The sequence below is a fragment of the Maylandia zebra genome, linkage group LG5 (genome assembly GCF_041146795.1).
Source record: "Maylandia zebra isolate NMK-2024a linkage group LG5, Mzebra_GT3a, whole genome shotgun sequence".
Classification (NCBI taxonomy): domain Eukaryota; kingdom Metazoa; phylum Chordata; class Actinopteri; order Cichliformes; family Cichlidae; genus Maylandia; species Maylandia zebra.
Genome location: NC_135171.1, coordinates 24232981 through 24476773, shown reverse-complemented (window position 1 = coordinate 24476773; position 243793 = coordinate 24232981). Strand labels below are relative to the sequence as shown.

Genomic DNA, 243793 nt, shown 5'->3' with positions numbered 1-243793 from the left:
TGGGTGAATGGGTTAAATGCAGAGGAACTATTTCCCTATGGGGACTAACACGCACACTTTATTTATCAGGCACACATAATGTATAGATCTAATATCTGATTTAAAGAATCAGAAGAATTTTAAATGAATTATAACGGTAAAGTTTAAAAATGTCCTGTTTAACAGCTGAGCAGTGCTTACCTTTGAGAATAATCTCACATTTCCTCTTCTGTCTCTCATCTTTTTATCTCTTAATGTCACAAACTAATGTCTCTCTCTCTCAGTAACATGGCATTACATTACATTAGTTCCCAAACACATTTGTAGCTAACTGCTCAGAAACGGTTTGTGTTTTTGGTGATATTTGTTGAGCTGTTTGAAAAGTTGCATTCGAAATTATTACTTCAAGTTACTGTTCATGCTTGCTCCTCTTCTGTGTTACTGTAGATACTGAAGTACAGCAACCATGAGTTTACATCTACATCATGAATACACCAAAGGGATAAGAAGAAAAACAACAGCCACGGCATGTTTTTATTTTCTTATCAGTGAGCACTGGAAGCAACGTCAGGCTGCAGTACATGAAAAATGTATTGACAGTAATATGCATTAACCTGCCTATCAAATGTCATTGCTTATTATCTAATAGTACTGGAAGTAATTGTGTCAAAAGTCATCATCTGCCAAACAGTGATTGTTGTCATTTGCCAAAAGAATTCATTTTTCTGTGTTTAAACTGTCTAAAAGGACTTATTATAAGTCATCTAGAAAGAACATGTCACAAATGTAAAGTCTGCAATCATTATGTTGACTAAGTGAATTTCATATATTATTTATTTTATTCAGAAAAAAAGATTAAATATCTCTTTTTCAAGAGACGTGGCCAAAAGGGGAGTAGAAATTGGAACAAAGGGGCAAGATTCATTGTAATGTAGACCACAGAGGAGGTACAACAGGTCATTTTTAAAATTTTTGGTATAACCCCCTCATAACCCCTTCATGTTGACTACAGCTTAGCCCCCAAATATTAACAAGAATATTGCACATAAAAAACCCACAAACAGACATTAGCAATCGCTTTTTGGCAGATGATCACCTTTTCTTCTGCCCTCTGAAGCATTTTAGCACCCTTTAGCTTGTTGTTTTGATTCCCCTATCTGTAGCTGTACTGTTTTGGTCTTATTTGCTAAAAGGAAAAAAACTAAAAAACTATATATCCTACAAGCACAGCTAAAGCTAGGCCAAACAGGGCTATCAATACAGTATGTCGCTGGTGAACACAGTGAAACATTTAGCAGTTAAAGAGAAAGGTTGAAATGAGAGTATTAAATTTTCCCTAAAACTCCAAGTACTGATGATGCCTAATTTATACCAGAAGTTACAAATGTGTAACTGCTGTAGCTGACACAACAACACATTATTTTATGAAGGTAAACATGTGAGGCTGTAGGTGTGAGAGCTTGCAGAATAAGATGTGACAATGTGTATGCGTGAGATTTTCAATCACATTACCTGTTTCCCTCTCAGCATGGACATCTTCTCATACGCTATTATAAAACCTGAATTTCTTTTGCACCCAGAGGAGTCTCCTCCTCAGTATTATCAAAATATTATCAAAAATTCAAATGACACTCATTACTGGCTTCATTTTTCACAACTGCATGCAATGTCATTCATTTATAAAGTTGTTGCTTGGAATGTGATTTTTTTTCCGATTACAATCAAGCTGTTCAAGTTTGTTTTCAGAGCGGCCAAACATCCTGATAACAGCCTATGACAGAAAGTAAAGGACAAGAAAATAAGGGTAGTTGTTTTGCATCTAAATGAATACACCAAAGTGAATCTAATACATCCAACTGAATGATGTGATGACAACCTCATGAAAACATACTCTGCTGCAGAATGACCAGCCTGTATCATCACAACCTCTGTCTCATAATGCAGACATACAGATGTTCTCGCGATCTTCCCATGGATGAACAAGGACATATGCCATCTCTAGTGAAATACTGCCCTCCAGTGGAATCAAACTTTCAGATAAACATCAACCAGGACCTTTCTATTACGCAACAAAAAATAAATAAAAATAAATAATGACTGAGTTTGATTATATTGATACTGGCAGGTGTAGTACATTTTTAATAAAGTTGAGAGAAAACTCATGAGAACTTGAAAAGAAGGCAAGCTCCCAAAACTACCATGATCTGAATGACTGATAACTTACACAAACTTAGTGGAAAAGACATCATCAAGCCTTCCATCTCAACACTGGAGACCAGTCCCATGAGAACCTTTTGGACATCACCAGATTTCAGGTATGGGCAGATGTTCTTCCACATTTTTAAATGTATTTCACTTAAACACAACTCCTTTAACGAGCACAACCTAAAATTTCAATACTTGGACTTCTGTAAGTACTTGAACATAGACTTGTGTAATTTGTCCAAACCAAAATAAATACTTTCCGCTCCTTCATTACCATTGCTTAAATGACATGAGCAAGGCCTCTTGGGCTCTACAAACAGATAAAAGTGTTGCTGTAATGAGCAGCTTTAGGTGTACCTGGGTGAATATCAATGTAGGCTCCCTCCAAAACTGTACTAAGATTGAGGAGAAAATCACACTGCTACTCAGACTCATTTGGTCATCACTTTCATTTTTTTTTCAATGCTATATTAGTCCTCCAAAAGTGGTTAAAGTGTACGTGTCTCTATAAAAACCTCTCAGAAGCATATACTGTTTCTCCTCTGTCACGTTCATGTTCTGATATTGTCTCTCTCGCTGCTTTAGATCCATCTTCTTGTGTTTGCAATACAGTACACGTGTTAGCTTTCCACTCTTGGTGAGTTAATCTGAAAACAAACTAGATAAACTCACACAACACACAACATCAAAGACAAATGACACTGGTGAAAGATCATTTTTGAGGAGAGGTGACTTTAAAGTATCTGGACCCAGTGTATTTATTTTCCCTTCCACTACACAGCTGGGTCCAGTCAGGTGTAGTCTGTGGTGTTCCGGCTATGATGTAGTGTATGATATATATGCACACATATATATTTAAAACCCGATGTGCTCTTTTTACCCTCTAAAATTTGGTGTGGAGTTTACCCTGTGGAGTTTCAGATCAATAGTCACACTTTCAACATCTGTCTGTTTTCAATTTTTTGAATCATGCACATTCACCATACACACTGTTCCTGTTTTGTTTCTTCTCACAGACCTCTCATAAAAATTGATGTAGCTGCTGTGACATTACCCACTGGTGTTTAACCCTTTATCGAAAGCCTCAAGTGTAATATGTTGGTTATTGGCCACTTGTTTTTTGTTTTTTGTAAGAACTACTAGAAATTTAAAAATTCTGAAAAATTCTTGTGTAGACTGTAAAAGTAACTGTGCACATGCAAACACTCTCAAAAGGCATCAACGCTACAAAAATAGTGAAGAGTTCCAGTTGATGTGACTGATAGTAGCTGGCTTCTAGTCATGGTTAAAAAAAGATGGATTCGAAAGGTGAAGCCAAAGTAGAAGTGCCTGAAACCTGCATTGTTTCAGGCACTAGGAGGCAATAGCTGAGAATGAAAAATAATAACTATCATCCTGAGAACCAATGAAAAAGGCATCTTTCATTGTAACTGATTTTGTGATTTCCTGCCTGTTTGGAGGCTACCCAAACACATGAGATATCATTGGTAAGGCCAGGATGTCCTCTACTGAGTACAATAGGACTTTTTAGGGTAGCTCAAGTAAGAAGATACAGACCAAAAACAAATGTCCATTACAGAGGACATTCATGAATAGGATAGGTCTCAGGAGGCTATGGAAAAAGCTGACTGCCAGGACCTCAGCAGGGATGAGAACAGAGGATAATTCATAGTCACTGGTACCAACTTGTGACTTACAAGTGAGTGATCCCTGAGCATGTACTTAGATCCATCCCTTGTAGTCACATCTGGTTCCAAAAGGATGACGAGGATGAAAATATTCATTTTACCAATCAGTGGGTGATGTTACTGTAGCTAAGTCAATCTGCTCATTATGGCTTTGTTTCACACGGAACCTTAAGGACACACATAAATATGATATATACATTCAAATATTAAATATTAGTTTAAAAGAAAACTCTATAAGGCACCTTTAACTCGTAGTACTAGTTTGAAATTTTGTGTTAAAGTTAGCTTTAAAAATACATTTTGAAGGCAACAGTAGAGAGCTTCCTTTGGTTGAACCTGTTACAGTGCAAAAGTGTATTAGAGCAGAAAATAAATAAAAAGGAAGGAAGAGAGAGAGAGAGGGAAAGAAGAACTGACTCACAACAAAAGTCCTGGCCCAACTTGAAATGAGGACGTAGCAATTATGTGGTCGTCGCCTAGGTCGCTCTGGTGTTTCCTCAGTATAAGCGGTCATAAAAATAAAAGGATTTTAGGTGAAGAACATCAGGAAGTTCTTTCTCAGTGATGCTGACAATCCTAAAATTTGTGAAATCCTTTGAAGTAAATCAGTAAAGTTGAAGAAAGAAAAAATAACAGAAAACAGTGAAACAATCAAAGTCATCACTGACATTACAAAGCGACGTACACCAAATCAGAACAGGACATGTTAGATGGGGCCAGGACACACCATGCTGGGTCATGCTGCTCTGGGAGATTTATTTAGTGATTTTTCCTTTTTTTTTTTTGTTCTTTTTTTTGTTTATTATGTTGTTCACTTGCGCTGTCAGGAGTGTAGTAAATGGGACAGTCAAGCAGCAAGAGTCACAGTTCATCATCATCATCATCATCATCATTATCATCATCATCACTATCACCACCATTATTATCATTCTCCTAATGGTATCATAATAATAATTTCATCATCATCATCATTATTGAACTTTTTCCTCAAGCTAGAAAATAATTTACATCACATTGTTTTTACTGACTTTTGAGACCACAAACATTCCAGCAACACACTCTAGGAATAAGGGTGGGTAACAATCAGAAAAGCATGACTTTTTGCATAGTATTAAATGAACAAAGACATTGAGTTCTTTATTTACAATTATTGTATAGATAAAAAAAAATATCATAAAAACAAGATGAACACTTAAATCACTTACCCATAAATGGCTATATGCCAAAAAAGTTATTTGTTGGCATTTCTCTTTTTCTTTGTTCCACAAACTGCATGCTGCTAAATACAGTACATCGAGGCAGGTGAGAGTATATTGCAAAAAGTATCATTGTTATCATCATCATCGTTATCATTATCAGTGTCATCGTCAAAGTTATTATTGGTTCCTACAGCACGTGTTATGATTGGGATGTAATCACGGTGTTTTCTGACAGGAGCAGTGATTGATCACATACAGCCAAACGGCTGCATCGGCAGTATGACTCATTGTGGTGCATGATGGTAGATGTAGTCAGGAGGAGCTCCTGTGTCCACACCAGTGGAGTTCCTGTCCTCGATGGACTCATCGCTGTATTTACAAAGATTATTTTTTAAACTCAGTTTCTTTGCATCCCCTTAAAGCTGAATGTCCTCCCGGATGTAAAAGTGGTTTGAGAATGTTGGCTCAAGTCTTTTTTTTAATATTATTATTATTATTATTGAAAATGCTATTGTTTTGTATTTGTTTTGTTTATTGTTTTACAGTTTTTACAGAGAAACAAATAAATTGTCAAGTTAAAACAATGGAAAGAAAACAAAAGAAATCAACAGCTTTCGAGCAAAATATTAGAACCCAAACTGGGTTTTTTTCTTTCTCCAACTTAAATAAGACAGATTTTTTTATTCAGATGGTCCATGTTACGTTTTCAACACGCCTGAGCTGACTGGTAAAGCTTGTGCACCCTCTCCAGATGGACAGATTGGCTGGGAAATGACAGAGGAGGAGGATATAAAAAAGAAGAGAGATAGAACTTGTTGGATAAATGATTGTATATACTTTACTAGCTTATAGAATTTTTGTTTTTAGAAAAATCTGGAGGTTTTTTTTCTTTTCAAGTTGCATAATGAGCCTATCACGTCATGCTTGCCAGTGATTTCGATTAGTAATAGAAATACAATAGTACAGGCTAGTTAAGTGGCCTTGTCCTTCGGAGTGCAATAAGACTGGGTAAATGTGCCTTCTGTATGTAACATCTGTCTGGTAATGTCTGATTGGTCAAAGCACAATAAATAGTTTACAACTAGTGAGTACAGTTGAGATGCTAGAGTACTGTATATTCTGTGACGGCAGGAAGACAAGCTTGGTTAAAACACACAAAAGCACATCTAGAATTACACCACAGAAGTTTTCATTCATAACCAGATAGTGCAGAAAATCTTTTTTCTCTCATATATATATATATATATATATAGAAAAAGAGTCAAAGCAACATTCCATTTTTGTTCTCATTTCTTCTTTTTTTTTTCAGTTTTTCTGTTTTCTTAGATGTTAAAAATGTCTGCAGCTTTGTGTGGCTGCATGTGTCTCTGCTAGAGGAAAAGAAACTCCTTTAATCAAAAATAAACCAATAGGTTAAATAAAAAATAGACACAACGCAAAAAATATTCCATGTTTTCAACCGAAACGTTTTGATTTCCGAGCGGTACAGAGAAGCCAAATATAACTGCAAATTTCTAATATGACTCAGCTGCAGCCTTTTGATGGTCATAGATTTGTTTTTGTTTTTTTTTTAAAAACCTCAAGTCCTTTGAAGAAGCAGGTTTATCTAGAAGAGTTCGCTATAAAGGTCCTGATATCAGCCTTTGACTCGAGCCCTGACCCCAGGCCAGTGCTGAAGCACAGAGAAAAATAAGACATAATCTTAACAAAAGAGAAGAAGCAGTGGATAAAAAGAATAAAATATCCCCCTCTGTCACAAAAAGGAGGCCTCTGTTTAGAAAAAAACCAAAGGCAAGCCACTCCAACTTGATCCCAACAATCATATAGAGTAATACTAAGATTCCACAATTACTATGTATCCCATTATATTTTGGTTTCTTTTTGTTGTTAAACCTCTAAAAATATCTACATTATTTGACAAGACAGCAGGCAAATTCCAGCACAGGGTTTTTCAGTAATAACACACCGAAACAGCTCTGGTCCATCTGAGCTTCGACTTCGCCTTCCTCCTTCTAGAAACCAGGAAGTTTATCTCTACGAGGTTGTAAACAAATTACATTCTCTTTAAGACATAAATAAGTCAAAGGTATTGGAGCCATTGAAGCAGGAACAAGGCAACATGCCAACAAACAAAGATAAACTCTCTCTAAATATATTTATATGTATTTAAATTTATAGAATATATCCCATAAATGCTATCATCATTATTATTATTTTGCATTCCTCTTTACGGACAGGTGCAAAACTGTTGTGCAAGTTGAGCCCTACCACCTCGATACACATTTCCGTTTATGGATGAAATAAATTTGTACAGTTGGGTACATGTTCATGCCACACAGAAGAGGGGACTTTGCAGGCCAGAAACTCAGAGATGCTGTCTTTAAAATCGCAGTCCACAGTGAGGCCTAGCCCATCAGAACCAAAGAACTCCAATAAAATTAAAAGCCTTTTAAATAAAACCTGGGTAATGTACATTCATGCAGGAGCAACAATAATAAGAACAATAATAATCAGAATCAGAATTAGAATAATAACAATATTTTTCAATTTAATTTAAACTATTATCAGTATTAACAATGTTTTTCGTTGAGGAGAGGAAGAGTGAGCAGAGTTTAAAGTCTGTCCTCTTGTGTGATTTTTACTCCTCAGCAGTCTCCCTCCTCATCGTCCTCCTCCCAGTGCCGCTAAAGACACCATTCGTACATATGCGCAGTCAGACCCACGCTTATACAGTACATGCTAACCAGTACAAGTGTATTGTCGTACACACCACCGTGACTGCCGCTGTACTCATACAACCACAAAAGCAGGATGGCTGTGTAGGTTTTGTGGCTTTGTTGCGCTTTTTTGATTGTATGCTAGTTTGTTTTTTCTTTTCACCTTGACATATTACTTAGATTTTCTCTGCTTTGAAAGGAGCAGAGCGCTTCAAGGGCTCTAGGCTAAGGGAAAATGGTGGACATTTTCCCCCCAGGACTGTGTTGCCGGTAGGTAGCGGTTTGGGGGAGCTCGAAGTTGAGAATTGGGTGAAAATTTGGGGGTGAAGACTTGTATGGTTACAGTTAAAGGTCTGGAGGAATTGGAGGAGGTGTCCCGACAATGTGAGGAAACAACATTAGAGGTTAGAGCTGAGTTTAGGATCAGGGTTAGAGGCTTGTCTCCAAGCTGTGCAGAGGACTGGCAGGGCTGGAGGACGCAGCTGATTTACTGGTATCGATAGTGAGATTAATGCCACTGTCAATAGCGTTGTTGTTCTTGTTAGGGGACGAGGGCTGGCTTGAGTACTTCATCCTTCTACGAGCAGAATCATCGTCCGTGTCATCAATAAGGGGGATGTTGGGCGTGGAGTCTTCTATCCTAAACTCAGGGTGTGTCATGAAGTTGTGGATGGATGTTCTGGAGTCTGGTTTTTCCAGGCCTTCATACAGGGAGCTACGGAATGCATTCACAACTCGGATCTGACATGGAAAGGGACAAAACAAAACAAAAAAACAAGAAGAAAAATGGTAAGAGGTGATGCCGGAGACAATATCAAAGGGTTGGAGGTACCCTCGAGATGAAAGAAAAGGCGGGGGGGTGGGAGGGTTTGAAGAGAAAAGGGGCATAGAAGGAGGGATCCTCTCATTTGAGGATAAAGAGTTAAAGAAGGAGCAGAAGGTGGAGGAACAGCAAGGGAGAAGGCGACTGCAGCCTGTGTTCTGCTTTCACAAGATGACTACAGTCACAAGTCATTCAATTTTGGCGTGCACTAAGGAAAACTGTGAGGAACACAATCATAAAAAAACACAACAAAATCATACATTTCAAGAAAAACAAATACCAAAGCAACACGAATGCTCGTTGTAAGTATACGCTTTAGTCCAATGTGCTGTATACCTAGAAACAAGCCACGTTAATAAATGGAATGCTTACAGAAAATTTAAAGGAGAATATCACATGCAAGTTTGTAGAAATCTGGTGGACGAGGTCAGTAAGAAGGAAGGAGGTTAGATCTGAGAGATCCAATCAAGTGGTTTAAAAACTTCTGAAGATACCAGAACACTGTCTGGGACAATATCCACACAGACTCTGAGTGGGACACACAAACACACGAGTATAGCACACGGTGGGTATGGCATGGTCTCAAACAGGGCAATGGACAGTCAAGCCTGCATGAGGTTGGCTCAACACAAGCATCGCAGTGTAAAAACTCACAACAAAACAATAAAACCAAAAGCAAAACAGTGGCATTGAGACAACGAGCAAACACAGCAGGTTAAAATGTGACAAACACAGAAAATGAACAGGAGCTAAACACAAACTACATGCAACATGACAACAGGACAGTGAGGGAGTGGTGAACACCGGCACACAGAGTACAGACACTAAACACATGGAAGTGAATAATGAAAATAAGAGTTTTACTGTCAGACGTCTGACGGTCAAAGCATGTTCCTGAGTCCATGCACGTCGACGTAAACACTCAAGTATAAGGTCCAAACAACTATGTGACAATTTATTGAGACTAAAAAGTAGCACAGTAGTCACAGACTATGGCAAATTGCTGTTTTCATAAACCCTGTGTGCATCTTCAATTTATTTTGTAAAAACATCCTACTAACGTTTTACAAGAAACTAAATCATGACAAAAATGTGAGGTATTTGGAAAAAAACTGCATCAGAATTGTTGCTGGGTTTTAATTGATAATTGGCTTTACATTTACATTATTAACTCAATTCTCGTTTAAAGTAGCTGAAACTAAAGAAATGAAAATAAATTGCTGTTGAATGTAGCAACATATCAATGCTTTTATGTAGTTTGTGTTTCCAGTTAATAAAACGTTTAATTAAACATAAGAAACCTGTTTTCTCATTCTTCACAGGAGCAGTGAATACACTAAATGGACAAAAATACTGGGACAGGAAACCCATGCCTGTGAAGCTCCCGCTGCACAGTTTTTATGCTGATGTTAATCCGAGAGGAGTTTTGGAGCCCTGCAGTTACTGACTCAGCAGAGACTTGATAACCTTTACACATTATGTGCCTTCATTTGTCACCAGGCATGGCAATCTGCTGCCTGGAGTCCCAGGCCAGCAGGGGACCCCAAGGTCTGATCAACCTCAAACTACAGCAATGGTAATATGCAAGGTTTGCAATGCCAGTAGTTGAGACCTGACTTCCCTAAGGGGTCCTGCCCACCTTTACTCACTCCCATCGCAAGTGGCACACATCAGTCTGTTTAAACAAGCCAAATGTTAGGAAACCTTTTAGGAGTGAAAATAGACAGAAGAAGAAGAGGGGAAAAAGCAGGACAGTGGGGAATGAAGCAAACAATAATGGCTAATAAATATATTGCTCACTAGCTACAGTAAATGCTACTAGTCTAGCCTTAAATGTAGGGGAGAGACAGTCAAAATCATGAAGCTTCCACTAACATGAAGTTATTTCTTCTCTTTACTTAGATGTTTAACATTAGCTAACTTAGCTAGCAGAGCAGCATAGTTAGGACACTGGCAATGGGCCTGTTTGCATAGCTATCATGTTAAAGCAACACAGAAGCTAGCTACAGTATTAACAGTTTTTAACTTAGTCTTGGGCATTGTTGTCAAAATAAACATGGTTTCTGCCATAAGTAATGTTTTACTGTCATTTTATCGGACTATTGTTTGTGGCGGTGGAGTCAAATTATTTAAAACAAAGTGGCAGTAAATGCTGTTGGCGGGTCCTTCTGTGAATTTTTGTCTGGGGCCCCAAAAGAACAACAACCTTGTTCTGTAACTTTATGGTGAAAACAATCGAATTCAGTAATTACGAAATGTGGCCCAATACTTTTGTCCATGTAGTGTATTTGAAATTTAAACTCTGCCACAAACCTTAAGACTACAATATTCCTTCTAATTTTAAGATATTAGATTTATAAAGCTTTGAGAATAGTGCATATTATATGGCAAACATTCTGGTAGTGCTGCAGTAACTGTGGTGGAGTAGGTGTAAGGAGAGAAATGAAAATTAATAATAAACAGAAGCCTGTCTGGATGATTGCATGTGACAGGATGTCTGACAAGTAACACTGATGGGGTGTCAAAAAAGGGTGGGGGCTGATTTTACTTTGCTGCAGAGGATCTATGTCTGTAACTATGGTAACATGACAGTCAACTACACCAACAGTATGAAGCAACAAGACGGGATGAATTATTGGTACACTACTGCCTTATAGTGAGTACCCTGGCCCCGATTCCAGTTCGCACAACCTTCACATGGGATTTAATTTGATTTTCAATAACAGGTTGTTGTCAGTGAGGATATGTGTGTCCATGTGTGCAAAAGAGAGTGAGAGAGACAGAAAGATGAAGGTGGGCAAATCATTAAATAACACAGACGCTTTTGACTAAAATACACACTCGCCTCAAAGTTTGCAATGTGGCAGTCAAATGTGAAAATATTTTAAGCCAAATATACCGCTGCTACCTGAATATTTTCTTGTCACTGCTGGTGATTCAGCTCAAAGGACATGTAGGAGGTAAAATTTGTTTTATGCCAAGCCAATGTGATTTGCCACAACAGCGTCACACTCCCAGGTAAAAAAAACAAACAAAAACAAAGTTAACACTGCAACTTATACTTGAATGTTCACCCAGTGACTTGGTGATTTGATTGGAATTAGTTCACATTAATGTCTATAAAGACATAAAAATGTGAGGTTTGGATGAGGGGATGATGGATGGAAGATGAGCAGAGGGAGACAAACTCACAACCTGAAATGTCACGCCGTGGGTATCACCCTTAGTCCTGCGCTCCTAGCACTCTGAGGAAACAAACACACATTCACCAATGAGAAGACAGTACACCCAACCATGGGACGAGATATCAAGATGAATTTGAAATCCAGCGTGAACAAGAAAAAGACAGAAGAAATAGAGAAAATGAAAACGCAAATAGCAAGAACGAAAGACAAAAAAAAAAAAACTTCAGAAATGCCAACCTCAAGATGGAGACTGTTGTTGTAAATTAAAAACAAATAAATCAATAAACTACAAAAAATAACTTTCTGCTCATGACAGGATGGCACCCCTGAAGCAAAGAGAGTGGAGAAGCAGACTGACAGAGTTCTGACTCACGGCCAGTAGTGGGAGGAGCAGTAGCAGCAGTAGTGCTTGTAGGAGAGGAAAGGGCATTGGACAAGGACACGTGACTAGGACTAGAAACATTGGTTACATCCTGGGTCTGGCTGGTGGTGGATGATTGGCGTCTCAGAGCCCCTGCCCCCTGAAAGGAGGTGCCACTCTTGAAGGTGTTGACTACTTCAATCTGTAGGAGAGCGGGACAGGAGAGGACAAATGGCTGCTCAGAGTGACACAGACCAAATGGTAACACAGGTTGATTGGTAGGGTGACTGGTGGTAGAGGGAGTATCTCAGTCATGACATGATGGAGGGCAGCTAAAAGTCAGGGTGTGGTGTCCCCACAGCAAAAACACTGAATCTGATCTAAAGAGCTGGTTCACCCAAATTACATGTGAGCTATAATGGTGGCCATGCAAATACTCTGGGTTCCCTTCAGATTTGTTGCGTGATGCTGATACAGAGCAACATTAAAAACATTTTATTAAAATTCAGGAGCTAATATTTATCTCTGGAAAAGAAACACAAATCATTTTCGTGTAAAATTTAAGAGAAGTAAGCGTGAGCAGTCTACAGTAGAAGAACTTTCTACAAAGCAAACATTTCATGTTCGTTCTGATAGTGTTTCTTTTTTACCCAGAGTAACACTGATGTTGTTTGCATTATTGTTCTACGTTATTAGCACCACAGAACAAACTTGTATTCAGTACCTAAAATATGATATTACAAAACCTTGGGAAATTACAACTTTCTGCATGGCCAGATAGCATAAGAGGAAGATTGCCAAAAGCTTTGTTTTCCTTTAATTTGGGTGATCCCACCCTTTGACTTACTATCTGATGTAAACAAATTAAATTCACAGATGCAGCCATTCACATCATGCAGTGCATGTTGTTTTGTGACATCTTCACTGAAAAAGAAAGTTAAGATTTAGTTCAAATTGGGTTTCGTTTTTCTTTCTTTTGTTTAAATTCCTGACCAATGCATATACAGTTGTGATTAGAAGTTTATATGTACTCATCATGGGTGTCAATGTCATGGTAAATTGGGGCTTTAAATGATTTATTTGACCTGTTCTTTTTCCAGGGTAGAATGATTATGCAGAATTTACCACTTCAACCAACCTCCTCTCATCTGATGATGAAAGTTTGGCTCTTATTCCAGACCTTGGCAAATTGTACATATGTGCAATTAACTTGTACTGAGATAGAAATCTACAGTTGTCCTTCTTGGATCCTCAGTGAGTTCCTTGGTCTTTCATATTGTTCTGAATGTGAGTGTGACTGATCAGTCATGATCACTAATGAGAAGTTATTAAGCCTTAAAGTCAATTTAAAAGGCATTGTAGAACCTTAAGCAGACTTTATTAAAGTGTACATATATATTTGAGCTTAGATATGGATCAGAGAAAATACAAAATAAATTCAAACTTTTGCACCCAGTTATTGTTTCTTAAAGTCATTACAGACATTCGCTGTACAATCATTCAACCCTGGAAAAAGAACAGTTCAAAGCAATCATTAAAAGCTCCAAAGTACCATGACATTCATGCCCATGATGACTGTATGTAAACTTCTGACCACAGCTGACCACAATGACTCATTTTAATTTGATCATAACCAGCTTATTAATAAGGATTCTATACTTTAACACTAAACACTGTCATTTGCGTACAGCACAGATACTGTTCTGGCTGTAGTTTTTTAACTTGCTCTTGCGGATGTTAGGCAGCATCTGTCCACAGTACTACACCCAGGCCCATCAATAACACATCAGTGAGACGAAACCAGATCCAGCACACAAGCCGGACTGTCTGCAATATCACAGTGATACCGGTCTGCAGAGCTCACAAATGTGAAAACAGTTCAGTGGCTATATACTTGTATTTAACTCTTGGAGCTTCCACAGGTCCATGGCGGTGATCTAGGCAGTCCAGCGAGGCAAAATGGCATCTTTATGCTCCTGAGTAATTCATCTTGAGATAAAAGGACTTTAAAACTGTGACTGACTAACATGACCAACATATAAAATACAGTCTATCACTTCCTCATGGGCAATGCCTGAGGTGGAGAGACCTACACAAAACAGATCTTCTGAGAAACACAGACAAACAGTAAAAGAGAAGCTTTTTAGTAAATATTAGGGGTGACATATTTACCTTTTAGTGTTTTTATTATATAACTGGACAAAATTATTATATTATTATTATGGAACTCAGCATATTATTGTGTAAAATTAAAGGGAATCTTAAACTGATTTTTAAACAAGTAACCATAAAGTCCACATGCTGTATCCATATATTAACTGGGATTGAACTGTCTCTGTTACTTGCCCTCACCTGAGTCTGAATGCGGTTGAGTCCTCTGAACCAGAGGATCTGTCCTCTCCTCAGCTCCCTCTCTGCGTGGTCGATCTCCTCATTTTCTTCATTAACATCCTCCTCTGGCAGCTCATCTTTCTGAGTTAACTGCCCTGCCCGCCGCAGGAAGCGCAGTCTGCTATTGGGTATGGTGGCTATCACCTAACCCGCAGAGAAGTAAAAGCACTAAGTGATGTACTTACTGTAGAGATGCACAGACAGGAAAATTGACCAAAAGACTTAGAAAGGGAAAACTTTGCCTATTACCTGTCCCCACACAAGCTCCCCCAGCCCGAGGAAAACACACCACATCCACTTTTCCAAGTCTAGAGGTTGACAGCTGAATGGCTTCCCTCCAAACTGCACAATCACGATCTATGCAAAGTATAAAGTACACAGAAAACTGAAAATTACCATTACTTATCTGAAAAAAATATAATAATTAATAATTAAAATTAAAAATAACTGAGAAAAACAAGTAATTTCAGGAATTAATGCATCCACTTACCTGCACAGCAAACGTGCCAAAAACAATCGAGCAGAAAATGGGGTTCCTGAAGATACCGTCAAAAACATTCCTCTCTCCGTGGATTTTGCGGGCATTTATCTCATTAAACAGCTGCATCATGACAAAGGTGTTAAAGATGATGGTGTAGTGCTCAGAGGGTGGAGAGTGGAGAGGAGCATTGCGGCCACTGTCGATGTCAAAGATCTGCTCACCTGGAAGGAAAAGAAAGAGTCAGGGAGTCAGATTTATGCCATAGTCTTTAAATCTGTAATATCCTACATCGGTATAACAGAGCAAAATAACCGTGCGTACCAACAAAGAGCAGTGTGAAGATGATAATGAGCTGATAGACTCCATGTCCTAAGATGTTCTTTGTCATGGTGCTGGAGATGAGAGGCTTATTGCGACCGTATGGCTTCCTCTTAAGCAGAGACTCCGTGGGAGGCTCTGTCGCCAGAGCCAGGGATGCAAAAGTATCCATGATAAGGTTCACCCACAACATCTGCACTGCTTTCAAAGGAGAGTCCTAAAGAAAGGTGACAGTAACATGTATCAATAACAGAATAGAATAATAGAACTACAATATAACCAGGCATGAAACATAAGTGTATTTCTTGAAGTTGTAAGCACTTATCATCTTTCGAATTACTGATTAGGCAACAGTAAACCAACTTGGATGAAATTCCATTTCATCACCATCAACTGTGTTAAAAATGACCATGATAGCGGGCTGGTATTACTTTGCAGTCTTTTTCATCCTTCTGACCTGTGTGATGCAGGCACCAGTGAAAGCCACAATGACAGCTACAACATTGACAGTAAGCTGGAACTGAAGAAACTTGGAGATGCTGTCGTAGACATTTCGGCCCCACATAACTGCTTTCACGATGCTGCTGAAGTTGTCGTCGGTGAGAATGATATCTGATGCTTCCTTGGCCACATCTGTACCAGCAATACCCTGGAAGAATGATGACAAGCTGCAGTGAGAAAGAAACTGGAGTTTTCTATTTCACAGCTGCTCTCCTTCTAACTTCATCACACTGCAGTATTCCTCAGCCTACCACGTTAAAAATAACGTTGAAGCATATAATCAACTCTGCAGTCAACTGGACAATGCTGGACCCTGTAGATGAGTCACTGTTGTGTTTAATAATAATACCAGCTACCTAAGGAGTCAGTGTGCATGTAATCAGGTAAAGCGCAGACTGTAGGAGGGACTCTCTTTCTGTATTATGTTATATTTTGAAGGAGAAGCACGAGCAGCACCTTCTAGGCAGTGGCTGGATTTGGACAAGGATGCCCTTATTAGTGAAAGTGTGGAGTGAATACTTATGCGGACATCTTTTTAAACATGTCTCATTAAATGAATTAATGTGCGTGATTAGGTTGAAATCTGAGCCCAAACCAATCTCCTTCAATCAGATTTCCTGCTTAAGCACAGAAGCTGAAATACTTTTTTACAGTATCTTACAGGACCACAGTGTAGAAGGAGAGCTGCAACTCATGTTACATAAGACCTATTAAAATATATATATGGGTTTTGCTATAACGTTTTTAACAAGCTGAACAAGCTTCTGCAGAATAACTGCGTTAATAATGAAATCCACTAGGGGGAGCTCCTTATCCACGCAGCCAGAGTGAGAGCGCCTGAGAAGAATTCTTAAACACTGCAGAGGTGAAAAAGACATCTGCAGATGTTGACTGAGATCAGTCTCACAAGAATGCAAGATAAGGCATGAACAAACAGCCAAACAAAACAGGAAAGAAGGGCTGCTTACCATGGCAAATCCAACGTCAGCTTTCTTTAGAGCAGGCCCATCATTGGTCCCATCTCCAGTCACAGCCACCACCTGCCTCTGGTCTGCCATAGTGCTGTCAATAATGCCTGCAATAAAGAGATAAACAAAGCAGCATAGGAAGAAGTGCATATACACATAAAGCACAAAGACTCAAGAAACAAGGAAAGGCAACAGTAATGATCTCTGTCTAAGTCAGAGCAAAAAGTGTGCAACCAATTCACCTTTGACGAGTGTGTGTTTGTCGGTTGGGGATGATCTAGCCAGTACTCGGAGTTTAGGCCAAACTTTATCGATACGCTCCTGTTCCACCTGCACACACACACATAGACACACACAAACACAAATTGAAAGAGAGGAACAAGAGCAACACTTTTGCTTATTTTTCCTTAACCTCTGCAACTCTCTTCCATGAGTGGCTCACTTTTTACCTCCTCTCACACTGACAGTATTTGCTGTACCTCTCCTTTCTCATTGCGGATCCTCCTGTTGAACTCTTTGCCATCGATGCACAGGAAGTCCTCTCCTGGGTGGATGATACCACACTTGATGGCTATGGCTCGGGCTGTGTTTATATTGTCTCCTGTCACCATACGCACTGTGATGCCTGCACGCTGGCACTTCTGAATGGCATCAGGGACCTAAAATAGGGAGACACATGCACAATCATTCAGTACAACAGAAATATGTAAAAAGGAAAGCATATTTCACCTATTATTTAAAGCTGCACTAACCAAATTTAACCAATTAATACTAAGACTGAGCATAATGCAGCCAGCTTTTACTGTGCGGAGGTCTGGCAAACCTTTTATTTCAAGGAAGCCTTCTGATATACCCAGTAGTAGAAGGAGCTGCATTTCTGACCACTGGATGAATTAAATTAAGATTTTCACTTTTTCTCTGGTTTTCTCTGGTTTTGTTCTCCACCAACTCCTGAGGGAATTTTAAATTCCATTTGCCATCTGGTGGCACATGCACAGTTTTCAGAGCTTCAGTATTTGAGTAGTGTTTATAAATGAAAAAACAATCTTGCAGTTATTCACAAAACACAAACACATGCAAGCAAGTAAATCAAAGCCCCATTATTATTAAGTTCTCCAGATAGTATTGCAATAAATTAATTATGACTACTCATGTATGGATATGGATCTGTAGTTGAAGCATCTTGCAAAAGAGTAGTAATTCAGAAACACATATTTCTCCTTGCAAAGGTCAGTGTGGGCGAGCTCTGCTCTCCAAACCCACACATAAACAATTGTGCTCACGTACCATAATAACAACTTGCATCAGTTTACACATACATGCAGGCAAGTAATTCTTTCTGCCTTCACACATAAAAAACATAAAACATGGATCCATCATTGAAATGTGCGCTTGCATCATGCATTAAACTGCCGAATCGAACTGCTTATGCATGCAAGCATAGAGAAGTTTGTTTTTACAAAGTATGGCTATACAGCGGAGGAGTGCAGGTCTTTAATAAGCTGGAGGTTAAAATAAAAACAGATAGGATTTTTTCGCCTACTTAGAACTACATAACTTTTGCACAGCAGCTGCTACATGCAAAAATGATTATCGTAAATATGAAAACCTACAACAGTCAAAGAAGTGAAATTATTTCATTTAATTCGATATTTGAAGAAGAACAATATTTGCTTCAGTCACAACAAAACCATCTTTAACCTATATCAGCCTGTCATTTCATCAATTACACAAAATAAAATAGCCAACTAATACGTATACCAGTTAATACTCTGAAGAGGTCAACGAAGTTAAATATTCTTCAAATGTAAACAGAAAAAAAAAAGAAAAAAGTAATATGTAGTAATGTGATTTTTATAAGTTAAACAAGCTCATGCTCTATATTATCCAGATATTGACTCATTGTTATCAAGATATCAGGTTCCTGTTTGGCTCGTCTGTCATCCCTGGTATTTAGTTAAACCTTTCATTTCTCTTGGACTCGTACTGCTCAAGATGACTGCTCACTTGAAACTAGGAGGTGAAGAAAAGACTGGAGGTTTATTAAAAATACAATCTGGTCCATCAGAGGAAGAAAGTAGGAGTCTAGTAGGTGAGACTGGGAAACAAGCACCTCGTGCCTCTTATATGGATCTGGTTACACTCTCATTTTCTACCATTTCTCTCTACCATTCCTACCCATCATCCTCCTGCCTTCTGTCATCCTTCTGACAGAAATCTGATTTTGAACATTTCTCAGTCTCTCATTCCCTCCACTATTCTCTCTCGTCTCTCTGGGGCCGTTCTCAGAGAGCATCCACTTATTAAACAAACATTGCATTACAGAGGAAGAAATTAGAGACTAATAAACAAACCAAAACCATGTTTACTAGTCTGTTTGACCCTTTTAAAATAATGGAATGTCATCTAATTTCCAGTATTAACCAGTTAATTTAGCAAAGAGCCTGGAAAGTCTTTACTGGATTGTAGCAGTTTCTGTGCACTGCTTCTCAACTGGGTTATTGAAAATGACAGATACCGAGTGACCTCTAGGGTTGAGTAGAGAGAGTAATCTGCAAACTTTGAGGCTATGCATCACTGCGAAGGGCTATGTTAACACAGTATATATGGGTGGCATAGTGGTGGTGTGGTTAGGAAGAAGGTTCCTGCTTCAAACTGAGACCCTCCTGTGCAGAGCTTGCTTATTTTCCTTGTGCGTCCATGGGTTTCCATTAAGTACTCTGGCTTCCACCCACAGTTCAAAGACGTGCACATCAGGTTAACGCGTAAGTCTAAACTGGCCATGGATGTAAAACAGTTTATGGGATGGATGCAGTGGATAACCTCTACAATAATAAGTCTATAATAACTCCAGGTTTTGTATTCGTGTCTTTTCCCTAACTCCTCCTAGACACATCGATCAATCTGGATGAAAGTATAACAAACTGTCTAAGGTGGCAGGGTTATCAATTTCTATTATTCAATAGCTTTATTGAATTTGTGTTTAGGGAATACTAATAATTTTCAGGAATTATTTTATAACATTCAAATTCTTACAAATTATATGTGTGTAGCAGCTGATCTCAAAACCAACAACATAATTGTAACTATGTTATGTGTACATTTGTTTGATGTTTATGACACTATATTGACAGCTTATATATTGATATAATTTTGAAAAAAAGAATAAGAGCAGGGTTTTGCTAGTATATGCTCAGAATATGACTTCTAGTTAAAGCACTTTGAGTGGACAGTAACAACATAAAAACACTATGTAAATGTGGCCACACTACATATTCATTTTACTGTACAGTATGTTCAGCATTAAATATTTGATTTCTTTTGTATTTATTCATCTGAACACTATAATTTTCCCCAAATTGCAAAAAACCTTCCATAATATTGCAATACAAGAGGGGATTCTCAGTTAATATAGCTCAGCTTTGGAGAGAAAGATAGAGACATCACAATGACAGAGAGAGATTTGCAGAAAATGCGAAAGGAAAAGGAGTCATCAAAAAGAGGAACATCACCACAGACAGAGGTGGAGAGGAGAAAACATGTTGGGTTGGGGCTGAATGAGCAATGCTGTTCTAGAAAGAGCAGGAGGATGGAAACAAGATGAAAGGAAGCAGTTGAATAATCCAGTAGTCAGTTAATTTTCCTGCTTCCTTCTCCCTGCACTGGAGCTGTGAAGCGAGGTCAGCTTTCCTACTGTACACAGATACCTCTTTCTTCCAATTATAATACACTCTATTCCTTCATGTGAAATTTATCATTAAAAACTGTACCCCTGAAGAAATTGCTTTATGATGAATCACTTATTGCATTGAACATTTCTTTTTGTTTCAACGGATGATTTTACAAAAGTGATCAGAAGAAATAAGCTGGTCTCATCTAAGAATTGATTTGGTGTTTAAAATTCAAATTAATACTTTGATCCTCATCTATACAATAAACCTTTATGTAAAGAGACACTGCTTCAAAGTAACAGCGAGGACATACCACTGGTTATGACACAGCTGCTGAAAGCTGGTATTATAAACCATTTGTTCGACATCCCCCTCCTCTCAGTCCATTACTAAAATATCTCTCCTACCTCTGGCCTGACGGGATCCTCTATTCCGACAACACAGATGGCTGTGAGGTCATTCAGGATGTTGTTCTCATCATCCCAGTTGGGCTCAGGATTGCTGGAAAAGTCACGATACGCCACACAGATGGTCCTCAAGCCATCACACGCCATGGGCTCAATCACTTTCTTCACCATCTCATCCTTGTCTCGTGGACGGAAAACCCTTGGCTCACCCACCTCGTTTTGGATATGGCTGCATCTGCAAACAAGGGTGTGGCGTAGGTTGAGAGGGTCATTTTAAATTATATACTGTAACATTGGTATTGTCTGTGTTTTTAGTGCTTGGAAATGAGCCAGCATTTAAAAAAGAACAAAATATATAGTCAAATCTCTCAGCCTGGCATTACTGCTTTGCTTAAATGAATACTGGTGAATCAAAAAAGGATGCACTGAGAACTGCAATGCTGTGCAAAAGAAAAGACATAGGGACTAATATGCCTTTTGTGGCAGGATACCACAATATTACAAAAAAAGAAAGTGCATTGGGGTACACACTGTAGAGAGCTCAAATGGAGGACAAACAATTTCCTCTAAAAGATTTTTAAAAAACAGCTAACACATTTCCTAAATAACTAAAGTACTGTAGCCAAAAGATAATTACATTTGATCAAGACTAAACTGATTTGCTAAACAAGTTAAATATATCAACAGACAAACTGAAAACAAACAGGTGTACTGGCATACAGCCAAATACAAATGCTGTACATCATTTACGGAAAAGCAACTGAACCATAATTAATGCAAACGTCCTTTTAGGACCTGTCAGCTTGACAAAAATGTGAATTTAACCTTTCATACATTGTATTATTGAATCTCTGTTTATATTAACTGTAACACCTATAATGTAGAAACATAAAAAATACTATTGAATTCAAGTAATTTTATGACTTTTTATTTAAAAAGTCATAAAATAAAAAGTCTTTTTATTTAACATTAACATTAAAGTCATAAAATGACTTTAATGTTAATGCTGATCAAATACTCTTAATTAACCGCACTTGATTAAAAAGTTGTCTGGAGCATTGAGGTGCGTGTTAAACACATCTGCAATGATCTTTAAGAAGCACAGATTTATTCTTCCTTAGCAAGAAGAATCTGGATTAAACATTAATCTGGGAAAGACTACAAGCCTATTTCCAAACAATTTTTACTCCATTATTTTACAATGAGAAAGATTTGGGGTGGGGGATCAGATCCAAGATGAGACCATGCAATGCTGCAAATAGAATTTCACATTTCTCCTTCTGCATCTCAGGTTTTTCTCAAAACCACTCACTGTAATGTTACTGTAACGCCCTGCAAAATGACATGATTGTAAGACATACTGCTAGAAACTTACACTGAATGTAGTGTAAATCTGCAGAGCACCTTATTAAATTATATAACTGCAACTTCCAGGTTATTTTAAACCATTAAACCAGACTCACTTTTTGAGTACAATCTCAGAGGCTCCCTTGCTGTACATCCGGAAGCTACCGTCAGGCAGCTTTATGACAGTGCTCATCGACTTCCTGACAGAGTTGAAGGTATAGACTTTGTAAAGCTTCTCCTCTGGGATCTGGTTTCTTATTGGCTGGTAATCCCGCTTCAGGTCCAAAACTAGTCCCAGCAGGCCACACTCTGTCTTGTTGCCCACCTGCTTCGGCAGACCGCCTTCCTTATCTGGGGGCTGTAAAATGAGGGACAGGAAAAAAAAGATTTAAATGTGTTCAGTTATATTTTTAGTCTAATATTAAGTAGGCATGCTAAAAAAGAAGACCTAAGGTTTTACGCATCAGGAAATAATAAAAAATAAACTGGTCTTTAGCAAGTTTTACAATTAGATAAATGCAACCGCAGATGAACAACAAAACATGACATGTTACACCTTTCACTACTTAACAAAAACTAAGCCAAAATAAAGAATCAGTGATGTGAATAACTAAATACACACTTACTGCTTCCATAGGAACTAAGAGGAAGTCAACAAGCAGCAGCCACCAGGTGCTGCTGATCAAATGCTCTTAATTAACTGCACTTGATTAAAAAGTTGTCTGGAGCATTGAGGTGCGTGTTAAACACATCTGCAATGATCTTTAAGAAGCACAGATTTATTCTTCCTTAGCAAGAAGAATCTGGATTAAACATTAATCTGGGAAAGACTACAAGCCTATTTCCAAACAATTTTTACTCCATTATTTTACAATGAGAAAGATTTGGGGTAGGGGATCAGATCCAAGATGAGACCATGCAATGCTGCAAAAAAAAAAACCCAAAAGCTACATCTTAATGCTGAAGTTCATAACAATACAATTAAAAAAAAGACTGAAGTGAATTATGACTTGTTTTGGAAGATCTTCCAGGTTTGGAAGGTCTTTTTTTTCCAAAAAGAACCTAGACGCAATTGCATCTGAACAAATCACACGACTTCTGGAACAATATACTTTGGACAGATGAGCCCAACATGAAGATATGTGGCCATAATGCACAGTGCCACTTTTGGAGAAATCCAAACACAGCATATCACCATAAATATATGATACAAGCTGTCAAGCATGGTGGTGGCGGGCTGATGATTTGGTGTTTTGCAGCCACCAGACCTGCACACTTTGTAGCCCCTGAATGAATCATGAAAGGTTTCTAGTCAATTATAAGGCCATTTTCCAGACAGCTAAAGCCTGACTGAAAGTGAGTCATAAAAGAGGACAATGACGACAGAATGACGGCAGTGATACCTTAAGAGAGCTGTGCACAAACAAATGTCTGCAAATGTCAATACAAGTTGAAGGTACTGAGTCATGGGATGTACTCAGTTTTTCACAGAACTCCATGACGTCAGAGAATTTACCCTCTTTTTTTTTCCATGACTGTACATATGGCTTTACTTTTTTTTTTTTTATCTATCTGTAATTGTTATTCACTTAACTGCAACTTAAGATAATTTTACAACATTGTTACACATATTGTTTCTACCTAATCCAACACTTCGACTTTTAAATGTTCTTAGTTTGCGTTTCCTCATAGGGTAAATGAAAATAATCCTGCCACAGAGAGTAAGTTTTCAGTGTAATATATTTCATACACTCATGTGATCTATTCACTGAATGAGATTCTCTCTCCTTCAGCTCAGTGCGACCAGTGTAATGCTTGAAATAGCTGCTGGTGATAATTAACCAGCTAGCAGGTGAAAGGGTCACTTTGTGTGGGAGGGCAGAAGATGAGATAGATGGAATCAGGTTTAGATCGTCTTATTTCAGGCACACAGCTCAACCCTGTGAAATCTGTAATTGTATACTTGGAACCATGTATTGCTCTGGTTCAGTGAACATGTCAGTGGATAGACATAGCACGTAATATCATTTTCTACCTAACATATGCAAGTATGGTTGGAAATGTGTTGTGATAGGCTCATAAGTACTCTGTGTTTTAGGTGTGCATCCAGTGTTTTGGGTTTATTAGCAGCCATTAGGAGTCATTACTATTGCCAGTTGTGTGTGTGTAAGTTTGTGTGTGATACAGTATCTGTGCAGGTGGCTACAGTACATGTGTGCCACCATGTACACACTCACGCTACAAGCAAGAGTGCGAATGTTTGTGCATGTGGTCAGCTTGTCAAAGGCCCAGCGTTGCCATGGTAACATTGGGCAAAAGAACAAGAAGAACACGAAGAGACTTGGGAAAAGAGAGGGTGCACTCTCGACCACTTGGGGATTCTTACTCCTTGGCTCCATTCCTCTTTCATGATTTTCCCTCATTTCATGTCACACATATCCTCAAATCCTTCTGCGTTTCCTTCTTCATCTTTTCCCAGCCCCCATTCATTAACATTTCCAGAGCTTTTTTCTATTTAGGAAGAAATAACGCATGTACAGAAACTACCTGTCACTATGACAGGATAAATCTCACTATAGTCAATATCTTAGTAAGTAAAGGGCCAAACAACGCATGAAAAAACAAAGGAAGAGCATTCCAGTCCAAAGTCACAGAACCTCAGGGACCTGCCAGGGACATATGAGTGCAGACGCCCTCTGGTGTAACCTGGTGCCTGTCCATGAAAAGCTCTCCATGTCAGTAAAAGAATCTTAAACTGCACTCTGAAATAAACCGGAAGCCAGTGCAGCTGCGTCAAAATTTGAGTCACACGTGGAAACTCTGAGGATTTTATCAGAAGTCTGTCAGCAACATACTGAACAACCGTTCTAGGGAGGTTTTGGTAAGACTTGTGTATAGTGCACCGCAGCAATCCAATCGCAATGAAACAAAAGCATGTATCTTACAGAGACTCATATGTTCAGACACATCTCAGGAGCGATCCCTGCTGTTATTATTCATAACACGCCTCTTCAAATCTGCACATCCTCTCAACCCTATTTACATTTGACTAAAATATAAAAACATAAAACTAAATTAAAAAGCTGTTAACCTTCACTCTTAAAAAAATAGTGTGCTCAGATAATGTTAGGAAATAATGAAAAATGACTATTTACTGTATCACTGATTTTCTAGAAAGAAGTCAGACAAATAGATTATCATAGTAGTTGCAACTCATTTTTTAAATTTTACTTTATTTCGCTGTTTCAATTGACTAAGAAAAAAAGTAAAGGTAAATAATAATTTTGTGGTAATAAATTATATTGGCTGTATACATGTTGAAAAACACAGTTAATCATATCTGGGAATACAGTTCATTTTGGATCCCTATTAGCTGGCACTGAGCTGACAGCTAGTCTCCCCAGAATTTTTGCTATATAGTACCTACAGTATGTTTGACACCTACACTCACTGCTACAGAACAGCTTGTCGGGTACACTGTCTTCTTACACGCACGCACACACAGCAGCATGTAGCAACCGCATTGAAAATAATGCTTCTACCTTGGTTGCTTGATCAGCAGACACCTTCAGCTTGAGCTATTTGCTCCAAAATAGATTGACTGCAGGCTGTTCTGCGTTAAACAAGCCTGCGGCCGGGATTAGATTTCAAAGGACAGCTTGGCATTTTGACGATTTGTATTTGCCTTTATTACTGTTTTCTTCACTTGGTCCTTGTCACAGCGTGTTCATAAAGATTCTGTGTTGGCACTATAGTTAATAACGTTGACGATGCACTCCATTTAAAGCTGTCCACATGCTAACGAGGCTTTGATAGAATTCTGATTAACTGCTTTGATATCCTTTTTAAGGTTAATGATGCACAAAAGGCCTAATAAGAGAAAAGTATGTGGAGTGAAAATACTAGGAGGGCACTTTCCTCGTTTCACCAGTTCTTCCTTATGTGAAACAGCATGGTGGTGCTGCGAAATAGCACCGGTGACTCCCAGCAAGAAGGTCCTGAGTTTCAATCCACCAACTGGGGTCTGACTCAGGATACTCTGTTTTCTCCCACAATCCAAGGATATGCATGTTAGATTAACTGGTGATTTGAAATTGGTGTAAATGTGACCTGGGCAGGCTGCAGCCCAACCACAACCCTGAATTGGATATGTTAATGGATTTCCTTATCTAAACAGAAGTCTAAATAAAGAGGTTGATTTGCAGGTTTTGAAATAATTTAAGGTAAATTTGTGATTTTAGGCTAAACAACTGACTAGAATTTACCTTTATCACATCAAATGCTTTTAAAAAATTTATGCCACTGCCGCTATCAGAATTGGTACTAAAATGATTACCAAAATCAATTTTTTTGTTTCTGTAACGGTTAACCCACCAGCACGTGCAAGCCTTTTAATCAACACACAAAAACACATTATTATTGTTTGATTAAGATGCCAAATTACAGTCATTTACTTGCATATAAAAATTTGTTTTAATGGTTGAATTAATTTCTGACTTCTTGTGCCAGCTCAAATTTGGGTATAAAAAATGTGAATTCAGTCATTTTCAGTTTTTGACAGATTTTTAAAACATTTGTGTTGTCTCGTTTTTATGGCAGGGGTCCTAATAAATTTGTTAAGCACTGTATCTGCTATCAATATTTGCTTTAGAGGCTCATATTTTGAGCTCAATATTTCTGACCTTCTTGACTATCGAATATTGGATATTGATTAATTCAGGCTGAGGCATTTTTTTTTACTTATCCTTGCAGCTGTTGAGAGCCAGTGGACCCAGCTGAAAAAGTCGTCTAAAATCTCATTAATCATTAAAACCCAATCAGAAGACTGGCCCATCCTCACCTAGTAATTTGACATATCTGGTTTTTATCTAGCTGTATGTCTCACAGACACAGACAAGAGCATAAATACTTTATACAGAGTTTATGGTAAATAACAGAATTAATGCCTTTTTCTAATGACCAATGATTACATCAGGAAGACACTGCCTGTCATTGGCAAATGAGGAGATGGAACAAATGGCCTCATCTGCCCTGTCTGCTAAGTGTTTGGTAGAATAGGCTCCCAGCCAGAAGACCAAATCAAGTTAAACCTCTAAAATGACTGAACAAAATGACCAAAATGAGAAACGCACAGTGTATAAAAAATAAATGGTAACTTTTAGATCAACTAAATCATACAGAAAACAGTCACTACTCCATTTAAATGTTGTGTAATGGCTGCCTTCATAGTCCATCCACCCATCCATCCATCAATCCAAATACAGTATATTAGAGCAGTAAATACTTAACCATGTTTGTTAATTTAAATGACAGCTATTTCAACTTCAGCTTAGCTACTGGCACAACTCCTGTTCCAGCAGAAGAGTATTGCGGAGAATAAAAGGAATTTACAGCTACCTCAATAACAAAACAAGACAGCAGGAAAAGCAGTGAGTAAACAGATAATAAACAGAAGACAGCCACAAACACCGCTGCCTTGTATTCTCAGAGATTCCGCAGAGGTTTAGCTTGACGTCGGTTTCTACGAACAAGGACGCTTTCTGGCATGGGATGCCCAGTGTTGGCATGACGAGACAACTGTTGGCACACCCTGGCCTGGACATGGCTAACGACCAGCTGCCCTCTCCCTAGTCCTTGGGTGTTCCTGCAGGCAAGGACATATGCCAGAGGGAGTGCTGGCAACTTTACTTCCTTTTCCACCTGGGGCTCTCCTTAATCCAGCCCTCCTGCTCCTTCCAACTCCCTTATCATGCTCTCTCTGCAATCTTTTCCTACTTTAGTTACACCGCCTTTATTTCACCGACCCCACATTTTTTATTCACACTCTAGTCCTATCCTGCTTTGTTGTTTTGGATGACTTTCTGTTCTCATTTTATGCTGTCCCAGTCTCTTACAAGGTGCTCCACCTCCTCAGCCCACGCCTTCTTTTTTCTCTTTTCTTTTTTTCTTTTCTCTTTGCATGTAGGAGTAGATGATATCCTTGCTCGCTGCATGACTCTAACAGCCAACTGGGCTAAGGCCTGGAGGAGTGCTGGGGGGGCAGTAACACAGTCTTCCAGGGCATGATGAGGACACTTGTCACGCGAGTGTCTTTTCTCTTGTGTTTCCCTTTCTTTTTCCATCCTGATTTGCATGTATCCTTACTTTGCATTTCACTGCCTCTTCTCTACATATTGAATCCCCCTCTCTCCATATTCGTTTCTCCGTCTCATTATATTCTTTACTTGCCTCTCTACTGCAGATTTCTGACTACTGCAAAAGCACAAGGCAGTCATAATACACAGAATCAGCATCTAGTAAATATACTTTACTACTGACCCTACACCCACCACCAATACTAATAAAACCGATACTACTACAACTAATAATAATAATAATGAACAGTGTGCCTTCTTCCACAGTCTCTTTTGTCCTCTCTTCCTCCCCTTACCCAGAACCAGTTGTCGCAGATGGCTGCCCCTCCCTAAACCTGGTTCTTAACAGTTTCTTCCTGTTAAAAGGGAGTTTTCCTTCCCACTGTCGCCAAGTACTTGCTCATTGGGGAACATCTGATTGTTTGGGTTTTCTCTGCATTATTGTAAATGGCCTGCATTTGTATAGCGCTTTTCTAGTCCCTAAGGACCCCAAAGCGCTTTACACTACATTCAGTCATTCACCCATTCACACACCCATTCACACACACATTCACACACTGGCGATGGCAAGCTACATTGTAGCCACAGGGTCTTTACCTTACAATATGAAGTGCCTTGAGGTGATGGCTGTTGCGATTTGGTGCTATATAAATAAAATTGAATTGAATATTAACAGGTAATTGTGCCCTGAAATTTGCCTTGACATAGTTTGATTTCTGTTGATGCACATGCAATCATGTGTTTCAATCATGTGTTTCTCAGACTGATAACATTCCAAATATGGACTCTTGTATTACCCCGGGCATTGGCTTTGATGAGTGATTGGCAATTTATTAATTAGATTGTTTCAGTCGAATCACTGGCAAAATTCTTTGTCAACATGCTGTAACAAATACAAAAAAATATTCATGATTCACACGGGATATCTGGCCGTCTTTTTGGCAAGTAAACCGTGCTATGTTGTTGTTGTTACTGCTATATATTATACAACAATTACTATACAAATTGATGCAACTTGATAAAATATCATTGGTTTTACTGCAATTTGCCTTACGTTTGACTCTTCTAAGTATTCAATTGATGCTGCTCTCCTAAAAACTAAAATTAAATATATTATGTAAAGTGACATAGAAATACAGTGCCATGCCCGTGAAACATCAAAACACTGTCATTCTAATGTGATGACAAATCCCGTCACTGTCATCTCAGCAGCACTGTCAAGTAAATGCTGAGAAGAGAAGAGAAGAGAAGAGAAGAGAAGAGAAGAGAAGAGAAGAGAAGAGAAGAGAAGAGAAGAGAAGAGAAGAGAAGAGAAGTCTGTTGGCCATAGTTGTGCTGTGTATCTGTCTTCTCAGTTTCCCAAAATATTCCAAACATAAGAGGCTGGGTGCTTCAAGCTAAAGACATCCAAAATACTCTCCCTTCCTTTTGCGCAAACAAGCATGCAAGCATGCAATGTCCAGATGACACAAGTACTGTGAGCAACAGCTAATTATATCAAGATATCACCACTTACTAGAGAACAAGAAGAAGAAAGTTCATTTTAATTACAAACTGTTTGTTGTAGAGCGACAAGTAGACATAAACTGAATATTGTTTTTCTAAAATCTACAAATCAGCAGACACATTCTGTTGAATAAATTTATAGGAACATTGCCAACCCTTTTACGTGACATTTGTTCTCCAACATATACTTCAGAGTTTTATTTCTGTCCTCTTTTTGTTTGTACGGGAGCATTATCTACCTCTCTTGTCCCTGACCGGAATAATGACCTGAGCAGGTGGTTGAAGCTACATGAAACTGAGCTCCCAGGACACTCACACAACCATGCTAAACACACACCACTGTGCTGCGCGAATAAACACCTGTGATCTCAATACCTCCTACAATGTCACTATCCCTGAAATGACAGATGTGTGTGTCATATATATGTATGCCCCTTCACAAGTGTCTACACACAGCCTTCCTGTACATTACAGACTATGTTAATATTTCAAACACCTAATGAAAAACTAAAAGAACAAAAGGTAAAGGACAAAAAGAAAATTCCAGTCCTTTGCAGGTATTGCCACTAGGGATGATGCATGTTCTTGGAAATGACGTTTGTGTATTGATGTCATTGCCCGCAAGAGACATCCAAGGCAACCAAGATGTATTTACAGTATGCATTAATGAATACTTTGAAAACATGAATGCAAGCCAGATCAATGAGCATGTGCGACTGTCCATGTGCAGGGTTTCATTGTGTAAGTGCGTACGAACTTCCTCCCTTGAGTAAGAGGCTTTTCCACTTTATACAGCAATCTGTATGTGCTGACAGATGAACCAGAGCTATACCAGTGGCTGTATTATGACGCCAGAGAGGCAATAGGGGGACTGATATGAGTATCAAAGCCTGCCTCTTTGCCTTTGTGTGGTGGCCATCAAAGACTTCCATAGCTATCCTGGCTTCCCACAGGATTGGCCTCTTATATAAGAACACACCAGCCAGCATACTGCAGGCCTGGAGTGGTGCTGAGGGAGTGGGGGCGGCTGGGGGAGGCAAAGAAGGATGGACTAAATATTCCTCAGAAAAGCTTCCTGCTGTATCTTGCTTTGTGAATTCACTTCATTCCTTAATTACATTGTACTTCACACCATACTTTATCTTTCCTTTTATTCATTCTCAAATAACACAACATATGTTATTTTTATACTATTTATATGTTATATTCTGTACTATAATTGTACATTTATATACCGTGCATTTATCTAAGTCTACATAAAGATATAGATGTATAAATGTAGTCTTAGCTACAGTAAGTTGTAGGCAGACAGACGATCCTGTATTTACACAAGCTGGCAAGTTACGAACTTAAAGGTATGTAAGTTAGTATCATTAAGTTTGATTTGTCTTTCAATGCGTGAGGTCACGTCTTGCGAATGAAAAGATCTGGAAAGAAGTAAATGTACTGCTTAATCCCCAGTGTATAAGCTGTGCTCTGCCAGTGCTTAATTCCATTGAGCTAAGCAGCTATAGAAGTACAATAGCCTGATCTAATGCTGCAAAGCATTTCTCCAGATTTTTCTAAGGGATAACATCTTGTAACTGTGGTACATCTTAGTAGAAATATGCTGTGGGAAAAGGAAACTAAGTCAACCTCACTCTCATTGTTTACTACTGTATGTGACAAGAAATATTCACCCGCATTTGAAGACTTGCTGTTTTCCCCCCCCTCTTAGTTACTGTGACAGGATTGAGGTCTCAGTCTCCTCTTAAGTTTGTTTGTTTTTTTGTCTGGTCTGCCTGCTTTGGCCTTTCTTGCCCATTTACTGTACTGTAATTTGCATGACCCACTAGTGCATCTTCCACAATGTATCAAGTATACTCATCCTAAATTGTAGTTATATGCAAAGCTATGAGAAAATATGCAATCCTCTCATGTGAGGGCTTTTAATTAATCATGGTTTTTTTTTCAGAGTGGTAATCACAATTCTAGCAAATATTGACAGGTTTGGACTAATTTACCTCATCAGTTTGTGCTGAAAGAAAACAAACCGTAATCTGTTCAGAACACACAGTATTAAACTGGAACCACAAGAATGTCCTGTTCCTATGTAATTGAAAGTTTTTCTAAAACTAAAGCTCCATTACATTTGACAGTGATTATAAAAAAACACACACACACAAACAAACAGTTAACAATGTCAGAAACTTTACAGTGCTTAAAATTGGAAATGACCTGATTTTGATTCAGTCTAACTCAGTCTCAAGCCTGCTTAGATTACGCTTAAGTGGTCTTAATTACAACACAGGTTTGGGTCCTGGTCAAATGCAGTATCATTATTTGGTATTTGAGAAGTGGAGTTAATGTGGAAATGTAATACTTACTGAGCAAATCAAAGGACCATTTATATACTGAGTGCAGATTGAAATGCAGCCTGTGGCTGTGACAAAAAAGAAATATTCATTTGCCATTTGCACACGAGTGACATCTCATTCTTACTCTGTAGGATTTAATATAATGTTGGCCCACCCTTTGCTGCTATAACAACTTCAACTCTTCTGGGAAGGATTTCCACAAGGTTTCAGAGTGCATTTATGGGAATTTTTGATCATTTTTCCAGAAGAGCATTTGTGAGGTCAGACAGTGATGTTGGATAAGAAGGCCTGGCTCGCTGTCTCAAATCCCAAAGGTGCTTTATGGGGTTGAGGTCAAGACTTTGCGCTGGCCAAACTTGCTCCTCTATGTCTTTATGGACCTTGCTTTGTGCACTGGTGTTGAAACAGGAAGGGACCTTCCTCAAACTGTTCCCAATAATAAGTTGGAGGATGAAATTGTCCAAAATATCTTGGTATGCTGAAACTTTAAGATGATCTCTGGAACTAAGGGGTCGACCCCATCTCCTGAAAAACATCCCCACACCATAATCCCCTCTCCACCAAACTTTATACTTGGAACAATGCCGTCAGACAAGTACTGCTCTTCTGGCAACTGCCAAACCCAGACACATCTGTAGTATTACCAGACAGAGAAACTTGATTCGTCACTCCAGAGAACCAATCCCACCAGACCCTTTGCATTGGGCTTGATGATGTGAGGCTTGGATGCAGCTTCTCGTCATGGAAACACATTCCATAAAGCTCTCTACGCAATGTTCTTGAGCTAATCTGAAGGCTACATGAGGTTTGAAGGTTTGTAGTGACTGACTCTGCAGAAAGTTGGTGACCATCCACTGATCCATTTTACATGGTCTACCACTTCATGGTTGGGTCACTGTCATTCCCAATCTCCTCCACTTTGTTATAATACCACTAACAGCTGACTATTTAGTAGCGAGGAAATTTAATGCCTAGACTTGTTGCTCAGGTGGCATCCCATCACAGTAACATGCTGGAATTCACTGATATACTGAGAGCGACCCATTCCTTCACTTTGTAGAAGCAGTCTGCATGGCCAGGTGATTGGTTTTATACACCTGTGACCATGGAAGTGATTGTATCACCTGAATTCAACAACTTGGATGGATGAGTGAATACTTTTGGCAATATAGTTCAATACTGTAAACTAGTATTAAAGGGACACAAGCAGATCTCTGTACTACTTGGCATTATGATAAGAAGGGTAATTGTATGGCAAAAATGACTGAATTCAATCTACTGTCTATCAGTAAATTTTACAAATAAAAAAAATGAAAAGTTGAAATGATAGTAGACACAGGTGACCAACCAAAATCATTCTGGTAGCATGTTTTGCACTCAAAGCTATCTTTGCAAAAGATCTACGCAGTTTTTTAGAGCTATCTAAATAAATTGTAAGAGAGATAACCATTTATTATCAACGCTCTAAGAGACAGAAAAATGCACATGTAGAAACTATACTCTAAAATAAGTTTTTAAAAACATTTTCCCCCCCTCTAAGGTTTATACCTAAAGTTTCACAGCATTAAAGGCTCATTATTGAGTAAATCCTTAGTACAGCCAGGCAGCATCTGTGCTTAATCACTTGAACAAATGCTATAACTCCCATTAGTACACCTACCTTCATCTTTAATTTAATAATGAAACTCCATTGTGTGTTCACGTGATCAAAAACATGACTGCCACATATGTTTACTGGTTCAGTTTTTGATCGGTTCTTTGGGTAGCAGGGGAAGGACAAACACTAGCTTTAATGTTGCAAAATTCTCTCATAGATTTCCATTCAGGACCCATGTCCCTGCACTTACAATGTCTCCGAAAGTGAAAGCACAGTATTTGTGCCTTGAAAGGTAGGAAGTGAAATCTGTTGGATTCTTCGTTCATAGATGTCCTAATTGCTCAGCTCACTGTTCCATAAGGGCATTTGTCAGTTGGTCAACCATCAATGAATAGACTCTACAGGAGTTTACAAGGATGGTGACAAATAGATCGGCACAAACAGTGTGTGTGTGTGTGTGTGTGTGTGTGTGTGTGTGTGTGTGTGTGTGTGTGTGTGTGTGTGTGTGTGTGTCTGTGTGCAGGTGAGTCTACATGCCAGGAAATGGATTACTCAGGCATGTTGTTCCAACAGGCTGAAGACATGCTAATCTTGGCAATCATTGCTTTTAGATTGTTTAACCAAGCGCTTTATCATGCAAATAATGTTTCAGACCTGTGTCCTGGACAAGATTTCCATGCAGACTAGTCACATTTTCTGTGATTAGAATACGAAACAGCATGAGTGTGTTTCTCCATATATCTATGTATTTCTTATTGAATGCAGGTCTAATTGGCTTAGAGAAAATGTCTCCTTGCTGCATTCACTATAGACAGGAGAACATCTCCAGCACTTAGACAGATTGGATTCAATTACAGTCTGCTATGCTCTGAATATCAGATAAGACAAAATTACACAACCGTTCTCAAGGTGACAAGTTGAGTGAATGCCTAATGAATCTAAAGCAGCAGCCAAGGACACTGCCTGCCTGCTTAGCCAAAAAGAAAGCACTGCAGAGCTGTCTCGCTGTTTCAGGGTTGCTCCCATCATATGGTGTCACTGTTTACACAGAGTAAGCTGAAATCTAAGAAGCTAACCCAGGATAATATAGGTTTATCTTCTCTGAGTGTAGTACAGTACAATAGCCCAAATATTGGTTCACGGAGAGCATCAAGCATGAATTGGTATTTAAAAGTGACAGATAAGTTATTCAAATATTCACTTAACTTTATACTTATACATTAACTGTGTTCTCTAAGACTTACCAGTATCTTTGTGGTATAGGCGCTGTTAATTGAGATGGAATTGACAAGTAAATCCAATGACTTGGGTGGCAGGACTCCAGGATCTGGTATCTCTTTGTAATGTACATCACCAACGTATAACTGCACAGCTGTCATGCGGTTGGTGGTTAGCGTGCCTGTCTTGTCAGAACAGATGGCTGTAGCGTTGCCCATTGTTTCACATGCATCCAAGTGACGCACCAGGTTGTTGTCTTTCATCATTTTCTGTTGGTAGAAAACAATGTGGTCCATTTTAAAGTATTTTTTTTTCAATAAAGTGCCTATCCCGAGCCTCACACTGCTTAACTTTCAGTGGCAAAAATGGCCACCGTACATGTCGGTACATATAACATTTTAATTTGATTCATGTCATTCAAAAAAAATGTAATTCTTTGCACAGTCAGACTTAATTGAATTATTTACATATTTGCCGCTGTGAATAAAATAAGCACATTAACACAGCTGGGAGAATTAATTGCCCTGAATCCTCAAGTATGCATGCAAGTCTCATCTCTGTGAAAGGTGCACACATTTGCATATGCAAAGACAAAGAAAAACAACAATATCTAACTACATAACAAATCTATTAATGACAAATGTGAGACCATGGAGTCTTACAATGCTTAAAAGTTACCTTACCTTAACAGAATAAGCCAAGGAGATGGTGACAGCCAGCGGCAGTCCCTCTGGGACAGCCACCACCAAAACAGTTACACCAATGATGAAGAACTTGACAAAGTACTGGATGTAGATAGGAGTGCACTCAGGCATCCAAGGGTGCTTCTGCATCACAAAGTTGTCAATGGCAAAGTACAGGACCAGGATGATGACTGTAATGGCTGACATGAGCAAACCTGGTGAAAAGTACGGCGAGTATTAACTGAGGAAAGGAATGGCAAAGTGAGGCATGTAATCAAACAAAACTATAGAGGGGAACAGTTTGATACAGGAGTCTAAGCAGAGAATCGCTTTTCTACACTTTACTGATGACTGTGGACAAATCCGGTTACTCAGTTTGCTTACTCGATCCATCAGTGCGGCATGTGGTGAGCAGCTCAAGTCCTTCCTAGTGCCAAGCGCTTTATGATGACTCCACAGAGAATGGCCACACACGGGACTTAACTCAGTGTGTTGTTGCTGTGAGTTGCCTAAAATCTGAGTTGACTAAATTCATAGATAAAATAATTTATCAAAGGAATAATATATGTTATATTAATGTGTATCAGTGTCAGGAAAACTCTGACTGATCAGTGAGGTCTAGCTAGGTGAGCAAGCTACCCTCCCTTTTCCAGTGCTCAATTTTCACTCAGTAATCACTGTTAAGCTAAACTCTGTGTGGCAAACACATAGTGAAACACAGGTTTGACAGCCAAAGCACCTTATTGCCAGATCTGACAAGCTGTTATTGCCAGGAACTAAAAGGGTGGTTCCAAAATCTATGACATTTTTATTACTTTAAACTGCCTGCTGCTGAAAAAAACTGAAATGATAAATATGCTGGTTAAGATGAATTACCTGAATGCAGGAACTGCAAGATGATAAATGTTCAAAAAACAAAAAAGCTAGGGTAGGAAAAAGCTGTAACTTAAACCTAACTGAATAATGGAGATGGATTTCATTCATGCACCTATGGGAGGGGAACGTAATTATGTTGTAGGAGTTGTAATTTTTCCAACTTTAATAAACTTTTTTTTTATTCTGGTACACTAACTCAGCTGAGTCACAGTTTTAAAAAAAAAGTCTATATTGCAATTACAGCATTTCATGCTGCTTACACTCAGAAATATTTATGCTGAAAATGCTGACTTTAAGTAATTTGATTGCATGAAAAATCTCCATGCAATTTAGTTACATGAGTAAAATGTAAAACAATAATTTTAATTTGGTCAAATCTGGTCAAAATAAATTAACTTGACTGGTAAACACTGATGTTATACCAAACATATTTCCCTTAATGAAAATGGAATTTTCCATAATGACAGTTATACGAATAAATAAACCTTTAACTTTATATATTTCAGTTGCATTTTACTCAAACTTATTGCTTCATATTTATGAGGGTTGAGAACATTTTTGTGGATCCCTTCAGCCCTTCAGCCCTCCAGCCTAGCCTTGGCTACTGGTTCTTTAATTCCCCCATTCCTAAAAGAACATTTACTTATGATTGGTCAATACTGGGAATCATACTGAGGCGTGGTATGCCCTGTTTGTCAGCATAAACATTTAATGAAATAAATAAAAACAGTTGGATGACTCCATTTGGTACACCGTTTGTCCTCATTGCCTGCTTGGGCTGACATAATATTTTCATGACTGATACATCTAATATATCTTTATCAAAACGAGCCCCTTTTAATAGGCATGTGCTGAAAAGCTTACTGAAGTGGAAAATGTATGCTGTCAGAAACATTGATGGTATCATAGCTGGTAAAACTGTATTCCTGAGAACTGTATATCTCCATGCATAGTTGACTGTTTGTATGTTGGAGTACATTAAAATACTAATTATATGGTGCTTGTCATGCAAGAACATATACATAAATTGATCAAGAAAACCACAGTTTTGGGGCAGCTTGTCGCAAACATAATTAAGAGCATTGGATCATTTTCTATGTACTGAAGGCTGTGCATTTGGCTCACATATTTATATATGTTTACATGCTTATCTCATTATTATAAACTTTGGGCATGTTTTAATGGCCATAACTATCTAATTATGAAAGTTAAATGTTAATAAAAGCAACTATTTGCAGTCTTTATTCTTTCTCAGCTTGTTAAAGGAGGACAGCTAATAGCTACATTTTGGGTGTGGCTTTTTAAGACACACAGATGCTGAAGTTCCAGTATTTTCCCCAATATGCCACATGATCTTACAAGCACTGCTTGTATGCTAATCCATCCTTGGTATTTCACTGTTCTGACACAGTGTCCTCATTCCATCACTCAGGCCAACAGTTTGATGTAACAGCACACTGTAGAAACAGGGACTTCTTGAAGCTGTAAACCTTCAACTCTTTACAAGGAGAAATAAGAACTAGAGCACACTGGAAGCTGTGTTTACTTAACTTCCTAAACAGCTTTTAAGGACAGAAGCACCATTTGTACACTCAAGCTTTCGAGGCCTGTATGTTATCAACATAATTAATACTTCCCAACAATCTGCCCACTTGTGGATTACCTTTGCACTGCAGGCAGTAACAGATTTGAATCCCTACTCAAAATGGCTGGCCCAATATAGTGAGCTGATTGTGTAAAGGGAAATCTCATTTATTTTGATGAAGCTGGAACTAAAACATTTATGCAGTCACTTGTTACCCAAGCAGGCCTGTCGTGGTATATGAATGTCTGGGAGAAAAATCAAACAGTTATTTAAAAACAGGTATTATTTGGTGCACTAAAGGTTAAAGATTTCTGAGAAAACGCGGCAGATTAAGAAAAGCAAATTACGATATTCACACTGGTCCTGTTTTCTCGATGTGTTACCTTCATTTGAAAGGACTCACATGCTGCAAATGTGCCTCACATCAGCTCCTCAGTGGCCTAAACCCTACCCTAAATTATATTAGAAACAACATTTTATGATATTGTGTGTAACATTGCAAAACTGGGCGACCAGCATGACAAAATCTCTGTTTCTACTAGTACAATGATTCAGCAGTTTCTCAAGGGCAGAGGGGAAAAACAAAACAAAACACTGAACACACTCTTCCAGAGCTCTGTAATTCAGATACCTTAGGTTTCTTCTAAACTCCTTTGATTGCTTCAAACAAATAAAAAGCAGTCTTATCTGTGCAACTTTGATGGACAGGATGATGGTTTAGTGCCTCTTTTTTCCCCGGATCTATCTGCGTGACTGAATGATAGACTTGTCTGTGTGCAATTTGTTGTACCTGCTTTGCCAATCTGGACAGCCAGTTTGGTCAGCTTCCCTTGCAGCACAGACTTCTCTTTCTTCGGAGCTGACACTTTCTTCCTCTCTTTCTCATCAGCCTCTCCACCTTCAGCACTCTTTAGAGGCTGCATCTCCATGGCAGCTGCTCCATCCTGCTTCTTCACTGTAAACACAACAATAAAAAAACAACAAAAAACAGACAGCACCAGTGTTAGATAAGGAGATTAGACCAATAAAATGAGGAGGAAGAGGGACTTCACTTAACACCCAGGTGTGCTACTCGCACCAGTACCATTCGGCACAGGCAAACAGTTTAGACTTAAAACCAAGAAAAAATAACTACATCCAATGACATTTTGCTTGGCTCTGACCATCTTACTGTATGATGTGTAAGAAAACTAAAACATGTTGCACTTTTATAGCATATAACATAGTATAAGAGACACACTTATTCTTCCCATCGTTCATCAAAAAAACATATTTACCGTAAATTATTCATACATTAACTATCTTAAAATCTAGACCTTCAGAGTATTTAGAAGTCTGCTGATCATTTCAGGATCATTTATACCATGTGAAAATTACACTTCCTGTACTGTATATAAAAATACAAAATAATAGTGAGGAAGAGCACAATTTGAAGTCAAGAAAAAAGTAAAAGATAAACTACATAAACATGAGAAGTAAATATCTTCTTTTTAGCGTAAAACTCACTGAAGGTTTAATTCAAGTCTTTGCCTTCACACCATGCAAACAAAATGACTTAAATCTAAAATCGTAATTTTTGATCGCTTCATTAAATGATAGAAAAACTTATTTTCAGATATTACAGTCATTGTTTCTCAGGATGAATTGTAATTGCTGATATTTGGGTTGTTGTTTCAGGTAATGTGAACAATTCAAAATCAGTGTATTAGGCTTTTATCTACAAAATGGGCATAAAACTGCTCAAGTCTTTAATTGTGTTTTCTTTTTCCCCCCCACTGAGAACAATTTGTAGACATGCTCCTAGTGATATGATGTACTTGATTGCCAGAAATATATCTTGGGCCTAATCAGTTGAGTAATGTTCAAACTCATGATAGTTGGCAGTAGTGTTGAAACCCAGTGAAAAAAGGGTCTTTTCTAGCAAAATAATCAGTTAACGTATCTGAAATTTTGAAAAGTGTGTTTTTAATAATCACGTAAGACGGTATAATCAGTAGGACTATACATTTAACTGAAATAATGCATATGGAGTAGACTGGAACACAAAGATAACACAGTGAAAGTAAAATGAATTCAACTCAAAGGGGCTGTTAAAGACTGTTGTCTAAGACATATTTTGGCCCATGTAAAATATATATATGCAATTTCTACTCCCACTTAAAGTGTATTTGATATTTTATGTACGTTATGAAATTTTATGATTTGATAAATGCAAAGTCCTCTGTGTGTGTCTGTGTACGTGTGGGGGGGGGGGGGGGGGACCTCTTAGGCAGTAAAACCAGTCCACGATTACCTTACCCCATCTCTTGTGCTCTCCCCTTGAAAAGACACATTAAGTGAACCTCTCTGTTAATGTAAGCCATTACCAAGAATCATTTCAGCCCAGTTTCCCAATCACAATGAGGCATTTGTTTGATGGTCATAAAAAAACTTTTAATGTTGAGCATTTGTCATACTCTCCGGTTGCGCATTTTGTTTTTTTCACCCCCTCGACACAAGACAGAGTATATCGCCCGTATCCAGGTGGATTCAGGAGAAGAGCATTACTTAAAATTAAAACACTCTTGACTAAAGTCCATCTTCTGAAAGAGACTGTTTGTTCTTTAAATAGCGTTCTAGCAATAATTATCATCGTAATCATACCACACCCCACAGTTTTACTATAGGAAAGTATTAATTTGTGCCTATTCTTTGAAGATAGGGATTTTCTTCAGCTTGTGTCTATTATTCTATATAACCATGCTTTTATTATATTTGCCATGAAATCAAGGCTTGCAGATACCCATATTGTCAAGAAGCATAAAATAGTATATACTATACACATCGCCTTCACTAATAAATGCTTACATTACATTAAGGGGTGTAGAGTAAGGTCATGTTAACAATCCATTACAATTTGGCTTACATCCACCAAAATCTTCAAGGTCAACTTAATGATTTATTGGTCGAAAATTGACTAAAAACATTATAACTTAGAAACTATGACTCTTAAAAGTGTGGTGTGTACAGTATATCAACATGTAGAAAGCACCATATCAAGATTTAATAAATCATGTCACATTTCACCTCTGACCTTTACTTCAAGGTCAATAGATTGATCTAAAGGTCAAAGTGACAATAATCCTATGAAGAGCTAATAAATTACTGCCATTGTTTTCATTGACACCATATAAGGAATGATATATGAGGATTCTAAAATCACAATACTTCAGGACCCCCGACCTCATCTTCAAGGTCAAAAAAGGTCAATCTTTCATAAAATGTCTTTGATCTTTAAAAATATGCTTAAAATCTTACTGCCTTAAATTATACTGTTATATTGGGATTCTAAATATCATATTAAGATTAAGAATTGCCCAAAGTACATTATTTTTACTGCACTACAAACTTCTTGAAGTAAGTTTAAAAAGAACAAAGAAAGCAAATAGAATATATGTAAAATAAAAGACTGCTTTCTTAAACATGGATACCGCCTCGTGTGAGCTGGCTTGGCATTGGTTTGTACTCTCTGAATGCTTCTTGTTTACTCATGAAACAGTCTTCTTTGAGTTATTTTCCACATATTTCCTATATTTATGGAAAGATTAACAAAGTTTAACAATATAATAATTAATCATTTCTATTATATGTTGTCACACCTTTATTGACATCATCAAATAAGCATGTGACAAGCAGCTACTACATCATTACTAAATCAATCAGCAGAGCTAAGGTTAACATACCTCTAATGAAACCTTTGTATGAAAAATCTGAGAGCAGTAGCAGCTTGTTTTTTGTTTAATATTTTCGAGAAATTAATTGCCTAGTGGTTTGTGACTGTCAGCCACATTACACTATTTGAAGAAATCCCTATGGTGTTTGTGTTATGTGCTTTCTTTCCAAAGTCTAACCTGATATAATATAAATCAGCATTACCCACACCCCTACAGAGACCAAACAATAAATAAAAATGAAAGAGGATCCCTTTAATCTGACACCAATTTAAATCAAATTCTGTAAGGAAAACTTTATTATAGAGAGGACACTTGTCGGTGTCCCTGGATAAAAGGCGACTTGGCTAAGGCTGACAGGGGATAGTTGAGGGACAGGTTGCTATTTTCTCAGAAAGACCAAGATGAGCCAACAAAACAACAAGAAGAACAGAACAACAGACCAGGGACGACACAGCAGTGACAGACAGTGGGAAAGAGCGGGATGTCTAACATAATTTGACTGTGGGTAAAACCTGGGTCAAATAAAAGGTCTAATTCCTTCCAACACATACAGTGTCTGGGATTGGCTTCAGCCTGCAATAGACTTCAGTCACAAAAATGAGCAGAATCCAGTCTGAATTAGCACTGCACAACGCTTAAAGAGACCATTATTAAGAACAATCTGGGCTGATAAAAATAAAGTAACCTGCATTTGACCCAGAGCTTACGCTACACACCATAAAAGGGAAGAGATGAGAAGAGGAAAAGGAAGGAGGAGGAGGGGGAGGAAGAGGAGAGAGTGAAAGATATGGTTTGGTTACCTTTAATCTGGTTGCTCTCCATATTGCCATCTTGCATTTTACCTATGATGGAGACATACAAGACAACAACAACAAAAATAACCAAGGCAGACAGGTCAACAAATTATCACCACAGAGACAGCACAAACAATGAGAACCAAAATTCACAAACAGGGAGACAGGAAAATGACTTTTAATACATCTCTGTGACAGTCACATAGAAAGGCTTGTGATAAGCAAGTGATGCAACTAGTAGCTACAACAGCTGACAAGGAGTTAGAAAGACTAAAACGTACTAAACGGGTTATTCTAACAGATCACTGACATACTGCTGTGTAGACTACTACAAAATGGGAGAAACCATTGTTTTGATACACTTTATTTCATTGCATAAGAAATTAATTAGGTAATTAAAATCAATTAATGGGCCTTTCTAAATTAAAAAAAAGAAAGAAATTCTTCAAAGTATATTAAGTGTGATGTAAAATTCACATTTAAAATAGCACTTTTTAAAAAATCTCTTCATTTTCTTTGTATTGTTTTGAATGACATACTCACACTGTGAGCACAGGCAATTCCACGCAACATTAGCAACAACATGAATCAAATTGTCGGGTTATCAAATGAGATATAAGACAAACAGCAGATAAGGCATTACACCAAACACTGACAGTGAGAGAGGGTACACCAAAAGCACACGTACAGTACACAGAAACAAGAGACAGCATGCATAAGAGGAAAGTTCAGGCATGCAAGATCACACGATCACACACTTAAAGGGAAGCAGACTGGAAATGTGAACAATACAGAGGGAGAAAGAGAGAGCCTGAAGGGAAAGCCTCCCACATGGTGAAGTTACATAAGAACAACTGGAAGAAAACTGAAATAAGTTTGGAGACAATGAATTTATTATGCTGTTGGATTCTTCTCAAAAGGAGTTAACTTAATTTAAATGTGCACTTTAATCGCACAGTGCTGTTTTAAGTTATACAGTCAACTTGGGGGTAGTCTAATTGAGCTGTGAAAGACCTTGTTAGAAGTAAAAATATATGTTATTTTGCAGCCGGTGAAAGATAAGACTAAGCATCTAGTAAAGCGTCTTGCACTTTCAATCAAAATAGATACACAGTGTGCCAAAAAAAGAAGAAGCATTTTATTTTGTACTGCAGCTTTGATCCCATTATTTTTGGAGTCGGTGGAAGGCAGGCCAGAAAGTTGACCAAATCTGTCTTTCAGGGATTTGTACATAAATGTCACAAATTGTTCAGGTAGAGCTGTAAGACCATCAGACCAGAGCTGGTTCATTTCACCTTCACTTCCACTTTAGCCAGTTTCCCCGGAGTCACAATAAAGCTGAAGATGACAAATCGCTTTGTTCCAGCCCAGGATAGCACAAGGTCACCATTACAGCACAAATCTTACCACTCCTGCCTTGGGTACAAACACACTGGGGCTGCTCTCCAAGGGGAAACAGATAAGAGAGAACCCAGTGCCACAATGAAGTTAATCGTTTTGCACTGTGTCCAGCTAACACAGAAATAGAGGATTTTCACTAAGCGACCTCAGGGGACATCAGACTAAAGGGGGTTGGACCTACTATAAGATTTTTCCATCAGTCATCAACCTGTGTTTTTTTTTTTTTTTTTTCAAATCTCAACAATTAAATCAAATTTGAACTATGATGGAAAATAAGAGTAGAATATAAAGAAAGGGTTTCAAATGTGGAAACTATCCAAATTCACCATATTATTGCCAAGAGGTCAGTTAGACTATAAAATAGGGAAAAGACTAGTGTGTCTATGTCTGAAAATAAAAAAGTGCCTTGTAAATCCTGGCCTAATCGTTCAAAAACTCATATGTAGCAACAACACTGCAGGGGTTATATGTTATATGCCTTTTTCTTAGCAGATTCTGAGCAAGAAACGGAATGAAGTCACTTTTAATGTTATTCTTGTTATCCCTGACAATATAAAAACGCTCAAAAGATCTTCCTTGCTTTTCAACATTATAGAGACCCATGGACCTGGGGACTTTTATTTATTTTAGTCTTGATTTAAAGATTCATGCAGAGGAAAAACATTAGAAATGTGTCCATGATGGCTATATTCGTTAAAACTCTTACAAGACAAGCAACAGCATATAGAGAAGAACAAGAAACACAATTTCTACAGATAATAATGGCATGCACTGATAGCATGGATATGAAAAAGGTACAAAACAACAGAGAGAAAAACAAAAGATGAGCACCCACGGTAGGAGGAGGCAGTTTGAGAATGAAGAAGGTAGGAGGGGTCAAAAGTCACAAGAGAGAGATCAGAGATCAGAGGTTTTATCGACCTACCATTAATTAGGCTGGCACTGCCAGGGGCATTAATGCCTGCAGCCCCATCCGTGGCTATAGTTGCGATGGGGTGGATAGGGGGATGGGAGCAGTCTAGCCAGTAACAATAAGGGCCAAACATGAATGAACAAAAACACACACACACGCACGCCCACACACAAACACACCCACACACGTGCACACCCAAGACAGTGAACAGAAATAACATGGTTATAGCACATTTAAGAGATTCATCATATGTAGACCATGTAAAGACCGTGTGATTAGTGTGGGGAAAAAAATGCATTTGCAAATGTTTTTATTATTATTATGTATTTAGCTAATGTTAGATTTGATAGAAGATGTTTATCAAATGTTAATAATAAGACAAGTATAACACTGGACGGACATGAAACATGAAACCTGAACATAACATTGGGGGAAACAATAAAATAAAACATGAAACCACAGCTACACTAGAAGTAAGTCGGTTGTCAGACAAATTTAGACACCTGTTTGTTTCTGTGCATTTTACCCATCAAATTTCATGTATTGTCAATTGTGCCCCCAACCTTTAGCAATATTATCAAAACCATGTTATTCGTGTAATATCATTTAGCAAAACAAAAATCCTAATTTGAGCCAAAAATTTAAACAAATGAGCTAAAATTAAAACTAAAGTCAAACTCCCCAGTCCAAACTAAACAAAAAATAAGAGGGATCCACCTCATTAGCCAGTGAAACACACATGTGCCAGCCAGTTAAGTGAAGAGACTAATGATCTTTAACAGGAAACATTTTCCTGTTATTTTCCATAGTTGTTATAGTTGCTATTTTTAAATGATAAACATGGGAAATTTTTATTATGTTTTAGTGTCCTTTTGGTTTCAGCAAAATTAAAACAAAGCGTGGTGCATAAATGTTTGTCAGTTTCATTATAACTTAATTTTTCAATCATCTCATTTAAAAACACAGGACTTCTGTGATTCCGGTCTCAAATTTTCACAGCAGATCCATCTCATCCAACATCTGGCAGATATGATTCTTTAAAAAGTCTTAATCCTAACTTTGTCAGAGCTGTACTATTTAGACCAAATGTGAATCAATTATTAAATGCAAAAGGATATTCAAATGTGTGGCAACATTTTGGTATGATTTTGATCATGAAATTGTCAAATTATCATTGTTGATCAGTAATTATTATTCATTTTGAATCATCATAGAAGCTTTTCCCCCCCCTGGTTTAGCCAATCAAATTAGATATATAAAAACCAAAAAAGTAAATGAATGAATATTATAGCAGCAATGCACCTAAAACCGTATTGTTGTTGAAGAACTGTAGTTATTATAAACATCACACTAAAAAGACACACAGCATTAGATTTAAGCTGGAGGGATGATCTAACAAATCTTTACCTTTTTATAATATCACTACATGTTTCCATGCAAGCTATTTTTAATTTAATGAAAATACGGAAGTGGTAGCAAAGACACTACTAAAAGGATAAACTGTGCACATATACATATTAAGATGTAAAAGAGTACATCTTATACAAGCTTGTACTAACTAGTTTACACCCTACTGCTGGTACATGTGTTGTGCACCCACAAGGCTATTGCTCTCATATCATTGTTCTGTAATACAGCAATGAGATGAGTCTGAAAGCCCGTTCTTATTCATGGCATTCAACACGTCTATGAAGCAGGGCTTATGTTGGATGCTAGCTAGTTAGTCTGATGAGTGCAGAGCCTGTTATATGAGGAGAGGATTATGCATTGTGAAATGTGTTATCTATCAACACTTAAAAAGATGCAGTGTTGTGATTATGATGCTTCTCTTTTTAAGTGAGGAGTTTAACAGAAGCAAGGTTGCTTTGTTAGAGAAAAGGGTAGTCTAGCAACAGTGGTTTACTGGTAAGCACTAGGGGTTAAAGATCAAAAGGTTCAAGTACTGTACCACTTCCAGGGGTCAGAGAAAGGTGATACTCTACCTGTATTCTGGTGTCCGTCTTCCACTGCCCCTCCTTCGAGGCAAATTTGGAACGATAAGAGAGTAAGGACAATGATGCACCTGAACCCACAGAACCTGCATACTGCAGCTGATTACTGAGCCACCAATACTGATATCATACAGTATCTATACACATTCACTTAGTGTTGAATACTGTACTACAAACACCTACAAAAGGTGGGCATTTGTCCATTTGTGAGTTCATTCTTTAGAACCCCTCTGTTTACAAAGACAGTTAAAACACTGACATTGTGCAATGAGGTATACAGACTTTGAGAACATAAGGTAATGAAATGAGAAAAGCTTGTTTTCAGGGGTATGTTGCTGGGCAACACTGACACAAAAGCAAATTACTCAGTACTCCTGAGTATGGAGCAGGTTATATATGAGAAGATTATATAAGGATCAAATTATCTTACCTTTCTTCTCCTTTTTCTCCTCTTCCTCCACACCAGCCCCCAGCAGTGTAAAGATGATTCCAGTCTGAGAGTTGACACCGACAGCCGTCACCACCATGCGGCCCGAGCCCTCCATCACATGGGTCCCTAAAGAAAGCGCAGCAGTTTCTATATTACAGATATGCATACTTTCAGTAACTTAAAAAAAGATAAACACTTCTGTTACTTTTTAGAGCTTTTCTAGCAAAAGTTGACTGTTAATTTCTATAACAGCTCATTCCTAATACAAAGACTTATGCGACTAACTTGCTCAATCAATAACATTAAAGCACTTTACAAACAGGTTAGTTGATCTTGTTATGTCCCAATCTTAATAAAATCATATCTATCAATGAATATGCAGAACCTGTAGACTAGGAGAAAGGTTATAGGAGCAGACGCTGTCTGGCTTCCATTTATATACAGAGTAATACTGGCTAATCTTGTTACAGTGGGCTTAGCTGTATCCATGTGAAGAGTGCATAGAGAGCAAAAGAGGAATACGTTGATTGATGCTGCAATCTTGAGACCCACTGGGAACTGTCCAGATTGGGCATTTGGTTTTTTTTTTTTATTCTTTCAGAGTTAGACTGTTAACAGTGACCAGTGCACTCAGTAGGGTAAAATGGGAGTCTTGACGCACTGGATAGCAAGCAAGGTGAAGGCATGCTTTAAAGGTTACATTTGGTTATGGTGAGGGTAACATTATGTCCTGCTTCTATTTAACATTCTAATCTAATGTTCATAACTAGCCAGTATAGGGTGTGACATGTTGCATAGCGGATGTGTCATGCTTCCTGACTGAAGATTGATCCTTCTCATTATATCCAGTGGGCTCAAATCTAGTTAAGGGTAAGAGGAAAGCATCATGTGTGGTAAAGTTAGTCAGGACCACAAGGCTGCAGCTTGTCTCTTCTTTTGGCCTGATACATTTTTTATTTATTTATTTTGTGTTGGGTCAGTTGGAGGGATTCAGGAGGAGGAAAACACTGGTGTGATTGATGATTAGCATTACAGCAGGATGGCAAATTGGTTGTTGTGATTAAAGGAGGCTGTGTCACACAGCACTCTCCTGTTGCATTACCTATACTGTTACTTTAGAATGGCTTATATATCAGTGTAGCTGATGTCAGACCTTTGATTCACGTAATAAGACATGATGGGCATGTCGCTGTTAAGGAACTGTCCACATGCTTTTCTGAATCTCCATGCTGTGCAGCCACCTATGGTCTTCTGTCACTTCTGCTCATTTATGCATGACAGTGACATCACACATATTAACAAGCAACAAGAATCAAACCAGAACACAAAGCTGGCTTTCATCGATCACAAGTAAAGTGAGAAGCCAGGAAAAAGTGCATATTGATTCCAAATTTACATCAGTGGCTTCACTGACCTAAAAATGGGGGATTACTATATATGTCAAAGGGATTAAAAATCTCAAACATCTTAAAGACAGAGTCCTTCAAAAATCATGAGTAATAATTTAAACTCTCTTTCATTTCATATAAAATGTGCTAGAGTGACAAGTTTAACACACTAATAATGTGCCAGACTTGTATTTGCACACAGAACATCATTAACCTTGGGGAAAATAAGTTGGTGTAGGTGAATACGAGGGTAATTAAAGAAGGCAGCAAAAAGTCACACAGCTAATTATCTGCAGCAAAACATACTAATATGATCCGATTAGCCCACATTTCTCTTATCAGGAATATTCTTAAATTCTAATAATCCTGCAGTCCAAGAACCGCACTTGTGTTTCTGCTGCAGCAAAAAGCAAAATGGGTAAAGAGAAACATTTGATTAAAAACAATGTTTTTCAAGCTGTCACTGGCAGAAAAAACCCCCAGACTTGTCTATTTGTTGTTTTGTTTTTCCAAACAACATGCAGGGAAAAATGGCTGTTACAAACACTATATAACATTCATAAACTACACTAAACTGAATCCATACCAGACAGCAGCATTGGGTCCTTATCTGCAGACTTCTTGACGTGGTCAGACTCTCCGGTCAGTGATGACTCATCAATCTTCAGGTCATTACCCTGGATCAACACACCATCAGCAGGAAGCAGATCACCTGTAACAATGAAAGAGGCTTTGTTGCTTTCTAAGTACTAAAAAAAACAGGCTCACTCAGGATAACCACATTTATTCTGCACCATTGTGAGGCATTACTGACAGTTGTCACTCACATTATGGAATTTGAAGATGTGCATGTGTTGCTCAGCATGCATGGGGTCAGTCTGCAGCTAATTAATTGCGTGAATGTAGCTTAACTATGTTTAATTGCTTAAGGTGGACTTCACAACTTTAATCCCCTTTTGGAAATGAGGCTGTCGTCTATTTTCAGCTTATGAACCTAGAAAATTACTTTACACAGAGCCAACTGTGGTAGCCAGTAAGCACGTCCAACGAAGCCAAACTAATCAAAATATTCTAGGAAGTTTGATTAGTTTTGGTTCATAATCATAATTAATTATTGTAATCTTGACAGTTTTGTTGCACCTACCATATTTGATCTGTGCGATATCCCCCACCACTATGTCAGCCACAGGCAGCTGGATGACCTGGCTACCACGGACCACCTGGAATTTCTGCTCCTGCTCAATGCGGCTCTGCAGCCCACGAAACTGCTTCTCCTTTGACCAGTCATTGAAGGCCGTCACCAGCACCACACACACTACAGACAACAGGATAGCGGCACCCTCAATCCAGCCAGCATCTGCCTCACCCTCATCTTCCACTCCACCTGCTGCTGCGCCACAGGCTGCAATTTCAGAACAGTGACAGAAAAGAGAAGCATAGTCAAATAAAGTATATTAGATACATTAGATATTTACACACACACACATATATGTGTGTGTGTGTGTGTAAATATATATATATATATACACAGACAGACAGACAGATAGATATGCATGTAAGCACGCTGCGTTTTCGTACATGGATAAATGCTGACGCACTCTGTTCACACAAATCAAGTCAACAATTTCATACATAGGTATTTACATTTACTACTAGTGAACACTTCAGAAAAATATACAAAGAGATGTAATCAAAGCTCAAACTGGAAATAGAGAAGCTGCACATAAACACAGCTGTGACTGTGTGTGTAATGTCTTTGCAATTGCAGTGCATATAAATTATGCTGAGCCTCAATGTCAGCAAGTTCTGGGAACACAACTTAACTTCCCTTCACACTAAAAAGGAGTAAGGGTATACAGTCTTAGTAATTAACTTATTAAAAAATTAACTTATTAACATAACAGACCTTATGAAATTTGAGTATCTGATCTGTGAAAATACTGCAATCTAAAAATTTCTTTTCCCATATTATTCAGTGTTGGAGCTTCCTTAAAAAAAAAAGCATAACACTCTTTGATGCGTGTCTGCACACACTGCAGTCCTGAAAACTATAGCCAATTATTCCTCATACGACTGATGACAGCATTTCACAGGCTTAGCCCCAACAGCAACGTTCAAATGTAGGCTCTAAATCTGTCTTCTCTCTTAGGGGGAAGCTTGTACTCTCATTCAAAACGCTCTCTTGATTTCAGGTTGATGCTAGAGTGTGGGCAGTGACAAGGTCAGATGACGTACATATTTTAGATTTATTTAATAATCTATTCCTTATGAACTGGCTTATGGAAATTATTTGTATGAGCAATATGAGCAATGACTGTGAAATTATATGAACTCTCTTTGAAAAAACCTTAAGTGTATTTACTTCTTTCTCTTGATATATTTGTTCTACTTCAAACGCGGCTCTGCAGTCTACTGGCTGTGCAATCACAGATTGGGGTATATATGGGAATGAAACAAGGCCTATTCCCAGCCCTCCTTGTGCAGCTTCATGTAATTCTCTCGGAGCTATTGAGCTGCACACTCCTGGCTAGCGGACTTCAAAAGCCCACAGCGGAGCGATTTGCTTTGCACTGTAAAACACTTGCAGCTCACAAGGGAATGAGCAGAAACCCCATGTTACAGACATTACATGTGCAGGATGTGCTTTAACCAAAAACCAGACTCCAAGAAGCAATTTGGACCAACTAGTATGCAACATAGTGACTCCAATCAATATGATGTTCATTAAGTAGATACAATAGCATTAATTAACAGATTATAGCCTCCTTGATTTGTACTCCATCCGTACGCACAAAAACATACAAAACCATACACTATGTACTCGCTACGATCAACAAATTTAGACAAACATGGTATTTAGTTTTATGTCGTTTAACAGGGACAAATGCCCCCTCACAAAAAATCCTGTGATTTTTATGTTTTCTTTTTGTGAGAGACAGCTTGATACTTACGAATGCAACAGTGTGCATATTTTGACATGGGTGTGTTAGGCAAACAAAAAAGTACCCAATAAAGCTTTTCAGAACAAAATGAATAAAAACACTCATCTGATCTAAAGCAATTCAATAGTACTTTGTTATTTTTAAAGAACATTATTAAATCATCAAATAGTCCTGCAGTAGTTTCCCTTCCCTTTTCTTATCCTGCTTGGCAAGACACTGATGGTAACACGGTCAGTGAGTAGCTGTCCATGGTACTGAAATGACGTTTCTTCACACACTAATGCAGCAAAGCACTAAAGCATCTGAAAAAGACGAAGAGCAAATTATTGCATCTACTGCAGCTGACCTTGTCATGGACATGATTAAATAAATGTGCACAAACCTGTGACCTGCATGGGGTGTACTCTCCTTCTTGCCTTATTACTATTAGAATGAACTCCAGTTGAGTAAGTAGTTAAGAAAATGGATGAATGGGTGGATTTCCATATGCTCCAAAGGCACTTTCACACTTTGCTTAATCATGCTGATTTCTATATGGGTCTTTCAAAGTTTTCCTATGTTGCATCTTACGTGCTTAGACATAATAATGAGCCATCTGATTCGACTGCAGTGAATCTTTTTCATATGGAAATGAGCATTAAGTCATCCCACCAGCTTCTATTTCTGGACTGTTGAGCTTTTTGATCTATTTATAAAAACAGTAAACGAGCAGGGAGAGATGTGTGGGTTGATGGTGTGTGATCAGATTGGGGGGGGGGTTGTATTAGTTCCCCCAACACACAAACACACACACGCCATAAATATGTTTTCTTGTCGTCAGACTTTCTTTGTCTTGGTATATGTATATGGACAAATGTATAGGTGAAGAAATGCAATATTTGCTTATCACATATATTTAATTTTTTTTCTTTTGTTTTAAAATGCAGTTTACTGCATTAATTTAATTTATACGTAGTATTTCTGCCATTTTATTTGGTCAAATTTGAAAAAAAAAGAAAGAAATTATTGCATCAATCCAAATCATTTCTGTGGACTATTCTTTCATTATTATCATCCTTATCATCCTATCATCCTTGTTTTTGTTCTCACATTTTGTGAGAGATCTGAATCTCTAAGTATCCTTCCATTTCTATGACCTTATGTCCAGCTCTGCCTTTGTCTGTAACACACAAACACATATTCATTTGGGATTTCTCTGAATTAGGTGAGACAAAATGCTTTGAATTCATATCTATCTCAATCGCCCTGATACTGGCTTCTATTCATAACAGTTTAGGTCCCTGATTTACATCCATACATATTCATATCATCTGTGAAAAGAGACTTGCACACTGGCACCTATTCTGCTGCCGGTTAAAGAGAAGCTTGATAATGTATCTACAGATAGTGCAGTTATTAGCATTGCGATACCCTCGGCATTTCTTTGCTTTATTTGATACAGGGAGTTCATTCATAAAGCTAAGCAGCTAAAACGACACAAAGAACAGAAACAAGTGTCCTGACATCATAACTGATGATCAGATTCCAATTAGGCAAATTTATAGTGTAATTATTTGACTGAGTTAGTAAATCATGTATTGTTTGCTACGCTCAAACAACTAAACATGGATTAACTGTGAAATTACTAAATAAACACATCCAACTAATGCAATGGTAACCACTTCTTCATTTTCTAATGTTTCCAGCCTGATGAGACTTTTTAAACCCCCTAAAATGATGACTTGTCCCTTTGGCAGGGTAACTGAATTCCATTACTGTGATAAGGCAGGGCGCAATGACTGATGTAGCTGACTCAGCACCTCATTATGGTCTCTGTCTTCATTTCCTGTTTCACGGCTCACAAGGCTGATGTATGGGCCCTGGGAGCTCAAGGTTATTTCTCTACTCAACACTTCATTAACCTTCCCAGTACCTTTCTTACACACATTTGACACAGTCAGAATCTGCACAAACGAGCACACACACGCACAACCAAAAATTAGCCCTATGCTTGATGAGTCACTTGACCTCTTGAGGCAAGGCCACAAACAAAGTATGACCAGCCTCGGCAATTAAAAAGTGTGTGTGCAAACATGTAGGTGTAAGCACGTTAGCCTGGGCGAGTCAGGTCAGAGGAAGTGATGCCAGTGCGCCAGCACAATTATAGCCCCACTTCCATTCCCCGCAACAGAGAAGATACCACAGATAATGGCGCAGAGCAAAAATGTACAGACTTTAAAGTCACAGGAGCTGTTTCACTCACACTCTCCGCCAGTCTCCCCGGGAGGGTGGTAGAAAGAGAGACCCAGGGAGATCAGGGCAGCGATCTCCAAGATGATGAGGGTAACGTCCTGCAGGGCCTCCCATACCAGTTGCAGGAAGGTTTTTGGCTTTTTTGGAGGTATCAGGTTTTTACCAAATATTTCTTTCCTCTTGTCCAGGTCAGTTTGGGCACCTGCAAGACCTGAAAATGGAAGACACAGAAATAGATAGGGAGACAGAAGCAGATAAAGAGTTAATGTTGCGTGGATGCTTTATCCATCCATCCATGCATCCATCAATTTTATTTTGCTTATCCAATTTAGGGTTGTGGGGAGGTTGGAGCCTATCCAAGCTGCCATAGAGTGAGAGGCAGAGTATCCTGGATAGGCTGCCAATCTGTCGCCCTGCTAACACGGAGAGATAGACAACGATTCACATTCACACCTATGGGCAATTTAGAATCACCAGTTAGCCTAACCCCAGTAACTGCATGACTCTGGACGGTTGGAGGAAGTAGGAGTACCTGGAGAGAATCCACACAGATATGGGAAAATGTGCAATCTTTTTTTAATAGCATAACATAGCACCACAAACAAAATATCTCTAATTACCAGTTTGAGTCATGGTGGACTACAGCTCTGCATTCCTTATATAATTCTGCTCGGGAGATAAGGACCTTATGCTTTGACCTCATCCACCTCCTTGTATGCCATGAACTACTGCACATAAATATCTTTTGCTCTTTTATGCGAAGAAATTCATACTGGCTGCTTGAGGCACAGTTTACTTTTAGATTACAGCCCAGAAAATGATTCTCGTACACGAGCCCAAATTACAACAGTTTCAATGCTTTGACAAGAGCCACAGTTGAACATTATAACGCTAATAATAAGGACATTATATAATCACAGAAGGTTCAGATCTATGCAAAAAGGTTTTGGTCTGTACAGTTTTATTGATTTGAGGGGATCAAATTCAGGGGATGATATGAAAAAAAAGCATTGTGGTGGATTTTGTATCTCTTACCAGCATTCTTCGCTTACATAATGGCCTTCGAATTTGTGTATAACATGTTAAACATGATATATATATAAATGTTCATCTATAAAATCTGATTTATTACAGACATTACATCAAGCTGCATTAATCTACCCGGCTGCTGTTCGGTGTTTGCTGAGCGTGCACATAAGCCCAGTGTGTTTTCACGGTTGCTCTCTCTGTCTCTTTCCCCCACAAATGCAGACATTACCACAGCATTATGTCATGCGTAGTGCGTCACTGGGTTTCCCAGGAGTGGCCCTGGATTGCACCTGATAACATCGCTGCTGCATGACAATGTTTCACATGTAAATGCGCACCGATCCCCTGCGATAAATTAGTAACATTTGTGGAAAATAAGTGGTCATCCACTAAAGGAGAAGCGAGAAATGATGACAGAGCTGTTTAAAAAAAGAAAGGAGCAAAAATATACAAAACGGAGACGGTGTAGGAGAGAGGCAGGAGATGGGAACAAAAGGAGGGAAGGCAGGAAAGAGAACAATTCCCAGCTCTTACGATGGAGAATGCCCCGGTTACAAATAGATCCGTCTATAAATAACCTTATTATCTATTCCCTTTTAATTGTCTCTTGAGAAAACCTAGCATGTACATCCACTGATCTCCACAGCATCCTGCCTCACATCTTACAAAAGCAAGTGTATGTGCTTGTGTGCGCACATGTGTGTGAGTATAAGCTCGTGACTCTTGAGAGACTGCTTGAGCTTTGTGTGTGTGCATGTGTGCGTGTGTGTTTAATAAGCTTGGCCAAGCATGCCTGCAGTTTGCTTGCAATATCAAACAGTAAGAGTAGAGCTCATATAACAGGGCTTTAGCCAGTTCCAGTTGGTTAGACACACACACACACACATACACACACGCACACACGCACACACAAAGATAAACGCTGCTTATAAATACATATTTACATGAACCCTTTCTATCTTTTAAAAAAAAAGTCAATTTCTGCTGATACTGCAGTGATATATGTTTTTTAAAATAAATATGATAAAACAATGGATGCATATACTAATCCTAGCATTCACTTAGATGATATCTGACCTGTTATGTATTAGGCAAAATTCTTTGTGGCATTACTTTGGTTTAAAATGACCTTTAACCTTGTTAAAACTTTAAACTACATTCTCCTTAAATGCCCTTGAAATGCAAGCTACACTGTAATCAATCTCCCCAGTCATTAAATACTCAGTGTTTCCTGGAAAAGCCTCTGCTTAGTTATCTTTCATTCCCGGATCACTGATTACAATACTGCTTACAGAAAAACATCTATTTGGCCTTTTATGAAATATTGCTTGCCATGTAAATGCTGTCAGTCTACCCAACTAACTGCTCGGGCAGTGGAGGCAGTTTAAACTGTGGTGACACACAAATGAGTCACAACTTTCTCAGAAAGGATCAAGGCTGATTGCAAAGGAGTCTTTGTGTGACCATTCATTACCAAGTAATGAAACTCAAACACAACAAGCTATAATGTCAACAGCATGCAAAGAACATGAACGAATGGCAAAAAACCCTCAAGGTATTTAAATCAAATGTCAAACAGTTCTCTGTTTTTATTAAAGTCATTGATGGTTTCATTTCATTGTCATTTTTCCGCTGCCTTCATAACTTCAGTAGCCCTTCTGTCTCCATCACCCCAACACTACTCCACCTCACTGTACCAAACACGGAGGTTTGTCTACAAAGCACTAAAGTGTGTTACCTCTAAGGCTGTAAAGCCCTTCTTCCTCTGCTATTTTCCAATTCCACTGCTATTTAAAGAGTCATTAGCTCGTAGCTATGCCAAACGTAAGCAGTTCCCGTTTAACAGCTGATATCTTTATATAACCTCTATGTGCTGTGTTTGATCATGTGTCTGCTTTTTCTTCATTTACTTGTTAAACAAACATGTTTTCATTTTTACAATGTTTTTTATTTGTTATTCCTCTTCTGTTTCCTTCTGTAATACTGTCCAAACTATTTTGTGTGTAAAGTGCTACACAAATAAATTCAGATTCAGAAGACTTTATTTATCCCTGAGGGGCAATTGATAGACTGACCTTGCCGACCGCACATACAATACAAAAACATCACATTGGGGAGACAGGTCAGACTAGGTAGCTGGCCGGTCAGCCGCATGAGCAGCGACCCGGAACCGGACTTTATTGTAGACATAAAGTCACTTTATGTCTACAATACTGATGGAATAGTGGGATAAGATAACTAAACAGTATTGTTTAAATATCCTTTGGGAAAGAAAAGGGAAATTTCATTAATATACCAACAATAAATCCTTTTTTCGTTGTTTTTTTCCCACTTCGATAAACGTTTGGATTATTTTATTACTTGTGGAAAAGACTGCATCGCAGGCTATCAGTAATGACTTTTCTTGGTATTCTGGTTCAGGGCTAAGATAAGCTGTCCAAACTTCTGTAACCTAAGAGAGATTTCGGCTCCAAAAACATTTTTAGCTCATTGTGATCAGAAAACTTTTTAAGCAGTTTTTTAGTTCCCAGTGAGGATTATTAGCAATGCATCAATTCTACCTTTCCCCGGCGACTCTTCTCGTATACTAAATGCCTGGCAATATATTTATCAGTCAAAAGCAGCAAGACCTGAGATCAAAATCCACACTGGCAAATGGCACCGGCCTAACATCCGAATTCCAAATGACAAGGGACAGGAAAAGGAACTGTAAAAAAACAAAAACAAAAAAAACCCTGCATGAAACGAAATTAGATTTTTTTTTGCACTCAGAGGGAATATGATGGTATATTTTAACAGTTGCCCTTTTTTTGTCAGCAACTAAAAATAGATCTCCATGGAAACACTATGCATCCCACTCGTTGAGTGGAAATACCCGCAACTCTCAACCTCAGAGAAAGTGTGAATAAGTAAGTGGGTGTCAGTTTTTGTGCGCTTCGTATGTGTGTTTTGTGTTAAAGTGAACGCATGCCTGCGTATTTGTGTGTGCGCAGACCGAAATAACGAGATGACCTCTAAATGTCCTTGAAAAGTATGCTCGTCAGCGTTGTGCGGGAAACAAAGGGTGTTTTTTTAAAAATACACATAGTGAGCTGAAGGTCGTTTTTTGAGGTGTTTCAGCAGGTCCCTTCACACCCCACACCCCCCCCCCCCCCCCCCCCCCCCTTTACACTTGTCTGCCTCAACTTTTTTTCCCTCTTTCACTGTGCGCTAAAGTGTCCAAAACAAGTTGCCATGGCAACACAATTCGATGGTGATGATGATGATGATGATGATGATGCTGATTCCCCCCCCCGCCACCCCCCCAAAAAGCAAATCAATAGCTTCAACATTTATTTTCAGCTTTCACCATTTTGAAAGGGAAATAGAGTGTGGTGGTGGTGGTGGTGGTGGGGGGGGGGGGGGGGGGGGGCTGTTGAGGTGTGACTCACAGAGCACAAGAGCAAGAGAACAAGAAGAACAGAGAGATGGGGACTAGGCTGGATGTGGAGTAACTCTATGAATAATAACCCATCAGTGGATAAAATGTGGATAATTATCATGCTCTTATTAGAAGAGGGATTGATGGAGAAATGTGTCACAGTGTCCTTGAGAATGACCTCCATAATAATGACATCATTTTATGCCATAAAGGAGTAGAGGTTTGTTACTGTGTGTGCAAAGGCAGAATAAAGGCAACATGGATAAAATGGGCAGGTATAAAATACTGTAAGAAAACACTATGACATGTAAAAGATACGGTATAAATGATGCATTGTGGCTGCAGAGAGGATGTGAGACAGACAAAGGTAGGAATGTAAGATTCAGAGAATATTAGATAAGGACACATTACTACAAGAAAAGGAAGAAAAATATATGTAACAAGCAAAAAAAAGAAACACCTTTGTGTCCTCCAATAATCATTTAGAATGACTTTTTACTTTTCCTTGCTTTTACGCTATATCTTTAATTCTTTACATTTATTCACGCATCTGTATTAAAATACTCTGAGAGCTACTCGAAAAATCTCTTGTATACTTAATATATTTCATATACTTGGCCAATAAAGTTGACTGTGAATCAGTTAGTCTGTGTTTAAACACTGATGCAAATGGTTCATGGCTTAGTGATATTGTTTAATATATAGTATATTTAATCAAAGTTCAGTTTCCAGGGCGATGCATTTTCTCACAGCACACATGCTGCCAAGCTGTTTTCTTTTTTGATGAAAATAAAGTTCAGAGAGTCCTACAAAAAATAAATAAACAAATAAATAAAATACATGTGAGGAGATAGAAGTAAGCAAAAGCCTGAATTAGATCTGCTGACCCATGTCTCACATGCTGCTCCCCAACTGTGTCTGCTTGCAGCAAAGAGGACACTCTGCCATTCACCACAAACAGTGCTTAAAGCGTGTCTGATACTTTTGCTGTATGCATGCATGCCCATACATGTTTAAGCTGATGGGGTTTTTTAAATACTGTTTTCATTCTCTGCAGATGCTGATCGCCAGTATCCACATATAGTAAGAGAATATGTGCCATCACGTCTTTTAAACATGGTATGACTGAATATTTGGGGTTGCCAACAGTGTCTTTGATGGACATGAGTGTACTCTAGTTTAAGGAGTTGTTTTGTCTTAGATTTATAGACTATTTAATCAGTGCTTGGGTGCACAGATTCTCTAGGGACTCCACAGTGTGTCAAGATTCAGAGTGAAGAGGCCATGGCAGGAGGCTTGTTCTCCACGCACCACATATGCAATCTTCCAGTTTTGCTCACAGACCAGATTATAATCAGACATATTTTCAGAAGCCAGAGATGCAAGGAAACCATGGTTTTTGCATAATAAGTGCACAATAGTGCTGTCCAGAAGTTCAGAGCCACCTCTTATTTCTTTATATTTTGCTCTCAAAAAGCCAGATTTTCTTGGAATTTGTTTAAAGTGGTCTTGAGCAATAGTTACTCAGGCTTTCTGCAGGGCTTTTACCAATTTCTTTGCAAACTAACCTTTTTCTCATTATTTTTCAGGTCGGTCCATTCAGCTGGCTATTTTCAGACTAATCCTTTTTGTTTGTTGGGCCACTTAACACTGACCTGTAACTCACTCAAGCATTAAAAAAGGCACTTAACTGAAGGGGTGAAGCAGTATTGTGTCCACATATAACAGATAAACATAAAAAGTACAACCGTTAAATCATATCTTTATATATTATATCTGCTTTTGTTTAATTTTCAATAACAACAAAGAAAATACTGACATATGAAAAACATCTGTCCCTTCAGTTTATCCATCTTACTGTTTACTCTTCAGAAATAGTCTTGGTGGAAAGTTGGCTGTCAAGGAGCCATTGTTAAGGAAAGGAGAAAAAAGCTGAGGTATGCCAAATTGCACAAGAACTGGACTGAAAATCTGTGGCAACAGGTCTTCTTTGTTCCAGATTACTAATCCAAATTTAAAACTTCAAGATCAAATTATAATCAGAATGGAGGAGGTCAGGAGAGAGGTCCAGTAAGTGTCTGCAGCCATCTGTAAAACACAATGTAGGCTTTGTTGAGATCAGTGGTCTTGGGGATCTTGTCAAACGTGAACAAGGAAAAGTCTTCAACATTTTGATCCACTGTTCATTTTTCAGCGTGAAAATTATCCCGAACAATGGACTAAAAGCGTACCTCAATAGAAAAACACACAATGAAGTGCTATTGGTCATGGACTGGCCTCCTCAGAGCCGAGACCTAGACATTATTGAAGTAGTCTGAAATCATCTTGACAGATCATCTTCAAAACACAAGCCTGTCAACAACCAAAGAAGAGCTTTCAAGCCAGAAGTACTATTCCTGAAGACTACTTAAAGAAAGGACAAGCCTGACTAAGAACGTTCAGGCTGTGGTGAAGACTAAAGGTGGCCATACCAAATACTGACTTTCAGGGTAGTTAGAAACCTACAAACTCTTTTTTGCCTTATATATTGTATTTCCATTTATGTTTGCACAGTTCTATACATATATGATAGATATAGAGTTAGTAGCTTGTTAGCTTAGCTTAGCATGACTAACACAAAAATAGAGGGTAAAGGCTAAACTGGCTCAGTCCAAATGCAACTAAATCCACCTAACAGTGCCTCTAAAAGTCAGTAATTAAGATATGAAAAAATACAACATTTCAACATTTTATTAGTCGGGTTATTACTGGGCCTGGTTGCCATGCAACTAATGGACAACTCAGCTAAGTTACTGTGGGGGGTTTTCTCCAAATGTCAAATCATTAGTCTTAGACATCTACACGTCCACGTCTTACACAGCCGAGGTGATTTTTTTTACTTAGCTACTACAAGCTCACATACAAGCTCACTAGAAACGCAATTTTCACCTGGTCTTAAAAGTTTTTATTACAAAGACAAATAAAATGCTAAGTCTTTACTTAGTCCCCGGTGTTACATAAATTGCTAATAACTAAAAGGCTCAAATGGCAGAGCAGTGTGTCCCACCAACCACAATTAAATGTATGTTGCAATGCCGAAAATAAAATATTCACTAATGTGTGACCGTGTGTGCATGTGTGTGTGCGCATGAGAGTCTGTGGGGGCAGCTGTACAAGTGGGTGAGTTTTGCTGTCAGGCACTGTGCTCTATGAGTCTGACTCATGCGAGAAATGGCAGAGTGGAGTGAGACAACGCAGCTCACAGCTCGCGCTCTCTTACAAACACATACATACACAAAAACACGCACACCAGGCACTCTGCAGGATAACTGATAATTACTTATCATTCGTACTTTGCAGCATATATCAGCGTAAATGTTGGAAGGAAAATGTGTAGTGACAATTGAATGAACATGGAACCAAAAATACAGGCTCAAAAACATAAATAAAGCATTGAATATTTAATTTAAAGCTTTGAGCCAGTATACACAGCTCCATAATGATACTTTTGTGCAGAGCTTTTTCAAAAGAATGACAAGAAAATCAATCATGAAGTATTTCTCTCTACTGAAGTGACAGATGCTCATATCACAGAATTTGAATGCCCAGAGGTTTAATTTACACCTCTTCGAAAATCTTTTTGGAGGCCTGAAAAGTAGCACATTGAGAGCAAATGTAGGGGTGGGGGGTGGGGAGCAGGCTCCTTGTGACTCATAAGCAGTTCATATGGCTCCTTTCAAAATTCATTACACGGTTATTTATTCTGTGAAAATGATGCACATGGGCGAGGTCCACACCACAAACGGGGGCGTACATTAGGGCTGCACGATTCATCGTATTAAGATCTCTGCGCAATCTCATTCTTAACAATTCTGCTGTGTTTGCATCTAATGGACAGAGATGCTGCATTGAACCTAGCTTTCAAAATATTTTCAGAATTAAACAGAAAAAAAGTTTGAAATTGTGGAAACTTATCTTAAAATGAATCCACCGAAAGTGAAAAAACAGAAGAAAAATACAAGTGCCTGACTGAATTTATTAGTCAACAGTGTATCTGTTCCACCACCTGAAAGTACTGTAAAGTTAGCTGGCTCCAGTGCCCTGCATGTGGACACAACATTAATGAGACATCTGTTTACAGCCTGTGTGTGTGTGTGTGTGTGTGTGTGTGTGTGTGTGTGTGTGTGTGTGTGTGTGTGTGTGTGTGTGTGTGTGTGTTTGCATTGTAAGGGAAAATGAGACCTTGCCAGCATGTTTAGACACAACTACTTAGTGATAAGGGCAAAGTGTAATGAGGTCAGTAACTTCATCCTGTAATTCCAGACCGTTCAACCATTTATTCAGTCAATCAATCCACCATGTAGCTCTCATTCTTCTTCGCTCATCCAGTTAACACAAATTTACTGAGTCTTTTCTTTTTATTTATTTATGTTTTTTTGAAAGTCAGTCATTCATGAAATGTTATTGCTACTGTATTCTTTGTACCTTATAGACGATCAAATAAATAAAAGCTGTAGGTGTCTACTTACGGTAACCCCCCCCCCCAAAAGAAAAAAACAAAACAAAAAAAAACCTCTCTGACTTTTTTTTCCATCTGTTTCTCACTTTCTCCTTTACACATGCATACATGCATGGAAGAAACACATCTGTTGCCTACTCCACTCTTGTATGACCAGGCTGTGAATGCAGTTATGTATGAGCTGCTGTATTCATAATAGCAGAAATATAAGTGCATTTTGATTATGTAAAACATGCATGAGCTTTTAAAATGGTGTAACAGGATATATTGAAAATTGAAAGAGAAAAAAATGCATACAAAGTAAGTGATGCTTACTCTTGTTTTCAAAGAATACAATAGTAAGCAGTAAGACAATTTAAAGACTATTTTAAACTAAACTCAAAGAATTTAGTTTAAAATAGTCTTGACGTCTCTAATTTTGTCACCCGGGCTTTTCCAACATTTCTAACTGCACACATACACAGTGCATGCACGCCCACACAAATCCACAATCCTTCCCCCCTGGGAGTGAAAAGAGAGAGCATCCAGGGCCAAGAGGCTGAAAGGGAGAGTGACAGTGGTCTATCTGCTGTCTCCCATCTGGGTGTCAGTCTCTGGTTTCGCCCAGGGGCTCAGATAAGCTCCGGACACAATAGGGACAGCTATTAAAATTCAAACTACCAGAGAGAGTCATGAAATAGTCATAACAGGTAAGGGAAATCAACACACTCTAATGCCCCCTTTATCATCTGTCTGTTTGAAAGCGCAGGGAAGAAACAGAGTTTGGGTTTCTGATCATTGGGTGCAGGAAATTGGACTAGAAAGCCAAAACAATGCTTTAAAATGCTAAGCTATAATCTATTCATCCATCCATCCTCTAAATATCTTATCTATCTAGGGTCACAGGAGGCTGGAGCCAATCCCACCTTACACCCCCCCCCCCCTCCCCCCAGACATATCACTAGTCACTTTCTCACTAGTGACATGTACAGGGGACGGGGGGTACAAAACAAACACAGCGCCAACACAAGGAGAGACAACGCTCCCATATCCAAACCTACAGCTTATACATGTCTATACATAGGGAGGAAACCAGAGCACTCGAAGGAAGACACAGGGAGAACATCTGAACTGCACACATAGAAATGGCCCAGTGAAATAAATAAAAAAAAAAATGCTGACTGTGCATCACTATTCAATGACCTTTATTAAACGAAGCCATCTGCTCTATATATGTAATTATTTCTTTTTACCATTAAAATTTTTTTTTTTAAAATATATATATATATAAAAAAAATAATAATAATAATAACAATATATATATATATATATATATATATATATATATATATATATATATATATATATTTTTTTTTTTTTTTTTTTTTTTTTTTTTTTTTTTTTTTTTTCTTTTCAAAAAATGTTTGAATTTGTATTTTCAACTTTGGTATCTATATAAGCTATATAAGCCCAGAAGTTCAAACCTGGGGCCTGTTTACTGCAGTTTTACCGCACAAATAGATACACCTGCTGTTGTGCTTCTAACTTACACAGTGATGTAGAGATACTGACTGAACACTGCAGCACTTTAAGTACATATAACACATAATAAAAGTCTTTAATGTGCTACGAGTGCTGCTGAATCTTTATCCTCTGCACCTTGGCAGTTGTGTCAGAAGCCTCTGCTTTGCTTCTGCAGTGAAATAAATACTGGTAAAATATTTGTCACAGAGAAAAAGGCAAACTAAACTCCTTGAACCAGCTTTTCTGTGTGGAGTTCGCATGTTCTCTCTGTGCCTGCGTGGGTTTTCTCCAGGTGTTCAGGCTTCCTCCCACGGTCCAAACACATGCATAATTTGGTGATTCTAAATTGTAGGTGTAGGTGTGGATGTGAGCGTGAACATTTGTTTCTGTGTAAGCTCTGTAGTGGACTGGCAAACTGTCCAGGGTGTAACCTGCCTTTTACAGCTCGGAGAGTCTCCAGCAACACCTGCAACAACGGCTAGATAAGTGGATTTACTGAAAGGATTTTCAATAAATTCTTTAAGTTATAAAATCTCCTAAATAGTTTCAAATATCATTAAAGTCTCCAAGAGTTTATAGGGATGCATTGAATAAGGTTTTGTAAAAATTTGAAAATAGGCAAGATTAAGCTTTTGCTTGCTTTATGATCATGGGTATGGCACAGACAGATACATTTTAAAGGTCCAGAAAAGCTTATTTCTATCTCCTTGTTTGTGCTTGTCTTTTCTGATGTGACAGGCTTGTTATACAGTTTTCAACTACTGGTAAACTCAAAGCTCAGAGACAGCTGCTCTGTGCCCTTGAGCAAGGCAGGGCTGGATCTGGTTCAAGACTATCTGTTTATGTGCCCTTGAGAAGGAAATGCTGTCTGTCTGTTTGGCAGCAGTGGTAACACCCTTATTCTGCCCCACAGCGGGAGAAAAGAGAGGAGAGAGGTCAACTCAGGAAAAAAGCTGACATGGAGAGAAACAAGCCGGTTATACACCCGGACTCTGCATATCCAGCTAAAAGCACTGCCGTGCCTGTCAACTCCCTATCCAGATACTTCTGACTTCCAGCATTTCAGATTTAAGACATTTCAGCAGACAAGTACTGCATGTAGATATACAACAGCAACCTAGGACAAAGATCTAAATACTTCTACAAAGCCAGACTTAATAGGCGTAATAGCTCTAAGCAAACACAATAAATTATTTTTCAAATAAAGATATGATCCAATATAAGGTTATATCCATAAGAGAGGGCACCTAAGTTTGTTCTAAATTGATTTCCAAGTAAAAGTTTATTAAGCACATGTCCTGTTTTTTTTATTAGCACTGGATTAGCTTACAGTCACTTTTTGGATTCTAAAAAGAAATTTTACATCTTCAACCATGTTTACTGTGCCAATCTGTACACTATACTATAAACTCACACAGACAGACATACTGTATACTGTCATGAGTCATCACCAGGCTCCATGGGAACAGGCCAGTAGAGTCTGGTTTTTGGCAGCTGTCCTCTTAATTCAGTCAGGCATCTCTTGGGACATGCCCAGCATCTGTGTGTGTATCTTTCTGACATTCCCTCTAAAGCTGTGATTTCATCAGAGAGTTGCACACATATGCAACAAGGGGATATATATATATGTGTGTATATATATATATATATATATATATATATATATATATATATATATATAGATAGATAGATAGATACTTTAAATATATACTGCTGCGCATTATAAGACCACAACCATATTTGAATCAAACCCAATGCAGGAACATGAGTGTAATCTTGCCTCTTTGCACATGATTCAGCTACCCTTTATTCAATGCTCATGAGTCAGACTGTACCCATCTTTTAAGTGGCCCTTCATTTTGGCTATACCTTTCACAGTAGTCATCATGTTGACTAAAATCTGTCCAGACACACAAATATAAAAACCTGTCAAACTCACCAAAACCATTTCTGTTGTAGTTCCTGCAGGAGGTGCGTCACCATGAAAACAAACACAGACTCACCTCGCTGACATGGCTGGTAATATCTTCAAACCAAAATGAGCACATTTGTTATGCAGGAAGTCAATAATAAAGTATACAGTTAATGTATACATTGGAGGCCACTCTCTTACATAACAAATCCCTGTAGCTGAGGTTGTACTTCTCTAGGAACAGCGATAAAAGCCTAAGTCTAAGCTTCTGAGAAGTGATTGCACTTCCCAGTGCAGTGGAAAGATTCACCAGCCATTATTATTGTTCCCTAACATCTGTTAGTCCTTTTTTATTACACCGAATTAAAAAAAGTTTGCACTAGTTTTGTAATAAGGCATGCAAATGGTTTATTAGCTCTCACTACCAATTTTTCTAATCTTTTATCAAAGTTTAATTGGAATCATTTAGGTTGCTAGGGTGAACCTTTATGGGTTTCTCTTTTATATCAAGCCATCAAAGCTTTTATATCTCTAGGTTTGATGGCATGTGAGGTAGCTGACTTCTCGTGTTTCAGTACGCTATCAAGCTTTCAGATTCAAGTGTCAGTGCAGCTGAAAGGTTATTTTTTTTCCTGATTTCACATTCCTGACAGTCTAGGATCATTTAAAAGCACTTTGTCATCTTTTAATAACTGGATTTATGCATGATATCGTGCTTTATATAGTGTAATTTTACTGTCATCTGGTCACTATTTCACAACAGCTGAGCAAAAGGGGAAAAAACGTGCAAAAATACAAGAAAAAGACATCAGAGAGACTTTTGTTTGTGGGTGCACTGTAGCAAGCCCATGTTGTTTTCTTATGATTACTGCTTATCACTAATTTGCAAAGAATTGATGAATTATTGATGAGCCTTTATTGAAAACAGACTTTTTTTCATGACATCCGAAGTATTACATGAACCACTCATTAGGGCACCAGTGTAAATCTTCTTAATACCGCATATAGAGTGGTACTGCAGTGACTGACTGCTGTGCCAGATTACTGCTTCAGTCTGCCTCAAGGTCACTGCTACTACACTGCAGAACACCTGTGTGAGTAGTGGTGTACATGTCTACGTGTGCGTGTCTGCCCACAGTGTGGTTTTGCTTTCTCACAGAGCAAAATGGCTGTGTATCATTTATAATCTGTCCTCTGAGAGCCATCTCTCTCTCTCCCTTCTTCGCTGCCTCCAATTTCATTCCGTCTCTCTTTTTTTTCCCCTACCTCTTCCAGCCCTTTTACAGAGTCACTAGGGGAGGAGGGAGCAAGAGGAGGGCAGATACAAGAGGAGCAGAGGAGGAGCAGAGCAGGAGAAATTGTCCTTATTAAAGAGACGGCAGCGCCATGTGAGAGATCCCTTGTGGGACAGAGATTAAATAGACTGCGTCAGAGGGGAACGTGCTCATGGTGCTGCGACTGGAGGACGTGATTAGTATGAACATCGGGGATGGAGAGATGGAGGAAGGGTGGAAAAGAAAGGGGGTGAGGAGGAAAGGTGTGATGAGGGACAAATAGATGAGAAAAATGGAGGTTACGATCAGAAGAGGAGAATGAGCAGAAATGTCAGAATGCACACTGAAATGTGAAGAGAACACAAGCAGGGAGGAAAACAAAGAGAATATGGGAGTGAATGCATTAGAATGAGGACTAAAGACGATGAAATGGGAGAACAGGTGGTGTGTTTCAACTGAACTCTGCAGTCCCAGAAGGGAAAGAGAGAGGAGAGGTGAAGAAAAAGAGGAAGTGAGAAAAGCAGATGACAAATGAGGGGAGAAAACACTCTCCTGGGCAATGTATAGAATTTATAAAGCCCTCATTACAGTAACAGTACAGAACATTGGGACTAAAGTGTGTAGAGTTGCATGATTAGAAGCAGTAACAGCAGTACAGCATAGTACAAAAAGAAACCAGCGGTTCCTGTGTGACTGTTTTCAGGGGATGATGGTCTCAGCAGTGGAAACACATTAAGCTGATATTTTGAACAGAAGCAAATCGGACAGTTTGTAATGAAGTCATAAACTGTATATAAAAGACGGAATCTCTCGGTTGGTGAAATCATATTTTAAAGCCTCGAGCTAAGCAGTTTGGCTGCTGTCATCTTGGGTTTTCAAACTGCACAACGAGAGGATCTGACTGAGCGTATTCTTGTACTGTAGCCAAACATATGCCAAATGTTAAGCCCACCCTTAGGCATACCCTGTGTTTTGACTCGACAGGAGACCATCATTTACAAAAAAGATTAATCATGTTGTATTTAATACGACATGAAACTAGTGATTGAAACCATAAACTAATCAGTTAAGTGTTCACAGGGGTATAATTCAACCCCTACTGGCCATTAGAAAGAATGCAGATTTCAAGCACGTTCACCTGCATTTGATTTGAAGGCCACCATATGGCGATAGCTGTGGTTGCAAAAATACTTCCAGCCCTGTAGAAATCTACGGAAAAATATAAATGGCTACCTTTTATGGTTATTCTTAACCACTGATTTTAGAACATACTGAATAAAAAAAGGATATTTTTATATCTGGATCAACATGGCAAAAGCAAAAAGGCTCATCTCGAAGCTTCAAAACAGGACTTCAAAAACCAGAAGCTGACATCATGGTAACTATGTCCATCGCTAAAGTAAAGCAAGGACAGATATGAAGGACAACAACACTAAAGAAAAAAACAGAATGGGAATAAGCATCAAACTCAAAAAATTCTCAGTTTAAATCAACAACAGAAAACAGGGTGGAAATATAATCATGCTGGTTACGCTAAACATGCAATTTTTATGTCCTTTTGCCATTTATTTATTTATATTATTTATATAATGTTTAATAACTTACCATCTAAATAAGTGTACAGAGTTGTTTGAATATGTGGAATGTGGATTTTCCTCTACAAGGATTTTGATGCTGTGTAAACCTAATTCTAACTTGTGTCTTTGTGTGAGGAGGCAATCCAAATCTGGTTTCAAATTACATTCTGATGAATAAGCTCAGTTTTCACTTTAGAGATGGAACTGTTTACTCAAGAACCAAGTTTTCCCATGAGAAGTGCAGGCAACGTGCATGATGTGCCATCTGGTTATGCGCCGCTGGTATTACTGCCACACAAGGCCATGCAGGAGCAGTCCCCTTCTTGGATCTGTGTTCACTCAGTTACAGTCATGTGTGTTACTCATCAAAGCCTACTATGCTCTGTGGTTTATGAAAGCCAATCTGCTTAAAATGAAATTTAGTCTTTTTTTATATCAATAAAAAGTAAATTTTATATTATGTGAAAATATTTTACTAGGTTAGAGACAGACAAGTTTAAAAATTTGGAGCTACTTTCATAGCATTATTGCATTGTTGCTAACTTAGTAAAAGAAGTGAGAATGGAAGACAGAGATGATGAAGGTTATAGATTTAGAGCAAGTCTATTTAGGCTACGCTGTACACTGGCCCACTGGGATACCAGCGACCGACCAGTACACTGAAATAGAAATGGGAGCAGAGGAAAGAAAAGAGAAGAGGGGGGAGAGGTAAGGTGTGGTGATAGATAGGGATGGGAGACAGAGATAAAGGGCAGCTGGGGGGGGGGTTGATTAGGAGGAAGCTTGGTGGAAGTAGGAAGGACAAATAAAGACAAAGGCAGGTAAAAAGTAAGACAACGTAAGCGAGAAGATATCCATGGCATGGTTGCAAAGTGAGAGCAAATCATTTTACCAGTTCTAAAAAGGTCAGTTCAATATGTTGAGGTCTGCAGGTTTTTTTCTTGCAGACAGATAACAGTTTAGCACAGAGGGTGGGGAAAACAGCCAGCCAGCGTGATGCACAATCATCAAATATCCCTCTTGTTTGCCACTTACAATTTCTTCCCAGCTTCTTCCCATACTTTTTTAAGTGCACAGACCTCTACATTTGACCTAAATTAAAGACCCCATTTGGTTACGCAAATTCTGTTCTAACAATTGAACTGAAAAATGCCACCCTCACACCTGAAAAACTTGACATTGTGTGTATAAAATGAACCAGATTAGCTTTTTTCAAACCCATGCAAGCTTGAAATAGTCCTATTAACTTTTTGTAGAGTGAAGAAGAGGCAAAAAAGTGGTGGATAGTAGACATGAGGTCGTGGTATTAAAATGATCAAGCTGTGAGCATAATCCTGTTAGATACACAATTGCAGTGTAGTTAAGGTTTGTAGCTAATTAGTTAGGACTCAAAAACAGGTGTGAAACGGTCTATGTAGTTCTAGAAGTTGTGTCCAAGCAGAGGTTGAGAGTTGTAGGTAACAGTGATAAATAAATGAGGCACGGCAAAGAAAAGCATTTTAAAGGAAAGGTGTGAGTTTGAAGAAATGAAATTTAATTATTCAGACTCAGAGAGGCTAGAACAGGTTGTGTGAAAAAGAAAATCTGAATTTTACTATTATTGTTGCATCTTCAAAGTTTCTCATGTATTAATTAGTATTTATTGCTTAATTTAATGTAAATTACCACTGTAGTTTTGCAATGTAGAAAAACTGTCTATAAAATGTGGGCTCTAATCCCATCTATATTTACAACTGCTTCCCTGCAAATGTTTGCCTAAGTATCCTCCTACCCTCGTTCTCAGCATCAAAAACCATCAATGCTTTGAGCACTTCTCTATCATCCAGACCCTCGAGGAACGGCTGAGCTCTCTCTGTTGATTTCTCGTTCCTCCCGAGGAGGATTACTGATGTGTTGCAGCTCTCTACTGTGTCTTATGAAACCAGCAAGTCAACTCGCACGAAAAACACCTTTTCCTTTTGTCTTCCGAAAATCAGGTCATATGCTGGTCGGCTTCATGCCATATCTTCTCAGAAACTAAGCTGTAGCCTGACAGCGCATCCGACCCCTGAATGACTAATGTCATTCACCTGCTGGCTGCCTGAGAGAAACGTTAGCTCTTCACTCCTACACTCACCTTCTTGGTAACTACATCCTGGGTAAAGGTACTGAACCTCTGAAGGCTAAGAACTGGAGAACCCAGAAATTTTAAATTTAAGTGTATTTCAGTGCAGTGTATTTCCCAGAAATATAACTATTGTATGTGCTGATTTTATAGCGATTGTATGAATAATGTACATCTGGTGGTTTGACTGCAGAACTGGGTTACTGCTGAAGAGTTGCTGTAGGTTAAATGACGTGTCCACCAGTTTGGTAGATCTGTTTTGCATAAAAATTATAGCTACAAATTCAAAGCATACTATGACTGTAATATTTTTAACACTCAAATTTTACTAATGAACTGACTCCAGATCAGCATACACGCTGTTGTGTTGTTGCTCTTGACTGTCTGATTCTTGAGTACTGGGCTGGTTTTTGAGCTTGATTGACTGGTTTCAGCTGGTTTTGTTACACAGACCTGAAGACCTGGGAATTTGCTTCCAAATACAGGATGAATCATCATAGAAACAATGTAACACGAGGGTCTCTTATGATCTAACACAGCCCCATGGGACACATTCATAGTACACAACACACATGACGGCAAGCCTTATAAAATAACTTGAAAGAGCTACCAGGATCATCTTTCTAATATAATATAATGTATTTTCTAATATACAATTGCACCACCCACCCACTCAGTTTAAATTTAGTCACTGATCCTGTCAAAGAAAACAATTAATTTATCAAAAGTAATTAAGCCTAACCAGGCACCAGGGAGAAGACAGCCTGCTTGTTAGCAATAGAGCTCAGACCCTAACTGAAAAAATGACTTGTTAAATGGACTGACCAATTAAAAATCTTCAATAAATAAATATGGTATATCCTAAAATATACGTGATAGTGTGTCTATAGTGTAGTGGTTGACACATGTGCCTGACAAATGAAAGATCCCTGGAGACACAAATCCCATGGGGGTCTGTGTCAGGAAGGGTATATACTGTAAAAATCTGCCAAATAAAATATTCAGACTTACCTGCTGTGGTGACCCCTAAAAGCAGCTAAAAGTAGTAATAAATAAATATGATACGGGTAAACCTCCTTGAGCTGAAGTAAATCCACTAAATGGTACATACTGTATGGTGAATTAATAATTAATGGTGCACACATTCGATGTGATGTACTATTTTAAGTAATGCAGTCAGTATGTGACTCATATATATTGTTAACTGCACCACAAAGATGTATTTTTTTTCCACTTCTTTTATCTATTTTATTGTAAAAACTGGGTATATCAAGCAGAAAGCAGTATATTTTGAAGGACCGTGGAGTTCTACATTTGAAGGCGATAATCTAATGCCAGACGTTTTGGGTGATTTAATGTGAGACCTTCATAGGTTTTAAATGAGATGCATTTGTAATTATTCCTTGAGCAGATTAATTTGCTTTTGTCTAATGTTTTAAGGTAATTAAGTATGGGTGTAGACAACAGTATGTTAATGATTACAAGTCCCCTCTTTTTATTACATTAGCTTAAAATTTTTTGTGTGTTATTGCACATTGGCAGGCTGTGATCCTGGGTTAGTATTTAGTTGACTGATAAAATGTAATATTCAATCATGTAATCATGATCCTCGTGAGAATGGGAAAATGAAATTATAATTTTATGTCTGGTATGATAATTTTATTGCTAGCTCAAATTCAATTTATTTGAGTATCACTGTAACACTGCAGGCATTGTTTCTGCTCATATTGCGAATATGGTGATGAGCAGTAGTCACCACAATTAGATATTCAGCACAAGGCTAAAGAAGTGGCACTATAATATAAACTGAAGCGTAACCTTTTAATAGTGAGTATTTTACAGCATTACTGGTTCTTCTCTAGTTAGGGAATTTTATCCAAATGTGAGGGCATGTTTTCCTGAAAGGCTCACTCGCAATTTTATGCGTGTTACAGCGGTGTTTTGAGCATATTGTGGCTTCCGTACTATAATAATTTCTTCTGGGTCAAGACCCTCCTACTCTTGCTTTTCCACAGTATTAAAGATTTTCAATTCCCCGAGCATCTCTCCATCCCCCCAATCCTCAAGGGGCAACACTGTCCATAAAGTTATTTCGTATTTCTTTGCTTTCTACCAAGGTGGACCTACTGACGTTCTGCATGTCTCTACTGTCTCTTGAGAAAACAGTCGTATCCACCAACAGTCTTCTCTCCTATCTGAAGGAAAACAGGTCATTCACCAAGCAACTCAATGCCAACTGTTCTTGGAAACCAAGCTGTAGCCTGACAGTCCATTGAGCCCCTGAATGACTCGTGCCATTCACCAGCTGGCTGCCTAAAGGAAATGCTAGCTCTTCACCTCCCAGTCAGCCACTACATCACGGGTGTAGGTATACATCAAGGAACCAGGCTTCTGAGAAAACTGAAGGGTAAGAATCAGTGTTCTATCTGATTCTGTGTTCAGTTTTGTTTTAATCCATCTCTTTAAAAATATTTATTCACTATTTATTTAACCGTGCAATAATAATAAAAGAATTATTTTTAAAGTTTCCCTAAATTTATCTAGTTTGCTCTTATAGCCAGTGGGCGTAACCATGAGTTGACCTAGAAATGGTCTGACAGAAATGAGACGATCAGGAAACACAATCTTCTTTGGGTGTCAGCCTATAACGTTACAGGCTACCTCTGATGTCACACTGGTGACACTACAGGAATACTGATCAATTATCCCAATGTCTGGGGAGGTAGATGATTTAAGTACTGTGATAAATATTCAATACGCTGGTGTAGCTATTCGAGAGGCCAATTTTTCTGCTTGTGGGGATTATGCAACCCCCCAAAAAAGCAAGTTATGTGTAGAAATAGAATAACTAGACGTGTATATATTTAAATGAATGATTTATGATGACAAAGCTATGTTAGGTATGTATTAAAAAAAACTGCTTTAAGTGATTGGGCTGGAAGAAATACAACCACCATTATGGATTTTTGCATCATGTTCTTAAATGAAAATCTGTAAGAGCAAACATGCTACGCACGCTAGGGTAAAACCATAGAGGCACATCTGCATGTAAATTCTTACTGTTTTATTTTTTAATTAAAAATAAGAAGTAGGAAACAGATTAGGATTTGGATATTTTTATGCCATTTCTCTCATGCCCAAGAACCGCAGCACATCCCACATGGCCAAAATCTCTACCGTGTTGCTCCAGCGACCTGCTCCTTCAGGCTATAGCCAATTGGTTGAAAAAGAGAATGACAAGGGAGGGTGGGATGCTTTTGCAGGGGAGGGGGGAGTAAGGGGGGGCTAAATTGTCCACAGAGATTTCTGTGCATACTGAACAGAAATTTTCATTAGTCCCCTCAAACGGGACTCCCTCCCATGTGTACTTTGCTGATGTTGTGTTTATGCATTTCTCCAGGTGCTTTACAAGGTTGCTGCATGTCTGTGATTTTATCAGTGATTTTGGTATCAAAGAAGCAGGTTATCCATTCAGAAGGTTATGGTAATCCATAAAATTAAAAAATAAAATACAGAACAGATACTGGAAATCTGCAGTCTGCATAGGAGGACATATTCTTCGAGAAATGGTCTTTGGTACAATAAGTACCACTGCATCCATTTTCACATTCACAACCACGCACATGCATAAATAAGCGCGGTAACTCACCTTCTGTGGGTGAGGTTTTCAGTCGTTTGCACAGTCCTTCTACTCCCCCGGAGTCCTCCTGGAGCTTGACCACCGCCTCTGTTCCACGCAGCTCCATCAACGAGCGCAGCTCCATGAGCGAGCAGCCAAAGGCTGCTGCATGGTTGCCCTCATTTCTTTGGTTCTTGGCGTAAAAATCGCTGTTGGACATGTCTCCCATGATGTCAGCTAGTTAAGTCAGTTAGATTAGTGTTTCTTATTGCTTATAGATCAAACAAAAGCTTTCACAAGAGAGCTCAGTCTCTTCCAAGAAAAAAAAAATCCAAAATAGGTGTGAATGAGGCAACAGCAACAAAATGAGAAAAAAAAATCTCTTCAAAGAAAAGTAAGCAGATACAGGGATTAAAAAGCGGAAAAAATCCGTGGGGATAAATTGATGAGCAGCTTCTCTGTTTCAGGAAAGACAGATTTCAGCAGACAAAAAACCATCAGAGAAGAAAAAGAAGAAGAGAAGAGAGAGCAGCAGAGGAGAGGAAGAGGAGGGGATGAAAAAACACAAGTGGGGAGCATCCAGGTAAGCACTGGACAGCCCCAGTGGTCAGGTCCTGAGAAGGGCAGTGATGGTAGATGCAAGTCCTGTCGGTCTCAGGCTCACCACGGCTGCAGTCCAGACCCGCTCCATGTGTGGCTTCCCATTGCTGCTATTCTGCTGTTGCCTCCGCTGCCTCTCTGTCTCTACATGGTGGTCTCCCCCATCACTGCTATGGAGAAAGAGAGGAAGAGAGAGGGGTGGGGGGTGAATTCAGGAGACGAATTCAAGGAGGACAGAAGGTGAGGGAGGAGCAGGGAGAGGCACAGAAAGAGAGCACAGGGATGAGCGTTGCGTTCTCAGGGCAGGGGTGAATGCAGCGGTAGATGGTGCACGGCTGAAGGACAGCCTCTCCTGGCTGCTGCAGTAACTGTTCCTCTGCTGTCTCTATCTACTGCTGATGCTGCTGCTGGTGCCGCTAACCTCATTCTGAGGACACACTAACTGACAGAAAAAGAGAGAGAGATAGAGCGAGAGAGAGCGAGAGGGAGAGGATATGAAAACGAGGGAGAGAGGAGAATGCTCCTTTCTGGTGCAGAGCGGAGAGGAGTTGTGCGCGGGCGGGAGGCTGCTCTGACGACAAAGCGGAGAGGCAGAACGTAGCTCTGCGCTGTCATGGGAGGATGGGCTGAGCTGTGAAGCTGCTGCTGCTGCTGCTGCTGCTATCTCACCACTCGTTCTTCCTCATACTACAATATATGACCTTTTCTATGCAGTCACTCTGCCTCAGTGACACACTCCTCTCCACCTGTTGTCTTATAATGCTTTGCAGCAATGAACTGAATCAATGTCTCCACCTCTTTCGCCTCTCTCTTTGCATTTACATTTAAAAGCAATGACGACTGTAATCACTAAATAAGAGTTAACAGACATCTGGTGATCTTAAGTACCAGGGCTTGGAATAAACATCCACACGAGGTTAAAATTTCACCCAGACTGCTCATGTAGTTCATTTTCTGCTTGTTTGCTTATGTTTTCTTTTATTGTATTACATAAACCAAAAAGCAACAATTTGCATGATATGTTGACAACAGATATATACAGAATCCTTACACCTTATAATTTAAGTGACTTAATCAGTACCATCGGTGACCCAGCATGCCACATGCTGATCGCATCCTGACTAGATTAATCTAGAAACTCCTCAGGATGGGAGTCAGGGCATTTGCTCTCATCTGAGCTGCTAATTATCTGTTAAAGCATCCCTGTTTTATTCAGCTAGGGACCTCCTGGCTTGAAGTGGCTAGTAAAATACACATGTAACAAGAGAATCTCTGTTCACTCTAATTCCAGGATGACTTTGACTCATGCTACGTACAGAAAGTCTCCAAAGACTCTATGTGGTAGCATGTACCCTTTCTAACAATCCTTTAATCCTCATAGGTGACGAGGTAAGAATTCAGCATTACAAATACTTGGGTACGTTTCATAAGTAGACTGGATGGGTGGACGAACACTGGTGCTGTTGACATAAAGGGGAGGAACGGACGTTTTTCTATGAGGAAGCCCAGATCTTTCGCTCTGTGCAACAAGATGCTGGGTACCAATCTGTGGCTGCAAGTACCATCTGTGGTCTGCAGGGGAACAGCATCAGTGCCAGAGATGTCAGCAGGATCAATAAACTCATTCGCAAAGGCAGAACTACCATTGGTCAAAACCTGGAGACGGGGAGTCAGGAGGTTACGGAAGAAACTGCTCTATATCATGCACGACCCATTCGACAACATTCATCACAGACAGAAAAAGGAGGAGCCTGAAACAGACACATTCAGCTTTGCTGCCATAAATGTTTTAAGAAGTTATTTTTACCTTTCATGTTAACACTGTCATGGTACTGGGTCGTGTGGCCTAGTGTTTGAGTTTTTATGTTTCTTTTTTATTTATTTGTGTTCCAGTTTAGCTCATCTAGTTAGTTTCTAGATTGCTGTTTAGTCCTTTGTCTCTTAGTTCCTTTTGTCACCCTCCCCTATACTAAGTCTCCCTGGTGCGTCTATCTGTCATGTTTCATGTCTGTGTGGTTCTTGTTGTCAAGTTAATGTCATGTCTACATCTCCATGTTTCCTGTTTTATTTTGGAGTCTACCATGCCTTTGTCATTGTATTTAGTTTCACTTCCCCTGTCCCGTCATTATTTTCATGTCAGTCAGCTGCTTTCCCCATGTGTTCCCAGTTCCCCTAATCACCTCCTGTGTTTTTAAGTCCTCTGTTTCCTGTATCTCATTGTCAGGTTGTCTGTTATTCCCACCACAGTCTTAGCCATAGTGTTTTGTAGGTTTTTCTCATAGTTTTCACTGTGTTTCAAAGTAGCCTTAGTTTACACAGTGTTCATAGTTGTTCTCAGTTCTTTCTTAAGTTTCATTGTTTTCTTGTTCTTTGCTGCCACCATCCAAATAAAAGATCGCTTTTTGTTCAACCACCAACTCCTCTTTCCAGTGTCTGCATCTGGGTCCTGCTCCTCAACACAATCGGCGCACCCCTCCATGACAAACATTGCACATTCCCTCTGTGTAAAACTAACAACAGACACACTGTGTACCTTTTGCTATACTATCTGAACACCCTGTTTTTCTTACATATATAATTTGCTGCCTTTTTGCATAACTGTTCTCACTGATCTTTTTCTCATTAGTGTTACTGATTTAAATGTATATATTGTGTATATGCTAATTAGATGTTCTGTGTCTTGTTCTGAAGTGCAAATTTTGCTCTTTATTTTATTGTAAGTGTTTATCTGTTGATTATGGTGGAGTAACATCTATCTATCTATTATTGATGTTTTTATTCAAAGTCAACCACTGCCTCACAGCTGCCCTTTATCACCACCCACCCACTCAGGGGGGGACCTGGAATCAAAGCACCATTTTGTATTTGGTTGAATGCTGCAATGACTATACTGTCTATCCATCATCTGTACTGCACAACATCAATACTGCAAAAAAATTTCTGTCTGAGGGCCCTCAGAGACACTTGGCTTATTCAGATAATATAATCACACCGAAAAGCACAGTCAGCCCCCCAAAAAAACTAATAGCGTGGCTGGTCAATATCTTGTCAGTCCATCCCACAAATTATGAGGCCACACACAGTATTCTTTTTATTTAAGGCGATAAGAGTTCACCTTTTTACTAAGCAACAAATTTGTACATGTAAAAGGCCAATGGAGCAAATCTGTGCTATAAATTGTCATTAATGAGGTGTATCCATAGTGATTTCAGTGAACAAGAAACAGCTAAAACACATTCCCAGCGATCGCTGCTGAGACTTTAAGTGCAACCTGTAACTAAGAAGTAACAGAGCTACTTTTTTACTTGTATGCTTTATGATGTCATTGAATATGCCCTGTTTGTCCCTATTTATAAGTCAGCCACAGACAGGACATTATGACATTTGTCTGCACATTTGTTCCTGTTTGGAAGCAGCCATGGGAATAAACTACTAGGGATATACCTGCTTAAACTGGCCAGACTAACACAGTGAGCAAGGTGTACATTCAAGTGTGATGATAGGACTAGTCACACAATGACACAACAGTGTGCTTGGAAACAGCAGGACACGACCTTGTCACAGAATGGTGTTGAGAGACCCTGCCATCATGTGAATATGCATCTGTGGGATGGATGCACTGTGTAACTCCACAGGCTCCAGCGCTGCATGCTAATGAGCTCCAGCTGTTTTTGAAGTTATAGAGTTAGACGGCAATGGCAAAGCCACTCGGACATTACGACTCAACAAATGTGTTCACCCTTTTAGTAAAGCTGATTACAGAAAGTGATTCCAACTCAGAAAAATGTTCTGTTTTTAACAACCAGCATATTAATTACATTTGTGATGAACAGTGTTTGATGGTTTCTTGATTTGGTGAACTTGAAAGACTGGATGTTCCTTTCTGTTTTTTCTCAAACTTTTTATACTGCGCCCCTACCCCTCGCCTGCCCCTCAGGTCCAATCAATGTTGGCGTTACTGTGTGCGTGCCAAGGCAGACATCTGCGCCTGCAAGATCCTCCAAAACTGTCAGATGAAAGTAAACAAATGCTCTCCCAGAATGTGTGTGTGTGTGTGGTTGAATGAGAACAGAAACGACATCACAGGTAATTCTCTTTTGCACCAGATGGACCACCTGCAAAAGACAGGGACATGGCCACTATCACTTTTATGCTGGTAGACCTGCACTGTAACAAAGATTATCATGCCCTGCAAGTTTATATTTATCAGCAAATCAGTCAGTAAGCCAAAGTGATAATCAGATGAGACAAATGGAAACAAACTAGGCTGTGCATCCTGTAGACTGTGAAACTGCAAATCTGAACTGGCAAAGCACAGACTGTTCCGGGGTTTACCAGCATACCCAATAACAATTAAGAAAAACTGATCATTAGATCAAAAGACCTGACTTGAGTATTGATCATTAGTAGGGATGCAACAATCCCACATTTGTATCAGATATCAGAAGAGTCCTGATCCAAAAGGTTGGATCAGACATTGATGACAACTTGTCGATCTACAGTATGGGCTGATCTTTCAGTTCAGGTCTATGTTCTTATGTATTTAATTTACCAGCATCTGAGGCTTAGCTAACATAGCTGAAATAGGTGCAGTTTGGAGACCAACAGCTTTTCTCTGTATGTTTGAACAAGTTTTATTATTTAACTGCAAAGTGTGTTAACTGTGCGTTCAAGTGATGGAAAAGCTCCAATGAGGGGAGTGCTTAAGCTTCTCTTTCCAGCTCGCTTTCTGGCTCACTTTCCCTAATGCATGGTCAGAGAGGAAAAAGTAGTGTTGTTTTCACACTTATTGGGAAGATTTCATTTAACTTGCAACTATAAATGACTGCAGTATGCAGACGGCTAATGACTTCATTTGAGCTGAAGTGAGATGAGTGCAGATAAACAAACTGTTAAAGTAATACATTTTTTCTTGCCTCTTCTTTAATTTTACTGATACATATCAATTCAGGAAATGTTCTTTTTTGGACGGGATTTTTTGCTAGATTTTATTTAGCAAATTTAGCAATGTTTAAGTCAATCCTGATGGAAACGTACACATGAACTAATGTTTCACAGCCTCACAGTGAGAAATTGCTCTCCTGCTTTCAGCTACTAACTTTAGGGGTCGCCAAATTGGATCATCTGCCTCCAACGCCCTGTCCCTAGCTTCCTCTTCTGTAACACTAGCCCTCTGCTTCTTCTTCACTATATCCATGAATCTTCTGTGTGGTCTTCCCCTTTTCACCCTCCCATATTCAACATCATTTGTCCAATATATCCTCTATCTCTCCTCTGCACACGCCCAAACTGTCTCAGTCTTACCTCTCTAACTCCAAATCGCTCAGCCTGAATTGTCCCTCTGATGTACTCACTTCTAATCCCGTCCATCCGGGCCACTCGAAACAAAAATATTAACATATTTAACTTTGCCACCTCCAGCTCAGCCTTCTGTCTTTTTCTCAGCGTCACCCTCTCCAAACCATGCATCATAGCAGGTCTCACTAACATCTTGTAAACCATCTCTTTTGACTCCTGTTGCTACCCTTCTGTCACAAATACAGCTTATTTATTTAACACTGGTATCAGATGGGTACTCAAGGTATCAATATTCTATCATTGATGAAAAAAGTTGAATGGGTGCATTCCCTAATCACAGAGATAAAAGGGGATAAAACACTGCTTAATCTATCCATAATAGGATTTAAACTACATATTGATTGGTCTGAAACTAGTTTAAAGACATTTTTTAGGAATGAGTTGCCAAAGAAAACTGGAAAATCAACAAGTTGCTAAAATCTAATCCAAACTAGAGCTTGATTCCAGATTGGCTTGCAGGATGAAGCGCAACGTGACTAATATACTGCAGAATGTCAGTGCAGCTCATTTAACAACATCTGTTTATTACGGACCACGTGAAGCTTTGTATTTCAAGCTTCATGTTGTCACATTGCTGCTGGTGATGGTGGTGTTATACTCTGCTGGTGTGCAGTTGGCTATCTTTAAATTATAGTCACATGCAAGAGTGGGAGATAAGATGAGAGGAAGGGAGAGAGAAAAAAGGAACCCGGAGACAGCCAAGGGAGGAAAGTTGAAAGATGGAGGAAGGCATAGATGAAAGGAAGAGTTTGAATGAGTGATACATAATCATGAAATAAAGAGGGGAAAGCAGAGAAAGTGCAAAGCAGCGGGTAGATAAAGGTGAGGTGTAATGCTAATACCTGAGCCGAGTAACTTCAAAGCAGCTGATGCTCTACTTTTTATGGACTGCAAACATACAGACATTTACACTATCTTTTATGCGCACAATTGATTTCCTCTTTCCTTGGAAGGGAGGTTGTGGCTGCAAAGGGAGCCATTGGTGGTCTTACGTACTGAGATGAAACTCTGATAAAAGGTATGATCATTCTTCAATGTTGTAGGCGTCTTTCTTAACTAAAGTGCTAAAGATTTGTATCTTTTGTTGATTTCTTAGCATCCTGATGACACCAATATGTTCTACTGCTACCACCCCAACCTGTTTTTCTCCATATAGTGCCACCCAATACAACAAATTTCGATGTAGTGTTCTTGCTTTCCTGTCTATTTGCACCTGACTGAAACTCCTCCTGCTGTGCTATCCTTCTGTCTAATTCCCTGCCTGTGTGCCAGTTCATCTACATATTTGTTGGCATGCCCCTCATGAGCTGACAGTGAGTAATGAGTAACATCTGATTAAACACTGAAGGAGAAAGTGCACATTTTGCAAAAATTAACAGCTTTTTATCTAAAGTGCGTAACACACTTAATGGGACTTTATGAACTTAAACACCATATGGGAACAACATTAAAATGTGGAGCCCAACAACCAGATGCTAAGAGCATCTGACCATAATACATTATATTGTGTTTGCCTTCTAACTAACTCCTAAGAAATCGCAGAGGAACGCATTATCGGTAAGACACAAAAAAGGCCTTTTACATAAAACCAAACAGCTGTTATCTATAAAGCTTGTGACATGTCATTGTCACAGATAGAGATTTCTAAGTACTTACAGAGTACAAATAGCACGCACAGTCCACTAATGTATTGTCATCCCACTATCTTATCACTATTTTTCAGCCATTATGCTTCGCAAGATTTCCATTTAGGACACTTAGCTTGAGATTCACTCAAGGATACAGGTTATAATATTTTGAAATGCAGTGTGATGACAATATTGCAACCATTTTAAGGACGGATTTCAAATCTGCACAATATGTACAGTATAAAAATATATATTTAACTTTAAAATTGATCTTACCTTTAATGCTAACATTGATGTATTGCATTATGTTTAGTCCTCTCTCTCCTTGGTCTCTCTTTTCTGCTCTGTGACTGTAAAGAACAAGTGCTAATGATGAACCTGTGTTCTAATAATTGCTGCTTTCTCCTTGATGTAAAGTTCCTGGTCTGACAAGAAGTGGGCAGTTTGCTGCCCTCCAGTGAAGTCATGTGCATTCTCTGTGCCTCTCAAAATGTCCTTGAGCACAGTGAGGCAGAGCTGAGGTATGAGCTGTGCCCACTGCAACATTGCCACCAGCATAGCTGGCATACAGCCCCCCCTGCCTGTGACATAAAATAGTGCAGAAGACTTTAGTAAGAGCTGTTCTGCACCTTTGCCAGTTCACAGATGTCACATCGTAATTTCAGTTTTACAAATGCTCACAAGTTCGTGAAATCACATCATGCTTTAAATTTATTAAATGTTAAAAACACTCTTTTTTTTTAGGCGTTCATGCAGGCGGGACAAAAATAACACTACAAATTACAGAAAGGAAAAAATGAACAGCATACTACCAAAGTCTCAAAAAAATATAATACAAGCTTCTCAAATGTACCATTTATTGCATGTAGTTTGAGTGGGGTTGAGTTACAATGCAAAGACTTATAAACAGTGATGTATGATAAGTTCAATAAACTCCATCACTAAAATAGCATCATAATGCATAACCTGCAAAAGACTGCCAGTTTCTGCAATTAAAAAAGGCAGTTTGTCTCATAAAACGGGGGTAAGAAAATAATAAGCAGCATAAGCAGTGGCACAATGTTCAGGGAATCCCCAAATACATGGTGCATTAGGTAGCAGCTGCTGTGGAACACATACACACACATACACACACAAACACACAACCAGACAGAGAGAAAGACACATTAACTGACATTGTCTCAGAGGTGAATTGTTATATAACAACCACACAGAGATTCTTCTTTCAGCCACCATCAGTGCTCTCTAATTGGGTTGAAAACAGCTGTCACGCTAACTATGTGCAGACAGAGCCTGACGAAAAATAAATACATTTTTTCTTCACTAACCAATGCAGGAGCTCGATAACGACTGCAGATCCAACCCATGTCAAGCTAAAAAGAAGATAAAGAAAGCAAGAAAGGTATCACAGGAAGAGGAAGAGCAACAAATACCCATGTGAATATGTACTTGTTCAGTTAGTCCATGAGTACTTGGTAGTATCTCGAAGCTATAATTAGGCTTAAAATAAACCCTCTTAGACAGTTAAAAATTTTAGGACTGGCCAAATCAACAGTCTGGTTTATTTTTTAAAAAGAAGCAAAGCACTGGCTTGCTCATTAGCTCCAAAAGGCCTGAAAGCCCACAAAAGTCAGTTAAAGAGAAGATGACAAAATTATTTCTATGGTTGAGAAAAGCAACTACAAACTCTAACCAAGCCCAGAACACTTGAAGAGCTAAGTGTATCAGTGTCAAAATCTACAATTAAGAGACGCCTTCATCAGTGGAAATACAGAGAGCTGTTACGCTTGAAAACAGGAAGGCCAGAGTCGAACAGATCTGGAAGCAAAAAATAAATAAAAACAATCTTAGGAGAGATTAAACCAAGATGAACCGGCATCAAAATGATGGAAAGAGAGACAGATTATGATCTCAACCATATCACATCATCTGTCAAACATGGTGGGGCCAATGCTATGGCATGGGCATGTATGGCTGCCAGTAGAAACAGGTCACTGGTCTTTGGTGGTAACGTGATTACTGTTAGAATTACATGGATGACTTCTGAAGTGTACATAGCTATACTCTAGGCTATACTGTGATCTGTAAACAAGCAACTGAATGCAGCTGCACTAAAGACCTCGCAAAGCCTCTTAGGGGAGGAAACAGCATTTGGTGATTTGTTCTAAAATTCAGGCAGTCTGCAAAAGGATGACTGCAAAGAATTTTCACCCACGTATTAAAAACAAACAATCCTTACCTTGTAAATGATGCTAGTCCAACCAATTATTTTTTTACAACTGAGAAATGTCTATAAAAATATAAGAAAAAGGCGTTGTATCACATGCATTTTCTAAATTGCTAAGTGTGCAGTTCAATCACATCTTGATTTTAAATCCACTGACCATTGCCCAAGTATTTATGGACCTAACTCTGTTTGTGGTTGTGTGCTAGGGGTAGCTGATGAGGGGCTTTTGAAGACAGTCAGTTGGCCAGACAATGCCAATGGCTGCAGGGGTTGCTATGTGTCACTCCAGACTAAGATTAAGAAGCAAATAGGTGAGACCTGATGATAATATGCTATAGCTGTAAAACGACTGGGCTAAAGGACAGAGGACAAGGCAGTGAGTAATGCAAACATTTGCACCAAATAGTGAAGCTCTCATGAAAGGCATCTTTTAGCTATACAAGAAAAATAATTCTTTTAGAAGACGACTAGTGTCTCAATCATACGTGATGCAAAGAATCCAAAGAGGTAAAGAGGAAAAGGATAGATCTGGAACAAGGAGAGGGATCAAGGACGTCTGCAACAGCTAGAGTGATAAATGGGCCACAAAAAAAACACATAAAAGGTGATAAGCAGATATTGTTGCTGACCTCACCACCACTACAATAACCAACACATCAATGTCATACCTTCAAACTATTGATCATCGAATTGTTAGAACTTGTAGAATAAGCACATCTTGAACAAGGACGTGTATACTGAGGTCTTTTTCTCCAACCTGCACTCCCATTCAGACTTGCTAATACTCGCTGACTTTGTTGGTTAACTTGTTTAGTAGTGAGACAGAATAAGGCATATTTTGCTGACGGACCATGAGTTTGCATCTCTGGTGTGTCGCTGTTGCAATGCCATCTCTTGCTTGCATCCTGACTTCCACCTGCTACTTTTGCTTTTCTTCTTTTGAAGCACACCGTACAATTTTGGCAGGTACAGCGATGTGACATTTTCTCTTGCCATGCCCATGCTTTTATGCTCTTCTTATACTGCCTGGACACTCTCAGTCTCTCCCGTTATTTTTAAGTACAGCATTTTTTTCCATAACATTGGTTCATTATTTGAAGACTTGCAACAAATAACTTTTTTGTACTTTCAAGTGAATACATTCGCAGCCCAGTGCAAAAATAATTTTGCTCTAATTAGCTCTAATTCGCCCTTCATAACTAATGTGTCCTTTATAACTAGCCTGTTTAAATCTTAAGGACTACATTTTTCATTACTAGCTTTACTTATTACAGGCAATTCCAGCCAGCTGTCTCCTTTACCTTACTTTATTTATTCAAGTCTCTCTCAACTTTTCAGTTGTTTATGTTACATGAGGCCATGAGATGCTGAAACTGAAAATTAGCAAGGGGTCAATCTCATTAGTCAGTCACATAGCCATTAGCCAATACGCACAACCTGGATAATCGTTCCTTCTGACGCGTACGACCTTTCCGTGTGGAGTTTAAATGTTTTCAGCATGCTTGTGTGGGTTCTCTCTAGGTTAGGTTAACTGGTGATTGAATGTGAGCACGAACAGTTAACTGCCTGTCTCAGTATTAGAGCTGCAATAGATAGGTGACCTGCCTAGGTTGTAGCTTGCCTTTCACGTTATGACAGTTGGGATGGATCTACCGATTTAACTGTAACTAAGGGTTTCAGGTGGGAATTTAAATTTTCTTTCTTATTTATTATCGAAACAAAAACAAATCTTATTATTTTGCAAACATTACAATGCAATAGTGACAAAACATCATATATGCAATAGTTACCACTAGGTGTGTGGATTTATTTGGAATGACAGAGGGCGACGTTATCAAAATGGGCATGTAACTGGCACGGGTGGATTGCTGTGTACACTTTGCCAAGGCTTTGGCTCTGTACTGTAGCTCTCCACTGACTCGTCCTAAATCTTTGGAGCTGACCCTGCATATTTATGGTCTGCAACGCTACTTTTATAATGTAACAGAGCTTAACAAGGAAGAGAGAATATATGGTTTCCCTATACAAGAAGCCAGGGATGCATTACTTAAAACACTGATGTGTTCATTTTAACAGCCAGTGGGGCGGTTTGCAGCTCTGCAACATCATAAATACACTTTTATTTATTTTTCTTTCAATATTTTAATAGTTTGTGCAGCTCTAATTAGCTTGCACTTGTCATTAACAAAATGACCTGGATATAAATTTGGGCACCTACAAAACATTCCACTTCCATGTGTGTTTTTTGAAGACTGTAGCATCACACCAATTTGCACTGCTTAATAAATCTGGCTCTAGGTTTTGTTTCTTAATTAAAGCCAGTTTAAACTGCCTCACCCATATCTGTGGTACATTGTTCAAATATTAAACAGCCTCCCTGAACATCGCCAGAAACATGTATGGCAGGCAATACCTGGCAGACTCAATTAAAACATGAGCACAAAGAACCAAGAAAATGTAATGGGGTCAACCTTTTCACTTTTGACCTTTCTGATGGATAACAACTTTCACACCCTTTTAGCTTCAGGCTCACATCCAGCTATCATAACCTTACCTGCCTGAACCTAGTCCAACCTACAAGAAGTCTCTTTTATTTTATTTCAAACTCTGGTTTACTCCTCGAGGAAAGTATCACATTAAACAAGTGAATGACACATGTGCTTATGGGGATTTTACTAATCCATACATATTATGTCACATGGTCCAGTCCACACGTGGTATGGTGAATAGGAAAAGACACTGAGCCTGGCACTTGCTGCAGAGGGTTTCAAACCAAGAAAGAGCCTGCAAAGTATTTGAGTCACCACCATTTTCAGGGATGAATGGTCAAAGCTTAGATTTCATGAGGCAGAGACTGTGAATTCCAACTTGTAAGGTCTGGTTTTGGGATAAATCTCTGACATAATGATATACCTAAGGCTCTGACTACTCATATGAGCATGTGCACAGACAGTGAAATTTTATGTCGGTTCTTCACAAATGCCACTAAAGCCAAGTCTAGCACGTAAGCAATGGTTTATAGAAAAAGTGGTTTATGTCAAATGTCAAAAGTTCATGCTGTTTCATTGCCAGAAGAGGTTACCTAAAGTATATGATGATGGAAGTAGAGACGACAGCTCGAGCAATTCTTTCACATCTGTAGATGTCACAGAAAAGGAAATGTGCAGAGCCACACATGAGTCGCACGAATGGCCCGAAGCCTTCTGGTTTCTGGCAATTTTTAGAGATGACTTTAATATAGAGCCTGAAATTAATTTGTCACTACACCAGCACTACTATACAAGTACTAAATGTTAAGTATCAAAACTCAGTTTAACCCAAGTGATCTACCAGTTACCCCCCCTGTGGCTCAGAAGTCAAAGATCTCCAGTTTAATTAGAGCCAGCCAGGAAGAGAGATAAATCCCTTTGGTGTTTAGTCAGGAAGGTAGAGAAACTGATTCTGCTATTGAAAAATACCTTTGTTGCCATCCCAAAGTCAGAATTTCAAATTACTATCTCAAAATTTCAGGCTGAAAATTTCAACTTCTTAACTCAGACTTCTGAGAAAATGGCTTGAAATTAAGAAGATATCTTCAAATTTTGAGTTATTAAGCCCTACTTTTGACATTATATTCACGCTTTTTTTTTTCAGTGGCAGAAACAAGCTTCCATAAGAATTAAAAATCTGACAAATCAAACATGTGGAGGTACCCACTGCACTCTAAAAACTAAAACTGAATTTTTGAGGCAACACTTTTACACGTATAAATATTGAGTAGATTCAAAACCAGTCAAATCTGTTCAATATACTTGATCAATTGAATAACTAAAGCTTAAACATATTAAGTTGAAATAAATAATTGTAGTTGTTACACAAACATGAAAAAATTGAGTAAATAACACTGACTTGCTTGGTCAATGTAACTGAAATATAGATGGTCAGTTAATCCAAAATTTGGTTCCATTTACTTAATATTGTAAACCGAACGTAATTAAAATTATACCTAATATTAGAAATGGTAAATGGCCTGTATTTGTATAGCGCTTTACTTACTCCCTATGGACCCCAAAGCACTTTACACTACATTCAGTCATCCTGAATGTGTGTGTGAATCATTCAGTAATTCACACACACATTCACACACTGGTGATGGCAAGCTACATTGCAGCCACAGCTGCCCTGGGGCGCACTGACAGAGGCGAGGCTGCCAGACACTGGGCCCTCTGACCACCACCAGTAGGCAACGAGACTATCGGTGTTGGGGCTCAAACCGGCAACCTTCCGATTACAAGACAAACTGCCAACTCTTGAGCCACGACCGCCCCCTAACATTCAAATATGAATGTTATTGTATTTCACTGGTAGTCTAAGTCTAAAAAACCAAACAAACTAATATGTAGTTGTGTTTTTCATAATACATGTATGAAAAATGACCACATGTTAAACATTTTTCCATGAGAGCAAACACAAAAGCTCAGATTATTTAAAAAACAAAATGAACAAAACAATGAAAAAGGCTCATGGTACTCAATTACTCTACGTTATCATGTTTTAATTACACTTTTCAGTTGTAGTTGCTGACAATAAATAATATTGATTTGAATAATTAATGATTTTAGTACAAGATACTGATGAGTATAGACACCTATTTCTCAAATATTTTGATTCCATTTTAAACAAAAATATTAAGCACATGCAAAGAAGGTATTCTGTGAACCACATACTGAATTTTTTGCCTGAGATGTAAATGAATACCTTAATTTAACACAAAATATAATTTAACATTTTAGACATTTATTTCAACTTATCAAACTCAGATAATTACTATAAGGATATTTTATCTCAGGCTCATCTAACTTATATTTATAGTGATATTTACTAAGCCTCTGAATTCCTTTTTAGAGTGTGTGGTGACCCTTGTAAATAAGGGAGCAGCCAAAAGTAGCTTTAGAATATTAACATTGCTGTAAACACTGGGTGTCACATTTAACTTTAACAAGTCCAACATGGGAAGCCTGCATAGGATTAAAAGGATCGCAGACTGCTAGACCTCGTTCATCATCATCTAAGTCATACACAAAAAAAACAAAGTGTTGTGTGTGGTGGAAGCACAACATCTAATGCGAGCACTCGTCAGCATCTAATCCAAACACACGCTGTAGCCTGTCACCATTTGGACTTAACGTTGCAAGATTTAAACGTCTAAAAAAAAATCAGTGCGGTACAACTGATGATCACATACAGGTCAGAAAACAAGCAAATAAAGCTGTTAATCCTCCAGCTGAAAGCTAATTAGCGCCAGCTGTGTCATCCATTTATTCATTTTATACAAGCCTGGTCTGTTTTAAATACTGGTCACAGAGAAACTTGTGGCTAGAATTACTTATACCTGTCAGATGACATATGCACACTTATGCACATCTTTGTGTGTGTGTGTGTGTGTGTGTGTGTGTGTGTGTGTGTGTGTGTGCGTGTGTGTGTGTGTGTGTGTGTGTGTGTGTGTGTGTGTGTGTGTGTGTTTAGTCATTTCAGGTAGACAGTCATGAAAACAAAAAGAAATTCTTGTGTGACATCAAATCAGTTCACAGGTATTATGTTTTTATGTCTACTTCTAAATATCAGAATATAACTATTCTAATTTTTTGGATTTAAATAAACCATCCCATCTGTCTGCCTGTGCTCTCTTTAAACTTCTCCTTTGTCGGCTCACCTCCTTGTGCCTGCGTGCTTCTCTGCCCACCAGTGGTTCATTATATAATGCTGGAATCTTCCTGGAGACGGACTAGAGTCTGTTAGGATCTTACATTAGGCGGAGTTTGACAAATGCATGTGACAAATTGGTTCTGTAACCAATCTCCCTGATGAGACCGTGCACATCTACAAAACAGCTAAAATGTCTCAGTGTGGTGATATGTTTGTGTCACTGTCTGTGTCTGGTGTAGAAATCATCTGTTCAGGCAAAAGAATAAAAGGAATCATACCGATGTTCCAGGTTTCACTGAGAAATAGTCCAAAAATAGAGAAAGAGACAACGTTGAATTCAGCTGTCTGCGGGAAGATAAGAAGGAACTGAAATTGTGTAATACTGGCTGCAGTATGCATGCAGTAGAGCACATCTATCTAACTGTTAATAGAACAAAAGAGCGGGCTTACAAAAGCTTTACTGGTAGCCATTTTAGTCCACCAGAACCCATTTATCACCGGAATTAGCACCAGCAGCAGTCTGTTCAGTTTCACATGTTTCAAACTAGAACTGAATAAGCACATTATAATGTGACACATAGTTTTCTTATCTTGATTAAGTATCAAGATTAGATGCAATCTGAAGACTGAAAGGCAGAATTTGATTTGTTTTTGTTTTTCCCCTGTGGAAATTGGATGTACTGATAATTTAGACATATTAGCCATATATACATTCATTCATGTATATTTACCCATAGTTATCGTCTATTAAGCAAAATCATAGACCTCATACTTCTTATGTATATGCATATGCTGTATTCTGTGCATTCTGACACATGGACACAAACATGCCTGCACACACACACATATGTTATATTAACTTCCTACTGCAAGGTCACTGCTAGACGAAAAGAAAAAAGGCTGCCGTGGCCCTCTCCTTGCTCCAGATGAGGCTTCAAAAAATCATGAGGGAGTTATTGGGCTATTTAAATTCAACACATGGAAGCGAACTGTGATGTAGGAGAGTAGACAAAAGAAGAGGAGAGAAGGGAAGCACTACAGTTTCCTTTGAAGTTTGCCTGGAAATTAAAATTTTTCAAGTCATTCAAACAAAATATGATATTTTTTTTATTATTAGTAGTAACTAATTTAACTTTAACAGTAGTTAGCCTATATAACTTTATGGATCGACATCCCTACATTTGACACCATTACATTTAATTTTATCTAATAATACTAATAATCTAAAACATTATTTAATTTATCATACTTTAAATTCAAGTATTAGGTACTTATACAACCATAACTCTGAGATCCTTTAGTAACAGCCAACCTCTTGTTGTTACTAAATTGATAAACATCAACTTAAGCTAGCTTGTTCAGAGCCTGCCGTTACAAAAACGACATGATTCATGGACGACAGAAAATGTTGATGTTAAAATAACATTCTGATTTGCAACATCTTAGAAATGACTGACTGGTCTAAATAATAGAGTTGCTGATTAAAAACTATGGTGTGGATTCGATTTGATTTTTTTATTGATTATTTTAGACTTTTTTTTTTTCTTCTTCTTTCTGTCAGGCGCAATGTATGAAAAAACATTCATCTAAATAGAAAGATGCACTTCACCACATTTAGTTTCCATCTGCAGTTAAATAAATAGAAATACACATAAAAACCCATCATCAATAAACAAATTCAACACGTTCTATGCGATAATCCAAATATCCTAATTATAATTACAAATATTCATTACCTTCTCACAGAAATATCAAATACATAGAAAAAAATAGAAAAAGCATCCATTTATCATGCTGCAATGATCAATTCATGATGAATGAAGTTGGTCTTTTTAACCAGTAGTAGTAACCAGTAAAGCAATAACCAAGACCTTATAAAAAGCTTGCTAACACTACATGTATGTGTTAGTGTTAGCAAGTGCGGCACCAATGTTTCATCAAGCATGAGCTGCTGATGATATGATATTTTATTGGGTTTATAACGTCACTATTTCTTTCTCCTCATAATAATTCTTAGCAGCGAAGAAAGCAAAGTAGATGAAAAAATACTATCAGAAGCAATGCAAACAATTTCACTTCAAGAGAATACCACATCCAACAAATGTCACGTGTTACACTGCTGTATTGGCACAAGCTCCTAGATGCAAGATCTGAACGTTTCAGCCTTTGCTGTCCCATTATCAAACAGCAACGCGTGCTTCTAGTCCTCAACACACGGCTATCTATATCTCATTTCAACTTTAATTTATGGAATCAACATTTTATGGAATCAATTCAGATTATACACTTACACAAAGGAAAGCCGAGAAAATAACATCAACTACTAGCTCACAGCTCACCATGTCAAACACATCCTGAATCACCAGGACACTATAAAAAGTGATTTCAAACAATCAGCAGGCAAGACACCAAAAATATGATCGCTTACAAGACAGGAATAGACATGGAGGAAAAATTATTAGTCATTGTGTCATACACCTATGTACAAACCCACTTTGTGCTGTCAGATTTTCACACAGTAGGAAAACTAAAAGTATTTTCACCTGAGAAAAATTTGGAAAGAAAAAACACTGGACTCTCTAATGTGTCACTACACTCAAAGCAAGTGGGTGTCAATGTCAAGTGGCTGTCTTCAATTGCTTCACACCCAGGCTTTCAACCCATCTTATGAACACTTGTTATCAGAGGTGCATTTTTTTCACACTGTCTCACCAGCCAAAATATTTTTCTTTCAAAAATTTGAAAGATTTCATGACTGGAGGAAACAAAAACCATCAACAACAAAAGTGCTCAAACTTTTATTCCATCACCTGCAGCACTTCTACCTGCGAGGCTGTTTTTAAAGTGATTTATAAATAAAGTTGGCATGGATATGGTACCTGATATGAATTTGTCCTTAACAGAATACCTTTTCTATTTAAGGAACTCAGCTTAATATATAAAATATATAATTTACTTAATATACTTAATGTTTCTAAACTGCACATAAAGCACAATAAATCATTAGTCCATGGAAATTACATTAAATCACACGTAGAGATTTTAAGTCAAGTTTTTCTTTGGTTTCATTTTGGTTTTTAAATTACAGATCTTAAACTTCCACTAACTTGTACAATCCACACACAACTGTATATCAATACTCACTAACCCTAGAAAATGATGGCCACCTCATTGGATTGCAATGTTCCTTCTTTCATTCAGTTTCATCGTACCTCTCCACCTTTTATTCTTGTTCCTGCCTTCGTTGCTGCATTTACTCCAGACATGATATTGTTTGGCTGAAGTAGGAGTAAGAATTGAATTTAAACTGGCTCAATGGCAGCCTTGTCCCTTTCAGCCAAATCCTATATTTATACGTCTCAGTCTCCTCTTTTTCTTCTTTCCACTAATCAGGTTTTTAAAATAGCTTTCCTTCACTGACAGAAATGCTTATAAAAGAAAAATAAGCAATGAAGTTGCTATATGTTATCTATCAATTCCTGTCATTTAAGGCAAGAATTGATCACATTACATTACATATTAGTTCTTTTTTAAGGTAAAATAGGGTTAAGGGTTAGCCTTGCTTATCATTTTTATTTGTCTTTAAGCTGTAAGATCCTAAGACGTGATGATGACACAGCAAAAATAATGAGGTGCATGCACCACTCTCGGCTACAGAAGTGTATAAGAAAGCAGAGCAACATATGGATTGTATCTGTAGGTGATATGCATTGACTGTAATTAGTTATCCTTCCTAGTGATAAATAAATCATACAATGACAAAATAATTTATATTTACAGACAGGCAAGAAACTAAATGACAAAAAGTCATGCCACATGCAGTCTAAACTCATCCAATGTGTCTTGGAAATGATTGTCCAGCTCTCTGAAAATCTTTTGGAAGGATGGTACTCTTTTTTTCAACAAGGGTGGAGAGCACATTCTGTGTGCATTTATGATATGACTGTGAAGGTCATATATGGGAATCGTATCATAATACTCATACTCATAATTCAGTGAACCTCCATAGATGCAGGGAGGGACAATCATCCAGGAAAGACCACCACTATTATGGGCGATCATGGCTCAAGAGTTGGGAGTTCGCCTTGTAAGGTAACTCGGAAGGTTGCTGGTTCGAGCCCCGGCTCGGACAGTCTCAGTCGTTGTGTCCTTGGGCAAGACACTTCACCTACCGCCTACTGGTGTTGGCCAGAAGGGCTGATGGCGCGATATGGCAGCCTCGCTACTGTCAGTCTGCCCCAGGGCAGCTGTGGCTACAACTGTAGCTTGCCTCCAACAGTGTGTGTGAATGGGTGGATGACTGGGTGTGTAAAGCGCTTTGGGGTCCCTAGGTGGGACTAGTAAAAGCGCTATACAAATACAGGCCATTTACCATTACTATTAGTGTATAAATATTTCTTCACAGGTTAAAGGTCATTATACACAAAAAATGTATTAATTTGTAGGGACTCTTCCATCCTGGGGAACAAGTGGCTATGGAAATTGCTATTTGGGTTTTTTTGCGAGTTACAAACTTGGTTAAAGTAATTACACTGAATTCACAAGGTTTACTCTAAACAGATACACACTTTGGCACAACATTTTTAAATTCTCATGAATATGTTACCTTTTTTCTTCTTTTTGCCTCCAAAGTATTCCATTTTTAATTTTTATGCACACATTTGCACTTTTATTATCTATGTCTTATTATCTGAACATAACGAGCAAGCAAAACATGAAGAGGGGAAAAAGCAAGAACACGGCAATAAAATGGGGACACTCATTTGAGTTGCCCGGCTGTCTTGGTGCAGTGGAGATGATGGTTGAGGTCACACAGTCATCGCAGCCCTAATAGAGGCACGATCAATTTCCTATGACAGCCTATCTTAGAGTACAGCTGAATGATTGGACGGCAGACTTGCTGACTGACTGTATGAATGAATGCATGAATAACTTGGTGGCTATGCAAATGGCTGACTTTTTTTACAACTGTCACACTGACTACATGTGAACCAAAGTGTCCGATTCTGGTTAGCCAACCAGACGAAAAGCTATTGACCCTGTCAGTCAGTTGCAGAGACGATCAGTCCAGTCAGTTGATCAGACAAGCAAAAATCCAATCAACTAACCAGCCAATGCAATTACCAATTCACTGACCACTGATTGGAATGTGCCACAGACCCAGCCAGCAAGACAAGAAAAACTGACAGCCAACAGAGTAAGGAGGAGAAGTGATAATGTTCCCAATTAATTCAGTGGCCATGCCAAATAGTCAGTTGGCTAATGCAGTAATGACAGCAAACACATGATCAGCTACAGCAGTGAAACCTGCTGCCATGCCAGAACCAGTCAGTAAGTATGACAGAGAAGAGAAACTGCAGAGTTTATTCTGCCAACAGATGGCCTGAGAGAGAGAAGGGGTGTGCAATAAAACATCTTTATATACAGAAACTGCAGACAAGGGCATTTGATTTCACCTGAAAGTCAAAGACCAACACACAGCATTGACCGACAGAACTTGTACAACATATCTGCATATTTAAAAAATGTCACCGCTGCATATATTATGCACGTGTTGATGGATCGTGCAGACAGCTCTAACAGATCTCCTCATCTCTCCTCTCCCTCTCTCACAGACCACCTGCTCCTAGACCATTTTGGATAACAGTACAGGGTTACATTATTATCTTTGTCCTCTTTGTCACAAACCAGAGACACACATGGAACAATGTGTACAATTCAGTGTCTTCACATGCAGCTGATTTATTTAACAGAATCAAAAGCAAATGATCGAACCAGCAAACACACACAAAAATACCCGAAACAAAAGTGCTGATTAATTTACATTTTCATACATGAGCAACGCATACTTACATGGCAGAAAGGTTAAAAGCACCGTCACCGTGACGTGAAAACCATCCCACCTAAAAACGATACTGCAACGGCACATGCAGCAGGGGACTAGGCACAACAGCGACGTGCGATATGTGTGCGTGCATGTGTGTGTGAGTGTAGGTGTGCATGTGTGTGTGGAGACTCGCTAAGCTGCACTCTCACTGCTACTGCCTCAGCTGGGGCTGTCTCAATGCACAGCCTGTACCATGTCGGCAGGCAGCAGGGGTGGGCGTATGTATGTGTGCGTGTGTGTGTGTGTGTGTGTGTGTGTGTGTTTGTGTGTGTGCGTGAGAGAGAAAGTGTGTGTGTGTGGACAGTGCTGCATAGCAGATCTTCCACTATCTGACTGGATCACTCAAGATAGATAGACAGAAAGACCGATAACTGGATTGATAAGAATAGAGAGGATAAAAGACAGGAAGGAGAGGATATGATGGTGAATCCTGTTCTCTACATCCCTGTGGGTCTCTTACTCACTCTCATTGACATTTTGCCCCGAGAACAGAACAGCAGGTCCAGTGTAGACATGCATGCAACCTAGTTTTTAGAAATATCAGAAGAAGGAAGAGAGATAGGAAAGAAAAAAAAAGAGGAGGGGTGGGCTGGTGGGGCGTACAGTGAATAAATAAACGATGTACAAAAGAAAAGGGGGGGGGGGGGGGGGGGGGGCAAAGTGAAAAAGGAAAGGCAAAGAATTTAGAAATTAGAAGGTGATTGGACAAGATTTGAAATGCCTTGAAGACAGAAACGCGATAAAAAGCTGTAGATGTAAAGAAGAAGCCAGTATGTGAATAAAAATGGAGAGGAGGGATAACTTTCAAGGGCATGCGTCATTCTTGCATTCTGCAGATCGGGATTCCCATATAAGACCCACAGACCTGGATACAGCTCACCCCAGTGGACATTATAGCTGCAGGACACAAGACCTTTGTGTAAGCCAGGCGCTCCAGAAGAAGGTAACAGCAACAGTTTCATGACACTGTCACTCATGTATCCCAGATCTTATCCTATCACAGCTTGCAGGGAGAGAGGAGGAGGAGGAGGAAGAGAGGGTACAACCTCACACTCTTTATGTCTTCATCACCACCCCCCCACGCACGCACACACACACACACACACACACACACTCTGCTTTACCAATGCCTATATTCCTGTCTCTTGCTCAACGTGTACATTACATTGTCACAACTCAGTGACTGTAAGGTGAACGACTCTGTATACCAAAGCATTCTAGAGATAAATGTGAAACCATCTTTCTGACAGCTAAAACCTAACTGAAACTGAATCATGCAACAAGACAGTGATTCCAAATACAGCAGTAATACCTACAACAGAATGACTGACAGAGAAAAAAAATTTTTTGCTTGTTTGTTTGGGAACAATGACACCGAATGTTTGAGTTGGTTTTGAAAATGAGATGCTTTTAATTACATTTTTTCATCCTTAAGAAACGAAACATCCTTCGAAATGACAAGAGTACGAGAACGTCCTGTGTGGTGGGGAGTGAATGGGTGAACGGGAAGTAACTGCGGGGAAGTAAGAAGCAGATGTGTCTGAAGTGAAGAGACGTTTCTGGCAGGTAACAAACACAAAGCAGATAATGTGAATAGAATTATCTTCGCAAAAGTCGGGATCATGACTAGAATAGAACAGAACAGAACAGAACAGAACAGAAAACCTAGAATGGATCCATACAGTACTGTAGTGACTGGATAACTTTTCACTACATTTTATAACATTATTTCCTGTATAGTGACTTAGTTTAGTTAAGAAGCTTATGGTGAAGTATGGTGAGAGAGAGAATGAGAGCAGTGATGGGGATCAGAAACAGGCCCTGAATATCAATGCAGCACGTCTACAAGATTTCAGGGCTGCAGTGCACCAAAACCTGGGAGAAAGAGCACAGTAGCGTCACAGCCAATCAGAGCTGAAGGTGACAGTCCTGCACAGCTAATATCCGTCTAACAAACCATCAATAGTTTCTGCCACCTGGAAGAATCGTGGCAAATCATCATTTTCCTTGTCTGATTTTTCTGCTTGCCTTTATGAGTGAAGAGATCCTAAAGCACTTGCTAAAAAGTAAGATGCTGTACTTTTCAAATGAAACTATCACTTGTCTCATTAACATGAAAGTCAGCTTTAACTCCGTCAAATACTGCAGGGTAGTTAAATTTAAAAAAAAAATGCTGCAGGCTTGCCTTTGCACCAGAGAAAACCCAGGTGTATTTAGCTTAAGAAAAATTTGTGCCATAGGTCTTAATTAAATCACAACCATGCAAGTAGACTATAAGGCGCATTAGTATAATACTCTCTGTGATTTTCTATAAATGGCACCTTATATTCCATCAGTAAAAGCTCCATTTCCTTCCAGTTTAGGGATTTGTTAACCCGTAAAGTGTCATGTTTACCTCAGGTCAATCAGACATCCCATATAGTGGTTTCTAGCTCCTGCCAATAACCATTAGACTTATTAATTGCGGAAGCCTCAGAGTATCTCCTGAGTGCTGGAGTAAAATTAGACCAGGGCTGTGTCTATCTATGGGCAGGCACACATGCTTGCAGTTAATGAGATGACTCCCAAAGGTTTCTAACCTCTCTCAATGAGAGGTCACCATTATGCATCCCCAACTCTTATCTAATACGTTTCCCACATGCTGCATGTCTGTATTTCCTTTAAATTTAAACAGTTAGCAAAAGTGAAACTTCAGCTGGTCTACAACTGTGCTGTGCAAAAATCTTGAGACACCTTCCATTTCTTAATATTTTTCTGGGGAATGGGAAATAGGTCAAGTAGTTTATTTAAAAAAAGTGCAAACATACATGAAAATACAGTACACAATATTTAAAACAAAGTCTGGCTGAATGTCAATATTTGGTATGGCCACCTTTATTCTTCAACATAGCCTAAACTCTGTTAGACAAGTTTTCTTGCAGTTTCTTTAAAGAGTTGTGGCGTGGGTGTGGTCCTTGGCCAGCTGCAGAGGAGGCGTGACGCAGTGAGCTCCCGGGGCGGCGCAGGGGCGGGGTGAACAGGTGTGCTGGGATCTGACAGTGATTGTGTCTCTTTATGTGTTGGCAGTGACAGACGGAGACGGACGTGACAGCAGAGAAAGAGAGCGCGGAGTATATGTGTCCACTACAACCCCGAGCTTAATAAAAAGTTCTGCACTGTCAAAAGTCGCTCCGGCTGGTATTTCTTGGGTCCACCGTTACAAGAGTCTTCAGGAATAGTTCTCTGGGTTTCTTGGAGGATATTCAAGGGCCTTCTGTTCTTTTCTACTGCTTCAGTAATATTAAGGTCTGGGCTCTGGGGAGGTCAGTCCATGACTGAGTGCCTCGTTGTTTGTTTTTCTATCCAGGTAAGTTGCTACTAATCAGATGCTTGCCAGATGGTATTGCATTGAAGATGAAAATATGACCGTATTTGTTACATGTTCATAATTTCATTAAGGTTGAAATGCAGTTCCAAACTATGACAGAGCCTCCACTGTGTTTCACAGGTGACTGTTATCCTGACCTTCACCAAGCATAACTAACAATGATTTCAGCCAAAAATGTCAAACTTGGATTCATCCCTCCATAAGCCCTGTTTCTGCTGATTTTCAGTCTAATTCTCGTGTCATCTAGCATATCTCATTATTGTTGTTGACAGCCATCCTTCCACTGAGTCCATTTTGGATGAGGCTTCAGTGAGCAGTATATGGATCAACTGAAAGGCCACATGCATCTCTCATGTCCTGTGTCAGATTTTTTCTTAAAGACGGGTTCCTGTTACTGTCTCCTCTCCTCCTCTTGTCCAGTTTCCTCAAATTTTTTAAGGACACACTGCACACAATACAACAATATGACAAGTTTTGGGCTAAAAGCTCCTTGGGAATTACTTTGCAATTACCACGCAAAAATGCTATTTTATGCCTGTCAAACTGTGTCATCTTTGCATTCTTCAAAGATTCGGCTAAAGAAATTGGAAAAAATTATATATTGTTGTGACAGGCAGTAGCATTGTGCAATTCAAAACTGGTCAATTGCTAAGTTGTCTGTTATGTGTAGAGACAATAGTGGTTCATATGGTAAACAAATGGTAAATGGCCTGTATTTGTATAGCGCTTTACTAGTCCGTAGGAACCCCAAAGCGCTTTACACATTCAGTCACACATTCACACACTGGTGATGGCAAGCTACATGTAGCCACAGCTGCCCTGGGGCACACTGACAGAGGCGAGGCTGCCCGAACACTGGTGCCACCGGGCCCTCTGACCATCACCAAGAGGCAACGGGTGAAGTGTCGTGCCCAAGGACATAACGACCGAGACTGTCCAAGCCGGGGCTCGAACCGGCAACCTTCCGATTATAAGGTAAACTCCCAAGTCTTGAGCCACAATCGCCCATATCGTGGCTCAAGACTTCTGTAGCTGCCTTTTTCTATGTTTGAATGATTCATAGGTCAATCTTAAGTGGGTAAACAAAAACAGACCTTCAGAAAGCCTAGGGATGTACAGTGTACAGTATTGTATATTGATAAATATTGCTAGGAGAAACAGATTTTTCAGTCTACATTTTGTTAAGCAAAGCTTCCAGCTTTTTAATACTCTTTAATACTATGACTCCCAATTCCTAATCGGCATAGAAGTCAATACTATCCAATTTTCCTGTCTTATTTCTTTTTTTCCAGTTCTTCTTCACTTTTATCTACTATAGGTCCTTTTCCGGGAGTAATTTTGAACGTATTCCAGTTCCCTAAGGACAGCTATAAGCCTTAAGACTAATAGAAACACACATATACAACCCTGATAGTCACACAAAAACTCAAGACACCTAACATCCACGTACTCATTCCAACAAACAGAGCCAGCGGACAGGGAGACATTGTCTGACTCTTGGGGTGAACTCGGTTGAATTGTCTTTAGCTAAGCTTCATGCATACAAAACCCAAAGGCAAGGAGAGACAGAGGACAAGAAGATATTACACAATGACAGATCATGCAAGCAGTACATAAAATATCAGCAAACACTCACTGTAGCTCTTCCAATTTAGGCTGTATCCTTGGTGTCAAATACAGGAAGTTAGCCATCAAGATGAATTTAGAAATTGTCTTTCTATGCGTGCTGTCATGTGAAGACACCGAACCAAACATGTGTCCTGTGCGGGAACACCTCTTTCCATGTTTTTTGCTAATCCTATTCTTTCCCAAGGGTCAACTGAGAAACAAAGATGGGCTCTACTGTATGACTCCGAGGGGTAGACCCACATGGAAATACACATTACCACTTTAATAATACAAGGCAGTATTGGAACAAATGAGAACACCATTATACTTACAGTAGCATGTCCAGCATAAAAAGGGTGAAAAAATATTCACAGTACATTAATTTCTGGTGTTATCTGGCTAGCACTGCATCAATCAGATTAAATAACCTGTTATTCAATGCTGGCATTCTGTGATATTTCACACTACATTTGCTGAGTCATTTTAGCAAGGACACAGGTTATACTGTGAGTATTGCATACCGAATTCAATAGAATACAGTGTCCTTTGTTGAATCGCATCACAGTTTAAGATGCAGAAAGTGCGCCGACATTTTGGCTTTGTGGCGATTTGTGACTATGTTGAATGAATGATTTAACTGTTCATTTGTAACGCCTAACAAATGTAAACACAGAAGTTTAAGAAGGTTACAGAGAGTGTTGCTAAGAGTGTCAATGTGGGTGCAATACTCACTGTCGACATTCGTAACTGCAATTTCTACAAAAAGCAGGGGAAAATGTCCTCTCGGCTCACCGAGGTTGGGATTGCATACACCAGCTGTCTATTTACATGTGTCTTTAAAATTCAAATTAATCTTCTTTTCTTCCTTTGCTAATTAGTAATCTATATCAAAAAGAACAATGTAAAAGGAGAAGATTTTATTTTCTGGACTTGTCACTTTACAAAATGAGCCGCTTGTTTAAAGAAGCTATGCCACCATATACAGTTAGGGTATTTGTTAGGAAGAAGTCTATTTTGAGCCCAGTCCTGCTGGCAGAACCCATCACCTGTCTCTGATTTGCTACCCCTTGGATGCAAAGCTTTAAAAGCAGAAACATTGTTCCAGTGATAACCCAACAAAGCAGTCTGGTCCAGAAGCCTGTTTAGCTGGGCGGCGTACAGATGAGAAAAGCTGGATGTCCAAAGCTATTAATCTAAACAACCTTGCTCTTTTTATTCCTTTACAACTCCTCTTGCTCCTGACACACATACTCTCTCCTAAATAGCCATATATTCAGTCCTTGTTCCTCCATTTCCAAGGGAAATTAATGGGCGGCTGAGGTGAGGTGTGAGGATTAAACTGTGCCAGAAGATTAATCAGTAGTGTACGTCTGTGAGCTAGACAGCTCCAGATAGTTTATTAAAAAAAGACAGGAACATGCATATGGATAGGTACAGCGGGTAGTGAATGAATACAATTCATCCTCAGCCGAGTTTAACATAATGAATCATGGCTTGAATAATGTAATGAGTGTGATACTTTTTTACTGTGTAGTATTTTCCCATTTTAATTATATAAGCACATTTTAATAGATTATTAAATTGCCATTCTCATAAGATCTGCTTGGTTAGTCACAAACACAGTGATTATCAATTAATATCCTCATAGATCATAAATAAATAATTTAACCGTTTAATGCAGGGGTGTCAAACATAAGGTCCAGGAGCCAGAATCTGCCCGGAAAAGTCTCTAATTCGGCCATTGGTTGGCTTTGGAAAATGTGAAGGAGGACATAGATTTCAGACCTTTACTGTATATTTTATTTAAGTTTCACAGCTTTTCACGGTCATTCATACTATACCAAAGTCATTAGTGTACACCAAAAATGCCAGATACAACAATGACACATATTAAAACTCATATATGTAAATTGATAAATCAATAATTCCTTTTTTTAATTTGTCAGAATGCTTTGAAGCTGTGATAAATGGTATAAAAGTGCAAACAGCTGCCACTGAGGAGGTTTGAAAGAGCATGTTGAGTACAGACAGAGGATAACAGGTTCAAAATTGCCTCAACATCAGTGGCCTCATTATCCATGATTAGCCACTAATGCACTCCATCAGCTGCTTTAAAATGATGGGAACTTTTAAAGGGCAACGGTTTTGTTTTTTTCTTTGTTTGTTTCATTTAAAACAGCCAGTTAATTTAAACCAAGTAGTTACAATGATAGACAGGAACAGGGAGGACGAACACGAAATACAAAGAAGAAGACGTTCCGATTAGAAGAGTGACAGAGAGGCAGCACTTGCCTTGAATGAGAAAGAAGCCTGAGAGAGATTACCTGACTGCATGGAGAAGAGTGCGACCTATCCAATGCCTGCTGACACTCAGATGCTTTCTAGTCTATTGCCTATTTGTCTACAGTCAGAGCTTGGCCTTTCGTTATCTATCAGCCTAAAGTAAATGAGCAAGGGTGCATTGAAATGTGGATTAAATGTAAAAGTTAAAAACAAATGTTCCAACAGAAAACATTCTTTGAGTATTTCTTCTCTGAGTCCAGAACTGCAAATCCCACCACTCAACTGATTTGACTGATTCACAGCATGAAGCAGTGGTTTCCAGGAAAACAATTGGCCCACTGAGAGCTCTGAGGAAGACTAACAATTCGACATCAGAGCCATGGGGAGGGGGATTAACAGCTTTTCTTTTTTTTTGTTTTGGCACCAATAATCCAAATAGAAGAGAATGATAAACTATTTCTTGGCACCACTCTACCTTTAAAAACCCAGCGAAACCAGTAGGCTGGAATGTCTACATACTGTACCAACGTTAATGTAAAATGATATTAGATTCAAACTAAAATGCTGGTGTCCTGGTAGATCGCCTATCAGATTTGAAACAGGGCATCACTGAGCTCCTGGATAGTGTGAGGTGAAACTTGACGGTGTCAGGTGGACTGAAACATATTGCCCCAGAGGTGTTCTGCTGGATTTAAGTCAGGCGAGCGTAGGGATCAATCACTGTTATCAATTCCTTCATCCTCCAGGAACTGCCTGCATAGTCTCACCACATGAGGCCAGGCGTTATTGTGGACCAGGAGGAACCCTGGACCCACCGCATGAGTGTAGAGTCTGACAATGGGTCCAAGGATTCGGACCTTCTATGGCACATATTCACGGGTAATCCTGGAGAAGTTGGACTACCTGTTCAATCTCTCCAGAGTCCATGTAGCTCTTGTTCCTTCACCTCTGAGAGAAATAAAGGTTTTGTTTTGGTGAGGTGTAAGACTCAAGCTGTGCTACATGATTAATCGGTTTAGCATGTCTGTAAGCATTTCCAGGCAATTCCAATCTTCTTGTTACGTCAAACACACAAGTTATTTCTGAGTCCAAATACTCTGTCACTTTTCAAAAGCAAATAAAAACTGATGCACTACTGAAAGTTTAAAAGGTTTTAGGCACGCCAATATATCACTGACTAAAAAGCAGATAGAAAATGTTCACTCTGAGTTAAACAGTCTTCTCAACAACACTAGACAATGCGTATTAGGTCAGAACAATTTTTAAGTTGCTAAAAGTTGACATAAAAAACTAAATATCAGACACTGAGTGCAAATAAGCATGCTGATCACGGTCTGATGGACTGTCGTGAGAAAAAAAACTATTACACTCATGATCTTTTATCTGCAAGAGAGCTGGGTTAACTAATACCTCATGGAGCCACACACACAGATCACAATTGCCTGTGATATTAAGTTGCTAAAGCAAAGTCAGGATTCCCTAAAGAGCTGGTCTTTCTTCCAGTTTTTTAATAAAAAGGTTGACAAAGTCAAATTTCTGGTGAAGCCACAACCTCTCCTCTCTGTCTGATATGTACAGTGGACAGACAGCAGAGAAGAGGCACTATAGTGGAGACAGTGAACCCAGGTCAAGTGAAAAATAATGGTTTTCGGCACTTGTTACTGAATATGCAGCGAAAAGCTTTGCAGGTACTGTGAGTACTGTCAACCTGACAATGCTACTCTCACCACTGATTTAGTCCACTATTGAACAATAGCCCAGTACATTTATTCCAATACTGAAGCAGAATTTTAAAATATATAATAAAATACATAATTTACTTACTTTAATTTACAATATTTTATTCACTTATTTACTTTTATTTTATTAATATAATTACTTTTGTATTACCCTAGGCAATAATTATTTTGCATAATAATAATAATAATAATAATAATAATAATAATAATAATAATAATATGTAAGGGGCAGTAAAAGTGAAAATGTTGGCCACCTCTCTGTACCTTAAAAACCTACCTCAAGGCTAGGAAACAAACTTTTGGCAACAATAGACAAAAATAAAACAAACAAACAAAAAGAGTAAAATCATTTTTCAGAAGAATGTAAAGTTTTTGTAAGAGGGAATTAGAAATACACACCTTCTCTAGGTTCTCTTCCTAAGGCTTAAAGCTAACCTGTGTCAGGGCATTTTAGCAAATTCTGCGTATCAGATCCGTTAAGCAGCATAAGGCATAAAAAAGTTCCATAGGAGGTAAGTTAGGTGGGACAACAAGTTAAGGTTGGGACTATTACCTGTAAAGGTGGAGTTCAAATGCAAGTCTACTTGTTCTTTCTTTAGCTGAACTAGTTTTATGTTTGTAAGGTACATAAAGAAACCTCAATGATGGAAAAACAATCAGTCAGCTCTTTTTTTTCTCACCAAAAATGTCTAAAGTTAACTGAGAAATGTGTCTGGAATATCCCTACAGAAGAAACAGAAGAGGAAAGAAGCTAGATATACAAGACAGCCAGGGATACATTCTTTACTGGAAAGGCAACAATCTACAGTCCCTTCACAGAAATAATTACTTGTAACAGAATAAACAAGACAACAAGGGTGTGAGAAGCTCTACAATGTCATTTAGTGTATCATTTCCAGTTACAGCTGGTCAGTCACACTAATGAACAACAGAGAGGTGAAAATAAGTGGCAAAAATAAAGGTGAAAGGAGGATGGGAGGATAATCTGCAGCAAGAAGCACGGTTGTTTAACTTGATTCTGCACTGACCTCTGGCACTATTCAACACACACACACACACACACACACACACACACACACACACACACACACACACACACACACACACACACACACACACACACACACACACAGACACACACACCCTGCAAGGTAAGCACTCTATAGGGTCATTAATAGCGCTTCTTACTCCAGCCACTTTTGCAGCTTTAAAGTAGCCTATAGAATATCACTTTAATGCAGCCGATTAGTGCGTAATTATGCTTACATTTACTTCTTTTTTAAAGCATAACATCAGACACACTATATCCATTACTGAATTATTTCCAATAAGCTTTCTTTTTATGGTGATGTCAAATTTCACTGCAGACTATGAGCATAGAGCACAGAAACAAAGTGGGGAAAATAACTTTTTGGTCCCTTGTAAGTTTGCTCAAATGAATAGTGTCTACTTTTATGGTAGTTTTATTTCAGTGGAAAGAGATAGAATATCAACAAAAAAAACCCCAAACAAAACAAATGACACATGATTTGCATGTCAAATTCATAAAAATTCAGCAGTAGATCAACTAATTAGTTGCCTGACTTCATGCTGTAATCAACCCCAGACCTCACCAGAAAACTGATGAATGATTTCTGAATGTGATTTCTGTAAGTTAACTCTTGCACATTCTGAAAGCTCTCATTTTAACCCTGCCACAGAGTGGCAGCTTGTCTATTATGTACCACGCGTCCCATCCTATGACACCTAGAATAGGTTTAAGTCTGCCCAGTGGAGTTTAAAAAAGATGGATGGATGGATGATTAACCTTTCCTAAATCCAACCGGTATTTTTGTTGTCCCTGTCTAACCAAAAAGGGACTACAAACAACTAAAATACAGAAAAGAAAAGAAAAGAAAAGAAAAGAAAAGAAAAGAAAAGAAAAGGTTTTCCATGAGGAAAGTTGCTTGATTTATTCACTTCTGTAATAATTGACTGTGTGGTGGCACAGATAGAACAGCAGGACAGCCTAAATGCAGGTCTGTACACATGGTTGGAGAAACACAGAGAAGTTTATGTCCTACTTTCAATATGAAGGGAAATACTGGAAGTGTAAAAACAGAAAAAGGTATGAAGAAGTCAACAAACCAAACAAGGAGTCTCGTCTGACTTCTTGATACTTTTTCTAACAGTTTTTACAATAATGGGGAACAATAATGGGAATAATAGGCTAATACGTTACATTAACTAATTGGAAAAAAACCCTGAACAAATAGATAATTAAATCTAGATGCTTACAGCCATTTGCAGCTAGGCTTGTAACACATTGTCGTAAACCCTGGTAAGCTAGCTAAAATAAGAACGCAAACTCAGGTCAATCAACCCGCAATGCAGACTCACTCTTTATGCTTCTTTACAAGTTCTGTGTTGCAAATGTGGAAAAACACATAGATGTATTTTTGTTAGTCTCTGGAAGTTGACTGAGTCTGTCCTTTTGTTATGATGACGTGTTGGTATTTCTTTTTAAATGGTTTTTGTTTTCAATAAAACGAAGCTTGTCTTACCCCAAGCACTTGTACGAACAAAGCATGCAGCACAATGCTTCATTAGACTGAAAGACAAGTTCACACAAAATCTATCTAACGTTTCTATCAGTTATTGCAACTGTTTTAATTAACATTGTTGGAGTCAGCCTTTAAATACCTCAGCTGTTGACTGTTATGTGCCTGTTTAGGTAACACAGAGTACAGTACAGTTCGCCTGATAGCTACAATTTTATTGGAGCATAAAAAGGAAAGTCTATATTCTTATGACATTTATGCTGGATGTAATGGAAATTTTGGCTGTCATATGATGCTATAATATCGTTAGTTATAGTTACCAAGATTGTCTTTTGCATGATAGTTTAATGCCAGACATCACCAGCAGTTATGATTTCTTCAGGTCTTCATTTAAATGTCTTTTCTGTTATGTAATTTTCCCCAGCTGTATATGGGAATTTTGGGACATGTACAGTATGTATCTCTCTCTTTCCATTTTTACTGTTCTTGTGCTTGACACATTCCACTGGTGAAACATTTCCTGCCCTCAAAAGTTCTTGTTGCTATGCAACTGATCTGCCTGGCACTGAGAATAATGCTAGCTCACACAGGCTACACAGAGTACAACCCCCCTCACACCACACACACAGCAGCTCTTAGCCTAAATCCTGTGGTTGTTAAAATACTAATAGTATGAAAAAGACATCTTTCAACTATATTGTTTTAAAACAATGAAAGACTTTTACAGCTTTGCACCACACTCTCTCCTGATAAGCGATCTAACATTAAAAAGTACTGACAAATACTGTCCTGATCTCCTATTTTGTCCCCCTCTGTCTGTCTGTTTGCATTCCTGCCTGTCAAATCTGACTTTGCAACGTTACACATGTACTATGAATAATAACAGAAAAAAAAATACTCATTTGTCTAGTAATTTCTATTATTATTTACTGTTCTATTTACTAATTCCAAAAGCTTCCAGAAAAGACAGTAAAAATGTAATAAAATAAACAGGATAGTATTTACATAATTTACCCTAAAGGACATGATAGCAACTAATACATTTTTACTTATATATTTTACAATGCATAAAGGGGAGCTAAAGAGCTAAAGAAAATCCCTAGAATATGAGCTTATTTTAATTTTAATTGGATGCAAAACGTTTAAAATAAAAAAGAATGCAAATAACTACTTTTTAAAAATTCTGGAGTAATTATTCTTCAGTACTTTTCAAAAGACTATATTAACCATGTTTTTACAAAGAATAATTAAATTAATTAAATTAAATTCATATTTAGTTATATAGTGCCAAATCACAAAAACCTAATCAAGGCACTTAATACTATAACAGTTTTGGGATGAGGAGAAAGAGAAAAGAAGAAGAAACATTTTATTCTCCAAAAGTGAAAAATGGCTTTACAGGATTGATGAGTTTAGACTCATCAGAGGTAATTACATCTGTGGTGCAGATTAAAAAACACACTTTTCTGATAACACAGGGTCACTGCTGTGATGTACAAAGTATTGGTTATGTATATTTGTTCTCTAAAGCATCAAAATGTTAGCTAACTTAAGCTAGCTCGCTAAGGATTATTAGCTAACTTTAGCTTTCTGAGCAAAAAGTCCGGTGTCAGATTGCTAGTTGCCAGCCAAGGAGCTGATGTACTTAATTAGTGTCCTATTCCTATTCTGGTCAAAGTGGACTTGAGCAGGTCTCCAGAGAAAAAGTCAGAAGGATGTAATCTGTAATTGGCCAAAGGATTTATATCGGTCCAAACATGGCTTGAACAGGATGGCTGCCACTACATTAAGGTGGTAGAATACAAATCTTTTCTCGACTCTTGCAGTTTGGTACCTGATATCTTGTGTTAATTCTGCACAATAAAGGTAGTGTTTTATTTTACTGGTGTATAAACCGGTTACATAGCATATTTCTCCTCTTACTTGCTTTGCAACAAATTGTTTTTTAACTTGTTTGGAAAATTTTGTTTAACATGATTGAGCCTTTGCCTCCGGTTTGATAATTCAAGTGGCCACTGAAAAACTATAGTATTTTATTAAATAATGTGATTATTCGCTCTGAAGCATTCTTAGACACTAGGTCATCCAACTAATTAGACTGATTTTGAAGGTAAGATTGTAATATGTACCCTGTTGAATTGCAATTTGCAAAGCTGAAAAGGATTGAATATTGCAAGCAGAATATTCCATTAATATTAATTGCAAGACACTGTTGGGGGCTAAGCCGTTGTAAAGATTTGGTCCTAGAAACACTCCTGCTTTCCAGTGATAACGTCAAACTTTCTATCCATCAATTTTCTTAAACCAGTTCAGGGATACGGATGGGGCTGGAGCCTATAAATTCAAACATCCTGTTGTAAAATCTGTGCGTCACAGTCTGCTTCTTGGTGAAGAAGGAACACATGCTGGAATTTACTTCCAGTGATATGTGCTTTCATGATCATGAAATCCAACTTTTAGAGATCCAACCTGATTTCTGGTCATATTTCTCGAGAAAATGCTCCAACATTTAAACTTTGGCTGAAGTTGCACCGACAGGCTAATTCCAGTGCCTGGGTTAGCAGATGCAACATGAATAACCTACTTGCTTTTGCAAATATTTCCCTTAATGTGTCCAATTATGCTCAATCAAACACCCAATTTCAAATAATGCAGACCAGGAGAAAGTTTAAGTTAAGGCTAAGCTAGAACAGAAAACTGAGTTCAATTCAGTAACATTTTTCAACTGGTTCTGTGCAAATTTCATTGTCATTGTGTAGCTCTGTAAAATTGCACTATTGGTACTTGTCTGTTTAGGTGCAAGGACCAGGGTTTGTGGCCTCTATCTACATATGTAATAATTATGGCATATGAAGCAGAGTTGGAAACAAAGGGGTTAAAAACAGGATGAAAAAGGCAGAGAAAACAAATATAACAAGAAATAGAGAATCTAATCCTGAGTGACACCTTCAAGGAACTAATCAGACAGAAGCCCCAATCCTTTTAAAGTAATGGCAAATCACTACGTCATTAGCCATTTCTAGTCTACTGGATGTCCTCGGGATGAGACTTGAATGCTTACTCCTGACTTAAGACTACAACTGCACAGCTTTGATATACTGTCTTAATACAAAACAATGTTCTTTCAGTGCCATTTGCCAGTTTAGAAAAAGTCCTTGCAATATTCCTTTCCCCTCTACAGTATATTTTTTTATTTTATTGTGTTACACTATAAGTAGAACCAATCTTAAATCCTGTCTAGTGAACAAGGATGGAAGCAGTGTTTGTGAGAAACACAAGCCAGTGTCAACAAATGCAGGAAAAAAAATAGCTTTTCATTTCCTGAGAAGAAAGTTGGATTACCTGACCAGGAATCGTGTGATGAGCAGTGAGGCAACGCTAGTTTGGGGATGGTGGGCTTCCAGGGAAAGACAGCTTGGTGTGAATGTTAACTATGGTTTTCTGGTTGAGTTATGTTAAACCAGTACCACAGACCGGTGCTTTTGAGGATGCGCACACATGCACACACACACAAGCTATGCTTTTTTCACTCCTCACATCTTACTAGCTGAATATACACACTCACACATACACACAAATACACAGTGAAACCAACTTGCTCACTCACTGGCTTGCTACTGCAGAGCTTTAGCCCATCTCTCTCATGGTCACACCAAGGGCATCCACTCCCTTGAAACACTACAGCACAGCTCGTCACAGGAGAGGAGAGGAGAGCACCCCCTTAATGAGGATGATCACATTTATAGAGAAAAAAGACAGTAGGGATGATAATGGACACTTTAAAAGAAAACAGGGATAGCATGAGAGTGTTAAATTTAGAGGAAAACGGGAACAGCGCCGACAGAAAGAGAAAAGAAGGAGAGAAGAGGGTGGTTAAAAGCAGTGAGAGAGGGCAGGGCATTGCTGGGTAATGGAGATGAGATGTTAATGTGCCTGCCAGTGATGCACTGCAGCAAACTGAGGAGAAAAGGAGGAAGAGAAGGAGGAAGAAGGAAAAGGAGGTGATAGAGGACGAGAGAAGACATGGGCTGATTAAAGGAAGAGGGAAGTGAGAAGGAATAGAGGAAGTAGGAGGGGAGGAGAAAAAGAAAGACGATGAGATTAGTGTTAGAAAAGGAGGGTGAGAGAGAGGAAAGGGGAGAGGAAAATGTTGAGATTTGAACTTTGATGATGCTGATGATACAGCAAGATGATGCTTGAATAAATTCATACTGATGTCCATGATGATTCTATAATAATGCTAATGGGAGTGAATTTCAAAGTCAGCACTACTGCATATAACCAAAGCAACTTTGATTTTCAACAATTGCTGAGTTACAGACTTATTTATTATCTAGTCTCACTAAAACTGTTTACAAAGTCTCTTGCCTTTAACTTGTTACATTTACATGTTTTGCATTTGAATTCCATTATTTATTAAAAGCCATCAGAAACGAATGCTGAAAAGTGTGCTTAAAAAAAAACTAAAAATGTATGTAGTGTAGCATATTTCCAAACTACATGCTATGTCCCTGCAACCCTGTTAGCAATCCAGCATCAATCCAGCTTGGATTGATTGGGACATGAAGACATCTTTGATGTAGGAGTTTAACTGTTGCTGTACCTGCAAAGATGCACATCAGCGTTCAAAACATGGAACTGAGAAAAAAACATAAAAGGAAAAAAAATGAAGCAGAACATGGCTAAAGAAATCTTGCATTTGCCAATTAACCAGGAAATAAATACACAAAATAAATCTATAAAAACCCATTAGGGAAACAGCTTCCCATGAGGGAATACAAAATTTTCCCAAGAAAGAAACCCAGTGTCATCAGCTGTTTCATCTCTTTGATGAAACAGTCGCCATGTGGCTCGCCCTCTGTATGTTCAGTGTGTTCTCTGTAACAAAAATCATTACAATGTATCCAGCTGTGCTCTGAAATTAGAAAAGAGCCACGACAAACATCAGCAAAGTTTGTCTGTTGTTTTTAGCGTTGTCAAAAGCTGCTTCAAAAGGAGCTGTATTTAGTCTCCTAGGGACTAGTTTAGCGTTATACAAATATACACTGTTTTGTTTGTATGTATATAGCGAGCATTGGATATCTTAACATCAATACCAGCACATACAGTTGGTTAAAACCATCCACTGATACCAGCTGCATCAACTGATATCAAGTTGATGCTGTACCACCGCATTAGAGAGCCTACAGGATTCGTGTCTATCAACAACCACTGGTTCGGTTTGAAACAACAACACAGAGCAATCTTTGCTTAGTTGACAGCAAGAACCAAAGTCTTGCTCGTTACTGACCTACCACACCAGTGACCATGACACCAATCTGAAAAGTTATGCAAGTTAATAAAAGTAGTTGAATACTAAAAAATGTAATTTTTTATGTGTTTCATCATTAAATCATTTCTTACATCTCCAGTGAAAGCTGCAGAGGCTATTCCTTGCTTACTTTTTGCTGCACAGTGAGAATTTTCATTTTAAAGGTGGAAGAGGTGTCATTCTTTTTTTAAGCTATGACTGCAGCAAAAGATTTGGCAGTCTTGCATCAGTTCAGTCAATACAGGATCTAATGTTCAAGGAAATTTATAGAATACACAGGATGTGCTGCATGGAACAACCAGTACAAGACTGCCAATCTTCCTCTTTCTCATCACCATTTCTAAAGAAGTTGTTTTCTGGAATACAGTATTGATCTGTAGTCAGCTATGTTGTTCATGAATGTAACCCTGCCTAAAAAGCTGTGATTGGCTCACTCTTTCTATACCTGGTGGAAATGGGTGTTATTGAGGTAATTAAAACACATGTGATGCATGATGGTTCACACTCCTGGAAACATGCTAGTATTACACTAACTCTTTTATTGTGATTCTAATCATAGACATGTGGGACTCTTGCTGGGATTTAAACAAATGGCAAATGCTCATCTCCTGTATGGGTTGGATCACACCTCTTTGATGGAAACCACCAACAGCATTTCACCAGCAGAAACAGCATCTGTTTGTCGCACCTTGTTTCTTCATCAGCATGGGTCACTCCTATATCTTTCAGCGTACATTACTCTGCTGTGTCATCCAGATTGAGATCAAACCTACTTCAAACTCTCCCCTGTTGTGTTACTATGATCAGAAACATTTAACTCTTCTCACCATCTTTCACTTTAAATTTATAACGTGTTGCAGAGTGACATGTGAGGCGAGTTAAATTCTGTATGTTGTCTTCTGTACTTTGCTGTAAGATTGTGCTGTCTCCATTCCTGTTCACCTTGTACAACTCAATCGTTCAGCGCAACTTTAGATCATGTGACCCACAGAAATACTCCAATAATTCTGCACAAGTCACATATATTCGTGATGGACTGGAGGAGTACAGGATACTAGGAGATGATTTGTTTTAGATTGGCCTGAGCAAAATAATCTGTTTCTGGATGTGATATAACTAAGACCAGAAAGGTGGTTATTGACATCATATAGAAGAGGGCAGCTACACAACATGTATCTGTCCTAGAACAGGATGTTGATATAGCATCCAGATGCACAATAGGCTGAACCTGAAGACCAATGCTGTATACCAAAGAATTGGATGCACATGCTCTATTTGAGCTGAGATCTTTCGATATGTGCAGCAAAATGATGGAGATTTTCTCCCACTCAGTTGTGGTGAGTGCAGTGGGCATTGCTGTGTTCTGCTGGGGGAGCAGCATCACGGCTGGTAGCGCCAACAGACTGAATTGACTGTTTAGGATGGCTGTGTTTTTGATTCGCTGTCACCTGGACACTTTGAGAGTTCTGGTATAGAGGAAGTCACTGAAGAAACTATTATCCATCATAATCCTGACCACACTCTGCACCATTTACTGGACAGGCAGCAGAGCACATTTTCTCTGACTGACTGATTCAGCTCCACTGCTACAAAGACAAATATAGGAAATCTTTCATACCACATGTCATCACCCTCTATAATACTATATATATGTCTGGAAAGGAATCATCTGATAGATATTCTAACAAAATTACTTCCCAAATATGGGATGAATAAAATATTTCTCATTGTCAAGAGCAATACCAGACACCAAATCAAGGAAACTTAACGCATATTAAATGTCAGTCATCAATCACAAAAAGAAATGCATGCCCTTCCACTACATTTTTCACAATGTACAAGAAGAAAGTAGGCTATAATACAGCTCTTTCTTACAATATTGCACACTATTTCTAAATATCAATAACAGCACAACAACACAAAGGTAAAAGGAAATGTTCTTCAAAAGCTGAGTCTCTGCTGTGGTGTTATAGGAATTTAAAGACAGAAGCAAACTGTCCATCATAGGAGGAAAACTCATGTCCTTGTGTTGGACAAGGCCAAGGCACAAGCGACTGCACGAAATCATGATTATGTTAAACCTGCAGTGAATGTGTGTTGCTTTGCTGAAGCATGTTTAGTCTTGGGCATATCAATGAACCATACTATTTTGTAGTCATAGCTGAATTAATAAGAAAGGAAAATTAACAAAGCAAATGTACCCTGAAGCATGTAAACGAATAAATTCCACATTACTGACTTGTTTTACTGTCATCTTAGAATTTATTTTGGTGAATGAGAATTTTCCCAAGACACTTGGCCCAATTTAGTCAAACTCGATATTTAAATGATGTTAGGTCCTGGTTAATTGCAGGGGGCATTTGGGAATTTCCGACCTGGAGTTTCTGAGAGGCCAATTTCTTCTGTACAAGTGCACAAAGCATTTTATGTATCACTTGCAATCCCTAAATTCAGTGCAATGGAATGCCTTTTCTACTGTCACCACACATTAAAACTGTGGAGTAAGTGGTTTGCACCTTCAGTGGTTCTTCCTATTATAAGCCCAGCAGTCAGGTCAGAGCATTAAGGTTTTCTTTGCTTTGATTGTTTACTTTTTAATACAGAATCTAGAAGCATTAAGTTAACTAATGTAATATTATTAGCATACTGTTACCATTCTTCATCGCAGACATGTAAAATAGTGCAAATAACTATCATAAAAAAGTAATTAAAAAAGCCCACAAGAATTAATTATATTCACTTATATCATACTGTAGCCTATTGTATTACAGATTACAGTAGGTTACAACATTCTAACTATAATATGCTCTCACACTGGAAATAAATTGTGTATGTGGACATTAAACTAGGCTAACAAGCCTCCACTGTTCCATGTAAGCATCACACTTAGCATTACAGCAGGCTGATAGCACGTCTCTCTGACCTTAGCTAAATAAGTCTATAAAGAGATAAAACTGAAAAAGCCTGGTAAGACTAGAAAAGGTTATTATATGGATTTCAGAGGAAACTCGCATATTTAACTGACAATTTAGTACTAAGTGTCTGTATTCTCTATTTACATCTCCTTACACTAAATCATTACCACAAAAACTGCCAGGTAGTTTAGTCAAGCAGAGCAGTTTTAATATTTACAAGAAGTTTAATTCAACATGCATGTAGGGGAAACTGGAGCGATATTTTTTCTCTTGCACAAAGAAGTGGAGTCGTGAATTCAGAATTCAGGTGTGTGTTAACACAATGTCACTATCTTCCCAGGAGTAAATATCAAGGCAACTTCACCCTAAGGTCAGAGTGTGCAAGGCCCAGAAGCACTGCAAAAAAACCCAAGGGCTCAAATTTTAGAGGCCTCAGTTGGCATGTTAAATGCTAAGTTTCATGACAGGCAACATAAAATGAAGTTTATAGACTGGAACATTGGTATAAATATTATTCTGGTCTCTATAGCTAATTTTCCCTTTCATAACAACTCTGTGTTGCTTTTAAAACCAAACCATTTGGATTTTGTCACTGTGTGCTTCGTAAGTACATATTACTGCTTAAATATTTGTTTTAAATGGGCTAAAATGCGCAAAACCATTCGTTTTAACAGCTGAAACAGTACGCATAAGACTTGGTACTCATATGAAGAGTCAGTAACCTCCATGATGAAAGCTTGAATGGGTTAGTGCAGTTAATAAGTATTTTAGTTTAGTCTATTGTTTTATTTGTATAAAACAAGCAGTTCAAAAATGACAAAGTATCTAAAGAGCAGCATAGACAAATAGAAAAATATACTCGAATACTTCTTAAACAATAACAACAACCTGTTTTGTAACTCTACCAAGACAAAAATATTAAGCTTGTAATTAAAGCTAAAGACAAATTAATCATTTTATCATTTCTTCAATAGAAATTTTAAAAACTATTTTTATGTCCAACTGTTGTCATCTGAATTATAAAACAAATTATAGCAGAGAATCATCATCAGATAATGATAATGTAAATATTGGTATTTACATTATCATTACGTTGGATATAATGAACAAACAGCCATATTTTAGTACACTCATGTAAATATAGCCAATTCTTCCTGTTTAATATCAATACATGTTTTTACTGAGCAACGTGCTGACTTGTGCTGTGGCTTCAACCTGTGCTGGTATGTAAATGTACACACATAAGAATAAGATTAAAGTCATTACTTATTAGCCATTTTCATATGCCAACATATTTCCTAAAAATGATAAAGAAGATCAAATATATACTTTGCACTAAAAGTAGAGGTAAACTTTGCAGCACAATTTGTTTGGAAAATTCCAGTGTTGTGCTTAATAATATTCCCAAGGCTTTGTTTTCTACCTCTTCTGCTCCTCCCTAACATCATATTCTTTTCATCACCGGGTCTTCATACATTTCTCCTGTTCTTTTTACTTATATGCTATTTTTTCTCATAGCTGCAATCATCACAAGAAGCAGCTGGCTATTTTTGAAAGCCCGGTCAGTGAATCAAACTAATCCTGCAGCCCCATCAGAAACAAAGACGGCCGGCAGAGTCCTTATACTTTCTGTGTAGCAGCAACTCTGTGTGAGCGCAGGCATTCAGGTAGCTCCTCGCTCAGTCCTGTGCTACTCTACAGTGCACTGAGTGCGTGGGTTCATTGATTGTATCTCTCTCCTGGCACTTTAATGGTCGTGGTACACTCGTCTCTGAACCCAGCATTAGCATGGTCAAGTTATTTCCTCTCAGGGGCTATTTCCACTGACCAAACAGGATTTTTCCGTTGACTCCTTAAAACTTGTGTAAGAATATGGCAAGCTGTGTTTTTCCATTATTTCCTATACACTGTGCAGCCGTACAGGGAGAAAGAAGTCACACATCAACTGTGCTTTGATGTATATATATTAAAAAGCAGTTCAATATCCATCCATCCATGGTAACATAACATAACATTTTTTTAATTATGAAAAAATTGTTTTTTATTAAAGTAGTAGCAAGTCTACATGATTCTAACAAATTTCTCTTTGCATTATAGGTGATTACATACTACACGTTACATGTTTGCTGGTTAAAAAATTCTTCCAGCTTCTAACTATGTTCTGTAAAAGTGTACCTCGGCACATTATATGTATATGTATAAATGATATATAAAAGACTGATGTAGGTTCCAGGTCTTAAAATTGAGGCCAAATGTTTGTCTTGAACATGAGACACTTAGTTTACAGTCTCAGTCACAAAACATTAAGTCATTCTGAATATCATATGTTGTTTATATAACATATGGTCAACGTTAGAGTCAAAGAGGAAGATAAAGCAGTTGTTAGACTACGCAGGCCTACCTTGTATTTGACAACTTGTTACCGTATGGCTGTGCGGTAACGCTCGGTTTTACCGACACATCTGTCCCCAACTGTCACGTCCAGTTTGAGAACAACAACTGGTGGTGGAAAAAAATGTGAAGTTCTCGGCCGACTAATAATTACTGTACATCTATGCTCATACTGTAGCATATGTACACCCCACCCACCACCATCCTTCCTTTAAGCTGTAAATGAACAGGTTCTTGCATAATGCATTTTTAATGTACCTGAGCTCTCAAAGCACTTTATATGTATGCCCCGTTCACTCATTCAAGCAACAACTTTTTTCTGTGCTTAGGTCTTTCCTATATAACATTGACACTTTAATGGATGCATCAGAGAGCAACCTGCAGTTCAGTATCTTGCCCAAGGACATTGGGCACGCACACTGGAGCAGCCAGGGATCGAACCACTAACCTTCCAATTTGTAGATGACCTTAACTACCACCTCAGTTACAGCTACTTTCTTAAAGGAAGGAAGACTTAGATCAAAAATGCCAGAAGTGTGATTCTCCAGCTGGGAGTGCTCCATTATGCTGCTTCTTTACCTGCAGTATGGGAAAAGACTTGCGGAGAATAATTCTAGACACATCGAGACAGAAGCACACAGCATCTTCACTGCAGCTAACTGGTGTTATGAAAGCTTCTCACAACCTACAGTCTACCCCATCCCTCACACATGTTCGGTGTTTATCATGAACTATAACTCTTTATGCTGGTCACGAAAGGATGGATGGATGAAAGAAAACAACATGCATTTTCTACCTGCTGGTAGAACATGCAGCAATTATATAAGTGAATATCTTAAATCCCATCAGTAATGGTAATGCTGACTGTTTACTATAATTTAAAAAGTGTCAGATAAAACCCATAAGCAACAATTATAATTTATTCATGTTTAATGTATTTACTGTTGCTGTATAGGATTCCCCACGGAGTATAGCAAAGGATTAAAATGTGAAACTGGATTATAAAAATCTATAAAGAATATAAAGTCCCATGGCATCTTCTTAAAAAGGCCAAAGTAGAGTACAGTAGGTGAGAGGCCTCATATTTCCATTACAGCTCTCTGAGCTTAAACTGATGATTATTTTACAAATAAAGTAAAAGAATAAATATTTAAGTAATTTAAATCTAAAAAAAAAACTTAATTAATAATTAATTCAGTTCATTTCCGTTCATACAATCATGTATATCATATATGTTATCATATAATTTAGTGAATGCACTTGTACAACTCTTTATGTTCAAGACTTTCTTCAGAGACTTTCCAGTCCCCTCGTGTTGTCACAGGGTTTTTTTCACTGGTCTTGTTTCTCCAGATGTTCCCACCATCCTGTCTCCATGTCTCTCTATCTCTCCCTCTCTCCCTTTTTTTGCATCTGCCTACTCTCTAAATTTCCATTTTCAGGGATGAGAAACTAAACTTTCCATGTCTTGCTGCCTGTTTCCTCAGTCAAATGCAAGCATAACTGTTGCCCAAATCCCACCCCCTCCCTTCCCGCTATAACTGATGAGTAAGAGAAATGTTCTCCCTGCAGACAAATATGTACCTAACTGTAGCATTTCCTTACTTAGAAACAGTGCAAAGATGGTGTGTGACCAAAAAAAAAAAAAAAAAACAACCAAAAAACAGGTAGAAATATTACCAAGAGCTAAAAATCACATTAGATACTTTTTTCATACCTCAGGTTTCATTTGATATTTTAGTGATATGGTGACAAGCTGAAAAACTAAAGCTACCAAGGTCAAACTGGACCATCAGCCTGCTCCAAATAGTATTGCTCTATACCCAGATCCACAGATCCACATACAAACAGATCTCTTAAAACAAATAAATAATACACTATGACATTGCAATCTTTCCACAGCTGTGCTGCTTATTGAGCCACTTTCAAAAGCAGACTTAAACACAGGGACATACAGTCAAGTTTACCATTTCTACAACAATGACAGCCTGGCCTATGTGGCATAACACTGAAAGACTACAAGAGCTGAAGTACGTTACAACATGTCACTTATAGTGCAACTGCTTCCAAATAATTCCTTCATGCTCTCTCTGCAGTGACATGCTGATGCTCTCTCAAATTCAACAAACACATTATTTTAAAAGGATTTTTTACTTACAATGAAACAGCAGAGAGGAAAATGTGTTGGCGGTAATTGGTACAGCTTCCCCCGATATCCCTTTTGGTGCTGATGATAGTTGTAGTAGCAGGGTGGCCTGTCGAAGGCTAAATATAACCTAGAGAGCTTGTAGCGGGAACACAGAGCGGGCCAAACCAGGCTCTTCCACGTCTCATGTACAGTGTATTTGCTATAAGGAAACTCATTCTGGATGGCTGAAAAGCTGCAGAGTACAGGGAAAGGACAAGAACAAGAAGCTTCACACTAGGACTCTGTCCCTAGAACAAATGAAGGGAGGGAGGGAGGCAGAGAGGGGAGAGATGGAGAAAGAGAAAGAGAGGGAGGCAGCGGGGGAGAGAGCTGGTGTCGTGTGTATATAGGACCAACTAGCATGACCTCTTGTGAAGAGCGTATGTACACTGGCACAAACACAGAGTCAAAACCTTCTATCTTGGACATCAGTTAACATTTGTTAACTTTTCTGAAACTGAGTGTATATCTGGTTGCTGGCAATTTCTGTGGTTTCTTTTGCTCTCGAAAAGATGTATTATGTTAACTGCTAAGACAAAAACAAAAGCTACACTTTCACATAAATGAAAAAGTAATGCAAAGGACCACAGCTATAATCAGTTCTTAACCTTTCCTCAATATATTCCACTTAGAAATTTTGAAATAAGATGAAAGATCATAGAAAAACTGATGCATGCCATGTTCCTGCAGGTTTCTGAAAGCTGAATAGCATTATTATCTTTTTTTTAATGAAGTCGTAATTTGGGGGGTTGAGCTTAGGCAGAGTTAATGGTGCAAGCAAACAATAATTCTCACAACTGAAGTAAATAATATGAGGGATCTGTCAGTCAAGTTAAACAATTCTTAGGCATACACCTGTCAGGCTTCGTATCCTCGCAATAGTACAGAAAGTCATTGAATCTCCACATCGCACACAAGATTAATTTAATAAATGTAATATAATTAAAAAAAATTGTAAAATTCTCACAGTTGTATGTTTTTCTAAGAAAAATCCCAATTAAATACCATGAACAGTCGAATGACTATTTGTGCTTAGCGTGATTTGAACTCTTAAAAAAATTAACCACAAAAACAGTCTAAATGCAGGAGTCAACAGACAGAAAACTGTTGACCTTTATTCAATAACAGCACTTCTAAACGGTCGATATCGCATACTAAACACATTTTATAAAATAACCGGGGAGGCTGCACTTTTAGAAACAGCTGGGCATCAACTTTATCACAGCAGGGTATCAACAATCCCTGCCAAGCTGCATTTTCTTGGAAATGTGGATTTAGAAATGCGATGGAAATCACTTCTGTCTGTTAAAATGAGGACCCACTTCTTACACCCCAATTCAGACCAACACAACTTCTTTAAAAAAAAAACATTACTGCTATTAATTAAGAATTTGTTAATATTCCAAACGAACATTCTGATTTCAACACGAACATTCATGTGAAAAAGAAAGTTTCGACATAAACTCTTTGGAAAGTCTGAATAAACCACAAGTCCCCTGGAACAATGTCGTTTGGACTGACAAGACCAAAGTGGAGATGTTTGGCCATAATGCACGACACCATGTTTGGAGAAACCCACGGCATATCAGCACAAACACCTCAAAACAGCTGTTAAGCACGGTGGTGACGAGGTGCTGATTTGGGCTTGTTCTACAGGTACAGGACATGGAGACTTTGCAGTCACTGAATCAACCACGAGCTCATCTGTATACTAAAGTATTCTAGAATCAAATGAGAGCAGACCAGTCAGAACTGAAGGCGTGCTGTAAAAACAGATAGTCCATAATTCCTCTACAGGGGTCAAAGACTAAAGACATACAAATCCTACCATGTGAATTCATGGATTTTTTTTTCACATTCTGTCTCTCACAGTTGAAGTGTACCTCTGGTGCAAATTACTGACCTCTGTCATCATTGTAAGTGGGGGAACTTGCACAATCGGTGGCTGACTAAATACTTTTTTGCCCCACTGTACATAGAAAAACAAACTGTTTTCTTCATAGGCCAGCGCATTTATGTAAGCACTGAAATATTCTTCACTTCAATGAAAAATAATGTGGAATCAAAGTTTCTTGTATCTGTTTCTTTATCCCTCTCTCCCGCTCTCTGAAAATGACTCACTGAACAGAAAGTATTTGGCCTTGTAAACAACAGGGAGCCACAAGGAAATTTCAAGTCTTGTTAGACAAATCTCCCTGAACAACTATGCATGAGCGTTCAAAAGTGTCATATTCTTATACTTATGCAGCAAGACTGTTTTCAGCAACCATGACACAACACACAGTGTGTACACACCCACAAATACACAACTCTACATACACACACAAACACACACAGACTGCTTCAAGTCTTAACAGAAGAGGATGACACATGAGGCAGAGTGGAGGTCTTCCCATGCCCCCCTGCCCTTTCTGTTGGAATTGGACATCTCCCACAGGCTGAGCTGTAAATAGCCAGTACCCCCAAAAACTTTCATACACAACACATATGCATGAACACACGCGCACGCACACACACACACACACACACACACACGCACACACAACTATACTTAGATGCCTACTTCAGTCCGCTGCCATGTACTCACACTACCTCCTCCCACAGTGAGAAGGGGCATTCAGCTTAACTCTTTCAACAGAGACTCAACCACGTCTACCCTCTGACTACAGGGAGTTTCAATTTGACAAAATGCCTGAAGTAGAACAGTTTTCAAGTACAACTCAGGAAAGTTGTACACTCACTGTCCTGCATAGGTTTGATAAAGTACAGTACAGCAGCAGACTTCCCTGCATGCAGTGCAGCTTCCGGGCTCTCTGGCAAGCTCAGGGAACATCTGTAACCGTTAATGTCCAAACAGATCACAGTAATAGTTTATGATATGTCAGGAGGGGTCTAATAGCCATACCACAGAACACAAACAAGGTTTTATTGAACTATTTGTCAGGAGCAAGCCACTTCAAAGATTGCACGGTAAATTACTGTACCATAAAAGACTGCAGCACACTCTGGTAAAGTACAGTAAATTAATGTAGCCTAAAATATTACCATTCAGAGGGGTGTAATTGTTGACAAAAGCCTCAGACTAGGTAGCACAGGAAGCTGCGTAAACACAAACGCACTAACTCACACAATTATTGCAATGTCTTGATTTTTTTCTCTTTTTTTCAGATCCCTGCAGCCAAAAAGCACCCAGACGGTATTTAGTCTATTAGATTATGAGGACAGAACATCAGTGAAATCGAGGCAGAGTTAAAGCAACAGCATGTTGCCCAGAGGAGATCCTCTCAACTGCTTACAGTGACACACATCATTCATCTTTTTATTGGATATGAAATTGTCTTTTCTTTTCTGTTATTCTTTTTAGTTCTTCAGAAAGCACAAAGAAAAGTGCAAAGTGATAGTAACAGTTCAGATATCTCTGATTTTAGCCTGTTCCCTCAGGAATAATAATCATAAGGAGCTTGTGTTAGCAGATAACTTTTCCCTCCCGTCACCACCTTTTAGACCGAAGTAGCACCCCAGGCCAAGTGACAAGCTTAGAAGTGGGCGCTGTTTATTTCAAATCCAACGCCCTAACTTGTTTCGTATGTGTATTTGTAGCTACATTACTATTAGTGAGTAATTAATGAGTAATTGATACCAAGTGGTTAAAACATGAAGGAGGATAGAGGGAGAGCAAAGATACAAGAGAAACATGTTCACAGAGGAGAGTTGTAAGCACAGATGGATTTCCAAATGCCTTTCACCCTGCAGGAATCTCATTGCACAGCTTTAGTGGTGTTTAGAGAGTCTGTGTCACTCAGCAAGCACTGGTTCATCCATGGGGCTTAATGTGCTTTCATGAAAAATTATTAAATGCTAGTGGAATACAAGTCTCCTAAAACTGACCTGAATTAATATTATGCAATTTTATGGAAGATGGCGGTGAATAAAGATGTCGTAACAGGTTCACCTGTGTGCTTTGGCTGTGCTTCAGAGCAGGTTGTTCTGTAAAATTATTGACAAAAGCTACAATACAAGGACAACCTAAAGGCCACAATTTAATGACAAATGAATTTGACGCTTAACCATGAGCATCACGTTACACCCTGTCCCCACCACCCATAGATACACGCTGAGATTCCTTCATACGTCCAGTCCCACTAAATAATTTTTATTTTGAAACCTCAAAAACTGTAGCATAACACTGACCTAAAAGAACTCTATATATCATATTTTATTACTGACATGTATCTGTCCGTGCCACATAATGCTTCATGTCCCAGTTCATGTTGGGCTAGTAGAGACCCTCAACACTGGCTGCTACTTACAGCATGAGCAGCTGCCCTTTATAGATGAACATAAGGTAGAGGTGACCTCTAAACAAGAGCAAATCCTTCAACCTTGCTGTCAACACATTTTCAGATCTACAGAAAACCAGTCATAACTGTAATCTACCCATGCTGCTGTGGTAAACCATCTGTTGAGCAGCCATGCCTGACCCCAAAAAGCAGCAGAGAGACGCACTTTCCATGCTTTTTGCTTAGATGACTCCATCATGACATTCAGCATTACGTTAGTGTTACATACAGCGAGTATACTCCGAACACTGTCTCTGATCTTAAACAGAAAAGTTCAATTTGATATGTCTTCAATGTCCGTTTCCCTCTCTAACTAAATATTTTTACAACTCATCTAATATAGATACCAAAACATATGATTTGTAATTTGATTTGACAATCTTACCTTTCAATTGTTAAAAAAGAGTTTTCTAACCTGAAAAGACTGTAGAGTTCAGGTATGATGTAGAACAACCAAGAAATGTTAGGCCAAACTCATGGTTTTTGGTTGAAATACAGAAAAAAACACTCACAGCACAATCACAATGTATACTTCTCATGATGCAACACTGTGAGAACAGTTTTGGGGTAAAGAAAAGTATAACTCATAGCAGAGACATGAAACTAAACAATGATCCTCTACTGTCCAACATTCTGTTGCCCCATGCTGCCACCCTGACCTTTTGCTAACTCTGTGGCACCATAAAAATAGTATACTATTTCCTCTTTTTCTCCCAGGAGACATGATTTATAATACGGTATGTATGGCTGCTAGAGGTCTTTCTGGTTCGATTGGAAACATATGGTGTTTTGGGTATTTGCTAAGATTACTAATGCTGTCATGAGGACAGGGCGGCCTTACATTGCATTGAAAATACCCATACTACATAGACTTTGTAATATTAGCTAATTATCTCATTTAGCATGACAAATTTTATAGTTACAGTAACAAGTACAATTAAAAAAACACTGAGCAAGTGTGACTTGTTTGGAAGGGTTGTCAGGGGGAAGTATATTATCTACAACAAAACATAGCAGAGCACCTTAGGTTCTTAGGAGAAGACTTTTGCAATAAGACCAGACCAATGTGGAAATACTTTGCCAAAATGTACAGTGACAACTCTGGCAAAAACAAAACACGGCACACTGTATCAGCACAAAAATCCCATACTAGTCGGGGGGTGACGATTTGGACTGGGGCACCTTGCAGCCATTGAATCGAAATGTAATCCTCTGTATGCCAAAGTATTCTAGACTCAAATGGGATGTGTCTAACGGCCAAGCTTGGACAATGCAACAGGACAATGATCCCAAGCACAGCTGCAACTCCACAATAGAATGGCTGAAAAATGTAGAGAATCAAGGTCAAAAGTCCAGACCCCAACCTGATGGTGAGACCTTTAGAGAGATGTGCATGAATACACGTCTGTAAACATCAGTGAACTGAAGCAATGTTATAAAGAACACTGGTGTAAATTCCTCCACAATGACGTGAGAGGTGGCTAGGTTATCAATACCTACTCTTCTCCTAATTCCTGCTCTCTTTTAATTTTTCTTCTGTGATAATAACATAAGATTACTGCTTTTGGGTAACATCAGAGGACTACTTTGGGATTATTGGTATCACCCAATATCGGCCTAGTTAACTGATACTGGTTTATGACAATTGTCAGTTGTGTGACATTAATTTTGACCAAGCCAAATAAAGACCTTAAAGAATCTTTCTTGTTGCTGTTGTCGCTGTTGTTTTTGGTATTAAGTACTTCTCATTGTTTCACTACAACAAAAATAGATACAAATGTTAAAAATAAATGAAATATTTGTATCAGCTATTGTCCAACATAGGCATTAAAGCATTTCCCTCCTTCCTACTGGCCTTCAAAGTTTTCTTGAGCTTAATTATCCTGGCAAGAAAAAACTGCCAAACACAGCAGGCAATAAATAAGAATGAGTTTCCAAACTTTTCAGAATATAGCCAGTAGCAAATAAATAAATATATAAATAAAAAAAGTATCCATATATCATATTGTAGCAGCTCAGAGTAATTAGTTTGTGTTTTATATCAGCACCTTATTTATTTATTCAAAAAAAAAATTAATTAAAAAACACTGTTTATTTCATCTGTTTTGAGTTTTTAAATTAGCTGCTGTCACTGAGCATATTCCAATAAGCCGACAATATGAAGTCTGCTACTCTCACCATGCAAGTTATAAAAGTTCTACTTTTTTCTAATGCCCAAAAGACAAGCACATTGATTTCTGGGAGAATGCAACAAAGAACAGCAAGTCAGCAGGAAGGAGGTAACTGCTGTGCCTCGTATGTGGCAGGAATTTTAAGCCTACAAAGTAAGGGTATGAAAAATACTACTATGCAAACAACTTACACACACTATAGAGCGCATGAAATAGAGACACAACAATAGCACAGAACCATTGTCTACGTACAAGTTTGTCACTTACATTAAAGTGTAATTCTGTGAGTTCCTTTAGTCGCACTGGAGCATTTGCCGAGCGAAAGGTTCGACCCGAGTGCTCCAAATCCAAACGGCTCACTGTAAGCCCTCTAATGTGCAGTTTACCCTGGAGTTCAGATTTTCTTACTGCAAATGCTGAAAGTCCACTTTTGCCAAGACTCAGAAATCAGGTTAACAACGGCGTAACACTCAGCTTACGTAATAAGGTTAGCAGCAGAATTGAGTAATGAATGGATGTGTATAACAGGAGCTGCAATAGCCACTGAACTTAAGCTGTTACGTTTAACAGCAACCAACCCAACAAATGTAATGAGACAGTAAGTGCTTACATCAAAACGGAGAAACAAACACTCCACAGTTGTTCTCTTTGGGGGTTTTAACAAAAGGAATGATCAAAGGAAAATTGCTGTATTCATCCAGGGAAATCTGTGGCTTGTAATTTGTGTGAAAATGCCATTCACAGCACTGACCACAATTCACATTGCCTAGCCACTGATTTTAAGATGTATTTTTTTCTTTTTAAGGACAAAAATGAGACATGCGTGCTCTGCCGCTATAAAACAGTGCACTGAAAATGGTTGGAAACAGATAACTGTGGTGTCAAGTTTTTAATTGGCACATCTGGACAGAGCAAACAATGATCCACTTTATCACTGATTACACCACGGACAAAAAATACATTTAATCATGCTGCTGAGTGGAATGAAGAGAGGATGAGTAGGGAGGGAAGAGAGAAGAGAGGGAAAATACACATGAAATAATTACAGTCTGATTTTTCATCCATCTGTCTAGAGATTCTGTGAGGACCATTATTCCTGCAGTCGTGTTTCTGATTGTTGCAGTGAGAATTGGTCATGGTAAAATTAATTCTAACACTGGGCTGTGATATGAAAATGACAGACAGAAGGAGCACTGAATGTGCAGCAGTAATTAACAGTCCTAAATGGCTCATTACAATTCGTGATTTCATTAACTAATCAACTATTTTATGAGCGGCTGTTTGTGTGAACACATTTTTTTTTCTCCAAACGTACCTAAATGCTATTTGATTGGAGTGTCTATTGCTCTTCAGCTTGCATTGGTTTGCCCAAATTCCCACAAATGGATTACCCATCACTTATAACTGTTGCCAAGGTGCTCGGTGTTTCAGCCTCATGCTTTTCAAGCCTTCAAGAGATTTCACACACACATAGATTTGTGCTCTTGCTGGACTACAAACCCCCAAAACAAAGTGCATTATTTATATGCATTATTTACTGAAAGTGTCAGAAGAGCAATACCAAGGGAACTTCTGTTTGCAAGAAGATCAATAGGGATTACAGTGCAGTTCAAAGTACAATTTTAAAAGACAATTTGGTGACAAATTAGCAGGGAAATAAACGGTGCGTTAGTTTGTGTGCTCCTTTGCATTAATTCTCCTAATCTATGGCACTCCACTGGAAGGATGAAAGGAAAGACAGTCCCTCACCTGTAGTTTCCAGGTGAACTGGTCACTACACTACACTACGCTACAACGTACTACAACAATAACCTTACAGGAGTAATCTATTACTTTTGAAAAAGTAAAGGACAGACCACGTTGATACAATTGAACATGCTTTTCTAAAATGCTCCAATTAGGCTGGGATCTGGCTGATTGTGAAGGTCACAGCAGATGTTTCACATCATTTTCATACTCATCATACAACTGACACCTTGTCTCCACAGATGGGGGGCACTGTCATCCTGGAAGAGACCACTGGTATAAGGATAAAAAGGGTTCTGTTATGCTAAAGATGGTAACAGCTTTGTAATGTTTTGCAGTTAGGTTTTCCTGGCTCAGTCATAAAGTCATAAAGTCATAAAGTAAAAATAGGACAGCAATCTCCTTAGCACTAGGAAAAACTGCCAGTGTCATTTTTTTGTATCTGCAATTGATTGCAAGTAGTTGCGGTAATCACTTTCGACCAGTAATTGCATAGATCGCCTGCTGGGAGGTAACCTGTCTCTCTATTGAAGACTGACTGCATTCACTCTCAGAAAGACTGGAAAAGGTTTGCAAATAACTTCGGTCTAATTTGTAAATGCAGTCAGACTGATCGCTCAACTCATCTGTGACATTATCGCTTCACAATGGGGGACCCGACTCAGCTGGTTGCCAGCTGGTTGTATTCTGGTGGATTTGAAACACAACTGGATTCTGAATTTAAGTAGTTACTGTGAATTTCTGTATATGCTGACGGCAACAAATTTGTAACAGAAGGTAGTGATTTTTGCTGATTTATCACAGTCAGCCGCTTTATCATCACAAACAGATTGCATGTAATTGCCAAGCTGATCCCATTCCATCATGAACCGATAACAGCACTTACTGCTGTTTTATCGCTGTCCTGAAGATGACAACTGACTGAGAGTGGCCGCAGACCTGGTCCCCATCTTCAAATCAACAATTTCAAAAGCAACAAGATCCCAAGTTTATTGCACACAGTGACAATTTTGGTCGTGCTGTGGTTTCCAACCACTGCCATCATTAGTGAGACTGTAGCACTAGGGAATCAGTTAACCTAAAGTATACCATGTGAGAAAAGTGACAAATAACCTCGCACACAGCAAAAAAATTTAATAAAAAAAAGAAAGAAAGAAGAATACTGTTAACTACAATTAAAGTATAGAGGGTTTATAACCATGATATGGCTCTGGTTAAATCCTCTTTGGTATGCACCAAAAATCCTTCTACGCAGGTATAACAGAAGAGTAATAAGAGGTACAGTAAAAGCAACAATGTAACTAAGAAAAGGTATTTCCAAAACCATTGAAAAGAAATACGTAAATGCATGCAAAATAACAAAACATGCCCTTTGAAAGTATAAATTGAAATATGGCCTCATAACTGATGACAGTTTACAGAGTAGGAGCTGCACAAGTTCTGCTGTCAGTCTATAAATAGAACAATGTGAAAAGTCGGAGATTATAAGCATTTTCTCATTAAACATTGTATTGCAGCTTAGGTAGCATGTGCTAGCAAACAATTAGATGTGACTGAAGTGTGTTAATGCAGAGTCTCAAATTGTGCTATTTTGAGTTGTGCTGCTTTCTTTATAAGGATAGAAGAACAGAAAATGGGTCGCCCTATACTAGCCTCGATGTTTTCAAATTCTACAATGTGAGGGGGGGGGGGGGGGGGGGGGGGTACAGCAGTAATGCACGCAAATAAAAGTGGAACTATACTGGACCAAACTAATTGGTTGCATCCATCCCCTCTGTTCCACCGCATACCTGCGGCAGAACGCACGTCTCTGTGGCAAAAAGAGCGTGGGTAGCAACAGTGTGTTATTGCTGCCGACGCATCTCACTACAGATGCCAGGACATCTCCCATTATCACCGACTCCTCATCTGACAGCGGTCTCCTAACAACCACGACATGGACAAACTAAAAAGGGAACGTACAAACTAGAATGTAAAAGCACTATCTCCCACCTCCACCCCCGAGCTGGATATGTGGGTTATGCGTTTTCAAATCGGAAGCGTGTCCTACCTGTTTCTGCCGTTCCAGGAAGGAGGAGAGGAGGAGGAGGAGGAGAAGCAGGCGCATCAGGATGTAGATAGATGCCGCATTTAGATGATCAGGAGATAACTGGGATCTGGTGCCCCCTCCACAGTCACGATGCTCGTCGCCAATGCATTTATCCACTTTGTGCTTGACGGTTACTTTTGACGCACAGCTGCTTTAGTATGAAAAAAAAGAAAAAGAAAAAAAAAGATTGAATCCAATTTACCGGAGCCTGCCTGTTATTTATTTGTATTGGATACTTCTTACCAGTTAACCATTTATTCAGTGCTGATGCAGACGAAACAGCAGAAAGTGGACCACAGCTGAAGCAAGGTGCAAGGATACCAAGTCAGGCTCACTACAAATACTATAGTTTATTCATGTAAACGAATCCAAATGTTAGTCATAAAACTGCACACCACCCATTTGGGGGTAGTGATACTTCATTTCTTTTTCTTATGCATCTTCTTTGTTTATTTATTAATTTATATTTTCATCTATGTATTAATTAATTGTTTTCTTGCTATCCTTTAAGGTTTACCTGCATTTGTTAGCTAGTAAAACAAACCTTAAAGCTAACTATTCTCTGTTACAAGAAGTCGGACTTTAAAATCAACACTTACCACATTTTAGGACATTTTCATATTCCCCTGAACTCTTCACAGGAGAAACATGTTTAATTTCTCATAAAATACACCCTTTCCCCCTTTTTCGTCTTTTTTTTTTTTTTTTTTGTCATAATAAAGATGGCTGCAGGCAGACCACAAAAGAAATGTGTGGCGTGTTCAAGAAAACACAAAATACCCACCTAACAAAAGTAACAAAATTCATTAACCTGATTTTTTGAAGATTTCACAGTTTGATAATTATACAGTCAAAGGTTCTGGAAAAAAAACGTTTTCAAGACCTGCCGTAATTAAATCTGCACAGCAATAAAACGTAAATAAAACATCTCTGACTTTGTGTGGAAGCCTGTTTTCCCCATCAGTGCAGAACATTTCAAGGTACTATCTTAATATTATTATTTCAATACTAATCTGAAACATGTTTATTGATGTCAGCAATGTGCTGTGGTCTTCCCACTATTACACAGCATTTAGTATGTAGCACACTGAGAGTCTATTATTTATTTTACTACAGTCTTGCAAGTAATATACCTACATATCATGTAAAATGCTGCCATCCACTAGAACTTGTTTTAAATTAAGTGGCTGGTGTATTCCCCTCATTTGGCTTACCAAGCTCTGCATCCAAAGTAACAACTTCTTTTTTTATCCTCTTACCTACTGTGCTTACTAGGTAGTGTTTGCTGCTGTCATTCTGAAGTTGGCAACATGCAGAGCACTGAAAATTGTTTTACTGGCAGAGATTTAGATTTTTCCATTACACAGCACACTTGTTGCCAGGGTAGATTGTTAGAAACGACCCTTATTGGCTATATATCGTGAAAGAACACCCGTTTTTATTCTGCACAAGCAACTTCTTTTTTCTCTGTCACTGCAGTACACTATAATGAGTTTTGTTGTCTGTCATTAGAATCACACGACAGGGTTCATGTTCAATTCATCCGTGTAGCATAGTGTATTTCTGTAATGCCTATCAGCAGATGGGTCGTCGACCTGCATACTTGCCCAGGCTGAGGTGTGTAGAGGCACAAAGGGAGCAGCAGGAGCAGATGGGAGCGAGATGGATGACAGGATGATGAGACAGAGCTGTGTACTTAATATTTAACCAGTGAAGATGCATGCTGCTCCTCTCAGGAGGGGAGAGGAGAAAATGATCACAATGAAATAACACTGATTGTAGGGATGCTGGAATCAAAGGTAGAAAATACTGTGCTCAAAACAAGCATCATGTACTGAGCTATACTCAAATTATGATGTACTGAAGTATCTTTTAGGTTGTAAGAAACTTTAGTTAAAACACACACACACACACACACACACACACACACACACACACACACACACACACACACACACACACACCAAAAAGACCAGTATAAACCCTTTATTGTAGATTTGCTGCCTCGTCCTGTTGTATCACCCGATTTGAGCCAAGCTGTTGAACATATGGCCTCACCAAATAATGTTTGGGTATTCTACTTTGGTAATTGGTAAGGTACTTGGAAACAGTAACTGTATACTTACTTTTTCATGTACTGCATAGGATTGAGAGGAAACAATGAAGATAAATGTGAACCGTTTTGTCTGGAGTTTTTTTTTTTTTTTTGCATAATGTGATGCCACAGTAAGATTAACCTTTATTGTTTTGAATATAAAATGCCATAACTTTATCATACTGCTCAGTAAATTTGACTAAATTTGTGTGAAATCACGCTTTGATTTGCGCATGAATTCTTGAGTTATGACCAAAAACATGTTTTGTGGAGCCTGTTGAGTTTTGACAACCAAATAAAGATAATTGACTTAAATCTGTGTTATTCCTCTCTGCTATCCTTTTCATGTCATTTTTCCTGTTAGCTGACCTGATAAATACAAAAACCAGATCAAGGTCAATTCATTAACAAATAAATGGTAATAAATGTACAATAACATATGGTATAATAATGAGATATATAGATTTTAAAGAAACCTCAATACATACTAAATGTCCATCCCACAACATAAAACCAACAGAAATGACATCATCACTGTTCCCCACCCCAAGATTTTGAGTAGCTATACTTCACCTTCCACAAGTTATGGGGGAAATTTAGAGAAAACTATTTCCAGACATTAATTATGATATTGATAATTAGGTTTTAATTAGTATATATTCACATGTACTTTGAATATTGTTTTTATTAGCTTAGAATTAGCTACATTATAAGCCAAAGTTGTTTTTATCTTAAAGGAGGAATAGTTGGTTGTTTGTACTCTGTGACCACTAAATTCTACACACTGTTCCTTTAATATGAGAATAACTTTGAATGCTAATATGTAAAATCACTCTGTGGATAACATAACACATCACACAATACTTTATTAATCCCAGAGGAAATTATGTGTTCACAGGTGCTCCACAGTGGATCTCAGTGACGTCGATGTATTTATGGGTAACTGTGAATGGAAGCAGTTTACTATACAGTGTTGATGCTGATGACTTAGCAGGGTGCAGGGTGAAGAAATGTTTATGAGCATTAGCTGCACGGTAGAAGATTAATGGACTATTTATGCATTTAATTTGGATGTAAATTAATAGTAAATTTATGGTATGGCGTTGCAAGGATGTGTAGAAGATGATGTTTTGCAGCAGCGCCCCCAGCTGAGAATTACCTCAACTACCAAAGTAGACTGCTCTTCCTCCTGGCTTTTTTTAATAATCAAAATATGCAAATCAACAACCAAACCAACGGGAAACTGTTTTTGCAGACACGGATTAATAAAAGTCCCATTTAAACATTCACTGGAAAGCCACATCAGCCTCACACTGTGCCCGGTAAATGCCTTATGAAAACCACTTGTGGAATCATCCAAATCAGTGTCTAATGCATGCTCTGTAGTAATCAGAATTAAAAACAGGCCCAGACATAACAATAAGGAATAGAGCCAAAAGAATAACCTAATGGGAAGATTAATACTTCTGAGATTAAGATAATACTTCAGGATAGTACTTTTGCTTGCACTGTCCCTTGGTCCTTACTAAGTTATAACTTTTTGGCTAAGAAGAGCCAAGAAGTTATAACATACAAAAAGCTGAAATTAAACAGTGTTGCAAACAATGAAAAGCATCCATTGATGCTACCATCTGTGCTTGTCCCTAGCCCCAGCATAGGATCATCTACATGGAGCTACATGCCTTTGAGTACTCAAAAGGGTGAAAACCCCTTTGCATAGGCTCAAATGGAAACAAATGCAGAAACAAAGTATTACACCATATATAAAAGATGGACTTAGTTATTGTGAGATCACAGTTAATCTCTGCAAGAAACTTGCAACACGATGCATGGTATCGATGCAGCTTGCAACGACGTGGCAGGTTGTGGTGTTGGGTTAGGAGGGCTTTCCAGTTACCTTGTTACTTCCGACAGAAGTCCAACTCACACATTAGGTCTTCTTGCTTTGGGCTGTTTTTAGTCAACTGAATGATGAATGTATCTGGATCAGAGGGTTCAGCTGGGAGTTATGCTAGCACTAGTCATCTAATTTTGGTCATGGGCTGCTTTGTTAATTCACTGTGATAGTGAATGTGATGCTATTTCGGACTAGGAGAAAACAGAAACTGAACAGCCAAATCCTTAAGAGTACCTGTGTGTCATACAAGAAGCTACAGTCTAAATTATGCATTACCTTTAACACTTCAGTTCAGTAAAAAAGTAAAGCACCCACGTGGAGTTAAAATAAAGAGGGAAATTAACTTCAGAGATTTTATTGTAACTCATTTTCAAAGTAAGTCCACATGCCAAAGTGTACTTTTACCACAGCTGAGAGCATCTGTAATGCATTTTGATGTATTTGTTCTCTGACCTTGCTGCTAAAGAAAGTAACATCAGTCATTCAAAATGTCAGACTGCAGGATCCCACAGAAACATTCTGTCTCTCACTGCCACGAAGAGGTTTAAGTGAACAGAAAGGAGACAAGGAAAAAAAAAAAACATGCTGATTCCAAGTCACCTTTGATTTATTCAGTCACCTAAAATAGTACATTATTCATCTGTTGCTCTTTTCATTGCAGAACCTTTTTGTCCCCAGGTACAGCAGCCCAAAAACCCATTTCACCTTTTAAATGCCTTTTCCATTGTCACAGGATTCTCAATGCAGTGAGCACAATGAGTTTATCTGTTAAATTCAAAATGGTGTATAAGCACAATAGCCCAAATTTGCTTTTCCAATTATGAGACAAAGCAATAATTACTCTGGACTAAGCTGCCTTCAAATAAGCCTCAAAGAGAAGTAGCTTGCATCATTATCATAATAAAGAAAATCATCCACTGGTAAAATTGACAGTTAATCGAATTAAACTGTTTCCTCGAAACCTGGAAAGAGCTGGTTATGTATGAACCATCACTGTGTTACAGAGGTGAACCCACTTTTTAGGAGAGAATGTACACCATCACCCAGAAAAATCCCTTCTTGGTCGACATTAAATATGACCTAACAAGATACTTTTCAGAAACAGCTACTTACAGTTGCAGACAAGGATAATATGAGGAGGGAAAACCTGTGTGGTTGTCAGGGAGAAAACTGGAGCGAGAGAGACCATCGACTCTTATAAAGACCCCCCCATTTAAATATAAAGACATCCCAAAACGTTCTTCTTTTTTTTTTCCATCTGAGTTTATGTTACACAAAGACTTTTCTGTTTGTGACTCTGCATTTTAACAGTTCTGAATTTGACAGACAACGCCTGATTTGCATTCAAAAAGCATCATAAACATATGAAGCTACTCCATGCTACTCCATCGTACATCAATCGGGCTATTGAGTGGTAGAAACCTTCATTTAGGGAACATGTGGTCTGTCAGAGACAAATGCTCTTCAGGTGGTTTGTGGATTTATGCCTCAGCGGTCGTAGGAAGAACTCTCACAAACAGAGTTTTGGTGTCAAGAGATTTGACTGAAGAATCAGCTGGCAGCTCTGGAAAACAGAAGTATTTATGGCTAAAATTACATTTGAGAAGAGCAGTTTTTAAAACTTTTAAAACCCTACAGCTAAGGAAAGTTACTTTGCTTTATCAAAGCAGTTAAAAGAAACTTGGTGTCTTTCAGGAAAATGCTTCGATTTTTTAAAAATGACAATGCACTAACTCGTGTTTTATACTTGATTTGGACGTCCTACTGGTTACAATAAAGAATACACAGCTTAGCATCTAACAACATACACAACTAGAATCTTACAGCTTTCCCTACAAGCTGAAAATCTTTTTTTTAAAATCTGCCTATGTGCAGATTTGCAAAATCTATTCCAGTCACAGAAGCCATTTTTCTGCATGTACTACTAGGTACTGAGTACTATTTTAAGGAAAATCTGGCAAATACATTTACATGTTTTTACTAACTTTTCATGAGAAAGTGTGGGAGGAATCACCGTATCTCTATCAGCCATTAATTGCCTTAAAATCTGTTTCAGTGATGGTTTTAGTGATCTTTTTTTTTTTACCCTGAGTAAGGTCCTCATCCAGGTAGAGTTTGAGCCGCCTGCTGCGGAGGCCAAAAACTTTGGCAGTCTCAGAGAGCAAGCCTTCGTGGTTAAGCCGATTCTGGCCTACTGGGTTGACCAGTAGGAGGGTACCCACGTCTCCTGATTGGCACTCTAGAAGAGATAGGGAGGGTGTTAAAGAGAACTGTACCACATGTTACATCATTAACAATGTTTTTTATTAGCAGGGATAGTTCTGTCCTGAGAGGGCATATATACAAGCTTCAGCTGGGAAAAGATGAGGAAAAACATCCTGGCTAAGTAGAAGGGAAAGGTGAAAGGACAGACTGAATGACTCAAAGGATAAAGTTGGATTATACTCAATTTCCTGCAGTAGAAGCAAAACTGCATCATAACTGCACAACCAGCATGCATGACTTGGAAGAAATGGAAGAAAAACCTAAACACAGCTACAGTTACTCCTTGTCAATATCCACTTAAAATAATAGGAATAACTGTAATGTTGACAAGAAATCCATATACATGGTAGTTGATGGTAGCGATGAGGAGACAGATGCCACTCTGTCTCCACCAACAGCTGGTTAACTTACAAAAAAAATGAAAAATGATCTTGATGAAAAGTGCTATACAAATACAGGTCATTTACCATTTACCATGACCATTTGCCTGTGGTGCTGATGACCACAGGCAAGCACTTTACCATTTTTAGTTTTGGTGGTAAGCTAATTTAAGTGGCTGTGCAGGCACAAGTACAGAATAAATGAATAAATATATGAATCAATGTTTGAAGCCCCAGTGGAGGAAATTTGGTCTGGAGCAAAATCAATGTCAAACTTTTCATTTAAAACTAGTTCAATCTCGAATATAAATGCAAATATAAAGAGGACAAAAACAAAACAAAACAAAGAAAATCTTCTCAATATTTCTCTCAAATAAAACGTTGGTCAGACGAAGATTAATCTTTAGAAGTGAGAAAAGCGTGTTGTGCACATAAATTCAGTTTCTGTGGCTGCTTCTCTCACCAGCTGGCTGAGCGTTGCATAGTAGAAGGTTTACATAAGGACACGCGATGGTGTCGGTGGAGGGGGCGGGGCCAGGTGACGCAGTTCCCGCAGTCACTGACAAAGTTTTACCAGTCAGAGTCTGCACGTCCGTTTTGCTGGTCAGCTCTGTGAGAAACAGACAGTTACAAATATACATATGTTTCATGATGATTTGTGAAATCTATAAAAACCAACAAGTCCTCAGTCACACAGAGTTAGAGATCTGGTGGAGACCCCCTGGCAACCACCTATAGCTAGGGAGCAATGCTTATTCTCTAACCAGTTAGTCAGTGGTTGTTTCACCCTGCCTGCTGCTGGATAAAATGAAGGCAAGGCAGTATTCACTTTAGGTTTGCATCACGGTTACTGCTTAGTGAGTAGCTGTCGAGTGTTTGCAGACAAGTCGGCACAAACTACGTCCATGGCAACCACAGCAATCACAACGAGGTCTCAGCACAGAAGACCTCTTTGTGGAATACTCATTTTTCCCTAGCGACTGGTGGTTGTCATGAACCAGTCTCTAGGCCTGCATGACTGGGGCCTAAAAGATAAAATTAGTTTAAGATTTATTATCACAGGATAATGGTTGATTTTACTGTTGTCATGATAAATGAAATCAAAAAACTGACTAAGCTCTGTTGGCATTTCTCGCATGATAAAGTGCTCTAGCTTATGTCAGAAGGCTTTATGAAATGTTTATTTTCTCTACAGTTTAACAGAAAGAACCATTTTATGACTAAATAATTAATTAATTAATTCTCTTTGATTTCAATTTGCTGGGGAAAAAAAGCACAATATTATGTTGTTTAATAATAATTTAAATGATCCTTACTCTTAAAAATGAACTGCTCTGCAAAGTGGAGTTTTACAGCGAAAGTTTGCTACACTGTGTGTAACTACCCGTGTTTTCTGTTATTTTTTACTGACATTATAGCTATGAAGAAGATCAGAAAAGTGGAAAAGAAAAACAGTCAAAATTCTGCAGAAAAACTATAAAATTAAAAATGGTTAAAGTGTAGCACGAAAACAGCCAAAATAAAGGACCCAGAAATATATAAAAAGAAAAGTGAAATAAATGACAGATAAAATAACCGACTGGTAATAAAGGAAGAATTTTCATTGTTATTAAATATCTGGAGGTAAAAAGAAGATGTACATTTTTAAATAACATGATTAAATGTTCTCATAAAAAAGAAGGGAGTTTAGTTCTCACCAGTTCCGTCACTGAAGAATTTGAGCTGTGTGTTATTGGTTCCAAAGATGCTGCTGCACGCTTTCTTCAGCTTGTCCAAGTCTAGCCTGTTATCCCCTTTGGGATTCTCCAACAGCACTACACCCTCTGCACAAGAAACCAGTTCAAGAGGATTATTAACATAGCCAAACAGTTACTAAAAGTAAATCACAGGTAAGATAATGTTACTGTATTTATATTATAGTTGTATTTAATATTATATGTGAATTTGGTTGCACATATGTATAATCTCAATCATCAGCAGAGAATATTTATTTTAACTCTATTTAAAATTAGACAGTTACAGTTTTCCTGTTACACCACTTAAACTGGAGAAAAACAGATTCTCTCCCCATGTGCTACCTTGTTCTTTGTTGTTGACCTTCACCTGGAGGTTGACATATGTGCAAGCTGGTCCATTTAGAGGAGCCCGAGGGGCCGAAGATCCCTTTACTATGGTTAACTCCAGGTCTGAACCCTTCAGCTGCAACAGACATAGAACAAAGAGTGAAAGAGTCAATAGAGAAAAGCACACATAAGTTTCAGTCTCATGACAACTGCAACAAATATACTTAAGAGATTTGCAAGAAGGTAACCACTAAACACAAAGTTAAAAAATTTTTATTACTGTAACACCAATTTGAGTGCTCCTTGTGTATATTATGTATATGCTAAATACTTTCCAGCACGTTTCATGAATGCTTTAAGGTTGTGTCAGACTACAAGCTGCTACAAAACTCAGTCATATATAACCCTGCTTGGTCTACACGTATTCTTTTATACCTGGGTCTTTTCATCTATGATAACGCTGGCAGTTTTTGGGACAGGGAAGGGGAGAAGTGGAGCCTTTGTGGTAGCCAGGATGAAGTCAGTGTGAGCCTTGATCACAGAGTCCAAGTACTCCCCCTCTGGCTGGGAGCGGTAGTACACCGTTATCTCATCTGATGGCACCAAATGCCCCTAAGACCAGACATTAAGAGACAAGTGGCATGAGAAGTGAGAGTTTTCTTTATTGGAGCAGGTGAGTAAACAGGCTAAAAGTCTTGCTTCAGTGGGTCTTCAAACAACAGCACAAATCCAATGACTGCAAAGGACACAAAAAATCTTTAGCACAAGTAACTCTCTTCAAAGTTTTTTTTCCTCCTTTATAAATAAATTACATCTGGAGGAAATGATTACCTGAAAGGAAGAACGAGACAAACAAAATGAAAAGATGAACAAAAGAGTAGAATAGCTGGATTAAAAAGCAGAGACCATACAGGAAGAAATAAAGGTGAAAGCAAACAAGGGGACATTTTTACTGGATGACAGCCCATTTATTTTGGCATCATATGCCGCAAACTTCCAATAACCTTGACATATTCAAACACATTGATCTAATCCTATTCTGAGTGTGCAGCTGGGCACACACATGCACGGCCACACACACATGTACCAACAGTGTAGCACACACATTCTTGCAAACACGCCATTTGCAATATTTGGCTCAAGGGCGGACAGACAGCCAGGTACAGAGAAGTCCATAAGAGGAAGAAGGTTTAAAGGGTTCTCCAAGTCAAGGTAACTGATCCTACCCTGATGGGGCTAGTACAGTGCACATGAGCCTCTGTATGAGTGTGTGTGGTGGGAAGGGGGGGGGAATAAAGCAACAGATCTCTCCAGTTGGGGAACAGTCCATTAAAAATAAGGAAATGGTGACCCCTGTTTCTCAACTCTGCCTCCCACGCAAACAGTGATAACAGGTGCAACCCACCAAACTACTACCAAACATGTACAAGAATTGCTAAAAATTAATTCCCATCCACAGGGTGGAAAATTCCTGACAGATCTCAGTTTGAAATAACTGGAGGAATTTAACCTGGCAGGGAGCCAATGCACACCACTGCTATAGGGGGACGGAAAAAACTGTTTGTTGCTTGTGAAAACAAGGGGCTGTTGGCTAATCCGTCTTTACTCCCCAGACCACTTCAAAGCTCGAACATTAGAATCTGAAAGGGGCCAGACTGTAATTAAGCTTCCATTAAGCCTGCCTTATGATGGAGAAACCTCTAACTGTGACGCTGCAGTGGAAAGATTTCAAAACTGCCCGGACAATACAATGAGACATAAAGACGAACGGGGGGAGGACTGGGGTGACGGAAATATAACAAAAAGCAAAGTTTCTGTTTTGACTCTACGCTGCAGTCTTGAAACATCATCAGATTAACTAAAATGGGAGTGGTTTAAAGGACTATGATCATACATGTGAAAGCAGGGGATTGTTTAGTTTGTTTAAATAAAGGAAACATCCTCAAAAAGTTCACATCTGAAGCAAAACCACTCAAACTGCCTTAGTGGCATGTTTTGTTTTGCTGTTGCAACTACGTCAGGTTCTGCTTATTAAACACTGGATTGTAAAATTCAGGAGTGGTGTGTTATGTGTCCCTCTTGTTTCCACAGCTAGTAGTGGTCCAGAAATAAATGCCCCACCTTCTTGCGTAGTTTCTGAATGCGGTTGATGACCTCTCTGGCAACGCCTTCATCCACCATAGACTGATCTGGGGTGACATCCAACAGCACCAGGACCTAAATGATAACAGATCATGAGCAGAAGAGAAGAGGGGAAGATTAAACTCTTAGCAAAATTTATGACAGAACTCTCCTGATGTTTTTCTGTGACTTGAGATGAATGTGGCGCTCTAATAAACAAGATTAAATTCTGGGGATCATAACTTAATATTTCAAACAGGTCTAACAAATGTAAAAAATAAAAAAGCCATTTTACATTATTATTACTATTATTTTATTTTAGATTAAAACAGATGTTTGGAATAATATTTAAGCTGGAGGTTTAATTAATTTCATTAGTATTTATTCTAATCCAAGCTTTTATGTCTTTAAGATATGTCAGGTACTTTGATCCAGAAAGTGAGAAGATCATTAGTTAATGTAGCTATAACTGTGAAAAATGTACATAGCACTATCTGCACAGCAAGTTAACTGTGTGCTGTGTTTTCCAATAATACTCTTAAATAGAAAGAAACAATGAGGTGAAATGTGCTCGTCCTGGCATACAAAAACTGCCACAAAAACTGAATACGAGTCATAAAAAGAAAGTATTTCACACAAAATAAAGATCTTCAAGCATTACTAATCTCCTAATATACACATACAGCGGCCATGTTTTTTTCTACAGATGTTCAAATGCTTGTTAATGGAAATATCTAATCAGCCAACACTTTTTGGCAATTCATGAGCAAAAATGCTAATGCCAGGTTGTTTCCAGCTGAGAGGAATGCAAAAGTAACTTAAATAAACCCTTGGTACAACAAAGGTATGCAGAAGAGCATCTCTGAATGCACAAAATATCAAACTTGGATTACAGGAACAAAATATTGCATTGGTTGCCACGCCACTCCTGTCAGCTTAGAACAGGAAACTGAGGCTGCAATTCAACAAAATTTTGGCAATAAATGTCTGGGAAAAACACTGCCTCATCAGATGACTTTGAATCCGCTTCAACTTTTGGATGGCATAAATTACATGAAAACATGGCTCCATCCTCCCTTTTATCAATGATTTAGACTGCTTATGGTGATGTGCATGGCATCGTTTAAACTGTTTAAATGCCACGGTTTACCCGAGTATTGTTACTGACCATGTCCATCTCTTTATGACCACAGTACCCATCTTCTGATGGCTCCTTCTAACAGGAGAACTCAAACAGCCTCCACAGTTACCAGATCTCAATCCAACAGAGGCCCTTTGGGATGCAGTGGAACCAAAGATTATCATCATGGATGTGCAGCCAACGACTCTACAGCAACTGTCTGATGCTATCGTGCCAATATGAACCAAAAGTTCTGAGGAATGTTTCCAGTCCTTTGCTGAATCTATGCCACAGAGAATTAAGGCAGTTCTGAAGGCAAAAGGCCGTTCAACCCAGCACTAGGAAGATATACATAAAAGCGCCAGTGAGTGTAATTAAATTACTTTAAAACTGAACCATCCAGTCCTTTACCTCATTGTTACAAACTATTACTTTGAAAAGGTTAACATTTAGAGTTGACAAGAGCAATCTTTAAGCAGTTAGTCTGCTATCCTATTGCCCAAACATTTACAGTGTCAAAATGTAAGACAACATCCAGGCAGCAGTAAAGGATATACTGTCTGCTTCTCATTTTATCATGGATAGAAGGAGAGAAAGATGAGTGAATGTACACATAAAACAATGGAGAAACAGAATATGAGAGAGAACAGAGCGTCAGACAGATGGAACCTGAAGAGTCAGTGTGAGCGAGTGAGCAACAGAGAATTAAAAAGCCAGCTCAGTAAACTGGTATTAAGCTGCAGCCGTGTGGCATGTATGCGGTTGAAAGAGCACTGATTAGAGAGGGCCTCTGGGAAATGCATATATACTGATTCCACTTAGCTGCGAAATAATTTCATACATCACACTCACAGTAAAGAAACATAAATGCATTTACAGCATGTGGCAGCCTGGTGTAGCAACAGCAGCAGAGTAGTTCTTTTTTTTTTTAAGATCTAGTCACATTACACTGAGCACCTGAATATAGTCAACATTGACAGGTAGCCAAAGCAAAGAGGTTGCAAGACCTCCTCCTTGCATTTTATTTAAACTTCACACGGTGGCCAAAATTCTTTGGATACAGGGTTGTAATACCAAGAGCACTGGGTTTACCTGTGCATCAGAGTGTGCTTCATATTGTGCAGAGCCTGAGCTCTGATCAAACGTGTACATCAGCCTCAGGTCCTCCTCATGGAGCTCATGACCATCCACCACTATGGAGCCTGCAAATTAAGCAGATAATTCATCATAAATATATACATTTAGCAATATAACGTTCATCAATTCCAAGATAAACAAAGTTTTTGAGTATTTTAAGTAAGAAAATGTTGGTTACCACAAATCTTTTCTTTTCTAATCTCAATAAATAGTAATTATTTTTTTTCCTAAGGAAAAAAAAAGGATGACATGTGGATTGTATAACCATGTTAAACACTATACTTAGTGTATGATTAAAATTATTGATAATAAATTAATGCAACAAAATATCTGCATTTCTATTCTAATATCTAGTTTTACAAGGATTACTATGCTGGCAAGAGATAATGGATTATTTCTAAGTGTTTTAAAAAAGGTTTGCCATAATGATTACTGATGTGTGTTGTGAATGAATCAAAACTGGCTGCAGACACTGTTAAAAATGATTCAACCTATTTATATCTCTGTTTAAATAAATGTGCCCCATGATTTGGTGGAAGAGTTCATCTCCTGACAGGACTTCTAAAGGAGATTTGAGTTTTAATCACAATGAATAAAGTGCTCTCATTTATAACTTGAAATTTAATTTGTTTTCTTGTTTTCTGGGGTCTGGACTGATGTTTGTTTGTATTTTAATATTACTTAAAACTTAAGTCTTTCTAGCTGCATCCGCACTAGATCTGAGCTTTAAAACAATACCGCAAATGCAATCTGCTCAGGTTCATATCTCCATTTTGCCAGTGGCAGCAATTACCCATATCTCTGTTCTGACTAAAAACCATGACCGTGTTCTCCTGTCCTCTTCACTTTTCCTCACCCGGAGGCTCGGTGAAACAGTCGCTTCATTTCTCTCTAATCTGAGATTTCCACGCTTTAATTTCCTTTGTCCCTCCCTGCTTTGTTGCTGTTTTACATCTTCTATCTTAACCATTATTCTTCCACCTCATGAAAGTAATAGCATCAAAAGGTATAGGTTATGAATATTGGCCACAACCTACAGTCACTTTCTAGCCTACCGGTCAATCTCTCGCTTTCAGAGTCATGGAAATTACACAAAAAGTTTAAAAGTGGACTCAACTCAAGTGTGAGCCATTAGCTTTTTTCCATGGTAAGATTCATTCACTCTGACTGTTCAGACAGACAAAATGCTCCACTTCTGTTGTTCATAGCTTCCGTTTAGTTTAATAGCAAGCAGTTTCACATCATGGCTTGCGTTCGATTTTAATTGATGAACTGTAACTTTGCAGTACTATAAACATTTTCTTCTTTCTGTGCACTCTCTCCAACATTTTTCTACCATCTGTCTCTTTCCATGCATCGCTTCTTTCCGCCTCACAACTGGCTGGACTTCAAACATGCAAGTTATTGGAAATTTTAAGTTCCCACAGTCCAGCTGACCTCTTCTGCCTCCTTCCTCAAAGACTCTGGGGGCTCTCCTCATCTTTCTATAATTGGAGAGACAAGATACCTTGCATTGCTTTGATCCCTACCCTGTTCCAGACCAGCTAGTGTTTGGATTCAGAGGATAAACTGGTTTCCTCGTCGAGGATTCGTCGTTAACACTAACTGATTGTTCTTCACCACTTTATTATTTGTTTAGCAATATCACTGCCAGCTGATTAATAATTTGATAACACCGCTAGAAAACAAGCAAACATAAAAAAAAAAGGATACATAAAGATTAAGTCAATACAGAACATAAGGCCGCTAATTTTCAGCAACACTGCTGAAACAATTTTGTGATTATTTACTTTTTAAAATTTTTTGTCACCTTTCTTCTGGAAGGCTTCAAGCTGTTCGCTGGTGAGCTCCTTGATAGAAGCAGTGACGGCTTTGAAGGCCCCCTTTAATCTCTTGCCCAGCACCATGTGGTCTGGCTCGGCTCTCAGGCGGATACCATACTTGTCCTTGTCTGTTGAAAGTGTCAACTGTCGCACATTAAGCTCCTGGGGAATGAAGAATAGTCAAACACACCATGTCATTGTCTTTTAGTTGGCTGCAAAATTGTTAATATCTCACACTGGGGAATACAATGTCATCTGCCCAAGACTGATACAGGTACAAAAACAGTGTACAGTAGGTCACTCGTACTATGGATGTGCTTGGAACTCAATATAAAATTCACTGTAATGACATACCAACATCTTATTCTGCTATACTTCAAGCAAAACCTAAGCTAAAGTAAACTGTTACAGGGGAGTTACTGTACTTTTATTACTACTACACATTTGATTACGTACATGAACACTCACAATGTACAAGATTTATAGACTCAAGTTTTGCTGTTAATAGAAGTTGACTGATAGATGATTGATTTATGCATCTCCTGACTGCTTGGATAAGCTGGCTCTTCTGGCGCTGTCGTTCCAAACAAACAGACAAACTGTGCAACATGGCTGAAGGGTCCTTGTCCAATCCCTTCTTTACTTTACTTTAAAAATGTTCATTCATTGCCCATTACAAAGGCTGTTCCCATTAGATCGGAAAGGAGCATTAATGTGAACCTGCCAATAAACTCACTGGGCTTCAGTTGTTAACAGAGAAAATGGTTATGGTTTATTTATTTATGTAGAAAAACAAGCAGATACTTCTAATCAGTTGAAATAATACAAAAGTTAAAAACTTTATATACTAGAGTTGTACAGGGCAAGTCAAAAATGATCACCATTCACTCAAAGAGTACATCAGCCCTGAAATCAAATAGTCAGTAAGCCAGTCAATCTGTAAATCTCCAATAAGCCATCCCCACTTTTCAGTCAATATTTCAGTCAGGGGAGAGAGAGAGGGAGAAGGGGGGGCATCTGTGATCCAGTCATATCAGCAATACTTAATTTAGCCATACTGACACCCGCCCGGCCTTGCCATCCATTGGTCCAGTCAATCACAATGCTGTAGGTTGTGACTGAGATCAAGCTCTAGCACAGTTGACTTGCTGACAGAGAGCACAGATAAGCTTACTGTAGAGGGTCGATGTATAAACCTTAAGGGCACTGGGGGGTTGAAAATATAAGCTTACTTAAAATGGGATTCTATCAATGGGTTGATTTCACAAAGAAATAGCTCATTTAATCTTGAGGGTAAATATGGCTTTGAGGTTCTGTTAGTCTGTGTAGGGGAACGTGTGTGTGATGACTTAGTGTGCTGGTGCATTACAATGAAGGAAGCCTGTCAGCTCAAAAAAGCAACTCATTTCATATTTGACATAAAGCTCAGAGGAAACTAAGCTGACAGAGTCACCAACAAGACTGTCAACAAAGCAAAGCTGACCCAAGCTAAAATTCAGATGGCCACAACAGCCAGTCTCACTCTGACTCCAACCTCTCCTCCCTGAATGTTAGGAGAATTCATTCAATTATATTAAATGTTTACCTGTTCCACAAGGACAATAAAAACATGTAAATCGGTTTTTGCATCTTAGTTAATCTTTCTCTTGCTCCTGAGTACTCGTCAGACACATGAACACTGGCCACAAAAAAGGTCAAACCTAAAACATAAAATATCTTTGTTGTGCTTAAAGATGAATCTATACTTAATGTGGTTTTATTGAAATTAAGAAACAATAGAAAAATTCAGCTTCCAAAGATTGTTTACCGGGCTGCAAGGCCTCCACTGCTCTCAATTCTGACTGAATAAACCTTGTTTACTGGCAGGAAAGCTAGAGGCTGACAAGGTTAAATGTCCTCCCCACCAGAAATAAAACAGAGTGATAGATAAGAAGTGGCTAGAACTAAGATAAAGCTTGGAGGATCCAGCAGAAGACGCAGCAGAAGCTCTTTTCTGTAAAAGTTGTGTTAATGTTCGTCAACGCAGTCATGTGGGGGGTTGAATCAATTTTCCAATTTCAAGAAACAAAGACGTACAAAATCCTGCAAAGGTGAGAACATTCTTCTCTATGACAGTACTATAATGTCCTCTTTTGTTGGAAAAATAAAAAGGTAAGGACTTCAAGGATTTAAAGACAATGGGGATTAGTCTGCAAGCCTGTTAAACACCTGAATTAATCCAGCTCACACCTGAATCGATCCTCACTGTCTAGTAAATAAGCACACACTGACATTGGTACACAGAAGACTTATGATATGCTCTTAAAAAAGAAAACATGCCTGTGATTGCACTTTGCAGTTGAGAAATGTGGCAACTAAGGTAGATCAAATGTTAAATAACATTTAGAGGCATGTGCTTCACCCCTCTTTTTGCACGAAACAGACACTGAAATTTCAATTACAGCTAAAGATCCAAGTAGTGTGTGAACATGTACTCCCTCTGATGTTCATCCCCTCTATCAAATCAACAGCAGTGGCTTTGGAGTGTAAACACGGTTCCAGGGATGTTTCTCTTTAGATTATAAGTTAAATAGTACTGATCAAAGCACAGCAAAGCAACAGAATTACAGGCTGGGGAAAACCTTTGCAAGAAAGTGACAAGAAAATACCCCCTCCAACAGTGCATGAGTAAAAGCAAATCAATCTCCCCAATTTACCAAAAAACAAAACAAAAGAATGCAATATGAATACACAATACAATATAAATGTTTGAATGGTTGGGTGTTCTATTTACTTTTTCTAATTTACTTACTTCAAGTATGTATTTCTGCAGTGACTCAATGTCCTTCAGAGCCTCTGGGTCCTGGTGGATGACTACAACCTCCTTCAATGGGTACTGTAACACAAACCAAAAAGCTAAAACCAACATTAAAGAAAAAGCATGCACAATGCAAACTAGCATACACCTTCAGCTACATTTAGATAATGTAGCTGTAAAGTAAAATACCAATTCATCATAAACCTTGTTACAGTATGAAAAGTAAGTACATTTTGACACAGGGTCAATCTACTGCAATTACGAGAAAATGAGCAACAAAAAACAAAACTGCAATTCTTAAATCCTGTGTTTGGCTATATATTGGATCATTTTTTTTAAAACAGAACTTTCTATATAGTATTATTATTATTATTATTATTATTTACATTTGGACAATTACATCTGTTGAGTCTTCTATGATTTTTTTTTTACCCAAATTCAATAAAGAATACTACTACCAAGAAAAACAAACATAATATGGGAGTAACTCAGGAAATGATCCAGCACCTGAGTCAGACATGGTCCATATTACATCACATCTGATGGAATCTGACTGTGTTTAAATTGTGTCTCTTTGTTTTTCTGAATTCATTTCTGTTTTTGGCAGCTCCAATGGTGCTTTTCAAATGAAGTCCAACATTTTATCTGAAAGAGCCCTCTTCATAAGCTTTCAATCACATCACAAGAAGGCAATGGATGAATCTACTGATAAACAATGTAAAATGTGCGTGAAAGTCCTGGAGAAATGAAGTACGTGACCATTGAGTAAAGACTCTTCTTGCCACATTTTAAATCATGTTTCCTATAGAGTAGATACCATGTAGATCCCAGTGGATTACAGAAGTGGATAGGGTCAAAATGGTAATCTACCTTGACAGGCAGGGTCTTCCTGTCTCTGATCACTCTGCCCAGCTCAATCACAGACTGCATCCGAGAGACGGCGCCTTCAATGCGCTTGTCAATCAAATTCTCCCTGTAAAAACAGAAAAAAATATTGAGTGTCATACTTTTCATGTTATCATATGCAGCACCGAGTGAGAGAATCAGTGTTTGGATAACTCAGTCTATTCTGTGACACCGGAGAGAATGAGATTAGGAATGGGAATACCATCAACTGAAACTAGAAGTGACTGAGCTCTGTTCATTTAAGCCACGTGACGTCAGTCTCCACTCATAACAATAACACATCCTCTTAGAATAAATATACATTATTCTGTAAAACTATGTGTAGGAAATTCTTGGGTGGACAGCAGCAATTTTACCGCTAAGAGCAATCCTCATCTTTCGTTAATGGTGATTTATGAAATTAATTGGATTATCTGTTGAGGAAAACACTAGAGAACAGCAGGGTCAGTACTGCATATATAAAAGACAGAGTTCAGAACCATCTATTTAGCTCCACTAATAAGGTACAACAAGACTTCCACCTCTGAATTCAAATTAGAGCTGTTCAGCCACTAATAATCACACATAATAGCAATATTATCCCTAACTATCTGCAGGCACACAGAACTATGCACAATGCTTGTTCATTTACTCGTGACTTGTGTCTTCTCAGTGTGCACGCCACATTGGAGTAAAACAAGAGGAGTGGGTGGCCAGGGACAACCAATCATTTAATGAGGTGATTGACGAGCGGCTGTTCCCACCAGCTGATTGGTAGCTGACCTTTGGGAGGAAGGTGAAGTACTCTCATTTGACAGCAGGAAGGACAAGCAGCTAATAAAGCATCAGCCCTGAGGGCTGCCTAAGTGACAGGGGAGATTATATGAACCATTACACAAACTATTTTCCTTATGCTAAATCAAATGGATATTTAATCACGTCAGAACTTTTTTATAGTTAAAGATGATGCAATTAAGTTTGGGCAATTAGAAATTCCTCCCAGGCATTACAAAACTGATCAGCCGCCAAGCCACAATTTTTACTGGAGTAATTGAAGTGAAAGGAAATGAAAAGAACACATTTTGTGAGCTATATCCATTCTGCAGGGCCGAAAATCAAGAAAGGGTCTGTGCAATTCTGCATGAATATTTCTCAGCCTCTTCTAAAATCTCTACTATAACACTGTCTAAAGACAGAAAAAGAAATTACCCTAAAAACCCCAAACAGGATTAGACTCATTTTCTAGAGAAAACAGCAGTGAACAAAAAATTGAAAAAGTAACTCTCGATATCAAAGAGTCTTAGCCGGCTATTCCATTCAAATAGCAATTTTACGAATGATCAAGAATTGTTTTTCTTCTTTTAAAATGTAATGAGGGGCACATTTTTTAAAAACTAGGGTCACTGTGTTCAATATGTAAACAATCTAAACATTCAAAGATAAATGGATGAAGATGAAGAACAACAGGAATTAAGGGACAGAATGAGAAAAGCCTGGAAATTACAAAGAAAATACTGAAAACTTCTCCAAATCTACTTTGAAGAGTTAAGAGTTCAGTACAATTGTGATAAAGTACAGCCACACACTGTGGCTGACCCTGATTAGACTACATAAGCAGTGGATATCCTCTCAGAAAAGGAGCTAACACAAGTGTGCTTTTTGTTTTTGCTGCTGAGTGCCATGTGCCAAGAAAAGCCAATGAACCCAGTTGAACTTGGTTAGATTAAAATGGCTGAAGAACAGATTCAGATTCTTAGTTTACTTATGCACCTAAATTGCAGAATATACTTGCAGCTGGAGGTGGTTCCCCACATTCTTCAATCCTGTTTTAAAAGTTAAGTCATGCTAACCTGCTAGCCCACAGCACTTCCTCTTTTTATGACACCATGATGAACTGCCACTAGCAATGGTAGACCTTTTCTGCTTTCTGGGAGAGTTGCTGTGAGCTGGAGGGCCACTCTGACCAGAGCATGGTTCATGTGCTGCTATGCCAAACTAACCAAGACTGCACAGCAGAACAAGGACTACTGCTGCCAAGACAGAAGAGTTACTTCTGTCTTCTGTATTACTAAACGGTCAGCTGATTATCTATATGAAAATGTACTTGAATTATCTGTAGATGAGAACCTGATTTAGAGTACCATTTAATATTAATTCAAGAAAGGTTGTTCCTCATTTCAAATCGTTAAACAATATCAGCAACTTGGATTTTTCATCAATTACCCTCTATTTAGCTCTGTCTGGATCTCCAACAACTATTGATAACTGGATCTGGAACTGAAGCTACTAAATGAACAGTCAAAGGAGCTTGCAAGCTCCTTTGACTACGATGACCTGGATGACTGAGAACCTTCATAGACATACTAAATGAACAACTTTTGTCCCGTTCTATGTGATTTCTTTTCTTTTTCTTTCGCCTGGTGTTTTTGTTTTTTCCCTGAACAGCAGTGACAAAAACACCGCAGAGCTGAGCGGAGCTCAATAGAGTCCCCTCGGCTGCGAATTCTGTTTTTGTCGTATCCATGTGATCTACTGTTGACAGTAATGATAATAAACACATTAAGTGGCAAAAAAATTCCTCTCAGATTACTGAAAGGATTTTTCCAACCTGACTTGAGGCAGCATGAGATAGTGGATGCTGCTGTTGTCCTTCTCTTCGACAGAAGCAGGGTCAATGAGGTGACGCAGATTTTGGTACATCATCTCGGTAATGAAGGGTGTGAAAGGAGCCTGAAGGGGTAAAAGGCAAGAAAGCAAGTACAGAGAGAGAAAAAGAGAAAGAGGAAAATTTATTGGATGAGTGACACTGTAGTTAATTTACATTTTTCAGACAAGAAGGTCTAAAAGTCAGAAGCGCAATTTTTATGTAGTTTTTTTTCCCCCTTAACTGTCGCTAAAGATCAAACAGAATTGTGCCACTGTGAGTTTACTTCTTATGTGGTTCTCTTTTATTCCAACCATGGCTAATTAACTTGCATACCACACAGCTGATCTGTATTGATCTGTGTTAGGATTACTGATTCTTAGCAAGCCTCATGCCTCACATGCAAACATCAATGTGTTATAAATAAAAACTCCTACTACTCATGAATTATTCATAGTTAAGTGTGCACACAAACACACCTTTACAATAGCAGCTTTATGCTTTTATTTCTTGCATACACAAAAGCACAACCTCACCACAAGAAATTTTCCTCATGCAATCTCTTCTCTCTCCCTCTCTCTCAGTCTCACACACACTAAAACACAGAAAGCGGATGACTCACCATCAGCCTGCACATGGAGAACAGAACACTGAAGAGGGTTTCCAGCGCCCACAAGCAGTCCTCAGTGCCACTCTCGCCCTATAAAGTTCGCATGCACATCAATAAGTTCTTTCCCCTTGGAACAGTAAAAAGATTTAAAAAATGCCCTCGCTGACATTAGTGCATGTGCCCTGAGTTGAAATGAACCAATTGTTCACAAGCATGGCTAAAAACGCACTTCTATAAAATGTTCACAGGTGAAGGATGTGTTAACGATGCTTTTAACAGTAGTTTAAATAAATAATTAATACTATTCATTTAGTAATTACAAGACTGTATTCTGCACCAAATAAAGAAAATATTCTGCAAAGTATAATAATATCTATTATCTAATATCTATTTTTGTATACAGTAATATTTTGAGTCATCATTTAGAGTTTAGTAAGAGTGATATATCATTTGCTTTCACCCACATCTTCTTTACATAAAAACAAGAACAGATTTAGAGCTGTGATCTCACCTTCAGGCGGCGTCTATTGGTCCTGACGTACCAGTTGGTGAGCATGTCAACAAACTTGACCAAACGAGGCACAACGGTGTACAGGCGGTAAGCTGTGACCAGAAAAAACTGTCAGTCTAATTACACTGGAAAGAGAAACATCATAAATAGTTGCACGCAAGACTTAAGGATATAAGAGTTAGATATAAATCTATTAATGGTGGTGGGGACTCAACCCCTGCTGGTTTAAGGTTAGGATAGGATAAGTCTCCAGAGAATTATGAGTCATTGTCACGTAAAGTGACTGAAACATTTGCATGTGTTAAGAGCGTCTGTCTCACCTTTCATCTCAGCCTTGAAGAACTGTATGAGGGACTGCGTGAATGACTGAATCCATTTGTCCATGATATTGTCGCTCTTCTTTGCTGTGTTTTCATTGTATAGGAAGTGAATATTCTCCTCCTAAGACGGAAATACATACAGCCATATATATAAAATCATTGCTCAAGCACAGATGCAAATTAATGCTATTTGGTTGTCTTACAAGAGCATGAGGTGAAGAATTAGAAAACCTGCCAAAAATATGCTTCGTGCATCAATAAGAAAAGTAGAAGCAGCAGTAGTTTGGGCCGCCACGCTTACAACTCAGTCACAGAATAAAAATAAGATGGGAGTCTCCTTGTGACCAAGGAAAACCTGTGGTTACCCACTGATTATGCTGGGTGTGTTTTTTTTTTTTGTTTTTTTTTTTTGCTGTCAAAAACAAACTGCAAGTAGTTTAGCCCAGAGGTAGAGCATGTCACACCCTCAACCTCTGGGCAGTTCAAGGTCATCACACCAGTATCCTGGTGGGAGACAACCTATCTCCAAACAATCTTGGCTCGACTCAGATTGACTGAAATCACACTCTGACATGCTAGTGAAGGTTTGTAAATAACTTCTATTTAATTTATAAATGCAGACAGACTGCAAACATGTTGCAAACAATCTGAGCCTGCACTAACAAGCGCAAGATGCCTGCAACATGTCTCTTTGCCATAATATTCCTATAAAAAGAAAGGTTATATCTGAATTAAGCAGTTAATGTAAATTTCTGTGCATACAACTGGCCAATTCCTCAACAACAGATTGCACACAATTGCAACAGCAGACCAATAGATGACTGACTCCTTTTTATTGCTGTTTCATCATCGTTCTATTGCTGTCTTGGCGTGCCAAAGTCACTTTGAAGATGCCAACTGACTGCAAGTGGTCGCAAACCTGGCCTCCTTTTTTAAGTCACCACTTTAAAGGCAAAAAGAACCAAAGCTCATAATATGCGCAGTGCGAACTTTTTGGTCATGCCACAATCTCCAACCATTCCACCTCTTGTATAACAGCAGCATCATGGACCACATTTTTTTTAAACAGGTATAAATTGCGTATGAGCACAATCCTTAAATAGAGCTCATAGATGTGGTTAGTTTTATGGGTGATTTGCAGAAGTTGTGCTGTTTTCTAAACTGTGGCACAGTCAGTTGAATAAAATAGTGGTATATCAATTTGAACATGCTGATGTGTACCATCTACAGGGAAGGAAAGCAGTTGCTGCTGTAGTTTAGATACCCGTGCCATCTCCATGCACAGTGTTATAACAGCAGTTGGCACTGACAAATCAGAAAGATATTAAGAGGCAACTGCTTCTCTGGACAAGTATTATACAGACTCTTGTTTCTGACTGTAAAGTGCCTAAAACAGCCTGATATTAAAATGGTTCAAGAACTAAGATCTGCTCTTTACAATTTCTAAGGTATTTTAAGCGTTTTGGCATTTTTAAACAGACTTGACAGCAGATAGATTGCAGGGAAATGCAGTGAGAGGATGCAATTGCTCTTAATCAAATATGTTGGTGTTCATGGGCTCTAAAGTTTGAAGACACACAGGTGCTGCACTATTTCATCTTTTTGAATCTGAACTTTTAATCAACTCATCCCATTAACAATAGCTTAATAGCACCTGACTTAAAAATTCACAGAACCCACTGTTGATGTCAGTCTAGCTTGAAGTTGCACCTTCATTCATGTTTTTTTTCTGGCATTATTGGGTTCTGGTTTTAAACTTGGATTTAAACTGTACTCCATGACTCTCCCTAAGGACTGCAAATCTAAAAGTCATCACGAACAAGTGGAGAACTGGCAAATCGCATAATTCTCCTGTCTTTTTTATATTTAAACTTGGTTATTTCTTAAAGGCAGTTGCAGGTAATTACTATTTTCTTAGGAGCACTATGCCACATAAAGCTACTCTCAGTAAGTATCCCATTATTAGGTAAGTCAAGATACTGAGCAAATACAAATGAATAATAATAATGTTTTTTTTATATAAATATGCACAGCAGAATCTAGCTTCCAAGTTTTTCAAATTAGGCTGAAATACCCAGCCATCCATTAAACACTAATATAATATAACACTGCACAGAGACATGCCATCTTCAGAAGTTTTCTGATGACTCTGCGGTGGTTGGATGCATCAGCAGGGATGATGAGACAGAGTACCGGGCTGTGGTCGACTCCTTTGTCACGTGGTGTGAGCAGAATCATCTGCAGCTCAATGTGGCAAAGACCAAGGAACTGATCGTGGACTTCAGGAAGACCAGGAAACACTTGACCCCTGTTTCAATCCAGGGGGTCAGTGTTGACATTGTGGAGGACTATAAATACCTTGGAGTACACATTGACAATAAACTGGACTGGGCTAAAAACACCACAGCACTTTACAGGAAGGGCCAGAGTCGTCTCTATTTTTTGAGGCGACTGAGGTCCTTCAACATCTGCCAGAAAATGCTGAGGATTTTCTATGAGTCTGTTGTGGCCAGTGCGATCCTCTATGCTGTTGCATGCTGGGGGAGCAGGCTGAGGGTCGCAGATGCCAACAGACTTAATAAACTAATCCGTAAGGCCAGCAATGTTGTGGGGATGGAGCTGGACTCCCTCAAGGTGGTGTCGGAGAGGCGGATGCTGTCCAAGATAAAGACAATGTTGGATAACACCTCCCACCCACTCCATGACATGTTGGTCAGTCACAGGAGCTCGTTCAGTGAGAGACTGAGATTACCGAAAAGCACCACTGAACGACACAGGAAATCATTCCTGCCTGTGGCCATCTCCCTGTACAACGCATCCACTTAACACACTGTTTGCTGCTACAACTACACATGTTTCTTTTCCAATTATTTATTTATGAGTGACTTATGTATGTATGTATATATATGTATATATTGTACTATTCTTAGTTAGCGTATTGTCTGTCTTGTCTTAATGTTGGTTTAAAATGGAGCACTGTAACAAAAAATAATTTCCCCCAGGGATCAATAAAGTATTCTGATTCTGATTCTGATAATACAAGTTATTACTGCAGACTTTGGATTAACAACAACAAGTTTTTTTTTGTGCCAGCAACAACCAAATAATAATTCATTGGCGGATATTTGTAGGAAACTTACGTATTATGAGAAAGTGCTGTGGTTTGTGAAGCAGAAAAAGCTAGAGGAACACTGCAGGAATTGTAAAGATAATGAGTCTGACTTTTGTTCATTGCAAATGTACCTTCTGTAACCTTTGAACATTCTGCACCAGGAAGCGATAGGCATTATACCACGGCAGGAAGACATCCTTTAGCACATCTCGCACACCCTCCTCTTTGAAACGCAGGTTCTCTGCTCTCACTACAGGAGAGTTGATGAGGTACAGTCTGCAGAGAGGGACAGTGGAAGTGAAGGAGGTGGTGAGTGCAGATCAAATATTAGCGACTGACAATAGAGAAAACAGAGAGTATACAGGTACTGAATAAGGATAACCCCAACCAACCCCTGCTGATGGCTTGACTCCTTCACAACCATCTCGAAGGTTTACAGAGAAGGCAAATATCCAGTGACAGTTCTCTGGATGAAAGTGCCTCATTAATGCCACTCGTTACTACCAAAGTATGAAAAGAGTTTCACTTTTGAAAATCTATCTTTCTCAGTTCCATTTTAAATACACAGTGACTTTCATTTACATTCAGTCTTTCTAATGGTTGTTATTACACTACACAGCTGAGGGTCATGACTTTATGACTTACATAGAACATAATGCATGAAATTAATTTTCACATCAACAATATATGCATGATGTGACAGTTTTTATTTTAGTGTATTAGTTCATGTACATCTTGGCAAAGATGCCAAAGCTGATTTATGGAAACCAGTGAGCTATCTACAAGCTGAACCAAAGCTATGGTTTAATAAGTTTGATTTATGTTCATTTCTGTCTTACGCCACTTTGGAAGATCAATATTTGTGGATTAGAGTGTGTTCTTAAAACCTAACACAAGCGATTTTCTTTTAAAATTCTGTTAAGCACATTAAACACACACCAGCAGCCAATCAGTGTATGGAGGTATGAGCAAAAGTCTCTAAGCAGCCCCATCAGCTCCCAGCTGCACTGACAAAAGAGTCTGAGTTTTGTCCAAAACACAGTTAAAAATGAAAAAAAAAAAACTCTCTATAAATGCTAGGAAAACATTATCGGATACTTTCTGAAAAGTACTAAAATAAAGTTATGTGACAGTGTGCATTTTCTCAATATAAAGTTGCACATGTCCATCCTGAAATGCTTCAAGGACATTTTGTCCCAAAACCTGTTTTTACCAGCAGCAACCATCACAGTGCAAATTAATTTCTTGCCTCCATTAAAGCCACAGTTGACAAATAACGCATATTAGTGTAATATTCTCTGGCAGGCATCAGCACACTGATGGACATTTTTTTGGGGGGGGTTCTGTAAGCAAGCTGAATGATGATGAAACTTCACGCAACAAGCAATGAGTAATTTTAATAGCAGCAACACTGAGATTCATTTGGAAGAGAAAAAAAAAATACAGAATAGGCAGAATCTCCGACTGCTAAAATATGTAGGAGACGTAGTTGTCACTACTCAAAAGTACTAAAAAAAAAGTCCTTATAGTCTGTACATCAGTCTGCCTTTTGAAGCTCACTACACCATAATGGTTATACTGTAAGCACTGATTAAAGCCAGAAAAGTGAAAAATGAAGGTCTCAAATAGAATCCAATTGTTGCCTTTTTCCTCTTCATTTTAGCAGCTCTCTCCCCATCAGTGTATATGTGAGCATATGGTGCAGCTGCATAGTGGTTTATTCATTAGGCCATATGGCCATAGTGCTCTTCCTGCTCGGGGCAAAGGAGAAAGAATGTATAAAGAGGGGCATTTGTATGCATGTAATGTGCATGAGTGTGTCTGTAATGTATGTAGGAGTGGGCCCATTTGTATTTAAGCAGACAGCAATTCAAACTTTTTAAAACAAAAACACAAGTGAAGGTAGCCCACACCCTGCCACCGGCGCACACAAGCACTCACGCTTCACAAACACACACTCGCTCACAGAGCTGACCTGAGGGCATCAGCTCCATAGCTCTGCACTATCAGTCCAGGATCTGGGTAGTTCTTCTTGCGCTTGCTCATCTTCTGTCCATCGCTGTGGGATTGAGACAAGCAAAGTTATTAAAGCACGCATGCATTAAAGTGTATGTTGGAAACCATGCACTTAATATTCAAATTAGTCAAGTCCTTCCAGGTCAGTAGGCCGGCGAACATAGAGCTGCACTTAGACCCCAAGGCTGCAGAGAAGCAGCGGGTCTGAAGCCTAAATGCTGCATACACACATCACGCTGATTAAGAGTAAAAGGGGAGAAGAAAAACAAAGATGGGATAAATAGGGGGAAGAAAACTAAAATAAAAATGGTGGTAATGAGGTGAAGTAAATAGTGGATTTAGTGGGGGGAAAGCACAAAACACAATATGTGTTGGGAAATAGAAAATTTCTGCACAAAACGTGCAGGAAAAATAGCCCGGAATATTTGCTTTGTCAGCAAATCCTCTTAAAGAATGAAAACAAATATGAGCCTGCTACTGAATTTTATTCTGTTCCAAAGACCTCAGTTCTCCTCTGTGTACATGAAATATCCGTTGATTACTGGGAAAATGAATAGTGAGGTTTATTTGAGTCAGTCCCAGTTTTGCGATCCTGAAGCCATGATTACTCCTCAGTGCACAATTCTTCAGCTCAAAATCGCCCCAAGTGCGCAAACGAGTTTGCCATTAAGTCTCGAAAACTACACATTAGTGATGAGTTTGTGAAAATTAACATTTTAAGAAGAAATGAATAACTGGTATATAACAAATGGTATTTCAAAGTTATCAAATATCAGGAGACCCAAATACTTATGCAAAAAAGGTGTTATTCTTTAATTAAAATACATTTTACGAGCTCATTTAAAGGAGATGCACTATGTTTACTTTCATTAATTAGTAACAGCATATTTAGGGCAGATAATGAAGAAAATAAAAACGGGTCACCGTTTTGAGTAAGTAAACTGATGTTTTGTTAAGCAGACAGACTTACCTGGCAAGCACCAGTCCATTAACAATGACATTTTTGAAGGGTGGCTTCCCAAACAGGGCTGTGGAGAGCACCAACAGTGTGTAGAACCTACAGTGGGGTACAAAGACAAGTAGGTCAGGGAGACAATAACACAAAATTAATTTGTTCTCTTGGGTTGGACAGAGATTTTGAAAATTACACTCTTAATAATATAATTTCATACAGTTAAAAATAAATGTACATCATATTTCAGCAACACACTCATCCGAACTGTATTTCCATCTGCCAATGATCTAAATTAAATTACTCAGGGAGCTCTCTATGTGTCAACTTCTTATGTGTCACTCATCAGTTCACTCATTCATCTTCAGTTTACCATCCTCTGGTCTGGTCAATGCCTTCAGCAATGAAGTCTGCTGGGAAACTGTCCTCAAACTCCTTCCTGTTTTCAAAGGGGTAGTGAACCTGAGCGTAAGGCATACTCCCACTCTCGAACCAGCAGTCAAACACTTCTGTGATCCTCCGCAGCACGCCCTTACCACGCCGTGAGGGGATTGTCAGATCGTCGATGCTGTGCAGATAAAGCAGAAAAAAAAAATTAACCAGCAGAAAATAAGAAGAAGCAATTACAGCTGGACTTCTGTTTCATTTTGAGTTTGGTTAGCATCACAAGGCACTTCTTAAACAGATGTGCATTACATGGAATAAGGTTTTGAGGCATTTGGGCTGCAGACCAGAACAAGGATTTTATAGGCTTTCACTGTTGAGAATGAGGTTTAAGAGGAGAACAATGGTAATATAAAGCTGGCTCTTACTGGATTAAGCTTTTTTATTACAGCTTTGGGTAAAAAAGGGTATAGAGTTTTCTTTTCTTTTTTTACTGGTTTACTGATCTGGTCAGATTCAGCCAATAAATAAAATTGGTTATTTTTTGATAAATTAAGCTAACCTGACACAAACAGATGCACCTGAATATTGTCTTAATTATCAAGTGTCAGATAGCAAGAAAGGCCCCAAAACCCGTTAAACATTTATTTATAAGAGCAAGAACAAAAAAACATTAACCCAGGACGTCCAAAGAAAAGTGGATTAAGCAGTTACATAAAAGTGCTTTTCTATTCTTAAGAAGCCTCTTTTTCAATTTACTGAAGGAAGGATGTGAAAAATAAGTGAAGTTAACATTTTCTGAGCAGTACATCAGCTCTTATTTTTGCAGGTTGTTATGCAATGCAGGCAAAAGTATAATCTTCAGTATTTGATCACGCCACATGAGCATCTTTTCATAGTTTTTGGTTTGTTTGTTTTTTAAATAAAGAAAATGATTTCTTTAAAAGGTACATGTTAAGGACTGGTTAGATCAGAATTAACTGTTGATGAACTATGTCACATCCATGGTGTAAGTCATCATCTACAGTTGGGTAGATGAGTCTGAGGCAAAATATTAACCTTGATTTCTATCATGAAGGGCTGGGGTGAAACTGAAGGGACATTTTGGCATCATCTGGCTCCACTCATTCCAAAAAGGTTAGATGAATATAAAAATAACATGCCAATCATATGCTATGGCCTTTGAAGTGACTGGATCTCAACCAGGTGCACACTAATGGGAAATTTTGGACCAACATGTTAAGCTAACAAATTCAGCAACCACCATCAAAATACCAGATGAGTAAAAACATCTTTTTGAGAAACTGTGTTAATTCATCTATTAGCGTTCAAGAGATTTGGAGAATCAATGCCAGGGTGCACTGAAGCTGTTTTAGTATGCCTCTAGGGCTAGTTTTTAATGATGCACCCACACTGAGTTGTACCATGGATCCAGGTTTTTGGGTCTTGAAAGATGAAGTGTATTAAAAGTCAGGTTATCTAAAGGTGTGCGCCTAAGGTTCTACTAGATTTTAAGTTTTTAGAAACATTGCAGACTTTTCAGACATTAAAAGACAACATCCAATTGACTGCTAAATGGCTAATCAGATATTCTTTAATTAGAGTCTCTAATCTTGAAAGCTGCTAAAATCATTCAGATTACTGTTACAAACGTCATGCCCTGCATAGAAAAACAAACATGGAAGCTTGGTGAAAGCAAGCCCTTTCTCGCTCATCAATTAAAGATGGCCAGCCCTGTGGAAGCGATTAAAGGCAATTAGTAGATGAAGGGCGGAAGAGAAAGGTGATCTATGCACAACAACACCCGTCTGGTTCAGGAAGACAGGTCACATTCGGGGAATCTGATGCAGAATTGAAAAATAAACTTGCACAATGACACACACGACCTCACAAAAAGGTATCACCGTGCGTCGATTCCTGTACAGTCTAAGGGTGTGACTCACTATTACAGTAGTAACACTGAGTACGTGTTCAACTGGATAGCTGCTCATTTGTGACTTACTTTTCCCGATGCAAATCAGTCACTTTGATTCCAGTCAGCTCTTCTAGTTCGGCCATGGATCCAATGCAAACCACCTAATGAGTATCCACACACACAGAGCATATCTTCAGTAAGCAAAAAACCCCACATTCATTAAATTTTTTATAAATATTAGAAAGTTAATCAATTATATAACCAACTGATCAACAGAAGAACATCTCACTTACCAACTAAACATAATTTGATGCTTCTCTGTTTTGAGAATGTACCAACTTTCTTTTTTTCTAGCATGAAAAATTATTACTTTTGTTTTTTTGGTCTGACAAAGAATTCATCTAAATAAATTCAAATATTTCACACTGTCTGAAACCACACTTTAGGCCCTATACACCAGCCCACTGAAATAACAAAAAAGTGAATTTATATAAAGCAGCAGATGTAAGCATTAGATTAAGTGGATAGATGCAATTTTCTTGATGATAATAGAGCAAACAACCCAATCACTTTTTATTTACTGTGCTCCTTCTGTTCAAATTGACTATTATTATTTGGCATACTCCTTTATTTGTTTTCTTACAAATTTTAATTAAAGAAAAAAAACACTGCAGTTGTATTAAGTACAGCTATTGGCAAGCGTCACATTATGTTAGAGAAATACATATTTTTGTTGATTGCAGTATACAATACAGTGCATTTTGTTTAAATCACAGCTGACACAGTTAAACAACTTTAAGTAACAATTTGAGAGCTTTGGTTTTTAAAAATGTAACAAGTGCCTGTTCTCAATCCTCTCTGATAGCAAATTTTACATGTTTGTACTGTTGCACGGAACTTAAAACTAGGCCTACACAGCTCCTGAGTAACTTTACCTTCGAAAGTATGGTAAAGTGTGTTATCTGGTCTCCCCAGAGAGCTAACCTGTAGGCTCCGCTCTAGTTTTACTGGAGCACCAGGTAACATGGCCCAGATACACCACCGTCAAATGCAGAAGACAGAATGATAAAAAAAAAACATACCCAAAAAGCCAGGAACACAGAGCATCAGAACAAAAGAAAACAGCAATGATGAGACTGAAATTGTACTGAAACGTATAACGCTCGCTCACGGCTTCAGATTTGGGTGTGTCATTTGTTGCAGTGGGTGAGTGAGGGAGGCACCAGGGAGTGCGAGTGTTCTGGAAACAGTCAGAGCTATTTCCAGCAAGCAGGTCGCTGGCTGTCCCTCTTTGAGCCAGGGGACTAACACTTCATTTTTCAAATGCTCAAACAACCCAATTCTGACATCTCTATTTGGTTCAGTCTACTTCACATAGTCAGCTGGGTTTGGCAAGGAGCGTCCATAACAAAATGGACACTTACAGTCTGGCTCGCTTCTTCACTGTCTGCTTCTTTTAACTCATTCATTTATTATCCTCCCCTTTTTTCACCTCTCATTTTTCATTTCTATTCTGACCCCTCTTTCTTGCTGTGTTTTTCAGTAGCTTCTTTACCACCACCCTCTCTCCCAAAAACAGAAGCCATTTGTCTTGAAAGAGCTTTGAAGTTACCTCAACTGGCATGAAAAGAAACCAAAGACATTTTAGTTCATGATTATTTGCTGTTTACATTAATGAATTATTCATGTGTTGAGTTTATGGAGGCACTCTACAATGTGCTTAAGGGTAGCTAACTGCAACACGGAGTCGTGCTACACTCTCTGGCTTGACACCATGGTCACCTCGCTCTGCCATGCCAAAAAGTCTCTGCTACACAAGCCTCCACATACACAAATATTTTAATATGCTAAATCATTACAGAGAAACATTTTCACAGAAGCAATTTCTGAGAAGAACTGATTTCTGTAATATTGCAGCCCCAGTCTTTTCTATGATAAATAAAGTGACAGTTTAACTTTTCAATTATTGCCTCTGTTGCTTAGCCCAGATTGAACTCTGAGCGCCACCTCTTTAGAAAAGAAGAACTATCTTGGTATTTGGTAAGGACACAAAATGTGTGATAAAGTATAAAGACTTATCATCAGCATTAAGTACTCTATTAAAGAGTAAGAAGTGCATGTATGTGTTTTCCTGACCTCCTCAAAGTCATCGCTGACCCAGATGGGGATTGGTGTGCCCCAGTAACGGTTCCTTGAAATTGCCCAGTCGCGTGCATCTCTCAGCCAGTTGCCGAAACGCTTCTCACGCACAAACTCTGGAACCCTGCAGAGACACATTAAGATACGTTTTATAATTAAAGAGAAATACATAAAACAAACAAGGACCGTTAGGCCTCCATGGCCAACAACGGGGGTTTTTGCTCGAGATGACAGACTGCCATCATATCCTTGTTTAACCAAAACTAAAGTCTCACTTTCCCACTTTGCGACATACGTTAAGACATTTTTGATGTGCAAATCATAGATTTTAAGTGATATGTTTTCACAGAAAACATCCAAATAATGAATAAACATAATATTTTGAATACTTTTAGGATGAAAAAGAAATACACATTTGTGGCTCTGAATGATATATACACAACTCCCTCTGTAGACTCTGTAAAAAAAACGTCAGAGTATAAAAAGGGAATGTCTAGTGGCTGTAACTGCTACTTGAGTAGGCTCAGAGTATTAAAAAACAAACAAAACAAAACAACTCATTTTTAATAAAAAAAATGTATTGTGACATTTATACTATAACATTTTTACACTTAATAGACATCGCAAGAAACTTAAGACATTATACATGTTGTCTTTGTATAACAGGTTTTCTGACAACTATATTAAAATGTGCAAATGAGGCAATGCGTCATTAAACACACTAATTAGCATATTAAAAAGGAAAAATGCAGTGAAATTGACGCCTAAATTAGTTCTTTTGATTTAATTTTGGGAAGCAATTCTTCACTCTTGCTGTTATCATTCTGTCGACCCCGACACTCGTTACCCTCTCCACCCTGCTTGTGCTCTCTTTTTCACATCTCTTGTACCTTGTCCGTTGCTTTGAATGGTTGACCCTACGTATTTAAACTCATCCACCTTCACTACCTCTGCTCTTGGTATCATCACCTATCGATTTGTCTCCCTCGCATTCACATATTCTGTCTTGCTTCTACCATTCACCCCTCTTCTCTCTGGAGTATACCTCCACCTCTTCTGGCTCTCTTCCACCTGCTCCATACTCTCACTACAGATCACAATGTCATCTGCAAACATTATAACCTACTGAGACTTCTGCCTGACCTCATCTGTCAACCTGTCCATCACCACAGCAAACAAGACTGGACTCAGTGCCTTATGCAGTCCCATCCCTACCATGAACCCATCTGTCACTCCTCCTGCATATCTGACCACTGCCTCGCTGTCCTCATGTCCTTCAGCAACCTAACATACTTTTGAGGTCAGATACATGAGGTCAGACCTTGATGTTAGACGAGAAGGCCTGGCTTGCAGTCTGTGCTCTAATTCATCCCAAAGGTGCTCTATCATGTTGAGGTTGAGGACTCTGTGCAGGGCACCAAATTCATTCATCCATTTCTTTATGGACCTTGCTTTGTGAACTGGTGCTCAATCATGTTGGAACAGGAAGGGGCCATCCTCACACTGTTCCCACAAACATAGGAGCATGAAATTGTCCAAAAATTCTCACCATGCTGAAGCATTAGAAGTTATCACTCCAACACGTCTTAATTGCTCTAGGGTCCAGTAGCGGCATGCTTTACACCACGGCATCTGACAGTTTGCACTGCATTTGATGATGTAAGGCTTGGATACTGCTACTCAGCCATGGAAAGCCATTCCATGAAGCTCTCTGTGCACTGTTTTTGTGCAGATCTGAAGGCCACATGGAGTTTGAAGGTCTGTAGTGATTGACTCTGCAGAAGGTTGGGCATTATGCACCTCAGCATCCACTGACCCCTTTCTGTGATTTTACGTGGCCTAGCACTCCATGGCTGAGTTATTGTTGTTGACTATGGAATATTTTGAAGCGTGGAAATTTCACAACTGGACTTGTTGCACAGGTGGGATCCTATTATGGCAGCATGCTGTAATTCACCGCCTTAAGAGCAACAAAGCATACTGCATGCATAGGTTCTTGATTTTAACACCTGCAGCCACAGAAATGATTGGAACACCTGAATTCAACAATTTGGATGGCTGAGTGAATACTTTTGATAATCTAATGTATATTAATATGAAGTGAACACAAAAGCTGTGAAGGACATTTTAACCTAAAATTATTAAGTCATCCTACATTTTGATAAAAATTCAACAGTTACTGAGCTCTGAGTTGATGAGCTTCCCAGCAACTAGAACCAGCAAAACTGATAAAAGTGTTTTCTACCACTTTGATGGTGTAGCCTGTCAAAGTGATGATCATATGTATACAGAGCCTCCTGACACACTGCAGTCAAAGACAAATCCGTTTTGTAACTAACTGTATGGCCTCCAGCAGGGAAGGAAATTTTAAGAGATGTGTAAATTAAATTTTAGACTTGTGAATATCCTCTAAGGTCTATTATATGGAAACTGTATACATTACTCTTCAAGACACAAACTTACCCATACCCTGTATATTACTGTGCAACACAGTCTCTCACAAGAAAATATTATTCCTTGCTGGCATCTTTACTACTCCTTTTTTTCAGCCCAGGATATAAATTTAAAACTGCCCCTTTATGAAGCTCAACTGCAAAGGTTAACATCCCCTCCGAGGCATCTTTCTCTTTTCTACCCCTTTTCTGCTCTTTCATTTTTATTTTGCCACTATCTCCAAATCTCTCCCTCTTTCGCTAATTTTTTTCTGTCCCCGTTTCTCGCCGCAGCAGTCTGTGTTGCTTAGGAGAACAGTGCAAGGGGCTATGGGGGGTGGGGATATATTGGCCTCAGGATCCACACGCTAAGCAAAGAGTTCATCAATTCCCATTTGTAGGAGGCATTTCTATTTAGGCTCCTAATATATCAATTTAATGATTTTTTTTCCCTTTTGCTGCTGCTGCTGCTCACCACCGCCCTCCATCCCTTATTCATGCTAAATGTAGAATTTAAAGTGTCCCATCTTGTGCTCGAGACACACAGAAGACTTATTAGAAAAAAGGGTGGGTGGGTGGGTGGGGGGGTTAAATAAGACAGAGGGACAAGGCTCAACTAATCAGTTCAAAGCTATGTAAAAGCATACTGATAACTGGTGGTTTGACTCGTTTACAAAAATGCAAAATAGTGCAAAGTTCTATTAAAATGATCGAGTGAGCTATTCAGGGTGTTCCCTGGCTATCACTCAGCTTTAGCTAGGATACGCTTTATTGGACCTCTGATCCTCATTAGATAACTAGCTAAGAAAATGCATGGATCAACAAACAGGAATATTAAACTGGAAGGCCGCAGTCACACAGGCCTAGAGACAGGTTGGTAGTCCCCCACACTCTCCAGACTTTAGTCTTTGAGCTGTTTTGAAATTTGACAAAAGTGTGATACAAACCAGAGCACGTTGGCCTAAATAAAAGTTGTTCAATGCACCAGCAGCAAATACATTTGTAGTTACTTTGAAATCGGTAAAGTCGTCGTATTCCATGCAAACTATGGGCAACTGTGGCAACCAGCAATTAAGCAAAGCAATCGCAAGGTTTTTAGTGTAGCACACTAGACTTCTTTGCAATCAATTTTTTCAATAAAGACAAATACTAAGAATTAAGTGTGCCAGTGAGCACATGAATGAATGAACTCAAAGAATACCTGAAAAAATGAAAGACAAAAAAAACACAGACAAGAAAGAAAGAAAAAAAATGAACTAGAAATATAATACTTGATTCTTAATGTATTTAACCCAAGTCTTTTCAGGCTAAGCTGATTACCTATTACGAAATAATGTGCTAAACCTTGAACCTCAAAAGAAATCAGCCACCCTTTGAGCATTCAAAAATTTAGTCGTTCATTTATTCTGACAGACGGGCATCTGGAGAATTCAAACCGAGCTCTCTGAAAAGACACTTAGCCTTTGTCTGAGCTGCACCATTTGAGATAAAATGAACAAATCACTTGGAGAATACATTAACTAGCACTTTAGAACTTTGCTTTCTCAAGTTTTTTTAAGCCTCTCATCAGCTAATATGAACTTTATATAGATGTATTGAACTCTACAAGGACTTTACTTTCATTAGGAAGCTGATGAGCTGGCAACCCTGACTGACAGGCAGACGGCCTTTATGGGACAAGAACTCAAGTCTGAAAATGGAGTCTAATAATAAAAAAATAAGAAGGTTATTTATATTTTTAATATGTATTTATACATAAAAATACATTTAAAATATCAACCTAATAAGAAATCTGCATAAGAATGCAGTCACACTAACACAGCCAAGTTAAAGTTAGTGTCAATGTTGCATGTCGTTCAAACACCTTTTAACTTTTTACTCCAGAGCTAAAACAATTTGACAGAAAATGAAAATTTTGATAAAGAGCTTGTTTAAGTTGCTTTTTGGGACAATGTTTGCAAAAAAAACAACAACAAAAAAACCAAAAAAAAAAAAAAAAAAAAAATGGAGGCTTGGCTTACAAATTCTTCACTATTTTCTGAGGACATAACTGAGTAACATAACAACATGCAAATAATAAACAATTTTTTTGTTTTAAATCACTTGCTTCAGCACTTACGATTATCTCAGTTGTGCTCATCTATAATAAATGCTAGTTTTGTTGGGGTTCTCATTTTAAACATGCTCAGTACATATTTGAAACGGTTTAAACACGTGTTGATCAAGACATATGATAAAGTTGGAGGCTGCAGTTTGTAGTGTGGTGAATAGTTTTACACTATAATCACAGGTGTTTCTATTAGAATCTTGGCCATAACTTATAAATCGTTAGAGTAGTCAAAGCAAGGATTATTCTACTTTACATAACCTTTAGCTAGATGTTCCTAAAAAACCTGCAACACTAGTACCTCTTAGATAAGGACCGTAGCCTTTAAAGTAGTGTGTGCGTTTGTCTCAGCTTCTCTGTATGTGTGTGTCTGGGCGTCTTCACCTTCCTAGCGGCTAGTCATTCATCTCAGTTTGACAGTCCCATTACTGGAGGCAGCTACTGTGGCTCAGAAAAGAGCATTGGGAGCACCAGGGGTAATACCACTTAGCAAAGCCATCATGCTGATGCCTACGTTTTCTCCATGTTCTGCCACTGCAATTAGCATCATGCTAATGTTTTACAGAAACCACCAGTCCCTGTTGACTCATGTTAAAAATTCCTTGAGAAAGAGTTTAACGCCATGTCAGATATAGAAAAATACCACAATCAAAACAACTTCTATTTAAAATCTAATTCTTTGCCATTCAAAACTACTATACCCAGTGATAGCTGCTCTGCAGAGACAGTCCAATAACTTGATTTAGTAGTGCAGAGGAGGGCTGTAATTGTTTTGGGACTCTATCTGCTGTCTGGCATGGTTTTTAAGAACACTTGTTTGGCAAGATGCTCGCAGCTGCCACTTCACTGCCTCCAAGCCAGTTATAATTTTTTCAGAAAAAAAGTTACCAATAGCATTTTCCATTGTTGTCCAGTAGATTCTCCACCATGTGCTCCACTCGGACAAACCAGCTGGGGACGGCTTTGTAGATGAGTGGTGTGTCAGATCTGAAAAAACAACAGCAGATTTTAAAAAAAGAAAGAAAAAAAAAGGATCAAAGAGGCATACCACATAAACTTTAACCTTGTGTGGTGTTCATTTTTGTACTTGTGCGAGCGCTTGACAGTGACAGTGTTTGGACAAAAAAAAGAACAACGTAACAAATAACATATGTATGTATGCATTATTGTAGAGTCTACCTTACAATGTAAAGCGCCTTGAGGCGACTGTTGTTGTGTTTTGGTGCTGTATAAATTAAATAAATCGCATAATTTTCCTTTTGGTAAATACTGAAAATGAAAGACCAAAACACCGCACAAAGGTTAAAACGAAAACTTTACTTATACTCGAAAGTGTATTTTTATTTTGAAGTTGAGACATAAAGCTGTTTCAGGGTCTTAAATCAAACAAAAGGATCCTGTACAATACAGATAATATATTGATCTCATTTATATTTACTGTCAAGCCATAAAATGTAAAAACAATTTATCAATCTTTTTAAAATTATTATTATTATTACTTAAAAATATACATTTAAAAAATCTTCTGTAAAATACAGGTTTACTTGGTATTTCGTTATCCATTTTCTTTACAATAATCTGCTGTATTTATTATTGGATTTCTCTGGGTGACCTGATAGCTCAAAGGTTATGGCACATACCACATGGATCTCATCCTCTAGCTCAGAAAACCACCAAAGCACAAGTTTTACCTTTTAGGCAGCGAATAGTTCATCCAATAGTTACTTTGATCTCTACAAACTTGTGTCTTCTAAAGACTTAGAGAAAATATCTCTTCATATTTGCAAAGGTTAATTAATCTTGCTCAGGTCGCAGGGCAGCTGCTCAAAGTCAGAAAGTCACAAAGGCTAGGTTCACACTGCAGGTCTTAATGCTCAATTCCGATTTTTTGATCAAATCTGATTTTTTTTTGTCTGCTCGTTCACACTACAAATAAAATGCGACAGCAAACTCTCTGTAGTGTGAACGCTCAAAGCGGCCCGCATGCGCAAAAGAAGATGTCACACACAACGCGCTCTGTTTAGACCCAGAGCAAACAATATTGTTTGACTGATGGCCTTAATATAAAGACTTTGGACTTTACGTTTCCCAATTTTTGCTTTAAGTTATTTTGTTATTTACATAATAATGTAGATAACCTAATAATGATCCTTATTGCTGTTTTAGAGGAGCTGTGCTTCAAAGTTGCAGATTTCTGTCAGAATCTGCAGATTATACAGTACAAATAAAATGTTCACGTTTCTCCAACGTTGTCTTCCCAACAGTTTCACTGACATCTACACTGGATGGCCAGGAAGCGTTTGCGATGTCTTATCGGGCGCTTCTCCGGCACTGATAATTGGCGTCTGTCTCGTGTCAGTGACGTAAAAGACGGATTTAATGCGACATGACCGTTCAAACAGCAGTCGCTTTCTAAAACATCGGATATGTATCGGATTCAGTACCACATATGAAAGTGACCCAGATCAGATTTGAAAATATCGGATTTGTGCCGTTCACACTGTCACACCATGATCGGATATGGGTCGCATAGGGTTAAAAAAAAAAATCGGATTTGATGCGCTTTCGCCTGCAGTGTGAACGTAGCCTTAGTCAATTCAAAAAAACAAAAACCCACAGACAGCTGTGTGTTTCTACATGTGCCTGATGGTTTGTACGTGATGTTGGACTTGCACAGAGCACAACAAAGCCAATGTTACAGTGAATACACTCAAGCCTCTGTATGAACACCCCTTTCCTGCATACTAAACATTTAACTTCAAACATTCTACAACAAAATAAGGCCAGTGGCACTCAAAGAGAAAATATTTCATTGAGTCAGGCTTAACATCTGTGACAAAAATCTCCTGTGTCCAGAAGTTTGAGTTTTTCTTCAACTGGTGCTTTAAAATCCCCGTGGTGAAAGGCAAAAATTTAAGCTGTTAATTTGAGTGACACAGAAAAGGATGCTGGAGGTAACATTAGCTTTTCAGTTTGAATTCTGTACATGTCTGATTTACTCCATTCATACAATCCCAACAGAGCACTTAGATCATCAAACCACAGGCTCCTAGCACAACCTAGGACTCGAATGAAGTCGAGAGGCGACCGGGCCTTTGCATCCGTGGCACCCAGACTCTGGAATAACCTCCCCGTTCATATTCGCACTGCCGAGTCTATCCAGTCTTTTAAATTACGTCTTAAAACTTATTTTTTTAATTTGGCTTTTGATTCTGTCTAGTTGGCTGTTTTAGCTTGTTGCGTTGTTACCTATTGTTTGTTGTCCTCTTTTATTGTTTGTTTTAACTGTCTCATGTTTTATTGACTGTGAAGCACTATGGTCAACACTGTTGTTTTAATATGTGCTACATAAATAAATTTTGATTTGATTTGATGTCTCACCTCCAGCAGAAGGGGTAATTATGTTTGTAGGAGCTGGCATTGACGAGGCGACCGTTCTCCTTCAGCCACTTGATGATATTTTTGTCAGCATCCTGTAACAGAACCACCAAACATGAGACATTGTTTAGAGAATGCTTTATAGCACAGAATAGGGCTGAAGAGCCACATGTCAATGTCATATAGGGTCAAAGATTTCAGCTGGCTAGGCATGGACAGATGTGCGCATTTACACTTTAAACTACAGCCAACTGTCATGTCACAGCATACTGAAAGAGTCTGGAGTAGTACATCTGTACATCACAGCTGCAAGGTGAGAAGTTAAAAAATCCATGGAGATCTGCCAGTGCTCTTCAGCTCATTTCAAAGTTAACTTTTATAAAATCACTGTAAGGTTTGCTCTTTGCACCCATGCACAAAAATTAATTAATCAATTAATGAATAAGCATCTAACAGTAATCACACTTCAGATCATGCAATAATTGTATCTAGTTGAATGAAAACTGCAGTGAACGTTTTGTGTTTTTAAGTACACTATTTGTGTCATATCGTCTTTTTAAAAAAACCTGCAGTACTGTTTTTTTCCACAATAAATAAATAAATATTACATAAATACAATATCTCAGCACTGTTAAACATTTAATAGTAAAAAATAAGTGGCACAATGTCATTTTATGCACTGTATAAATTGACAGAATTAAATCGAGTCCTTATTATCCTTATCCTTATTCTTGTATATAGCATTCGTATTCTATTTTTATCTTATTGTATATTTTTATTCTATTTTATTCTACTGTATATAGTATATTATTTTATTCTATTCTGTACAGCTGTGTACTGTATTTATTCTTATTGTATTCTAATTTTTGCGTCATAACTTTTGCACTGTCCACTTCCTGCTGTGACAAAACAAATTTCCCACGTGTGGGACTAATAAAGGTTATCTTATCTTATCTTATTACAGACCACAGAGAGTATAAAAGACAGACATAGCTTCTGGGCAAGACAATATATGTCACCGTGGAAAAGCCTTAAACGTGCATTGTATCAATCTATGACCACCAGATGGAGGTTGCAGCAAAACTTCTCGTCCTATACAAGTCTACGAGAAAACAGCTGTCTATCCTGGCCTCTGTAAACACTTTCCTCTTGACCTTAAGGGCTCAGTCACTCATTTTGGATTATAGTGAATAAAAAAATTAAGTCAATTTTGTAAATCTTGGTCATATCTGGCAGCAAACTGGAGGATTATCTGTGTTATGAAGCTGTGCATTCATTGGCTAATGAGAGCCACTCACTGGCTAATGGAGATCTACTGAGCATGCAGTTTCACAGTCTCTTCCCCTCCTCTTCACATCTACTGTTTGCTACCAAGAAGATGACTGCAGCTTCGAAGCTGGACTTCACAAACCGACAGGTGACAGTTGCGTCCATTTTTTATACTGTCAAGGTCACCATACAGTGGACAATAGTGAAATAATTTAAAGTTTAGTTCTATCAATTAAGGCTGCAGTAATTCATCGAGTAACTTGAATAATTTCATTATAGAAAGTCATCGGTGCAAATTTCTTTGCTTCGAAAGATCTGTTTAATCCACACCTCCATAGCACTCAGTTGTCACCATGTGAGCAGTTTAATGTGGAGCCAGAGTCCGTCTACACAAAAAGGATGAAGAGCAAAGAGGCGGAGCCTTTATTCAGGCAGGCACTGGTGTATTTTTAAAATGGAAACCTGTGAATAGTTCATTTTGAACAACTGTTATTTCTCATTAATAAGCCAAAAATACGTTTTTCTCCAATTACTCTAAAAATTGAAGAAATAATCGATTGAATACTCTATTACTGAAATAACTGATATCTGCAGCGCTACATTATATTATGCTCCATAGTATTATATCAATAATAACTGTCTCTACCTAACATATTTCACATATCCTAATAGCATGTTATTATGGGATGTTTACTGAGCAACTTTCAGTTTTTACATTTTATTTCTTAGAAGATTTTCAGTACACTTCAGGGCTACCATACCTTTAATACTTGGTGAATAGACCTTGATCAGGGGAATTCTCTGGAAACTTCAATATGAGTATGACTTTTCTTGCAGAAAATCCAAGGTAATTTTGCAACCAAGGCCAGTCTACCCATACAACTATGAAAAATGGAGCTCAGTGTTTATGGCAAACAGTCTAATATGGGGTCTTATCATCCCATATTTTATGTCCCTCTAGCCAAGTGCAATTCACAGGATGCTCATAGATACGACTTTTCAGCAAGTGCTTGGCAGGTGGCCGTGACCTCTTTGCAGAGAGTTCCCATGCCAGCCTCCCACCCCTCTTTCACCCAGGGATAAATTTTGTTGTGTCCTGACCCATGCTCATTAAAGCATGAAGATACACCTGTGATGTGCACAGGAAAATTGGCACTGAGAGAATGAAATAATTTCACCACCTGGCCAATTCAACATAAATAAGACTTAAGCAGTATGTTATAAAATTACTCACATGCATGTGATTTCTTTGTAATTAATCTGCATCTGATTTAAGGTTCCAAAACGCTCATTTATTTTCTGTTTGTGCATCTTACTTACCCCAGCTACACAACCAAACCCAGTTTGCACAGATGAAAAATAATATAGGGTGAAAGTTTAGATTTGCATAAAAGTTAGTCCCGTTGTGACACCCACAGTATTTACAGTTTATTTACAGGATAATGAAGAATAGAAAATAGCAAAAAAAATCCAAATTCAGTGGGCTTGACTTGGTCAGATGCTGCATTTTATCACCTTTATAGAGAGATTGCTATAAATGATGAAGGAGGACTGTGAGAACATTATTTCTAAAGAAACACCACATGAGCCAAATCTATTTCTGCATCGTTTGAATTTGTAGTAAATCATAGTAAAAATCTGGGTTTTCTTAAGTGCAAGATAACGGTCCTAACCCGACCCTGCCCTGACACCTCCAAACAAACAGACCAAATTTTATGCTCTGAATAATAAAAATCATGTGAAACCTATCCACTAAAAGAAGAAAAGCAAATTATGCATTAAAAAAAAGACTCAGTCTTCCTATTACGACTTTGATAAGAACTTGAATGTGGCAAATAATCAGAAACACTCTTTGTAGTGTTTATATTTTTGAATTGCTATGAAAAACAATTTATCCTTTTTTTATGAATGCTATTTTATCAGGGAAAAATTGCGTGAGGGATTAGGTTTGCTATGTATTAAATGGGCATTTGTTTGTCTACTCAATTTATTATTTGTAGGAAAAGACAAATTAGGAAATGACAACATGTTAAAGAACATTCATTACTAATATTTTGTATGCACACACTTAAATCTTTATTAAATTGGTCAACATTAGTGTGAATGGTCAACAGTTTTGTCAAAACATTCAGAATTAACTGGAGTTGCTGTAAAGATCAGTCACAATACTACGATTATATATTGCTTTGCTTGAGTTGAGTGTTTCATTTAGAAGACAGACGGGTCCAAAACCTTCATAAAGAGAGACAATGATGGCAAAAAGTGACAAACTGTAGCAAAGGGAAGTGATAACAGAGAAGGTACAACAGTCTTTTCTGGGAAAAGACAGAAGATAAATTTAGCAGGGGTACTGCATAAGCATGAGCAAAGGAAAGCAACGAGGAGAAATGAGGACTCCAAAAAAAAAACCCCCCAAACATTCAAGAGTTATAGGAAGGCAATGAATAGGAATGAAGATCATTTTGAGAATACATAAGGAGAATATGATCACAGACAAATAAGGAGTAGGAAAGGGCTGGGTCTTATATCTCAATAAACTGTTAGGGGAAATCCAAAACTACACAAGCATACATATAAGATTACAAGAATAGATCAAAACTCTTCCTTATATGATGCAGGCAGAGTTCATGTCAAAAAATATGTACCCAAAATTTATAACACCTGATTAGTGGAGTCATGTCTAGGCAAAGTGTCAGGAGAGGTGTTGGCATCTGTGCTCAGAAAAACACATTTTTAAAAAGCCCGCAGAAAGAATAAGGGTAAGAAATAGAGTGAACTGATCTTGAAACTCCATGATACTCTGCGGATCCTCTTTGTGACCATTCTTTAAACTCGCCGCTGATCCTCTCCCATGTAATTAGACATCTTTGGGAATTCCCAACCTCTCCTCTTCTCCTTCCAGCAGCTTCCTGTAGGTTGCAATCTCTGCATCCAGCTTGAGCTTAATGTGCAGCAGTTCCTGGTAGTCTTGGAGATACTTGGTCATCTCCAGTTTGGTATCACAGAGCTGAGACTCCAACTGAGCGATGACGCTGTCTAGGTTCCCCACCTTATCCATGTGGGAGATCTCCATGTCCTCCAGCTGCTGCTCCAGGGCGGCATTGCGAGCCCTCAGACCATCAATCTGATTCTGAAGATCTGTCACCTGGTTGTGGAAGGTGGTGATCTCCTCTTTCATGGTTTTCATGTGTTCTTCATGTTTGCCAGCATGGTCCTTGAGATTGTCAAACTTGGTCTTGTACCACTTCTCTGCTTCTTGGACATTGCGAGCAGCAACAGCTTCTATCTCTGCACGCATGTTACGCAAATAAGCAGCCAGATCAGGGCGATCGCCATCCATCTCAGCACTAATTTTTGAGTCCTCAATCTGCTTCATGAGGTCAGCCACTTCTTCATCATGCAGCTTCTTGAGAAACTCTATTTCGGCCACCAGTTGTTCTATGCGCTTCTCCAGCTCAGCCTTCTGCAGCGTGGCATTGTCAACATCTTGACGAAACTCCTTCAGAATCATTTCTGCTTCTTCTTTAAGTGCCAGCTCCTCCTCCAGCTTAAGTCTCCAAACTTCTACTTCTTCTTCGATGTAGCCACGTTCAATATCAGCTGTTCCCTTCTCATTAGTCAGGACCTCAATTAGCTCTCGCACCTCTTTAAATTTGAGCTCGTATTCTTCTCCGATGCCCGTGGGGCCTCCCTTATAGCGGCTCTGCAGGGCAGTTAGCTCAGCTTGAAGAGAAGCATTTCTCTGTTCGAGTGCCTGAACTTTCTGAATGTATCCTGCGAACTTGACATTGAGTTCCTGCATTTCCTCTTTCTCATTGGCATGGTGCTGATGTATCTCTGTGCCCACCTCGATGGCAGTTCCATGATAACCCGAGCGTCCCCGGCTGTCATAAGAAGCTCCACGGCACCGGGAAGGTGACGGACTTTGAACTCTCGCTCTGCTGGCACTGCTAACTTGCAGACTTTTCTGGCTGTAAGATGCAGCTCTCATGTTGTGTAAGATACCGGCTTTGTTTTTCAATTTACAGAAGAGTGGCTGCTCTTTTGGCTTCTTGTGTAGCAAATATTGCGACTGACAGTCCCCTAGACTGTCTCTGAGTTTTTATGCAGTAATAAAGAATGTCTCAGACACCCTTGAAACTCACGCTACACTTTAACACATTTCAAAAGTGGATTATGACTGACTTTCGGAGAACTGTGGCTGCACACTCTTTATTAGCTAACGCTGTATTGTTAGTGGCCAGGCAGGTCACTCCCTGGCCTTTGCACCAGGATGTGAAATAGTGATGAGATCATATATGAATGCTCTTTTTAACTCATTATTCTCTTAGGACTCTAGTTGGGTGTGACAGACTTGAAGAGGCTATCCAGTGCGCTGGTAAATGACAATGTGCTTTGGCAGCAAGTTTTTCCAGAAGACTGCTCTGACACAGATTCCCTCAACTTCACATTTAGACAGTTTGAGTTAAGAATTAGTTAAAGGTAAAACATTTTATTGCAAGTATAGCTAAAGAGAATATATCTAAAGCATATTTCTAAAGAGGACTAACAACAGAAATTTGGCACATATCATGAAATCTTTTAGAAAGAGAAAGTCTATTAAGAAAAGACGCATTTCCAAGATACAAATGGAGGAAATCGAGAACAGTTGAGGAGTGTGAACTGATAAGGCAGAAAATGAAACACTGAATTAATCCAGCTATCAATAATGTTTAAATATTTATCATGTGTATCATATCAGCGGCTCCTATTGTGGGTAGAATACATGCAATGTTTGCTAACCTAATCTGCATGTAAATGCATGAAGTGTCACTCACTTTGACATACTGTCCCACAAAGTCAGTGACCTCTGAAGTGAAGCAGCCCGAGGCGTCCACAGGGCAGATAGGAGCCTGGTCCTTCTGGATGATGTTGTATTCAGTGCACACCCTATAATCATCCTACAGAGAGATCATATTACAGTTTAGAGATGGGTTTGTCTGGCATCTTTATTATCAATACAGTCTTCTGTATTAAACCTTTTCACGGCTGTTTTTCTTAGATTTATAGTATACATATTATTTATTATTTTACAAATACAATTTGCACTACCCTCTTGCACAATGTCAACTACAGTTTTACTTTTGTTTTTTTTCACTGTATATATAAACTTTTGCATTGCCTAGTATAAGGCCCTTATGCAGTGCCTGCGGCACTTTTAAGTTAACTCTGTTGTTTATTTATTGTAGACTGTACTGTTTTTGTTATTTATCCTGCTGCTGTAACAAAATAATTTCCCTTGTGGGATCATCTAAAGTATCCATCTATCTATGCTTCCATCCATCCATCTAATCTCTCTCTGTGTGTCACAAATATCCACTTATAGCAAAGTCACATGTAATGAAAATGTAAATGAAATAAATTAGAGTACACAATCTTAATGTTGATCATTTCATCTTAAGCTCACTTTACAATTCCATTACTGCATATAGGTGCAACCAAAAGTGAACCCAGTTTCGACAGTGTAAAGATATGTTATGACTCCATATTAAATTCCTTGTTGAGCTGGATACTTTTTTGCAGTGTTGAAACAAGCACTGCTGGTATGTGACAGCTATGCATGAAAGATCTGAGCACTGTCCGGCTGCAGATGTAATTTGTATTCAAACAGCCTGTCAAAACCCAAGACAGATGTGTCACATGGTCATTTCACATCTAGTCATACAATACAATTTGAAGAACATAAATTGACAGTTCTTTCCCTTTTACTGTACAACTTCAGAGCTAATGTGCTTGTTTTTGATATGGTATTATTAACTGAAGAAGATCTTTTTCATTTTTTTTGAAAATCAAAATTATTGTGACAACTAAGTAAATTAAAAAATTAAATGCAGATTTAAATGAGATGCTAACTACAAGGGTGTTGTTAACAGTTCAGAGATTGCTGTACAGAAAGCTAAGACAGTTGGTTGGTATTCCAAGCTGGCTATAGCCACTGGGGCACTTGTCTACCCTTGGCAAGGCCATCTAACCTATTAGCAATGACCCAATACATCTGATAGCACTACTGCATTGGACTCAATACACTGATACCATAGCACTCAAAACAAACACTCCTCGACAACAATATACCTCAACTTGAAATGAATTTGAAAATGTGTGTGCTCATTTCATCTCATCTTAAATGCATACATTTAATTAAAAGAATTTAAATTATCAGGCAAGAAACACAGCATCCTACATCAGATAAAAACACCCAATAAATCCACATAAGATGTTGACGCTCATAAGATAATTGTTTAAAATAGCATCCCAAGAATCTATGAAGTAACTCATCAGTTGAACCTTTAATTTTTCTGCTTTTTATGATTACTACAAACCAAGAGCAACACTTCTTTAACATTTAATTTTACTTTTTGCAGCTCCCCCTTATGTAATGAGCATTGCATGTTGTCACAGTTGCATGATTTTAGAAAAGATCCTACTTACAGCTCCAAAATAAGGTGCCTGGTGGACCACTCCTGTGCCCTCTTCCTCTTTGACATAGTTATCCGTCAAAACCTGGAAAGCTCCTTTCTCTGAACACTGAATTAAAAAAATGACAAGATATTAGATGAAGGGTGAGGACAGGGTGAGTAGTACAGCAACAATACAAACTCATGGATGCATTTAGATGTAAATAGAGGTGTCACTGTGCTGTGTTAATTAAAGACAGGCATACTGTTTAGTTTCTGAAAAACATTAGACATAACTGTGAAACAACCAGGAAGAAAAACTGTACTAACCTTTGCAAAGTACTGGAAAAGAGGCTTGTATTTTTTCCCTTTCAGTGTCTTACCAGGAAATCTAAAAAGCAAATAAAACACTTGAAACCTTCCTACAATAACTTTAATTCATAATTACTGCAGACACAAACCAGCAGAAACGCTGTACCATCACAGCTTCACAGGACAAAAGACGTTTCCTCATATTGATTCCACTTTTTAAATCCAGACACCAGTTTGTTTTTCCGCACCAAAATCTTTCTAAACAGTGTCCCTCCAACTGTTGAGCTCGCACAAAATAAATGAGAAGAAAGGAGCAGAACAACATGTTGATGGACTTATCTCAGTCACCTTGAGCTAGAACTGTGAGCAGTAGCTTTATGTAATGGTGTTTAAGCCTTAGAAGCAGCGGAGAGTAATTTGAGGACGTTCTTAGCCTTGAATTTCACCTCTCAGACTCACACCAAAAAATTCAGACAAATCATCTTTACGATACAATTTTTATAACTTATCTCACAGTAAAGGACAGACGTTAAATGTTTTTCTTTTTAAAAAGGGAGGTGATTTCACTTGGTAAGGACAGAAATTGCCTCAGGATCTTTGTGAGATCTCCATTTAAGGGCTGCGTTCATATTGGCAGCTGAGACAGTCCTGATGCACCGTTTCTGTAATCATAGTTCAAATAAAGGCGTCTGTGTTTAAGGGTTTTGTCCTTGTGGAAGAAGAAGAGGAAGGACATTTTTTTTGTCTTGTTTACATCACCGGTTCAGTTATCTGATATACAGGATGAGAGGGGATAAATCATGCCTAGAAATTTGCTCCATCAGGTTTCAGTAAATTCTGTAGTCTTTATTCACTCACTTGTTTTCGTCATCTCACTACGCTTTATTTTTTTCTGCTATGTGCTTTCCCTGTGCTCCAGACTCATCCAGTGAGCTGAGAAATTGGAATTGTTCCCCTTTCTGCTGCAAAGAACAACACTTAGCTGGTAAAATACAACCTCTCCTAATCTGGCTGTTATAAATTTTAAAGTCATAACTCAACAAAAAACCTTTGACAAGAAACATTAAATACAAGTTTCTTACTCGTTGAAAAAGGCAGCAGCTGGGTTTCAAGTACAAAATGTTAACATTACATAAATAACTATAATTATATAATAACAACTATATTTCCAAAACAATCATGTATTGTTATCTAGACTTTCACTTCAACTTTTTCCAATTAAATTGAGACTAAAAACAAAAAATAAAAATCTAGAAATGCTTCAGTAACTACATAACACAACGCGGTTTGTTTCTCTTTATTGCTTTTCAGAAGCATTTGTCAGCTGAAACAGCTTTAATTTTGGAAAGCAAATTAAGGCAACTAACGTAAGTCATGACGCCAGCAATCAGGGCACAAATCTAGAAATGCTACTAACAAAAAGAAACAGCAGCTGCTGGCTCGTATTTTGTGTACCCTTTTTTCACAGCTCTGGTTGCTAGCTGACTTCTTGTTAATAAAGTAGGACTGTATTGTACAGTATATTCACCTAAGGGAAATTACTTCCCCAGTAGCTCAGCAACAGACCGCTGCACTTTGGTGCCAACAGACTGAAGTGTGCACATTTTTAAAAATTTAATCCTTTGAACTTTTTATCTTTTTCTTCACTTATATAGCCTTTGTACTCACTTGTCAAGGATAGTGTACTCGCTCTCTGACTTAAACAGAGCCCCCAGTCTTGCCTCCATCATGATGTAGGTCTTGTGTGTGGTATTATCTAAGAGACAAAATAGAAAATCACGTTGGTTTTTAGGGTTTTTTTGTAATTTTCTTGCTTTTTTCCCCATCACACCTGTAGAGAGCATCAATCCAGATAAATCATTAACCAAAGACTCCTTTTACCAATAAATTTGCTACTGTTAAATGTAGGTGCACTTTAACCACAAACACTTTCAATGTCAGGCGATAGAACGATGTAGATTTGCAATGACTCAACAGTTATTCAGGCAGCTGACTGACATTTTTAGTTTGTCTACATCTGAAATGGATCACAAATGGTCATTCATTAAGCAAAGAACCTATAACAGCAAACTTCATATCTTTAGGCGTGCACTGCTGGTCAGCAACAAAGATTTCTGAGGATGTAACTAGTGCATTTTCTTCACGTGTAATAACACTATTAACATAAACATCTTTATTTTTTACTTAACAGTCATTTAGAGCATTGGGGATGTACTCCTATAACTTCGAATTAATACACACATAATAGACAATTACATTTTTTCACACTAGCTTATGGCAACAGACTTTTTACTTTCATTGCTCAGTCCTCTCAATAGTCCAGAACACAGCAGCTAGGTTGCTAACAAATTAGCCGATGGCCACACATCACCTCTGTTCTTGCTTTTTTTCATTAGCATCCAAAAGGAAAAAAGGAAATGCAGAAATGCACTTAAAAAATGTTTTTTAATTACATATAAAGCCCTACACGGCCAGACTCCTGTATGTTTAACGGACCTGTTGAGACCTTATTACAGCGATCTGCCTCACCAGTCACCAGCTCGGGGCCTTTTGACTGTTCCACACTGTGATCGCTTAATCTTAAACCTCTTAATCTTTAATTTTGGCTAAAATTCATAATAAATGTACATAAGTACGTATGTATAAACAGATATAAGAACTTACGCTTGACTGTGTGCAACAGCTAGTTATTTTTTTCCATCATTACTCATTCCCTCCTTTTTTTTGTGATGAAAACGTGGCTGTTTTCAGCTCTTCATCACACCATCTTTGAACATTTAGCAAGTCCAGAGCAGACCCATAAATTAGATAAATAGAACTGGGGAAAAAAATAAATGAATAATAAAAAGATACGACAGTGAACCTGGTCCTCCAGTTGCTCAATCTCAAGTATAAATAGCTAAAAATGAAACCAGGTCCCTGTTGCATTTTCCCCTTTTTCCATATAGTTTTGAAATCTCGCAGTATGTATAATAAAAGGGGAATGACAAGGCAGATTTCTATGATGTGATGCGTGGGGGGTATCCTGGTGATTTTTCAAAGTCTGTCATGTAAATAGCCACAGCAGCAGGATTTATCTTTATTGACCTGAATTTCAGGTGATGATAAATAGCAACTCATCCAACATGGCTCAGATCCATTCGTCTCATAGCTGTGCTGTATTCATGTCTGAAGGTCCATTTGTGAATAATAATAGTAACAGTGATGTAACATCTTGTTTCTGATAGGGTCCATTATCATCATCATAATAATAATGATAGCTGTCATACAGCCGTCACTGAGGGGGGAGAACTGAACCTTCTTCTACATACAGCCAAAAACAGATTGTAAGAAACATAAAAAGACGAGTCCCCAGTAACAGCAAAGATGACACTTGTGAAGAGGGCAAAAACCAAATGGCCTGAGACACTGAGACACAAAAAAGAACGACAAGAGGGCAGCATCAATAAAAGATGTTTCTTCCCCTCAGTCGTGTGACAAATGACTGCACAGTTCAGACCTGCTGACAGCCCCCAACTCAAACAGCGACAAAAGCAGCGAGGGAAACAGGCAGACGTTAAAAGAGACGGACTGAGAAGGAATAAGCACAAGGAAGGACGAAAACAGGTGGATTTGAAAGCAAAGAAAGCGCTAAGAAAAGAGTAGGAAGAACTGGGATGAAGATCGAGTGAGTGAACAAGGAGAGATAAAAAGAGACTGAGCTGATACAAAAAAAAGACCACATTCATTGGTATTCCAAGGCGGTCTCCCATGCAGCACAGGCGGTGCAGTAATGATAACAGACTGTGCTTCAACACTGCCCCCTACAGTATCATCTGCACTACGCCAAAGTAAAAGGAATCTAGGTCATCCTTTTAAAAACCCACCAGTTTCTCTCATAGGGAACCAAAACCTACAGCAGGAGGGTAACAGAAAAACAGTAGCCACCTCTCTTGAGTATCGTTTTTTTTATATTTGAACAAGGACAAGGCTTTTTTTGAGTGGCCTGATTTGAGATTCAGCCACATTTTCAGGTTTGAGCTACACAATGTCTCTCACACACACGCACCCCTACCAGCTAAAGCCAAAAAACACATCTTGATACATTAAAATAGGAAAAACAAGTGTTAATGCCATAAATAAACAATAGCTGATTTTTTTTCCAGAGGTTATTAATTATACATTTGCATTTCCTGTTAACATGTTGCTGTGAAATGATTTATACAGTGGGGCAAAAAAGTATTTAGTCAGCCACCGATTGTGCAAGTTCCCCCACTTAAAATGATGACAGAGGTCAGTAATTTGCACCAGAGGTACACTTCAACTGTGAGAGACAGAATGTGAAAAAAAAATCCATGAATTCACATGGTAGGATTTGTAAAGAATTTATTCGTAAATTAGGGTGGAAAATAAGTATTTGGTCACCTCAAACAAGGAAAATCTCTGGCTCTCACAGACCTGTAACGTCTTCTGTAAGAAGCTTTTCTGTCCCCCACTCGTTACCTGTATGAATGGCACCTGTTTGAGCTCATCATCTGTATAAAAGACACCTGTCCACAGCCTCAAACAGTTAGACTCCAAACTCCGCCATGGCCAAGACCAAAGAGCTTTCGAAGGACACCAGGAAAAGTATTGTAGACCTGCACCAGGCTGGGAAGAGTGAATCTACAATAGGCAAGTAGCTTGGTGTGAAAAAATCAACTGTGGGAGCAATCATCAGAAAATGGAAGACATACAAGACCACTGATAATCTCCCACGATCTGGGGCTCCACGCAAGATCTCATCCCGTGGGGTCAAAATGATCATGAGAACGGTGAGCAAAGATCCCAGAACCACACGGGGGGACCTGGTGAATGACCTGCAGAGAGCTGGGACCAAAGTAACAAAGGTCACCATCAGTAACACACTACAACGGCAGGGAATCAAATCCCGCAGTGCCAGACGTGTTCCGCTGCTGAAGCCAGTGCATGTCCAGGCCCGTCTGAAGTTTGCCAGAGAGCACATGGATGATACAGCAGAGGATTGGGAGAATGTCATGTGGTCAGATGAAACCAAAGTAGAACTTTTTGGTATAAACTCAACTCGTCGTGTTTGGAGGAATACTGAGTTGCATCCCAAGAACACCATACCTACTGTGAAGCATGGGGGTGGAAACATCATGCTATGGGGCTGTTTTTCTGCCAAGGGGACAGGACGACTGATCCGTGTTAAGGACAGAATGAATGGGGCCATGTATCGTGAGATTTTGAGCCAAAACCTCCTTCCATCAATGAGAACTTTGAAGATGAAACGAGGCTGGGTCTTCCAACATGACAATGATCCAAAACACACCGCCCGGGCAACAAAGGAGTGGCTCCGTAAGAAGCATTTGAAAGTCCTGGAGTGGCCTAGCCAGTCTCCAGACCTCAACCCCATAGAAAATCTGTGGCGGGAGTTGAAAGTCCGTGTTGCTCGGCGACAGCCCCAAAACATCACTGCTCTCGAGAAGATCTGCATGGAGGAATGGGCCAAAATACCAGCTACTGTGTGTGCAAACCTGGTAAAGACCTATAGTAAACGTTTGACCTCTGTTATTGCCAACAAAGGGTATGTTACAAAGTATTGAGTTGTATTTTTGTTATTGACCAAATACTTATTTTCCACCCTGATTTACGAATAAATTCTTTACAAATCCTACCATGTGGATTCATGGATTTTTTTTTTTCACATTCTGTCTCTCACAGTTGAAGTGTACCTCTGGTGCAAATTACTGACCTCTGTCATCATTTTAGGTGGGGGAACTTGCACAATCGGTGGCTGACTAAATACTTTTTTGCCCCACTGTATATGGCTATATAAATATAATTAATTAACCCTCTAATTATTGCAAAAGTTTTGTATTTTTGCATTTAAAAAAATTGGGAAAAAATGCCTACTTTGTTTCATCAACTAGCTTTCATTGGTGTAGCTCTTTATACAACAGCCATGCAATTAATTAAAATGAATGGACTGAACAAAATAACAGCACCGCAAACTAAATCATGACAAACAAAAACAAACACTTTTTCTGAAACTTCCATTAACCCCTGTGACCTTCAAGAAAGCAGGATTTATTGTAAGTAGGGCTGAACGATTATGGAAAATAATCTAATTGCGATTTTTTGCCCCAATATTGCGATTGCGATGCGATATGCGATTATTTTTTAAGGTATTTGTCTTCTGTATTATTAAACAAAGACAAGCAATACATCATATAGTATGGCCAATACTATATTACATTAATTTTAAACTGTTCTTTCCTGGAAGACAGACCTCTGTTATGATGACATGAGGTGATGCATGAATTGATGACTGACATTTTTATTTAACTTCTTCAATCACAACAGTATATTTGAACATACACAATAGTTTATTTTTAGCTTACAAACATCTGAGCATAAAGTGCTGACAAGGAACCCTGGTGTAAACATTAAAATGAAAGTCAGTACAATGTGCAGATTGCAGAAATATACATAAAAAAAATCAGTGGCTTTACCACACTCAGTTTTTCGACATCTGTGAACTACTAGACAGTCATTCAATTAAAAAATAATATTAAATAAATAAAACTAATAAATAAAAAATACACACATCTTACTGATCTCTGCAGTCAGTAACATTACACATAAAGTGCAAACATAATAGCAATTGTATAAACACACACACAAACACGCCTTTAAAGTTTAAAGGCGTGAAATTGGACGGTCTAGCCTTCTGATTAGCGTCACCGCTGTCTCGGTGGAGTTTAATAAACTCGGCCGTCTGCTTCTTGCTATCTAAAATATAACCAGACACTGGTGTAAATTCTCGACTGTCTCATACTTCTGTTTAATAAGTTTTCTGTTTGACGTTTAGTCAGCTGTGTGAAAACCAAGGAGGAACCCACCCGGGGGATTAATAAAGTTTTATTTTATCTAATCTAATAACTTTAATCTCAGCCAAACCGATTTACTCACGAACAAACAAAACACTGAAAAAAGCCCAACAATAACATTTTTAGGTTGTCTAAGTGACTTATATATTACGTTTAACCCGAGCAGCGAAACTCCGCGGTGATCTGAAAATGATGTGCCGGGAGTTGTGCCGTTCTCGGCCGCATCAGTAACCCTCGAGCTCCCGGCTAGCTGTCGAGCTGGTGGGTAGCAGATGCCTCTGAAAACGTCGAAGCACTTTTGCAAATATGGGATATCTTGATAAACCGAGCAGATATTTGATGTTTACACAACTACTTTCTCGCCTGAAAATATGTTAAAAGTTTATTTTGTGACCCAGAAAGATTAGTATGAGTAATTTTAAAACTTAGTAGCGGCCGCCATTGCTGGAAACTGGAGTTTGGCTGGGCCGCGCTATGAATTCTGGGATATGGTAGTAATTTGGACAGCCTTCGGCGCGTCGCTGTGACGTAATCGGTCTACAAATGCGGCCTCAGGAGGATGCAGCCCATGAATTGTATAATATAATCGCAGTATAATCGCAGCCTTTGCGGTTAGAAAATTGCACTTGATCATGTCGCGATATTATCGCAAATGCGATATATCGTTCAGCCCTAATTGTAAGAATGTTGAATTAGACTTCTGCATTAGTTTTCATTAAGAAACTGGAAAATGGGTTTGTGTACAATATTGTTGTTCAGCAGAATAAAAACTGGATTAAGGTTGTTAAAAATGTGTCTTTTAACTAGTAAACAAAACATCTGTAATATATTAAATTGTAGTCTAGCTGTACTCTCTTTTTTTGCAGACTATAGAGAAAGTTTTCTGTTTAAAAGTTATTGCTTAAAATTGCAAAAATACTTTAATGCCTTTACTTTAATGCATGTTGGCCATTAGCACAAACACTCTTATGTAAGATTCTGTTGTTTAAACCTGAAAGGAGCAATTTAGGTGGGTGATTGTATTTTCACTTAAGGATAAATCCTGCATGATCATAACTGATGTTCATGCAAGTTACTGCCTGTGTGTTTTGTTTGAAGATAAAAACAAAGTTCCAGTCACACCAACACATTACGGGTCCATTATTTCCTACGGGTGCAATTTGCAAAGGCAGCACTCCTCTTCAGCTAATTTGTTCTTGTTTGTTCTTTCTGAATTAAAAGAAAACAAACATCTATCAGCTGATACTGTGGTCCAAAACACTAAAGCCACAAGGGAAACAAGATTTTCAGTCAGAAAAGTTTTGCCTCAGGCATCAGCATTTAAGCACTATCATTTAACAAAACTAGTTGTCCTGAGTGGTGCACTGCAAAGGAAGATTAATGGGTTAGAGTGGTATGTCGAGCCTGAAGCTAGAGTTTTCAGCAGCACAAAGGTGGCTGTTATTTGTTTTCTTTATTTAACCTGGCTAGATTACGAAACAACTTCACTAAACACAGCTGGCCTTAGCTGCCTTTAATCACCATGTTCCATGATTCTATCATGGCGATATGATAAGAGTGAGAGAAATTTTCAGCTGAAGGTTACATATGCTGAAATTGCTATGCCGTATACTGCTAATGTCACAAAATGAGACTGTGCAGTTAACAGTTCCATAAACTAAATGTGTCACAGTGCCACTGGAATTTATATGCATTCAGTAGATCAGTGTTTCCCAACCACTGTCCCGCAAGAAATGATCAGGTGTACCGTGGAAGATTATGTGGTTTCACCTGACTGGTACTCTAAGCGACCTGCGTGAGTAATGGGCAGAACAATTACATTCTCTTCCGCTAGAGGGCAGTACAACCTGTTGTTCCAATTAAATAGATTGCCAACTGCCAGTAAACAGAAGAGGACATGCTGCAAGTGAGATAACACTGAGCATAATAGCAATAAATAAATATTTGAAACGAAAAAGTAGTCAATCTGACCTGGGTCCTGGAGAAAATTTCAACCCAGATGAAGGCCCTAGCAAGAGTAGTGGTCAGAAGAAAGCAAAAAAAGGTATACTGGGGACAAACCGCTATGCCTGGTGCATGGAGAAAAATCATCAATATGCTTTTGGTGACATTTTTGTTTGCCGTGTGATTTCTCTAATGTGAAATATGTGCCGTGGCTCCCAAAGGTTGGGAAACACTACAGTAGACGATACAAAAAATGAATACATTTGTTCTTTAGACTCTTAATTCTCCTTAGCCAAGTCTGTTTTAGGCTAAATTGCTGATAAAGCAACTAACGTCTATTGGCATTCATCACAGGGAGAAATCACTCACTCCTCACATAAAACAGAATCATTTTTGAATGCACTTCCACTTATACTCAACTGTATCAATCATTAAGAGCACATATGTCATGTTATCAATAAATGATAATACCAAGTATGCATTAAGTGGTAAAATAAATATACTGATCTACCAATTTACAAGATTAACTATTTTCTGCTGCATTCCTCGTTTACATTTTTACAGTTACAGTGACCTGCTCCTCTTTACTGTAGCATTTAGTAATTGGCTGAGTTAAAAAAGTGTAAAACCACTGATTGTAAGGAACGAGGTGCATAACTGCAATGACTTGAAGAAACAGCAACCCTTGGGGGAGACCGTGGCTCAGGGGGTTGGGAAGCGTATCTGTAACCGGAAGGTCACCGGTTCGATCCCCGGGCTCTCTGTCCTGGTCGTTGCGTCCTTGGGCAAGACACTTTACCCTACCGCCTACTGGTGTTGGCCAGAGGGGCTGATGGCGCGATATGGCAGCCTCGCTTCTGTCAGTCTGCCCCAGGGCAGCTGTGGCTACAACCGTAGCTGCCTCCACCAGTGTGTGAATGTGAGAGTGAATGAATAGTGGTATTGTAAAGCGCTTTGGGTGCCTTGAAAAGCGCTATATAAATCCAATCCATTATTATTATTGTTGTAGCACAAGATGTGTGCTATGTTCTTTGCTCACCTTTGACCTTGACATAAAGTAATTCTGGGTTCACACACAGGGCCAGGTTGCTCGGCAGTGTCCATGGTGTGGTTGTCCAGGCAATCAAAGCAACATCCTCATTCTCAACCAGTGGGAAGTTGACAATCACCGAGGGGTCCTGAACATCCTGGAGACAAGCATTAAGCATAGAAACAAGGTCAACTTTGTTTTAAGAAGTACAGTACCTGCACTTACAATAGAGGCAACAATAGCCGTGTTACATTACACCAGCAAATATGTAAAGAGGTAATGTTCTGTGCCAACCTTGTAGTTCTGATTGGCCTCAAAGTTGGACAAGGGGGTGTTGCAGGCAGTGGAGAAAGGCATAACTTTGACACCTCGGTACACCAGACCCTTGTCATACAGCTGTTTAAAAACCCACCTGAGAGAAAGAAAACAAACATTTTAAAATAAAGAAGAAAACATCAACTCCACAAAACGCAACAAGTTTCAAAGATTCTGTGTCTAGTAAGTTAAATTGCAACAGTTTCACACATGAATACATAAAATTGTTAGCTTTATCTCTCTGGTAACAGTTAAAAATCGTTCAGACTGATTTCCCACATAGCATTCATCAAATATGACAGAGCATTTATGAAAAGAGTCAGGTCATGGGCCAGTGGTGAGAAGAAATGAGAGAAGGTTAAGTTAAAGACCATTTTATATTCTCCCACAGGCTGTATTACTGACGAATTTCAAAACTTATTTTCCTGCTAAAGCCTTTAATTAATAACCAATATGAGTGCAAAGGGATGCTCATCCTCACTTCTCACAGGGAATCCATAGATATATTTTGCATCAAATGCATCATCTATTATCACCAGAGAGTGAATTCTGATGCAAGTATTACAATATATAACAGTGCACAAGCACTGCATACAAAGACATAAAGCTGGGACTTGCACTCTTCTACATTTATCTTAATATGCAATAAACTACGAAAGCTGTGCACAATGTTATGTGAACACAATGTTGTTTTGACTGTTCACAAACCTAAATGTGTAGAACAGAGCATATTTCCTGCCCTCAACATGGCTATTTAAATGTTACAGAGGAAGTCTTGACATTGAGCATCTGAAGGAAGAAAACAACTGACTAACACAAGCTAAACATGTTGCTTTTTTCACTTAATACAAGATATTTTGACTTGAAATAAGTGAAAAGAAATCTGCCAATGAAACAAGTGAAAATTATTTAGTTTTTCTCTAGTTACAAGATTCACTGTCTTGAAACAAGTTCATATAGCTTACTGGAATGTTGCTTTGTAGCTGATTTTGTCTTATTTTAAGTGTAATGAGATATTTTGACTAGAAATAAGACAAATATACTTGTTAAGATTTTGAGTGTACATGCAGAGGGCTCTATATCCATAAATAACTTTCATTTTCAATAGCGTGCAAATCTCTTGAGCCACACCTCATAGTGTTTGCATGCACTTTTGTCTTTAAACACAAAAGCTTAAAAGGTTTTGAATGAATTCTGATAAAACTTTGTAGGGGTGTAGAGTGGGGTAAAGTTACTTGTTAAATTATGTATTGTATCCACCAAGGTATTCAAGGTCAACTCAATAATTTGTTGGTTAAAAATTGACAAAAAGCCTTTTAGTTGTAGTTTCTTACACCTGCAAGTTGTCTGTTATTGCCAATGTTATGTTATGTCAAACTTAGAGGAGAACCAATTCTTTCAGATTCTTTGAGAAAGAGCAAATTTTAGATGAAAAATCGTGTATCTCAGCATGCTGTAAAGTGTGTCCTTAAAATTTTATGGAAAACCTGAGAGATGCATCTGTCCCTCTATCTGCTTTTCACTGAAGCTTCATCAGAAATGCTCTCAGTGGAAGGATAGCTGTCAAGAATCTACTCTTAAGGAAGGGAAACATAGAGAAAAGCCTGGGGTATGCCAAATTGCACAAGAACTGGACTGAAAATCAGTGACAGCAGGTCTGACTGAGTGAAGAATCCAAACTGGAGATTTCTCCTCATCAATATGTATGGAGGAGGTCAGGAGACAGATACAACAGTGAGTGTCTACAGTGATTTGTAAGACACGTGGAGGTTCTGCCATGGTTTGGGGTTGCATTTCAGCCAGTGGCATTGAAGAGCTTGTCGAAATTGATTGAACTATGAAGGCTGCAAAGTACTGTCACACCACCATGCAATACCACCAGTAAAGCATGTGATTGGCAACAGCTTCATTTTCATTCATTACAATGATCCCAAACATACTGCCCACGTAGTAAAAGCATAGATGGATAGAAAAAAAATCTGAACATAGAATGGAAAAACAAAATATTTTGAGTGTTCAACTGGAGTAGAAAAGTACTATAATAAGTATCCATTTACCATATCAGACAACATTACTGAATTGGTGTGGGATCACACTGACATAGAACACAACAGGCAATTGTTTAAATTCTACAACATAATGGTCAAGTCTCACTGAATGTATTTTGGGATTTTGCAGAAGCTGGTGCAACCAGATCAGTCTGATTACTTCGGTTGGCTAAAACAAACAACTGCACTGTCACAAAGCATGCAGAGAAAAAGAAACCAAAAACTCAAGAGTACAGCATATACAGTGGGGCAAAAAAGTATTTAGTCAGCCACCGATTGTGCAAGTTCCCCCACTTAAAATGATGACAGAGGTCAGTAATTTGCACCAGATGTACACTTCAACTGTGAGAGACAGAATGTGAAAAAAAAAATCCATGAATCCACATGGTAGGATTTGTAAAGAATTTATTCGTAAATTAGGGTGGAAAATAAGTATTTGGTCACCTCAAACAAGGAAAATCTCTGGCTCTCACAGACCTGTAACGTCTTCTGTAAGAAGCTTTTCTGTCCCCCACTCGTTACCTGTATGAATGGCACCTGTTTGAACTCATCATCTGTATAAAAGACACCTGTCCACAGCCTCAAACAGTCAGACTCCAAACTCCGCCATGGCCAAGACCAAAGAGCTTTCGAAGGACACCAGGAAAAGTATTGTAGACCTGCACCAGACTGGGAAGAGTGAATCTACAATAGGCAAGCAGCTTGGTGTGAAAAAATCAACTGTGGGAGCAATCATCAGAAAATGGAAGACATACAAGACCACTGATAATCTCCCTCGATCTGGGGCTCCACGCAAGATCTCATCCCGTGGGGTCAAAATGATCATGAGAACGGTGAGCAAAGATCCCAGAACCACACGGGGGGGACCTGGTGAATGACCTGCAGAGAGCTGGGACCAAAGTAACAAAGGTCACCATCAGTAACACACTACAACGGCAGGGAATCAAATCCCGCAGTGCCAGACGTGTTCCGCTGCTGAAGCCAGTGCATGTCCAGGCCCGTCTGAAGTTTGCCAGAGAGCACATGGATGATACAGCAGAGGATTGGGAGAATGTCATGTGGTCAGATGAAACCAAAGTAGAACTTTTTGGTATAAACTCAACTCGTCGTGTTTGGAGGAAGAAGAATACTGAGTTGCATCCCAAGAACACCATACCTACTGTGAAGCATGGGGGTGGAAACATCATGCTATGGGGCTGTTTTTCTGCCAAGGGGACAGGACGACTGATCCGTGTTAAGGACAGAATGAATGGGGCCATGTATCGTGAGATTTTGAGCCAAAACCTCCTTCCATCAGTGAGAACTTTGAAGATGAAACGAGGCTGGGTCTTCCAACATGACAATGATCCAAAACACACCGCCCGGGCAACAAAGGAGTGGCTCCGTAAGAAGCATTTTAAAGTCCTGGAGTGGCCTAGCCAGTCTCCAGACCTCAACCCCATAGAAAATCTGTGGCGGGAGTTGAAAGTCCGTGTTGCTCGGCGACAGCCCCAAAACATCACTGCTCTCGAGAAGATCTGCATGGAGGAATGGGCCAAAATACCAGCTACTGTGTGTGCAAACCTGGTAAAGACCTATAGTAAACGTTTGACCTCTGTTATTGCCAACAAAGGTTATGTTACAAAGTATTGAGTTGTATTTTTGTTATTGACCAAATACTTATTTTCCACCCTGATTTACGAATAAATTCTTTACAAATCCTACCATGCGTGTTGGTCTTATTTAATGACAAAGCACCCCCTCTCAGGATAAATCCTGCGTTCTGCCTGAGCTGTCAGATTTAGCCAGATAACAGCTACCCAAAACCTCAGAGACCCTACTTAGTCCCCATGAATATACAGATTCTCTTTCAGGTGCATTTCATTGATTTGCACTGCTCTTGGTAGATTCTGCTGCTCATTGTTGAAATAAACTGGCTGCATTTGTGTTCAGAAATTTGCACATTGCCAATCCAAAAGCACCCTTCCATAGCCCCACACCATGTTTTTGCAATTGCTGCAGTCAAAACAAGTCTTTATAAAAACGTGCATTTTTTCCCCTTTTTACATACATACCAGACAGTCTCCATGAACCATGGGTAAAGGGTCTTGTAGTCATTTTGGAAGTCAATCCATCGTCCCATTCGCTTTACTGAAGCCTAGATACAATTACAAACGCACGTGAAAATGAAAAGAACAAATTACCATGGTAAATATATGCAGGGCGATTTGTTATAGATTTTTATGATATGAATTTAGAGGTAACACATATTTACAACTACTTTAGAAGGTCACTCGTTATGCAGGCTTACAAATGGCAAGGAATTCACCACAACATTCAACATGAACCTAGCCCAACTATTTAGTGTAAACTGTGTTTTGCTCTTAGTCAGATACACTGGACTCACCTCCCACTCGTTGGAGTATCTCATTACAATGCTTCGGCATTGCTTGTTGTACTCAGCAATGCCCATTTTGGCCACATCTTCTGGTCCTTTGATCCCCAAAGTCTTATCAATCTCATACTCCTACATAAAACACACAGGATTTGACAAATACTAAATATTAACAGACCACATTGTAACATTGAATTGAAACATTAAAAAGACAGCTATGGCAAATTCTTACCACAGGTAGGCCATGACAGTCCCATCCAAAGCGCCGGTCCACATAGAAGCCACTCTGGTGGTAAAAGCGAGTAACAATGTCCTTGATGGTACCAGCTAAGATGTGACCATAGTGGGGTAGACCAGTAGCAAAGGGAGGTCCATCGTAGAAGGTGTACCTGGTTTGAGAGATAGGTAGCAAATGCAAATCTTGAATACTTCTATGTGGAACAGCATTTTTGTTAACTGGTAAAACAAACTCGCAACATGCTATACATTTATTTATACAGCACACAGCAAATAAATCTATCAATACTTAAAAGAAAAACAAATCATTTAAGACCAATAAAAATAATCAAATGAAAAGGCACAAAGTTTTAATATTTAGAGAATAATAAATCATAAAATAATAAGAGAGACACATTAGGGAGAATGACACTGTAAGTCAGAATCTGAGAAAGCTATTAAAAAGAGGTATGATTTCAGCTGGTATTTAAATACTATTAGTAGGTAGATGACCCAATTCCAGAGTTTTGGACTTGGGCTGTATGAGACAATCTCCGGTCAGGAATATGAGACAATAAGGAATTTGCAATTACTAAAATCTGCTTATCGCTGGAGTGAGCAATGTGGGACACAGGATATCTGAGTGAGATATCTAAGTGAACGACATGGGTCATAACCTGGATCATTTTCTTACAATCACTTATATATGAGTAATAATATTTTCACAAAAAGCCAGTGTAACGATTTAAAAACAGGCAAAATATGATCATCCTTCCAGGTACCAGTCAGGAGTCTAGGAGCTGCACTTTGACACACCAGTAATAACAACTGTGATATTAGTGTTTTTACTCAATTCAATATATAATGAATTACAGTAATCCAGTCTCCATGTAATTAAAGCATAAATAACCTTCTCACAGTTGCTGATGAAAATAAATGTTTTAACTTTAGTTAAGAGTGTAGATTGAGAAAAGCTTCCTGATTTGATCTGCAAGTCAAATTTAAAGAATGAATATGAAAATAACACAGATATGATCCTAAGCTATGAAAGAATAATGGAAAGTGTAACACTTTACTTTCACTTTGACTTTCATTACACTTTTTTTGAGAGCCAAGTTTTAACCTGAGGTAAACAACAGGTTATTTTCTTAACCACTTATCCAGTCAAGGTCAACGAGGGGCTGGAGCTGACTCCAAAAACAAACAAACAAACAAAAAAAACAAACAAACATACAGATACAAGAAGAATATGCAAATTTCTAACAGAAAAGGCCCAGCTGATAATCAGGTTTGAATCTAGAACATCATAGCTGTGACGCAATGATAACACAGTATTTGTGCTTTCTGATATTATACTACCATACACCATACACACTTTTCATAGCTACCTTGTTTTTTCCAATGGACCTCACATGACTCAGACACTGGTAAGAAATAAAACTGGACAATCAGGAAATACAACTATTTTCTCTGGCTGTTACCAGCTGCCAGAACGCTTAAAACCAATCCTTATAAAACACCCAGCATTAAAGCGATACAACAAAATTATGTCTGCTCAAATACAGATTGTTAGCAGCTATAAGTCATATATTGACTATACTATGACTATTACATTTAAAAGAACTGTTCGTAAGTGTTTTACAATAAGTTATAATAAATGGTGGATTTTTAGACGTTTATACTGGAGATTGTCCGAACCAACACATTCCAAGCAAAAAGCTAACTTAATCTAAACACACTTCAACCAAATTTCAGTATTATCTTAGGTTATTCACAGCTTGTGTGTAAATATGTTTTGTTCGTTAGGAAATGGGAGCACCTAGAGAAAACCCATACAGATACAAGAAGAACATGGAAATTTGCAACTGGATTTACCTGGGTCTGTTCTTGGACTGTTTGAGGCATTCCTGGAAGCAGTCCTTTTCATTCCAAAAGTTTATAATCTTCTCCTCTTCAGAGGGAAAGTTAATGTTTTCAGGAACCCGCTCCACCATTGCATCTGTGAGGACAAACAAAACTCAAATGTTACACTCACAGAACAGGAATTATAGTTTGTACTTCCTGCCAAGATCATCACATGCACAATTTTTTTTAATGCATTAACAAACTAGAACTATAAAGGATCACCTATTAAAATATCCCTAGTTATGCCTATTTTATAAAAGTGAATAATTAAATCTCACTTTCAAGGTAAAAACTTTTAGACTCCACTACGCAAAAGTTTCTGATCAAATAACTAAACAGAGCCAACGCCTAACGAAACTACCTGTAAGCATATTTTCTAAATGAATGCCTTTCACGCTCCTCTGATAAAGGTTCTTAACTAAAAATAAAACTAAAATCTAAAGCTGCATGCGAAAAAAAAAGTTAACAAAAATAATAACACAAAACTACAGTAGTTTTAGTATTTGTTAGATTAGTAAAAAAAAAGAAAATAATAATAATAATAATCACAATTTGCCTGATGAGTCATGTTTATTGAGACTTTGGAGGTATGCAACACTGTGAGTTAACTTCTCTCACAGACTTCTGTATTTTATTGTAACCCTGTACTGACTTCCCCAACTAAAAGGACTAAAACCGAGCACATTTTCAAACAATAAACTGAAACTGGCAAAACCAATTTGTAAACTAAATGCAAAACCTAAAAAATTATAATAACTCTGACTCTCATTCTTTGATGTGCCAAAAACCTGTCAGAGCTCAATACTTTCTTAGCAAAACATGCTGTCCCTTTTTTTAGGAATCATGTTTAACCCTGAAGTCAAACCTAGATATATGTTATTTCTACCTCCGACATATAATCACTCTAAATTTGACCAAAGTGATAATTAAATCTGATAAATCAATTTTCCACAGCAGTCAGTTCGCATCCGAGAAATGACGCCTCCTTGTTGTTAGCTGGAAGGTTAAGCTAGTAAGTCGGCGCTTGAGTTAGTTAGCTTGTAGCTGAAGGAAACGCAAAGTTTATTAAAAATTACGTTCAGTCGCTCACTCACACTGACAGCCGTACAGCGCAGTGTTGCTGCGACCAAACCTTCATATTAAGGCCATTACTAAGTTTGAATGCAGGTACTCACATGCTGTCCGAACCCGGCTGACAAGACACGAGAAATGATGCAAGCTGGAGTCAGAGCGTGAGCGGAAGTGACGACTAATGGACGGCAAACAACGTTGTTGCATGAAAATAAAACGCTAAATTACATAGACAAGAACAACAAAACAAAAACAAAACTCCACAAAAACATCTCCTAATCTTATCTTCAAATTCAGTGATTTGTTTTTTAAATAACGAAATTCGTGTTTTTAAAAAACACTATTAATCTACTTGTTTTACTAACTTTTACTACGACTAAATTATATTTTGTTCCCACTTTGGTTCTTTCTTTTTATATTTTATTCTGTTCATTCCTATGACTATATGCCATCTACTAAAGGTTTAAAAATCGACCACAAGTTTTAAACTTTTTTTTTCAATTAAAAAAAACTTAAACATTTTGACTACCCTATATTTTCAGTAAACTTACTTCCTAAGATACAAACACTATACACTATATGTTCAGCCTCTATGCATTTTTTTTATGGGGGGGGGTATTTGCTCTAGTTGACTCCACCTCTACAGGTTTTTTTGTGGAATAACAATTCTCTGCCATGGATAGGGCACAAAAGATGTGAAAATGCTATAAGTCATCAGATCTCAGCCCCACTGTATGGGCGGTTTGGGTCTAATATGAAAGAAAAAGAAAGAAAGAAGAAGAAAGTGTACTTTATTGATCCCCGTGGGGAAATTCCTCTCTGCATTTAACCCATTCACTCAGTGAAGCAGTGGGCAGCCATATGTTAAAGACTGACAACATCATCAAAACACGAAATGAGTAAATATCATTGTCAAGACAGGTGAAGCTTTTCTGGCAGCAAGGAGGTCCATCACTTCACTTCCTGGTGTTGAATTGCTTTAGTTATTACCCATGTGATAACACCTGTGCAATGATTGTGTTTTCACATGGTAATATCACACTTTCATGACTTCCATTCATGGTGTTTCAAATCTTTGCATGGGATTAAGGAAAGGGGAAAAAAGATGCTAGAAGTCAACTTGATTTATTCAACTCCCTTCCTTATTAGAATATATTTCTGTCACAGCTTGTTAGTGATTTTAGAAATCTAGAGAAAGTTCTTATTTCTATTGAGGTTGTGCAATCAAACTTCATCTATCCTGATTAAAACCATCCCCCCCCAATCTTTGCAATATTTCAAACTCAACCATTATCCAGTTTTCTACATACTTTCAGTTTCGATGAACAAAGTAGAGACACATTAGAAAGAAATAAACCCTTAATAACCAATAACATAATTTATTCTATAAAACCAGAGAGAAGCAGGAACCTCAATAAAGAACAATCAGATGTTGGTGTGTTAACAAAGCATAGCTTTATTTTGATGATGGTAACACAAAATGGACTCTGACAGACATGAGGTGATGGGCTAGCTGCTTATTTCTCCATAGCGGCCTTCCGTGCTGCCTTCAAGCCCTTCTTGTTGTGCTTCTTAGCAAAGCGCATATTCCTCAGGAACTTGGGGTCCACCTGCAACAAAGTAAACAAGTAGTTAGCAGGTTCACTGAACTGAAAGTTCAGAAAGTTTTCTTCGAAGCAAAATAAACTTTAATAACACAATGCAAAAATAATTATTTCATTTTAACAGGTTAGCGAGAGCTTTGGGCAGACAGAGTAATGTTAGCAGCTTTGTATCATGTATTAAAACAGTGCTAACCTAAATGAAACTTTGATAAACCTAAACCTTACCTAATCCAACAATCCAAAATTACCAAGGACCTCTCTGTTACTCTGCACATTCACACACACACTTTAATAACCAGATTATAATAATAACCAGGAGGTCTTTCAGCAGTGATCCAATTTCTTTAATGTAAAAAAAAAAAAAAAAAAGTAAATAAATATGACAATTAACTGGCCTATCTATATAATTTCAAACCAACCTGCCTGTCATGTCACTGTGTTTATGCCTGATTGGGAGCAGGTCTCTGAATTAATCATCAATCCAGAACGCAACCATTTTAAGGAATTAATAAATTAGCTTGGGTGGGCGGTAGCTAAATAATTGATGAATGCACATTCTGATGATTCGAGCCCACAGCTGTAGCAAAGGTGTGTCTTTACGTTGCTAATACTTCAATTCAATATGTTTGTTTTACTTGGATTTCCAAAAATCAGAACAATAGTCACCTGAAGGTAATTTATATTGCAAGGTAAAGGCCCTACTGTCCCAACAAACACCCTATGAGCAAGCACTGGGCAAAACTGCTAAAGAAAAACTTCCTTTCAACAGGAAGAAACCTCAAGGAGACTAGGTAGGGCCTGTCTTAGAGCATGAACCACTTGTCACGCTCCAGAGATGATTTGTTACCAAAGGGAATTACTTCAACAACTTGAAAATAAATAAATTAATAACTTTAATTAATTAATAACTTTAATTAATAAGGGTCCAGTACTTAAATACGCAAAAAACTATTCCAACTAAACATAGAAAAAAAGCTTGCTTCACAGTTTCGGTCCTTTTGATTGGTATTTGCTACTTCATGCAAAAGCACTATTGAATCAAATCAAGCTAGCCAACTGCTGCTGATCTGCGATCCAAATGTAAATAAATACCTCAACTCTAGGAAGAACAAATGATGGATGTAAGTAGTTACAATTGTGATTACATTTCGGAAAAACAGGGCTTTAAACTACTCTTTAAAAAGCTTGACCAGATGTACAACACCTAATGAGTTACCATTTGTTAAACAGCCATTTTATAATTTCACAGGAAATTGTCAGGGAAAACACTGCCTGGGCTACTTTTGTCCACACATTGAAATTATGTCACTGCATATAATGCTATCAATACTATTGCTGTCGTTTTCTTTCAAAATATTCATTCTCCAAATTAGAAAGTCACTAGTAACAGTAGCACACTGGAAAAGGCTGACAGAAAACGCTGTAACTGTAAATGCTGCTGCAAGCAAGCGCCAATGCAACGTTTTAAATTTAGAAATACTCCATATTACATTTTAAGGCAATAACATCCACTCACTTCATTACAAAAGTTATACAAAGCACACTTTACTACAGAGGATTTGACCATGAGCTGCATGCTTGCCTTGCAGATCATGTTCACAAAACCCGTTTTGCTTTTGTTTTTTTCAAAGATACAAACATGTAAAATTGTAACAGTACGCACCCCCTTCAGAGATTCATATCGCTGTGATCGTGGCTTCTTGATGCCATTCCTGTGGTGTTTCCGAGCTGTTCAAATAAAAAGGAGCGACAATTAATACAAAGCAGCTAGCTTTGCAATATTTAACTACAGGCAAGTAGCTAAACCTCAAAGCTAACGCAACAGCACCACATCTCGGTAAAACGACTTTACAGTTACTTCAGCAGTTACTTACACTGGTTGTGGGTTGTGTGGTTCTTAGACTTGGCCATTTCGACGCTGGTTAATCTAAAAGTAGAGAAAATGAGGGAGAAATGCGCATCAGACCTTAATCTGTAGTTATCATCAGTATTAACTGGGATTGGATTAGCATCAGGTGGCTAACGATGCTTCATTCATTTCAACCAGCTGTGTCCGTCGGAAAAAATTCTGGGTAGCAACAGAATTATGATATAAAACTACACATGAAATAAATAATAATTTTAAAAAATGACTGTGCGGCTGGGCTGTGCTTAGAAAGACTGCCTGGTGGTCGGAAGCTACTGCGAAACTACAGCTCTGCTACACAGAGCGTTAACACGCCTTGAACGTCATTTTCAGGCTTTATTTGGGATCCCATCTAAACAATACTGCCATGGATCCATCATTAAGAAAGCCCCTCATCTAAATCACTGTCTGTTTCTTTGCAAACATATGAAATACACTCAGATTGATGAGGATTTTTTAAGAGTCCCCGAGTTGGGGAAAATAGATACCTGCCACACGAACAGACGACAACCGGAAGAGAAAGAAAACCCGAGCGAGCAGAAAAAGATAAAGAGTGGAGCCAAGAGAGGAAGTTAGCGGCAGAAGAACAGATGTGGATGGTGACAGCGCCTCCTGCTGATTGGTGGGTCCTTCTACAACAGGCTGGAGTCTACGACAAGCCACTGGATGTCACTCACAGCCTTTCTATTCCACAAATGAAAACGTGACAGGTCTGCTTGTAACTAGAAGACCCACTGATTTGATTTTGACTGATTCTCTTCTGCATAATCTTTCACTTTTGTTTTTGCATTTGGAAACTATATATTTGGAGCAGAACTATATAAATAAAAGGGAAAAAAAAGCATCGGAAATACAAAACAGGCCAAAATGTATATAAATGCAATTTTGTTGAATGTACACTTCCTTTTTCTCCATGGTATTTTTTCCGTCGTATATGGACCGGTTTTTATATAGCGCTTTTCTACTCTGAGCACTCAAAGCGCTTTATACAACTAATTCATTCACCCAATCACACAAACACTTTTTCTAAATTGTTAAGTGCTTACTATCTAACATTCATACACATTCACGCTCCGATGGATGCATCAGAGAGCAACATGGGGTTAGTATCTTGCCCGAGGATATTTGGCATGCAGACTGGTGGAGCCTGGGATCGAACCACCAACCGGTTAGCAGCTGACCTGCTCTACCACCTGAGGTACAGCCACTCCCGTACACTGCTGTAGATTAAGTTAACCATCTCAAACACCTTTACAGTAGGTGTGTCAAACATAAGGCCCAGGGGCCAGAATTAGCCACGGAAAGACTCCAGTCTTGTCCACTGCATGGTTTTGAGTGTGAGCTTACACATTTATTTCCCACAACTTAAACCCAAGTCATGCTGACAGATATATACTTATACCATGATATCTTCAAATAATTAAATGTGCAGTTAAACCTCCTTATACCGACAGAATGGGAGTGACGGTTGTGATTTGGTGCTATATAAATTAAATCAAAGCGGGCTGTTGTGGCCCACAGTATAAAAACGGGTTTCTCATACCTGCCTTACAGAAAGATGTATACTGCATGTGGGCCTTTTTGTTCTTTAGATATCTATGATTTCTAAGAAACTGACTATCAAACAAAATAAAATTCATCGATCCATTTTCTTAAATTTTCACTTCAGGGACGCAGACAGGTTGGACACCGTGGAGAGGTGGCCAGTCTATTGTGGCGCTAAACCATAGAGATAGATGTAGGAAAAAAAAGATAACAAATAAAATAATACGATATATTGCATTTGGGCAAGTGCAGAGATGGCGCTTTAAAATGAAAGAACATTTAAGGTTATTTAATTCTAATCCACTTTTCTTCAGTAAGTATACTTTTTGGTTGTACCCAATGACTGTATAAAAGATTGTTTTCTACAGTCACGGGTTGTACCTGATCTTATTTTTATAGTAGACTAAGTGAACTTACTATATTGCCTTTAGTACTTCTGCACATCATAAAAAACTCCATCTTCTCCATAAAAGGAAAAATGAGAAATTAATGTCCAACATGGTAAAAAGTAAATACACAATATTACTTACTTTTAAATATCAGAACTCTATTGTATACCAAAGTATTGTAGGATCAAATGTGAGACCATCTTAAAGTTATTTAAAGCTAAAGCTTTTTTTTTTGTCATGTTGTATTATATATAAAATCTTAAAATGAAGGTTACAATGAAAAAAAGACAACCAGTAAGTTAAAGGCCTTAATTGTTCAATTCTAAAGCTTCACAAACTTAAAAAGGCTGGGTTTCTGTTACGCTAGATTAAAACAACTCTAAAATACATTATCAGCATCAATTTCAAAAAAAGTTCCACAGGCACATAATATGAAGAAAAAATGAATAAACTCTTTTATTCTGCCGCTTTCTGTCTCCCACATAAAAAGCCCATACAAAACCTTGACCTGGTTGATGAGTCTATTATCACCAGCTGCTGAATAAGACTTTTTTTTTTTTTTTTTTTAAATTTGGTGTATTACATAAACGAATTGTGTTAATATGTGTAACTCTGTGCTGTTGAATCTTCAAAATTTCTGCTGCTTTCAACTGGATCATGAATTACACAACATGTATTGATCTGTGAAAATTTGCATTTTGATCACAGTTGAGTGGCACCTGGTTGCACCAGAGCTTGAATTTCTTATGAAACTGCATTGCAAACCCCACTACAAAAATAGGGTTTCTATCATTAAAGATGAAACACACATGAGTTACTTACTAACTATTAATAGGGAAAAACAAAAAATGGGGGGGAAAAGCCCCAAAAACGAGACATATATCAGAAAACAGTGGACAACAGTATTGTGAAAAAACACTTAAAGACATGTTTGTTTGGCAGAAAATCATCCTCAGTTGCCAAAAGTCGGAATTAAGCCTGGCCAGGATTATATGAGATTTCATTCTGACAGACCTGCCGAAGATGCTGATTACTACAACTCATAGCATGGTGAGACCATAGACAGATTGTTCACTGGCCAGCATTAATAGACAGATCCTCAGAGATTACTGTGCTGCTGGCACTCCACTGTGTTGTAATGGATGGGGATGGATGCAGAGCCATGTGACTAAGCTTACATCTCTCCTTGTATCTGTCTTGTAATGTGTGGCCCTAGCTTTCCTTTCCTTTCCTGTCCTCTTTCTTTCTCAGCTGGGTGAATCCCAGGCCTAGCGGAGGAAATCATGCAGCAGTATCCTATATTTAGACACCCCCCCCCCCCCCCCCCCCCCCCCCCCCATTTGATCATACAAATCCCCACACTCCACTCTGCAGCACTCAGATCTGTTCAGTCAATTACAGATTTGGTTACATGTGTTCTTTCATACATTCTTCTTGATCTGATCGTGGTGGCGTGCGTACTGGTTTCCATTTCCTCTGTTATCTTGAACACGTTATGTGCCGTGGTGAGTTCATACTGTGAAATGAACACATTTCTGTGAATGTTTTTCTCTGTAATAATGAGATTATATTCTCGCAGTTGCTACAGTGAAACTCAAAATGATCATAATAAGGGAATAAATGAGAAGATTCCCCCGACAAACGGTAACGTCTGGAAGAAAAGAAAATCTCTTGAAAGTGATTCGTGTGTCCCCTGCAGGAAAAACCTTCCCTAAAGTATTTTTTGTCTGTATGTGCAGCTCCATGTCTGTGAGCAGTTGGCTGCCCAGCTTTGTGCCATGTAAGTAAAACCAGGGCTACTTACATGGCACAAATTAAATGGACTGGTACTAGCATGTTTCTACTCTTACTTAGAACTGAAAAGCACAGATGCTTCCTGTGTCTCACTGTTATGTACAGCAAGGTGTCTTGACACACTGGTTACAGTAATTTTGGCAGCTGAGAGATTTTAGCCTGATTATAGGGAGCTAAAAAGTTTGCTTAAAGAGGCTGTAGGGATGGCAGCAGCCATGATTTGTCTCCCTTTTAGCCATTTGTTTTGCACTTGGTTTAGCTTTTTTTCAGCCTACTGTTCAGCTGCTTTTTCACTGGCATTTTGCTTTTTCTTTCACCTGGCACTAGGCACTAATAACCACTCATTTATTAACGCTTGGGTAAATTATACCACAATAATCTTAGTTAAAAAACGAGGTGTTCAGAGAGACGGCTTCATCTCAGTAAAGCCATAAAGGACACCTTGTATGAAACTGAGACATAAAGCAGCTTTGACAGTCAGCATTATTTTATCAGCTTGGAATGAGAACTGTGCAGTTCATACTGGAATTTTTCTATGTATATATTTGTTTAACTGCTGAAAAATATGTGTCTTCTTTATAAAGACACCTACAAATACGCAGACAACAGCAACAACCACAAAACAGTCACACCAATTTGGTTACAGTTACAGGATATGAAGCTCTTGCTTGCCGTCTAACCCAATCAGAGACATTAGATCTTATCTGAGGGTCTAATTGGAAGTGTTTTCCCCTTATGAGCAAAAAATCTCCACATATGCACTACTATAATTGTTTATGTTTATTACACATGGTGCTATATTGGTTTCCTGATATTGAAAAAATCAGATGAAAATCTATTACTTTTGCTTCTTCCAATCAAGTCATGATCCATTTATATGGGATATGTTGATTTAAAATGCTGTTATGAGAAATATGTTGTCATAACAGAAAGTTTAGCATTTAGCATGATCTGGGTAGAGTACTTGTAGTACAATGATTATATGTAATATATTTCTAATTTCTCATAAAGGGTCAATAACTGGTCTCTAGGCCTGCATGACTGAGGTTTTATGGGAATAGGGCAAATTTAAGCTATGTGCTAATATCAATGTGCAAATCATTAAAAAAAGCCTGCAATACAAGCAAATCCTGTCTTCATTTAAATATTTGGAAAAGTCATATTTTCAGATATTTGTGTTATAGCATTCGATGAATGTATAATCGATTTTTCTCAGTAACTTCACTAGAAACTACAAATGTTAAACCTGGAGGGGTAGAGAAGAAAAGCAGGTACTTGAAAATCTGTCAAGAGATTCGGCAAACTTCCCACAACACTGTGATATTTCCACACAGTGATGTTGCTGCATGAATAAAATCTGATCGCTGATTGACTGTATTTTGCTTTTTAAATATAACATCCTTCCTTCTTTACTTGCATTCATTTTTGCTGAATGTCCTTCCCCTCCTTCTCGTCCACTGTCCTGTTCTTTTTATTTAATCTTGCTTTCACCCCTTTACTCTTTCTCCGTTTTGCCTCTGAACTGCTCTTACTCTTCCGTTCTGTCTTTTTTTTTCCCTCCCCACCCACTTTCATTTCCTTTTCATCTGTAAGAGGAAATCATTTATCCAAGCAGCACAAAGTTAATCCTCCAAGGGCTCACTTCAGCTCAACACATGAAAGAGGCGGCTCATTATATCTCTGGATTTTGGAGGTATTATATGTAGGATAATAGAGTGCATGATCCATTAGTTTTCACATACATCTGTGCAAATGAATATAATAAACAGACAAAAACCTGCTGGTTGTGAAAATGTAATGTGTGCTTTATTTTGGTTTGAAATGAGAATTTGCAGCACATAAATATGAGTCCCTTCTTCTGAAAATGATCAGGTGCGAGAAGTTAAATAAAAACGAGTGAAAAAGCAGCCGGTGTGCAAATAAAAACTCTGAAAGATTTTCAAAAAAATCACTTTTAAAAATGACAAGAAACTCAGAATCCTTGAAGCAAACTACAAAGAAATGAGGGGTGGTTCATGACTTTTGCACAATATTGTACAATGTGGCGTAATATCCTGTAAGTATCTCAGAAAATGTACTCTGAAATTCAAAATTAGATGTATTACATAAGAATTTTGAGCATGCCTAACTATAATTGACTATAACTATATTTGATGTTGTTCATAGCAAATATATATATTTATATAATGTTTTTCTAATAATTATTACATTTTTCCTCACTCAAAAACTGGCTTTTCTATGATCTCAGTTTTTGCCCTGACTGTTTGGAAAAGAGCTTGTACAGTTGAGCGTGTGATAGTAAATCTGTCACTTTTTCTGTACTGCAGCATTTTAATGACATGACACTCCTGTGATTAGGTTGAATATGGCAGACGTGGCATGCTGGACTGAAAAAAGTTGAAAAAGCAGCCAGTTGAAAGAACTTCACAAAGGCCGGAGAAATATTACCCATAACCACTTTAAATTATTACAAGACAGTCTGGTTTTGTGAAAGTGAAATACAAAGACATGAAGCGTGGCTCAAAACTTTAGCAAAAAAAATACTAATATCCTGTATTTCTCAGTATTTTCAGTTTCTATAGAAAGGATATCTTAAGCAGCACAATGAGACAACTGATTGCTCAAGTGGAGCCGCTCAGTAAGAGAAATGTGATGAAGTTGTGGTGTGCATTTATGTGAAGCCTCAGTTTCCAAAACACTGCACACTGTTATGAAAGTCCTCTTTCACATTAAAAAAGATATGTGTTAGTTTGCCACAAAACTCCGTCCTCCACCAGAGAACATCGCCGGTACATTACACTAAAGTCTGTCCCTTTCAAACTGCCATTGACAACGACTCACTAAGTGGTTCTTTCAGCTTTGCTATGTGCATCAGTGTGTGTGTCCTAAATGTCCGTCAAACCCTGTTTTAATGCAGATATAGTTTTTGAGCTTCCTTTTCGCCTGCCCTGCAGCACGGCCAATTATTCTCTGTACATACTGTCCTTGTTGCTCTCTCCGTCTATTCATCTTTCTCCTCATACGGCTCCTGACACCATGTTCACTCTGCAGCGCTGTCTTCATTCACTGTGGTTGAAGGGCACAGACCAGTGTATGAAAATGAAAGGCAAAATACACGAATGAGAAAGGAGTCGACGGCAGCAGAGTGTATGCATTTGCTCTGGGAGAGACAGAGGAGAGAGGTGGGCAGAGCTTTCCTATTGGTTAACGGGGAGTGATGAATGAAACTGCACAGATTTGAATGAAGACCACATGTCACAAGGAATTAGAGCATGAAATAGCACTGGGATGACAGGAGAAGGGAAGTGAGATAGAGGGAGGTCATTATCTATCTATCTATCTATCTATCTATCTATCTATCTATCTATCTATCTATCTATCTGTCTGTCTGTCTGTCTGTCTGTCTGTCTGTCTGTCTGTCTGTCTGTCTGTCTGTCTGTGTCTGTCTGTCTGTCTGTCTATATTAGAAAGTTAGCATGTAGCTTGTGATTGCTTCCTAGGAGCCTTGCATTCTATATTTTTGCCAATAATGTAATGAAAAACACATATTTTTAAATGTAGAGTAGCATATATTACCCTTTAATTTTGTTTAAATTTATGTTCTTTGCCCATCACTCATATTGTTTCTTTGACTTTGGACATAAATTTTTGACTTTGTGCATCCATTTGCTTCTGGCAAATGGAATCAACAGACATCAGTCTGCATTAATCAGTCGGCCAGGGCATCAGAGAGATGCAAATGCCAGTAAGTGTACTATCTATGCCATAAAATCCTGCAACAATGAAAACCTTCATGGAAATCAAACAGCACAAAGTCAAGATAAACAGTGAGGAGATGTGGAAAAGAAAGCTCTCATTCTGCATTATCCTTATGTAATCTGATAATAAATCACATTATATTTATTATTTCCCTTAATGTTCATGTTTTTGAACATTAAGGGAACACATGATCACTATCCAAATATCAGTTTTTTAAACTATATTCTTAGAAATATACCTGTGATCAGTTCTGGATATTTAGTGGGTTCTTTAAGTCATTTCCTGTTGTATTTTGAAATTTCTCTTCTATGTTTATTTGCTCTCTTTTATGCATCACTTGAATTCAGTCATCCAGTTGTTCCCTTGAATATATAAACTCCTGACCATTCCTTATCTAATTTTTCCTATTATGTTTTCTTGTTTGGTTTTTCATTTTTTCTGGATCTTTGCCTTTGGTAGTTTAATTGCTCTCTGGTTTCTGAAACCTTCACCCTCTGTTTACTTCAATACTGTTAATAAAGTCGTGGACTTTGAGTCGTCTTCTTTTTGAACCACCACATTTATGTGACCTAGAAAAGACATGTTACTATCCCTGCCAATATAGCTGTCTTAAGTGCTTTTGATCTCAAACTAATTCAAAGCACAGCAGCCAGAAAATCAATATTAGTAAACTGAAGGCAGTATTTCTGTTTCTGGTCACTGGCTCTATTCTCTAACTACCAAAGCACGCACTGCATCGCTGCACAATATATCAACTTTCAGCACTGGATACATGCTCATTGAGCCTTATATCGTAGCTTCTTGGCAATGTCAGGGTATCAAACGGGGTATCTCATTATTGGAAACTCAGTTGAGACTCAACACCAATTAATTTTTGCCAGCTTAAAGGTTATCTGAGCTCTCCCTACAAGGAGTGCTTTATCTTCCTATTTCAGGTAAATTCGGCTACTTCTGGCTCTATTTGGACAGCCACAGAGATAAGACTTCATTGAGCTTATATCTGTGCTATTACATTATTATTAACCAGTTTGTTTTTAGCTTAATTATTTTATCAGTGAAAATAAAAGCAGTGGCATTCATAGATTTACACAGGTGACAGTATTTTACTGAATTTACTTATCTTTTATGATACAAATTGCAATTCATCACATTTGAGAAGCTTAACCTTCGAATATTTGTCATTTATCTGTATATGTAAACATACCAATGTACTCTACATGAATTACGAATATCTGTCCTTGGTTAGTCCCGTGACTCACTTTGGCTCGGCTCTCTACTATCACATAACTGTAAGTATACAGGAAAATACTGTGAGAATGAAAATAACTGCATTTGTATGTATACCATTTTAAAAATACACACACAGTAAAGCGCTGCTGCTACAGATGTTAATTGTAATAACTTCACCTAATTGTTCGTTCACTGAATCTATAAAATTTGAAAATTATTATATTAGTTTCTAAGATTTTTGAATCGTTGCAACGCTGTTACACAGGCAGTAATTCAAGTATCTTAAGGATATGTGCAATGCTAAGATGGGTGGAAAAAAACTGGCTCAACGTCCTTTAATTAAAAGTAACTTTAACTTAACAGAAACCTGAAACAGATTACAGTGGAGTACAGTCCACTCAGTCCATTTCAGGCATGATGGGAAAGATGGGCCACTACAGCCAGCTTATTACTATGGTGTTAAAAAGCACAATGTGACACCTCGCTGCCAGGTTAGGAATGTGACCGCCACTCTAAAGGTTCAATTGTGCTTCTCTGGAAGCTTAACGTTCAAAAAGTAAATGTTTGCTTTTTCTTTCCCCACTCTCACCTGGATACTAGCTTCCTAAATTGTCACTCAGTCATCAAAACATTGACAACACCTGGTTTAAAAAAGCACTTCAGGTTAGAGTGTCTTTGTCATGGTTATGCAGTAATTAAGGTTAGAGGGTAAAGGCAGACTTTTTCCTTCATTCAGTATACAGCAAGTGTATGAGGAATGAAATTTTAATGCAAAGCATAAAAAACTATATTAAATATGTTAAAAAAAAATCGCAGTAAACATACCTGAATGTGAAAACCACACATTGATCCTTAAACTAACTTAAACCTGAATGAAAGACAAAGTGACTCAGAAGCACAAACACAAGTCACTATTGAATGTAATGGAGCTAGACTGGGATCACTATCCGGTTGTTCAGTCTGACGTCACTGGCCGTGTCTGGGTCTAAACTCCGCTGCAGGTCCATATATCAAACGATCACTGTGGCATTACTGAGAGTTGAAAAACTGTCTAAAGTCTTTCATCTTTAATAAAATGATCAGCGTTCTGCTCTACCAGGTGTAACAATTGAGTTTAACATCCAGGCATCCATGAAAACGGAATTTATGACATTTAACGGAGTTAGAAGTTAGCAGGGAGTTAGCTCGCTAGCTTCTATCTAAATACAATATAGCATGTCCTGACTGCGGGGTTTTGGAAACAAATTAAAACGTACAGCTCTGTTATCACTTCCAGCATAAATGAAGACAGAAAACTAAACAGCAGTGACGCTTGTAGGGTTACTGAAGTTGGGCTAGCTGGTATAATGATGTGCTACGTGACCGCTAGCGACACAGCTATGTTAGCATAATATAAACAAGCTAACTTTTTTTCCACTCGATAAAAGTTAACGTGAGTGTTCTCGGTGGTCAGAAACAAATGTAATCGCATGGCAGGATGCTGTAAAAGGACCAAACTTCAGTCAGGAGAACAACTGAGATAATCCATCCACAATACGAGGTTAGTCATTCATATACTGCTGCATGGGCTGGGCTGTAGTTACATCCTAAGGTTTTAAAAACTGAGCTTAAATAAATGATTAGTGGTAATAAAAGCCGAGGGAGGTCAACAGGGATTACTGACTGTTTTAGGAGCTTTTTGAGATCAAATAGAAGAAAATACATAACATTAAACATGTTAACAACACAAAAGCCATATTAAACGCAGACTACTTTAGACCTGGAAGTAGGATTCGTCGTGTCATCACTGAACAACCGGATAGTAATGTCACCCACCATCTTTCTCTGCTTATAACTTCTGCCTCTAGCCCTGCTAGTTGAGCATAAACAGAGGTGGAGATCCTTCCTCTGTTTGCTGTCTTTAGAACCATAGTTATATTGTAAAAATAAACCAACGACCCACCTAAGGAAGTGCAAGTCTTGGAACCGATATTTGTGATCTGTCATCAGTACAAAAATAAATGACCACATCCCATTTTAGATTATCACTGATTTTTGCTTCATTTTAGTTTAGGAATATGTAGCGTCTGTTTGTAGTCCAAACTGACAGATTAAATCAAAACAAAACTAGAAAGTGCATTTTCTGAAGAAACTGCAGTGTGAATGCTTGAATCTGAATGTATGCACTGAAATGAATTAATTGCTGAATGTTAAGTTAAAAATCTGAATGAGCTGGAAAATACAGAATTTTTAACCTGAAAATAAAAGTGCAGAACTTTTGAAAGCTGATGTTCACACAGAAGAAGTTGGAAAAAGCTAAGCATGTTTAAAATGTAAATAATAAAAAGATGAGTAATGACAAAAGAAAATTTAGAGTCAGAAAACCTCTGAATGAATATTAAAAGTTCATATTCTTCTAATTGAAATGAACTTAAAAGATGAACAAACATTCTGCAGAAAATACAAACTTTAATATACAGCATGATGTTTTTCAGACATATACACATGTGTATATCATGTTTAATAGTATTACATACATCAATTTGTTTTGTATGTCATAGAAAATAACATAAAAATCTTAAGTCATATTTTACAGCTTCTTTCTGAAAAGGACTGGTAGAATAAAGAAAAATAACTAAATTAAATAACTAAATAAAAAATAATGAGCAACATATGAAATACATGAAAATTCAACTTTTAAAACCACAATCCTGAACCTTTAAATTGTGTTGGTTTCTTAGAACATGGCTGAACAGCTTTTTCTATCGGTCTACTTAATCTTCTGATCTGTCTACACATCTTTTTATTACTCATTCTTTTTTATGTTTTAATGTAAACAGAGTCCACACAGTGGTAAAAGAGAACTGTATAGAGATTTGTGAGTAAACTCAAATGAAAGCCTAAGGTGGTGACACAGTTTAACACATGCAAATAATCAAATAAACACATTAGTCCTTTTTGTGAACATGGATAAATAAGTATCAATACAGCATTGTTCAGCCATGCCACTAAATGCTTTTTTACACATTGTTTTAACCTGGGCTCAGACACAAAGTCCCAAATTTAGTTAGTCCCTGACTTTGAGTTGTGGTTATGACTAATTATTATACACAAGGCTTTATCTATCTAAACTCTAAGGACACAAATATGAAAAAACCTATACTTACCAGCTGATACCCCACACTACACACTAGGTGTGCCATGTGACCTGAAACTTTGGTACAAAATCATCATAATCATTCTGTTAACACTGTTTTTTAACACTGTTTGTGTTGCTGTTCAGCAGTTTAAAATGTTTTAGATTGGATTACATGGAATGAATTTGAATTTTCTTGGGGGTTTTTGTATGTGTTTCGTTCTCAGCAGATTTTTTCTTCCATACTGTTGAATTCCAGTTACCACATTTCTGGTCATATGACATCCCAAGTGCCCACTTAAAAAAATCCCCACAGTTAATTCAACATTAAAACAAAATAAAAAAAATGTTAAATAAATAAAGGTTTGCTCTGTGATGAAATATTAAATAAGCATACATTGTACAGAGCACTAACAATGAAAACAATCCTTTAGCCTGTTGATCAGAGAGAGGCAGTCATTATGTCCATTTAAAACCTGTAATCACAGAGCACAATGTTTCTGTGAAACTATGAAGTCCCATATGATCCTCATCACGTCCAGTGACTTCAGAGTGGATCCTCCCTGTCATCCGGCCAGTGTTTGATGTGTGGCAAGCAGCACAGAAGCAGGATAGCTGAGGACTTTAAAAGAAGAGCAGAAAACGGGAACATATGTAGTTGTAAATGTAAATATCAGTGATACTTGTCTTGTCAAAGGGAATAAATTAATGAAAATGTTAACTTACACACTCATTTAGAGAGGATCTTGACACTGCACAGAGGAGGCACAGTCAGTCTGACAATGATGGTGATCTCCAGGGATGTTTTCCTGCAGCAACATTCCTGCCAACTGGCCGTATGATCCAGAGTAGTTGGTTTGTAATGAACAGAAAGGTGTATATGTTAGGTAGTGTGCACTCAGAGCTGGTCCTAAGAAACAAACACATCCTGTAATAAACTGAATACCTGTAGTAGTGCTGCTGCAAATATGAAGCCCTTCTATCATGAGTGGTTTCAAAGAAGGCTCAGTCACAGAAACTGTGCAGTCTGTTCAGTCCTGAGTGTCTCAGCTCTGATGGGGATGGATCACAGAGGGAAACACCTGAGTACAGACATTACAATACACTCTAACACTCCTAAGGTCAAGTGAAAACACAATTTAAACACTTCACAAAGAATGAATACATGTTTTCATGGAAATAATGTCATTAACCCTTTTTGTTGTGAGTAAATCTCACCGACTGCTTGTGGGACAAGCTAGAAGGAGGACTTATCACAGAATGTCTCCTGTGCTCCAGATGTGAAGTCTCACGCTCTGATCGTACGGCGATGAAGATGGTGATGATGAAGCCTCTCTGATCTGTGGCATTACAGTTTCTAGCTGCTATGTGCTTCACACTGTTGGATCTTACATGTGAAGCTTGGAGAAGACACAGGAGGACTGTGTCTCTCTTAAAAAAGAAAAAAGGAAACCTAACACCCCCCCCCCCCCCCTCAGCTCCCACCGTAAACCCCCCCCCCCCACTCAACTCCCCAACCTCACACCATCCAATGTCTATACAAATGTAGGGTATCAGCTGGTAACAGAAAGCAAGTGTAACATATGCACTACATATGTAACACTGCTGAAACATTTCTGGCCAGAAATGTGCAGTTATCAACCCAGACCCACCCTGATGATTGCACTGGCCGAAACATGATAAAAGCTCATAAAAATGTATGTTTCATCGAAAGATTTGTCCAAAAATATAATCGTATACTTTTGAAAAAGTTTAAAGTTTATAACAAACCAAAATAATAACATTTTTGTAAATAGTATTTCAAAATAGAGGCACACATAAAGTGGCTTAACTGTCATTATTGCTGTAATTAGGTTTGTTTGTTTGTTTGTTTGTTTGTTTGTTTGTTTGTTTGTTTGTTTGTTTAAAAAGCAACCTTTAGTCATTGTTGTTCTCTCAGAAACAATGAAGAAGCTGTTGAACATTTATGTGTTGTGTAGGCAATCCTCTGGTCCACCCTCCCTCCCTCCCAGCCACAGTGAGACTGGGGCAGCCTGGCAGGATGTTGAAGCCTGGCTGCAGAGAGGATATGCCTACACTATTCATTTTAAACTGCTATATTTGATTTTTCTGACATTTATAGGTTACTGTTAGTGAATTTTAGATTTTCTGTGATAAATAAAATTGTCATCTTTTACTGATATCATTACTTAATTCATGTAATTGTATTTTATGTAAACAATTCAACCATTATACTGCAATGCAGAGCGTCAACTTTTAAATATCGCTCTACTTTCTTAAGTCATTCAAAAATATAGATATTACTTACTGTATTCAAAGATCTAGATCATGAATCATCACAGGACAATACACAGTATACTGGGTCATGGTAACTATGGTAGGTCTTCATGACTCCAGAATGGAGACATCGATCTGACTGAGAAATGAAAATTAGGTCAAGCAGTGTGTTCTTCTCTGTGGTAGGGGCAGTGATGACCTGTGCGTATCCCCTAGACTCAAACAGCTCCAGGATTGGTTTGTTTGCACTGGATAAAACATTCTCATTAAAATCACCACAAACTATGATGGGATGACAGTCCATGATCTCCAATGAGTCTAATAGGCTTACCAGGTTTTTCAGGAATGGCCTCAGAGTGTAGTCTGGAGGTCTGTATACAACTGCAATCAGAGCACTGACTGGTGCTTCAACCTTTAAAGCCAGAAATTCAAGGTCAGTTACATTATGGATGTACTGTTTTTCATGCACTTGAATGTCACTTTTCACATAAACAGCAACTCCACCACCACTTCTGTTTGCCATCTGGGGAAAGTTTGTGTAGGACAGGTGTCTGTTGCGTTTGAACAAATTGTAATTTTCCAAGTGGAGACTCTCTGCGACAAAAGAGCCCCGCAGGTGTGTTTCTGTTAGGCACAAAACATCTGCTAGACACAATTCATGGTGACTTTTGATGTCATTAATGTGAGCTGGCAGTCCCTCTGTATTATGATGAACAATGGTGAAAACCTCTGACCTGCTCAGTGTTTGCCTCACGTGTAGAAGAGGCATCATGTCATCAAGGTTGGCTTGTCTCATGTTCTCAAGCGCTGCAGTGATTTCTGGGTTGGTGAATATTTTTTTCTCCTCCATATCAAGAAGATACAGTCCACTGAGAGACGTCACTCTACTGACAGCTACGTAGGCCATGCCGGGCTCAAAAATGCTCTTAAGAGAGACAACAGCTGATGTAGTTGTCATACCCTGTACCTTATGTATTGTACATGCAAAGGCCAGCTTCACTGGGAACTGTCTTCGTACCACTCCTTTCTGCTTCAGATTCTCCTCTGCTCTCTCAATGTACACCATGTCGTCTGCTGGTGTGCGGTTATTCTTTCCAGATGTCTCATTATCCATTTTAAGTCCAAGCTTGATGATGTGTTGGTCGTTTTCAGAGTGAACTACTCTAAGTAGTATTCCAAAAGCTCCATTAACCAAACCATTTTGTATGTCAATGTTTCTGGTGAGCATGACACGAGCTCCTTCTGCAACTTTCAGTGTGTCTGGTAACTCGTTTTTACCTCCTTTCAATGGTCTGTCTTGAAGTGCCATTCTGCCAGTTCTAGGATCTTTTCTATAATCATCTGCATGGATGTCAATGATATGAGTGTGGAGCAGAGCCAGTGTTGCAGAGTTGTGTGCATCCACTTCTTTATTAGTTGCAAAAATGTGCAACGCATCAGTTGGACAAAGGGCTGGTTCAGTTATGGCCTGTGACAACAAATTTCTATCTGCTTCGCAAAGCTCATCCAACTTTCCTTTCACACGAATTCTGTTCAGCATCTCTGCAAAGACAACATCATCTTTCTGACGCATAATCTCAGTCAGAGTGATCATCTGAAAATGCTCCCGCCACAGGTCGATCTCAGACGGGTCGTGCACACAGAGAGGTTTAGACTGTCGCACTGGGGGTAGCTGATAGAAGTCTCCGACAGCAATGACTGACATGCCTCCAAAGGGTCTCCGAGTCCCTTTGATCTGTTTGAGTCTTGCATCTACATATGCAAAGAGATGTCTTGACACCATAGACACTTCGTCAATGACGATTATTTCAGCATTCAAAAGTTCTGATCTGACTTCATCCAGCTGATTGCCAAGTCCCTGAATGGGAGGTTTTAAGCTTCTAGGCAGCTTGAGAAGAGAATGCAGTGTTGTTCCAGAAATGTTAAAAGCTGCAGTCCCAGTGAAAGCAGTTAACAGGACAGTGGGTTTTGATATGTCAACGTCGTCTGCATATCTGGGCACTTTGCTCAGTATCTTAGATGCTTCTGAGTAGATGCATTTGATAAGATGTGATTTTCCTGTTCCAGCACCACCATTAATATAAAAGAAAAACTGCTCTGGATTTAGAGCACAGACTCTTTTAATGCACCAGTCTCTAACTGCATAAAATATGCAGGCTTGCTTCTTGTTCAGATTCTGAAACATCTGACGTAACAATGTGGGATCAATAGCAGGGGGTTCCCTGATGGCTCTGACTTCTGTTGAAGCATCAGCCTGACGGCTGTAGTCGGGCACATCTTCCTGTTCATTTTCATTGTCTCGCTCTCTTTCTTGTTCGACAAGTGGCAACCTTACGAGATCTGATTCAGGTGCCAGATTACACCATTCGTCAGTCACACCTCTGTTCTGCTCATATTCCTCAACAGCGCTCTCGATCTCCTCACTGTTTTTCTCATATTTTTCTCTGTTTCTTTTGACAATGTGTTGCACGTACTCAAGATGGTCAGTACCTGGTAGCTGTACACAGCCAGCACCATAGAAAGCCTGATAGGTTGGCAACGATGGTGTTTTCAGTTCGTGGTCTGAACGATGAGGAAGGTACAGTTTAAGCAGTCTTCCGTAATATTGCTCTGGATGTTTTTCTTGTGAGCAGCGGTGAAATCTGATGATAGCAGGCTTATTGTTTTTGCGCCTTTGCACAAACCCCATCTCATTGAGAAGGGGCAAAACATCTTTACCTTTTTTCTGTTGGCCATAGACAATCCTGCAAGTAGCAGCAAAGTCTGCCATGCACATCTCCTCATACTCTGGTGTTTCAGGTCTGGCTTTGTATTTGTCATTCAAAGATGTCATCCAAACATTGGAAGACTCAGGTGTTGTGTTGTCCAGAACTGACAGGGGACGACTCATTTTCACAGGATTATCATCAGTTGGAATGAATATTACAGCACGTGAGCATTGCTTCATGTGAAGACCACATGCACGAGCAACACATTCTTGTGCACTGATCTCTCGCTTCTTTGAATATGCCTGCATGACGGCTCTCATTTCATCGCACTCATTTACACTGTCCTTATGGGAGTTCTCAATGACAGTTTTCAGGTACTCAGATAGCCCGCCCTCTTTTTTTGATATATATTTCATTAAATAATTTGCAGCACCAAAAGCATCTAAAACAAAGCTTATGTCGATATTACTGTTCCAGGCTTCAAGCAGATGTGGATTATAGCCGTTTATCCAAGAGTCTTTTGGATCACGCTTTAGTATGATCGTACTCCTCATGTTCATTTTATTCAGGTATCTCTCATATTCTGCATGTGTCAACTTGCATCTTTCCAAGAGCTGCTCTAAACTCATGGAAGCAGTTTCAGGTTCATTCAGCAGCTGGTTCAGTGGTCTGAGCTTGTTCTTTGCCGTTTCTACTTCCAGTGCATCATCCTCACTGGGTCTTGTGATCATTGTCTCATTGCAGGGTGGTTTGGGAAAACCAAAACGGCACCCGGAGCTTAAACTCCTAAAGCACGTCTTTGTGTGGTTCTTACTGTGTTTTTGCACTTCTGTTACTTTTTTGTACAGTTCAGGTTGTTTATGTGGATCAGGCAGCTGAGCTGTGATGTATTTGTTTATAAAATCAAGAACAGTTTGCTCATCATCCTCCTCAAACACAGGAGCACCTTCTACCCACAGGAGGCAGTGTATGTGTGGGCTTCCTCTGTGCTGAAACTCAACTCTGTAAAAGTAGTCAATGACTTTGCCAAGTGGCTCTGCGGGAGATAAGAGTAAATCTCTGAATAATGCTTCAACTCTCTTGTCAAACATGCGCATTGTTGTGACAGGATTGCTTCTCAGGATGTCACACTTTGCTGACCAGTCGAGTCCTTCAAAATTCACTTGTTCACCTTGCTGCCTTGTTATTGCCTCGATCACTTCAGGCCAGCGCATTTCAGCAGCTGAAAATGTGCAAAAGAACGTGGGAGTTCCCAACTGTCTGATCATGGCAAAAAGATCTCTTGTTGTTTTCTCCCAATAGGCTGGGGTTCCTCTCAGAGGCTGCATGAATCTCACTGCATCTTTATTTCGCACCAGTTTCTCCACCTCATGTTTATCTTGTAACATGCCTGAGGTTATTTTTCTACCATCTCTGGTCAGAGGCTTTGCCTTCCTTAACTGTACTGTCATGCTGGATGTAGCCAAGTGTATTTCAGTCACAAACTGTGCAAAGAATAAATAGTTTGTGTCTTTGGCAAAACGATCATCAATGCAGAAAAGTCTTGATTTGAAATACCCACTGGGGGATACTTTGATCAGCCTTCTTTCATCAAGTGTGTTTTGGCCTGTAGGAAACTGCACAGGGAAGGCCATGGCCTCCAGTTTAGGTGTTTTGAAAAAACTTATTGGATTGTTTCTCTCTGCAGGAGCAACAGAGTAGATTCCTTCACTGAAACATAATATCTCCTCAGCCACATCAGGGGGCTGCAAACAGGACTCGAGTGCAAAACCACCATTAGTCAGTCCATCTTCTTGCTCTGAATCATCTCTCATCTGTTCATGTGATTGTTCACCATCACAGGGTAACATGTCAATATCCTGTTCATTTTTATTTTGTGCTTCACTCAGTGCATTTTTCTCACAGCTGTCAATTTCCATTAAATCAGCCTCATCATAATCGTCCTCATTCATGTTTTCATCATCATCATCATCTTCATCAGGAAGTGTTGGGTCACACAGCTCAGGATCATCTCTGATGCTCACATCCTTATACTGTGGATGAATCTGCTTGAGTTTATGCAGTGCTTGCACAAGTTTAGACCAGCTTACAGTCTGAAACAGCTGATGACCTTTGTAAGACAAGCGTCTCTTCAGTTTTACTCTCATGATCTGAGAATTAATTCTTAATCGAGGCAACGCTTCAACAGTTTCCTGTACCTCTGATGGGACACAGACCACATTTCCTCTAATTGCTCTTTGTCTGCCTTTGGGAAGAGGAATGATCTTGGCAAATGGTATGCACTTGGCTATGAGATGTCTCTCCAGTATGTTGAGATCAGACAGTTCAGGTGGAGTATCAGCAAGATCCAGTTTATTGGCAACAGCAAGCGCTGGCATGGATCCATTTTTAAGATGATTGTGGCAGGTGTGACAAATCCACTCTCTCTTTCTCTCATCGGGAACATTGCACTGCTCATTTCTGCAGTTTTCATCACAAACATGAACAAATCTTCCAGTCAAACATGTTGCAACTACATGTGGGTTTTTGACATACTTTGACCTTGTGCAGGGTCGCACTTGGTTTGGAAATGAAGCCTTGAAGCATACAGTACATGGGTATGATGGTCCAGCTTTGATTTGTGATTTGAACACAGATATGGCCTCGTTGATCACACTGTTGTCACTCTCTTGGGTTTGTCTGTTCACCCATCTGTATTTCCTTTTTATTTTCATTGCACATCTCATGTTGTGCATAATCCTGAATGCAAGATTACTTTGATACCTGTCTCGCATTAGTTGTTTCATTAGTTGTCTGTGTCTTACTCTGAATGCGTTATCACGTGCATAACGCTGAGTCACTCGAGATCTCTGTCTCTCTCTGAATTCAGGGTTTTCTTGATACCTTTTAGTTATATAGTTTTTTTGTTTTTGTCTAAATTCAGCATTGTCACAGTAGCGTCTTTTAATATATTGTTGTTGTTTCTTTCTAACTGTAGCATTCTCAGAAAAACGTTTTTTAACATATTGTTTTTGTTTCTTTCTGAATTCATCATTTTCACAGTAACGTCTTCTAATATATTGCTGTTGTTTCTGTCTGAATTCATCATTTTCACAGTAACGTCTTCTAATATATTGCTGTTGTTTCTGTCTGAATTCATCATTTTCACAGTAACGTCTTCTAATATATTGCTGTTGTTTCTGTCTGAATTCATCATTTTCACAGTAACGTCTTCTAATATATTGCTGTTGTTTCTGTCTGAATTCATCATTTTCACAGTAACGTCTTTTCATATACTGTTGTTGTTTTTGTCTAACTTCAGGATTGTTTTTATATGTCTCGCTTGTGCAAGATTTTTTCTTTTCTTTGTAATCTTTATTTGAAGCATACTTTTGTCGTTCTTTCCTTTTTTGGTTTTCTTTTCTCTGATTTCTGGGTTTCTCTGATGCCATTAATCTTCTTTTCCTTTTTTGCCTTTGTTGTTTATTAACTTTTTTCACTTTTTGTAAAACTATATCAGAAAGGTCACAGGCAGCAACATTTGTTATGGCAGCATTTGATTGACATGAAAAAGCATCACTTGATGGAAGGAAACTTAATTCACTGCATAGTTCTTCAGTTGGTATATTAGGAGGTTCATTCTGATCTTCATATGATGTGAACTGAGTCATGTGGACTTCTTTTTGTTTCACCAGTGGCGTACAAATGGACATTTGACAAAAGATATTTTCAGTCGGATCAGTGGTTGTGTTTCTCCTTGGAGTAGAGGGGTTTGCTTCATCAACAGTTGTATCAGAGTGAGTAGGTGCCACAGCAGTGGCAGCTGTTGGTCTGCAGACTGTGTCTGTGATAGTATCACTCAGGTTGACTGTGCTCATACTGTAGAACTGCACAGGCTTCAGTTCATAGTTACAAGAGGGTGATATCTCCATCATTTCATAAGAATCTTGGAGCCTCTTAATCATGTCACTGAGGAGTGTGAATTTCAGCATCACAGCTGTACCACGATTACGTGACTGTAGTAGTAGAGGAAGACCAATGGGTGTTCTGGGGTGTGGGTCAAAGAAACCATATATGCCTGATGTGGATCTGAACACTGCGATACACAATCCACTCATAATCAGTAAGGCATACTGCACATCTGACAACAGGCAGCTCAGTCCTGCTTCTAAGCTCAGAAAGGTATCTACTGCCTCCTCTGGAGGTTCTTCAAATGTCCCATACCGGGAAGGCTGTGTCATGTTGACATGATACATAGACCTGCGAGCATCAACTTTGTCTGGCAGCTCATCGGTTGCCAAATGAATATTTTTAGGAAATCTTTTCTTGGCCTCTTTGTACATCACATCACCTTTATCCAAGACCAGATTAAGGTCAGCTGTAGTCATGTTTTCATTCTCATGAAGGAAAGCAAGAAATGTGAGTGAGTTACATGTGCACTGCTTGTTTCTGGAGTCTCCATATTTAGGATGAGCCTGGCTGCGAGATGCACAGACATGTATAACAGAGGGCTGGTTTTCAAGGTTCAGTCTTTCTGCATGAGATGGTCCTGCCACATCACTGTGACGGCCTCTTTTCACAATATCAGCATAACCCACCTGTGGGTCACTTGAAACCTCATGTTGGTCTCTGTGGTTTACCAGATGTTCATTAAATTCATGCTGCAATCCAGTCTTCACAGCATCTGCATAGGATATCTGTTGTACATGTGCAGGAACATGTTGACCTGCCTGTTTGACACCATCAGCATTGGTCTTTGCAGACACAAAGTCTTCTGCAGAGCTCTGAGGAAAATCACACTCAGCTTGTTCACATGTTGGTACTTTTTGAAACTCATGGAACTTCTTCCAGCGTTGTTTTGCAGCTTGTGACTTTTTCTGCTTCCTTGGCATTTTTACACAAGTGTTTCTCTTAGTCTTTAGAAAATATGTTTATAAAATAAGAGTGGCACAGAGCAGGAGATGTTTTCTTTGTCTTTATATTTCAGTTTTTATTTCTCAGAAACAGATGTCTTTGTTTGTTTGACAGTTTGTCAGTCAAGAGAATAATATGCACTCTCTTTATTGGCTTGGCACAACTTAGCAGCAAGCGCAAAGTGAAAAACAGCTAGAGAGAAAATTTAGAAGAGAGAACAGACAGAGCAGGAGAAACACGGCTGGGAAATCACAATCAAACCGTGAATTAGAGTTTTCTTTATTTGTTCAGTTTGTTCTCAGGTAGAGGCAATATGCACTCTTTATTGCTTTAATGGCTTGGCATTTTTCAGCAGCAAGCCAAGAGTGAAAAACAGGTAGAGAGAAAATTTAGCAGAGAGAACAGACAGAGCAGGAGAGACACGGCTTTAAATCAAACCGCAGAGTTTTCTTTGTTTGTTCAGTTTGTTCTCAGGTTGAGGCAAAATATGCACTCTTTATTGTTTTATTGGCTTGTGCATTTTTCAGCAGCAAGCCAAAGAGTGAAAAACAGGTAGAGAGAAAATTTAGCAGAGAGAACAGACAGAGCAGGAGAGACACGGCTTTAAATCAAACCGCAATAAGATTCTTGGTTTGGCAAAATTTCTCACAAACCACAGGGTGAAATACAGATGGAAAGAAGGCAGAGACAACAGGTGGAGTAGGACAGAAGATAGAGGGGTTGGGGGGTTGGGATGTGAGATAGAAGACTGGAGATCTGGTCCTTGTTCTTCTTCTGCACACTGTGAACAAAAAACAAGAAAAAAAAATAATTTTAATAAAATTATATCACATGGTAATTGTATGAACTAATTGTGACTACTGAAAAAGGACAAAACAAATATTCAAGCTAAACTGTTGTCGGCTGCCATGTGCAAAAAGTTGCACAATTTGGCACTTTTTAAAAGAATAAATATTTAATTAAATTCAGCAATAATATTTTTAAATACAAATATGATTGAGTGAATTGTTAACTAATCACATGTAATGTGCAAAAATGTACAAAAAAAATATTTTAGCCCAATTGTTAAGCTGAACTTATGTGTATTTATTATAAAAATGTGTTTAAAAGGTCTAGCACAAAGTTTGAACCCATCACTTTAAAGCTTATATTAGTCAGACTCTTTTTTTTTTATTTTGGTGTACTTCTCTAACAGTATGTGCACACCTACCAGGCAAAGCACAGATGTGAGTCAAGTTCCTGAAAGTGTAAGACGAGAAATAACATGTTAGTTGTCTGTACAGTGTTATCAGACTAACAAAAAAACAAAGCCCACACGACATGATACACTGAACTTATAGTCAGCAGGGTAATTATAGAGTAATATAGCACACCAGCTGATACAGCAGCCATTTTATAATTCAAACTAATTAACTGAAGTATTTATTTAAGTACTTATATAAGGCTACTGTTAGACTGTTACTAGCCTTAGCATCGCTAGCAGGAATGCTAGCGTTAGCACTTCAGTTAGTGTTAGCACTGCTGGTAGAACTAGCACTCTTACTGTTAAAACTGAGGCACAATGGCAATAATAAAGCTCATTTGTTACTTTTGTCTCACTGACCGCCAATAAATATCACAGGAATATCACAGGAATATTCTTTTTGTCAGTTAAAAACTGCTAAGGCTACTGTTGGCACTATAGCTAGCGTTAGCATTGATGCTAGCATTAGCATCGAAGCTAGCATTAGCACTGCTACTAACAGCAAAAGTCATGAAGTACTCTTACTGTTAAAACTGAGGCACAATGGCAATAATAAATCTCATTTGTTACTTTTGTCTCACTGACCGCCAATAAATATCACAGGAATATCACAGGAATATTCTTTTTGTCAGTTAACAACTGCTAAGGCTAGTGTTAGCACTATAGCTAGCATTAGCATTGAAGCTAGCGTTAGCATTGAAGCTAGCGTTAGCATTCCTGCTACTAACAGCAAAAGTCATGAAGTACTCTTACTGTTAAAACTGAGGCACAATGGCAATAATAAATCTCATTTGTTACTTTTGTCTCACTGACCGCCAATAAATATCACAGGAATATCACAGGAATATTCTTTTTGTCAGTTAACAACTGCTAAGGCTAGTGTTAGCACTATAGCTAGCATTAGCACTGCTGCTAACAGCAAAAGTCATAAACCTATATAAATGGTAGCAAAGGTTATTCTTTTTTTGCTTTCTTTATTCTTTGAACTCTGTTGAACTTTAAAAAGACTTGATATGTGAGTTTAAATGTCAAACATGTATTTTTACCATCATAAAATTAAAACAGTGCTGTACTGAATGTATTGTACTTACCACAGCAGAGAGCAAAGCGGAATGACAACCGTTGGTGTAGTGATTAGTTAAAGACCGATGAGGCGTTCAGGTGGTGCTTGGAAATTTGAGCATCAGTTTGAACATCAATAATGAGCATATATATTTCTCTGTCATAGAGAGACAGAGAAAAAAATACACAAGACTCACCAGCATACAAATTGGTACTTTTTCTCTTTATGTCACTCATTCGCTTATACTCAGGAAAGAGGGCAACTGGCATTAAATGAGCAAATAAAAAGTCATCATCTTGAACTGTTTTATGGATTTTATTTTAAGACTACTTTGAGCGTATTTGTGGGGAGATAAACTATACAGACTAAAAACAGAGACATTAAATGAGATTAGATTATTTAAAATGTGGGAAAATACACTACAGACAGGTAGATGCTGTGAGCTTTAATTATCCAGTCAGAAAAGATTATTTTAAAGTCATCAACTGACTCAAACTGCCCAGATCTGAAAAACCTGTGTGGAGAAGACAAGTCCACCAATACACAATCAACTTGAATTTAACAGGGCAATAATTCAGGCCTCTATTCAGTTAGCCTATACTAACTACTGACATACTGTTAATCTGTGGCAAAAGCCTGTCAAACCTGTCTTATTGTACCTATTGAAAAAGTTAATCTTACTACAACTGCTTAGATATAACACACATTTTTGATTTAATCTTGGCAGAGAGAGAGAGAGCTCGTTAAGCAGGCAGGTGTGAGCCTGGTTGCTATAGTGACTGCACCCAATGGCTCCATACACACGACACAGACATGCACCTCACTTTTGCTGCTTAAAATGAACAGAAAAGTCAGGCCCAAACAAATCGTTCCCATATGAAAAGTACAAGTCGTATTGACGAAATTCTTTCACCGTGAGCGACAGCAGCTTCTAGTCTACTGAATTCTCAGTTTTCATGCCTGTGGAGTTTATTATATGGACGTGGTGACAGTGGAAAGACACCATGCGGTTCTGATTTTCAAACGAACCTTCTGAGCCATTTTAACATTAGAGTCTATGGAAGAGTTGGAGGGAGGAGGCTGTGCATTGGTGACATTTACGAAAGAACCATAACACCTAGTACAATAGTAAACACATTGGATGAAAGAGGACAGCGATGGCTACGTTTTGAGGGTAAAATCATACCTGTAGAGCAAACGCTGCGGACACAGCAGCAGTTTTAAAAAAGATTTTAAGATTAATTTTTTTGCTCCTCTCACTCTAGCAGTTGAGCTGTCTCACTCTAGCCCCAACATTCCGTCCCATACACACCCATTATAAACTCTGAAACGGGTGAAAAAACATCATGAAACTTAAACTGGAACTGAAGAAAAAGTATAATAGATATTGAAAAGATAAATACAAGTTGAATAGTTGAATGTCTTGTCTTCGTTTTAAAGTTTGAATGGTGGCTCTATGTCAATGTATGTGGAAGTAGATACAGTTTAAAGAGGAGGAAGTTGAATGAGAATTTGAAGGGTCTCCCCATTGAAATACATTATAAATTTTTGTTGAAAAAAGTTGAATAAAATTAAAAATATAAATGTTAAAAATGAGAAAAAATAGAAGCAATGTTGTCCAAAAGAATAGGAATCTAACGGTGTTTGAATGGTTTTTCTAAGTCGAACGGTTTTGAAGGAGTAGGCTTTCAAAAAACGTACGGAATAGATAATAATAACTAGAAAGTGCATTTTCTGAAGAAACTGCAGTGTGAATGCTTGAATCTGAATGTATGCACTGAAATGAATTAATTGCTGAATATTAAGCTAAAAATGTTGAATTAGCTGGAAAATAAAGAATTTTTAACCTGAAAACAAAAGTGCTGAACTTTTGAAAGCTGATGTTCACACAGAAGAAGTTGGAAAATAACTGAAAATGTTTAAAATTTTAATTAGAAAAAGATGAGTAATGACAAAAAGAAAATGTAGTCAGCAAACCTCTGAATGAATAACAAAAGTTCATATTCTTCTAATCACTTAAAGAGTGGAATTATGTTTTATAAATCTCTAATTCATAAAAAAAATAATAAAAATAAATGTAAAAACAAATTTGTTAAATTGAACTGAAAAGATGAACAAACATTCTGGAGAAAATACAAACTTTCATATACAGCATAATGTTTTTCAGACATATACACATATGTATATCATGTTTAATAGTACCGGTATTATATACATCAATTTGTTTTGTATGTCATAGAAAATAACATAAAAATCTTAAGTCATATTTTACAGCTTCTTTCTGAAAAGGACTAGTAGAATAAATAAAAATAACTAAATTAAATAAGTAAATAAAAATAATAAGCAACATATGAAATACATGAAAATTCCACTTTTAAAACCACAATCCTAAACCTTTAAACTGTGTTGGTTTCTTAGAACATGGCTGAACAACTGTTTCTATTGGTCTACTTAATCTACTGATCTGTCTACACATCTCTTTATTACTCATTCTTTTTTATGTTTTAATGTAAACAGAGTCCACACAGTGGTAAAAGAGAACTGTATAGAGACTTTTGAGTAAACTCAAATGAAAGCGTAAGGTGGTGACACAGTTTAACACATGCAAATAATCAAATAAAAACATTAGTCCTTTTTGTGAACATGGATAAATAAGTATCAATAGTTTACAGCATTGTTCAGCCATGCCGCTAAATGCTTTTTTACACAGTGTTTTAACCTGGGCTCAGACACAAAGTCCCAAATTTAGTTAGTCCCTGACTTTGAGTTGTGCTTATGACTAATTATTATACACAAGTCTTTATCTATCTGAACTCTAAGGACACAAATATGAAAAAACCTATACTTACCAGCTGATACTCCACACTACACACTAGGTGTGCCATGTGACCTGAAACTTTGGTACAAACTCATCATAATCATTCTGTTAACACTGTTTTTTAACACTGTTTGTGTTGCTGTTCAGCAGTTTAAAATGTTTTAGATTGGATTACATGGAATGAATTTGAATTTTCTTGGGGGGTTTTGTGTGTGTTTTGTTCTTAGCAGATTTTTTCTTCCATACTGTTGAATTCCAGTTACCACATTTCTGGTCATATGACATCCCGAGTGCCCACTTAAAAAATCCCTACAGTTAATTCAACATTAAAACAAAATAAAAATATGTTAAATAAATAAAGGTTTGCTCTGTGATGAAATACTAAATAAGCATACATTGTACAGAGCACTAACAATGAAAACAATCCTTTAGCCTGTTGATCAGAGAGAGGCAGTCATTGTATCCATTTAAAACCTGTAATCACAGAGCACAATGTTACTGTGAAACTATGAAGTCCCATATGATCCTCATCATGTCCAGTGACTTCAGAGTGGATCCTCCCTGTCATCCGGCCAGAGTTTGATGTGTGGCAAGCAGCACAGAAGCAGGATAGCTGAGGACTTTAAAAGAAGAGCAGAAAACAGCAACATATGTAGTTGTAAATGTAAATATCAGTGATACTTGTCTTGTCAAAGGGAATAAAATAATGAAAATGTTAACTTACACACTCATTTAGGGAGGATCTTGACACTGCACAGAGGAGGCACAGTCAGTCTGACAATGATGGTGATCTCCAGGGATGTTTTCCTGCAGCAACATTCCTGCCAACTGGCCGTATGATCCAGAGTAGTTGGTTTGTAGTGAACAGAAAGGTGTATATGTTAGGTAGTGTGCACTCAGAGCTGGTCCTAAGAAACAAACACATCCTGTAATAAACTGAATACCTGTAGTAGTGCTGCTGCAAATATAAAGCCCTTCTATCATGAGTGGTTTCAAAGGTGTTTTGGAGGCTCAGTCACAGAAACTGTGCAGTCTGTTCAGTCCTGAGTGTCTCAGCTCTGAAGGGGATGGATCACAGAGGGAAACACCTGAGTACAGACATTACAATACACTCTAACACTCCTAAGGTCAAGTGAAAACACAATTTAAACAGTTTACAAAGAATGAACACATGTTTTCATGGAAATTATGTCATTAACCCTTTTTGTTGTGAGTAAATCTCACCGACTGCTTGTGGGACAAGCTAGAAGGAGGACTTATCACAGAATGTCTCCTGTGCTCCAGATGTGAAGTCTCACGCTCTGATCGTACGGTGATGAAGATGGTGATGATGAAGCCTCTCTGTTCTTTGGCATTACAGTTTCTGGCTGCTATGTGCCTCACACTGTTGGATCTTACATGTGAAGATTGGAGAAGACACAGGAGGACTGTGTCTCTCTTAAAAAAAAAAAGGAAAAAAAAAGGAAACCTAACCCCCCCCCCCCCCCCCCCCCCCCCCACACACACACACACACACACACGTACACACTCAACTCCCCAACCTCACACTGTCCATTGTCTATACAAATGTAGGGTATCAGCTGGTAACAGAAAGCAAGTGTAACATATGTGCTACATATGTAACACTGCTGAAACATTTCTGGACAGAAATGTGCAGTTATCAACCCAGACCCACCCTGATGATTACACTGGCCGAAACATGATAAAAGCTCATAAAAATGTATGTTTTATAGAATAATTGGTCCAAAAATATAATCGTATACTTTTGAAAAAGTTTAAAGTTTATAACAAACCAAATAATAACATTTTTGTAAATAGTATTTCAAAATAAAGTGGCTTAACTGTCATTATTGCTGTAATTAGGTTTGTTTGTTTTTTAAAAAGCAACCTTTAGTCATTGTTGTTCTCTCAGAAACAATGAAGAAGCTGTTGAACATTTATGTGTTGTGTAGGCAATCCTCTGGTCCACCCTCCCTCCCTCCCAGCCACAGTGAGACTGGGGCAGCCTGGCAGGATGTTGAAGCCTGGCTGCAGAGAGGATATGCCTACACTGTTCGTTTTAAACTGCTATATTTGATTTTTCTGACATTTATAGGTTACTGTTAGTGAATTTTAGATTTTCTGTAATAAATAAAATTGTCATCTTTTACTGATATCATTACTTAATTCATGTAATTGTATTTTATGTAAACAATTCAAACATTATACTGCAATGCAGGGCGTCAACTTTTAAATATCGCTCTACTTTATGTCTGTGAAGGTTCTCAGTCATCCAGGTCATCGTAGTCAAAGGAGCTTGCAAAGAAAAGCGTCTGGATTTCTTTCTGGAGTTCAAGTATCGCTCTACTTTCTTAAGTCATTCAAAAATATAGATATTACTTACTGTATTCAAAGATCTAGATCATGAATCATCACAGGACAATACACAGTATACTGGGTCATGGTAACTATGGTATGTCTTCATGACTCCAGAATGGAGACATCGATCTGACTGAGAAATGAAAATTAGGTCAAGCAGTGTGTTCTTCTCTGTGGTAGGGGCAGTGATGACCTGTGCGTATCCCCTAGACTCAAACAGCTCCAGGATTGGTTTGTTTGCACTGGATAAAACATTCTCATTAAAATCACCACAAACTATGATGGGATGACAGTCCATGATCTCCAATGAGTCTAATAGGCTTACCAGGTTTTTCAGGAATGGCCTCAGAGTGTAGTCTGGAGGTCTGTATACAACTGCAATCAGAGCACTGACTGGTGCTTCAACCTTTAAAGCCAGAAATTCAAGGTCAGTTACATTATGGATGTACTGTTTTTCATGCACTTGAATGTCACTTTTCACATAAACAGCAACTCCACCACCACTTCTGTTTGCCATCTGGGGAAAGTTTGTGTAGGACAGGTGTCTGTTGCGTTTGAACAAATTGTAATTTTCCAAGTGGAGACTCTCTGCGACAAAAGAGCCCCGCAGGTGTGTTTCTGTTAGGCACAAAACATCTGCTAGACACAATTCATGGTGACTTTTGATGTCATTAATGTGAGCTGGCAGTCCCTCTGTATTATGATGAACAATGGTGAAAACCTCTGACCTGCTCAGTGTTTGCCTCACGTGTAGAAGAGGCATCATGTCATCAAGGTTGGCTTGTCTCATGTTCTCAAGCGCTGCAGTGATTTCTGGGTTGGTGAATATTTTTTTCTCTTCCATATCAAGAAGATACAGTCCACTGAGAGACGTCACTCTACTGACAGCTACGTAGGCCATGCCGGGCTCAAAAATGCTCTTAAGAGAGACAACAGCTGATGTAGTTGTCATACCCTGTACCTTATGTATTGTACATGCAAAGGCCAGCTTCACTGGGAACTGTCTTCGTACCACTCCTTTCTGCTTCAGATTCTCCTCTGCTCTCTCAATGTACACCATGTCGTCTGCTGGTGTGCGGTTATTCTTTCCAGATGTCTCATTATCCATTTTAAGTCCAAGCTTGATGATGTGTTGGTCGTTTTCAGAGTGAACTACTCTAAGTAGTATTCCAAAAGCTCCATTAACCAAACCATTTTGTATGTCAATGTTTCTGGTGAGCATGACACGAGCTCCTTCTGCAACTTTCAGTGTGTCTGGTAACTCGTTTTTACCTCCTTTCAATGGTCTGTCTTGAAGTGCCATTCTGCCAGTTCTAGGATCTTTTCTATAATCATCTGCATGGATGTCAATGATATGAGTGTGGAGCAGAGCCAGTGTTGCAGAGTTGTGTGCATCCACTTCTTTATTAGTTGCAAAAATGTGCAACGCATCAGTTGGACAAAGGGCTGGTTCAGTTATGGCCTGTGACAACAAATTTCTATCTGCTTCGCAAAGCTCATCCAACTTTCCTTTCACACGAATTCTGTTCAGCATCTCTGCAAAGACAACATCATCTTTCTGACGCATAATCTCAGTCAGAGTGATCATCTGAAAATGCTCCCGCCACAGGTCGATCTCGGACGGGTCGTGCACACAGAGAGGTTTAGACTGTCGCACTGGGGGTAGCTGATAGAAGTCTCCGACAGCAATGACTGACATGCCTCCAAAGGGTCTCCGAGTCCCTTTGATCTGTTTGAGTCTTGCATCTACATATGCAAACAGATGTCTTGACACCATAGACACTTCGTCAATGACGATTATTTCAGCATTCAAAAGTTCTGATCTGACTTCATCCAGCTGATTGCCAAGTCCCTGAATGGGAGGTTTTAAGCTTCTAGGCAGCTTGAGAAGAGAATGCAGTGTTGTTCCAGAAATGTTAAAAGCTGCAGTCCCAGTGAAAGCAGTTAACAGGACAGTGGGTTTTGATATGTCAACGTCATCTGCATATCTGGGCACTTTGCTCAGTATCTTAGATGCTTCTGAGTAGATGCATTTGATAAGATGTGATTTTCCTGTTCCAGCACCACCATTAATATAAAAGAAAAACTGCTCTGGATTTAGAGCACAGACTCTTTTAATGCACCAGTCTCTAACTGCATAAAATATGCAGGCTTGCTTCTTATTCAGATTTTGAAACATCTGACGTAACAATGTGGGATCAATAGCAGGGGGTTCCCTGATGGCTCTGACTTCTGTTGAAGCATCAGCCTGACGGCTGTAGTCGGGCACATCTTCCTGTTCATTTTCATTGTCTCGCTCTCTTTCTTGTTCGACAAGTGGCAACCTTACGAGATCTGATTCAGGTGCCAGATTACACCATTCGTCAGTCACACCTCTGTTCTGCTCATATTCCTCAACAGCGCTCTCGATCTCCTCACTGTTTTTCTCATATTTTTCTCTGTTTCTTTTGACAATGTGTTGCACGTACTCAAGACGGTCAGTACCTGGCAGCTGTACACAGCCAGCACCATAGAAAGCCTGATAGGTTGGCAACGATGGTGTTTTCAGTTCGTGGTCTGAACGATGAGGAAGGTACAGTTTAAGCAGTCTTCCGTAATATTGCTCTGGATGTTTTTCTTGTGAGCAGCGGTGAAATCTGATGATAGCAGGCTTATCATTTTTGCGCCTTTGCACAAACCCCATCTCATTGAGAAGGGGCAAAACATCTTTACCTTTTTTCTGTTGGCCATAGACAATCCTGCAAGTAGCAGCAAAGTCTGCCATGCACATCTCCTCATACTCTGGTGTTTCAGGTCTGGCTTTGTATTTGTCATTCAAAGATGTCATCCAAACATTGGAAGACTCAGGTGTTGTGTTGTCCAGAACTGACAGGGGACGACTCATTTTCACAGGATTATCATCAGTTGGAATGAATATTACAGCACGTGAGCATTGCTTCATGTGAAGACCACATGCACGAGCAACACACTCCTGTGCACTGATCTCTCGCTTCTTTGAATATGCCTGCATGACGGCTCTCATTTCATCGCACTCATTTACACTGTCTTTATGGGAGTTCTCAATGACAGTTTTCAGGTACTCAGATAGCCCGCCCTCTTTTTTTGATATATATTTCATTAAATAATTTGCAGCACCAAAAGCATCTAAAACAAAGCTTATGTCGATATTACTGTTCCAGGCTTCAAGCAGATGTGGATTATAGCCGTTTATCCAAGAGTCTTTTGGATCACGCTTTAGTATGATCGTACTCCTCATGTTCATTTTATTCAGGTATCTCTGATATTCTGCATGTGTCAACTTGCATCTTTCCAAGAGCTGCTCTAAACTCATGGAAGCAGTTTCAGGTTCATTCAGCAGCTGGTTCAGTGGTCTGAGCTTGTTCTTTGCCGTTTCTACTTCCAGTGCATCATCCTCACTGGGTCTTGTGATCATTGTCTCATTGCAGGGTGGTTTGGGAAAACCAAAACGGCACCCGGAGCTTAAACTCCTAAAGCACGTCTTTGTGTGGTTCTTACTGTGTTTTTGCACTTCTGTTACTTTCTTGTACAGTTCAGGTTGTTTATGTGGATCAGGCAGCTGAGCTGTGATGTATTTGTTTATAAAATCAACAACAGTTTGCTCATCATCCTCCTCAAACACAGGAGCACCTTCTACCCACAGGAGGCAGTGTATGTGTGGGCTTCCTCTGTGCTGAAACTCAACTCTGTAAAAGTAGTCAATGACTTTGCCAAGTGGCTCTGCGGGAGATAAGAGTAAATCTCTGAATAATGCTTCAACTCTCTTGTCAAACATGCGCATTGTTGTGACAGGATTGCTTCTCAGGATGTCACACTTCGCTGACCAGTCAAGTCCTTCAAAATTGACTTGTTCACCTTGCTGCCTTGTTATTGCCTCAATCACTTCAGGCCAGCGCATTTCAGCAGCTGAAAATGTGCAAAAGAACGTGGGAGTTCCCAACTGTCTGATCATGGCAAAAAGATCTCTTGTTGTTTTCTCCCAATAGGCTGGGGTTCCTCTCAGAGGCTGCATGAATCTCACTGCATCTTTATTTCGCACCAGTTTCTCCACCTCATGTTTATCTTGTAACATGCCTGAGGTTATTTTTCTACCATCTCTGGTCAGAGGCTTTGCCTTCCTTAACTGTACTGTCATGCTGGATGTAGCCAAGTGTATTTCAGTCACAAACTGTGCAAAGAATAAATAGTTTGTGTCTTTGGCAAAACGATCATCAATGCAGAAAAGTCTTGATTTGAAATACCCACTGGGGGATACTTTGATCAGCCTTCTTTCATCAAGTGTGTTTTGGCCTGTAGGAAACTGCACAGGGAAGGCCATGGCCTCCAGTTTAGGTGTTTTGAAAAAACTTATTGGATTGTTTCTCTCTGCAGGAGCAACAGAGTAGATTCCTTCACTGAAACATAATATCTCCTCAGCCACATCAGGGGGCTGCAAACAGGACTCGAGTGCAAAACCACCATTAGTCAGTCCATCTTCTTGCTCTGAATCATCTCTCATCTGTTCATGTGATTGTTCACCATCACAGGGTAACATGTCAATATCCTGTTCATTTTTATTTTGTGCTTCACTCAGTGCATTTTTCTCACAGCTGTCAATTTCCATTAAATCAGCCTCATCATAATCGTCCTCATTCATGTTTTCATCATCATCATCATCTTCATCAGGAAGTGTTGGGTCACACAGCTCAGGATCATCTCTGATGCTCACATCCTTATACTGTGGATGAATCTGCTTGAGTTTATGCAGTGCTTGCACAAGTTTAGACCAGCTTACAGTCTGAAACAGCTGATGACCTTTGTAAGACAAGCGTCTCTTCAGTTTTATTCTCATGACCTGAGAATTAATTCTTAATCGAGGCAACGCTTCAACAGTTTCCTGTACCTCTGATGGGACACAGACCACATTTCCTCTAATGGCTCTTTGTCTGCCTTTGGGAAGAGGAATAATCTTTGCAAATGGTATGCACTTGGCTATGAGATGTCTCTCCAGGATGTTGAGATCAGACAGTTCAGGTGGAATATCAGCAAGCTCCAGTTTATTGGCAACAGCAAGTGCTGGCATGGATCCATTTTTAAGATGATTGTGGCAGGTGTGACAAATCCACTCTCTCTTTCTCTCATCGGGAACATTGCACTGCTCATTTCTGCAGTTTTCATCACAAACATGAACAAACTTTCCTGTCAAACATGTTGCAGCCACATGTGGGTTTTTGACATAATTTGACCTTGTGCAGGGTCGTACTTGGTTTGGAAATGAAGCCTTCAAACAGACAGTACATGGGTATGATGGTCCAACTTTGATTTGTGATTTGAACACAGATATGGCCTCGTTGATTACACTGTTGTCACTCTCTTGGGTTTGTCTGTTCACCCATCTGTATTTCCTTTTTATTTTCATGGCACATCTCATGTTGTGCATAATCCTAAATGCAAGATTACTTTGATACCTGTCTCGCATTAGTTGTTTCATCAGTTGTCTCTGTCTCTCTCTGAATTCAAAGTTTTCTCGATACCTTTTAGTGATGTAGCTTTTTTTCTCCTCTCTGAAATCAGTATTCTCATAGTAACGTCTTTTTATATATTGTTTTTGTTTTTGTCTAACTTCAGCATTCTCACAGTAACGTCTTCTAACATACTGTTGTTGTTTCTGTCTGAATTCTGCATTCTCACAGTAACGTCTTTTAACATACTGTTGTTGTTTCTGTCTGAATTCTGCATTCTCACAGTAACGTCTTTTAACATACTGTTGTTGTTTCTGTCTGAATTCTGCATTCTCACAGTAACGTCTTTTAACATACTGTTGTTGTTTCTTTCTGAATTCAGCATTCGCATGGTAACATCTTTTCATATACTGTTGTTTTTTCTGTCTAACTTCAGGATTGTTTTTATATGCCTTGCTTGTGCAAGATTTTTTCTTTTCTTTGTAATCTTTATTTGAAGCATACTTTTGTCGTTCTTTCCTTTTTTGGTTTTCTTTTCTCTGATTTCTGGGTTTCTCTGATGCCATTAATCTTCTTTTCATTTTGTGCCTTTGTTGTTTATTAACTTTTTTCACTTTTTGTAAAACTATATCAGAAAGGTCACAGGCAGCAACATTGTTTATTGCAGCATTTGATTGACATGAAAAAACATCATTTGATGGAAGCAAATTTAATTCACTGCATAGTTCGTCAGTGGGTATATTAGGAGGTTCATTCTGATCTTCATATGATGTGAACTGAGTCATGTGGACTTCTTTTTGTTTCACCAGTGGCGTACAAATGGACATTTGACAAAAGATGTTCTCAGTCAGATCAGTGGTTGTGTTTCTCCTTGGAGTAGAGGAGTTTGCTTCATCAACAGTTGTATCAGAGTCAGTAGGTGCCACAGTAGTGGCAGCTGTTGGTCTGCAGACTGTGTCTGTGATACTATCACTCAGGTTGACTGTGCTCATACTGTAGAATTGCACAGGCTTCAGTTCATAGGTACAAGAAGGTGATATCTCCATCATTTCATAAGAATCTTGGAGCCTCTTAATCATGTCACTGAGGAGTGTGAATTTCAGCATCACAGCTGTACCACGATTACGTGACCATAGTGCTAGAGGAAGACCACTGGGTGTTCTGGGGTGTGGGTCAAAGAACCCATATTTGCCTGATGTGGATCTGAACACTGCAATACACAATCCACTCATAATCAGTAAGGCATACTGCACATCTGACAACAGGCAGCTCAGTCCTGCTTCTAAGCTGAGAAAGGTATCTACTGCCTCCTCTGGAGGTTCTTCAAATGTCCCATACCGGGAAAGCTGTGTCATGTTGATATGATACATAGACCTGCGAGCATCAACTTTGCCTGGCAGCTCATCGGTTGCCAAATGAATACTTTTGGGGAATCTTTTCTTGGCCTCTTTGTACATCACATCACCTTTATCCAAGACCAGATTAAGGTCAACTGTAGACATGTTTTCATTCTCATGAAGGAATCCAAGAAATGTGAGTGAGTTACATGTGCACTGCTTGTTTCTGGAGTCTCCATATTTAGGATGTGCCTGGCTGTGAGATGCACAGACATGTGTTACAGAGGGCTGGTTTTCAAAGTTCACTTTTTCTGCATGAGATGGTCCTGCCACATCACTGTGACGGCCTCTTTTCACAATATCAGCATAACCCACCTGTGGGGCACTTGAAACCTCATGTTGGTCTCTGTGGTTTACCAGATGTTCATTAAATTCATGCTGCAATCCAGTCTTCACAGCATCTGCATAGGATATCTGTTGTACATGTGCAGGAACATGTTGACCTGCCTGTTTGACACCATCAGCATTGGTCTTTGCAGACACAAAGTCTTCTGCAGAGCTCTGAGGAAAATCACACTCAGCTTGTTCACATGTTGGTACTTTTTGAAACTCATGGAACTTCTTCCAGCGTTGTTTTGCAGCTTGTGACTTTTTCTGCTTTTTTGGCATTTTTACACACCTTTAAGTGTTTCTGTTAGTCTTTAGAAAATGTATTTGAAAAATAAGAGTGGCACACAGCAGATGTTTTCTTTGTCTTTATATTTCAGTTTTTATTTCTCAGAAACAGATGTCTTTGTTTGTTTGACAGTTTGTTCGTCAGTCGAGAGAATAATATGCACTCTCTTTATTGGCTTGGCACAACTTAGCAGCAAGCCCAGAATGAAAAACAGGTAGAGAGAAACTTTAGAAGAGAGAACAGACAGAGCAGGAGAGACACGGCTGGGAAATCACAATCAAACCGTGAATTAGAGTTTTCTTTGTTTGTTCAGTTTGTTCTCAGGTAGAGGCAATATATGCACTCTTTATTGCTTTAATGGCTTGGCGTTTTTCAGCAGCAAGCCAAGAGTGAAAAACAGGTAGAGAGAAAATTTAGAAGAGAGAACAGACAGAGCAGGAGAGACACGGCTTTAAATCAAACCGCAGAGTTTTCTTTGTTTGTTCAGTTTGTTCATAGGTTGAGGCAAAATATGCACTCTTTATTGCTTTATTGGCTTGGCGTTTTTCAGCAGCAAGCCAAGAGTGAAAAACAGGTAGAGAGAAAATTTAGCAGAGAGAACAGACAGAGCAGGAGAGACACGGCTTTAAATCAAACCGCAAAAGGATTGTTGGTTTGGCAAAATTTCTCACAAACCACAGAGTGAAATACAGATGGAAAGAAGGCAGAGACAACAGGTGGAGCAGGACAGAGGATAGAGGGGTTGGGGGGTTGGGATGTGAGAGAGAAGACTGGAGATCTGGTCCTTGTTCTTCTTCTGCACACTGTGAACAAAAAACAAGAAAAAATAATAATTTTATTAAAATGATATCACATGGTAATTGTATAAACTAATTGTGACTACTGAAAAAGGACAAAATAAATATACTGCCGTCGGCTGCCACGTGCAAAAAGTTGCATAATTGGGCACTTTTTAAAAGAATAAATATTTAATTAAATTCAGCAATAATATTTTTAAATACAAATATGATTGAGTGAATTGTTAACTAATCACATGTAATGTGCAAAAATGTACGAAAAAAATATTTTAGCCCAATTGTTAAGCTGAACTTATGTGTATTTATTATAAAAATGTGTTTAAAAGGTCTAGCACAAAGTTTTAACCCATCACTTTAAAGCTTATATTAGTCAGACTCTTTTTTTTTTTATTTTGGTGTACTTCTCTAACAGTATGTGCACACCTACCAGGCAAAGCACAGATGTGAGTCAAGTTCCTGAAAGTGTAAGACGAGAAATAACATGTTAGTTGTCTGTACAGTGTTATCAGACTAACAAAAAAACAAAGCCCACACGACATGATACACTGAACTTATAGTCAGCAGGGTAATTATAGAGTAATATAGCACACCAGCTGATACAGCAGCCATTTTATAATTCAAACTAATTAACTGAAGTATTTATTTAAGTACTTATATAAGGCTACTGTTAGACTGTTACTAGCCTTAGCATCGCTGCTAACGCTAGCATTCCTGCTAGCGTTAGCACTTCAGTTAGTGTTAGCACTGCTGGTAGAACTAGCACTCTTACTGTTAAAACTGAGGCACAATGGCAATAATAAAGCTCATTTGTTACTTTTGTCTCACTGACCGCCAATAAATATCACAGGAATATCACAGGAATATTCTTTTTGTCAGTTAAAAACTGCTAAGGCTAGTGTTGGCACTATAGCTAGCCTTAGCATTGATGCTAGCATTAGCATCGAAGCTAGCATTAGCACTGCTACTAACAGCAAAAGTCATGAAGTACTCTTACTGTTAAAACTGAGGCACAATGGCAATAATAAATCTCATTTGTTACTTTTGTCTCACTGACCGCCAATAAATATCACAGGAATATCACAGGAATATTCTTTTTGTCAGTTAACAACTGCTAAGGCTAGTGTTAGCACTATAGCTAGCATTAGCATTGAAGCTAGCGTTAGCATTGAAGCTAGCGTTAGCATTCCTGCTACTAACAGCAAAAGTCATGAAGTACTCTTACTGTTAAAACTGAGCCACAATGGCAATAATAAAGCTCATTTGTTACTTTTGTCTCACTGACCGCCAATAAATATCACAGGAATATCACAAGAATATTCTTTTTGTCAGTTAACAACTGCTAAGGCTAGTGTTAGCACTATAGCTAGCATTAGCATTGAAGCTAGCGTTAGCACTGCTGCTAACAGCAAAAGTCATAAACCTATATAAATGGTAGCAAAGGTTATTCTTTTTTTGCTTTCTTTATTCTTTGAACTCTGTTGAACTTTAAAAAGACTTGATATGTGAGTTTAAATGTCAAACATGTATTTTTACCATCATAAAATTAAAACAGTGCTGTACTGAATGTATTGTACTTACCACAGCAGAGAGCAAAGCGGAATGACAACCGTTGGTGTAGTGATTAGTTAAAGACCGATGAGGCGTTCAGGTGGTGCTTGGAAATTTGAGCATCAGTTTGAACATCAATAATGAGCATATATATTTCTCTGTCATAGAGAGACAGAGAAAAAAATACACAAGACTCACCAGCATACAAATTGGTACTTTTTCTCTTTATGTCACTCATTCGCTTATACTCAGGAAAGAGGGCAACTGGCATTAAATGAGCAAATAAAAAGTCATCATCTTGAACTGTTTTATGGATTTTATTTTAAGACTACTTTGAGCGTATTTGTGGGGAGATAAACTATACAGACTAAAAACAGAGACATTAAATGAGATTAGATTATTTAAAATGTGGGAAAATACACTACAGACAGGTAGATGCTGTGAGCTTTAATTATCCAGTCAGAAAAGATTATTTTAAAGTCATCAACTGACTCAAACTGCCCAGATCTGAAAAACCTGTGTGGAGAAGACAAGTCCACCAATACACAATCAACTTGAATTTAACAGGGCAATAATTCAGGGCACTATTCAGTTAGCCTATACTAACTACTGACATACTGTTAATCTGTGGCAAAAGCCTGTCAAACCTGTCTTATTGTACCTATTGAAAAAGTTAATCTTACTACAACTGCTTAGATATAACACACATTTTTGATTTAATCTTGGCAGAGAGAGAGAGAGCTCGTTCAGCAGGCAGGTATGAGCCTGGTTGCTATAGTGACTGCACCCAATGGCTCCATACACACGACACAGACATGCACCTCACTTTTGCTGCTTAAAATGAACAGAAAAGTCAGGCCCAAACAAATCGTTCCCATATGAAAAGTACAAGTCGTATTGACGAAATTCTTTCACCGTGAGCGACAGCAGCTTCTAGTCTACTGAATTCTCAGTTTTCATGCCTGTGGAGTTTATTATATGGACGTGGTGACAGTGGAAAGACACCATGCTCTTCTGATTTTCAAACCAACCTTCTGAGCCATTTTAACATTAGAGTCTATGGAAGAGTTGGAGGGAGGAGGCTGTGCATTGGTGACATTTACGAAAGAACCATAACACCTAGGACAATAGTAAACACATTGGATGAAAGAGGACAGCGATGGCTACGTTTTGAGGGTAAAATCATACCTGTAGAGCAAACGCTGCGGACACAGCAGCAGTTTTAAAAAAGATTTTAAGATTAATTTTTTTGCTCCTCTCACTCTAGCAGTTGAGCTGTCTCACTCTAGCCCCAACATTCCGTCCCATACACACCCATTATAAACTTTGAAACGGGTGAAAAAACATCATGAAACTTAAACTGGAACTGAAGAAAAAGTATAATAGATATTGAAAAGATAAATACAAGTTGAATAGTTGAATGTCTTGTCTTCGTTTTAAAGTTTGAATGGTGGCTCTATGTCAATGTATGTGGAAGTAGATACAGTTTAAAGAGGAGGAAGTTGAATGAGAATTTGAAGGGTCTCCCCATTGAAATACATTATAAATTTTTGTTGAAAAAAGTTGAATAAAATTAAAAATATAAATGTTAAAAATGAGAAAAATAGAAGCAATGTTGTCCAAAAGAATAGGAATCTAACGGTGTTTGAATGGTTTTTCTAAGTTGAACGGTTTTGAAGGAGATAGATTACAAAAAACGTACGGAATACAGAATAATAATAAAATAGAATAAAGATTAGAAGAACAATACTGTGAATGCTTTTCAAGCATTCACACTAATAACTAGAAAGTGCATTTTCTGAAGAAACTGCAGTGTGAATGCTTGAATCTGAATGTATGCACTGAAATGAATTAATTGCTGAATTTTGAGTTAAAAATATTGAATGAGATTAAAAAACAACAACAAAAAAAAAACGAATTTAACCTGAAAACAAAGGTGCTGAACTGCTAAAAGCTGAAGGTTACACAGAAGAAGGAGTTGGAAAAAAACTGAAAATGTTTTAAATGTAAATTAGAAAACCCTAAGAAATGAGAAAAGAACATTTAGAGTCAGAAAACATCTGAATGAATATCAAAAGGTCATATTCTTTGAATCACTGAATGACTAAAATGTGATCCCTCCACTTTGATCCACACAGTTTAAAAAGTTTAAATGCCTGAGCTTTGAAAGATACGGTGTTGGAAAGAGAACAATAATGGCGACAATTTGAGGGTAAAATGATGGCTGTAACACTGTGGACACAGCAGCAGTTGAAAGAGAAGTGCTTAAGATGGATCTTGGTACAGTGGCAGGCAGAGCTCGTTAAGCAGGCAGGTGTGAGCCTGGTTGCTATAGTGACCGCACCCAATGGCTCCATACACACGTACACAGACATGCGCCTCACTTTTGCTGCTTAAAATGAACAGAAAAGTCAGGCCCAAACAAATTCTTCCCAAATGAAAAGTACATGTCGTATTGACAAAATTCTTTCACCGTGAGCGACAGCCATGTCTAGTCTACCTAATTCTCAGTTTTCATGCCTGTGGAGTTTATTATATGGACGTGGTGACAGTGTAAAGACACCATGCTCTTCTGATTTTCAAACGAACCTTCTGAGCCATTTTAACATTAGAGTCTATGGAAGAGTTGGAGGGAGGAGGCTGTGCATTGGTGACATTTATGAAAGAACCATAACACCTAGTACAATAGTAAACACATTGGATGAAAGAGGACAGCCATGGCTACGTTTTGAGGGTAAAATCATACCTGTAGAGCAAACGCTGTGGACACAGCAGCAGTTTTAAAAAAGATTTTAAGATTAATTTTTTTGCTCCTCTCACTCTAGCAGTTGAGCTGTCTCACTCTAGCCCCAACATTCCGTCCCATACACACCCATTATAAACTCTGAAACGGGTGAAAAAACATCATGAAACTTAAACTGGAACTGAAGAAAAAGTATAATAGATATTGAAAAGATAAATACAAGTTGAATAGTTGAATGTCTTGTCTTCGTTTTAAAGTTTGAATGGTGGCTCTATGTCAATGTATGTGGAAGTAGTAAGAGTTTAAAAATGAGTAAGTTGAATGAGGATTTGAAGGGTCTCCCCATTGAAATACATTATAAATTTTTGTTGAATAAAGTTGAATAAAATTAAAAATATAAATGTTAAAAATATGAAAAATAGAAGCAGTGTTGTCCAAAAGAATAGGAATCTAACGGTGTTTGAATGGTTTTTCTAAGTTGAACGGTTTTGAAGTTATAGGATTACAAAAAACGTACGGAATAGATAATAATAATAAACTAGAAAGTGCATTTTCTGAAGAAACTGCAGTGTGAATGCTTGAATCTGAATGTATGCATTGAAATGAAATAATTACTGAATTTAAGTT

General features: G+C 38.5%; 4 protein-coding genes and 4 long non-coding RNA genes across 22 annotated transcripts; all 8 read right to left on the bottom strand.

Moving 5' to 3' along the window:
• Positions 1–2618: 2618 nt before the first annotated feature.
• On the bottom strand, positions 2619–131075 carry atp2b2 (ATPase plasma membrane Ca2+ transporting 2). Of its 15 annotated transcripts, none has more exons than XM_076884075.1 (24): positions 74969–76094; positions 54012–54212; positions 49972–50229; positions 49414–49539; positions 47440–47565; positions 47001–47033; positions 45031–45123; positions 42711–42752; positions 38988–39152; positions 35737–35951; positions 35080–35322; positions 22358–22599; positions 20895–21129; positions 17296–17475; positions 17059–17146; positions 16817–16923; positions 15805–15996; positions 15351–15564; positions 15039–15250; positions 14798–14905; positions 14510–14692; positions 12267–12359; positions 11807–11856; positions 8400–8529 (listed from the first exon to the last, which is right to left on the bottom strand). In XM_076884075.1, exons 1-23 carry the CDS (start codon positions 75165–75167, stop codon positions 11815–11817), a joined length of 3597 nt encoding a protein of 1198 aa, XP_076740190.1. In that variant the 5' UTR covers positions 75168–76094; the 3' UTR covers positions 8400–8529; positions 11807–11814. The 15 variants fall into 15 exon arrangements, with proteins under 15 accessions (XP_024658297.1, XP_024658296.1, XP_076740189.1 ...); XM_014412938.3 differs by having other exon boundaries at positions 8459–8529; positions 12170–12359; XM_024802529.2 differs by lacking the exons at positions 11807–11856; positions 12267–12359 and adding an exon at positions 130973–131075 and having other exon boundaries at positions 2619–8529; positions 74969–75705.
• Positions 131076–135342: 4267 nt separating this feature from the next.
• Positions 135343–198100, bottom strand: iars1 (isoleucyl-tRNA synthetase 1). The gene is made up of 34 exons (XM_004548552.3): positions 198009–198100; positions 196804–196927; positions 194945–195101; positions 194725–194844; positions 194393–194475; positions 190270–190387; positions 189985–190132; positions 181798–181885; positions 180148–180208; positions 179852–179947; positions 178201–178323; positions 172118–172209; positions 169625–169723; positions 164195–164321; positions 162146–162219; positions 160133–160327; positions 159778–159864; positions 158767–158850; positions 156923–157067; positions 153680–153800; positions 153360–153451; positions 152861–152938; positions 152203–152324; positions 149580–149682; positions 148704–148787; positions 145900–146074; positions 144045–144154; positions 141833–141928; positions 140147–140323; positions 139727–139847; positions 139346–139471; positions 138112–138258; positions 137090–137242; positions 135343–136567 (listed from the first exon to the last, which is right to left on the bottom strand). The coding sequence occupies exons 2-34, from the start codon at positions 196920–196922 to the stop codon at positions 136485–136487; spliced, it is 3804 nt and encodes a 1267-aa protein (XP_004548609.1). The 5' UTR covers positions 196923–196927; positions 198009–198100; the 3' UTR covers positions 135343–136484.
• Positions 175448–177541, bottom strand: vimr1 (vimentin-related 1). The gene has a single exon (XM_074560010.2). The coding sequence runs from the start codon at positions 177372–177374 to the stop codon at positions 176241–176243; it is 1134 nt and encodes a 377-aa protein (XP_074416111.2). The 5' UTR covers positions 177375–177541; the 3' UTR covers positions 175448–176240.
• A 1236-nt stretch (positions 198101–199336) lies between the features above and the next one.
• On the bottom strand, positions 199337–202023 carry rpl29 (ribosomal protein L29). The gene is made up of 4 exons (XM_012918465.3): positions 201903–202023; positions 201383–201435; positions 201172–201236; positions 199337–199514 (listed from the first exon to the last, which is right to left on the bottom strand). The coding sequence occupies exons 2-4, from the start codon at positions 201417–201419 to the stop codon at positions 199422–199424; spliced, it is 195 nt and encodes a 64-aa protein (XP_012773919.1). The 5' UTR covers positions 201420–201435; positions 201903–202023; the 3' UTR covers positions 199337–199421.
• A 10589-nt stretch (positions 202024–212612) lies between these two features.
• LOC143418634 (uncharacterized) lies at positions 212613–214073 on the bottom strand. The gene is made up of 2 exons (XR_013098652.1): positions 213973–214073; positions 212613–213868 (listed from the first exon to the last, which is right to left on the bottom strand). It is a non-coding gene; the product is annotated as an uncharacterized LOC143418634 (long non-coding RNA).
• Positions 214074–223799: 9726 nt separating this feature from the next.
• Positions 223800–225267, bottom strand: LOC143418633 (uncharacterized). The gene is made up of 2 exons (XR_013098651.1): positions 224335–225267; positions 223800–223905 (listed from the first exon to the last, which is right to left on the bottom strand). It is a non-coding gene; the product is annotated as an uncharacterized LOC143418633 (long non-coding RNA).
• A 2073-nt stretch (positions 225268–227340) lies between these two features.
• LOC143418632 (uncharacterized) lies at positions 227341–229685 on the bottom strand. The gene is made up of 3 exons (XR_013098650.1): positions 229193–229685; positions 228973–229076; positions 227341–228868 (listed from the first exon to the last, which is right to left on the bottom strand). It is a non-coding gene; the product is annotated as an uncharacterized LOC143418632 (long non-coding RNA).
• An 8897-nt stretch (positions 229686–238582) lies between these two features.
• LOC112434750 (uncharacterized) lies at positions 238583–239780 on the bottom strand. The gene is made up of 2 exons (XR_003024198.2): positions 239303–239780; positions 238583–238881 (listed from the first exon to the last, which is right to left on the bottom strand). It is a non-coding gene; the product is annotated as an uncharacterized LOC112434750 (long non-coding RNA).
• Positions 239781–243793: the final 4013 nt, after the last annotated feature.

Bases quoted from the DNA above. Each gene is read 5' to 3' on its own strand.
- atp2b2 (XM_076884076.1), bottom strand. From the start codon at position 75,167: ATGGGAGACATGTCCAACAGCGATTTTTACGCCAAGAACCAAAGAAAT. The intron at 45,124-47,000 runs GTAGAGTATCAC...GTTACTGGCTAG, and splicing joins AGACGGACACCAGAATACAG to ACTGCTCCCATCCCCCTATC. The intron at 42,753-45,030 runs GTAGGTCGATAA...TCTCCATCATAG, and splicing joins CAGTGCCAGCCTAATTAATG to GTAAAATGCAAGATGGCAAT.
- vimr1 (XM_074560010.2), bottom strand. From the start codon at position 177,374: ATGAGAGCTGCATCTTACAGCCAGAAAAGTCTGCAAGTTAGCAGTGCC.
- iars1 (XM_004548552.3), bottom strand. From the start codon at position 196,922: ATGGTGGAGCGGGTTCCTGAAAACATTAACTTTCCCTCTGAAGAGGAG. The intron at 172,210-178,200 runs GTGAGTGACACT...GTTCTGTTACAG, and splicing joins TTGTGGGACAGTATGTCAAA to GATGCTGACAAAAATATCAT. The intron at 158,851-159,777 runs GTAAGTCTGTCT...TCAATCCCACAG, and splicing joins AATGGACTGGTGCTTGCCAG to CGATGGACAGAAGATGAGCA.
- rpl29 (XM_012918465.3), bottom strand. From the start codon at position 201,419: ATGGCCAAGTCTAAGAACCACACAACCCACAACCAGT. The intron at 201,237-201,382 runs GTAAGTAACTGC...TTATTTGAACAG, and splicing joins CCACACAACCCACAACCAGT to CTCGGAAACACCACAGGAAT. The intron at 199,515-201,171 runs GTGCGTACTGTT...ACTTTGTTGCAG, and splicing joins GATATGAATCTCTGAAGGGG to GTGGACCCCAAGTTCCTGAG.